Below are 284688 nucleotides of genomic sequence, written 5' to 3' on the forward strand. Positions count from 1 at the left end.
AGTCCATCTGGTTACACTTTTAGCCATTGGTGAAATGCAAAAGAAACTTTTCTGTGTGTTCCTCTCAGCTGTACTGATGGGTACCCATCACCAAGGCAATCCCACATGGTTAAGCGCATTCCAAGGAAAACAAAGCTCAGGGCTGTGCTCCTTGGGAATGGGTCAGGCACTTGGGTCATACATGTCAAGGATGGACAGGCAATTCAGCTGTTAAACTGTGACAAAACTCTATTGCCAAGTGCCAATCAGATTTAATCTGGTTTTCTTTGGAGACTCACAATCTGGCCAAACTGGGACAGTTTTTCAGGGTATGACAGAACTCATATCCCCTGCAGTGGAGCTCCTTTCAAGCCAAATTTCTAATCTCTGCTCCACAGAAACTTTAGATCTTCTCAAAGAAAGGCACTGCTAGTCAATTTTAAACTACAGATACATCTGTTTCTTTTTCTCTAACCTCTTTCCAAGATTAAACTCATCTCCATCAACCCAAACCACCAGAGACATCCACCATGGTGAATCTCAGCCTCCACAGTTATATTCATCTGGGTTGCAAGACTCTGGGAACAGACTCTTAAAACCAGCCTTGTAGAAAGCATTGTCAAAAACTCCTTTTTCTTGTTTTCTACCAATAGCTGTAGCAGAAAGCAAATACAAGAGCTGAAAGCAGCAACCTATTGATCTGTACCTATCTGCAATGCTAAGGACCCTATTTCTGCCACACTCATTTCTCTGTCTTTTCAGTAAGCCAGCTACTACCATGAACCTTTCCTCTTTCAACCTCTGCATGCACCCACCAGCACATTAATCCACAGAAATCACTTCTTGCGGTTGCTTGATGGATGAATTCAGCAGAGGCCTGTCCTGCAATACATCAATGGTGCACAGTTAGGCCAGGCTCAAGGATCTGCTTTCTAATGATAGACATAAGGGCAGCCACAGTGTGCAACCTACGTGTGAGATGGATGCCCTGTGAGAAGAGGTGTAGAGATGAGAGGGAATGTGCTGCTCATGTAAATTTTCTACATTAGATTTGCTGCCAGCATCAATGCTAGAAGCAGGTTCCTCCCAGTTGTTAGGATTCCAAAGAAAAAGGACACAAAGGAGCAGTGCTAGATGGTCCTATGATCCTTTCTCCTTGTTCAATCCTTTCCTGGAGAAGAATAACTGATGACTGCTGAAACCAAGCAGCTCCTGTCTGAAAGGAACATATCCCTGCCTCATTTGGAGTGGGAGATGTCAACCAGGGGAGGATTTCATCCCTAAGGAAACAGCTCCACCTGTGTGATTGAAATAAGATATGAGACACTTAGAAAGATTTCTAAAGCTTGCATGAGCACAACCACTGCTTGTACTCATTGCTATTCCAATTTATCTATTTGCATTTCTATTAGTGTGAACAGATCAGACTCAGCTTGTTCACTGGTTTTGATATGTTTCATTTTTTCTGGCTCCCTCTCTTTGAGACAGTGCACCCTGGAGTTAGGCACCCACATACACATCAATGAACTTGCTGGATGCGTAGGGGATGATGGATGCATTTGGTGGGATTTGTTGTGCGCCACTTCTGAAAACAAGGCAAAGACAGTAACACAGCACTAGAAATCTTACTTGAAATGACTCTTTCTGAAAATCTCAGCCAGGATCAGGTCTTGTATTTTGCAAAACTCTCCTCTGCCTCCAGACTGATTATGTTACTTCGGTGTATTTATTACAACCTGGGTGCAATCAGTTCTCATGATGAATATCCCTTTTGCCATCCAATACCAATTACTCATGTGCTACCTGCTCAGTGAAAAAGAACCAGTGAATCTCATTTCTTCACTCGCCAAAGATTTCCCTGCCTCCTTTTCCATCGTTACATTTCTGGAAGCGCTTTTCCTCTTCTTTTATTTTAGTCCTGGGTGTCCCCTGAGCTCGGTGATTGCATTTAAAACAGACACAACGACATTATGAAGCATTAAACTAATGGCATTTGAGACCATTTTTCTCCCGTAAACCATTATGACGTCCCTGGAATGGCTGGCAGAGGGCTGAACACCAGCGCCGCCATCCAGGGCTGCATCCCTCTCTGCCACTCGGTACCCGCTCTGGGATTCGAGGTGCCATCTCTTGTGCTTCTCTCGCTGTTACAGCCCCCAAGAAAGCTGTTTTGATCTTCAGATGAGTTGTTTGGCACGACCATAATGACAAATATGTGAATGGGGGGTTAACCATGAATTGCAAAGTACCTATCAAATCCCCAAGGTGGAGAGGAATATATCTTCCTTCACACCCTTTTGATGTATAGTTAATTATACGAATCTGGAACTGTTACCATGTGCAAACAGAGTGAAAATTGACTTTCTAAGCCATCCCTGGCCCCTCTGCATATGTCACTCGCTCTAGCCCAATATCATGCTCTGTCTGTACACACACAAATATATATAATCAGTACGGGTTTGGACATTTTTTTTGGATAATCCAGCATTATAAAATGTTAGAGGGAAAGAACGGAATGTAGCATCCTTCAGGCCTGATGCAGCTTTTCTAAAAAGAAGAAAAAAATCCTTATTTTATATTGGTTGTTCTTTCTCTTGCCTGAATAAAAGCGTTAGCACAGCTTGAAAGGGTTGCATGTGCTGAAATGTAGCCCAAGGATATGTGTTATTATCCATCCCCTCTTGACCAGCAGGGTCTCAGCTCTCTCTCCCTTTCAGCCTTTTGTTTGAACAGATGGGATTGGGGAACGAAGGGAAAGAAAGGCAGTCTGTTCTCATTAACGCTCCCAGTACACAAACACAAACCTGAGCACAGGGGACCTACAGAACAGGACTGCTTCCACTCCACACATATCCACTGAGACCATATGTACCCGCACACAAAGGCAGACAGAAGACCCACGTCGAGCCAGCTACTAGGCATTTACCAAAGATGACTCCTCAGCAACTATTTAAAAATTATTTCTTTTAATAGAAGTTCTTATAGGTCATTCATTTTGTTTCTTCTTTTTCAGCTGCCCAATTTAAAAAAATAACCTTCACCGATGTGGTGTTGAGATTTTTTTTAAAAAAAGGTTGTCATTAAATCAGCCTAACACCTGATCTGGGAGCAATGGTTTTGTTTTGGTCTGATATGAGCTGTGTAAAGAGGTTTTAGGCTGAACTTGCCGGACTAAGGACAAGGTTTGTGTGGCTCAGTCTCCTGGCATGGGCCAAGGCTGCCTTGTCTGGAAAAGGTGCTCAAAAACCTGCTGTCCTCCATGATGGACTACCTGTTCATCAAGAATATCTCATAAACACTGTGGCCAGGGTAGACTGTAACACTTCAAAGCTGGGTTCTTCCATTTCCCTCATGGCTCTTGCATATTTTTGCATGTTTACTGATAGATCACTTGGAAGGCCCAGTTACATAAATATTTGATGCTTTTTTTGCATTGGGCATAGTCATTGGCCTCAGTGATCTCCTGTCACAGTGAATGCCTTCATGGGCAGTATGTGAGGAAATGTCTCCTTCCAGCAAAGCTTGACTCCTCACTTTGGAAAAGGGCAAGCAGCTCCAAACTCTGCAGCCTGGTGGCTCACCACCCCATGACAGCTGAGCAGAGATCAATGCCTGCAGCCTGAGACAAACTCAAAGCCACTTGAAACAGCAAAGATGGGGAGGTGAGGTAGTTTCCTCAGCACCCCACTGCACACCACACATCCATCAGACACAGATGGCTACCGCAGTGTGGCTGACATGTGGCAACTCATTAAGCTGCTGTACTGCAGCCACACACTGGGCTCAAGCCACATTTGGAGCTGCAGCAGAATGGGTCTCTGTCTGAGCATGGCAGGTTCCTCCAGATACAGAGTTTCCTCTGCTCCCCTTTCTGGGTGGTGACTATCACTGCAGTGCAGAGAGCATTTCCAGGCAACTCAGGTCTCCCTGCCTCTTCCTTCCTCTCCAGGTCAGCTCTGGCTCAGCTCTGTTCATCTGTCCTCCCCAGCATTAAACAGGCCAGGCCTGAAAGGAAGATGTGCTAGACGTCTGCACTGCTTAACAAGCACCTTCCAGACCAGAAGCATAACAGACACCAAGGTGGCTCTGGAACAAGCACTGGTGAAATGAGTAGTCAGGAGCCAATTCCCCAAATAGGGTCTTTGGTTAAAGCCCCTGACTGATCTTTGTAGTTGATCATATTTCCCAAGGAGCTTTACTACACCCTAAAGAGCACCATATACCAGACACTTTAGGTGTCTGGTAGCCAAGTGAGTGAAGCTAGAGAATGGCTTTCCTCCAGCTACAGTAGGCTGCAGTGAGCTGGAGACATGGCAGGCTCTTTCCTCAAGTGTAGAATGAAACACCCGTGTATTATGTCCAGCATCAGGTAGATCTATATTTCATTACAGCCCCGGGCATTTGACATGTAGTCTCAAGAAAAGAGAGCTGTCATTTTTTCCCCAGGTATTGTGAGCACAGGGAATGCAGAGCAGAAAATGAAGTGGTTCTCCCTGCAGGGCTGTTTGCAGAAGATCACAGGGGAGCCAAGGCAGAGGAGCATTAGTACCTCTGTTCGCAGGCTCTCACACGCTCTCTGGGCATGCAGAGGCAGGTTTCCATAGCCGCACACCCCCTTTGAACACCACTGCGCGCACACGTGCTCTGCAGGTTACTGCCCGCAGAGGAGCGGTTGGCAAGGCACCAACCAGCTTTTTCCATGAACAGTTGCCCAGTTTCCATAAATAACAGCAGCCGGGGGCAGAGCCCAAATACAGCCCCCTGCTACCCAACCACTGCTTAACAAGCACCTTCCAGACCAGAAGCATAACAGACACCAAGGTGGCTCTGGAACAAGGTGGCTCTGGACTGGCACAGAGCAAGCTAAAGGCTTGCAGGCAGCGGGTCCAGGTTGCACGTGAGCTGCACCATGAAGGTGGAGGCCCTGCACCGAGCCCCATGGCACAGCAGCACCTCAGGCACAGCTGCTCTCAGCAGCTGAAGCACAGCTCGTGTCCTGCAGCAGCACCACTTCAGCACAGTGCAGAGCACAGCTAATGAACCTGGAAGGGCCCATAGCAGCAGAAAACAGGTGTAGCACAGCTCTCCTCAATGATGGCAGCACAAATAGCATGGCAAAAGGAGCCAGGGCCAGGACACATCACTTGGAACAAGGCAATGCTCTGGAGAAAGCCCTAGATCTCTGTAGCACGCCTCCCAGTGCTCCCAGCCCAGAACTGGACTTCACATCAGCTTTAATTGCACTTTAGGCAAGCAGTGGTTAGCAGGAGAGACCAAATCACCGACCACCATTTTCAGCAGGCTGTAAGAACAATATTGTTATCTGGAGTCTGACACTTTGCCCATTAGCATGTCTACATGGCATCGTTTATCGAAAATAGATTCTATTCCTAAAGTCCCAGTTAGCCAACCAAGGAACACAGGCCCCCAAGCTCTTCAAAGAAAAGCACTTGAAGTTTGGGCTTGGCAAACATTATACAGCTCAGCAGCTTGCACTCTTCTTAGCAAGAAATAGAAATGCTTTCACTCAGACCATTACAACAACAAACCCACCCCCCCAAACTTAGCAGAAAGATCAAGTGAAGTCTAGGAGTGTTGAGGTTCCATAGTTTTCCTCTGTGTCTTTAGCAGCGGCAATTTTAAAAATTCAACTCTTGTGTTCAACCCATACCAGAAAAGCAGCCTGGAACTTGAAATTACACATTTAGAAAAAACTCTTTGCAAGGAAGTGAGTTTCAGATCAATGAAAACATTTTGTTCACCTTAAATAAAGCCGAAGCAAAGAGCTGCTTGAAAACAAACTATTAATACAGAACATTTCAATAACTTGGAGATGTTCCACCTTTAAATTACCTATGGGGGCACAAGTATCTTATGTACAATGAAAAGGAGCTCAGAGCGCCACTGCAAAATCAGCAAATGTTTTGGGCTGTGAGTTATCCAGCTTCATTTAGTCTGTGTCATGGAAAGATTGATCAAACTCCTCTCTGTGGATATTTCTAAAATGTCTCAAAGCTACAAAGGTAGGCTTGACAGTGATCCTCCTCCTGGTAGCGAGACCTTTTCCCTACACAGCTGCTGCTAGTCATGCTTGGAAACAGGATACTGACAGACAGCTCCTTGGTCCAATAGAGTTTTCACAACATTGTGTGTGATGTTTTGCTCCACCATGTACTAGAGAGTCTCTTTCAGACCATCCGTGCCTCAGAGCACAGGACAGCACTGTGCTACCTGAGCCTGCAGTGTCACAGGAGAGGTCAGCACCCCTGGTGCCACCAGACAAACCACAGTTTGAGCTCCATTCTCTGACACTTGCTTGCATCAGTTCTCAGCAGCTGGATGCACCCCACTGTTCCCCAAGCTCTCATATTGTCTCAGATTCATGGAACAGGACACAGAAAAATGGCCAGGGTGCCACCACCAATGGGACTCAGGGGGTCAAATCCCAAATGCCACCTATACCCATGACCAATGCTACCAGGAGCACTCCTTGGGCCTGTATGATCTGTCAGTGACGATATACCTGTTTATACCCTGCTGAAAAGGCCAGGGGATTACAAGTGGAGGCCAAGGAGAGTGTTGTCACTGTAAATAATACCATCCACATTCTAGACTACATCAGGAGGAAAGTGGCCAGCAGATTGAGAGAAATTATCCCAATCTGCTCCTAAATGCTGGTGAGACTGTGCCTAGATATTCTGTTCTGTTTGGACCTCCCACGTTCCAGAGGGATGTTTAAAAACCTGGAAGAATCAATTGAGATGGTGAGGGTCCTGAAGCACATAACCTATGACAAAAGGGTTTAGGAGCTGGGCTTGTACTCTGGTGAAGAGAAGCTAGCAGGCAATATAAGAGCAGCCTACACTTATTTCAAATGGAGCCCCAGAGATGATGGAGCCAAACTCTTGTACAGTCCTAGTAACCCACAAGGTGTGAGACAGTGCAGAGAGGCTGAAGGGAGAGCTCAGTGTGACAGTTCCTAAAAGCAGGAGGAGCCATTCAGGAGCCAGAGCTGCTCCAGGCAGAATGCAACAGCCCTCTCTCTAAAGTTTTCCTGGGATCAATAACCAGAGGTCTTAGTTCAAGTCAAGGGTCAAGTGATTTCATTGAGCTTCAGAAGTTGTGGTAACTCCTCTGTGTAACACACACTGTTCCAACTGTGCAGAGGTGTTTTTAAACTGGTCCTGGCTCTAGGACTTTTTGCATTATGTCCCTCCATCTCCCCACATAATTCCTCTCCAAGTGAATGTGGGAACATGACCATCCTAATTCATCTATGGTGTTTAGACTTGGATCACAGCTAATACAAAGGGGCTGGAGACAGCAAGTAAAACACCATCTGTTCATTAGCTTTGAAAATTGCATAAGCCCAAAGCCAAAACTTCACTTCCTCTGAACTCTGTAGAACTGCAGATATGGATGGAGATCTGAATCTTGTGTCTGGCTGATCCAAGTGCTCCTAAGTGGCAAGTGGTGGGGGAGAATGGGTTGGCTGCTGGACTGCAACTGCTGGCTGCTGTCAGTTCCCAGTACTTCAATGCTGCCTGGCCTGACACTCGCTCTGTTCCCAGTGAAATAGCTGGAGCTGGGATGCTCAGCTGGAACAGATCTTCAGCTTTGCTGCTTGGACTGGTTTCTACCTGACAGCTCACCCTTTCTCCCAGTTATGCACGTATCCAAGGCACCCAGTGACACATACTGAGGTGCCCAAGAGTGAAAGGAAAGGGCAGCTGGGGTGCGTAAGAAGGCTCACTTGAAGATGGGCCCCACTTTGCTCCTTGCTGCAGGACCCAGCTCCATGTCATCAGTAGTCACAAGAGCTCAGCTCCCCACCATGGTGGTATTCAAGCCCTGCATGTGATTTGGTCCTCAAGAAAAACTAGGTCCTTTGGTCCTTGACAGTGGGTGCACAGGGAGGACAGCAGAGAGAACAAGCCACCCCTCCTGCAATCCAAAATAAAATCAGAGGGATTGGCAGCGGCAAAACAGGCAGGAGGAGCAGTGGCCCCTCTGTGCTGTCTGGACTATTTCCCAGAAGGGACAGCAAGGCCTGTGTAATCAGGCTCAGCTGGTAATCAGACAAAGTCCAAACTAGCATAAAGACTAAATTATCCCTTAGTCCTTCCAGCTCAGGGGAAAGGATATTGATAGGGGAGGCAAGGATGGCTGCTGGACTGCAGCTGCCAGCAGCAGCCCGTGCAGACAGAGAAATATCTCTCTGTCTATATATATACACCTAACCTGCCCCTCGCCCCATTGTCATTTAAATAGCCGGCGCCTGGCGTGCAAAGGGCACATGCAAATCCCAGCGCCCTGCTCAGCCGCGCACCAGCATCGCTGCGGGCACCCCGCGGCCCTCGGGGGGAAATAACACCATCTGTGCCCGCCAGCGCTGCCTGCAGACCCCGCCGCTCCTCCTGCCCCGACCTGCCCCTCTCTCCCGCGTACAAAGAGGGGGACTGATGCCAGGCTGTCTGAATTGGTATGAAAAGGGGCCCCAGCAGACAAGGCAAAACCTGAGCCCAACTGGCCGTGTGGCTTTGTTTCCATCAGTGCTGGAGGAACGTACAAAAAGCGTCCCACGGTGGGGAAGGTGGGGGTGCGCCCTGGTGCTGGATTCAGCCTTGGGGGAAGGGTTTATCACACCCCTAAAAGGCAGCAGACCCATCTTTACCTGTTCAAAAACCACAGCTGCCTAAGTTACATGAGCATTTTTAAATCATAAGATTTGATTTACATAAATAGACTTTTATGTGTGAATTTGGTTGGGAAGGGGTGAGCTTTTTTGCAGTTTGGTTTCTGACTCTTTAAAACCCTGCCATAGGTCATGGCTTCAAGCTGCCCTCTGCAACTTTGGGGACCAAGGGGAGCCTCAGAATTTGAAAGTGGAAAGCTAAGACCTTAGTTTCACTCTAGCAGTTACCTCCAAGTCCTGTGACTCCCTGCCACTCCTTCGTGCATTGCAGACACTCTGTCAGCTGCACAACACTGTCCATGGGGACCACTCTGGAGCCCAGACCTCTGTATAGGTCCTAGTTAAAACACACAATTTCATCATATGTAAGGCTGGAAGAGATCTCTGTGGATCATCTGGTGCAACCTCCCCACTCAGGCAGGATGGGGAGCACACTGGACAGAATTGTGTCCAGATGGTTCTTGAATATTTCCATGGAAGGAGATTCCACATCCTCTCTGGGCAATCTGTCCAGTGCTCAGTAACCTATACAGTAAAGAAGTTCTTCCTCATGTTCAGGTGGAGCTTCCTGTGTTTCAGTTTCTGCCTGCTGCCCTTTGTCCTGTTGCTGGGCACTACCGACAGGAGTTTGGCTCCATCCTCTTGGCATCCTCCCTCCTGATATTTGAATACATTGATAAGGTCCTCTCTGTCTTCTCTTCTCGAGGCTGAACAGGTGCAGCTCCCTCAGCCATTCTTTACAAGGCAGGTGCTCCCAGTCCCTTAATCATCTAATCAACTTTCCATTGGACCTGCTCCACGATATCCACGTCTCTCTTGTCGTGAGGACCCCAGAACTGGACACAGCACTGCAGATGCTGCCTCGCCAGGGCTGAGCAGAGGAATAGGATCAACCTCTCGACCTCCTGGCACTGCTCTTCCTAAAGCACCCCAGGATACTCCTGGACCTCCTGGCCACGGGCGCACACTGCGGGCGCCATCAGCGAAACACGGCGAAGGCGCCCCTAGAACCGGACCCGCTCTCTCAGCGGGGCTGCCGAGGGCTCGGGGAGCACCGAGCGGGCGGGGCAGGCCACGGCACGGCACACGCGGCATCAGGCGCGGGCTGCCCTGCTGTCCCATGGCGGGCTGTCCCTGGTCACTCGGGCTGTCCCTGGTCACTCGGGCTGTCCCCGCCGGGCTGTCCCTGGTCACTCGGGTTGTCCCTGGTCACTCGGGCTGTCCCCGCCGGGCTGTCCCCGTGTTCCCCCCGGGCCACCCCTCACGCCGGGACAGGGCGGGCGGGGCGCGCGGCGCCAGGCGCGGGGCGGCAGCGCCACCTGGCGGTTCCCCGTGAGGCGGCGGCTGCGGGCCCGAGAGGCGCGGCGGGCACGGGGAGGCCGCAAAGGAGAAGGGGGAAAACAGGGACCGGCTGGACACAAGCATCTAAAGCTGAGGAACAGCTGAGGTTCTCAAAAACACGACACTGAAACAGGTTGCCCAGAGAAGCTGTGGATGACCCATCTCTGGAAGAGCTCAAAGCCAGCCTGGATGGGGCTCTGAGCAGCCTGGTCTAATGGAAGGTGCCCCTGCTCATGGCAGGGGGTTTGGAACCAGATAGTCTTTAAGGTCCTTTCCAACCCAAACCGCTCTATGACTCTGTGATTCTGTTATAGGCCTCTTCCCACCATCAGCTTCAGCAGCAGTTTGCAGCCATGCCTAAGGAGGGAGGCAAGGTCTCCAAGTTTTTGCTAAACTTTCACTGTTATCATCCAGTTTGTGATTTTCAAATCCTTCTGTGTCTCTTCATGACAGGTTTTGTGCTACTACCCAAACATTTCCGTTTCAAATTTCAAACAGAGATGCTTTTAGAGAAGTTTTTCTATCTTCTGTGACTGCAGGTAAAAGCTTGAGCATAGGCACCCTAAATGCATGCTGGAGAAATATCATGAGATGCTTCTCAGATTCCCCAGAACTGGATGATCTTTCAGGTCTCTTCCAACCCAAAATATTCTGTGATTCTGTGCTTCTAGGTCACAGTCACCTCCTTTGCCTGTGTGGGAAGAGATGGAAAGATCAGTCCCTGTCTCCTGCCGTGCCAGGCACAAAACCATACATGTCATACAGGGGGCTCTATCCCACCACCAAGGACACTCAAGAGCCACCAGCTCAATCTGAAGACCTGATCATCCTGCAGTAGCTTCTCTCAGTGTTCTGACAGCTCCTAGCTAAACCAAAGTCACTTTTGAGCTTCAGAGTTTGGCTCTTAATTTAGACCTCAGCATGTGGATTCTGGGTCTGCAAGGAGGGACAGCCTTTATCAGCTACAAAAAGGCTGATCTCCCAGAGACTTTGATAATTAAAACTTATTAATGTGTTTGTAGTTGATAGTTTGTGAGAGACTGTTGATGGCTGGCTGTATACTTCTGCACAGACCAGCCTCCCCATCACAAATCAGCCTCTAGCAGAAAAGAGAGCAGAATCCTAGTCCATTAATTGCATCATATCATTTAAGAAGCTCTATCTAGCTAAATCTTGAAGGACCTTCAGGAGTTGGGCTCTGATCCAGGAAAACAGTGACCCACATACTTAACTTCTAGCACAAGGGCAGACCTAATGGGATGCAAAATTAAGCACAGGCCTAAGTGTTTTTGCTGGGTTCAGGGCCATACAGACTAACACTTCAGAGAAGGTCAACATCTCACAGCCTGTCAGTGTCAGTGGGGAGATAGATGGAGTGCTGCTTCCTAATTTTACTTATGCTAATAAATTCCCCACCTGTGTACAGTAATTTACGGGCCAAAAAAAATGCCAAGCTACTGACACTGGATAGCTATAAGACAGCAGCTGGTCATAGTGTTTGGTTCACCAGAGTTTAATAAGTGAAATCTCTCAGGGCTGGATAACTCTGGGCAGGTTTGGCCGCTCCTGCAACCTCTTCCTAAGTATCAGGCTCCCCAGGTTTCCTTCCAAATGTTTCCAGTAAATGTGTGTATGTGTGTGGCTGTGCACGCATGCCTGATCCTCAAGCAGTGGTCTCCCAGCTCTCATCTGAGACACAGTGTAGGTGTGGAAGGGAATTTTGGATAAAAATTAAAATATTGCAGTTCAAAATATCAAAAGACATATTTTCAGTCCAAACCATTCTGTCAAATTAAAACACACTTTTAAAATACTTTATGTTGCAGGATCTGTGGTTTCTGCCACTGGAGAGTTTTAGCTGTGTTTTTTCCAATTAGCACTTCAATTAATGTCATGAAAGCCTGCCTGAGAAGATTGCTGAGTAGTCTCCTTTTCAGCATGTGCAGTTATTTGGGTTGACACTGTCAGGATAAATTATCTTGTTCAGCCACATCGTTCTGTATATGATCACAACACGTGGAAGTCAAAAGGACTAACTTCAGTTTTAAATACTCAGGTTCTTCATGAGATTTGAAAAATTTTAAATTCATCAGTGACTCAGGCCTTGTTCTGATCCATTTGGCTGCCTAAATCTCTCTTTGTGGGTCTGATCTGGAAAAATAGCAATCAGAACAAACTCTAGGAGCAGGAAAAAAACATCAGGGTTTCACATCTTCACAAAACTAGCTTTAAGTATCTAATTGGCTGTTTAAATCCCAAAAATCTGCTACTTGGAAATGAAATAATGATCCTGAAATGACTGCAGCTTGAAATTGATCTTTAAAAGCAGCTAAAAAAGTTGGTCATAAATCTGCAGGCTTTAACTCTGGCAAAAGAGTAATATAAGAAGTCCAGAAAACAGCACTTTATGGTGAGGTGGGTATTTGTGGCTTTGTCATAACATCCCAGACAGCATAATGAAAGCTCTGTAATCCTCCTGAAAATCTTTCCCTCTGTACTGAAAGAAAAGGGAGGGAGGGAGGGAGGGAGGGAGGGAGGGAGGGAGGGAGGGAGGGAGGGAAGGAAGGAAGGAAGGAAGGAAGGAAGGAAGGAAGGAAGGAAGGAAGGAAGGAAGGAAGGAAGGAAGGAAGGAAGGAAGGAAGGAAGGAAGGAAGGAAGGAAGGAAGGAAGGAAGGAAGGAAGGAAGGAAGGAAGGAAGGAAGGAAGGAAGGAAGGAAGGAAGGAAGGAAGGAAGGAAGGAAGGAAGGAAGGAAGGAAGGAAGGAAGGAAGGAAGGAAGGAAGGAAGGAAGGAAGGAAGGAAGGAAGGAAGGAAGGAAGGAAGGAAGGAAGGAAGGAAGGAAGGAAGGAAGGAAGGAAGGAAGGAAGGAAGGAAGGAAGGAAGGAAGGAAGGAAGGAAGGAAGGAAGGAAGGAAGGAAGGAAGGAAGGAAGGAAGGAAGGAAGGAAGGAAGGAAGGAAGGAAGGAAGGAAGGAAGGAAGGAAGGAAGGAAGGAAGGAAGGAAGGAAGGAAGGAAGGAAGGAAGGAAGGAAGGAAGGAAGGAAGGAAGGAAGGAAGGAAGGAAGGAAGGAAGGAAGGAGAAAAAACCCAACAAGACAAATACATTGACCAAGGATGAACAGGTATCAGTTATATTTCCTAAAATAAAGCTATCTTGGTTTCCTGCTACAGGCCAGTAAGGACTGAGCACAAACTGCTGTGCTAGATCATTTTAGGTCCTCTTTTTACATGTGACATTTGCCTGACTGCACTAACTACTCCAGCTCAAATTACTGCATCCCTGCCCTGTATATCCACACCTGCTAATCCAGGGAGCTTTGTAGGAGCTTAGTTGCAGCCATGAGCGTGCGGGCGCTACACACAGCTGTGACGTGCGGCTCCTGAGAGGCGGAAGGGCCGAGCTGGCAGGGCTGGTTCCTCACCCCACGCACGTGCTCTGAGACACAAGAGGATGAGGAACACCATCAGCATACAGCCTGACTTCTAAAACCTGTCACATCCTCCAAGCTGGCTTTTGTCTCCTGCCCATCAAAATACCTGTCAGTCAGGGATCTTCAGCATTCACTCGGACCATGGCACCCAGCATGGACCTGTTGAGAGTTATGTTATGGCCTGCTGCCAAGCCATGAGGAATGTCTGAATGTTGGCCACAGGCTGGCATCTGGTGGGCTGATCTTCTCTTTGGTACAACTCCATTTGGAGTGTACCATGTGGTACAGCTTGCAGCTCTAAGAGTCAGTCTGAAGCCATCTTGGATGAACTCAGAGCAGAAGGGACCAAGCTGGAGCCATGCCTTAGTTTTTTGTGATCCTCCTTATCCACAGTACCTACTAAAATGCACCTGAAGAAGAAAACGCTCCACCTGCCTGCAGACAGCCTGTCTCCCACAGGATGTAGTGGTTCCCACTTTCCCTGGAGCACTAGAGAAAGGCACACACCTCCCTTGTAGAGTTTATTCTAGAAACCAGGCACTGTATCTCCTGTGCACCCTGTTTCCTCGTGCCCTTCACCCCTCAGACCATTCTGCCATGCCCCTCAGCCAGCCACCCCCAGGTCCCATCTGCCAAGGGGTGGGAGGCCCCTTGGCAGGCAGGGATGGAAACAGGAGCACAGCCTGTGGAATGACTCCCTGCTCCGGGGGAGAGCTGACCTCTGCAAGCTGACACGCCATGCCGGGGCAAGCGTTATAAATATGAGTGAACCCAGCAGCCCTTTATGGAAACCGTGAGCCAGGCTGCAGCTCAGGAGTGCTGCCAGGTGGTTAACTTGGTGGTTAACCAGGTGGTTTCTGCTTAACTAGAAACCTCAGGTTAGAAAGAAAAGCCAAACCATGCTCTGGTATAACACCTGCTAGCCCCAGCTTGGAGAGACACAGCTACTGCTTTTTCCTCCAGGAAAGAAGTAGCTACATGTTTCTGGGGGTGTTGGGCTTTTTTTCTTTCTTTCTCAGGACAGAGCTGGTGCAGAAGACTGCTGCTGAGGTATCTTCCTTCCAGCAGGGCTCCTCTGAGCATCCAGCCTACCCAGGTGGAGCCTCTGCTTCCCAGCCTTCCACAGCAGACACAGCCAATGAGCCAGTGCTCTGTCCCAGGATGAAGAGATTCTTCATCAAGGCAAGCCATTATTTCTTCAAGAGTGAGTGGGCATTTCTAAGGAAGGGGCAAAAATATTCAGAAGAAGCTACAAAATGTTTCCACTGCCCAAATGTTTCTGCTACCACATGAAATGTGGGTAGTGGCTGATTTTCAGTATGGCAGAGGCATTTTTTCAATAAGGCAGAGATTTTTTTTCAAGGGCATGTAGTGATAGGAAAAGGGTTAGTGGCTTTAAACTGAAGGAGAGTAGATTTAAATTAGCTATTAGTAAAAAATCCTTTATTTTGAGGGTGGTGAGGCACTGGAACAGGTTGCCCAGAGAAGCTCTAGATGCCCCATCTCTGGAAGAGCTCAAAGCCAGCCTGGATGGGGCTCTGAGCAACCTGATCTAGTGGAAGGTGTCCCTGCTCATGACAGGGGGTTGGAACCAGATGGTATTTAAGGTCCTTTCCAACCCAGGCTGCTCTATGACTCTGTGATTCTGTTACAGGCCTCTTCCCATCATCAGATTCAGCAGCAGTTTGTATCCCAAGAAGGGAGGTGAGGTCTCCAACTTTCTGCTAACCTTCCACCATATCATCCTACAGTTTGTGATTTTCAGATCCTTCCGCGACAGATTTCAGATCCTTCTGTGCTCTTCATGACAGGTTTCATGCTATTACACAAATATTTCTACTTTCATTTTTGGACAGAGATGCTTTAATGGATAAGATTTTCTCTCTTCTGTGACTGCAGGTAAAAGCTTGAGCAAAGGCACACTGAAGTTGCCAGAGAAAGATGTTTCAAGCAAGACACTTTTCAGGTCTCCATATTTCTAGGCTGACTTAAGGATCCAAGAGAAGGGGATACTTGAGTTATTATGTGTGAATTCTTGGGAGCACTGTGTAACTGTACCCAGCTACATACCAATATCCATGGTGGGTTTGCTCCCAGTAGGACTTACTCACATGGAAGAATTTGAAAAATTTGCCTGGCACCAAAAAAAAAAGCATGCCCAAAGGATGCATAATGGACTGCCTGGAAACTTATTCACCCCAGAAATGCAAGTATCTGATGAATTAACTTTTCAGAGAGACTCAGGGCCATCCCAGACAGTATAAAACCCAGTTAGAGGAGAAGAAGAAGAAGATAAAAATGGAGCAGAAATTCAAGAGCAGCAAATCCTCTCTGTCTCCTTACAAAATTAAGGAGCACGCTAAGCTTGTCTGGCTCATCATTCAAAAGGAATGAGGTTCCTGGTGGCACAGTGAGCTCACCCCAGCACTTCCCAGCCTGTCAGCTGTGCCCCAACAGGCGTCACTGTCCAGGCAGGGGAGGAGGAAGGTTCTGAGGGGCAGCACAAGAGGCTGAGAGCAGAAGAAAGCTGAGCAGCCACTCCACAGAAACAGGTGTAAATCTGCTGGGAACAGCTCCATCAGCAGCAGCAGGCGCCACACCACTAAATTAAACACTCCCTCCAATCATCAAGATGTTATTAAATATGCTGGTGCCCTCATGGCTAGGAGAAACCTGAGGTGCAGGTGTCACCCCAGACCTGTCTACCCCAAATGGGTGTGCTCCATGTAGGATCCATCTTTTAGAGTCTGGCCTGGCAGAGCTGGGTGGAAGCAGTGCCAGTGGTTAATGCGTGCGTGCATGGGTGCACGCAGACAGACACATGGACACATGCTCGGACATACCGATCATGGCCAAGGCTGGGCAAGAGTCCAGTGATCCCACCTCCTCCAAGAAAAAGGCAGGGGACTGATGGAAATGGCTGGGCTGTACATACCCTAAGATTTTTCAGAGGGGAACATACTGTGTCAGATCATGTGTTTTATTTCTCTAATTTATTAATAATAATTAAATTATTATGATATCACTTGTAATTGCTCAGGTCCCTGGGTCAGAGCTCAGTCTGCACCATTCACACTCCAGTTCTTGGGCCACCATCCTTGGGCCAAACTTTCACACTAGCTCACGGCTTGGCTGTGGATCACTGGGCTTTCACTGAGATCTCAGCACCTCTCACAGGAACACGCCTGGCCTGGTTTCTGAGCCAGCTCTTCTGAAAACATGGTCAGTAGCAGATGCATCTCCTTCTCCAGCTCTCCTCAATGCCAAAACGTTCAGGAGCCCAGACCTGACCCAGGCTCCCTGCCTCCCTAAAGCACTAATCCCTGTGAGTCTGATGTCTAAGCACCTTGCAGCATCATCCTTGGACCCTGCTGCACAGCTCACATGGAAGGGTTTTTCCAAAGCCCTGTGGGAAGTCTGTCACTGTAGAAAACTTGAACATCCATCTCCTATCCAAAGCCCCTTCCTGTCCCTCATGAAGCACCCACTCACACCTTTCCCCTCGAGGGGAGATTATGCCACTGTCTCAGGGGCAACTGCTTTAACTCCTCAGTTGTGATATCTCAGCAGAAGAAAATGACATTAAACAGGGCAGGGTGGACTGAAATGGTGCAGTGGTTTTTGTGAAGTAGGGTGCATTAGAGATATCTGGGGGGAAAAAAAGGACCTCTCATCAGTCATAGTCCCTTGCTATGCAGGGATCTGCACTAACACCAGCATATTTTAGGAGTTTATACATCAAACAAAGGTTGAAGGTCCCAGCGCCAGATGCAGGCTGACCCCTTCTTGCTCCCAAGTCCTGCAGAAGAGAAGATGGGTAGGAGCCCACTGCAGGCAGCACTGTGGCCAGGGCTCTGTGTGGGCTGTTTTGTGCAGCATGACTGGAATTGTTCTGAGTCACAGCTGGAGGGCCCCAACTCATTGTGATTACCAGCAAAGCAAAGATTTTACTAATCAGCCTACGCCTGTCACATGCACAAAATTCTCTTATCCTGGTGCTACATGCAGGAAGCCCTCCAGGGAGCCCGTCTACCCTTTCCAGGGTGAGTTGCATGTGGACAAATACAACCCTGCTGCCACAGGCTGGCAGAGCTCCCAGCCCAGCTGGGAGGGGTAGGCAGGTCACTGCCTCTGTGTCCCATTGCAAACTATCTGCCACCTTTTCCAGTCCACCTGATGGGTTCCACAACACAACAACAGGTTGCCTTCAGATGTCCCTTGTCAGACCTCTGCATGAAACAGCAGCCTTGTCTTCTTCCAGAATTTCTCTTAATGCTTTTCATTTTCAATTAGTTTCTTTCTCTTTCCCTCCCATTTCCATATATGCCAATGGGCACATTTCCATTTGGCCACAGTGATGCCTTAGTTAAATCCTTTCTTGCTGTGTAGAGATTATTAGCTCATTAAGAGGTGACTATCCCAGTCCTTCTGGGACAGTCCCAGTTTCCCAGTTTTGACCTTCTAAATTACTTTTTGACATGTACAAGTCACAGGAGCCAGACGAGGTCCTAAAGGCAGAGAGGTGCAAATGATCCCCCTAAGGTGGCACAGACCAACTTTGCTCTGGGGGACACAATGCCTAAAAAAACACAAGATTTTTTTGAAATGCCTGTGTGTCTGAGAATGAGTTAGTACTCTTGGATTATCTTCTTGACCTTCCCTTTCCAACTTCTGTATAATTTCATAGAAGTGCTTTTGATTGTCCTGTATTTGTTGTTCCTTATCAAAACCAGTGTCCATGAGTCAGAAAGGGTTTATAGCATCTTCTTATCACACAGCAGGTCTCAAGACACCTCAGTAAAAGTACTGTCAGGTACTACAAAGATCTCTGGCTTTTTGTAACAGGTGAAAAAGGGAGGGAGTGCCAGTGATACAGCTCCTCTGCCTTGCACTTGCCTGCCATCACTGGCATGACTGCATTGGAGTACAAGCAATGTAAAGCACCACGAAGGACTTACCATCTTTCAGGGCTGAAGGGAAGGGAGAGAGAACTATGCTTTTTACACTGCAGAGCTTTTCTCAGTGTTCCCTTTGGTCTCTTTAGGAAAGTTCAGTGTGTCTCTGAGGCTCCCACCCTAGTCATAGCAGTACCCTGCAAGCTATTACCCGCTCTGACCTTGCCTGGCTAGCTGGTGGCAAAAGGCATATTTTCTGAATACTCCTATCTTGTAAAACACACAAGGTCTTAAAAGCTTGAAAAGAGATTAGCTAAAGCAAAACCCTAAATCCTGAAGCCCTGGAAAAAGGCTCACTGAAGCATTTGGATCAGCAGTGGCTGGGGACGTCTTTTACTGTGTGAGATAGAAAGGACAGTGAAGGTGAGAACAGCAGCATGGAGTGGAGCTGCAGTGGCCAGGAGGGAGGAACAGCAAGTGTATATCCCTAATTTATAATACAAGCAGGAAAAAAATTATGAAGAAGGAGATTTTTATTAGTCCTACATCTCCACCCTGCATTTCTGCAAGCCTGAATTGAAGGGATGAGATTGTACTGTTTTGAGCACTATTACTGACTACCTATTCTCACAAAATTGGAAGAAATAAAGCAAAATCCTACTTCAATGAATTTCAGGGTTGGGTTTGCAAGCTAAATCCCTGGAGCCAGGATTTCGCTGGATGGTTGGACCCAGAAAGCCAACAGTAGTGAATAAACCAACAGCAAGTGTTTCCTCTTAATTATCTCTTTCTTTGCCTCAAGTTTTGGGCCAGTTCTGAAGGTTGTTTAAACAATATAAGCACCTATCAAAGTGGACAGGCATCATTCCTCAGAAAGCTTTCAGGGAAACATCTCTAGGATAGTTAGCTGGGAAAAGCATTGTACTGGTTTCTTGAGGCAGGGCTGAGAAGCAGCAACAGAATGGATGAAGGAGTCAATGGCTAAGTAATCAGAGCTGGGAGGTTGAACCTTGCAGTCAGCTTATATCAGAGACTAACAGATGCCAGCTTTGCCAGGAAATGAGATATCTGAGCTGAAAGGCAAGTGTCCCAGGATTTAGTTCAGACCATCTTTCCCTCGTGTGACACTGCCCACAGAAACACATGTGCTGAAACCACAGGCAGTTAAGTGGGATCAGAAAGACACTAGGCTATGCAGGAAGAGACCACAAAATATCTCCAGTGAAGAGAGGAGTGCAAAATCTGAAGTTTCACAGAGAAGCCTGTGAAATTTCTTTGCTCCTCTTATCATTCCCTCCTGAGGAGAACTGCTCTTGCTCCTACCCTATGAAAGAAGATCTGACATGCACAGAAGACTTATGCCAGTGTCCTGTAGAAATGGGCCTTCAACAAAATTCAGGTTGCCCAAAGGCATGGGGTCTGCACACTATACTTTTCTTGACAGTGAGCCTGGCCCAAAATTCCAGATTTAAAACATTATCTGAGAGTGGATGGACACACTTTGAAATTCCAAGGAGTTTTGCTTCTGGGGTTGAGATGAGCACATCTCAGTGTGCTGCTGGTAGCACCAAGAGAGATGATGAAGAGAAAGGCACAACACTTATGGCCCTTGTCAGGTTGTGGGAGCATCTGCTTCAGTCCCAGCTCTGCTATTCCCCAGGGGAAAAAACCAAAGCAGTTCTGCTCAGATTCAAGTGTTTAACTGCTGCTCTGAACATCCCAAAACACATGAATACAGGATCTTAGACCTGTATTGGCAGGACTGCAAAGAGAACATCTGCTTTGACTAAAGTTTATTGGAATTAAGAATTTCAGGTGATTGAGGCAGTTGTTCTGACTTTGTGGAATTCACCATTACTTCTGCCTTGGTGAACAAGGTGTCTTGAATTTCATATAGATGCAGCTAGAGCTAGAAGACCACAGAAATTTAGTTCTAGATTTAGTTCTAGCAGCCCCACTGAGGTTCTGAGTGGAGACACAAAGAGATGGACTCTCTGGTGACCATGACACCCAAGGCTGGTCTGATGGAAGAATTCCCTTTGATGCAGAGGTGAAGCCTAAAAATCACAAATATCTGCTACTCATGCTACTCAAGCAGATAAATGAGATTCGTGTGGGGCTAACGAAACAACAATTTTTGTGAACAAGAAGCATTTTTCCCCATTTTTGATAGGAAAAAAAAAAAGAGGAGAAAATGAAAATTGGATTGTATCTATTTTTAGGCAGATTAAAAAGTTATTCAGACTAGAGAAAAAGTGCATCAAAAATAGCTTGAGCAATATCAAAGTGGAGCAATTGCTGAAGATCTACAAGAATAAAGGAGGTCAGGAGCCTCAGAGGCCAATTTTTGAAGTAGCTGCGAACGTTTCATTTTCACACCCTGTCTAATGTGCTCCTGCTTTAAAACACATTGTGACACCAGTGAAGCCTGCTCCTGCACCCCAGATCCATGGGAATCCTTCAAAGGCAAGCAACTAGTCTAATGTATGCCTAATCATCCCACAAACTTGGTTTTGTGTTTTACATCCTAAACACTCAGCATAAACCTAACCAGCCACTGCCACCCACAGTGACACAAGACTTGTGTCTCCCACTAAAAGCAATTCAGACTTACCTCTCCCTCTAAAAATGACTGCCCCTCAAGTCTGCCTCTAAGAAATGTATTTTGGAGGCTTGTCTTGCTTTGTCTTTTACCCATATTCCTCAGGCTTTGTCATTAGGACTTTAATTTGACAGCAAATGTTGAACTTCTGAAAAGGCTTTGGAAATAACAGATCAGAAACAGGCAGATTTGGAAGCTATTACCCAGAGGGTTTTGGTCAATATGTTGTGAGTTGTTCAGGTGGGAAGTGAAAGCTGACATAGAAGTGAAAGGATGTGTGGTCCTACGTCACCCAGGAGATGTGTTTAATCTGCCCAGGAAAGTGTTCTAGTCACTGTCCCTGGGGGTATTTAAAAGACATGTAGATGTGATGCTTAGGGACATGGTTTAGTGATGGACTTGGCAGTATTTGATTAATGGCTGGACTCAATGATGTTCAGAGTATTTTACAACCTAAATGATTCTATGATTCCGTAATTGCTAAATAATGCTCACCTTTTACCCCAAATGTTGAAACAATCCCAGACGTACAATAAAATGGAAACAACTGCATTAAGAAGGGATATTGTCTCTTCCCTGGTGTGGATGGAGCAAAGCTGTGATGGAGCAGCATGCAAGGAAAAGACCTGATAAGGCCACTTGTCTGCACATCATTTTGGCAGGGGGAAGGGAGCCGTGCCCCCTGTCAAGCTCTTCTCTGCCAGCCCTTCAGCAGGCCTTTTCCAGTGGATCCATGCCAGCCCCAGGGCTGGCTTGTGGCCAGCTGGCCTGCCTCCACCTGCCTGTTGCTGCCAGTCATGGGTCAGAGGTGACACTGTGGTCAGAGGAGGGAAGAGCTGAGGGACTGTGCCTCTGAACCGCTCTCCCCCAGCAGCGCTGTGCAGGTGATACAGCAAAGCAGCAGCTGGTGCTCAGCTCCCACAGAAGGAGGAACTGGCCACCATCCCTGGGACATGAAGAAGGAGGAATATGCAGACAGCTTGCTGGGAAATGCAAGAGGGTTGTGTGAAAAACCTGCTCCAGTCCAGCAGGCAGGCCCCAGAAAGGGTGGCTGGCGGTGATAGTGCCATCCGACCATCCTCTTGAGGAGAGTCCTGCCTCCTGCCCCAAGACACTGTGTCCCACCCGTCAGCCCCCTTAGCACGATAAGGTTTAACCACTCGCCAGCAATGCATGTGGCTTGGGAACTGCTGTGAAAACAGGAGGCTGCAACATAAGCTTCCCTCTGCTTTTGGATTGCAGGTCCAAGGGCCAGCAATTCTCCTGCTGCCCCACAGGCAGAAAATGTGCTTCAGAAAGCACCTTGAATGTCAGCTAGCAGCTCCAAATGGTGCTCCAGGCAGGAGAGAGAAGTCCCAGGAGTGTTCACCTCCTTTGCTGCTGAGGAAACAGGACTTTTCCTCTAGTGGTGCAGATGAGGCTCTGAAACTGTTTAACCTGAGATCTGTTATCAAAAGCCTAATCACTGTGATGCCCAAAGGGATATAAAGAGAGATACCCTTATTATAAATTGCAGTAAATACCTTCTATTTTTGTCAATTCCTAGTAGGACAGCCTATGTCTTGATTCCCTGTGCAAGTGAAGTCTGTCCCTTCTCAAACCCTGCCTGCATATTCCCAGGACTGACATCTTCCACTCCCTCCCTCTTGCCCACTCTCTCTCAGATGATGCAGAGTGCCAGCAAGTCCCTCAATGGTGTCATATCTGTCCTTTTTATTCATTGCAGGGTTTATTTTTAGCCTGAAACAACTGCTTCCTAAAAATGGAGTTCCTAATGACACGGGAGCTGGACACAGCTATGTAAGGTATCCAGGGCTTGGCCTGACAGCTTCTCCCGTCTGTCTCTCTCTTTGTTGTGAGTACAGGACAGCAAAGTTTGCTGCTCCCCACCAGCCTTGCAGTGTTTGGGCTCAACTCTAGGAAAGCAGCAGAGAGAAACTTAGAGAAACTAAGAGAAACTTAGTTCAAACTTTACCTGGAGTCTTTGGTCTCCCTCTCTTCTCAAATCAAGAAAGAGGGGGACATTTACCCACCCTTTGCTGCACTCCAAGGGTGCCCCTATGAAGGCAATTTGCTGGATCCTGGCAGGTTTTTACCTGCTTTTCTGCTGCAAGGCAGAAGAGGGACTGAACTTCCCTACTTATGATGGGAAAGACCGAGTGATCGACCTGAACGAGAAGAATTACAAGCAGGCACTGAAGAAGTATGACATGCTCTGCCTGCTCTTCCACGAGCCTGTGAGCTCTGACAAGGTCTCCCAGAAGCAGTTCCAGATGACAGAGATGGTGCTGGAGGTAAGTGCCGCTGCATGTCCCAGTCGGGGTCAGTACACAGCACTGCTCAGAGTTATGGAGAGGAGCCACAGGACAGGAGAGGCAAATGGTCTCGTGCAGGGGAGGTTGGGCATCCAAAAGTTTGTTTAGTTGGATTTCAGTTAGCCCCTGCCTGAATTTTGCTAAGCCCAGGAAAAAGCCTCTTTTGTGCTCTTCTCAGTTTGCTGGGAAATAGCTTTTCTGGATTGTCTGTCAGAAACTCAGGCAATAGCAAGTAACCTTGCGAACCTCAGAAACAGTAACTCAGCTCAGCTCAGCTTTCCCAAATCTCAGCACCTGAATCTGTGGCTTGAAATTTTTTGATCCTTTCTCATTCTGTGCAAGCCAGTATCCCACTTGTATTCTGGATTGAGTCCCATTTTTTATCCCACTAGCAGCAGTCAGCCAAGAAACCTTATCAAGCTGTGCAGCAAATGGGTGTCCTAGCTCCCCATCTCAAAAGCTCCCTGCTGGTGCAGCAGCATTAAATCCCTTTTTGTTTTTTGACACTTGGTTGCCTGCTTGGAATCAGTCTATAGCTGCTTGTTAATGCAACCATTCTCTTCTGTGCTGGAAAAAGAGTGTTGTTAATTCTTTCATGAACGAATGATTCATTAATCCTCAGTAAAATAAATCATGGCAAAAGTGACAATGTAGGTTTGTAGCATTCTTTCTTGTATTATAGCTGTAATCCAGGGAATCACACAGCTGCAAACCTTGATTGTTAGGTGCATATTTCTTACCAGGAGCTTGCAAATATTCCCTTTTAACTAAAAGACATATTTGAAAAGAAAGTGAATTCAGAATTGCAGAAGAAACACTTCAGCTTTATTTGTCAGATCCAGAGAGGAAATGCATTTCACCCCTGAGAGTGTAGGAAATGGGAATAAGAAAATATGCTTGCTGAGGGATAGGACCCAAAAAAGTTCAGTGTCAAGTTCAAGGTCTGCTGACCTCCTCAGCAAGCCTGATGACTGCCAGAAAGAAAGGTCCAAAAACTAACCAGATTTTACTCACCTGTCAGGAAATGGTTACTTTCTGCAGGTGAGCGATCAAAATAACATTTGGCAAAGAAAAGAAAAAACTAATGCTTGAACTCCAGCTGAAATGAGTATTGTTGGTAATATAATTACATTGTTGTTTAGCAGGATAGCTATTTTGTGCTTGATAGGTGTCAAAGAGTTTCTAGATACATATTTATAGAAACCTGACAGAAGCATGTCCCATCCCTGGAAATGTTCAAGGCCATGTTGAATGGAGTACTGGGCAACCTGGCATAGTGGAAGGCATCCCTGTCCATGGCAGTGGCTTTGAACTAGATTATGTTTAAGATCCCTTCCAACCAGGCCATTCCATGTTTCCATGGCTCTATGGTCTGATGTGTACCATCAGTTTGAGTCCCTATGACACCATCACCCATGCTATCAAGGGTGCGACAGCTGCAATATAATCTGGCCTTAAGCTTTTATTTTTCAGGGTTGGATTCGGCCATGAGTACATTAGCTTAGGATTCTGGTGATTTATTTGGTTTCCAATTGCTCACTGCTATGGACTTCTTATGTGACCTTGGGCAAGAGACTGAGGGTTAGACCTGCAGCAGCCTTTACATAATTGTAGTCCTCCAGTCCCCTAGAGCTCAGCTTCCAGCTAACGGTGCCACACATCAACTGGCACTTGTGGCTTTGACCTCAAAATTTCCAAAGCACTTGCAGTGCTGATTCAGTGCATGTATCACAGTTTCAGATCAGTCCCTCCCCTGGACTGGGAACTGCAGCAGCAGCAATCTGACAGCCCAAGCACAAGAGAAATCTGCAGACTGAGCACTTCTTTGCTTCTGTCACCCAGAGGGAATCAGAAGGGGAGAGGGTCTCAGAATGCAACAAAGATATGTTCTATTCTACATAGGACACAGGCCAAAACGGTGCTACAGTTCCCAATTTCTGTACTAATTTAACCATGGGAGCACTCTGAGTGGGCAAGCCAGGTTGTAATCTGCTCCTTCTTGTGAAAGCATTCAACTCCCTCAATTCAAGCCATAATATGTTGGACCATAGGGGGTCACTCTTAATTTTCCCTGTCAGAGCTCATTCAGCTGCTGGACTTCACTGCATGTTCACCAGCATAGGGAGAAGGAAAGAAATGTCTGCAGTGGCTCCTTGACTGAGATGTGGAGCTGTTTGCCTGTGAGATGAACTGCCTGGGATCATTATTCCTGGAAGCAGTCAGCAGCTGAACCCAGGTCTCTTGTAATTTGAGCAAGCCTTAGAGTAGTGAGCTGCTCTGTAGGCACAGGAGCAGTGACAGGGCTCTCCTTGCAGCCAAACCTGAGAAAAGTTCACTCAGGAAGGTTTTACATATCTAATTTCAGTAGAGGGGTCAGGACTTGGAGTGCTGAAGGTCCTTTATACCTGACATGAAGTATCTAAGAGGTAAATACTCCAGCCCTCACTATTCCCTGCCAGCTGTCTTGGGAGGTTCCCAGCACAGGTGCTACCTGTGATAAGATGCTCCTTTCTAGAGCACCTCATGTTTTTCCATCTAACTTTACTGACAATTTTCCTGCTGTTTCACATTGAGACATGCTGCTTTCACAGCCTGGCAATACAGTGTGGTTTTAGCCCCCTTCCATACAAGTCATCAGATTCCATCCTTAGGAAAAAAGTGAGCCTCCATCCAACACACAGGCAGGTGTGGAGCAAACAAAGGTCTGAGCTGGTGGTTAAGGGCTGTTACATCAGATTATCTCATGGACATGCATGGCTGGGAACATGGGCTTAAAGAATTTAAGTCCAGAAAACCCCCAAATAGTCCATCCTTTCTGCTTCTCTCACATGTGCCTTATTAGAAATGTACAATTCCGAAGGTCAAAGGCATGAAGAATTGCGTTAGACACCAAAGAAAAGAGCAAGAGAGATCCACCATGGCTTCCTTGAAATATGTAGCTCATCAGTAACAAGCTCTGACTGGGGCCTCTCCCAGGAGTGAAGAACACATGAGGCTCTGTCTTAAATGGGTCCTTTGAAATTCAATGGGGGCTCAGCTCATATGGCAACATTTCCTTCTTTCAGGGCACTTCAGCCTTTTCTCTTCCAAGTCTTTGCTCTTCATAAAACTTGCAATAGCTTCATTATGTTTGAGATCACTCACTCTGGAAAATTTGGTTTAAAAGGGCCAACAGGTAGAAAGCTTATTAGGGAAGGCAGCTGATAGACGGGGGAGAGAGAAGAGAATCACAAGGCTCTCATTTACTTAGGAAATCAAGCTGACAACATGATAGCACATAAATAAAGTTAAGCACTTATTTAAGGACTTTACTAAACCAGAACTATGTACAGCACACCAAGAAGTGATATAATAAGAAAAATTTCCTTCCGAGAGAAGCATGTAGGACTGACTGACACTGTTGAAAGCTGAGGATGCACACCCACTGTCACCAGAAAAGGGATGATGTCATCAAGCTGATATTGCATTTGGCTCCCTGTATCCAGGTATACTGGATCAACAAATTCCCACGCAGCCCAGGGTCACTTTCCAGTTTAGAAGGGGAATGAAGATGATGATCATTATGAAGTGGTTCTAACAGCTCTTACCACCTACACTGCTGGGTGCCACCTGGTCACAACAGGCTCCAGGGACAGCCAAACCCCTCTGGCATCAAAAGAAGCTCTTTGGACCATCGTTAGTTCATGACAACAGCTCCAGGGGTGACAGTGCCTGCCCCTCAGGTCTAGATTGGGAAGATGGAGTCTGTTGGGTTGGTCTGTCAGGAAAAATAGCCAAAGGACTGATTTGAGATGCCTACTGCTTTCTGGCTAGGATGGAAAAGAGTTGGGGAAGGATTGTTCTAAGACAACCCTGGGCAGAGATATCATGAGCACAGGCTGTTTCACAGCTCAGGTTAAAGGGTACCTTTCCTTTGTGCACCTTTCTCCTATGACTCCACTCTCCACCACTGGCTACTGGAAAGCACCTGCACCTTGAGTAGGGACAAGCCTCCATACAGGGCAATGCAGAGGTTGATCCAAGCAGTCCCAGAGATAACAGTAGCCATTCCTATCCTGTGGTGATGTTTGCAAGAGCTCTGCGCACTCCCTGAGGTGAGCACGGTGAAGAAAATGAAACAGCCAAGCAATCACAATAATTGTTTAACAGACAAGTAAAAGAAAAAGCTACTTGTCCTAAATGGTCTCAACTTTCATAAAGAAGGGTTAAGAGGGGAAAAGATCAAAGCAGTGAACCTGAGAAATACCTGTTCTGCTTTTTTTCTCCTCTCTATCTCCTCTACCGTGTTTCACCCTGTCTCCTACCATCACTTCTAAGACCTCTCCCTTCTCATCTCTGAATGTCCTAAATAGGGAGTTTGGCCTTCCAGTGGGCCAGCCCCTGTCTCTAGGAATCATGTAGCAAGAATAAATGAGCATTGGTGTTAGGGGCTTTCCTTTTGCACTTGAGAAGCTCTCTCCAGCAGCTGAGGGTTTCTCACTATCATAGCAGGCTGCCTGTGATGCACTCTGGTATCCTCTTTCTGCTGAAACTCCCTCAGTCCCAGCTCCCCTGCCATTCTTCCCTTGCCATCTCTATGCATGTGTAATATCCTTAAAAAAGAGAGGCTCATCAAGCCCAGATATTTTAGTCCCTTCAATGAAACAGTGCCCCTGGACTGAAAGTTCATGGAGAACTGGCCTAGCACAAGCCAGTCTGATAAGAGGAAAGAGAAGAGGGATGTGGTACTCCCCTCTCCAGATGAGGCCTAGGATCAGTCCAGCCCCTAGCAATAAATGGCAGAACACAGTGAAACTCCTGAACATATTTGGCCAATTCTGTAACACATGGAAACACAGCCAGTATCTCCCTGTGGTGTGAAAGGGAAAGAAGGATTTTGAGTCTAGTAAAAGGCAAGGATTAAACTATTTGTAAGCTCTACCTTGTAATTAATTTATTTCCATGTGCTGAAACTACTGCAGCTTCCAGCTTAGGATGGAAAAAGTAGTACAAGATCAGCTGGTTTGGGGGTAGTTTCCCTCATATGGTCTTGAACTCTCTTGAGATCAGATATTCCCTCAAGAGTTCAGAGCCATGTAATACATAGCAAAAAGCCTCTCTCTGCTTCTGATGCAACACAGAAAAAATTTTATCAGTTTAGGTCTGTATACTTTATCCCAAAAATCCATAGGAACCAGGAGATGAGATTCCACTTTATCCCCATCTCTAGGTATAAAAATATAAAATCTTAAAAATATATAAAATATCAGTAAAAATAGAAAAATAAACCCAAACCTTTTCTGTTTGCTTCACAAACTCAGATTTCAGATATTTTCTTTGAAAGTGGCCATGTTTATGGGACAGTGCCTCAACACAATTTAGTGTTGAGGTATGAGTATAAATACAGATATAGAAGACATGTTCAATGAGTGTCACAAAATTCTCAGTTCTCTAGGTCCCTACAGAACAAGTCTCAAGGTGAGAGATGAGGGACATTTGGCTGGATAGGAAAGTGTGAAAAAGCCTGTAATAAAACAGGTGTTTTGGCTTCTATGTCTACAAAAGAAGTGCTTCCACTACAGATAAGTTAATGTAGAAAATGAGGAAGGGAGGAAGAAAAAGCAAAAATGTGCATTGATTACTTTCCATTTGAGGCCATGTAAGTAGGTCTCAACTCAGCAACAGACAGCAGAGTACTGATTTTTAGCAGTAGCACCCAGGGGGTTTCACTCACTGACATGCCAGTCACAAAAACAGGTTACAGAAAGCTCCCTGTTTCACAGATGGACACATTGACATCTAGGGACAACTGTGTGCCTTGATCTTTCTGTGTAAGTGTGGCCAAACTAATTTCCAAGGCTGAATTACCTATTATTGACATGTTTCTTTCTTTGAAGTCCCTCTGTCAGTTCCAAGTAGTGACTTTGGACAGGCTGCATGAGCAGCATCTCTCCTAAAACTACCCTTTCACAGCCATAAATGTGCTTTGAAAGGCACCTTTCTCATCTGCTAAATTATGACTGGGGAGAGGATCTAAAGAATGCAAATGTCTCCTGGAGACATGGCAGAACCCATGTGAGCTTGGGCTTGCTTTGCTGGCAGAGTACAAGGCCAAGTCTTGGCCCTGAAGTGTGGAGCTCATCACAGTCCAGCTGTTGCAGACAACCTCTGTAGGTGTGATAGAATCGTGGAATAATTTAGATTGGAAAACACCTCTAAGATCATTGAGTCCAACCATTAACCCAGCACAGCCCACCACTAAACCATATCTCTGAGTGCCACATCTACATATCTTTTAAATACTTCCAGGCATGGTGACTCCACCACTATCCAGAGCAGCTGTTCCAGGGCTTGACCATCCTTTCAACAAAGGAATTTCCCCTAATATCCAATCTAAACTTCCCCTGGTGCAATTTGAGGCCATTTCTATGTAAGACCTTGAGCTGCGTGGAGACTCAGAAATTTCTGAGCCACTCCTCCCTTCAGAAAATTGAGAAAAAATGTGGAAAAGTCCATCCACTTTGGTCTTGCCATCCTGCCATGCTAGTCAGGTTCCCCTAAAAGTGCCAGCAAGGATTCCCGGTGTCTTTCTGCTGAGCTGGTCCTCAGGAGGCAGGGTCTCACTTTTGTAAAATGAGATCCCTTTCATACAAATGCAAAATGGTTTGGATTTGAAGGGACTTAAGAGATTACCTAGTTCCAACCTTCCTTCCACTAAATGAGGTGGGACACCTTCCACTAAATGAGGTGTGAATTCCTCTTCAGGGTGGGTCATCACACCATGTTGCTCAAAGGCCACCCCAGCCTGGCCTTGAACACTTCCAGAGATGGGGCATCCATGTTTTCTCTGGGCAGCCTGTTCCATTGTCTCACCAGGCTCACAATGGAGAATTTTTTCTTGGCCTTATCCTGAGTGAGGGGCCCAAGAAGGGCTAGCTTGAGCTCACACTCACTTACTCAGAGGACATGTGTGGTGTTTGTGGTTACCATTTCGAGCTGCCTGCCCTGGACCCTGACATTTTGCAGGAGCTGACGGCAGGCTGGGGCAGCTGTTGAGACTGGGTAGGGGTGGCCATGCCATGCTCGCCCACCCTGACCTTACTCCAGAGCCTGGTCTGCCAGTGCCCTTCATCTAAAACCAAACTAATCAAAGCCCACGACTGCCCTTCCTTCGTGCCTGAGCTTCATTTGTGGGAAGAATGGAAAGGGGATATGATAATTCCTTTCAAACACCCGGGAGGGAGAAGAGCTATTTAAGCGCAAAGCCTAAGGACAAATGGGCTATGAATAAAACAAGTGTGGAACTACAAAGTCCCTAATCACCAGAGGAGGAAGGGGAGAACAGTCCAGTGAGTCTTAAATGGACACTGACTGCTTTGTGACAGAGATTGAATGACACGATTCTGAGTCTGATGACCAAAGATGTCCTTTTGCAGCCTCTGTCCCTAAATAACAGGCAACCAGGCACGAAATCCATGGCCTAGGAAGGAAATGACTTAGCAAGGTCCAAGTTCTCCTTTCCATTTTTTTTTCCCTTTGCACATTGGGATTTACCTACATACATGAGAAAAAAATACTTGCCCAAGGAAATGGAGCGAGCAGCAGCCAAGAGCTCAATCCGCAGGCAATGGCTCCTCCCCTCTCCCGCGCCCCGAGGGTCAGCGCTCCCTCCTGAGCAGTGCTGATGGTGCTCATTCCTGCGTGCTCTCTGACACAGCTCCGGTGAAGGCCAGCTGCTGCACATGATATGTTCTTTTTCTGGGAACCCTCTCCGGCCCTGGCAGGAGGCACTGCCATCAGCTAGCAGACCTCTGACACCTCGAACCCAGTGCAAGGAGGGCTGTGTATATTTAAAGCTTTCTTCAGTTCTTATTTCTCTCTGCTCACTCCTTGGGGAAAAGGTCTTTCTTGTCTCAAGGACCACTCTGTTCCCCCAGGGCCCTGCCTCACTGATCCCTCCTGTGTATGGATGGGAGCTCCCAGCTCTTGCCTGCAGCATCCTGGACTCTCTGGGATTCCAGAGGTGCTGGCTTACAGTCACTTGGATCAGAAACTGGAGAAATCTGGCTTGTTCCTGAGAGCCAGAGGCATAGGAATGACATGGGCGTGTGTAGGTGATTGGGCTTAATACCAAGCATGCCTCCCTCCTGCAGCACCCACTAAAAGCACCCAGCTTTCTGCCCTGCATGGGCTTCACAGCAACTTCCACCCTTCAGTTTCAAAGCAGCTTTTCTGAGGCCAGAAGGAGAACCAGGGAGCAACAGCCTCACTTTTGTCAAGGACAAGGACAGCCCCCAAACTACCCTGTCAGTCTCTGTTTTGGAAAGGGCAGCTTAGCAGGGTGGCCTCTGCCCAATCCCAGACGCCTGGGGCAGCACACACACACACAGACACACACAGAGACACACACACACGTCCCTGTCTGCCCTTGACATGCAAGTGGCACAGCTGAGTTGCCAAAACACCTGCGATGCCGTGCCAGCAGGGACCAGCCGGGAGCAGTGGCAGGTGGCCCCTGCGCCCATGGGTGCTCGGTGGCACGGGCACCAGCCTCGGGGAGCTCACGGCCGGGGAGGCTGTGCTTTGGCTTGCAGCTGGCTAAAATTAGGGATGCCAGGAGCAGATAAAAATACAGCCCCAGCTATGTGAAACCTTTAGAGAGGCAGGCAGAGAGCACGCTGCCGTATGTCTGACCCCGCTGAGCGGCTGCGCAACAATTAAAGCTCCAGGGCAGCGTTTTTGAAGCATTACCTGTGAAAGCCAGCTCTGAGGGAGTGACCTTTGCATGTTCCATATTTGGGGACTTGCCTTTTAGTCCAAAGAGTAGTGATCTCTGGGGGGGGGCAGGGGAGGGGGGGCAGAGTCCAGCCTCTCCAAGCAACTCAGGTGGTGGAAAAGTGTAGTAAGGTGGGACCAACATACTCTCCTTCAGTCCCTACTGCCAGCAAAGTGACTTAGTAACTTTTCTAGTGGCAGCTGCTCAGCAGGCTTCTGGCCCTACTCTTTGATCACCACAGTGCTTCAGGACAGCCTGAACTATGGAAAAGCCTAAGATATTACTGGTGTGGCATGCAAGGGGGTGCTAGTGGGAACAGCACAGCATTAGGAAAGAGAAATAATGGCCTCTGTTCTCCAAGAAACTGCCCAATGTCTCAAACAGAGTAGCCAACTATAGCGTGAATGTGGGAGTCCTGCATAAGGATTCAAAACTTCTGGGGAAATACACTAAAAACTTGCCATCTCCTCCTGCTCTTTCTGAAAATAAAAACCTACCATTCTGGGATATAAAATCGTCATCATTTCATCAGCCAGGTTCTGACCATCAGCATCAACTGCAGCATTAAAGACAGTAGGAGAGAACCAGCAGAGGAGTGTAGATTGCTTGAGGGACTTTTCCTCATCATCTCCTGTTGCTCTTCTCTCTGCATTGCTGGAGTTTTGTTCTTCCTCCACTGCTAAACAGCAAAACAGAAAGCTCCCCATGGTTAAGAGAAGTGTACTCATGATACCTTTCAGAGATGCCCAAATGCCCCCAGCCCTTCCTCCCAAGCCTGAGCAGCTGGGGAAGATGAGCCTTATTGTCTGTGGGAGCTCTGGGCAGGTGCTAGAGAAGTGGGAAGAAAATCCAGGCCAGAATGCCATAATGTCACTTCACAATGAAAACTGACCATGCTGAGGCAGCCACTTCTCCCACTCCCATTTTTAACCCTCTCTGAGGGATTTTTGTCTGCCATTTAGCAGCAAAACTGACAAGTGCAAGGTTTGGCACAATCATTGCTGCCTGCAGCTGGAATAGGAGCATGGTCAGGCAGAGAGTGACATTTCTGCTGCTGTATAACCAAGGATTTCAGAATGACCCTATGGGACTGCTTAAATCTCCCCAAAACTTCCCAGCATCACACCTAGGCTCAGATAGGTACAGTGGGTGTGGAGCTGAGATGTTGGGCAGGGAGCTGTGCCTTTCCATATCCATTACTCTGAATGCCTGTAACTGCTGACACCATCCAGCATGAGAGGGTTCTTGCATACTTGGTAGCAGTCAAACTTCACTTTGGGCTGGACCTCCCACACATCCCAGAGGGTCATTCACCCCCTCACACTCACCCAAACTCAAGAATGGTTATTACCTGAGGAATATGGGAGAATGGAGTAGTGCTGCCAAACTCCCACCTCTTTTTCCCAGTGCTGCACAGGCCACAGCTTGGGATCCTATGGGTAGAAAGTAGGCACTGCAAAGACTTCATGAACATGAGAATAAGGCTGCAAAATGTGCATGGGACATGAACTTACAACCTACTGGGCTCTTTGCTTGTGCTCTTAGCCAACTCTGCCAGCCCAAGGCTCCTGCTGTACCTCAGGGACTGCATGATCTGTTTTGTCCAGCTCTTCCAGGGCAGTTTCTACCCTCCATGTCTCTGTGCAGCTGTTGAAGCTAAATTATGTGCTATAGAGATAGAGGCTGACACAAAGGCAAGGGCTCTGGCTGGCCAAGACTTCGAGCAATATGAATTTAAAGGCAGGAGGAGGAGGGGCTGTGCTCTTAGATTACAGATGCCTCTGTCCCAAGGCCCTGAGCCAAGAGGATTGTCAAGATTAGAAACATTATCTGCATTCAAATCCCACTAGCATTATGGAATCAGAAAATACTGTAAGGGGATATATAAATGCTTGATACTGTAATGAGTAGGGGGAATTAGCCAAACTGTTGTGCCTCTGGCATGCTCCGTATTTTGCTGCCTTTTGTGGTTCAAATATAGGTGTGGGAATGTATTGTCACCTATGCACGGGTTAGACTCTCCTGCTGCAGTGGAAAGCAGAGAAAGCAAGGCCAGGAGCAATGCCCAGCCCCTGCATAGCTTGAACTTGCAAATGCCACCATAAACACCCTGCAAAGCCTCCTGCCTCCAGGCTCTGCCACAGTAGGAAGGGCTCCTGAAAGTCTCATGTTGCACAAAGACCTCCCTGTTTGAGACCCTGCTCTGGAGAGGAGCTCAGGCTGTACTGTTCTCCTCAGTGTCTCACTGGCATGAAGGTCCCTGCAGAGGAGGCAGGCTGCCCACTGAGCTCCCAGCTCTGCCCCCTAAGGCACACTCACACACCATGCACAAGCACTCTCCTGTATGCCCAAACTGCTGCACATCTCTGGGGATGAGCCTCTTCAGAGCAGTACCTCCAAACACTCACACCCACCATACATACACCGCCAGCAGACAGTCTTGCTAGACACAGTCACACAAACCCTGCCACACAAACAGCCACACCTCCAGCATTACTGAGACCCTTTTTGATGACTGAACACTCCCACAGTCTCACACAAAGAGGCTTTCATCACATCACCCACATTTTCTTGACACTTTTTTTCCAGCAAGCTTCCATGCTCACAGCTACAGAACTGTGCCCACACCCCTCCGAAGAGCAACCTTGTGTGTGCTGCATGCTGACATACATGAGTTCTGATCAATGCTTCCTTCCTTGCACACATCCCTGCTCACATCCAACCACTTGTCTGTAGCAGGTGTTGCAGCTTTTCTGCATATTTCTGACCATCAAAACACTCACAAGAAACCCTAACCATCTCCTGTGTGCAGGAGTCAAGAACTACTGGGTTTAAACTGCCCTGACTGTGTCTGGCCCGTGGCTGACATAACTGTAAGTAACTAAATCAAGTATGGACTGGACTGGACATGACTGAACAAGTCTTCTTCCCTTGGCCATTCTGTGTTTTCCTCTGGTCACAGAGCAGCCAGAGTCTCAAGTGGTGGTTCTCAGGAGCCTCTTGCTGGTGTACACAACCACCAACAAGCAGGGACGTGATGACAATGTCCGATAAAGCTGATGATCCTACAGGCTCCATCCTTTTGTCCAGTCAGGGCAGATCCCCATAACAGGAAACAGAAAATCTCTTCTCTTACCACCACTCACTTGCAGATGTCTAGAGAGCTCATGTGTCCATCTGTCATTGCAAATATGGGGCTCCAGCTGCTCTCAGGTGCTCTAAGGTGACCTGAGCCGCCAGATGGGATGCTAAACCAGACCATTGCCTTATCAGCCTAATCAATGGATGTGCAAACACAAACCAGTGCTCTGCCCTTTTCAGGCAGTGTCCACTGTAAGCACAAGCCCTGAATTGGCAGCCTTAGCTTCACTTCAAAGCACTGGCAAAGAGCAGGGAAAAAACAATGCCAGCCCTGTTTCCTGTGTAACACAGGCACCCCTTTTGCCTCCCACGGCGCCATCTGCCCCTAAAGACAACAGGGCAGGTGGCTGCAGAGGATCAAAGTTGCAGCAATGCTGTGGTGGTCAGCGGAGTCTTTTTCCTGATGAGGGCCTTTGGGACAGCCCTGAGGATGTGCAATTGGTGGAAGGGAGAGAACAAATACATTCTCCATCTCTCCCTTTTCCTCAAGCAAGGTCCCTGAGCCCTGATCCCCAGGGTGCGTGCCACCATCCCCCAGAATTTCAGGGACAGGCTGACAGCACAGGGAGCTGGCTGGCCCCATGACACCCCCTTGCACAGGAGAGGTGGCTGCCCCACCACTTTTGCTCCCCAATGTCTCTAATCACTGCTCACTCTCACAGAGGCCTGGCACAGGCAGAAGCTATTTATAGCAGGGAGCCAAGGGGCCACGTGGCCATGGTGGCAGCGCTGCTGGGTGACATTCAAACTGGCTTTGAGTCTGGGGGAGGGAGCCAAAATGAGCTGGGGCAGGGGGGGAGCTTCCTCATAAATCAACCCACCATCTCTCTGGCCATGGCTTTCTTCTGCCCCCCTCCAGCCTCCTGCTGCCAAGCACTGACAGCTGTGCCCTAATAGGGACATTCCTGCCCCAGAGGCTCCTGACCCTCATCTCCATCATCCCCCGCCATCCGGCAGGGCTGGGAGGAGGAGCAGCAAGAAGACATCAGCATCAGAGGCATTTGTGCAGCAGGAAGGGAGAGGGAGGAGGAGAAGCCTCTTACAGCTGCTTGGTGGTTCTCAGAGCATCATTACTACCTTCTAGGGTCTCTAGTATGCTTGTGGTGGGGCTGTCAGTCATGCAGTGCATAAGTGGATCCATTTACCAGGGTCAGTGCATCTCTGGGAGCCAATTTGGAATTCACAGGGTCTCACCCGGGGTCGCTCTCACCACCGGGCCCTTGCAGAGCGTCTCTCCTTTCCTCACATATCTATTTTCACAAAACAGGCAGGAACTCGATATCTTCAAGAGGCCCCTTGGTCAAAGATGGTGGGAACAGGGTGCAGTGGTTTTGCAAAGCTGTGAAAAGGTGAACAAGAGCATGGCTGGGCTTAGATGCATTTCTTCAGTAAAAACAGGGGACCAGGATCTGGGTGCTTACTGAAGCCTGGACAGGAGGCATGACTTTAAGCACTTCATAGGGAAAGGAGCCTGCTTTGGCCACCCCACCACATGCATGAAGAAAACATGATGCTGCAGAGTCCTGCACACACTGCTGCCTGCCACCATGCACTTCCAGAGTTAAAATGTCCATGGTGCCCATGGCACACTCCCTTGCAGGAGGCCACCAAGGCACCACAGAGGAAACAGGTTCTGCTTTGTGTTGGTGGCATGGGACTTCCTTCCAGCCATCCCCCCTGCTTTGGTGTCCCCAGTTCACTCAGGAGCCCTCTCCTGAGGCCAGTGTCAGACAGAACATGGTAGAGCCAGCAAACTCCCTGCTGCAACACAATGGGAACAAACCCAACCCTTGTGACCTCTGGGTTATCTCAGCAGAGAGGCAGCATGTGACACATGCCACCCATTGGTGCTGTTCAGCAGCAGAATATGGGTCACTTCTGTCTGTCATATCGTGCTAACAGGGCATGATGCCCTTTAGCTACCCTGTGGTGTTAATCCTACTAATGTTGGGCTCTCTGCTTCCTCCCACAGCTGGCAGCTCAGGTCCTGGAGCCCAGGAGCATTGGCTTTGGGATGGTGGACTCCAAGAAGGATGCCAAGCTTGCCAAAAAGTTAGGTGAGTCCCAGGTCTGACATCTCTAGAATAGCTTGGAGAGACTGTGGGAGTGATGTGCCTATGGGAGGCCCTTAGAGGACAGTCAAATCCTTGTTACCAGCATGGGGAGGATGATGGTGGCACTTGCACACTGACCACCTGCCCACCCCAACAGGGGCAGGATCAGGGGTGGGGGTGAGGATGAGAGGGACAAGCCAAGACCCTTCCAGAAAAAGCAAAGCAAAGCAAACCAAGTGAAAAAGAAATTCAATTCATGCTGTAATGACGATAGGGTCTAAGTTCACAGCTTTCTGTGCAGAAATAATAAATAGGTGCCATGGAGTAACTTCCTGCTCTTCCTACACAGAGACAGGACCAACACAGCAATACAGAACTAGAACATACAGGGAAAACACTTAGGGTCCAAAAATGTCATCAGTCCCATGGCCCAGTGACCCCTGTCAACCACTGGGGCAGCCACAGCCTTGCAATGGCTTGACAGTCAGGTGCCAATCATTCTGGCTTGTTCCCCAGAGTGAAAGAGGAAATCTGCTGTACAGGTGGAAGGATGCTGCATTGCCCATCCTGGACACAGCTGCCTTCCAGGGCCTGGCAGTCCCTTCATATTTTAGCCCACAAAGCAATATGGAAATGTTGTGTCACATTAATACAACAGCACATAAATATACCACTAAAGCTAAGGTTTAAGCATACTGGACTGTAATTTTCTTTCCTAAATTAGAGGCTGTGAGTGCTAATGGGAGCTAAACTAAAGACAAGAGCTTCTGCCTCTCCAAGAAGAAACAAACTACCAGCCTCCTTGGCCAGTGGTACCCTGCAATCCTGCATTGCAGGAGACCAGTGCTGTTGATTTTGGAGCCTCCAATAAGGTTCTGTGGCACTCAGTCCTCAGTCCAGTGATACAGCATTGAAACCTGTCACCCTGCAGTCTGTGGTATCTCTATCACTGGTTTCTAACCCTTTTGCCAAGGCCAGCTAAGCCTCAGACAGTTTGAAGCTCACTTTCAGGTCACTGGTGACGCTCACATAGTTCAGCCTTCTCTGGACAGTGAGCACAACCGGAATCAAAATCCAGTTTCCATATAGTGACAGGTTGTTAAAATCTGAGCTGCCAGTTAGAGCCCAGTATTTACTGCAAGATAGACAGCCAAGCTAAAACAGGTTTCTGGTGCAGAATTTTTCCAGCTGAGACCAAACTGTGACCTGAATGAAAAGTTCAACGTTTGGGAAGAAGTTAGCACCAGTTCTGGCTGAAGTCTGTCCCCTGTGTCATGAAACATCAGTCAGGAGATCACCCAGGTTGTTTCTAACTGGACCAACACAGCAAACTGGCAATTGCATTTTCCCAGGAGGAATTGCTGGGATAACAAGAAAGACATTCTGCACTAAACATGCTTTTAACAACATGTTAACCACTTGTTGTTTCCTCTCTTCTTCTTTCAGGCTTGCTTGAAGAGGGGAGTCTCTATGTCTTTAAGGATGAGCGGTTGGTTGAATTTGATGGGGAACTGTCTGCAGATGTCTTGGTGGAATTCCTCTTGGATGTAAGTAAAGATAAGCTCAGAGCTAGATAAAACCTCTCAGAGAAGACCTTGCAAATACTTAGTTTGCTAAAAATACAAGTGTACCTTTGTTTGAAATTTCATCCCTGCTTGTTATTCACTGGTAGAGATGGCATTTGACATCTTCCCCAATACCTGTCTGACCATGAGATCCCAGGAAAGATGGTATCCTTATAATGCCACTAAACACTTTATATCTTAGAGACAAACTTTTGTCTTGCCTTTATGGAGTATATTTGAGTGGAAGTCAGCTACAATCCTTATAACTGACTGCTGTTCACCCACCTCAGCTAGCAAGCTCATGTGCAAACACTTTGCCATTTGCAAAATCTTTCACGCTTTTTCTTTCTTGTTTTAAAAAAGAGCTATTTTCAAAAAAAGAATATCCAAGAAATAGGGTTCTAGTAGAGCAACTAAGAAGAGCTCAGTGCATTGAAAAAGGCTTATGTTGCAAACTATCTGCCCATTTCTAGACACAAGCAACATAGCATCTCTTCAGTGTACTTGCCAAATTGTACTGCCACAAGTGAGAGGAGTTCAGGGTCCTAGAACTAAATGGTCTTGGGTCATTTTGTGCATGAGCACAATGATGGATTTTGTGGAGTGTACTCACCTTTGTGCCTAAATGCAAAAGTGATGCTGAATCCCACAACTATATGTTGCACTTCTCTTTATTTACATTTCATTCCTTGTAGAGGCAACAAAACCTATGTTTTTTGCTTTATAAATGAAAACATTTTGCAGTGATTTGGCTTTCCTTTGAAGTGAGGCTTTCTTTGTAAGTGGCTGTGCAGATAAGGGAGATAAGGGAGGTAAGGTGAGCAGCAGAGCTGGCAGGGTTTGTTTCCCAGGGTGGCAGGTTGCCTACATGGTCACCTGTGCTTCAGGACTGCTGGTGAGGAGGGGCATGGCCAGGGAATTAAAACAGATCCCTTGGACCTCAGCTCTCCCATGACCATGTCTGTGGCTGTGTGCATTGGGTGCTGTGACCAAAACACATCCCAGTGGCTTCAGGGACAGAAATGGGCATCTGCCCCACCCATAGGGGCCACAGACAGGGCAGAGCTTTGCCATGACTCTGCAGCAGTGGGATCCCAGATTCCCATGGCTCAGTCCACTCTGGCAGCAGGAAATTGCACATGCTGCTGTGGGCACAGCAAAGGCACAGCCTCACACTGGAGCATCACTCTCAGATGCTGTAAGGCACTTCATGAGGTTTTGCTTGCTATGCCATGCGGTGTGTCACTGAAAAAATCATGTTCTGTGAAAAAAGAAAGAGAGCAAGGATTTCTGGTTTTGTGTTTTCCACTCGGAAAAGAAAATACCTGGCAAAGCAAGAAAATAAAACCAGACATATCTGTGGTGCCTTGGCAGCCTCATCTGAAAAGTAAAAGAAACCCAGAGGTTCTCTACACCTCTGTAGGCAGTGGGTTGCCTGCTTTTTTTTTCTTCTAGTGAAAACACACTTGATTTATACCACTATTGCTGGGCAAAATAATCAGACTGAGCCTTTTCACCAGCAGTGACTAAAGTTAAGAAAAGAGAAACAAAGTTTGGATCAATGACAGTCTAAAGTGCCAGACAGCAGACAGGTCTTCCAGCTTCCTCATTAACATGGTGATGTGTGTAGGACCAAAGAATAGGTTTAAACTATTTTGCCCAGGATGAGGATCAGCCATGAAAATTCACATCCAGACTTTCTAATCCTCCAAATCACTTTTTGGTCACCCTCTAGCGAGCTGGTTTTAATGTTTTTCAAAAGCAAGATCTTTGCAATGACCTCTTCCAGCAAATGACACTTGAAAAAAGAAAGTATATATAGATTTAGGTACACATGTATCATTCACAAATGATCACAATGATCATACCAGCTCCTTTCAACTTGGCCTCCTTAAAGCCAGCTGCAACTGCTACTCCTTATCCCTCATCAAAGTAGGTCCCTCAGCATTCATTTGGGTTACCCAGTCCTCTATCAGCCTCCCTCTCGATGCTCCCACCTCTGCAGTGAACCTACTAACATCTCCCTTTGAAGGTGACCCACTTCTCTCAGCTCCTCACATTAAGGCAGAGAGCACTAAGCAGGGCTTCCAACAGCAGAGAAATTGGGTGACCTCTTTCTCCCTGCTTAGGCTGCTTGTGGCACAGCCTGCCAGGCATAGGTTGGTGCTGCAAATCACTGCGTTACCACATGCATTTGTCATGGCAGTTGCTGGAAGACCCCGTGGAGATCATCAACAGCAAGCTGGAGCTTCAGGCCTTTGACCAGATCGACGACGAAATCAAGCTCATCGGCTACTTCAAGGGAGAAGACTCAGAACGTAAGATAAACGTGTTCCCCGTGGGCCTTGGAGCCTGCCTGGGAGCTCCAGGGGCTGGGCACTGGTTGTTCTGCATGAAGATGAAGAGTGGTGTGGAATATGGCAGCCTGTGACAGAGTGAAAATTGCTGGAGGATGAGTGTGTTTGCAGGCAGGTTTCTGCTGATGTAATGTGTGAGCCCAGTCCTACACCAGCATCAGTGACCCTTCTGCAAGGGGTCTGCTGGCAAGAGAAGAGAGCCATAACCCAGGGGCTCCTGCAGTAAAAGTGAGTTTACCTCACCCAAAAATCAGCTGAGCTTACAGTTACACTGAGAGAGCAAAGTGCCCCTTCCTGTGAGCAGTGAGCCAAAGGATCAAAGGAGGGAGGAGGGAAGGGAAAGGGGAACACACATTAAATACCACCATGGCAAACATACAGCAGCAGTGAGCAGGGCCCTTTGGAGCAGCCTGGCAGAGGCACTGACCTGTTCCTCTTTGCTGACTCCCAAGACTGGGAAGAGGCTGGTCCCATGCCCTGAGGGATGTGCAACTCAGGGATGTCGCTATCGAGTAAGAAAGTGGCACGGACTCCAAGCAGGCTGGTTTGCGCAACAGCAGCTTTAATGTGAAAAACTCTTCTCTTTTTATAAACAGTTTTGATACATCCTACTTGATTAGCTAATTAACAAAAACATCTTTCTCACAAACAGTCCTTAAGAAGAACAAAAAAAAACAGAGTAAGAAAACCCCACCTGCAAGTTGTTTATAAAGACAAGTTATCATAATTTCTCTACAACTCCCTAAAAAGTCTCACAAGTCCACTGTGGGAAAACTAATCTCGTTTTCTCAGTCTCTAACCAGGCTATCCCATCTTTGCAGGGACCATTCTGGGCAAACCCAACTTTCACCAGCCTAGAAAAATCCTCACATGAGAATCTCCCTGTCAAGCCCTGCAGTCTCATCTGCCAGCCCCAAGTGCTCTCCCTGCTATCTGGGCAGTGCTGGCAGTGTGCACCCCATGCTGGCATGTCCTGCCTTTAGCAGAAAGACAGGTATTCCTAAGTGAACAAACCACATATCACCAGGTCTGCAATGCAACAGCCCACCCACCCCTCCCTTCATCTTTCTCAAACTGGGCTGCAGGGCAGCTTGGGCAGGGCTGTGATCCTAACACTATTCAGTAATAATGACTGAAAGAAAGGTGGGAAATGCCTGTTGTAAAGTCCCGCGGCAGGCTGAATCTTTCCTGAACCCTGAGGCTCAGGGAGACCTGGTAGCAGTTACAGTAAAAACTTACCTGCAGTGGGAGAAGCCTGCCTGATCACACTTGGTGACTGTTTAGGGAATGGCAGCAATCCTTAATGCTGGAGCAACTCCGTGTATTTCCCAGCTGAGCTACCCCTGGACCTGCTTCACAGAGCTGCTGATTTCAGCCCCAGTTAAGTGTGGCATGCTGGGCTCTGCAGCTTTCCTGAACACTGTGGGACTGCACAGCACATTGCTGCACATGAAATCATCCTTCTTTGTAAACCCTGGAAGGGTGGAAGAAACATTGGGCAATCATCTGATGGAGTTTGCAGTAATTTGTATTTGTTCTTCCCCCAGTACCTTCTGGGCTGATCAGAGTGTGGCCAGCTGTCTGTGAAATATCTTCTTCATTTCCCTTTTCTCCTTCCAGATTTCAAGGCATTTGAAGAAGCTGCTGAACATTTCCAGCCCTACGTAAAGTTCTTTGCCACCTTTGACAAGGGGGTAAGCATCCACACATCTTCATGGTAGCTCACATATGCCACCACCTGTTTGCTGAGAGCTCAGGATGTTCCCAGATCTATTGTCTAGTTTCAGCTTCAGCATTCCTGGATTTTGTGGAGTGTAGCAATTACATATCCTCTGAACAGAGAGAGACATAGTTTTCCCGGGAAAATCCTGGGAAGCTGTGTAGAAGCTGTAAGAAATTTAGATGAAAAAATCCAAACATTTATTATCTCTCTTTCTTTAACCATTGTTTATAGATATAGTTCTCCAAAATGTGCTATTCATAGTTCACCAATGGTGTGAGATGTTTCTACTTTGAGACCAATCAAGTATCACCTTAGCAAGTCACATTATAAAAAGACCCACTACTTTCATTAAATGTTTTTGCCTTCTGATCCACCTGAAGAATGGAGTCTTTCTGTCCCTGACTCAACAGCATCAGTGGTGTTGGTGTCTACATTGATATTTTGGCCCAGTTGCAAGATAGAAGGCAATTTCTGCAGCATGGAGGCAGGTCCTGATGTGGGTTTGGAACCCAGCCCCTCTAGGTCAGCAGGCCCTGGGCTGTGGCTTTGCTCTGCCCCAGTGCTTGACACCAGTAGTGTAGGGTCATCAATGGGTTGTTAAACAAGGAGAGATCCATTTTATTTTGTGGGCCACCCCTAGGAGTGCATGCTCTGGGAGAAGCACCTTGATCTCAGCTCTGCCAGCAGCAAAGACTCTGGGTAGGCAAAGAGGCACATCAGGCTCTCTCACCTGTGACTTCTGCACTGCAACAGGTTGCCAAGAAGCTTGGCCTAAAGATGAATGAGGTGGACTTCTATGAACCCTTTATGGATGAGCCTGTTCACATCCCTGATAAGCCTTACTCAGAAGAGGAGCTGGTTGATTTTGTGAGAGAGCACAGAAGGTATGTAGCATGCAGGATACTCCTGGACAAAATAAGTGGGTTAAAGTATCTGTCATTGTGACCTTGCCTCTCTAGGGCATCACTCTCAAAAAAACATTAGGATGATGACTGCTTTTGATGATTTTCTGACCCAGGTTTGAAATTGTGAAATTGCTGTTTTTTTCCTACTCCCAGAGGTGCAAGTATCTGTGCAGCAGTCATAGTTCACCACAAGGGACCTGGGATAACACAGCTTCCCTCCTCCTGCTCTTCCTCCTCCCTGGTTAGTCCTCACTCAAAAAGCAGTGAGGCTGGAAGGCAGTGGAGTGTGAAATCCTTGCCCTAATTGCCCATGCTTTTAATTTAGGTCTGTACAGAAGATGACCCTCTCCAAGGCCTTTCAAGTCAAATCCAAAGCCTGTCCAATCCCCTCCTTCCCAAAAGCAGATTTACTAACGGGTGTATCCCTCTCCTGGTGTCAGATATGTCCAGAGGCAGTCTCTGAGCTCAGACCAAGCTCAGACAATGGACTATGAGGCTCCTGCTGATTGTAGGCACAGAGAAGAAGCCACAGCTGTTATGGCTGTGTTGAGCCTCATGTGGGAATGATGCTGAGCACCTACAGTGTTTGACCAACTCAGCAGGAGCTGTGGATGCTTGTGCTTTTTGCAATCAGGTTTGTTGCACAGTTGCTTAGGGACTCAGCTACAAAAACAGTCTGGAAGTCACTGGAGAGGCTGATCCTGTGTAAAAGCACAGGGTTAAGTATAAGGGCCCAACTATCCAGAGATGCTGTATTTTTATACCCTTAGAACCATGCCTCAGGAGAGTGACACAGGCTACCTGCTGCTCCTACAACTGCACTTCTCAGCAGACAATCAAGGGGCCAGATGAGTTTGAGGAAAGCAGGGCCATCTATATGGAGAGGGGAATCTCAAATCAGGTTCAGCTGGAGGTCTGTGTTCACACAGACAAGAGATCATCTCCAGAATCTGAGACTCACCAGAAACAGTTCTCTGCTTTTTCTGAAATCTGAAGGGCTTCTCCATCTTCCATGTACCCACAATTCACTTTGCTGACCTTCTAGGCTTCTTAGCCTTAGTCCTTCCCATTTTCTTTTCACCAAGCTCTTTCTGTCAAGCAGCGGCATCAGAAGACTGATTAAATACAGCCATCTAAATTCTATCCTAATAAGGGAAACTCTTCACCAGCACAAAATTGCAGTGCAATTTCTCCAAGTCTTAGATATGTCAGGATGTTTTGCAGTGCTTGGTAGAAGAAAGGGGGTGGGCATGTATTTTGCAAGTGCCAAAGCTCAGAAAATAAATAAAAGGAGTCAATAAAACAATATGTCTGACATCCCAAACCTGCCAAGGTGCTGCCATGGCAGGGGAAGAAGCCTGGAGTCACAGTGATATGTTCCCAGTAGCTCATGCTGAGCTTCTCAGAGCAGAAGTGCTTCATCCTGCCTTGCCACCAGTAAAGGACCTAAAGCCACAGGCTGGAATTAGTCATAGAGAGGATCTGTAGATTAAAATGAAGCAACCTCAGCAGGAGCCATGTGCTGGTTCCCTACAGACAGCTCAGCTGGGCAGCTGCAGGCTGTGGTGGCAAGGTCCGTGCTCTCCACAGAAGGTCAGGAAGCTGGTGCTCAGCACCATGGGGTGACCCATCCAAGGCTGCACAGGTGGGTCTCCATCTGAGTATGGTGGTCACTGCCACTCCAAGGTCTCAGCCCAGATTTCACTCTCAGTGGCACAAATACAAATTACATGGTGCAGTCCTCTGGGTTGGTGCCTCTTTCACATGCAAAATGCTGGGGTTGGACCCCCACTTGTCTGCAAGTGAGGTGTAGCCACATGGGGGCTGAATTCTGCTCTTTCTTACTAACCCAAACCCCAGTTGCCTCGCTCCTGCAACACAGGGAAGTATCCAGAGTCAACACAGCAATCAGCACACGTGGGTGTGCCCAGATCCTTCCCACTGAGTTTCCTTTGCCCAAGAGCTTCCCCCAGAGAACAGCTAGGGAAAGTGTATTAAAAGCCAAGTACAAGTACACCTAAATACATAATACACATTCACCTGATTTAATCTCTAGTTTTGGACCATCAACAATGAAAGGACCTGCTAGTTCAAAAACTGTATCCCTGATCTTGTGTTTGGTGGCTATTTCTTCAATTTCTATAGCTGTTTTTACCTTATATCCGTTTTGATACTGAATGTACCAAATTGTAATGAGTTCAGCAGTTAAAATATGTATTGTATCAAAAGACCATTCTTATTTGTTTCGTTTATACCTGCTACCTAATAATTTCTCTGGGCACCTACTAACTCTTTTTTAAGAGGAACAATGATTAATACTTAAGGTAGGGAGAGAATCACAGAATATTCTGAGTTGGAAGGGACCCACAAGTCCATCAAGTCCAACTCTTAAGTGAATGACCTGTGCAGGGATCAAATCTGCAATCTTAAAGTCATTAGAGCTGTGGCCATGTTCTAAGCTATTCATGTTTTCTTTACCATTCCCATTTTTTAGAATACCCGCCAAAACCCTCTTCAGTCACCTCTTTCACAAGATAAAGAATTCTTATCTATTTAATCTTCACCAAATAGAGGTCCTTCCATATCTTTACTCACCACTCCCACGCTTCCAAGTGCCTTTTTCAATTGTCCATATCATTTCTGGGATGGCATGACCAGAACTGCACATAACTTCACTGTGGAGGCTCACACTGTAGCTATCCACTGCCATAATGGTCTGTTTTACTCCTTGGCCTTTTCCCAACTATTTGCAACCTTCTTTTGGCCTTCTTCCTTTGGAGCTGATTCTTTCTCAATTTGTGACACCTGGGCTCCTTTCCTGAGAGGCAAAAATTAATTACAACTAATTTAGAACCAATTGCTGCACCTGTACACTCAGGGTTGGTTTTCTGCAAGTGTGTTACTTGCTATATGTTTGTCTATCATGCAGACACTCAAGTCTCAGGAGATCTTCTGTATCAACTCATAGTCAGGCCTTTGTTGGTTGCCAAAGAACTGGATATGATAAGCAGATGCTGCCATATTCCTATTTCCCGTCTTTTTCAGATTATGTGAGGATATGTTATGCATATGATCATGCCAAAGAATATGCTATGGATCTTAATTGGTGGATTCCCTCTGTCATGAAAACTGACCATTTATTTCCACCCTTCAATGTTATTAATCCACAGGAAATTCTCCTTCTCTTATTTAACTGGAGCTCAGTTCTGTGGCTCCTCAGGTCCATTAGGAACCTCTAAAAAATATTCCCTTGTTTCCATTGCTCTGTTTGTTAGGCAAACTGAAGTGACAGGTTACACATCTCACTTATTCCACCTGGGTCTGACAACATGCTGCCACTCCTACCAATCTGTTCTAAAACCTCACAGACCGACACCTCTCTTTGCAGCAGGTCCTGGGGCAGGTCAGCCAGGGAGACCTGCTCTGCTGGGGATCCTCCCCAAACAGCTGATACCACAGCAAGCAGATGCACAAAGGATAATTTGTTTTTGTCTTCTATGGCTTTGTGTTCATCTTCTATGGCTTTGTGTTCCTTGGGTGCCCCTCTAACACCAGTCAACTCTCAACCTGCCAGGCTTCCTGCTACAGATGTGTCTGAAAATGAATCTTTTTTCCTTTATGAAGTACTTCTCAAAAATAATTTTTTTGACCAGTCTTAGGGTTTAAATTTTCTTGTCAGTAGTTGTTAGGATCCTAATTTTCTTCCCAGAGTTAATTCTGTCTTCTTTGCTTCCGCAGAGGTGGGAAAGATTTCTGTTCTGAAATTTTGCTGGGGTGAAACCAGGAGAAAGGGGGGACAAAGCCCATTAGGAATGTCCCAGGGACTCCAAAACAAAAGTGATTGTTGTCTCATGCTCTCAGCACAGACAGACCAGTCTGCCATATGTGGGACTAATTCATCATCACATCCCAGCACAAAGAGGTGTCTCATCTTCCCAAGCAGAAATAGTGGCTGCAGTGACTCCAGTGGGGCCATGGGCAGGTTTTTATCACCAAAAATAAAGGCATAAATTGACCAACAGTGCCCCGCATTCAAAATGTGGTGGCTGACTCCAGCCACCAGCCAAACGTGCCCATGGTGACCTTTCCCGTGATGCTGACAGTGTCACATGTGGCAGTGCAGGATATGTCCTCAAAGAGCATTTCTGTCTCCCCTGCAGGGCCACCTTGAGGAAGCTGCGCCCAGAGGACATGTTTGAGACGTGGGTAAGCACGTGTGGTGGGAACCATCGTGTCCCCTGCCAGCTTCCAACAAGAAACTGCTGCTCAAGAGCTGCAGCCTCTGCCTGGGCAAAACATTACCTTTCCTTCCTTGCAAGGCTACTCTCTCTCTTCTGGGAAAAAGGGAAAGCCTTGTCTATGCTGCCTAGTGCCTCACTTCAAACAGGGTGCTCAAAGGCTTTGCACAGCAGCGATGGAGAGCTGGGCTGGCTCCTGCTTGCTTCTCAGAGGGAATGAGGAGGGAAAGCTAAGCAGTGTGCCAGGCAGCTGTGGGGCCTGTGAGTGATCCTGCCCAAGGATGCTCCATCTCAGCGAAGTGCTGAGGACACCAGAGCTGCTGGTGGGGTGATTTCTGTGGCCTGCTCACTGTGCAGATGTCTCATGGAAACTCACAGAATCATAGACTGGTTTGGGTTCAACAGGACCTTAAACCTTAGCCCTTCAACGGGTTCATCTGGTTCCAAACCCCTGCTGTGGCAGGGACACCATCCACTAGACCAGGTTGCTCAAAGCCCCATCCAACCTGACCCTGCATACTTCCAGGGACTGGAGCATCCAGCACTTCTCTGGACAACCTGTTCTAGTGCCTCACTACCCTCACAGTAAGGAATTGCTCCCTAACATCCAGTCTAAATCTACCCTCTTTCAGTTTAAATCCACTCTCCCCCATCCTGTCACTACGTGTCCTTGTCAAAGTATAAGAGCACTCGAACAATTCAAAATGGAAGTGAAGGCAGGCAGTATAGTTAATTATACAGATTTCAAAGCAGATCGTGTATTGACTGCATTTCTCACAGTGCAAGCAAGATGGAAATCAGCAATTGTGAAGAACTAACCTGCATTTTGGCCCCTATCATACACAGAGAACTCTTGGGGTCTGCAGGGGTGGGGAAGAGAAGGGTGAAAATGAAAGAAAAATTGTGTATAACAAAATTCTCCCTTCACTGTGAGTGAATATGGTGTTAAAAGCTAGTCAGGGACTCTCAAGTGCCAGATGAATGCTGAAAAACAAGGCTAAACAGGTGCTTTACAGACACTAAGGAAGATGCAGTCATTCTTCCAAAAGACTTGACACATTTATAACAGCATTTAGATGTCCCCTTCTTGGCTGTGTAACATGAAACACCACGGGACTCCAAAGTGGCAAAAACCTTGGGAGTATTTAATACAGCAAGGCAAGAGGTAATAAAACTGAACCAGGAGTTATGAGTCACTTAGGCACAATAGCTTTTCATTTTGTTTTGAAATACAGATTCTGTATAGAACACAGCTTCCAAGATCCACCAAAGCCCCTCCAAGGTTTCTAATGGCACTTCAGTGAGACCCAAATTACACATGCAGTGGTTCACTTTCATACTGGCCATATTCTAAAACAGCCTCATGAAAAGTGTGAATTCCCAATGGTGGGATGCTTGCTCAACCAGCAGCTTGGGAATACAGAGCTTGCCTCTGCTATGAGCAGTGGGCTCATAGCTACAGAAGGCAGGGGGCTGGATTCTGATCTCACTGCCAGGTCACAACATCCTCGCTGCCTTCACTGGAGTTAGTCCAGTTCCGTTTGCTGCCTTGCAGGCCAGAATAGAGCTGCATTATATCGGTACATACATGTAATTATATATGGCATATAGAGATATATTTTTTATTTTGCTGTCTGACAATGCTGCTGCTGAATATGAAGAAAAAGCAACAGTGTAAATTTTGCCAGCTGTAAGTGGTCTGAATCCCAAGTAAATCTGCCTGGAATGTCCCGGTGAAAACGTATTCCCTGAAGACATCCACAAAGGCTGAGCATCCGCTATTGTTTTTAGAGATAATGTTTTCCACTTAATCTTTCAGGGTTTTTTTTCCCTTTCAGTATTTGATGGTGGCTTTTTCACCTCTGGGCTCAGAAGGGAAAAGAAATTAGCATTTAGATGGGAATTTTTGCTTGCATTAAAACCAATTGAAATGGAAACTGGGACCGACAGCGGGTGAGGAAGGCGAAACCGATCCATGGGATAATTCAGAGATGACATTCATAGCAGGCAGATGATGAACTGGCCAGCAGATCCATTGGCCTTTGCCAATATCATTACTCATGTGTTTCATGGAGAAAAGTAATCCACCAGGCTGTAATTTCTGTCCTCCACTCACTGGAGCCCTGAAATGAGCCCCCCACTCAATTTCCCTCACTGCTCTCGGAGACCCTCACCTAAAGCAGAGACCCTTCACTTCCAAACAGGGGCCCAAATGAGCCACCTTGCCTCTCATATTGTGAGAAAACCTCCTTTGCTGGCCACAAAGGAGCTGAGTATGGTGGCAGATATTTGTTTCCTTGCAAACCATCCCCTGGGAGCTGAAAATTAATGAGGATTGGTGGTCTCAGGCATGAAGGGGGAGCCTCTATTCTCATCCTAAAGCCCTTGACCTTTTCTGCAGAGAAGCTTTTGCCTCACATCATCAGAAGCTCCCTTGCCATTGCCATCATGGTGCCCACCTAATTTTTATCTGAAGAGTTTCAGCAACACTGCCCAAACTACCCCCTTCAGCACTAAATACCTTCATGAGGCAGCCTCACCTCAGCTCCCATTTCTGGTTTCTCAGTGGGGCTCTAGTCAAGCCTCCCTTTGTAACTGCCCTTTTTGAAGGCATCCCACTGCTTCCATCTCCAGCAATCACCCGGACTCTGTCCTCCCTCCCTGGCCCATCAGTAATAGTTGTGTTGTTTCCAGGAGGATGACATGGAAGGTATTCACATCGTAGCCTTTGCTGAAGAAGATGACCCAGGTAGGAGCCTATTTTCTTCCTTGTGTGACTCTCCATCCTTCAAGAAAGTGTATTTTCATATACTTTGTTTGCATTGTAGACACCTACTGGGTGTTTACGCTAGCAGGTGTGCTAGCCAGGATCAAATTTTGGATAGAAATGGATGATTGCCTGGGGAAAAAAATCATTCCTTCCACCCCAGTACCAGGATTTGCTCCCTAACTCTGCATCCATCTTGCTGTGCAGCTCTGGGAGAGTGCTGAGGGCTGGCTGTGGGATAGGCATGTGGGAAACACAAAGCCACCGACTCCTGAAAAGCCGTGGCATCGGTGCTTCTCAGAGCCATCAGCAAATCGGAAAGCTTTGGCCTCTTGGGGGCTCAGTTCCTCCTCACCACAAGAAAATAGTGACATTGTTTCACTCCACGGAAGGATTATGGGGCTTAATTCATGTGTAACTAATTTCAATACCCGAGGAGGATGCTTGAAATTAAAAGCCTTATTATCAAAAGAAAGCGCTGGGAGACAGCATTTTAATGAGAACTATAAACAACTCCTGTGTGCACAGGGGAGCCAGGGAAGCTGGAAACCCCACAAGCAAAAAGTGCCTGTGCATTTGCAGGAGAGTTGCAGTGGTTCATATATCATTTCAGATGGTTTTGAGTTCCTGGAAATCCTGAAGCAGGTTGCCAGGGACAACACGGATAATCCCGACCTGAGCATTGTCTGGATTGACCCTGACGACTTTCCTTTGGTGAGTGGCAGAGGCTCTTTGCCTTTCTTGGTTCAATTCATGGATGGGATGGGCATGAGGGGGCGTGTGGGGGTGTGCATGTGCACACAGGAGTGCAGGAATTGCCCCAGGGAATGTGGGACAGGGAAGGATGGGAAAGTGGCCCTTGAACGCTACTTGTTTGGGTCTGCCTCCCGAGACGGCGTTGTCTCGGGAACACCCCCAGAGCAGTCAGCGCTTTCCTTTGCCACGTGTGGCAGCCCAAACCCAAACTTGCATTCAGCCTCTCCTCTCTCCCCCCCACCCCGTGCACGCATGGATGCACATTCCTCATCCCAGCCCAGCTGACTGAATGATGCAACAGGGCCTTGCAAACACCCCTGTCTGAGCCTTGTGTCTCCCTCCTGCAGCTCATCACTTACTGGGAGAAGACCTTCAAGATCGACCTGTTCAGACCACAGATTGGGGTGGTGAACGTCACAGATGTGAGTAGCATGTGCCCAGAAAATCCAGTGATCCCAAAATTAGGGTGCTGGAAAGGTTGGGTCCAGAGGGACACTGGAATCAATGGCATTTCCACTGTTAAGTGCAGGTAGAACAGGGAAAAAATATGAAGGCCTCACCCTTCCCACATGCCACAGGGTTTGTAACACGTCTGATGTCAGGTTTGAGGGCTTTAGTCTGAGTGTGTTTCTGCTGCCAAATCACACACAAACCACATCTGCTGGGGACAGCACCAGCCTCTCTGGCCTGGGATTCAGGGCTTTGCCCAGTTTGGTTTCAAGGTCTTGCATTTCCACCCCGACTGACAGCACTCGCCTTTGTCCATTCCCGGCTCCGACAGCTTGGGTGGCTTTGTGGAGGAAAAGTGTGTGTAGGGGGAAAAGAAAGCCATGCTTAGGGGAGGAGGAGTAAAAGGAGGTTGTTATTTTCTACAGAAGCAAAAGGGCACAGCTTGAGTGTAGGAGGGAAAGATTGTCCCCAGCAGATGTCAGGGAGAAACTGCACAGCTTGAAAAAAGCTAAATAAATACACAGCTTTAACAGAAGTACAGCATAAACTGGTAATCAAGGAATCCTGCTGCTGTAAGGAGGGTGCACTGGGGTTCATCCAGGCCTCCCTCCCCTTCAGCCACTGCTGTGCAGGAAGTGTTGGTGGGATTTGGGTGGGAAGAGACCTGGCTGCCCCCCACCTGGTGACAGTTTCCACACCATCCCACAGGAGCAGCTGCAGAGGGAGACCTGCAGAGGCAGAGGTGCTTCTGTGGCACAGCTGAGGGAGCAACAGTACCCACAGCACCCACAGCTGTGCTATTGGGACAGGTTTCTAGCAGCCTGTGTTTTCACTGTGGTAGCCTTCAAACCAGAAATCATGGGACTGATCTCAGGTTGCCCATACACTGTGAGCTTTTAAGGCAGGTGGGAGAGGGACCCGTCAGACCCTCAGCAGCAGAGATCTCAGAGGGCTGCTGAGTGCAATGGAACAGCCTTGACACAGAGAGAAACCATTCTTTCCTCTTTCTGACAATAACAGTCCAGATGATCAGAAATGCAGCATGCTCCTGCCTAAACTGTTACCTTAGTTTATTTTTAACATTTAAGTGCTGGGTGTTTGTTTTAAGCTCTTTAAAATGAACCTGTGTGGGTATATAAGTGTCTCTGGAAGCAGAAATCTCTCCACTGCAGAAGTGTTTGCAAATTGGTGCTTGACTTCATGTTAGAAATTTGAGTCATAAGTGAACTCGATATTTCATCAGAAGAGAGCAGAGAGGGACTTAAAATTGGGACAAATGTGTGGGGCTGGGTGCTGGTTTGGCTCAACACTGACCTTGCTTCCAGCCTCCACATCATCTCTCCTGTACTGGCCCAGAAAAAGAGGGACAGTAAGGGTGTACAGGATGGTTGTGCCTCCTGTTACAGATGCTGCAAGGCTGTAACACAGGAGACCTGGTGGGGAAGGCAAAGCAATGGTGTCATGAAGAAAGCAAAGTCCTTGGATCTTGCTCATCCCACTGAGGTGGTTGAGAGGCTGAATTGGGAGTCAGGGAGTAGTTTCAGCCCTGGCTGCACGTGAGCTTTTTGCCTGTACTAGAGCAGTACTCCACCAGACCATGGGACAGACCCCTAGAGAGTGGAGACCCAGTGAGTTAATTCTTCTTAGCAGAATTGTTAAGGGAGAGACAAAAGGAAAAAGGGCCAAAATAGCACCTGTCATCTAAGACCATGAGAGAAATAAATGGACAAGCCAGAAAGAGAGCCCAAGTCTTCCAGTCCTATGCCCTCAACACAGTATCTCCCTTCTTTATATTTACTGTGACTGGTCATGTTTAAGTCACGTCAAAGCTACATTAAACAGCACTCAATGGAAGTTCATGGAAGTGGGATTATCAGTGGCCTGAGAATCATATAGAAAGCAGAATTAGGTAAGAACATATGCCTTATTATTCAGCAGTCACTCAGAGACCTGTAAAAACTCCTGCATTATCTGGCTTTGATATAGTAAATGTTTCAGGCTGTTGATTACAGTATTTGCAGGTTTTATTTCATTCCTCTTAAGTCCTTTCTTTATTTCTCAAGAGAGATTTAAGAAAGTTCTAGGTTGGCAGGTGATATCTAAAACAAACATTGAGCTCATTTTATTATTTCAGTGTTACATCACTGCATCCAGCCAAGTTACACAGGTACAGAGTGGGACTTGCACAACAGAGTGAAAATAAACACTGCTGTTGGCTTCAGTGGACATAACCCTTGTGACCCCATCACTTCTGTAAAAACCTGCCAATGCAAACACCAGAGCTCCCAGCAGCCCCAACTGGCTCATCACATTGTGGTGACTGTGGCTCAGGACTAGGGCCAGGATGCCCTGAAAAATATCACTGCTTTATTTGCACAGCACCTTCTTGAGGTGAAATGGAGCCACTCCTCTTCCCATTATTTAAAAGTGTCACTTTTTTCTGCACGAACAGTCCTGAGGTTGGGAACATTAACATTTGAGTGAAGCAAGGACTACATGCCTCTCCAGGGTTCTTTTTATTGCAGTTTTGCTGATTTAGGAGGAAAATATTGTATGGGAGACACAGCTTTCCTTGAGCAGAAATTGGTCTGGCTTTTTAGCAAGCCGTAAACAAAGAGAATTAAATACCACAGACAGGGAAAGAAGTTAGATGCATTTGCAAAAGCTGGTAGTTGTCTTCTGATATGTGAACTTGCTTCTGCAACATCAAATGCTGAATGAGATAAGCTCACAGTGCCTCTGCAAAACAGGAGGCTGATCCTGTTTTATGGAGGGGAGACAGTGAACAGAAAGGGGCTTATCCAGGCATTTACCCAAGGAACCTATAGCACAACAGAGAGGAAAACTTTCATTTCCATACCTCAAAGACCAAATAATCTTGCTGTCCCTGGGTAACAGTCACAAATTTGTTGTTGTCTTCATACTGAATTCTCCCATCCCTTTTGGTTTATGGAAGTAATGCAGACAGCTGGGGGGAAAGAGCAGGGGCACCTGCAGTGCAGGGCATTGGTGTTTCTCACCAGTCTTCAGCTGAGATCTGTGGGTGTGCATGGGAGCATGGCTGAGATGATCTAAGGGAAGGGTCTTCCAAGAGCAGGAGCCATTATCACACATGGAGAGTCCAGAGCAAGGTCCTGAGGCAAAGGTGATTGTAAAAGAGGCTGGGGAGAAAGGGTGCTGACAGGGGGTTGTGAAGGCTCCAAGGAAGAGGTCCCAGAAGGGTTCTGGATGGAAGGGAACCAAAAGGGAACCACTGTGATGTTCTGCAAACTGGGGTGATGCAGCAGGTGCTGGCAGAGGTCTCTTGGATATCTCTTTACATAGACTTGGAGTCTACAGAACTGTCCAGATGGAGTGAGGAATGCATCAGGTGGGCAGTGCTCCTGCTCACAGCCATAGGCAGCAGGCACACAGCACCAGACACTCCCATAAACCTGCTGACCAGTCCCACTGCCCTGGTCAGCTGCAGCAGCACTCCAGGGGGAGGTGGGGATCCCAGGGCATGGGCAGAGGGACGCTCTGGCTGAGCCTGCCCACAGGCTGTACATAGAGGGAGCCAATGCCCCGCATCCCAGCCGTGCTCCTGCCCTCACCCCCCAACAGCTGTGTCCCGCCCTGTGTCCCTGAGCACAGCTGACCCTCATCACCTGTCCCCACAGGCTGACAGTGTCTGGATGGACATCAGAGATGATGACGACCTGCCCACAGCCGAGGAGCTGGAGGATTGGATAGAGGATGTGCTTTCTGGGAAGATAAACACCGAGGATGATGATGACGATGAAGATGACGACGATGATGATGATGACGATGATGACGACGATGACGACGATGATGACGACGATGATGATGATGATGATGACGACGACTAACTGTGACTCTGTGCAGTTTGACTTGTGGGGCCCGAGAGCCCCGGCCCTGCGGCAGGTCCCTCCATTGGAAGACCTTTGTTTGAGCATCAGCAAGCACCGCTGCTCCTCTTTTCCCCCCGGCCCCGCTCCCCCTGCCCTCGCCCTTGCCGGGAGCCCCTCGCCTGATTCCCAGCGGTGCTGAGCCACCGGGACTGCCCCTGCGGAGGGCAGCACCTGCAGGCGCCCAGCACCGCTGCAAATCACGCCTCCTTAGCAAGGACTGTAGGAATCTGCAGGGAATCTGCCCCAGTGTCCCAGGGCAGGAGAAAAGTGCCTGCCTGCTTGCTGCCAGAGGGACGCAGGGAGCCAGTTTGTATTTTCTGTGTTCATCAGCCCAGCACTTAACATCCAAAGACCAAATCTCAGTTCAAGACATAGGGAAAACCCTAACTGTAAAGTCTAGCCCTTTTATTAAACACAATGCCCTTTGCAGCTACTCTGCCAAGACCACTCAATCCTGCAAGTTCTGCTGTGGGAGTCTGTAGCTACTCCCTAACATGCTAAGAGCCAGAAAAATGCTTTGGGAGGGGAGGGAGGTTTTAGGGATGCTATTAAAGTTTTCAGTGATTCCACATAACAACAGGATATTCTTGTCTGGCAGCACAATGCAAAACCAAACACTGGGTCCCCTGTCTGAACCTCTTTCCTCTTGAAAGCTCAGGCCACAGCTGGAGTCAGTGCAGGGACCCTGATATGAGACACAAAGCTCATGAGTTCCTGAACTGCTGGATAGGCTGGTCCAGCTCTGAGCCCAGTGTGAGTCCAAACCACTGAGTCTGAAGATCATGGCACTGAGCCAAACCAATGGAAACATCCACAGGGGCCCATCCTGAAGCACTCCTATTCCCCATGACCTTCCATCTTTTGCTGACTCTTCATCCAAAGCCCATGTAGCATCTTTTCCCATGATCAAGATGTCAGGAGGGAACACATCCATCCAAATATATTAGATAGTGGATGAGGTGCGTTGGGGTCTGAGCAGTGTAGGGATTCAAGCTGTTTGGCTTTTGAGTATTCAGTTGCACAGTTACTCCCTGCCTAGAGACTCAGATATCCCATGTGAGAAGCCTCTTTTGGCTGCAGGGTGAAAAGGAGTTCAGGATGCCAGTTTGCAGTCAAGGGGGTCACTCACAAAGCCCAGGGTCTGTACCATGGCCCTGGTGAGTGCAGCACCATCCATGTGCAGGTCACTGTGGCAGCATTAGGTCTCCCTGCTTTCCCATGCTGGCAGATTTCAATTGTCTCAGCTTCTTATGTTTGGCAACAGTGCAATGAATGGAGAGTTCAGAGATGGTGTTATCTTTATAAATACATTTATAAAGATGTTCTGCAGTTGTTCAGAGTTGCTAGCATAGGTAGTGTACACATCTCCTCTCTTGCTACAAACAAAAAACATTGTTCTGACCATCCTTATACTGGCTTAGGACAAAGGGATGTGATGTGAGGGGAAATAACAGTGTGAGGGACAGAAAAATCAGACTTACACAAATGTGAATCTTGGTGAGAAACAAGGTTTACACACTATATATTTCCTTTATCAGATGAACTGCAAAGCAAGATTTTATAGATTTTTTTCCTGCCTGTTGATCAGTTTCTTTGACTCCCTCTCTCTACATTAGCTGAAATAGAAATTTGAAACTACTGGTATGAAAAAGCTGAAGCATTGATAGGTTCCCATATGTGCCATATCCCCTTGCTGGAAAATACCAGTATGAACAACACGTAGCTGGATTTCTCTCTGTCTCTATGCGCTAGAATGAATACTGTGCTAACATGGTAGATGGCTGTAGGCCAAGTTGGGTCCTTGCTGAGCATCAAACCCTCAACATGTGCTTTTCAGACACAGCTTGTTAAAAGAACAGACAGGGCAGCAAAGCCCTCAGGTCAACCATTTGCTCTTCCGTGCTTTCTTATGATTGCTTAGAAGATGAACCAAGTTTGTTCAGGGAGAACAATCAACTGGTTGCTCTGAGGTGATGAATTACTTTCAAAAGTCTTGAAATTCAGTGTGCTGTCAGCGTGGAGGTCTCCTCCTCTCTTCCATTCACACCCTACTCTCTGTTGGTTGACAGGGTGCCCAGAACTCTCCTTTTTCCTCAAGCTTTGCTGGAGGACCCCAGCTCAGAGAGGAGTGAGCAGGACTCAAGGTCTCATTCACCCACACTGGTAAGGAGCAAGAAGAGGCAGAAGTAGCCCTCTGGTAGCCTCCTGGCCTGTGATTAAGGGACAACTACTGACCTGAGCAAAGAACTAGCTTATCTTTACCTTTGGGCTATTCCCAGGAGCCCAAACATGCACAGTTTCACCCTGCAGAAGGTAACAGCCTGCAATGACCGTGTGCCTCCTCATGGTCACTCCAAACACAAAGAATAATGAAAAGTTTCTCTACTGCCTTTCCTTACTGGCACAATCTCCAGACATGCCGAGTGCCTGAGTGCTTTCTGTGTGCTCCTCTCCCCCTCTGGATGCCCCTCTGCTCTGAAGTGCCCCACTCTAGATGCTCTGAGAGGCACAGAGTGCCCAGGCAGACCCTGCAGACAGCACTAGGGACATGTTCAAGTGCACAGGTGTTCCACAGGCACTTGAACATGTCAGAGCAAGAGACCTCTAGGGGGAAAAGAAATAAATAATGTAGAAGTGTAGAGGCTGAACTCATACTGGGGAGTGGTGCCAGTTGTTTATGGAAAGTTTCCCTTGAGTTATGCAGGAAAGAGCTAATCCTCCAGCTGCCACTCCTTCATGGTGCCAGGGATGGGGCTGCCCTTTCTCTCTTCCCTCAGTCTGCCATTACAATTCTCAGCATTGACTTTGCCCACAAACAGGAGCTGTTTATCATCAGCTTTTGGGACAGTCACATAAAAAGTTAGGAAAGCATTGCCACAGAGGAAGGATTTGCAGCACTGGGGATGGGTGGGCAGGAAGGCTTTTCCCATTAACACCTTGTCTGCCCCAAGATCCTAATGACAGAACAGCTGAAGGACACCATGCCCCTTGTGAAGGAGAGGGCAGCTTGAATTTGAGTGTTTTGCTTGCAGGGACAGGTAAGACAGTGGTGGGGGGATGACACACAAGATCACAGGCCCAGGTGCTCCTGGGCTCCTCTGTCACAAGTAGGAACACCTGGCATTTAAAAAGCACTGGTGGCCCCGAGGAGCAAAGCCAGCCTAACCCTGCCCACTATACACTGAGAAGAAAGAGTCAGCACATTTGGATGAGGAACCTGCAAAAAACCCTTTATGAAAAAAATACAAATTTGTGTATGTGGGCAGCACTGAGTGCTTAACAAGCACGTCTCTCTTCACAAATAGTTCTTTTGCTCCAGCATGTTAACTAGACATATTAAACAGGTCTTTATACAGATAAAGACAGGAATTGTATTTCGCCCTCATCCAACCACAAGTGCTTCAAGCTGATCAGTTTCTTCACAGAATCATTCAATCATTTTGGTTGGAAAAGACCCCTAAGGTGACCATTAACCCACCACTGTCAAGGTATTACCTAAAGTATTCCAACATGTGGTCTTATCTGTCCCCAGTGACAGTGAGGACTCTCCTAACACATTATATGTGGCAAGAACACCAAGTTGTGCAGCACCTTCTCCCAGTCCCCAGACACGGGGCTGGAGGGCACACCTGAAGGGCTTGTTTGGGGTGCTGTACCACAGCACACCCTGTGCTGCTCATGGGCAACAATCAAGGGAGAAGGAAACCCATCAGGAGCTGCACCCTGCAGGTCTCATACACAGCATGAAGGAGAAAGTTTCTGCCTTTGCAGCCGTCGCTGATGTAGAGGCTCTGTGAACCCAAAAATGCTCCAAGTTTATGTCAACCATTTGGGAAGCAGCTGCAGGAGGAAAGGACAAGGGAGGCACTCTGGAAATCGCAGATTCCTCCATGTTTTCAGGGTCAGCAGTTTTTGTGATGTTTCTGAGGAGTGATGAGTCTCCTGTCTCCCCTGGGAAAGGAACAGCCCCATAGTGAAACCAGAGATCTCAGCTGCTTCCCGGCCCAGAATGAAGCTGCTCAGCCAGACACCAATGTGAACACAGAGCCCAGGACTCCGGCTGCTTCTCCGTGTCTGTCTGCACATCTGCCTAAAGAATGATCGATCCATCACAGACACCAAACTGAAAACATTGCTTTTTATTCCCTGGAAAAGAATTAATTAGACAGGAACATATCACTTCCCAGCTGCCACTGACTTACATCTTGTGAAAAGAGGCCAAGATTGCATCTGGATTCTTCTCCACTGCAGCCAAGCTTTCACTTTGAGGAAGTCCCACATGCAGCCAGTTGCACACTGATGCCTGGACTTGGGGGGCTGAAGAGGAGGATGGAAAACAGGCAAGCAGCACCCCAGGGCTCTGAGGCAAAGCTCACTGCCTCCTGGCTGCTTTCACACCCCAGGTACCTCCATGCCATGCAGTGCAAGAGCAGCTGCTAGGAGCTGGAAAGAGCAGAGCACAGCAGGACGGATACCTGACCTCGGTAATGAGGCTGTGCCAGCAGGACTGTGTCCTACCTGGGACCCAAGGCTCTGGGTCAGCCCACTGCACTGCAGCATCCCCTGCCTTCTCCCCACTCCCTTGTACCACTGACCTCAGCAAAGCAGCCCTTGGCTGGTCAGTACTCTTGGGGAACAGCCATGGGATGACTCCCACACCTCTTTGGCAGAAAATGACATCTAATGACAATGGGGACCGTGGGGCAGGGCCCAGGGCAGAGTCTTGGCCCAGCTCCCAGAACACTCTGCCAGGTTTAAAAGGTGCTAAGCTGTTTAAAGGAAAAAAAAAAAAAAAAAGCTACAGAGCTTCCTTACAGCTTGAAGACTCATTTCAGGAATCAGATTACAAACTGCCTTTGGGATGGAAGCAAAGATCCTTCCGGTGCCTCGCTCCCTGCTTTCTCTTGCCAAGTCCCTGTGATAAAGGGGATCAGCAAAGCACTCAAAGGGCATTGTCCCTAATGCTATGGAAAACAAGAAAAGAGCTTTTCCACCTTCTTTTCATGCCTCTTGACATACTACTCTTCTGACCCTCTCTGGCTCCCCGAATTTATTTTCTCTCTCCATTTCTATGTAGACCATCTTCCTTCCTTCCTTCTTCTCACCCCACCCCCACAGCATATGGTACTGAGGGTCACTGAAGGACAGAGCCCTTCCCTGCCCTGCTGCCCCTTCCCCAGCTCAGGGAGCAGCAGCCTCCCTCACACCACTGCCACATACCTGTGCTGGATTCCCAGCTGTGAACATGAGGAGGGACAACATCTCCTTTCTGAGGAGAAAGATGTCTGGACAAGGCTTTTATTCTGAGGGGGACAGGTGGGATATGCTCAGGGAAAAGCCATTTCACCAGCCTGGGCAGAAGTAGCAGAATCTTTTGGTGGACCTCTTTTCCCACTATCCCAAATCTAGAAGAGGAACCTCAACCCTTGCAACAGCGCTCTGATTGCTGTCACTGTGGGAAGAGACCAGTAACACCCAGTGCCACCAGCAATCACACCACCACACCATCTGGGCAGAAGGCAAGTGTCATGGCTTCACATACAAGAAATAAGCCTCCAGGGTTAAACGAGCTGAGTTTGCTGGAGGGGGTATCCCACAGCAGCCAGAGAGCCACCTCCCTGCCAGAGACTCCCAGAGGCTGTCCTGACTGAGCCCTCCCTTGGTCGTGGGTGGGAAATCACTTAAACAGCCATGGGCAGCCTCATGTGCTTTTGGATTTGGAGAAAGCCCAGTTGGAATCAGGTCCCTCCCTCAGTAGCACGGCTGGAAAATAAAGTGATGTTTGACCAGAGAGCAGCCCTGAAATCTGCCTGGTGTTGGATTTTGATTTTTGCTTTAAAATTCAATTCAACATTCAAAGAATGTTCAAATTCAACATTCGAAGAATGTCCAAATTCACTGCTCTTGCCAGTGACAAAGAGAGAAATTATTGAACAACAAAAGTAGCTAAATGTTTGAGGAACATTTTAGTCCCCACAAGATGAAGTTGCTGAAGGAATTTGCCCGGCTTCCCACAGTCTAGTTACTGAATTACTAAACCAGTTTCTCACAACCACTTACAAAGCAAAATTATAATCAACTGTAGGATCTGTATTATGAGTACTCAAGAATGAGCTTTTACAAAATAGAAGCTAAAACGTTTGCAGATCTGTTTCACATCTGTGGCCCAGATATAATCAGCTCCTTCTTGTTCCCTCTTCTAAAGCATGTCCACAGCATCTGACTTGTGCTGAAGAGAGGTCCAAAGGGCCATACCATTCTGAATGTCTCTTAAAACTTTCAAAGAGGCTCAATCAAATGCGTTTTGTCAAACACATCTCCCTTCTCCCCATGCATCCACTTTTCATTTGTGCTACCTTTTTAAATAATAAGGGGAAAAAAAAGAAAGGAAAATAAGACAAGCAAGACTAGATGTTTAAGCATTTGTAAACCTGATTCTTGCCTTTGGAAGAGACTTTAAATGTTTCAATTTACAGAGTAGCTTCATGCCTAGAGCAATTTGTGGTGTCTCAGTTTTTTTTAAATCTTTGTGCCTTCATGTTCCTAAGGATGCTGGAGGGAAAACCCACACCCTAATCTCTAAAGTCTCTTCCACTGACTTGACACTGCCTTGTGTTACTGTCTCTCTGGAGGCTTTGCTTCTTGCTCTGTGTTTTGATATATAAGCAATTGAGCTTATATAAGCATTGAGCTACCTCAAATGCACATCCACAAGGTAAAAATTTTCTTCCTCTTTCCTGCTTAAGCTGTATTTAGTGCTGCCCACACAGAGCCCAAAGAATGATTGTTCCCTCTGTCCTGGCTGAGGTCTCTGCAGCAAGCACTGGTTCTCCTTCTCCTAGAGGCAGCACCCTTGGACTTTGGGAGGCCACCAAGCAGCAGTGGCACCATGGAGGGCTCCTGGGGGCCCCAGGCTGCTCTCATTAACTGAGCTGGAAAGAGAGCAAGCTCCAGGTCCTATCCAGTGTCTTCATTCTGGTCCCCAGGTTCTGGAGGAAGGGAGGATCAGCTCAGGGCTTTGGAGCAGGCTGGCAGCTTTGCAGCACGCCCCAACCTGAACACAGACTAGGATGTGAGCAGTGGGTGTGGGGGAAAAAACCCAAACACCCCACAACGTTTTACAAGTTCATTATGGAGAGGGATAGGGAGATGGGGACAAACAGGAAAACAGCTTTCTTCCCGTTTAAGGTACTCCCCTCCCCACTTTCCTAGCACCAAGTCAGCATAAACTAGCACCCCTGCTCAAGCAGGGCTGCAAAACTTGTTACAGCTTTTCAAAGCAACTCGGGTAACCTTCTTCACAGCTAATGATTTATGCATATGCCATCACCCCACTACAGCATCCCTGCTTCTGCAGACACGTTGTGCTCAGTGCTCTCTTTTCTCTCAGCACCTCCTGACCCAGCAGTCCATGGATGCACACGTGGAAAGGGAATGGATGTCCTTGCCCCAGTGGATTATCTGTCAGTACTGGAAAGGACTGTAACCTAAACCCATCCCCTTCCCAGTCCAACATAAACTCAGGAGTGCTGTTGAAAGCCATATCAAAGCACTCTGTTTAGCCAACTCCCAGTATGCCTTCCCTTCCTGGACGCTGTTGTGAGACACCATGTCCTGCTGAGAGATCCCCTTCCCTTGCACCTACCCCACCTGTTCCAAGCTCCAGGACCCCTTGGAAACCCTTGAGTTCAACCCCTCCTGTACTTCCCAGGAGCTGAGACCTGGGGCTGAGACAGCAGAGCCAGTTCATTGCACCAGGAGGTGTTTAGGGGTCTGAAGCTCTTCCAACCTCCACAGCCAGGTGTCTCACTGAACTATTAATTCAGCTATCACATGGTGATAGGTGCTGCTAGTGCTTCAAGCAAGGCTCTGGAGCCAATTGCTGCAGGTGACAAATCCTTTTCTTACCCCATTTGTTATGTCCTGACTGGATGTGGCCCCTTTGCCCCACAGATTCCTACTTAATTCCCCACAGCTGATGTTTTCTTGGTGTCCACAGCTGTGAGGCCTGGTCCCATCAGCTACCAGAGCCAATCAATCTTCATCTGAATTAAGCCACAGCTCAACCACCAAACGCCCACAGCAGTGGTTGGTGCTGTGCTGTCCCAGGACAGCCAGTGTCCTATGCCCATATGGCCAAGAAGGGCACTGCAGGAGAGGCATCTCCTCAAGTCCAGTATGTCCCTCAGCAAAAGGTGCCTACCTCTGGTTCAGGATGCCAGGTCCCTCCAAGTGGTTGGTTTTTTTCCAGTAAAAACCTCCATCCCCCTTCTGTCAGAGGTTTGGGTCTGTAATACATAACCCAACATTGCACCTGGGGCTCCACCACACCTCAAAGGTCTGAGCAACTTCAGTGAAAAGACTTGACCAAACCAGATCAGCTCCCTCAGCTCTAATTTCTGCTGAGCTACATACCACAGCCCTTTATGATTCAGGTATGTGAGCTCTGGGAGAAGGCCAAGGGAACTGGTCCCTCTGGCAAAGCCTGTTCCTTCCATCAGCTTCCACAGCAGGACACAAAGCGCCACAGCTGGCAGCAGTCAGGTGTTGATTTGGTATCAGCACTACCCCAGAAATGAAACAGAGCATGCTGAACTCACATGTAAAGACACAGCTCTCAAGGCTTAGAGCCTGGAACGAAGCTGACAAGCCCAGTGTCTTGTTTATGCCAAATTCCTGCTGCTTTCACCTTCCCATGACACACCTGCAGCTGACTCCCAAAGAGCCTTTCCTCCATGGCTCAGGTCCAACAAGTCAGCTCTTCCTCTGGTGAGCAGGAGGGCACCAGCAAGGGCTGCAGCTCCATCTCAGCCTCTGCAGGGCAGCAGCAGTGCTCTTCCCTTTCCTGGCCATCTCTGGGAGCTGACCTGCAAACACTGCAGGGCTGGGCACTGCCCAAGCACCAGTGGGATGAGAGGGACAGATCAAAAGCAAAGATCAAGGGAGGGCAGGAGGCAGAGCAGAGCACACCCCCATCCCACCCTTCCTGCTTCCTCCCAGGCCTTAGTTCAGCTCCCTCTAGCCCAAACACCAGCACAGATTTACCCATGTGGCTGTTTCTCTCCACAGGCATTTATGCCTGTGCTGCTGTTTATCTACACAACTGCTGCACTCTTTTTCACTGAAGAGCAGCATCCTACGGATTTTTCCAGCAGCTGAAGCCACCAAGGAGATCTGCTGGGCTGGCCTGAAGAGGGGACACCAAAGAAGATTTAGACAAAAAAGCTGCTCCCACATTTCCTCGGGCACAGCTCCTTGATCTTTCTGAACTCTTGGTGTGCTCGGGATGGAAACTGATGGTGGGGAAAGCCACACCCAGAGATGCTGTTGAGGTGAGATTCCCTGCACTTTTAGCAGAGCACAGGCTTGCATCCACACAAACAAGGAGCACTGGCTTTTCTGCCTCTCACCACTCCTCCTCCCCACCAGAGCCAAATAAGGAACTCGGCAGTGAATCCTGTACTTCATAATTTGTGTGCAAACTATGAGAACACAGGAGGCAGAAAAACCTGTTCCCACTCCAGTCATGCCCCCTGCCCCCCCACTTCCCCAGCTGCATTTGCTCCCCATCATTTGAGATTTCAGGTGTTCAAAGCAGTCACTTAGCAGTCTTCCTTCAGGAGTGATAAATGAGTTTGCATTTTACTGTGGCAGGGCAGACCAGAAATGCCTAGAAATGAGGGTGACAAAAAGACAGCTTCAAAAAAGCTAAGCCACATGTTTGGAGGGCCCCTCCTGCCCATAGCTAGGGAATGCTTGAAGACCAGAAGAGCTTTTTCATCTGAAAGGGTAAGAGAAAGGAGTGGGACAATCAAATCTGGTTTCAGTTTATTTCCAGAATTTTACTGTACAAAATATGCAAAGTGTAAAACGGTTTTATGTTTCAGTTTAAAAAACAACAAAACCCCATCCAGCTATAACTTAAGAGAACCCAGCTTGGAACAGAACAATTTACAAGGCTAAACCCACAGTGCATTAATGTCACAGACACCAGGAATTTGCTTACTTAAGTTCACGATTAGAAAAGAACAGAAAGACCATGTACCACTGCAGTTAAAGTCACATGTGCAAAGAAGAGAAAAGAGAAAGAAATGCTGGTTAGTGTCTATTAATTAGAAAACCTTGGCAAAACCCTTCTTACTATACACAGTGTGTGTAGAAAAAGTATTACACAGTGATAAAGGAGGGTGAGGGAAGGGCATTTTGCTCCCACCCCCTTCCCCAAGACACAAAAATGCTGAATTGAAGAAACAGGCACAGGAGAGTATAAGATTCCTTCACAGTTATGCCTGTTCAGGTATAGTGGCCACAGCATCTCCCCACTGTGCCCACAGGAGATACCCCCAAGCATTGTCAGTGCTGGTGAGAGAGGTGCCCAGGAAGCAGCCAGAGGGAAGGAAGGAAGGAAGGATCCCCTCCCTCTCTCCCTCCTTGGGCAGAGCACACCCAGGGCAGGGCCAGCTGCCTGCTGCCCACAGGGCTCTGTGTGCAGCAGGGATAAAACAATGCTGGAGGGAGGCAGAGGGGTGGGCAATGCCAGCAGGGGGGTGGGCAATGCCAGCTGCACCACTGGCACGGTGGGGACCCCGCTGGGGATGGGCCCAGAGCGATCCACACCGCTCACAGCTGTCGGAAACGGCAACTTTTGGTCATCATTGATGGGAGGCAGCAGCCTGAAGGCAGGAGGATGCACACTCCTGCAGGAGACATCATGGCCCAAAGCCATCTCTTTCAGAACAGAAATTTGGGGAGTTTCCTTTTTCTTTTTTTTGTTTGTTTTCTAAAACCAGCTCAATTCCAAGAGCACTTCCTTCTTAAGAACAGCTAAAACACTGAGCCACCAAGTCTGGCTTGAGGCTTTAAACACATATAATGTGCACACCAGAGGGGAAAAGCACACAGACACACACGAGCTGAATGAGAAAACACCTGCACACACACCTCATGAGCAGCTGGGCAGCACTGAGCCCATGTGAGGAGCCAGCTTGGGACCAGACTACAGCACTGTTGCAGAAGATCGCAAGACTTTTGTTTACCCTTTGAAAAGGGTAGAATTACAAGTTTGGGTGAGCAAGATGAAATTGGCTTGAACAGGTTTCCATGTTTAGCAAGTTATGGATCTTTTCAGTTTCTTCAGCAGCAAGTGTTGGAAGTGAGCACATCTCAAACAAGACCTTTCAAAGTTTCTTATGTGGGGCAGGACCGGCTCCAGATATTCCTTCCCTACAGCTTTTGGCTGAACTCAGCAACAGCAGATTCCCAAGGCATTGCACAGAGAGCCCCATCCCAAAGGAAAAGATCTGGAGGCTTCATAAGGGTTGGGATTTGTTCAGATCTCCAAACTTGAGCCTTCCTGTGCACTGCCTCCAAGCTTCCAATGCAGACTCATCACCTCCCAACCCTGCAGATATGCTGTGGAGGGGAGTGCTACAATGCTTACACTTCCAAGAGTGCTGCCTGCTCAGCTTCCAGGTGTGGGAAAGGACACTGAGAACCAGGGCAGCCTCACAGAGTCTGCACCCACAGCTAAGTCACATGGCAGTGAGAGGCCAACAGATATAACAACATATGCCCATGCCCAGTTACAGGACTGGCAAAGTACTAAGAGTAGTATCTGCCCCTACGCTCCTGGAAGCTGCAAGAAATTCAAATATTTCAATTTATAGCCAGAAAAGAGAAAGCCAGCCTTCATGGAAACCCACAGCCATTTCCATCTGCTCTAGAACACTTGCAAGTCTCAGCTGCATCTGGTTTTGCAAGATCTCAGCATGGTTTTGTTAGGCTGTAATAAATCTGAGAGGAAAAAAACCCAAAGCCTTTAAAGTAGCACTTAAGTTACAGCATACTTGAGTTACAGGAAACGTGCCAACATGGAAGAGAGGAGTGGGGCACCACCACTCCTGGCTGGGCAGCACAGCACCCTATCAAATGGTTCAGCTTCCAGTGAAGGACATCCAGTGCAAGGATCATCTCCAAGGGGAACACTGACCACTCCATCACCAACAGGACGATGTTAAAAAAGTTAAAAAAACATTTGAATTCTAATAAACCCCCCCACAATTCCCAACCAGGCACAAACATCCAGACTGGGAGAGAGGAAGGAAAATATGTGCAAGGAGACAGTGCAGGATAGGAGAGGCATTCGGAGGAACAGCCTGCACTTGGCTGGCAAACCCTCCAAGTTGTATTTATGCTCAGCTCTTGGCAAGCTCAGCAGAAGTAAGGGCTGCAGGAATTGGATCAGAGCTTCATTCCCTATGACTCCATTCTTACTCATTAGCTGGCTATAAACAGAGTTAAACAAACCAGTCCACACTCACTGCTCAGTATTTCTTATAGTTTGAATTCCTACAGATGCCACAGATCCAACCGTGCATCTCAAAGCACTTGAAAGCAAGTTGAGTTTAGCCTCACAACACTCCAGTGAGGTAGGTATGACAGTGGTCCCCTGATTTTGCATGAAGAAGGGAAGCAAGAGAGACCCCGAAAAATGTCACTAAAAATACCAGAACAGGGACTATGCAGGAATCATGATTCCCCTTTCAGTCTGTCCTCACCTCTAAGCAGGCTGCACCTACAAACAGACCATCTGAGAGAGTCCTCTCCTTCAGATTTCATCAGGCAAAGCATTCATGCTGCTGATATAAGGAAGAGCATTTAATGTAGGAGTTGGCCCCTGTTGACAGTGTCCTTTTTGGCAGCAGGCAGAAAAGGCAGTGTTGAACCACAGCACAAAGATGAAGAAGCAGGCCCAGACTGAGCACACTCTGCTTCCGTCTGGTTCTCCATGTGTTAAAGGATTTAACAAAATTAAGACATGCGTTTCCTGAGCAGATACTGTCAGACAACCCCTCTTCACAGGGCAGGGAAAAGGAAAGGGGAAGGAAATCCTGGGAAAGTAAAAAAGTTTTGCAGATGTGCCTGTGACAAGGTGCTCTCACATACAGGGCACACCCAAGCCCTTGGCAAGGTGGTTCTTGTTCTGGCTTCACAGAAATGAGCCAACTCAGCCACAGGCAGTAGCCTCCACACAGGTATTAAGCGTTCCACAGTCTCCCAAGCTACTCCCAGTCTCTCCCACCCTGCTGGTTATGTACATCATAAAAGCCAGGTGTAGGCATCTTCAGGAGAGCCAAGTGTAAGATACTGTATGCTCACCTTCCTTTTTTTTCTTTCAAAGTAATAAACCAATCTATTTTTTCAAAGTAAATCACTGCGAAGGCCACAGTCAATAAAGGAGTCCTCATACAGACTACCAGAAAGTCTGATCTGCTAAAAAATCCAAACACTGAGCTTAAAGAGGGGAAAACACTACCTACTTCCCATCCTTTAAGGGCAAAGGGCATAATCCCATCGTGGACTGTGCCATCCAGTTTCTTTACAACCACATCTGGCACAATACACGGACTAAAAAGGACCCAGGAGACTACCACGTGCTTATAAGAAAGGTGCAGGAAACTGCAGATGTCACTTGGATGAGGAATCATCACTTTGGACCCTCACTCACCCAGGTGCTCCCTTGATCCCAAGAGAACTGTTGCACATGCCTCTCCACTGCTGCTGAAGCTGGAAGAGGATGGACCCTCCTGCCCTGTTCCCAGCATCCCTGTTTAAGGTGGCTGCTCCCCATGGACACCAGCCAGCCCATGCCTGCCATGGGAAGGGCTGGGAAAGGCCAAAAGGGACAGGAGGGGCTGTCACAGCCCTCCTCAGAAGACTGTGCAGGCTGGCAATGAAAGGCACTGACACACTGCTGGAATTAGGGCCTTCTTGTTTAAGACATCCATATGGAGGGCAGGCTAGATCCTGCCCGATAAGGAATATTTGCATGGCAAAAGACTGAGCAGAGTAAATTGATCATTTACATTCACATGGATCTCAAGGGACCTTCAGGTCACTGCCAGCCTTGCAGCTGGCTCCAGTCACTCCATGCTCTGTGCTGGCAATCACACTTCAGACACTGATTTGGGCTTGCCATTAAAAACAAACCTTCCAAACTCAGGTGTGACTAGATTCACACATGAAAGCTGCACTGGTGGGCAAAGGCAGCCTCACAGACAAAACTGCATCTCTCAGAAGCAGATCCCAGCGCTGAGTAGAAACTCCCACAGTACAGCAAGGCCAAGAAAGGCAGGCAGATTTTCAACATTCAGGCATTGTTTGGTATTTCTTAGCTACAGCTGAAGGCGTACGGTGGGGAAGGACTCACTTCAGTGTTTTCAGAGCACAACAGTTCTCCAAAGCAAGTGAATGGGGCAGATGTCAGCCTTTCCCTGGCTTTTCTCCTGAAGGAAGTGTTTTTGCCCCTCTTTTCTCCAGACATACTTGAAGCTGGCTTGAGAGGGAGGGGCACATTCCTGCCTGCACCCCCTTCCCCTCAGAGAGGCTGTCAGACGTAGGGAGGGTCTGTGATTTATCTAAGGAGGAGCCAGATACTAACTGACCCTGTCCCAGTGCAAATACACAGCCTTTGCAGGTGCAAAAGGAAGCAGCAGTGCCTGGAGAAACATTCAGAAAGCCAGACAGAGGAGACAGAAAAAGGAAGCCTTGGGCCTGCCTGAGAAAGATGCTGACAAGTAGGACAGAGAGAAACAGGGGAGAGGTAGCAGGGAGCCATGACATGAAGAACAACTTCACTAGCAAGCACTGATTAAGTAAAAAAAAATAACTTGAAGAGCTGCAAATGGGCTGATCCAGTTCAAGACAAGCAATTTCACAGAGGGTGAAACCATCCCATTATGCCCATACAGGTCTGACACTGACAGAAGAGGCACATGGCAAGGAGGAGAAGCAGAATAAAGAATAAAAGTCCCCTCACACCCCCACCCTTTGATATCCCTGCCTCCCCAGGTGAACAGGGACTGTGGCACCCTGTGCCAGGAGATTTCTGTGAGGGACAGGCAAGCAATGAGCCCTCAGGAGCAGCCACAGGTGGCAAAAGCAGACACACAAGGGTGCAGGCGTGCACGGTGTAAGGCAGCACTCCAGCAACGACTCTGACACTGCAGCCGTGCAGAGAAAGAGAGCGTGAGATTTGCAGGATGCCTGGAAAGAGGGGCAAAGAAAAAAAATCTGTTCTGTCTCCAAGGCTGAGCTAACTGAGCCAAGTCGCCCTGTTGCCTCTTAAGATACTTCTTCCTAGATAAGATATCCCAACTCCCCCCTCCCCTTTCCAAATAAAGTGCAGATGGTCAAATATTACTGGTCCATCATCTGCCAGTTTCAGTCAGCATTGGGGAAATTAAACCCAAAAGCATGATATTGAAAAAAACAAAAATAAAAATCTCCCAACAACCCACCCTCAAAATCCCTTAGACTGAAGTCTCAGACTGTAAGCGGAGGACAAATTTATGAGATTTAGGGTCTATGAACTCTTCTGAGAGTTTGATGAAGGGGATTTTTTTCACATTAACAACAAGGCTGAAGTCCAAGCACTTGAGGACAAACACGATGCCGTCTTGCAAGCCGCTTGTGACCGCTTCCTCGCTGACCAGCGTCCACTGCTTGGAGAACCAGCGATCCCTGTCATACTGGAGGGTCGGGCCTGGGTTGAGGTAACGCTCCAGGAATGCCTGCCAAGAGTGGGACACACGTTAGCACCAGCCCCACAACTCACCCTGCTCTCTTCCCAGCCCCAAATACAGCACCGCAAGCACGGGCTTGCCATGCTGCAAATTGTTTCAGCTTTGACACTTCAGAAGACATCTTCTCCCCAGCCCCTCTCAGCTTTTCAGGCCCAGGAGGAGACACAAACATCAGGAGATCCTCTTTCCGTTCATCCCAGCAAGTTTGCAAAGTCATAGTCCTGACTTCTGCCACCAGCACAGCCATTTGGCAGCAGTTCAGTAGAGCAGAGGTCAATTCTCCCCTACCAGCCCCATAGCCGATCCCAAAACTGCAGTCCCAGACAGGATAGTGAGTCTCTCCTTCAGGCCAAGCTAAGGTGGCAAACAGATGTCTCCATGTTTTCAGGCTGAGGGTGCAAAACTGAAAACAGAATGCAAAACACCAATTGACCTTGCTTGTATTTTGAAGTCCCTCTGCAATCCTAATGGCAGCAGAAATCCCCTTGCATACCTGGGCAAGGTCCCAGGTGGCTCACAGTGAGAGGGTGCTAAGCCCCATCTCTTGACAGCATTTCTGCTCTTACTGCAGTAAGTCCTGGGTGAATGTCCAGGAATAAACCCTTCCCTAGGACTGTGGGGTGTTCTTAGAAAGGAAGGTAGAGCGTGGGAAGGGAACTGTGTAACCCTTTTCCCTTATCATTCAGTCCTTCCCTGTCAAGTCAACAGTCACAGCCTAGGCATGAAGCAGCAAACTATGTTTGATCAAGCAGCTCATGAATTAGAAACACTGTCAGAGAGACAGAGATTTAGGCAATCATTAGCAATCCAAAATGCTAAGCAAGGCAGAGGGGGCAGAAAACCAATAAGATTCTTTGCAGGTTGCCACCCGCATCATCCTGCTACCAGAAGCCAGCTGGGAAAACTTTTGTGACTCAAAGCCACCCTTTCAAACATTTATTAAGCATTCCTTTTGCTGAATTGGATTCAAGAACAAATATCTCATAGGCACTTTCAGAAAAAAGGAGACAGAAGACGCTGCAGAGGAAATATTATTTCCCCTCAAGACCTGGTGCAACCTACACCACACTGGTCAATTCACAGGGAGCAACTATGAAAGCCTTCACTCACCTCCCTTGACAACTTTCTGTTCTGCCTGCACAGACAGATGTGCCACCCCCTTCTCCCTCCCTCCTGCAGCAGTGTTAGAGAAAACATTCACTACCTTTGGTGTCATGTTGTTGGTGATGCAGAAGGACAAGTGTTGCAGGATGCTCTCCATGCTGTGGTACTGCTGCTGGCGGGTGGTGCGAAGGTACTTCTGCAGAGCCCTCGCCATGGAGGGGAAGATGGCCTGGGCTGCTTCTCGGGGGTCCATCATCTCTCCTGGAGCTTTCTGCTGTTCCTCCGCCTGGAGGCGTTTGATGTGAGTGAAAGCCTCTTCTACTGCAACCACGAGCCTGCAGCAAAAAAATCAGGGCAGCAAGAGTCATAACAAGAAGTAGGATGGGTCTGTGGTTAAGGCAGAGCCTGGGAGTCAGGATTTACAAGGCTCCTATTCCCACCTGCCATCAAGTCACTGCCTGCCACCAATTTACACAAAATCTTCTCTACTGACAGTCTGAGGGGTGGACAGCAGCTTTTCCTTCCTTGCCCAAACCATCCAGCAACTGAGGGCATAAACCAGGATTAAGGTTGTAAAGCCCTGAGCACTGCACTTGGTTCTGCTAGCACAGCATGAACATCAGCAACGTGACTCAAACAAGATACAGCTGCCCTGGCCTTTAACGTGGGTCTGAGTACAGTGGTCCCAGCACACAGGACAGGCAGGCACCCAGGGGGAGGCTGCCCACACCCCAGTGTCACCCAGGACACTCTGTGCTCACAAGTGCAGTCTGCTCCCATTTCCACCCGCTGGGCACAGCTGAATTGCCCTGCACCCCTCCACTGAAGGGTGGAGAAGGGTGAAAACACTTCTCCGTCTTCACTCCTAACACTGTAGCTTAAGGCACCCTCTGTAAACCACTCCTGTGTTGGCACAGGTGAGCAAACACGAAGCCCACACCATAAAAGGGGAACAGGTGTCTTATGACACTCATTCCTTTGGGCTAACTTGCAAGTGAGAGGCTACACTGCAGCTAGTGAGGAAAAAACCAATAATGGAAGAGCCACCCAACAGAACTCTTCAGCCCCTTCAGACAGAACTTGTTTTATACTTAATTTCCTCTCAAATCACCAATGACTGTCCACAATGATCTCAATATCCAGTGCATCAGAAAGCCAGGGACAGCTTCCTCACCACAAGCAGAGGTATAGCGTACCTCATTCAGGCTGTACATGAGGAACAGCACAAGAAGTCCTGACCTTTGGCTGTTTTGTTTAATTTGACATGGGGGAGGTGGGGATGGAAATCAGTTTTAAACTCCTGGCCTGAAACATCTGCCTTATCTAGTGACTGATGGTTTCCCCTCTAAATAAGCAGTTGCTTTAACCAAACTCGGCAGGCACAGGAGATATGCCCAAGTTAGGATGCTACACTTCACAGAAGGGCAGGTTTAAAACTTCCTATTGCTCTGAGGCTGGAAGAGGGCCTAAGAGACATAGGCTATAGAGCACAGGTCAGACTGAAGCAGGCAAGGAGGGGACGTAGTGCCAGCACTTTCCCAGTGAAACAAACTGCCAAAAGAAAACTCAAGTCAGCTCCTTCCAGTTATGACACATTCCTTCCAAACACAGCTCAGTTGCAAGCCTGCCCGTAAGCAACTTGCCTCAAACTGTTAGGCATGCTAACTACAGACTGCAATTAGGCTCCTGAGCAAACAGGGGCACTGTCTCAGGTCACCTCAACAAAGCATCAACTCTGCAGCCTAAGCACGACTGGCAGAAGATATAGCTATGTTTCAAAATAAAATGTAACTGCTTGTGGTCAAGTCTTTCTGCCTCAAAACACAAATATTCTCCTCACCTATGAATAAGCAACACCAAGCATTCTACTGATCCTGTCCCCTGCATTACTTCAGCCGACAAACTTGGGCATAAGTAAAAATAATGGGATTTCCTACAGGAAGTAACTACAGACTTGTCAAGCACTGGGCTGCTCCCTAACCCACGACACTGCATTAGCTTATCTGCCTCGTATACCTGAGCTCAGCCGCATGCATGTCCTTCCGATTATTCCAGTGGCAAGGTGCCACCGCCCCTTACACATCTGTGTTTCACAAGCTCCCTCCCTGTGACAGATTTACAGCCAGCTCTCCATGCTGGGCTGGGGGCACCCACGTGGCCCAGCCCCACAGCAGCAGGCGGGGCAGGGTGCCTTACCTGGCCCGGCGTTTCCTGACGCGGCGCTCGTGGTCGGCCTCCTCGTAGTAGAGCTCGTTGTGGCTGGAGTCCCTGCGCCGCGCGGCCGCCGCGATCATGGCCCGCGACTGCCCCGACGCGTTGTTACCCGGGCCTGTGGGGACAAGGACGGGCACAGAGGAGACAAAGGCAGTGTCAGTGCCACAAGGCTGGGACGCACCAGCACCCCAGGGCAGCTGCCACTGTGCTCTGGGGCTGCAGCCTTTGCAGCCAAGGCTATAAACCCTTCCCCGGTCCTCAGGAGCTCTGGCAGAATCCCTGCAAGGCAGCACAGGCTTAGCGAGGGTGTTCTGGCACGTGGACAAGGGAAGTTAGTTGGGATGGAGGGTTTCACACAATATACACAAAGGCAGAGTGAGGTGAACATGCCAAGGATGCAACTTACCCCCCATTATATATGCTTTCAGTTTGAAGGCAAGGGCAGCTGGAGCATATCACATTTCAGCATCAAGACAGTGTGAGAGCACAAAAAGTGAGAAGTTGGAAAGAGGAGAGAGACAAACACAAGAACATAATGAGACATGGAGATGAATAAATGAAAGCCAAACTCCAGACAGTTATTCACAGGAAGGGGAAACAGGATGCAAGGGACAGCAGGGTCACCTTCAGACAAAGCATAGAGTTTCCCAGAAGGGCAGATGCTGGCAGAGCAGCAGTCCCAGAATAGGGTGAGATGTGGGGTCTGTATGTGTAGTAGCTTCTCATGGCATTCTGAGCAGCACCTGCTCTTAGAGCTTCTGCTGCTGTTAGCAGATCCTCCACAGCCACAAGAAGCTGCAATCTGCTCTGTAACACCCAGTGTCCACAGAGCTGTCTATTCCAAGACCTTAACTAGTGACCTTAAAATACAGTACTAGATCTTTCAACTCTCCCATGAAGCCCTCTGGCTTTTCAGGTAGGGAGAGGAAAAAGGTTGCCCCAGAAGAGGGCATTTCCTCTATTCTTTCCAGATAGAGGGCAGAGGTGGGTCTACCCAGAGAGAAGTGGTAGTCTAGGACTAACTCCAAGCCACCAAGAGCTGATTTGTGCCAACCTGCTCTGGCCCACACCCTCAGCTGGCAGTGGTTAAGGCAAATCAATTGCACAGACACGCTCAAAATTATTCTGCTCAAGCAAGGGCAACTCTTTTTAATTTTTTTCCTAAAAAGCCCAAACCAGATTCCAAGACAGAAGCCTGAAACTCAGCAGTGGGAAGAACAAGCACAAATAGCTTCTTAAGAGTCTAAACATTTCAGACTTTGTTTGACAGCCCTGAAATGGAGGATATGACTCAAGGGAGACACTAGCTCCCAAATTTGGGTTACATCTGTAATTTGCCTCATTGACTACACCTGGCAATGAAAATCCTGGTTTTGAAGGTGAACCTTCCCACTCTGCCTAAGAGATTACAGCAATATGCTTTTCTTTCCTGGCTGCTGCAGTATCAAATACAAAAGCTGTCAACAAATTAGGCTGCCTTAATAGCATTACTGTCTCTTCACAAGAAGAGTATAAGAGACTGCCAGCTGCAGCCAGGACTACACTCTGCTTTGTAAGATGGACGGAATCTTCTTAAGGACATGCTTCTAAGCCTGAGATTTTCATGTCCACAAAGGCAGCAGCATTGCAAACAGAACAGCCCAGGCAACCAGTACTGCCCCAGAAGGGAAGGCAGGAGTTTCCAGCCCTGGCAGGCTCACAAGCTTGACACTTGGAAAGGCTGCCAGTCACATCAGCTTGCTTCTGGTTCCTTCTCTTCTAACAAAGCCTCATCAGCTAGCAGCTTCTGAGCCACTCACTCTACCAGACTGACAGTCTTTCTCTGAGCCTGGAAGTCCCACTGTCCCAGCAGGTGCTGCAGGAAAAGAGAGCTCACCAACTCCTGAAGAGATGCTGCAGTGCAGGAGATGAGCAGCCAGCAATCAGAATGGCACACCCTGCAGCCAGCCTGGCTGTGGGGTCTCAATAGTGTGCAGACACCTGGGGCATCAGGAGGCCCTCACCTTCCCTACACCTGGCCTCACTGAGAGCAAGCAGCTGGAATAAATGATTGCACCCCTAGAAAAACACAGAGCATTTCTGTTTGCACGTCTGATTCCTTCCCCTCTCCAACACAACTCAACCAAGGGTAGCACTCCAGGCAGCAAAGGACACATGATGGGCAACCAGTCCTTCCCCTTCCTCTGCCAGGATGGGAAAATCTCACTGCAAGGATCTAAACCTCCAATTACTATTATGGACCCAGGAGTGCTACATGAGGTTGGAGAAGCCTTTAGGATAAGGTCTTTGAAACTCACTAAAAATAAAAAAAAAATCCAAACAAACCAAAAAGGAAAATGAAAACAAAATTTTCCACACCCATAAGGCACTGAAACTTTGTTGAAAGCAAAATAATAATGTCTCATGTTTTTCAATATGACAGATATTCTTTGTATTTCAGTCTCCACACCACGCACACAGAGCCACCTTGCCCAGCTAAGTCCCTTCAGTCTCCTCTTCCCAGCTCTCAAAGCCTTTCAATGCTAACAAATTCAAGGGCAGGACATGCCTTTGCCACATTTTGTCACACGACTTCAGCCATCCTTCACCATAAAAGCTTTGCTACTCAACTCTGACTCCTCCAAGGAATGCACACCTCTATAAAGGCTGCTGGGCACACCCTGCTTAAAAAGCATGGCTTTCAGCGATAGGGTTTAAGAGTGTCAAATGATTAAGTCCAGTTTTCACTGCTTTGAGCATCCACATATCCACCCATCCATCCCCTTTTCTAAAGCCCCAAAGCTTGAAAACGGTTTGTAGGACAGGCAAAGCTCAATGGGGATCGTTATCTGTGTTTGAATTTCCATGGCCACGGGTGAGCCAGGCTCATTTAGTGCTGAGGCTGCCGGCTGATGAGCATCACTTTCATCACCAACTGCTGCTTATACCGCGGCTCCTTCACCTTCCTGAAGGCTGCATGTGAAAGCAGCACAATAAACGACTGGGGAACTCATTTAAGTTAAAAGTTGTGTTTATTGTACTATCACAACTAAAGAGATGACCCAAGGGTGACAAAAAGCAGAGGCTGCTTGAAACAAGCAGCGGTGCTGAAAAGTGTCAAGCCACATGACAATTAGACCCGACCCAAAACCTGGCCATTTCACCTGGCAAAGACAAAAGCCTTATTGTGGGCTAAACACATCTGTAAAGTCATCTGGAACTGGCAAACACAGCACTGCTAGGAAGATTTCCAGCAAGAGACTAGGACTTGGCAAAGCAAAAAGGTGAGAATGCGTGCATAACAAAGCATAAAGCAAATCCAGCCCTTCCCCATCCCACTCAGTCTCAGAGATCACATTTTACCTCACCTACCATCAACATTGTAGACTTTCAGGCCAGCCATGTGCTTGGCTGCTCGGGATTTGGAGGCTGTTAACAAGGCTGGGTTGTAGACTGTGAAATCTCGGTAGTAATTTTCCAGAACCACCAGTGCAGCTCGTTGGATGCTGGGGAAAAGAGTAAAAACAAAATAAGATAAAATCCCTCAGATCGAAATAAGCTCTCTTGTTTCCTTAAAATATATTAAAAAAAAAAAAAAAAAAAAAAGGAAGGGAAGGAAGAATAGTGCTATTACGCGGAACAGAGCTGTCACACCTACAGGACCGTGCAATACACAGAATATTAATTACTCTCTCTAGGACCTGAAATTTCATTTGAGATGCAAGATAAGTATCTCTGCCCTCAGCTCAATAGGAGGATGTCAGGAAATCCCTAAACAAGGGCAGCACATAAAGTGAAGCACTAGGCTGCCTGCAGCACGGGAAATGACAGAACAAGAGCTCAGTACAGCCCCTGGGCTGCAGAGACCTTGCTCAGGCTGAAGACACAACACCACCCGGGTTTTGCTGCAGCTGGCCAGCCTGGATGGAGGCACCAGCTCCGGATGGATGCTTTTCCCTCTGAGTCACTTCCAGCCGCACCTCGCAGCTCCCCGGACCTCCTCCATCCCAGCACCGACAAGAGTGTGATCTCTCGAGCTTTCACAGCAAGATAAGATCGCTGCCCGAGGAGCACGGCTGCCAGAGACGGGATTATTCAGTGTTGCTTGTTAAATCCCTGGCTAGGGACAGAATGAGGAGCAGTGACACTCCTTCCATCCCTTTGAAGGGATGCCTCTACATAAAATGACGACACATGGGAGCAAAACAAACACACGCGCCAGCAGCAGGAAAGGCTCAACCCAGAGGTATCTTCCTTTGCGATCATTTTGACATCGGATAGAGATGTCTGTAGGCGCTGTTACCAACAAACAGGGCAGCACTTCAAAACAAGCCCGGGCTCTGGTGTTTAAGGATGCGGGAACAGGACAAGCTCTCTCCATGCTGCTCTGTCTCTGTGCCTCAGCGTGGCACCGGCACTCAGAGCAAATCACCAAGATCACCCGTTCAGCCAAAGGGAGTTTGCCAAGGACCACACTAAAAGTAATTTTTGTGCGTTTAAAACTGAAGTGTAACTGCCAACACATTTGTTGCCAGTTAATTGGAAAGGTCACACTCACCAACAAAGCCTCTCTGAAGGAAAGCAAAGAAAGTATTCTCACACATGCTACAACACAGGAAGAAATAATTACAAGGACAGTAACGTGGGAAAACAAGACATTAACAAATTAAGCCCTAAATTCAGTGCTCAGCGCTGCCACATATTCCACGTGCGTTCCCGGAGAAGCAATTTACATTTTCCTGTGCTTTGTGCTAATATTAAACTTCTGCATCACACCCAAGTAATTTAAACACACACACTCATCCCACCATCCTCACCACAGCTGCCACACTCCCACTGATCAGTGAATTAAGCACAGATGCCAGCCCATTCAAGAGATTGTGAGAAAGAAGAACAAACCCAGACTTGTTCACTGAGAAACTTCATCAGTCAGTATGATGGTACATCACCATTCACTTGCTGCGTACCTTAGAGATGATGACTTTAGCTTTTGAAGCAAATTCCATCCTTAGGATTATTTGGAGGAATCCAGCTAGAATGTATTAAAGAAACTTTACCTTTCAGGTGCCACTCCTTCATATTTCCTCAGCTTACATTTGGTAAAAGCAACTCCACTAATGCAATCAGCTACTGATTTGTGATAAAGAGCCACTAGTTAACTAAGAAAACAATCTTCCTTTGATAGAGAAGTACAGGCTGACCCACTGCCAGACGCACGTAGATGCTGACACAGAACAGGTGAAAGCCACTTTATTTCTCCCTGTAACATTTCTGATTTCTACTGTGAATTTGCTGCAGCCTATAAACAAAATTTCATAAAAGTAATAATGTGGCAGAAGCACATATTCCCCCTTCTGACTGCATTCAAACATGATCAAGTTTTTCCATCTCTGCTTCCCAGGAAGATAAAACTCCACAGAGTTTCATCACAAAACACCAAATCAAAACAGGAAGACAAAAATGAACAGAGTTGTTCTCTGTTAATACACTGTATTAATTTCAAACAGCACTGGAACTTCCATCCCACCAGTGGGAAATGTTTGGGAGCTCCACTGACGAACTTGCTCTATTAGGACAAAACACAGTGCATCACAGCAGAGAATAATTCATTTTTATACATACACATTCTCCCTAGACCCCACTGACAGCATTATCATCAGGATGCCAGCTTTCCCCACCCAACATACCTTCCATTCCCTCATTAAATAATCTTCCCCACCAATTCATTGGCACATGCACTCAAAATCCAAACATAACAAAGCTTTTACATTGCAGCATGCAACGATTATTCTGAACATTAAAGCCCAGGTATTTGTTGCTGATGCAAATCCAGTAGAGGCTCAATCCTACACATGAGATACCCCAGTCACACAGAGGAGACTGTTTTCTGGAAGAGAAATGTAATAAACATCAGTTTCCTGAATTTCTACCAGCCCATTTCTGTCTACCATGTAGTCCATCCTAAGCGTGGCAGGTTAGGAAGACAGCTACAACTACAACTCTTCCAATTCTCAGTTACAGGAAAAAAAATAAAATTAGAAGCTGCAGACAAGTAAATTAAAAGGCCCACAATGATTTGCAAGAGCAAGGAAAAGGCTGAATCAGAGCCTCCTGGGCTGTGTTGCTCAACCTCTTCACCCACATCAAGGGGAAGCCTCACCCTGGCTGGCGCAGGACAGCCAGCCCTGCCCCACACGGTGCTGCAAAGCCGCAAGAACCTGTGTCTCGGGGTCTCTAGCTGGTCAGAGTGACCCTGAGATACGTTAGAAAGTCTCTTTCCTAGCCCGGCAGTCGAAGGAGTCAGAGCTCTTCAGTTCTCAGTCTCAAAAGTTGTTTGCTTTCTCCTGACCTGCCAAGGTCTGCTCAGCAAAACAGTCAGAGGCACTCTGCCTGCCCCTGGGGCAGTGTTATCTCTTTATACTAAAAACTACATATACAATGTTTACAATTACTTTCCAATACCTATCACCTATGTTAGACAGTGAGCTTCTACTCTAAACCAATCTAAAAGTGCCAATATCACAGCAGAAGATGGAGGCCAAGAAGAAGAAGAAGGAGAAAGGCTGGACATGCCCAGATTCCTCCATCTTGCCCCCCTGAACCGCTATTCTAAAAACCCCAAAAATCTATTTTTCACCCCATGATAAATTCACTATCATTCTACTTAAACCGTCATGGCTTGCAGATCTTCATCTAAGGTTGGTAACTTGCTTCGTGGGTCATAATCAAAACCACAGGCATCTTGGGCTCTGTGCCAGGGTCTCTGAGCCCCCTGGCAGGGGTCTTGGCAGTCCAGGACAGCCAGAGGGATGCCCTGAATTCTGACACCTGTGCCCACCCTGGCATGGCAGGGCTCTGGAGAAGCACCACACCAGCAGGAGGGCAACCACGGGCATGGCAGCACCCAGAGCAGCCAGCAGCAGCAAAGCAAGCGCCCTGCAAGGAAACCTGCTGCCTCCCAAGAGAGCAATCCAGGCTCTTAGGTCTCCTCAAGCAGGGCAGACCCTCCGCTGCCCTGCGAGCAAGGTGGAGCGGCCGCAGGAAGCCACCTCTCCACCCACTCGGCAGCTCCAGCGGGAATGGGAGCTGGCAGCCACCCTGGAGGCCTCGTCTGGAGAGGCAGCTTCCTTGCAGGCTGCCTCGGGAAGAGTTCAGCACCATGTCGGTCACTGCATTCATTCACCCCACGTTACAGCCAGCCGCGGCGGGGCTTCCCTTTTGTTCGGTGCTTGGAAAGAATGGGGAGGGGCAGGAAGAGAACAAACAGAAAGTTTCGATATTTAATCGCCCGTATGAAAGAGGTCAGAGTGAGGATTGTTCTCACGTCCCATCGAGAGGGTCTGGCAGCCCAGCACATTTCAGGCATTGTAGCAAACTACCAGAACACAGGAAAAGCATATCACAGAAATATAAAAATCATCATAGGAAGGGATCTTCAAGATCATCTCGTTCTAACCCCACCCCCCTCCACCCCCGCCATGGGCAGAGCACAAAAATCAGGACACAAAAAGCATTTCCATGGAACAGTTCAGATTCAAAACTTATGGCACAAGAGGAAAACCTCTTGCACGACCCAGCAGCCGACTGGAAACAGAGTTTTCCTGGCAGGCAGCGTCAGTGAGGCTCTGGGCTTTGGTGCGCTTTGTGCAGTTGGAGGGCTGCTTGTTTCTCATGATTAGTTTCAGTGCCCTGGAGAAGGCCGTGTCACAGCATGCTGCCAGGAGGGAAAGCAAACAAGCAGGCCCAGCACAGGCACACGGTACCCCAGCGGCGTTTGGCAGCAGAGAAATGCAGAGCCCTTTACTAACAGTAATGAATTAACTTTTACAGGGCATCCAAGGAAGTGGAGGAGGGGACTATGCGACACAAAGGTAGCAACTATTTTTTTCTCTCAAAGCCGTTTTGCCTGAGTACTTGCTGCTACAAAAGATTTGAATATTTGCAGTTTTGCCATACAGTGCGCCTCAGAGGCCACTTACTGTTTGCCTTCTGTGACACAACTACACCAACACTGAAATTGGCTTTTCTTAGTGGATTTCTAGGAAAACAGTCCAATACTATACTGAAGCAAAGCACAAGGAAAGAAGCCTGTTTATATCATCAAAATGCTGGCTTTGGACACTGGTGGTTTCTAGGAAAATGGGTTTGAGTTTTATGAAGTGGTGGGAGAGAGTCGGTGACAATAAAAAATAAGGAGAGGAAAAAAGATTAAAAATTGAATCCACACCTCTATGCATCTGTCACTCACATGGTTTTAGCAGTTTTGTGCTTTCCTGCTAAGCTAGAAACGTAGCCTTTCATGGTACTATACCAAACATCAGGAGACAGTGAGAATCATTGAGGGCAGAGGAGTGTCCCACACTTTTGCAATAGATCTGTGTACACATCCAGAAAGAGCTGAGCTGTTCTACCAGAGCATTCTTGCCATGGATGCAGATCTTGCAGCATCAGGGTTTAGAGTGAGCCACACACACCTAAAATACACAGGGATAGTCAGAGGTTTGATGACTGCTGTGCTAATTGAGGGCTGAGGAAGCCTGGGGTTATTTAATCAAATGGTTCCCAGTATAGACTCCTCTCCTCCAAACAACATTTTTTTTTAACATTCCTCAAAACAGGCACAGTATCAAAATAAGCCAAGGTCTCTGGGCACATTAAACACTTGCCACAGCCAACTGGGAAGTTTAGTACCGCAAAGAAAAGCTGAGAAAAGATTCCACAACATAGCCTTCCAAGGAGAGCCAGCTTTGCCTTACCAGATGTCTCCAGCCTACAACAGCAATGAGCATGTGACTGCAAGAGATACTGAGCTCTCCTGGGGCACTGCCCATCCACAGCACTTTGTACCAAGCTGCCCATGCACAGCACTTTGTACTCTCTAGCAGTGCTGTCAGCTCATACCCAACAGGCTCAGAGCACTGCTCCGCCTTCCCTTGCAGTACAACCACATCTCCCTTCCAGAAAACTCCCTTTTTTTCCTTGCTCATACACTTTTTCCAGAGCACAAAGCTAGGGCTCAAGTTCCTGACTCTTCACTCTCTTGGACTGTTTTCCCAGAGCAAAGTCAACAGAGTGAGAAATAAAACTGGAAATAGACAATTGAAGTCAAAATGCTTCCCACATCAACATCCCTGCTGAAGATGATTACAGAAGGGATTGCCACCATCCTCAATGCAGACTTGCCTCCCTGCCCTGATAGGTGACCCTGGGCAGCACTGCCACACCAGGGGCCAGGAGCTGGCAAGATGCAAGGGATTTGGTACTCTCTGTCCTTCCCAAGCAACACCTTGGAGCAGGGATCCCAAGAAGACTAAGGTCATGCAGAAGCACTTTGCAGTGCTGGCAGAAGCACAAATGCCTTGGCTACAGTTTTGTCCCCTCCAGTAAACAGAGCCCAAGTCAGATCTCAGCAAAGGTGCCAAGACAAGGAACTGTGGCCAAACAATCAGAGCAGAAAAATGCCTTTTGATCGTCATAACTACAAGAGCATTTCAGTTTGGTACAGTGAAGAGAACAGGACTGCAGCTCCCAGGAAAAGGAAAACCACATTTTCTTGTCAGACAACCACAACTGAGATCTCCACTTGGCCAAGGCAGGCAAGCACAATCCTTGCCCTCCCTGGAACAGGCGCCAGGCAACCAGGACACAGCAGGTTTGTTTTAGATACCCAACTTCTGGCATTTGGTGAGGCAGGGAAAAGAATTTGCAAGGTCAAACCTTTATCAGGGAAGGGAAGAAAACCTCATCATAGTGGCAGGTTGTCAGCCTGATGGCAGCACAGCTGCTGCCCCCAAGAAGTGAACATCCATCCCTTAATGGCATCATTTATATGGAACCCAAACACACACAAGGTTTGCCCCAGTTTTGCAGTGACCCATCTCCATCTTTTCCCTCCCCTCACAGCCTTTTTTAACTGCATGGAAGGAAAAGGACAGGAATTTAAAGTGTGTCCCCATCTATATCCAACACATGGCTGATCCAATCCATCTGAACGACACATGGCTGCTGTAAATTTAAGGAAAGCACCAGCTGAGTTTCTAACCACAGATCTCCCCTTTTCTGCCCGGTGCAGTCCAAGACACATTGCTCTCCAACAGATATTTTAAGATTCATCTTTTGCAAGACAAAAATCAGAATCAACACACCAGCTGAGCAATACAATAGTTCACTGCTGATGTAGAAGGGATTTCAACATCAAAATTTTCTGAATGTGAGAGAGAGAGAGGAGTAGAATTCATTTTCAGGTTGGGTTTTCAGTTTGTTTTCCCCAAACCTCAAAAGCAGCCTAGTCAAAACCCTCCAGTACAGGTGAAAAAGAAAAGGATCTCTGCAAGTCGACTACTAACTCTGCTGTTACATTTGAATGTTTTTATTTTGAAGGGAAACTGTGAGTATTTTTAAAAACCAGGATTTTACAGGAGGGTAGGATCAAACTTGGGGGCTGGAGGGAAATAACTCCTTTACCTCATACAAACCAAACAAGCTACTTACTTAAGCCTTCCTGAGGAATCCTATAAAGGCACTCCCAGGCCAGCACTAAAAAGATGCTGCTACAGAAGTACAGAGCATGAAGTTTTAGCCAGCAGCTATAAAACCCCAGTAAACCCAATGGCATGCTCCCACTGTAGTTCTCCTTCTGAGAAACTTCCAAGCCTTTTACCTCAGGAAGTTAAATGGTCTTTAGGGTACCAGCACACAGCCTGAATGTTTTCCCCAGTCACCTTTATTGGTAGAACCTCAAAACTTGATGAATGCTTTCCCAACAGCTGCACTGCCCTTCGTTCCAACAGCTGAAGGTGGCAGCTAGTATAATAGCCTAGGAAAAAAACCCAGAACACAACTGGTAATATGTAGTGAGTAGGAGGAAGAGGAGAAAAGCACAGTTGTCTCGCTTAAGGAGTGGTCCAAAAGGTCCAATAGTATGATTTGCCAGGAAAGAACAATCTGAACAATCCCTGTGTTGAGGTCAGATGCTGTGACAGCACTATACTTCTCTTCCTCAGTAACACTGTGAACATCTCGTTTCACAGTATGCAGTGCCAAAGGACACAAAGATCATAAGGACACTTGTTACCACCATATTCAACAGATAGAAAATTAAACAAGCTGTAAAAGCCTAACCTGAGTTTCAGAAACAATGGAGGTTCTGGAGCACCAGAAGAGCTTCCTATGCAAGGCAGAGGACTCTCTTTGGAAAAAAACAAGATTTAATCCCTTGCTGAGAAGCTTCTTGCCAGGTTCCCTGTATACAATTCTAGGAGGCTTTATTGCAGCAGGTCAGCCTAGGTAACTGGAAAGTTTGCCTTCCAGTCCCCCACAGAATGGCAAATGGAGTTTAATATGTGGCAAATTCATGTGGCCCCAGTTGCCTCAGCCCATCCATTGGGGATGGGTGAGTGTACAACAAGAGCAGCTTCAGGAGCTGCATCTGAAAGAGCAGCTTGTGAAAGCCTGAACATGTGGTGCAACAAACTTCTCCCTCAGAAAGCTGAGGAACCCAGATGCCAGGAGAGCAGGCTCCAAAGCAAACTGCCCACATTCTCTTATGCCAAGACCACCTCTCCAAGGGGGGCAGCGTGTGTGGGGAGGTGTTGTCAAGCACTTAATCACCATGCAGACACCTAGCAGAACCACTAAATCCAAATATATAGCTCATGGATTAGCCAGGGCACAACAGCAGCTTGCAGGCACTCACAGCTTGGGCCACATTTCAGCCAGCTCCTCAGACACCAATAACCACATGCAGATGCCCCAACAGCTCTCAAACTAGACACCCACTTCCCTTTGATGCCATGCAACACCTTCAAACAGGCACCACCTTCTCATCAAACAGAAAGAGAACACTTGCCACCAGCATCTCATTGCTCCAGGGTCTGCTGCAACACAGACAAGAAACATGAGAGGCAAAGGAGCTGCCTGTGCCCTGCCATGTATCTGCTATGTCCCAGACACCTGCAGTGAACCAAAACAACACCTGGCCAGACATCCACACCTCAAGCCCCACCCAGCACCCTCAGGAGCCAGTAGTAGTTTAACTGGACCTGGAGAGCAGCAGCTGCTGGATCCAGGAGCTAGAGCTCACAAAGAGGTTTTCCAAGGGTGCTGCTAGCAAACATTTGTCTCCATGATATGGTTTTGCCAGGTGCTGGGGGTGTCCTCCAGGGAGCTAATGACAGTACTATCTTGCTTATTCGTGAGAAAAAATCCACAAGCAAACCACCAGCTATTGTCTGCTCACACTAAAGTAAAGCCAAAACTGTGAAAGGTTTTCTTTGTCTATTGAGCAAATGGGCAGCTTGGGAAGGAAAGCAGTGAGACAAGAACACAAAGGGGACAACTTAAGTGAAAAGGTGATGGGAAGAAACTGCTGCTGAGCTTTCCCCACAAACCTGCACAGCACGGTAGACACGGGCATTACAGAAATACACGGGTGTTGACAAAAAAGGGACAAGTTGGCTTCCCCAGGCACTGTGGGTGTTGCATCCAGCTGCCAGGAGTCCAAAGGGATCCACTTGTCCACACCCAATTCGACACAGACCCATGACCAATTTGAGAGAGTCAGGACACTGCTGAAGCCAATCTTACAGCTAACATTTGCACAGCTGAGCAGATTATTGAGGCCAATGAGCCCTGTGGAAGGAGACCTGCATGACCCAAGATAATAATTTACAAAGTCCAGTCTCACAGCTGGAGATATGACTATAAACCAAATCCACAGAAGTAAGCTGCCATCTATTTGTGCACCATATCCAGCTCTGAATCTTCAGGGACATGACCTGAGGTGCTCCAGACCAATCCCTCGTGCTTGGCCCAAGGCTGGTCTCCTGTAGATCAGATGGACTGGGGAGGAGAAGCAAGGACTTGGAGGCTCTCCCTTCCCCAAAGCTCAGCAGAGGAGCAAACTTTTGCAGACAGAGCCATGCCCCACCAAGGAGGGCTCCCACAGACTGCAGGAATCTATGGGGCCTGATGGGATTCATGCAATACTCTTCAAAGAGCTGGCTGATGTCATTCCAAAGCCTCTCTTGAGGATTTTTGAGCAGTCACTGTCCTGATTTTCAAGAAAGGCAGGAAGGAAGATCCCGGATACTACAGGCCTGTCAGTGTCACTTCAGTGCCCAGTAAAGTGATGGAGAAGACTATTTCAGGAGGTATTGAAAAAAACCTGAAAGTGTGATGACAACACAGTCACCACTCACAGCCAGCACAGCTTCATGAGAGGAGAGTCCTGCTTATCAAACTTCATTTCCTTTCATGACAAGGTAGCCCAGCTAGTTGATCAAGGGAAGCCAGTTGGTGTCATCTTTTTGGATTTCAGTAAAGCTTTTGATATTGTCTCTCACAGGATCCTACTGGAATGTCCAGCATTCAGCTGGATAAACACATCATGGGATGGGTAAGCAACTGGGTCAGGCACAAAGGGTTACAGTCAATGGGGTCACACCAGACTGGAGACCTGTCACTAGTGGGGTTCCACAGGGTTCCATCCTCAGCCCCGTGCTCTTCAACATCTTCATAAATGCCTTGGACATTTTTGGAAGGGATACTAAGCAATTCTGCAGATGATACAAAACTGGGAGAAACCGACGCCCTTGAAGGCAGGCAGGCCCTGCAGAGAGACCTGGGCAAATTACAGGGCTGGGCAATTACCAACCATGTGAAGTTCCACAAGGGAAAGTGACAGATTCTGCACATGGGATGGGGCAATTCTGGATGTACAGACAGACTGGGGAATGAGGTGCTGGACAGCAGTGCCACAGAAAGGGACCTGGGGGTCCTGGTCAATGACAAGTTGAATGTCAGTCTGCAGCCATGAGAGAATTCTATCCTGCATCTTTCCCTCAGCTCCACTAAACCTTTCCTCTGCCACCACAAGCCTTTGCAACCATTAAACACCACAAGGGTAGTTAAAAAGACTGCAGAAATTAAGCTGAGAAAATAATCCAAGCAGAAAAATACACACACAAACTGCAAAGCTACATGGATAATAGAGATATCAATTACCAGTTCCCCAATTCCACCAGTGCATTGCTGTGCAACTAGACAATATTTCTTTGGGAGGGGTGAGGAAGGATCAGGCTGTTGAAAGGATTTTTTTGTGCAGCAGCATTAGCTTAAGAAGTGATGCAGAACTATGATCAAACATTTATGTAATTGAGGGATGTACTGAGTATTTCTGAGGGAGGTGTAACCTCTTTCAAAAGTTTCTACACACTTGACATTGTATTTAGGATTAAGGGAGTTTCAAACAAGTCAGGGGGACAGAACAGTACCAAGGTGTGCTTTACCTTCTGAACACAGGAGTTAGGAGCAAGATCATGAGATCACCCTGCATGCAAGGGTGGGCTGAGACAGGCACTTAGTGCAGACACAAGGGATGAAATACCAGACACCCCCAAGCACTGAGCTACAGGGCACCCATCAGCTTCCAGCTCAAGCCTGTGTCCTGCTCAAGCACCCAGGAGCCCTGCAGAAGTTGGGAACATATGGGACCTGGGTTACCATTTCCAGTTCCTGGGAGCAGCACAATCCATGACAGTGATGCATTTCCTCTTCCCAGCATACACACCTGTATGCCTCTGGTTAGTCTGAGCTTCAAATGAAAAAAAGTACATGCAGAAACTGGCAGGTATGGCAAGAAGTTTGTAAGAGTCTGCATTTAAACAAGATAATTTAAAGCCTGCTCATGCTTCAAATAAGGCCAGTCTTTAGCCAAGGACTTCTGCAAGCTACATGAATAGTGATGAAGTAACTAAGGGTGGGGCTTTTTGTTAGTAGCTTTTTTGAGGGTGGGAGAAGGGGTTAGTTGCTGATCTAGGGTGTTTCTTTTAAGTCAAAGCTAAGAAGTACAGCTTTAATTCCAAGGAAATAACAAAGTGTTCAAAGCTTCTACTGGCAGTGAAACTCCAGTGCTGTAATAGGATTTTACATTTAGATGCTGCAGCCATGAAACATCAGCCTTCAGCTCTCGATCCTACAGCTGCCTGGTCAGATGCTCTCTCAAGAAAGAGGACCATCTCTTCTTTGATTCCCAGGTGGGGATGGGATTAATGTGGCAGGACCTTGAATGAGGTTGTCTTTTGAGTCAATAGAGCAGCTTTAACTTGTTCTAGGGCTCCTCTGAAAACACCTGGGAAGATGGTTCTCCTGCAAACCACACAGACAGGCCTGAAGAGGCAGCATCCATGTTAGAGGCACTAGAAGACCTTTGCACACAGAGAGCTATCAGCTCTCAGACCACAGCCTAGTCTGCCCTGCACAGCATCCTTCCACCACACAGCATCCATCACAAAGCTCCACCCCAGCAAGCTTTGCACAAGCAAGGGCCACCTGATTTTATAACCAGCACTCAGTAACCGTACAAACAACACTGGGGCCGCAGGGACATGACCTGCAGCTCCAAGCTGAGAGAAAAAATCCAGCCCCAGCAAGGATGCAGATAACCTTCTACCAGGACCAGAGGAACATAAGCCAGAGTCAGCAGCCTGAAGCTCCAAACCACAGCCAAGGTCCTTACTGCTGTGCCAGGAATCTGTTTTCCTGTCAGCCAGAGAACAGCTCTCCCCACATTGTCAGCTGATGTCCCCACTTGACCTACACCGAACAAAAGAAATTTAAGCACTGAAGTTCATTTAAGCATGTACTGGAGGAGCAATCAAGATATAAGTGAAAATAGTGCGCTCAAATTTTATAGCCACTAATATATTAAAAAAAAATTAAATTCTATTACTACCACAGAGCTCCCTGTTAACTTTTCCTTACTTCTTCAGGGTAGAGTCAGGAATTAGCTTCCATATTTATTGGACTTTACTTGTGCTATATGAAAACTGTAAATTCCTTGTCCTCTTAGCAAAATGTGAACCTCCTCTTTTCCCCCAAAGGGCACACAGCTCACTTCTTTGCAGAATATTTGTATTTCATCATTCACCACAAGAAACAGACCATCAAGGGTTGAGGGGGTGGATCTTTTTTTGCAGCATTTGAAGATAAAAGTACCTTCATGGCCACAAAATTTGTTCAGCAGCTTAGGGAGGCCATCTGTCTCTGTGGGTGGTACACACAGGCACTTCAGAGGGCACGGACAGCGGTGGGACAGAAATTCCACAACAAACCCCCTAAGTACAGGGTAGGCTGGAGTGCATACCGTTCTTGGACTTCTGGGCAGTGTTGGTTTTGAAAGACAAGCCAACAAGAAAGGAAATCCCTGCAGATGAACCCAATGGCATTTCCTCCACACCATCTCTTTGAGAAAGATGAGCAGCTCCTCACCAGGGAGCAAGTAACACTGTACTGGCCATGTGGGTTAATAATTGACAGCGGGCACTTCACCTGCAAGTGGGCTCGTAAACTTTTAAAGTATTAAGTATTCAAAAAATGCATGAGTGCTCCAGGGTATAACAATCAGCCTGCACCACTTACCCTTGCTGCTGGTAACATCTGCAGAAACATAGATAAGACTGGTACCTGGCCTGGTGTCTGGGGCAGCCAGCTCACACTCAATGGTGTGTGCACAGAGGGTGCTGGGGGTGATCAGGGATCAAGATCAAGGAAGGGAGGAGAGAAGGCTGGAAAGATGTGGGCACTTCAGTTCCCCCAGCTCTCTCCCCTTTATCAAAATGAGAAGCAGTTCCATATGAAAAGCCATATGTAAAATCTGGCAACTGTATGCAGAGAGGTAAGAGGCTAGGAAAACATGCTCCTTTCAGAAAAGCACACACTCCACGGCTTCAGAGACAGACTTGACCACATCAGAAACTCCCAGACAAGTTGTGCAGTTGTCAATACTTACAGTCCATCCTAGACTTCCCCTCACCTCTAATGAGGAGTACCTGGAGCTTGCTGTTTACTTCTGTCACAAACAAGCAGCCTCTTAATGAGGTGTTGCTATGACCCATGTCCTAAGTCCTAGCTGAACATTGCTGGCAACACACCACCAAACAGACCCTTGTAAAACAGAACAAGGCACCATTCCCATAACTCATCTGGAACATCAAAGGAGACTGCTCCCTACTCAGCAGGGAACAGCACTTTTTTTTTTTTTTTTCCCAGAGGCTACTGGAAAATTTCCTTCTGCAATTCCAAGGGTACCCTCCCGGCTAGAGCAATCATATCTCTGCAGCACCATCCTCCAGAGGTGAGGCAGCAGACACAGGCAGAGGGGGAAAGTATGGCCTGTGACTAAAGATGGTTAAGAATGTGGCTGAAAATCTCTTCCTACATAGGTCATTAACAGTTCATCCACAAGTCAGAGCTTTCTTCCCTACTCCATGCCTAGTTCATGGCATGGGGTGTTTGAAAGGTGCTAATGCTCAACTGCCCACTGTGAACAAAGTTCAGCACTTTCAGGACTGGGAGCATGGAAAAGCAGCCCAGATGAGCTGCAAGAAGTTGCAGAGATGATGAGTTGCAAAAAGGTGGTCGTAAAAGCAGTTTTGTGAAGTGCTGCTGGAGAGACACTGGGTTGGGGGGGTCACAAGTCTGACACCTCTCAGTGCTAAAGAAGCTGCTCTGGAGAAGACCCCTCAGTTTCCCCAGGAGCTTCACACTTGCAGATGCAATTAACACCCATTTAGCCGGCTATCCGAGAACTTCTTGGGAGGGGAGACTGATCAATGCTTGTGCTCATCCCGTTTGGTGATGGGCAGGAGAAAATCACACAAATGGGTACCAGGACACCTTGTACAGATTTCAGGACAGGGAAAACTAATTCAAGAACAAGGCTAATTTCACACAGGCTGGAGGCTCTGGCAACAGAGCTGGTCTGCAAAGTCTGTGTAACATGCTGTTCCAGCAAGTTCCTGCAATCAAAGCAGCAGAACAGTTAATAATATGTTTTGCTAAAGAACAAGGTAAAAAATCATCAGCTGAATCTGTTTCATCAGCATGCATCACTACAGAAGACAGTGAGGTTGTAGAAACCCCAAGGAGAAAGGAGGGTCAGTGTAATTCCTCAGGTCCCTGGGAACACAGAGCAAACAAACTGCACACAGGGGAGAAGGAAAAGACAGGTGTGTCTCCATCAGGATTTAGCTCGGCAGGTAGAGCACTGCAGTGTGCTGCACCAATGCTTGTCCTGCAGTCCCTTCTGACTGCCCTGCTGGAAACAGGAATATCCCAGAAGTGTATGTGGGCTCAGTCCTTCACCAGAAACCAGCAAGATTTCAGCAGCTCTTCCTCAGGGAAGAGATCCAACTGCCTAATCCTGTGGTTACAACCATGCTAGAAACAGAAACCCAGGTGTCTATATTCCATAGAAGCTTTCCTTTTGAGGAGTAAAAAGATTTTAAAACAGCATAAGAGTTGACACAACTCCAGACAAGAGGACACTGTACAGTTCAAATGCTGACCCCCCGCTCTTCATTAGCACCCTTGATATGGGGAGGTATATTTGAGCAACAAGATCAGATGTCAAGGCTTACAAATGCAAGCTGGAATATGGAGAGGCCTATTCCCACTCCTTAGCCTTCCACACACTCCCTCAGTAGTGAACAAAGTACCAGCGGCACCAAGGAATGCCTGACAAGAGAGGACTCATCAGATTAATCAGTAAATACTGACAACCTAGAGATCAGCTTCATAAGCAACAGGTCCAACAAACACCCAGAGCAGCTGGGAGACTGAATGTGATCCCCTTCCACAGAACATGTCTGCAGCTCCTTTCTTTTGTGAGTGTGTGCAAGCCACCAGGTCCCTCAGTAAGGTATTGATAATTCCTGCAGGGAAGGTACTGGGTTTTCAGAGACAGGTACTTGTTTTGAGGAAACAGCTGTTCCCTTTATTTTTAAACCACAGTTTAATTTAATTTTTAAACCACAGTTCAGCAAACACCCATGCAAATGGAGATGGGTAACAAGGGTACAGGGAATGTTCAAGCACACTTTTACCATGCAGAACTGCTACTTCCGAGTACTAAGCTTCTTTTGATTAGACTGACAAGAGAACACTGACCAGCTCACAGCCATCTGCAAAACCTGAACCCTGATGTCACAGGCTTCCCCATCAGCTTCCTAGCCACCTGGTTCATAAAGGCAAGCCCACACCAGAAAGGACAGTGTCCTGGTTTTCTCCAGGATTGCTTACTTTTCTTCCTAGTAAACTGATGTTTGGGTTGTTGCTAAGCACTGCTTACTCTAAGTCAAGGACTTTTCATTTTCCCATGCTCTGCCATTCGGTGACGAGTTGCACAAGAAGCTGGGAGGGAGCACAGCCAGGACAGCTGGCCCAAACTGGCCAAGGGGATATTCCATACCACAGAACATCATGCTGGGTGTATCAACTGAGGACAGCTGGCCAGGAGCCACCAATCACTGCCTGGGAACAGGCCGGGCAATAGTCAGTGGGTGGAAAGCAACTGTATTGAGCATCACTTGCCTTCCTTGGGTTTTATTTCCCTCTCTCCCCCCTCTTCATTACAATAACTATTATCAATGTCATTATAATGTCATTATAATTAGAATTATATTATATGTTAATTAAAATATTAAACCGTTCTTATCTCAACCCACAGATTTTACCTTTTTGCTGATTCTCACCCCCATCCTACAGAGTGAGGTGTGAGTGAGGGGCTGTGTGGTACTGCCAGCTGGGGTAAACCACCAGACAAAAAAAAAGACTGAAACTCCAAGTCCTTTAAACAGCCTGACACAAGATGAACTATCACAGCCATGCTGCTCACATACCTGCTGCAAGGATGAGCAAAAGGGAGGAGAAGGACCCACTCTCAAACATTTCTAACCTCAGAAAACCAAGACTAGCTATATTGCAGCCCAACATTCAGTCTATGTGAAAGATCAGTAATTACCACATGTATTACAAGACATTCATTTTCTTGAGCTGTCTAGACTAGCAAAGCTCTAGGGTGGGAAAGAGCATTCACTGGATAGGAAGGCAATATGGTTAGCACCCTAACTACAGGAAAGGAAGGGTTTCTCCAGCAAGATCCTTCCTACCCAGTTTCTGAGCCATGAAGACAGTACCGAACTCTGGATGACAAGTGTCATCAGCATCCCTATTTATAGGCAAATCCAGGCTTCCACTTGCAAAGTATGGGCCTTTCAACTGAGAAGTTATCTACTGTTGTGCTCCCCCACCTTTGTTTCCCTTTGTTGTTGCTTTCAGAGTCTCACCACCATTCCCACCCAACCTCCTGCATTTTCCTAGGCTTGACCTTTCCTGCATCTCTGCTACTTCCTGCTCTTTATCCACACATACTACCAGAAAGCATTTGCCCTGTGTGGCAACCCTTCCTACCAGGAGCAGCAGAGCAGTCAGTGAGCTGAGACTTGGCACCACACTCATCAAGACTCCTATTTAATTTTTACCTCCCCCCTCCAAGTTCCTGAATCAACGCCAAAGGGAACGTTCATTTTGGCAGTCAAGTCTCCCAGAAGAAAAGTTAAAGCCAAAGTGCTGGGGGTGGGACCAAGACAGCCTATTAATAGGCTGATTATAATATGAATTTGGGGAACTAGTCCCAAATATGCTTACCCTCCTGGACCTAGGGCTCTCAGGGGTGGAGTGGAATACCTAACTCAGCACTTTCAGCTTCTTTACTGCATCTGCAGCCAAGGAGGGTGGAAAATCCTGTCTGTACCCTGCCTCGCAAAAACATGGTTTGCCAGAAGGGCGGCTGAGCTATTGTTTTCTTCCCTTTTCCCCCAGAAAACAAGTTGCTCTCATACATACAGCTCCCTCTGCCTCACCAGAAAAGACCTAGAATTGGAAAGCTTCCATCTTGGATTAAAAAGGGTGATATCAACAATTTTGCAGTGAATAAAAAAATCCAGAACGACTCCAAAAAGCAACACTGAGCAATCTAAGATGTCTCAAGTCCCTTCTCACCACCAGTTTCTCCAGAGCACACTAGACTGCTGAGGAAGATAAGACTCCATGGATTGTTTGTCATCAAAACTTTAAAAATATCTGAGAGCATAAAGAGACAAAAGGTTTTGATTTCAGGAGACAGTCAGATTGCTATACCTGTAAAAGCAAGTTGCTTCCTTCCAGGTGGCAGCTCAAAACCTCTCCAAGCCCCCTTTAAAAGTGTTAGGATGAGGCAAGCATGCATGGTGGCAAAAGGAGTCCAAAGGCAGCAGCCAGTGGTACATGCCTACTCCAGCATAGTTAGAACCACCTCTTCAGCACACCCACAAAGCTGCTTCTCCAGCCTTCTCAAAATCCAGATTGTCCTTGCATGTCTTCACATTCTGCCATCAACTGACCTCCCACTCTAGCCTCACAACTCAGCCAGAGAATCAGGGGCAGAAGGCAGCACCTTGTGAACCTGACCTACATTTCCTCAACAGACATGACAAGACCTTAATAAAAACTCTGCAAAATTATGCCATGAAGATGATCAAGTTCTCTTTTTTTTTTCATTTTTCACAAACATCTCACAATCCTGGGCCCTTAGAAGCTGAAGGAGATATTACTACATTCACTTTTTACAGTTTGTCACATTGGTGCCACACTCTTTATGAAGATCAGAAGCTCTTACACACAAGTAACACACAGAGAGGACAAACTCTTCCTTAGCTGGGAGACACCTGGCCCCTGATCAAACCTACAGCTTTACCTTTGTAGCAGTAAATATGGAAAGACACACAGGTTTCAAAACACATGTCAATACACATTATGCTCATCTGTCAAACAAAGGAAAAAGCAAGACTAGTTTAGCATTATCAGACATGCTTGATGAGTCTCTTCTGTAACACAAGACACTGGAACGTGCATGTGCTGCATGGCTTGCATTCAATGTACCAAACAAAACTGAAATCAGCTTGCCAACAAACGAGAAGTCACAAGTTTTCATACATCTCAGATTTTATCCTAAGTTTTACAACTCTTTACTGCCTTAGCATCACCCAATACATTTCAAAACTCTGCTGCAAAGAAAGAGTTGGGAGAAAACATTGCTTCTAACACATGCACTATTAAATATTCAGGCCTTGATTCTCAAGCAAATTCTTTGCCTCCAATGGCAAGTTAGACATACAGACTTTGGCAGGTGTAGGATCTCCATTCCTCTGAGCACAAACCCACAATCTACCACCAAGCAAACTCTCTCATACCAAATCTGCTGTGTGTGCACATATGGGTAAATACAGACACATACCAAACTTTCTCTGCTGAATTCACTTATGATTGAACTGCCTCATCACACGTCAAGGCACAGTATTGTAGCACAGGGAAACTCTGGTAGTCATCTTTCCCTCTCATCATATAGGTTATGCTGGATCACTGACCACAGAGCAATTAAGCTCAAACAAAATGATTTCACAAGAAAACCAACAGATTTTTGAAATCCTGAGAGACATTTAATTAAGTCAATTGGTGCACTTCCAAGGGCTCTCTCCTTCGTATTTTACAGAGAAGGAAAACAAAGCAGAGTCCAGATCTACTTCACCCAACAGGCCCTGAGTTCTTCTTTACCCAGGAGAAAACTCACAGACTTCAGCTTCAGCCACTAAATCTGCTTCAAAGCAATTCCACTGCTAAGCTAATGGCTGCAGGAGACTGCTCCTACATCCACTTAAACCAGCAGATGCTAATCTCTTCATCTGCCACAGATACACATGCCACTGGGGTCTGGACAGGATAAGCTGAACAGATGTTTAAGTGCACATTCAGCCTGGGGAATCATCTCCAGAGCTCAGCTGCCAGCTTCACAGGACACAGGAACTAAGGGATTTCTGGAGAGCTTTGAAGGACACAGGAACTAAGGCAATTCCGACACCTGTCCTTTTTTGTACCATTGCTGAGGGAAGCACTAATGCCAGCAGGAGGGTGGAAGCAGCATGCTTGTGTCATACCTATGGCTCCCAAATACCCCCAGATACATCCAACTCAGCAAACTGATCCATACCTAATGGCAAAAAGAGCATCATGCCATAAAACCTTCAGCTCCTGCCTGGCCTGCTGTCAGGAGTCTCTGAGCAGTAATGCTCTGCACAGCATCAAGGGCAGCTCCCAAAGCAGTGCCTGGCCCCTACAATCAAAATGCACAAGGCAGCCCCAACTGCACAAGGAGAGCTCTCCACTTTCCTCCAGTAAGGAGACAAGGAAAGAAGCCCAGACAAGGATCTTAAAGACCTCATCAGGCTATTGACCATCCCAAAATAATGACATCAGCTTTTTTGATTTACTGAAATGCACAGGACTCCTTGAGGCAGATACAGCCTCTCCCACACTCAGAGAGGGGGGCAGAGAGATTCAGTTTGGTAACTTCGGAGGGACTCTGGAATTCTTCTGGGGGAAGATTCACGAACCAGCAACAACACAGACTCAAATGCAGCAGCTGATGCTTCACACCACAGCAGAGCCACACTTATCTACACCAGCAGACCCCCAGGGCTTGCACCTACCTGAGGTGTCCCAAGCTGTAGTATCGCGACTCTCCGTCCGTGGAGCGCACCACCTTGACGGTGAACATGGGCTGCAGCTGCCGCAGCTCCAGCAGCACGATGGCCAGGTAGTGGATGAAGAGCAGGGCATCCACCAGGGACACGGCGTACTGCACTATCCCCTGGTAGTTGGTGTCCTTCGAGTCCAAGATGCGAACGCCGTAGAAGAGCCAGTAGGAGAAGACAAAGAGGAAGATGAGGACCAGCAGAAGGGCCCGAAACACAAACACCCTGGGTAGGTCTGCCTTGGGTTGGCGGAAGAAAAGAGCCCAGGTCCCGATCAGGAGAATGAGGAGTTTAAACGCCACAGAGATGAACAGTCCCTCACACACAGTACCACATGGCTCCAGATCGTCTCGCCACAGGATCTGGGGTAACAGAATGAAGGCAATGGGGGTAAGGAAGACTAGGAGTCCGAGAACAGCTGCCACTGTTAAGCCCAGGTAACGTTTGCAGTCCAACCCAACGCTGTCTTCCAGATCCTTACTGATCCGGGCAATGTCCTCCTGGGAAATACTGTGCTCAGAGGTGCCTGTGATTGCTGTTGTGGTCTCACCCCAGTTGTCATCCTGAAGGAGGGAGAGATAAATAGAAATAACATTGAAACAATCAGGCTAATTCTTCCAGATGTTCTATTTTTCTTGCCTGGAAAGATTGCTATGACAGTCTTAAGTTCCAGAAAAAATATACAGCAAAAGCAACACCTTTAACATAGTGAATAATCAACCCTGACAATTAGTAAAGGTTTGGAAACAACAGCAACTTGTCCAAACCAGTGACTATAAACATTAGGTGCTAAAAGCCCATAACTGCACAGCAGGTAGCTCTGCTTGCTGTGCCACTCACTGTATCCCTAGAGGTTCTTCTTCCAGCACATTTAACGAGTTACATGACATAAGTCTTGGAAACTGTAGTAATCACCAGTTCCCATGTCCAGGGCAAGGACTAGTATTCTTCCAGCCCACAAATTCTGCAGTGCAACTGCACCACCAAAGCACCTGGAAGGGAAATTTTCATTTCAGCATTTCAAGCCAGTTGTTGTTGTTACACAATCAAAAACATGTTCACACATTATTTTTCCATCCATAATAGAAGCAACCACACCTCCAGCAAGTTCCTCCACTTCACTGTCTTTTATTCTCCTCTACAGTAGCACTGCCCTCAGTAGCTGACAATCTAATAGAAGTTTAGTTAAACCAACACATTACAGGTGATCACAGAGGATATTTTCAGGTATGGGGCTTCTAAGTTTAGAGGATCCTGGACTGCCAAGTAGCTCTGGTATTACAATCCAGGCCATTGTCAGAAGCCATTTATTCACAAAGAGGCTTACCTGAAATACAGTCACCATGCCGGCAAGTTTCAGATTACATTATGTGCTCTGAAAGTCTCATTTCTTCCCTAGCTAACATCAGACAATGTCTGCATTGGTTTTCCCATGCTACAATGCCTCCAATTGCTCCTTCTGGCTGCTGGCACAGCCAAAGAGCTACACTGACATGTATGGATTTGACTCACAGCTGCTGCTGGAGTGACTCATGCACATGGAGGCTCCTGATGCTTCCCACAAATGCATGCCAAAGAGTGGCAATGCATGTGGCTCTGCTGCTTGGCACCTGGCACCTTTGTAGCCACAATGCTCATTCAGAACCACATTTTTGCTTTTCTTCCTAAGAAGATCTTCCTGCAGCCCTGTGTCATTAATAGGATTTAAAACTTCCCTCAGACTTCTCCAACTGCACATGCTGACCAAAACAACTTATTTGGAAAAGACAGGCATAATTTTAAACCTTTATTCACTTCTTTTAAAGTGCTAGAGGAAAGAGTCTTTGGTAAAGGACTAGACTGAAGCAGCACAACTACTTGGAACAACTCCCAGCTCCATGGATTTAACTTCTAAAGCACTCCAAGACATGAATACCTCCCATGCCTAGAGCAGTAGGGTTTTGAGACAGACCAACCACAAATAGTCAGCATCTTGAATTAATATGAGGAGTTTTTGAGTCACTTCTCACCAAAGCAGAGGCCCCGGAAGAGATCTGCATTGTAGCATGTCCTGAAAAGCAGCATATTCCTGCCACATTGTACTCTTTAACAGCACCTCTGCAATTCAAGCATTTCAACTATTTTATGTTTATGCATTAAGTAGTTCTGCATAGTTTCCTCCATTTGATGAGCTGCAAAATTGTGCACAAAAGAGAAAGGACAGGAACACCAGGGCAGCTTAAGGCTACATCTCAGAAGACAACAGGCAACCCTAGTCACAGTTTAGCCCTTACAACTCCTGCCACTTGAAAAAGTGAACTACAGCCTAATGCAAAAAAATGCACATTTATATGGAACCAGAGACTCAGAGAATGCTTTGGGTTGAAAGGGATTTTAAAGATCACTAGGTTCCAACCCTCCCGCCATGGGCAGGGTCATCTTCCACTAGACCAGGTTGCTCAAAGCCCCATCTAACCCAGCCTTGGAACATTTCCAGGGATGGGGCAGCCACAACCTCTCTGTGCAATCTGTTCCAGTGCCTCCCCACCCTCACAGCAAATAATTTCTTCCTAATATCCAATCTACACCTACCCCCTTTCAGTTTAAAGCCATTCCCCCTTGTCCTATCACTGCATGCCCTTGTAAAAAGTCCCTCTCTGGCTCTCTTGTGGGCTCCTTTCAGATACTCAAAGGCCACAAAATAAGGTCACCTCTGAGCCTTCTCTTCTCCAGGCTGAACAACCCCACCTGTCTCAGCCTCTCCTCACAGGAGAGGAAATATGAGGTTAAATCTCTAGTGGTACACAGTTGTTGGACCTAACTGAGGACACTCTCCCCCCTAGGAGAAAAGTCTGGCTCACACATCAACTTATTTAGCTTTGGCTTTAATTGAGGAGGGCTGCATGAAAACAAGGACTTAGGAATTCACCAGCGCCTTTAGAACTATTTGAAGTAACAGCTGGGACTCATGAAAAGAAGCAACTGATTACAAAACATCAAATTACAGGACATGAAATGATCACACCCCTAGGTACATGAATACTGTTACACAGTTTGGCTGGAAACTGCACACTGATTTCTTTTTTTTTTTTTTGGTAAAGACAGAAGTGGAACCCCACAGCCAAGGATTAACAAACCCCAAATCCAGCCCAGGAGGTACTGAAGCATCCTGCATTCTAGGCCTTGCAGCACCAGGCATTCTTTGAAAATGAATATGCACCTTTACATCACCTGCTAGAGCAGAGCACTGGATCCATCCTAGGTACAGTCCAAATGCAGCATTAGTCTAGTTTTTACCAAACCCATTGTTAATGTACTGGCTTTTCTGAGTCCACCCCTCCTTCACAGCTATTTCACACTAGTTTCACATCTCTTGATTCCCTTCCCTATTGGAATCCTGGTTCTAATGCACTTTACAAGATTACCTGGAGCAAATCCTGGATAAAAACTGAAATACATATATAGCTGAAAGGGCTGACCTGAATAATGCACAGTGAGACAATGGAAACAGAAGTTTATATAGAGCTTGACAGATGATACTCTGGAGAGAGAGTCAAAGTAGCGCCCAAGGAGTTGTCACATCCGCACTGGTGCTGTCAGAAACAGCACCCTCAGAACAAGACAGAGTGACTGAGATCTTGGCTGAATGCATGAGCAAAGGGCACCCATAAGCCACGATTCTTTACTAAACAGCATGCAAGCAATTCTTTCTTCTCATGAGCCAGAGAGCCCCTTGCTCTGTCCCACAACACACCCTGCAGGTTTGTTCCCAGCCCTCCTTACCTGGCCCTCCTCTGCCCGGGAGGCGTCATTCCCGAGCAGCGGCTCTGCAGGAGGCGTCTGGATAGTGACTGACTTCTCCGACCGACTGCCGTCTTTGCTTCGGGGAGATTTGTGTCTGTCCCGGCTCCTTTTTCAAACAGAGGAGGAGGAGAACAATGTTACCAGTTACTCCATGGAGTAGGGCCTGAAAGGTGCTGCACCTCTACCTGCAACAGGTGCCCCAAGCACTAGATCGGACAAGTTTGTCCTTCTGTTGATCAACATAGACTCAGGCTGCTACAAAACAAGCTCTGGAGGAGGTAGAAAGGGACCTTGCCCGGAGAAGCTGACAGGCCTGGAGGCTGGGACAGACCACCACCTCAGTGACAGCAGAGGGGAGGACAGGGATCCATGCCCACCACCTCACCTTCTCTTAAAACACCTTCCATCAGTGCTCTGCTTAAAAGGAAAGCCTGCATGCTCCAAACAACTGGCAATTCCATTTGGAATTTACTGGTCTACACAGTTCTCCACCTACAAGAAAGTGTCTTGCAGGGACATGCCCATTTAACACAAGGAATTAATCAATACAGCTTTAGTTCCTGCAAAGCAGAGTCTTGTCATCTCTGACCTTAACACTGTAGGACAATTGGTGAAGTTTATTTCCACTGGTTAATAACCTCAAGTTAACCTCTCACAAAGAAAGCAAGAACATCAAGGGTATAAGGCCAGTCTTTATTTCCAGAGCACCCTTGCAGACCTCACAGCTTCTCATCTGAGGAAGTCTCAAGATGAATTAAGCCCCATCAATCTGCTCACCAATGCTTTCCTCCCCGTTCCCACACAGACAGGAAAGCAGCCTTTACACTGGAAATCCTCACTGTGCTCAGGGACTGGCTTAACACTCATGAGTATCCCAGCTCTGCCTCTCTCTTGGAATTACCAAAGCCCAAAGGTTTCAGGGGATGACACTTTTTCCAGTTTATGGGCTCTAGGATTTTTATGTTGTTTTTGGAACTCTGAAGGCATCTTTCCACATAGCATTCTAAGTTTAAAAGGGCAATCTGTATTGGGGGTTGGATGCTAAAGAAGGGAAAAAAGGCAAACAAGACATGTTCTACTCGATAACTGGGCTGTGAGCAAAGAGACTTCATGGAAGAATTCTTTTTCCAACCACACAGGGTAATTGCTTTCAAATTGCAAAATTATTTTGGACCAGCTCAGTAATAAGTTGCAAACAGTAAGTGGCACATATTTTAGATGTAAAATTAAGTATCGTGTAGGAAAAAAAAGAAAATAAAACGTTTCCAAAAGTTTCAGAGCAGATGGGTTTTCAGGCTGTTGAACTACCACAACAGAAAGGACTTGCTATTCAAGTTCAGAAAAGCCTGACTTCTAATCCAATCAACGCTGATAAAGGACTTGTTGCCGACTCAAGTACCACTCAAATTCTATTTAAAAAAACCTCAACACACCATTAACAGAGTAGGCTGGAGGAGGGGGGAGAGAGGCAGGAAGCCTTATTATTAGAGAATAAAGAAATGGTATCAGAGGACAAGTAGCAATTATCAATTTAGGAAGTCTAACATGTCTTCTCCCTAGATGCTGTACTCATCCCTCATCCTTTAAGAGGGGAGTTAGGTAATCTTTTCTTTCTGCTGGCACTATCCCTATCTTTTTGGCCACACATAACCCCAGCATGCATCCAACAGGTTGAATATCAATGAATTAGCAGCTTCAAGTCTCCTCACTGTGTTCCCCACGAGGACTTTCCACATCTATCTTCTCCAGACATCTAGGTCCACCGATTTTATCCTGGCTTACAGGTTTTTTTTCCCATAGGACATATCCTAACTTAGAGCAGTAAGTAATTAAAAACAAACATTTCCTTACCCTTGTCTGTGAGCTTTTTTGGAGTGACCTGAGTAGTGGGAGTATCCCGAATATGTTGATTCTGTATCCATTGCAGCAGACATCGGGTGTGCACGGAAGGGGCACAGATTTTATTTAAAAGATGAATTCCTGGTGCTCCTGAGGTGGAGTCCGTGGTAAAAGTGCTTTCCTGGGTACTCTTTGCTTCCCAGTCATCGGTGAGATCTGGTCCTCAGAGACTGAGTGAGCTTCACTTAAAAGGAATCTGATCAGAGGGGAGGGGAGGGAGGGTGCTTGGCTTCTCACGATTGACCTAAGAAACGAGAAACAGGCATGGAAGTGCACTCTAAGCAAAGCAAGACATCATCCCTGCTGCAGGAATTCCCTCACTCTGGCCACATATCACACTCCTCAAGCCTGTCCTGCTCAGCCTCTCTTTCTGATCTAGTGAAATATATGCATTTGAAGAGCTTTAAATTAATTCAGTGCATCTGTTTTGCAGAGTTTAGCTCATTCATCTAAAAAGCTGGAAGAGACAGTCTAGGTCACCTGGTAGGGACAGTGACTCGGAGAAGGCACAGCAGCCTTAGAAACCAAAATTCACCCACAGAAAAATGGCCAGGCTTGGCTTCGACACCACATTTCTTGTCCTGCGTGACACACAGCCCAAATAACCCCCCCTTTCAGAACAGCAGCATTGCAGCCTATTTACAGGGGGAAGGGGTGGGGGTGAGGGCAACTTCTCTAGGAGAAATTCTGGAGAGAATCAGCCCACCATGTCTGAACCTGCTTCGTTTTCTTAACTGCAAGGTGTACCCATTATACAGGCATTAGTTACTGTACAGTCAATGGCACTGTGAACACCTCCCTCTCTGTAACCTTTGTCTCCAGAAGCTAATTCGGGCCTTGAAGAATTCAATTTTATTAAAAATCATCTCTAAATATACACATACTAATAACACTGGGGAGAGTCGATTAGAGATCACATCTAGCTTATATGGGCCAACACTTCCTACAATGTACTTCCACTTGGAAAAGCAGCTGAAGTCACATCTGTAAAGGGCAGAAGAGGGTCATGCTTTTTGGAGCAGGAGCAGGGCAACATTAGAACAATTTCCAACAGTAACATGTCAAAACCCCCGAGCCCTGTGGGAAGGAAGGGTAGATAGACATCATCCCACTTTCCAAATCCACATCCTGTGGTAGGTGAGAAGAGACATGGAAAGGAGGGGCGTTAAGGAGTTGATCACTGGTTTGGGGGAACACATGCAATTAGGGAAGAGGGAAGGGTTGCAGCTATGGACAGAGGTACCTTGGCACAGCCCAGCACTCCTGTGGCACACAGGAGCCCTCTCACATGCCTTCTGCCCAAGCAACTGCTGCCTCCAACCAACAGAGCACTAAAGCCATGCCATGCTTTCAGAGTGGGCAAAAGAGCACTTTAAATTAGACTCCTCTGTAATTTTCTGCTCATAACAGTTTTTGAAGGTGTTAGCAAAAAAAAAAAGGCAACCACTGCTTTCATCTCTCTCCTTCCCCAAAGACAGAGGGACAACAACAGAAATCCTGGTTTGGCTAACTATTCTTGCGAGCCATAAGATTCCTCCACTAACACCTCCACAGAGGCTCGCAGCAGAGCAGAGAGCTCTGCCACATGCAAGCACTGCCAAAGAACCAAGCCTCTTCCCCACAGGGTTCCTTGGCTGGAGGTGCAATCTGCAACAAAGTAAAGCAGCACCCCCACTGCATCCAGAGCAGCAGGTATTGGCACAACACTGGCTTTCCAGGGCTCCTGGAAAGCAGAAAGGCATGGGGACTTCTGTGTACAGGATTCCCAAGCTCTAAGAGCACATTGTAACTCAGAGAATACAAAAAGGACAAATAAGGATGGACCATAAGGCCCAGTTTCAGGAGGAAAGGAATGAGGATGGATTTAAATACAGTTAAACAAAGCCAAGGCACAGCACAGTTTGGAAAATGGCATCATTACTGTAACAAGAATAAAAATCCCCCAGCCTAGGATGTGATGTTAACACTCGTTAACTCCCTGGATTTGCACACAGCCTGTACCTTACTGCTCCAGCAATAGGCTCATTAAAGCTGATTTTTACCTCTACTGTCCTGCTAGGCAACACAGAAAAATTCTTTCTCTCTCTCTGTCTTCCTCTGATAAATGGAGATGAGGCCACGACCCCCCTGCATTCAAAAAGCATGATGAGGAGATGGCTACACAGGACTTTACAGTCATTAGGCACCACAGACCAGAAACACCCTCAGTTGAACAAAAGGTGACAAGTTATTGTAGTCTTAAACCACTGTTTGTGATGTTACTGGAGTCCCTTTGAGAACAGCCATTACCTTTACAGATACATATCACTGCATTATAGGAAAAGGAAAAGGAAAAGCAGGGGAGCTGCTGGCATATATCAGTAAAGCTTATGTATTTTTCTAGCCCTCTAGGAAAGTAAAAACTCTCACCCTTTTCCTCTAACCACATAAAAGAATTTTCCCCCATATCCCAGGTATAAGAACCAGAGCTGAGGCAGGGACTGGGAATAGAGCTCCTCTTTTGACCCCTCTCACCCCATCAGCACAGGACCATACTTCTCTGGAGGCCTCTAGGAACATTTCTGCAGGCAGAGGCTGCTGTGGAAATGCACAGGCTGCCTGGGCAGGTACCATGAACAAGCAGTGCCCATCTGATGGTGAGTGAAGTAAGGCAGTGCTTGGGCACCAGGCAGAAAAGACCAACACAGGAACATCAGGGCAGGCTGGATCATGCCAACTTTCCCTTTCTGTGTAAGCAAGAGCAACGATTTTGACACAGCTCTGTGAAAAGTCAACAAGGCGGCCCCCAAAAACCATCAAGTCTCCTGGATCACCGTCAAAAGCAGTAATCTCAGAAGTATTTCCCAACCTAAAGGATTCTAGGATGAACTCAGGGACTCTGCACCTCCTCTTTACCCCAACTGCAGGGTACACCAGTGGCTAAATAATCTTCCTGTCAAGGCACTCACAGGCCAGCCAAGAACAAAATACATCTGCCCAACCTCAGCTGCAAAAAGCAGAAGACCACTGGCTTTGCCTGGTGCCCAACTGAGAATGATTGTCAAGAAGGCTTCCTAGATTTGTCCAACAGAGGCTAGGCTGGATTGCTAGACAGACACCACTCCCAGTCAAGAAGGGAGAAGCACAGTCTAAACACACACTCCCCATAGCCATGCCAATGCAGTTACCCACCTCCTGCTCTATTTCACAGCAGGAAGGCAGGGCAGCCTTACACCACAAAAGCTTCTGAAACTACTGTGAAGGAGGTAAGGAAGGGACCAAAATACAATTAACAAGCTAAACTACACCTCTGGGTTGGAGCTCTTCCAATGGCATAGACAGAAGTCAACACTGGATTAGCCATCAACCCAAGAGTGGCCACTACTGGAGCCTGAGGAGACATAGAGAAGACAAGCTGTCCTCATGTCCTTCATAACTCAACCATATCCAAACTGAGCACAGTCTTCACACACCTCCACTACTAAATCACTGCTAATGATGATTCCTACCCTACCCCTCTGTTCTGCTTAAGTGTTCTGCTTAAAGCAGCAGCCCCATCATGTGGGGCCTCATCCCTTCACAAAGGAGCCTGAATTCAGAATACAACATAGCCAATTGAAATGGCTTCACGAATGATCATTACATCTTGCAGGACTCTGCTGAAGGCATGGTCTGTTTGCAGAGCTTCTGGCCCTGCATGAAACAAAGCTCTGCTGGCCTGAGGGTACAGTTGCACTGTATTTCAGCGTTGACAAGAAGGCTGGTGTAGTCGCTTCCACCTCCGCACCACGGTTCACCACTCTCGGTTGTGTCAACACAATTCTCAGCAAGCAAACAGCACTGCTGGAAAACAAAACAAAAAATCCCTTTTCGCCCCCCTGCCACGCTTTTGTCTTGGATCCTTTCCGTGACCTAGTTCACAGCACAGCTCCAAACATCAAAACCAGCATCAGGGTGAATAGCAGCACAAGGGAACAGCTAGAGGGGAGATGGGAATGCGTGCTCTGCTCCACCACGACAGTTGTATAAACTGTACACCCAGAACTTTGCTCCCAGTAGGGCCAGCACTCTCACTTTGCCTTTCCTCTATTCACTGATGACAGAAAGAAGCCAAGTACTAGATGGAAAACAATGGTAAGGGCACCCCGAAATAAATTTTGGGACCCTGTGCTGGCAAGGACTGCCGCACCCTGCATGACAGTGAAGAAATGTAGCTACCCCTGAATACCGCAGAGATCACTGTAATTACAGTTTCTACGCAGCTACACAACTCATTGTAACTCCCTCTTTTCATATGCTCATAAATCTCAAAAAGAGTTCTTTTGAATTGCTATTTTCCACACTGGAAGCCCAATCCTATTTCCAATGAAGCTTGCTTTGTGATCGTCTTCAAGGGAGAGCAGTTTGGCTCCCAGCCCAAGAGAAATTTAAAAGAGCAAGTTGCATCTTTAAATCAAAGAGGGCAAACGCAAACAACAGCTCCCTTTACATCCCATGCTTTCCCAATGGATTTTCCCCTGTGAAGTTGAGGCAAATAACTCTAGAGCAGCTCATCTTTGAAATCTTTGCACAGTTTGAATCTTGCTCTGTTTAAAACTTGCAATCAATTAGAGTTGGTTTACCAGTCAGTTCATGAAGTTGTGTGTATTTGGAAGTGCCATCTGGAGCGCAAAGCAGCCACAAGTGTCCGTGAGGATGTGCGCAGAATTCAGCTCCAAACACCGTCAGCCTCACTTGTTAAACAGCACCAGCTGTCTACAGGGTAATGGATGCCCACAAGCTATTGCACTGAGAAATCTTCTTTTCCCTTCATTTAGTGAAATGAAGAGCTTTGCAAATCAAACACACCGAACCTCAAGCGCTGAGGGTTCAAAAGTAAAAACAATTAAGAGGGCTAAGCAGTGAGGAAGCTTTTCCAAATCCGGCATTGGCCTGACTGCACAGTACTGCTGCAGCACATTCCCATTATTCACTTCAGGAAAACGAGAAGTTGCGTAACTTCAACTGCAGACATAGTAAGACCTATGAGCAATGCCACAGGAACCTCTTGCTTTTGAATTTCCTGAGCAGGCCCCAGTCCAGCAACTTGATCCGGAAGCACATAAGTTCATCCATGCTCATCTACTTGCAGAGCCAAGACTTCCAGTTTTAACGGGCAATGAGCTTTGAGAAACAAGGTTTTTCTAAAATATTTGTATTTATTTTTGCATGTCATTAAATAAGGTCAATTTTGGCCATATATATATATATATATAAATAAAACTAAACCATGGCTTTTACTCTATGGTGGAGGCTCTTGATTTGCAAGCCCCTCATTCTAAAAACACCCATTTAGTAGTCAGCAAATTCAAGGCCTTTAGCAATAGGTCCTCTTTTCTTTTGCTTCTCAGAGGCTCCTCAGAAAGATTTCACAGATCCCCTGGAATTTCCACCCCCAAAGCTGAAAACCATTAGTCCATGACATGGGTATTTCACAAGGAAAAGCCACTTGGTTCACTGAAGCAATACCACTGTTTAATCAGAACATGCAGCACACAGGTCTGAAAACACAGCAACTGACAAGAGAAATACCCAGGCAAAACCACCACTCAAGTGAGTGGAGTTTCCAAGCAGTGACCCCCAGCCTCTTGTCCCCCCATTACACAGCTGGAAGCTCTCTACATGGGGCCCATCTGTGAAGCACTTCCCTGGAGGATGTCCTTTGCCCACTCCAAGAGCCACATCTGTGCTGACCAGGTTTCTGAAGCACAATGAACATTTGAGACTCAATCATGCAAACTACACCTCGGTGCTATCCTGTGAGACTGGTGAAAGCTTGTGCTTCCTCCTTGTGCTTCCATGGGTCTGTTCCATGCTGCCAGATCTTCCAGTGCTCCTCTTAACCCCAGAGCCATGCAGCGGGGCAAAGGTAGTGTGGCCTCAACCTCAGGACACCAGGGCACCTGGGACTGTGCACAGGAATACAGTTTTCCACATTGACATTTAAAATAAAACAAACGGGGAAAAGAGTCTCACAAGACACCACTGACTCTGCCTATCCCAACAGGCAGTACCTGTACCTCATTTTCAGTACTTGCTTTTAGCCATAGCACTTAGATACTGAGTTAGCATTAAAAGGTATGAACTGCAAAAGGTTTATCTACTGAAAGAGCACTCCCTCCTTTAAGACACTTCATATCTGCCAGCATTTTCTATTTAAATTTAGAACAAAAAAGAAGTCTACAGACCCTGAGAAAATCCCCAGGACACAGCACATTCTGGGACTCCACAGAATGGAGTCTCTCTACATCTCCCTCATGCTCAATTCTGTAGAAGTCCAATGCCATTCTGCCCTTGCAAGGAGAGAGGGCAAAGGTGTTGACCCCAAAGGAAATAACCATTGTTTTTTAATTTGACCCAAGTCAGAAAATTCTGACATACAGGCTAATGAGGAATTAAAAGAAGTACTAAGATTGTTTTTACACGGGTTCATTTTCTTCTTCCAAGCAACAGTACCAGACATCGAGAAACAGGAGCTCACTGTTTCCCACCAGCAGAACTGGACATCACAGCTCTCCACTCAGGTCTGCCTCTCAGCTCCCCACAAAGCAGCACAAGCCCTGCAGCAGCAAAGTCACATTTCTGACACCATCCTTTGCTTTGGTTGCAAGAGGTGGGGGTGTAAGGAAGGCAGGCTACAACAACACAACACACAGTTCTGCTAGTACAACTGCAATCATTTGGTAGTGTTGTCCTAGTACTGTATCCCAGTCTCACAATGACAGGAAGCCCTCTCCAGGTGCACATATCCATAAGACAACAGCCACCAGGAACAACTGCCACTGCTAACCAAAACCAAAAGGCCAGAAGCAACTACTGGGAGCTACTGGTCAGTGGCTGGGAACAGTTAGATATTTGCCTGGCTGGTTCCAGTACAGCCTGGGATTATTCCAAAATTTCAGCTATAGGGAACATTTTTAAAGGAGGTTTTCTACAAGACTCCATTCACATTTATTTTTCAAAATTAACAACTGTAGTGATCACTGAGCCAACACTGGCCTCGTAGCTGTGGCCAGCTAAATAGCCAAACCCCAGTGGGGGAAAAGAGCCAAGCATGGTCAAAACGAAGCTTTTCAAAGGTGGCAAAGCACTGCTGAAGCTCCCTTCTCCACAACTCTCCTCCTTGAAGTCAGGCTCACAGGCAATGGTGTCAGAGAACATACTTCATAACATCCTAATTTGCACTTCCAGCCAGCGTGACTCCATTTCTTAACTCTTTATAGATCTAGTGGGCAGTTCATTACTGACAAACTCAGGGTCAAAAAAATCCCACTGCTCAAACAGCCACAGAATCGCCCAGCTGCCTCCTCAGATCGAAAACCCTGCCATCAAGTCACTTATGCTTTCACCGGCTCTGCAATTCAAAGAGTTCAACCCTCGGCATAAGAGAATCAGTTCACCACCTTGACAACCTTCTGAATAAAAAACCAAACCCCCTATGTTATTTCGCAGCAGCTCTCCTTCCCGTCACTCCTGCTCCCCCTCCCGTGCTGCCCAGCGGGATGAGCCCAAACACAGAGCAGTTTGTTTCACACACCGTGGGCAGGCAAGGCACCACCGGCAGAGCATTCACACCAGCGCGGAGCCTCTCGTACCAGCAGCGCACGGGCTCCTTGCAGGGCGAGGCGAGGCAGCCAGAGCGCTCCTGCGCCCACGGCCCTCGCCGGCACCGAGCGCCTTCTCCCGGGATGCCGAGACCGCGGACCTGCCGCCCCCGCAGCCTCACGGCGGGCAGGCTGAGCCCCGGCCGGCAGGAGGGAGGCCCCCGGCCGCCTTCCACCATCGCCCAGGCACGGGAACCAGCGCGCAGCGCGGAAAGCGCCGGGCAGGGCAACGGGACGCGGCGGGCTGGCCCCGCAGCGGGCACCGCCGGGGCCCTCAGCAGCACCGCCCGGCCGGGCACGGAGCCTGCGGCCAGGCGCGGGAGCCGGAGGCTGCCACACCGCCGCTCCCGCCGCCCCAGCACCGGGGTCCCGGCGGCGGGAGGGCGTGGTGGGGGGCAGCGGCATCGCCCCCCCGCACCGCGGCCGGCCCCGCACAGACAGACGGGCGGATGGACGGACTCACCTCCCTGCCGCGGCCGTCCCATGCTGCTGCCGGCACCGACCCAACCCTCCGCCGCCGCGCCGCTCCCCGCCACCTTCCCCGGCGGCGGCCGCCGTCGCTGCTGCCGCTTTCCGCTTCCTGTGCCCGGCACCGCCCCGCAGCCCGTCCCTCCCCCGCCGGAGCCACCGCCCCCGGGCGAGGCTCGCCTGCCCTGGCAGCGGCCGCCCTCACGGTACCTGAGACTCCGGCACCCAAATCGCTCGGAGCCGGGCCCTGTTGCAGCCGCACGTGGTGGGGCTGTGCGGCCGGACCCGCTGCTCAGCCCCCGAGGCCCGATTTGACGCTTGAACCTCTCCCCGTAGTTCAGCCTCCTCCGCACCTCGGGCGTACACGCGCTCCTTCACATCTCCTGCCGCTGCTTTCCCCATCGCCGCCCTCCTTGCTCCCCGTGCCCAGCCCATGAGCCCCGCAGCTCTTCCAAGGCTCTGCAGCTCTCCTCCACACTGCCAAGCTCCTCGCCTGTCCTATGCTGTCACCTTCTCCTCCAAGAGAAAGATCGGTCCCTTGGAGCTATCCCATCCCAGACTACGGTGTCCTTGGGTTTCCTCTAAGGCTAAGTGTATTCCCAGGCACTCTAATGCCTCGCTTTGGGGATGGCTTGGTCTGTTCCTCCACCCAAAGCCTGCAGCTGCAGCGCCCTTTGCCCCTGGTCACAAGAGGACTGCCATGAGGAAGGACCTCCTGCCGCCCAGGGAGAAGGGCCTGCTTTGCCTGAAGCCTGCCTAGGGCACCAAATTGCTGGCACCACTTGCTCCGGGCAGGTGGGAAGGAAACCGGAGAGTCCTGTGTTAGCACAAGTAATTTTTTCTACATGTAAATTTTGCTCCTATTTCATTTTACCTTTGGGTTTTTTTACCCTTTAAAAATATTTACATTTTCAGGACATACAATGAGCTAGCAACTGGAAATGTATGAAGAAAATCTAGACCTCCTAGATTCCAGTCCTACACTTTGAACTGCTCAGGTATGACCCAGGCAACAAATGGAACAAATGCAGAAGAAACTGAAGTTATTCTTATTAGAGAATGTATGTTTTGCCTTATTGTGGCTTCTGTAGATGGCATCTTTTATTTTTTCCCTCCACTTTGCCTTCCCTCTGTTTTCCCAAAATAATGTCACAGTTTTATTTGTGGTGCTTGCCCCCTACTCAAACACCCATAGCCCACAGAATGACTTCACAATGAAACAGTCAGCCAGGAATGACAAGAAACCTTTCCATATCCCTCTGATTTGGTAGTTACATTACCTCCTATTTTGCATGGCATACCTGCCTACACAACCCTGTGACTGGAAGAGTCTGATATCAACTGATAGGCTCCATCTTGTATTATGCATCAACATGTGTCTAAACTTGCCCAAGGCCTGAGTACTCTGCTGCATTCCAGGGACTGTCTCTGCCCTGTGAAAAGCATCTGACACCCTGCTGAAAGCCTGCCACAGTCTCACTGCCTGCTGAGGGCTCTCCACGGCTAATGGGCTTGCTCATTTTGTCACATTTCACCCTGCTCAGAGGTGGGTGAAACGTGACAAAAGACAACAGCTCGAGCTTAAGCAGGACACCCATCTGGGGCAGGGGAGAGACTCGAGCCAAGGAGCAAGGTTTTACCTGTGCCATGTGGGGGAGATACTGCCCTGCCTGAAAAGCTATGGAAACTCAGGGGAAAACATCAGCAAGGGAAAGAGACCTTTACCAAAGGTCTTTAACTAGACATCTTTGAAAGCAACAAAGAAACTGTGCTAAATCTATTTCTTTTCCTACCATGTTGCCCCAGCAGCTGCTCAAGAAGATTTAGAGGATTTCTCAATGCTTGTTTCATGGTTTAGAGCAGCAGGACCTGTTGCAGTACCCCACGGAAAGGAGATTTCTAGGGATGTACACAAACCTCAGTGAGAATCAGCACCCATGCCCTGCCCAGACCTGGTGCAGATACCTCTTGGACCCAGCAGTGAAGCCCCTCACTCCTAACTAGGTCAAGGTGTTACACAGAGGACTGGCAAAGGAGGAATACACTGAAGATGGGCTCAGGGGCAGATTCTGAGATATTGTTACATGTTTATCTCTCATCATCTGTTTAAACCTCTGAGACATGAGGAAATGTTTCGTCTGAGTCAAGCTACCTGTGTAGAAGGGTCATAGTTCAGAAATTTGTGAAGTGCTCTGCTCCTGTACACTACTGAATAGGTAAATTTAGAGTTGATTAGGGTTTTCTTTAAGGTACCTGAATGGGTCTTATAGAATCACAGGAGAATTGTTTCAATTGCAGTGGACCTCTGGAGATCCAGTCTTTCCAGTCAGAACAAGGTCAACTAAAGCAGGTTGCTTGGGGCTGTGCCAGGCAGGATTTTGAACATCTCCAAAGACAAAGAGTCCACAAGCTCCCTGGGCAACCTGTTCCAATGTTTAACACATGAATAGTAAAAATTGTGTTTTTCTCACATTTAAATGTATTTCATGCATCTCAGTTGGCACCTGTTCCCTCCTTTCCTTTCACGAGGTCCCACAGTGAATAGTCTGGCTCCACTTTTTTATTCCCTTCCAACTGATATTTATACATAGTAATACACATTTAGACACATCACCTCCACTCTGAAACCTCTTCTCAAAGCTAAAAAATCCCAGCTCCTGGTGTGTCAGATGTGCCAATCCCTGAATCATGTTAGTGGACTCCAGTATGTCCATGTCAAACAAAGTTGGTCTCTGGTCCAGAGCGTGCTTGTAATGCAAAACACTTACACTCTTCTGTTCTCCTCTGCTTTGATCTTTTCCTGTTCCTGCTGGAACAGTGGCCAGGAGATATTTTAGGAAGGATTTGTAAGTGGTCAAGTGTATAGTTTGGCCCTGCTTTATGGCATGATCTCAGATGCACACACAGATAGATGAGGAGCTAGGGCACACATATGAAGCCAGGCCTGAATTGTCTCATGAAGTGGCACACAAGAAAGGGAGATGATTTCAGATTCATCCCTGTTTCCCTTTCCAAAGCAGACTTGAGATCATTTTATGAGATCATAAATACCTTTGATTTGCTCCAAATTTGTCTCTCTTCTATGGAAAAAAAAGCGTTCCTTATAATGTGAATGTCAATGCTGCAACCTCAAATTCACTGGAAGCAGCAGAGAAAGGATAGTAGATGCCCTGCACTTATTTCAGAAAGTTAATCAAATAATTATTTTCTGCTTAAGCTGCCAAAACCAAAGCCTTTTTCAGATTTTACAAAATGCAACTTCTCTCTTTCCTTAACTCTCTGTTGATTTGCTTTTTCAACAGCTACATGATTAGCATTCTCATTTCATACACTCCTTGAGGGGGTTGTTTCTATCCTTAGCTTTGAAGAAACACACAGGAAAATGTTACAAGTGCAAGCAGGAACATTCTCTTCCTGCCTGAAACGTGAGGATCCAGACAGTTCCTGTCTTCATCACATTTTCTGAAGGGTCTACATGCCTTCCCACCATCTGACAGGGGCCAGTACCATCTGACCAGGGCCAATATGGGTGGATGGTGTAGTCCAACATGAAATACACACACTTGCAGGAAATTCAAAATGATATAGACATCTGCATTCTAGAGAAGACAGAAAACCAGAAAACCAGAAAAACATAAGGCACTTTCTGAAATGGGGACATTATCCATTCTTATGGCAAATCCTTTAGGGTTTTGAATCATTCTGTCTTATATTTTGATTTGCTGATCACAGTGCATCAGCAACCTGCTATTCACTGAAATCATCTGAATAAAGGTGTGTACATTCTCTCTTCCAGGATCATATATTGTAAAGTGATGGTAGTTTTTACACAACTTGACATGTACGTTACACTTTAAAGTCATCTCTCAGCTCAAAAGTTTGCTTTTCTTTTTCCTCCAGGACCTTGGTTTCACTTATATTTAAATTAATCAATTTCCTTATCCTTATATTTTTCTATTGATCATTTTTGTGGGTCAGATTCTGCTCTGTTTGGAGATACACAGAAACACTATTTTTGTTAAGATACTGAGGTTGGATTCAGTGTAAATTTTTTCCATCACCTTGGAAACCAGTCTTCTTCTTTCCTCAAAATGCAGACTCCATCTTCCCCAACACACAGTGACATATCCGGATAATTTTTGTCTCTGACAAAATTCAGTGACAAAATCACGTGTCTACATTTGTCCATAAAACCTGATTGATTTCTGTGTTTGGTATTGCTTTTATTACTTCCTGAATAGAAGGGAAAGATCATTCTCAAGTTACAGGCCACTAAAGAGAAAATTTGTGTGCATAATGTCCTGAGAATCAGAGGCAATGCTTTGTCAAGAAACACAAGTGTGAGCTGAGCCAGCACAAGTATAAATGTCACTCTGAATTACAGTCTGCTTGTATATAGCATCAGCTGGAGTCTCCAGCACAGGGTGCAAATTTTTTCCTGAGAGTGGATGTCACTTCAGAGGTCCTATCTGATGAAACTGCTCGTACAGCCAATCTGAGCTGTGCATGATCATGCTCTCAGCTGCTTACCTCACTCCAGCAGCTTACATCCAAAGTTTAAGTAATCGTGCAATGGCAGAAATGCACAAGATGCCACTTTTCAGCTCTTCTGCAGCAAAAAATCTTGTTTGGAAGAAGAGAGAGAGAGAGGCCAGAGGGACATGACTACAAAAGAACTCCTTCCTTCCCTTTTGGAGTGGTTGCTATTTAGAAAGGGAAAATGCATAGTACTGCACAGCTGAAGAAGCAGCATGACACATTTATTTTGTATAGCAACTTGTATAAAAGCTGCTAAGCCCTTTATGGAATTAATTATCTGAAATACATGATTTCTGCCCAAATAAAGAGAAATGGTGGTGGGTAGCAACACTAGAAAAACTTCCCTTTGCTGAGATTCCGCAAAACCCAATTCAGGATTCAGTTGAAATCTCACTTTCATTTCAAAGCAGACAGGTAGATCTTTTCTTTGGGTTCAGCAGATTTAAAGAATACTAAAGAACATTGTTAAAAAAAAAAAAAGCAAAAAACCCACAACAAAGTCCCCACACTCCAGAAGCATTTCCTAAGTATATTTAAAGGGAACAAAATAAGGTAGATTTCATCTGTACAGCTGAAAAGGACAAGAGAGGACAAGAACCTGATTTATTTACTTGCCCCTAAGTTAGAAGGCTGGAATCTGTTACATACCATGCCTTTTCCTGTGTGTTACAGGTACCTCTCAGCTCCCTGTAGGCCTTAAGGGGTAAGGGACATTTACAGTCAGCCCTCCTCTCTCTAGTCAGTCATAGCAGGGTGGTAGGCACAGGACACAGGCTGAAACAAAGGAAGGCATGAGGCCTCAAAAAGGAATGGCTGGCCATAGTGGGGGCAGACAACTACTTCAGTCTGTTGTGGGGGACCCAGCCACAGGACAAATCCTCTGTTCATGTGCAACTGGTGGCCAGAGAACCCGTAGGTGAGCTTGAAGCTAAGAACAAGACTGCACACACTGGAATACTTGGGAACTAAAGCTTTTAACAAAGGGCAATAAACATGCAAGAAAAAGAAGAGGTGGAGGAACAGAGCCTTGAGTCTGCAGACTGAAACGATGTGTTCAGTCAAGCTGCCAACGAAAAAAGCATAATTGGTGTTTTAATTCTGGGAAAGAGGGAGCGTTTTTTCCAGGCTGGAGAAGCACTGTGAGCTGCTGCAGCTGATTAACAGTGCCACCAGCCGGCCTGCTGGAAGAGGGCCAGTTTGAGAGACTGGGGAAAACAAGGTACATCCACCCACCACCTCCCACCCCTCCAAGCCCTCACAGTTGGACTCTGATCCTGCAGGCACTTTGCCAAGTGCAGAGGGGGCTGTTCGTGGGAACAGCTGCAAGAAAGGTCCTACCCACAGAGGTGCTGTGCAGCACTGGCTGCCCTCAGCTCCAGCAAGGTCAAAGGAGGTAACAAATCCCATGGGCTTGTTTGGTACAGCCAAGAGTGAAGGACAGAGTATCCAGCTCAGGAGGGCTTCTCCTCGTGTGGAGCACACCAGTCAGCACGATTAGCCATGGCAGGGCTGGAATTATTAAATAAGCAGATGGTGCCAGAGGGGCAGTGTAAATGCAGCCAGTTAGATGTATGTTGGCCATGAGATATTTAAGGACATACTTTCCACTGCTTGTGAGGTGATTTCCTATTGGAAGATGAGCTTCAAATTCAATTAAGTTTGGCACTTCAATGTCTCCCTGGTCACAGCACTTATTAGGAGAGCTACTAATTGCCTGGTTGTACAAAAACACCCTAAAAATATGTTTCACACTGTTGGCACTAATAATAGTGTCAACAGTGTGAAAAACAGGAAAGTTCTCCTGCAGTACAGCAAAGCCAACATCAAAAACTTTACCCTAAAAAGTGAATCAAAGGGCCATGGAACCTTTCACACAGCTTTTTAGACAGCAGCAAGGAACCGGTTTTGCCCTACAGCTGCCACAAAAAGCTATGTAATGAAATAAGAGTTGTGGGAGAAGGAAAGGTATCATTTATACCCAGTCTCAAATTTTGGCAGCCTTGCACACCTTCACTGAGGATACTGGTCAGCATTTTGCTAGACTATAACCACATGATTAGGTAGCTAAATTTTATATTTGAACAAATGCAAGTCAAATGGATTTCTGAGAAATGAGAAGAGTATAAACAATTTATCCTGTGTGGTTATCATACAGTTGACAGGTTCCTTTCTGCTGAGCTCTGTGTGGACGTGTAGACTGAATGCCAGGTAAGCACTAAAAAGCTGATTGAAAAGAGGTATAGTGAGATAAGGTATGAAATTTGAGAGGGAGTGAGGGGGCAGGGAAATACAGCTAAACAATACTGTATTCCAAGCCCTAACAGTAACTTAATGTAAGGGATAACAATGGACCATCAGTTAAAAGTTTAATTTTCCATCTCTGAAAGAGGTCTGGGATTGAGCCAAGATCCTTCCTCTTTGGACTCTGAAGCCAGAGAGAGTCTCATTCCACTCCAGAGCCACTGACAACATGCAAATGTTGGGGCCAGTCACAGCAGAGAGGTACAGATGTGAATAATGGCTGTGCAACCCATGTTTCTGACATGAATGCACATGGACTGCCTGAGTGATGGTCACTTTTTGTCCATGTTCTTGGTGAAATTACTCCATCTTCATGGCTTTGAGACTGTTGTTGAAGATGAATATGGCTGTGAAGCAGAGGAAGAACCTTTATTCCTAGAGAAGTAGTATCTAATAGAATGTCAAGGAAATGCTGTCAAGTGTCAACAAGTATCAGACAATGTGTCCACTAACAGATTTACCAAGGAAGAGAGCCAGAATACTCTGAGTACTTTTGTCTTTGTTTCAGGTTTTTGGTTTCATGGAATTGCTGACAGTGTTTGTATAGCAAATGCATGTCTTCCAAAAGAAGTGACAAAACAGAGCCTCCTTGTAAACCTGCTTCCTTTCCTGGAAGGTGAAAGCCTTCCTAAGCCTGTCCTAACACACCAATTTTCATCACGTTCAGCCAAGGAAGCAGGCTATCACCTGTTTGGTGATATAAAAAACATTGTAATGTTTTTTTATGTTCTCACTTTTGCTGCTTTCTGAGTCACTTCTATTAATCTGAAATTCCAGTCATGTCCCCCCACAGATGTGGCATACACAGGTAAGTCCATGCTGTCAACAGAAGACTAGCACCTGGCTCTAACAAATCCTGACAGGCACGTTGAATCACACTCATCTGTCATTATCACCCAAAATGCTAAGTCTTTGAGTACCTGGATGCTGTCAGAAATACTGGATACTGACAGCAAAGTGAGAGAAACCAGTTTTTTTAGCTGGACTGTGGCATCTGTGCCTCGCCTTACTTCCTTGCTTTGCATTTACCAAGATATTTACAGGATCATTTCAGTACTAGGTGGTGAACAGAACGAGACACACTCCAAAAGGATACATAAGAGTGGGCACACCCCGAGCTGCCAGGTGCTTTCGGATGAGCCGCTCGGTGCCGTACCAGTTGAAGCCTTTTGTTGCATACCCGATCCGTGGAAGATGAACTGTTGCTGAGGAGGGAACAGAAACAATAAAGAACAGAAGAAATACTTCTGAGCAGCCTATCTGCAATGGAGATCTCACTTCACTTCAGAAAAAAACAGTAGAAAGGCGGAAATTGGTCATCATCTTTAGGTGCAACTACACATGTACAGATTTGCTGTTCTACTGCACAGACACTTACCATTCCTTTTTTTGGCTGCTAAAAAAATCTTCTTCAGGCCCTTTTCCAAAGCTGACAGCTTAATGCCAGACAAGTTGTTGGACCGATCTCGGTGCTGAGCTACAATCAAGGCCAGCTAAGGAGAAAACATACTAACTTGAAATACAATCTATATACAGTACTAAGATACACAGTGACAGTGCTGGAAAACTGCATTACTAACTTTTACCTTTAATAAATGAAAAAAAGAACTCATTATGTCTAATATTTAACTGCAACTTAGCCATATTCAGTAATCAGTGCCATTATTGTGAAAAAGACATAAGGTTCATTTCACACAGCTTCAAAAACATATGGATAGAGCAAAACAGGAAAAAGCTTCTCATTCTCACCAAATCTTGTCCTTTTTTCCTGGATTTTTTATCATCAATAGGGAATAGCAGGGTTCCTCCTAACTCCAGGTCTGTCCAGAGAAAAGAACAGGACAACAATAAAAAATCAGTTCTGAAGAGTAAACAAGCAGTCAATGAAGCAGTGATTTCACTGTCACATTCTGTAATATTCTCTGAGACTGTATCTCCTCATGATGGTTTCAGCAGACAAACATTCTCCCCCGAGCCACACAATCACCACACTTCCCAATTAAAGACAAAAAATGGAAAGAGAGACACTGAAATGGGAAGAAAGCATCTTGCAGGAAATTAGAACGATCAACAGCTCCATCTTATAGCAAGATGTTAATTCCTAACCAGCTGCAGGTATCTCAAAACTGTTAATATATGCTCAGGAAAAGATTAGTGCTTGGAGGGAAGCAAAGGCTCAGCTGAATGGTGCCTGAGGTGGCCTTCATCCTTCTTGAAAGCACTTTGACAGAAGATGCAGTGCTCTGTCTTATTTAGTGAAAAACACTCTGTGAATAATGTATAAGTTTTTCCCCTTTTTTATGATTTGCAGGATGGATTGGAATGACCAACCCCTACACAGAGTTCTCACACTCCAAACAAGCCAAGTCATAGCAGCTGCTGAAGTACTACTTTCAGAGCTAGGGATGCACATATCCAGAGAAAGAGTAAAACACATGAGCATCGAGGTATCCAGGCACTTCACTCCTGCAGTGTCACTGGGGTTTTACCTCTTTCAAGTGTCTTGGCCTCAGGTCATATTTTAATCTCTTACCTTTCATCTTTCCCGCCATCTCATATATTTTCCTTGGCTGATCAGAACGAGCCTCTAGAGCAGTGAATAAACCACCCCTTCCCCAGCGGCCAGAGTCATCTAGAATGAAATAACAAGTTAGACTCCTTTCAGAAGTGAGGTTGAGACCACCCCTGCAGGAAAGGCACCTGCTTTGTACACAGGCAATGAATGATTATCAAAACCAGATATGGGAACTACATACAAACTTAAGACAACCACCATTCAAGGGACTATCCTAAAGGATAAACCTCAGCCCTGGAGAAAAACGAAGTTCTCACAGTTCCTTGAAATACTCTACAGAAAAATTCCTTACTGTTCACTGAAAATGCTGAAACAAGCACTAACCATAGCACTGAGCATATACCCTGACAGTATCCTCACATACATACATATAGGTACACAGAGCATGCATGTAGTATGTCCCCACATTGGTGCCTTGGGCTTCCCACACCAGGTGTTTGACATTTGCAGTCTTTCACTTCTACCTAGCATTTGCACTTCAAACATGAGCTTTCATGCACAGTGTAACATAAGCCAAAGCAGATGTTGATGTTTTGCTGCAGCCCTGGACAGAGAGCAGCTCCAACACTGCTTCAGGAGGAACTCCTTTTCATGTCTTTAATGCTTTTATAGAGGGTCTTAACTTGGGAGACTAGCCTAGAGCCTCTGTACTGGCAGTGTTTAGAGACAACCACCAAGCCTCTGGACGTGTCTGTCTCTCTCTGCTGACCGGAAAAAGAAGATGAATTTCATCATCTCAGTTTGATTCCTACAGCTTCCACAGGATAAACAAAAGGCCCTGCTCTCAGGAACTGTTATCATTTAGCCACAGATATAAAATTTCAAGCCCTACAGGCCCCTTTGAAGAGGTTTACCTATAAATCCAGAGCAAGCAGGCAAAGACCCTTGCACAACTTGCTAGTACTTATGTGGATTACACATGCTGGAATAAAGGCTGTATTGCCTCTGCACCACTTGAGATTAAGTCAGACTCAAATCCAAATTATTTCAGAATTAGAAACTATGGAACCATTAGGGACACCCCACCCAACAGTACTCCTTGTTGTTCACAGGTCCCACCTAGGCAATGGACAATGATGGCATCTTCCTCTCCTGCTTGGGGGTGGGTTACATCTCCCATGACGTATTTAATATAGTTCTGGTCTCCATCTTGGTAATCTAAATCCACATTCTGCCCCAACTCATCCTCCACAAACTCCTCCTCGGAGCCACTTTCCTCTGAAGGAAGGCAGGTAGATGTGTAATGATTGGCCTCCCACCAGGCCATCCTGAAACCAAGAGAAGAGGATGTTCAATGGAAATCAAAGGTGGGGGCACACAGCTTGGTTTAAATCATTGCAGTGAAACACAGGAGACCTAGATCTGCATTCCCTCTGCTCCCTCCCCATTTTAGGCCAGAACAACAGTTACCAAAGTTCTTCTTTATAATATTAGGAACCACAAGCCAATGTGATAAGCCAATTGCTGGCATGGAAAAAGTGAGCACATAGCAAAGGGCAAGGAGCTACTTGGAGTGGTGAAAAGGAAGAACACCTGGGAAATAAGAAGGAGAAAGTTAAGATGTCCCAGAGAGTCACAGATGTTAGAGCAATTTATAGGAGGCAATTGTGGCACTTCAGAAAGCTTCTCCCAAACGTTCATTAATCATGGGGCTCTTATTCAGGACATCCTCAATGAATTAAAGTCAAGTCAGGCTGGGTATTCAGGAGGAAAGAACCCTTGCTAGGGACTCAAGCCATTTTTCCACCTTCACATCCCCATGTTATGCAGTTTGAGCATATTACTTCCATCAATCAGACACATTCCAAGAGTACAGTGCAACAGACATCAAGTGTTAGATGCAATACAAACCATACTTTTTCTTGTGCTCTGCCTTTGCTTTTGCTGCCTTCTTTTCCTCCATGAGCCTTGCTCTCTTTGCTGCTGCTTCTTGGCGCTTCTTCCTCCGAGCCTCCAGCTCCTCTTCACTCAGCAAGTGCTTCCTCCTGGCCGACTGTTCCCGAAGGCCTGTGAGAAGGGCCTGGAGAAAGAAAGAGGTATCACAGAAACATAGTGCTCATCTTAAAGCCATGCCTGATGCCCTCCTTAACCTACATTCCTTTCCCATTTCTTTACTTGTCCACAAGTCTTAATCATCAGAACTCAATTGTCACATAATATGTGGTTTTGTGCCCTCAACAGCACATCTCAGATCTGTTAGCAGAACTGCTCAAGCTCTGATTCCAGAGCCAGCTTTAGTACACTGACATCCAAATCTTTTAACATGCCTTCTGCAAGCTGTAGGTAAAGACAGAAAACTGCCAAGTTTCATTTTCCACGAGCAAATGAAAGAGCATCATGTTCCTTGTCACATCTGCCTTACGTTTGCTTTGTTCCGGAGAGCTCTCCCTTCCTTACTGGTCTCTTCAATCAATGCTTTCTGAAGATCCAAAAGCTGATCAAATGCTTTTTTGTCTTCTTTGCTGGGCTCTTTTGAATAATCTTTGCCTTCATACACGTACATGTGATCTTTAAAAAATAATTAAAAAGTTTGAAAAGGAACTGAAACCTACTAACACCCAAAATGAACTGTGAGATCAAAAAAAAAAATCTGGCTCTTCTGTGACATTGTTCTATCCTCAGCAGAGAAAGATCTTCACTCTCACAACTTTTTGGTAGGACCAGAGTCAGTATCATGTAGAAACAGGAGAATCAAGATTTGCTTCCTCTGACAAAAGCTTTTAATTTAAGATAATTTAACATGTTTAGACTGGCAAGGAAGCTTTCTTTCTATTTCATTTAATTAATTATTTTAAATTGTGGTTCTATTGCTGTTCTCTTTGGTCATTCCATCTCTGCCAGTAGAGAATTCATTCAGCTCTGCTATGTAGTTACAGGCAGCTCTTGAAAAGGGAAAGCAAATTTTTGCTTTTGACTTCCCAAATGAAATGAAAGCACAGAACTCTGGCAGCCCGGGGTTGCTGCTCACCACGTGAGTTATTTTCCCTATACTTATTACACAGTGTGGTACCACTGCCCCTCTTTTAAGTCACTACCAGAAAATACCACTCTTTGCTAACTCTCAGCAAATAATTACTCATTGCTGGCAACTGCTGCTGGATGGACAATAACTGTCCTGCAGAGCCACATTTCAGCTTCAGTCGCAAATTTATATTTAAGTGCTACTCTGTAGCACTTAAATATAGACAAAAATTCAGACAAAAATTCAGTCTTTCTTGGGGAAAGAAGGCACTGGAAGAGGGAAGTATCCTTAGAATTTATTTTCAGGTAGTACAGGGCTACTTAATGAAAAATTAACCACAACTGGGTGACATTTGGGCTGGAAAGTAGAGTTTTAAAGACAGAGTAGGTTTGTTTCAGTTCTACAGACACCATGACTCTGTGTTTCTTATCTCACCTTTTGGATTTTCATAGCCAATAATCCTTTATTTGGAGATAAAAAATTAAACACCTGCTACACAGCCTTTCCTTAACTTACTATAACATCTCCAAAACTGTAGATCTATCTTAATGGTTCTCTGTGGGAAAAGCAGTAGCTACAATATTAATATTTCCCTATTTCTCAGGAATTTCCATCTGAGGTATTAAAATATGAAAAGGAATTCAACTCTCAGCCACCAAAACTGAGCAAGTATTGTTAACATTATCTTACAAACAGGCAAATAAGAACAGAAAAAAAGAACAAAAATACCCATAAAGACTCAGAAGTTTGTGGATAGGCCACAAACAAAATCCAAGTAACTTCATTACAATTCTGCTTTTCTACTTATTGCCTGAAAAATGCCACCCCTGCCTGGGAAGCCTTCTTTACCAGCACTCAAGTGACACAGCTATTTAGATTCTTAACTTACTCTCTGTATTTTCCTCTTCATTCTCTTCCTTTTGTGGCAGCACAGTGTCCATTATCCAGTGCCCTCCTTTTGTCTCTCCAAGGATGTTTTCCAGCTCCACATCCTGTACAGTACTTCCCTCAGAGGAGAGCAATTTATCCAGGCCAAATTTCAAGATTTCACTCAGCTTTAACAAAGAAAAGGGGAAGTTCAGCATTATTATCCTCTAATTCCATGTCAATCCCAGTGTCTCGAGCTTCTCAGGCTTAAAAGCAAAGGATGTATGAGTGGTGGAACCTAAGCTTGTCTGCCTGTCAAAATACTTATTTTTTAATATGCCCCATTCTCCCAGCACCTGACAGGACAAGCCCCAACAACATATCTCCCATAGTCATAACTCATCTAGACTTGAACAGTCGTTTTTCTTCAGGGCTAAATGACAAAATAGCACTGTACTGACTGCATTCAAGCAGCTTTCTTCATAGCTAGAAAGGCCAGGCTTGCTTTTGCCCTCAACTAGTTCAAAACAAAAGCCTAAATACCATCAAAATCCAAGGGGAGGAAAATAACAGCATGGAATTTCCTATGGGCTCAGTTCCACTTCTCCCACAGAAACTTTAATTGCTGAGATACACACAAATGGGGCAGGAAGGGCAGGCAGAGGGGGAAAGGATACACTAAATCCAAACCTCTCAGAGGTTTAGCTGCATGCAGGGGATATTGATAAAACTTCAATATTGGCTTTATCACTGAGTGATGCAGGATAGTCTGGATACTTAGTCTCTCTGGGAGACGGAGTGCTTGAATACTTACTTAGCTCATTGCTGCAGGCTACTTTTAAAAAGCTCAGTGATTGTCAGCTTTTTTGTGATTATCAGCTTTCTCAGGATCTCAGCTCAGCTGGCTTGCTAGGGCGCTTTTGGCTGAGGCAGAAGCAGACGCGAGAGAGGAGAAGGAGAGGTTCTGGTGATTCTACAGCGATGGTTTATTGGGGAGTCTGTGAAGGGTTCCAGCAACAGCTCTTTTTCTATCGAATGGGCTAAACCAGCCTTTTTAATAGGGTATAGGGGGATGTAAACTTGTCTAATGGTAAGGGTCAGGGAAAAGTGACTTATGAAGTTACAGAAATAAGCTATGAAGTGAAGAGTAAAAGACAAGAGCTTATTTTGCTGTCTCATCATGACTCAACAGTTCTTACTGTTAAGTCTCAATCTTCTATAGAGCTCGTGTAAGCTCCATAGGGTCTGCTACAGGATATGTTCCCTTAAATGTCACTTTGCTTGATGTTTTGAAGCCAAGTTCTCAACACAAACCTCAGCTTTCAGGTCAGAATTATAAATCCTGCCCTGACTCCTGAGACACTGTATTTGCCAAGAGGCCAAAAGAAGGCTGACCAAGTTTCAGACTACTCCCAAAAGCTGACTAGGTTATCACCTGACTTATCAGCTCTGTTTGTGAGAGAAAAGCACCAGAGACAGATCAGTTCGAGAAACAATGAGCCCAGCTTCCACTTTTTATAATTTCCACTGATTATAACTAAAAAGCAAGTAAGACAAAGAAAGGTTCTGTCTTCCCCTCTTCTCCAAGACAACACACCCTTTTTCCATAATGAATGCACTTCAAAATTGCAAAAACTGTCTTCAAACATCAGATGCTGTCTGGACCTGGGATGTCATTTTGGTTCCTACAGACAGAAGTTGTCATGTCAATGCACAACTCTTTGTAGAAGTTCAAATCCAACGTAAACACAGAAACATTCTGGGACATTTCTATGGTGGCTAGTGGAGTCAAATTGAGGATAAAACTCTGGTTTACCTGTAACTCTGCTGTTCCTTGAGGCTTGGGTGCTCCCAGAGCAAACTGCCCCCCTTCAACAATGGCATTGGTCAGCCGGAGCTTCGAGGCAGCTCTTCGGTAGATGATTTCTTCAACTGTATCTCGCCCAATCAAACGGATAATTTTTACAGGCCTTGAAAAGTTCAAGAAAATTCTTATTATTTACTTTGTTTTGAGGTGCACTAAAGTATCTACTATCCCCTCACCCACTCCTTTGGTAGGTAAAGAAGGCAAGAACAAAATGAGCAAAAATAATCAGCAGAAATGTGATGCTGATACAATTCTGCTTGACACAGGAGAAATGCTCACTGCAAAAGTGCAGGCAAACATCCACCCTCCATCTCCTACTCCAAATTTACAAAGTTCCCACCCTGGATACATGACAAGGACAAGACTGTATGAGGCTGCAGTTGGAAAATGAAGACACAAAATCCTCTCTGCTCCCCTTTGATCTTCAATCTATCCTCATACTTTAACCTTCCACTGCCTATGGAAAGGGAAAGTAATACTGAGAGGCCAAGAGAGTTAGCAACCAACCACAAGTAGTGACATTTCTCACTTGTGCTGCCCAATCCGGTGAGCTCTTGCTATTGCTTGTAAGTCATTTTGTGGGTTAAAATCACTATCAGTAAAAATAACTGTATCTGCTGCTGTTAGATTCATGCCAACTCCACCTACAAACAGAAGAAGAAGGTCATAAAATACATCACCAACAGAAAATAAAGGGGAAGCTAGAGAATCTATGCTGTGCAAAGTTCTGTCAGATCTGATCAGCTGTATCTAATCCAATCCATCTCTCAAACCCAAATCTAAGTCTCATAAGGATCTAGACAGATGGGTAAGCCTTCCATTTCCAGCTTCCAGGTTTCTGCAACAGTCCAAAAAAGAAGCTGTACAATGCAATGTAATCAAAAAACATAGGGTGTGAGTGAACAAATGCAAAAGGGACTGATTGTCAAGACTGATGAACATAGACATAATTCTTCTGCTGGCAGGCAGATTACCCCTGCAAGGATGGGCTTCCCTGAAGCCCCAATGGACTGCCCAAGTCATGACTTGGCTGCAGCACAGAACTAGCTGTAAATACACCACTGAAACAGTGGAAAACACCAAGACAAACTATACAATAACCAGAGCCCAGGCGTTTATGAGACCTAAAGGTTTTGAGGTTAGAACTTGGGCTATCATGAAATAAAAAGATTTTTAAAAAGCCAGTTAATTTTACATTTTAAAATACCTCTACTGTGACCACATTGTGTAGTTAACAGGGGACAGTCTGCTGTCTTACATTTCCCCCAGCTCATGACAAGACACCTTCCCTGTAATCAGAATATCCCTGCAAGTGGAGAGAGTCATGCACCTGAAAATCTGTGCCCATAATATAAAAACAATGGCAATACTGTTAGCACACCTGCTCCCAGATGAATTCAAGATGCTTTGGCCAGACATAGTAGTGTGCAGTAAAAAACAACCCTAAGTGTGGCTGGCATGGGAGGGAGAGCTCAGGAACTGTGGTGACAGACACACAGACTCCTGACACACATCCAGCATTGGGGTCTTCCCTTCACTAACCCTGTGTGCTCTCCCCTGTGCACTCTGGTTCAGGCTCATCAAGACAAGTCTAACCAGAAGCCCAAAGGAAGACCTGATTACAGTTTGATGTTTGAGACTAAGCAGTGTGGATTTTTCCTCTGGAGACAAGCAGAAGCCTGGCTTTGTGCTTGCTTGAAGAGAGAGACAGGGAGGTTTGAAACTGTAGAAGACACAGATCTGCCCAGGGAGCAAAGAGAGGAAGCAGCACAGATGGCAGTCCCATGGAGCTCCCTGCAGCCTTGGGACAGTAAAAGACTCTCGTTTCAGTCTGTCTGCCAGCTAAAGAGCATGTCCATGTTCAGCAAACTTGAGAAGCAATTCCACCAGCTTACTTAAAGGAAGTCTGTTCCTGCCTAAAGACTGATGCTTGCAGAAATAAAATGGTAGTGAGATTCCTTAAGCTCAAACTGGCACAGAAACAGGCATTACGGAACTTGGAATAAAATAAACTCAAGAGGCTGCAATATGAAAAGGATCTTGGCATCAGCTGCCAAAAGGAAAGCACAGAAACCAGATGTCCTAGATGAGAGACCCAAGTTCAGGATGTGTCCTGTCTCCCTCAAAAATCCCCCACACGAGCAGGCTCTGCAGGATTCAGAATTCCCTGAAACCTTGCCAGAGGGAATAAAATAAGAGTGCAGAAGCAAGATGGTTTGTTTGTCTCTCCTTACTTACCTGCTCTGGTGCTCAGCAGGAAGATAAAGATGGGCTGTTGACCAAAGTTCTTGATGGCAAGGTGTCTCTCCTCACCCCTAACAGAGCCATCCAGCCGCTCGTAGCTGTAGCCTTTCCAAACAAACAGCACGAATGTTTCTGAAACTTTGCCTTTGCTCTTACCCTCTTACACTCATTCTCAATTGTCTCACTGCTGTCCTGAATCTTGTTGTGTCATATCCTCCTGGCTCGGTTCTCATTTAATTGCCTTCAATTCCTTCATTTTTTTCCCACTTAAACCTTGTATAAACTGAGGTAATGACCCTGACTTCCAGATTGACTGTTGGTAAAGAGTAATTTAGCTGAGTCTGAAGCAGAGACTTCTTAGCATTTAATTTACTGCTTGGAAACACAACAGGAAAATTCAGAGCCCAAGTAAAAGAACATTAGCACACAGTCCCATTTCAGACTATGCTGTGCTGGCTGTTGGCCCTACAAAGCAGGCCAAGAACCATCAGATCCTCCTTATCCAAACTCCCAGGCCTTCAGTGTGCTTTGCTGTGAGCATGCAGTATGGAATATGGCACTACATTTGGCTGTATCCTACATTATTAGCCGTCCAAAACCATAAACACCAAACAAAAGCTTCTTTCATGGGAAATCCTAAGTAGGCATGGAGCCACGTGGATTGAAACAAAAGAAAACGTCCCAAGAACACATTGCTAACCTTGCCAAAAATGGTCTGATCCAACCTGCCCTCAGACATGTTGGGGCCCCACTGTCAACAACTGTTTTAATCAAAAATTAATTTCCTGGTATAACTGTGGCTTGGTTTGTGTTTTGTGCTGGACAAAGTGAATCTAGAGCAAGCCTACTGCCTTTACTGCAATTACTTCAGGACACAGGTACACAACTGAACACAGGCATATAATGAAACATTGCTACCCTGCCATTTGTTAGCTCCATTTCATCAAGGCACAAAAGACTAAGCTACTTTGAAGAACACTTAACTGCCAGCTCATTTCAGGAAGCTGGTAACAGCAAAGAGCTGAACTCAAGACCCTCCAACTCACAGAGCTGCTGCAGGAATATGGTCCCTATCTTATAAGAACCAATAAATCTTCATCACATTTCTTTCCCCATCCCAGGTGGATCAACCAAAATCACAGGAACAATATCTGGCAGAGATCAGTAGGATAAGCCCTCTCCTACCAAAGTGTTCAGAACATACCTCTATAGTCCATGTAGTCCTGCAGGATATCAAGGAGTTGAGTCATCTGAGAAAAGAGCAACACACGGTGGCCTCTGCAAGAAGAACACAAAACCCTGTGATCCTCAGCAAACTGTGACAGCATTTCCCAGCCTGCTGGGAGTCACAATGGCTTAACCAGTCATTATCAGTCCCTGTTACAAAGCAAGGCCTCCCAGAATCACAGCCTGTTGCCTTACCACACATTTTCAGCTCCACATCTAAATGCAATCAGTTAAGCTTCATCTGCCATCATCATTTGCCCTGTCCACAGTGTGGAGTCAGAGAAGTAACAGGGCTCTGGCACAGCTCTGCTGCTGGCTGGATACAGGCTGGTGAGGAGCCTGTCTAAAAGGACCCCAGCTTCAGCCTATGATGAGGTTTTCTTCACCACATGACTGCTCTCAAATCACACACTAAAATGCATATCTGAAATTCTGGGAAAATGTAGTATCAGCATCTCTGTAACAGCAGAACATCTCCTAATCCAGCAAATAACCTTCAAAGATCAAGCGCTACCTACAAAGGTGTGTGAAGAAATCAACTCTCTTCCCTCCCAGCCCTAGGCCTCAGACAGTGCTCTATTTAAATCAGACCTCACCCTAGAGCAGAATACAGACATTTTCAAGTCCAGAATTTGCACAGGGCTGGTCCTGCAGCAAACACATTAAGTGGAGAGGTAGCCACTCACAAGGTGCTCCACAGCAGGATAAAGATAACGAAGCCACATTAAAACTTCACAAGGGCTGTTGAAGCTCTGTCCTTTGGTCTTCGAATTCCAGGTTCTGAACTCACCAGAGCAAAACACAAGGGGTTGTGAACAGCAATCCCAAAACTTCTGAAGTTTCAATTTATCCTTGGGTTTTTCTTTTTCCCATTTGCCATGGATTGTGCCTCCCAGGCTAACACAGATATGCTAGCACAAAGGAACTCAACTGAGGCATAGGAAACTCACAATCAAAGCAGGTATGCGGAATACCAAGTCACATAGTTATTGTCCCAGGTTCTCAAATATGGCAAATATGAGAGCATGTGAGAGAATTAGTCAAGTGCTTTGAGAAATGATGGTGAAAATGCACCTGAAAATCTGTGTCCATAATATAACAACAATAGCAATGCTGTGAGCACACCTGCTCCCAGCTGAATACAAGATGCTTTGGCCAGACATAGCAGTGTGCAGTAATCCTCAAGGTTCCTCTACCATCTCCAATACAGCTTGTTTTACTTCTTTCAGGTAGTGAGTAACGTGGAATAAATAAGTCAGTGCTTGTGTGGTGAAGAATAACTGCTCAGTCTATGGCTAAATAATGTAGTTTGCTTTCCCAGGTAACTTTTTCTCCCCATGTCAACCCCATCCCAACATGACGTACCCAGCATACAAGAATGAAAGGAGTTTATCCAACAAACACATCTTGCCACTGGCTTCAACAATATGGTCTCCAATCTCAAAGGGTTCTGGCTCAACACCTGGAACAGAAAGGAGTTTCAAAAGCACAGTTAATACCACAGAAATAACAACTCTGTGGTAAGCCTCAGTGTGTCTGCACTGTCACTTTTGCTGAGCGGAGCCACACAATGCTTGCTTGAGAAGTGATGGTCCTTCTCTATCTCCAAATGACACCCTCAGTAGTTCACAAAGCATTGTGATTTCTTTGCTTAGATGACAGAAGACATAGAAATAGAAAGCTGCAGTCAGAAACTCAGACTTCACACAGTCTCCTACTTTATTTGTCATTATTGATGAACTGTCATGTGTTGGAACTGGTCACAAACTCACAGCTGCTACTGATTCAAGTACAAGAGTGTTTATTACTTGCTTCTTCTAAGCATTACACTAATAATAGAAAACCACTGTATAAATCAAGAAAGTGATTTTTTCTGTTCCAAAAGAGAACAGTGCTTTCCTACCATTGAAGAGGTATGGATGGGCAACACACTTCCGAAGCTGAACTAAGACATTCTGGAGTGTAACCTTCCTTCCCGTTTCATTTTCAAATGCATCTGGAACACAGAGCAGAGAAAAAAACAGAGCAGGGAAGCACATGCTCCATTAATGGCTGTGACTGGGAATGTCTTGGTACTAAGCACTGCTCCGAAGTGCTTCAGCACTGAAGTATTTCTCTCTGTGAATCACATCTGGATTTGTATTTCCCATCTCAAGACTAATACATCTGTTTTCAAAGGTCAAAAAATATTTCCCTCACTTTTTGGACAAGCTTTTAGAAATAAGACCCTGGTAAGCACTACTTTGCCTTGTCAGACTCACTGAAATTCTGGACTCCCTGGAAAAGGTCACTGTAATTTTTCTGAGTAAAATCAACAAAATAAGCAAAAGAAATTTGGTGCAGTTCATTTGCATTTTCAGAAAAAAAAATATACAGCACAGTTAAGATCTCCTGGGCAATGAGATCTCCTTGTTCCATTTTTGTGAGGAACAAAAAAAAAAAAAAAAAATGCATGCACATATGCTGACTAGAGTAGAAGATGGAAGTCTCAGATTTCCAGGTGATGTTCATGCAAAGTGCTAGAAAGCCTTAGAATAACAAAGCATCTGCAACTCCCCAGTTTTAATTTCCCTAGAACAAATAAGCACTCGCAAGCCACATGATGGTAGTGGTTGCATTATCTACATAATCCTGCAGTTTCCCATAAAACTCCTATCTGCATCCAGTAGGTTGAAATTTGCTTTATGGCATCTGTGCTACTATTAGAAAATTTGTAGAGAACCACAGATCCAAAATTTCTTGTACCACCCTTTTGTTTGAATACAAAAACATGAAATAGGAGCAGGCTTACCTTGTGATAAGTATCTTTAATTACTTTAATTACTTTGAGACTGCCCAAAGCAGATCCTCAAGCTAACACTTCCTAGCTCACAATACCTGAGCAATAGATCAACACATATGTCTCTTATTTTGCCACAAGCTAAAATCAAAAATTAAGCAACCCGAATTTGGCATATTTATTCTGTACATACTCTGCAGACCAAAGTAACTTCTGCTTGTTTACAACAGAGCATGCATGTACAATAGGAATTTGTTTGCACGTACAACAGGAATTAGTTTTGCTTTTAAAAATAATTAATAGACTTCAAAATGCCCAGTTACCTAGATCTTTTGTCAAAATGGCCTTGTAGTACTTCTTCTGCAGAGCTGACATTCCATGGTACAGAACCACTTCCACCTTCTTTGGCAGCTCTGCAGCCACCTCAGATTTGACTCTCCGAAGTAGAAATGGCTGCAGAAGACTGTGCAATTCTTTGGCTATGCAGAGGCAGAGAAAAATTAAAACAAACAAACAAACAAACAAAAAACTATCAAAAAACCACAAAAAAACCCCCATCCAAAACCAACAAAACCAGAGGAGAATACTGTGTTAAAAGGTAAGGAGTTTATACAATACCTTCCGAAGTACACTTTCAAAATAAATGTAAAAGGAATCTCACATCTATTGGTGAAACCATTCAAGCCACATTTTACAAACAGAGAAACCAAACATAGCTGCATACCTGTAACACTTGGGAGCTACATTAAGAAAGCTCTTGCCTTAAAAGTAGTCATTAGTTTTTGTGGCCTTGTTTTAAAGCTTATCACCATTAAAAGAAAGCAAATAAAGAGGACACAACATGGTTGTTTCCAAGTCAAGATAAAAGCTGGTTCTGACTGAAACACAATGTTGCTTATTACTGACCTGGCTCATTCTCCTTTTCAATAACTTGGTAATACTCAACAAACTCCTTCACTTTTTCCTGGGGAAAGATGTCAGGTTCAATAAGGCTGAGTAAGGAGTACAGTTCCTGGAGGCTGTTCTGGATTGGAGTGCCTGTGAGTAGCAGGCTGAAGCCTACTGAGAACTGAAAAAAACCAGCAATAATACAAAGTTACTAGAAAAAAGTATCTGTAATGAAAAGTTAGTTAATATACAAGTCCACCTACACCACTCCTAGGCTTAACTTAGAAGATGAGTGGCAGCACAGAACTGCTCGCAGAATGCTGCAGATTTGCCAAAACCATCCAAACACAAGGTATGGTGTGACAGTCAAACAGCTCCAAACTGACTGGGCAAGGAATTCCAAACTGACCAGTGCAAGGAATTCAGTGTAAGCAAAATAAGAACAAAGTACAAAACTGACTCCATTAAAATGCTCAGGTCCATGCAGTCTGCAGTCTAATAACACACACTAGATGTTAGATAAGGAGGGATAACTGGAAAAAGCAGTTGGAATAGGACAGTGAAATGAAACTGCGTCAGACTATGTTCAATTTCTGTTTGCTGAGTAACTCTGACAAACACAGGAACATTATCAGGTCCATGCTGCTCACAGTAATCCCCATAAAGAGACTTGAGAAATATGTTTACCTTTGGAAAGATACAAATTTCTCTCAAGTTTGGTAATAGAAAATAGGTTAGGAGGAGAGACGAGGTGAATCACATCTATTTTTTTGTGATTATAACCAAAGCTCCTGAATTATAGACATCATGGACAATATGTTCAGAATATGTAAGACTTTCAGGAATTCAATAAAATCCCCTATTTTCCAAGGTGTATTGTAGTACACTGTTGCTGATCCCAGCACACACCAAAGGCTGATGATTCACTGCCATGACAAGAAGTGCAGCCTTCACTCAGGCATTTGGGCTGCTCTGGCCAGGTGCTTTGGAAGCTGGAGCAATTCTCTGAATTTCTGTAAACAAGGGTGGCTCCATTAAATGTGACAGTGGAAGTCAGTAGTTCAAGACTTGAGGTTTCATGAGCTAGGCAAGGGCTCCTTCACCCTGCCAGAGCTGGAAATGGCCTCTTGTTGCTTAGGTTAGCCAGACATCTACTTCTGCAACAGCACAGATGTGGTTCAGCACCATGTCTGGCTGCTTTACTTTTCCAAGTCTTTCAAACTGCTCCAACATGGCAAGCCCAAACATGAAGCAGAATGAGAGGGAAGCTCCAAATACTGCCCACTGCCATGCAAAGCCAACAAGGCCTTTATCTCTCTGCCACTAAATATGGGAATCCTTTCACCAGCTCTGATGGAAACAAGTGATGATTCACGTTGATTCACAGAGAATCTGAAAAGGGAAAAGTCTTAAGACACTAGAAGAAAGATGAGTTACTTTACCTCGGAAAGTGTCTTGTAAAGCAGAGAATTTTGATTTTTCAGTCTGTGAGCTTCATCTACAACCAAGGCAGCCCAGTTAAAGCTGAACAAGCGAAAAACAGCATCTTCAGTTAGGGGCTGACAATTCATTCTTGTAAGTACAAAATGACTGAAGTAAGTGCTGGCTCTGCTTGGCTCAACTTGAGGTGGGGTCCCACCCCACGAACAACAAGCAAACACCAAAAGTGGGGTGGAATTCACAGGTAGTGTTTTTGAAGAGCTGACAGAGGTTTTTACCAAAGTCTGGGTGAGTTTTTTTTTGAAATCAAGACAAACAAAATCCACTTGAATTTCTTGATTCTCTCTCCACCCCTGTTACTATCAGGAAAATGACATAAACACAAGTTTGTTGAACATACAAGGAGGTCTCTGATTTGGAAAAAGAGACATGAAACTAAGCCCTAGCACCTGTGCAAAAATCCAGCAACGATCATGAGGCAGTGATGTAAGAGTGATCCCAAGGCTTTTGCAAATCACCCAAGAGAGGAGCTTCAACTTATTCTGTGTTCATATAGCTCTATGCAGAGTGTCCTCTAGCAGGCTGCAGAATCACTGGTGATCCAGTAGATCCACTAGGCTTAATTGAAACTCCACATCTTCTGAACCCTCGGTGTTTGTGCCTCCTTATTACTAGGGTAACAATTTCCACATCAGAGTCATTTCCAGGGGAGGGAAAGCATGAACCTCCATCTTTTCTCACCCCCACACTTCTCTTCCCAGTGGAATACAACATTTGAAATCACAGTGACCTACATTCTTCCTAAATAGCCTTTTCATTTGCCTTGATTTCCCTCTCTGCCATATCAGAGAGGTTCTCCATTGCCAGAACAATCAAGTGTCATTACCTTATTCAATGAGCTCAGGAGCTGAATTGCCAAAGGACCCTGCACTGTGCAGCACTGCAGAAGCCCATGTGCAGAACAGCCTGATTCCTCATCTATTTCATTACAGCATGGCTCTTGCTCAACTCATTTGTGCTGTTACACTGCTTGTAAGGAGTAGTGGTGCGGAGACATCTGATAACTCTGACCCTCCCTTACAAAGTGCTCCAAATGCTCCCACACAGAGCAAGGTACAAATGATTAGCAACCACTTTTTTTTTTTCAGAAGAAAGACTAAAGGGCAAAACCCTAAATTTGAGTGACATGGCTTTGAGGTTATTTGTTAGCTTTAGAAGTAGGAAATTAGTCTGGAGCTGACATTTCTGTGATACTAAGGCTGGCTACTTGATCTCCTTGGGTGCTACATACCTGGGGTACACTTCAAAATCAATGGAATAATATGCAGCAATGCAGAACATGATATGAAACTGTAAGGACAATACAGTCATGGCTACCTTTCATTAGATCTGGTTTCTACCATGATGTGCAGCACAGTCTGCTACTTCCAGCAGTGCCAAGGACAGCTGTTTTGCTGAAAGACAGGAGGGTGCCCCTTGTGGGCCTAGCTGACACAAAACTGTGCCAGCAGGGGCCACTGGATTTGTGCTTCTACAAAGATACTGAGCCATTCATTATGTATAGCTGCCCCCAGCATTTGTCATGAAACCACTGCAAGGCACTGGCACTACTGCTAAGAAAAAAGGAAAATTCCTCCCCATTTCAAATGCAGATGCCTGTGGAATTCTGCATGACTGTGACAGTACCTCCTACAGGCTGAATCTGAGCAGTATAATCAGTCTTTGTAGAAGGCATAACATTTCATAAGCCCTCCACAGCTGTGACTGGAGGTAATAAACTTCAGGATATGATAGCACACTATCACTGTTATATAATGCAGGTCAGTTTCAGTGAATTTTGCAACTAATACCTTTATAACCTGAAGCTCTTGAGGATGTCCTCTGCTGGACTGATATTTAATGTACTGCTCTAAGTCACTATGTGTCATATTGCTTTGAGTTAATTGGCTTGAAAACTGTCCTTGGGGGAAGTTCACATATATTTTAGCTGATATTAAAGACTGAAAGTTGGAAAAGGCAAAGTTCTAATCACAAGCCAAGAACATCCCTGTCTCTTGTGAAACAACACAGAATCTTGCACATCCAAATATCTATGTAAGAAATCATTGACAGATATCCAGACTTAAATTTGAAGACATTAAAACCAGACTCACGACTTTAGAAATGCTGCATCTTTCAGGCAAATCTGCAATGAAAGAAAATGAACTGTGATTTATGATTTAAGTAAATACATCAATTAAGAAACAGAGCAGTTTTCTGTCTGCTTGCAAACTATGGTGAAATGGAGCAGAGTGGAATGAAGGCACTTACTACCTGAGGAAAAAAAATGACAGCTACATGACACCTTCAGCATGTCATGGTTTAACATCACACACCCTCTCACTCACACTCCACCCAGGGAGAGGGGGGAAGAGAACTAGAAGAATAAAAGTGAGAACACTTGTGGGCTGACAAGGCATGAACTGGGAGGTACAGAGGAATCAAAAAGGCAAGGAAAACTTGTGCCCCCCTTTCAAGTGACAAAGACATCACATACCTCATATGTTGTCAGGAGTGCATGGAAGTGTGAGTCTCCTTTCAGATTCTCCTGCAGTTTGGGTCGCTCTTCCTTGCTGCCTACATATGTTATGAAAGAAAGACCTGGAGCAAATCTGTTGTTAAGAGAAAGAGCAGAAACAGTGAGCCAGTCTAAGTCTTCTCATGTGTTTATGACCCTGGACCTCATTACCAAACACAGCCACTGCACAGATGATGAGAATTCCTATCCAAACATCCTACACTCCTGTGAGATGTGCCTGGCTCTCAGCTTTTGAATCTCACTCCTTCATAATTTTCACATCAGGCTGGCACCTCAGCTGTTGGCTATGGTTTGTACAAGTCCTAAATAAACCAGCATTCCTTTAGATGTAAGAGTCCAAGGCAGATGACTGAAAACCAGTCGCATGACCTAACTGCTATTCTGAACTGAAAAAAGTTCATAAGAAGCAGGTGAATGAATACAGTTGGCCCAGATGAGGCCAAAGAATTGGCCTGAATCATACTAAAAAAAAGACAAAAATGTCTGCAGCAAAGAGGTTAAAGTCAGGGTATCAAAAATATATTCTCTCAGTCAAAAAGCAGATAAAACCAGCTCCAATTGTTGGGACCATAAAATTCCTCCTCATTTAATCCCACCACTGTTATTTACCTAATATTCCTTCTGGAAAGCTGCACTGTTGATCTATGAAAGAACGCACTTTCCCCCAACTATTCCAACCCAAAATCTATCCAGATCAGGCCAGCTCACTTCAGAATGCAGCCTGAAGGACTTCAGATGCTGAGAGACAGCATCAGCCAACAGCCACACAGACAGACTTCTGTTCTAACCTTCAACTTCTAGCCTTTCCTCTTAAAAGGAGTCTGTGGGCTAGAGACCACAGATGTACATATTTCAGGCACAGCAGCCTGTCACCCTGATACACATCAGCACTGTCACCCCAGTGAGGATGGGCTGCATGCACAGGTGTGATGTATTTTATGTGCATATGTGAGCATGGCCTCCAGCTTGGGTCTTACCTTTTACTATGAAGATTCCTGGCTGTCTTCAGCAGATTTTGCCTAAGAGAGGCTGAGTGGGGAGGGTTACAAATCAATAAAAAGCAAGGAGCTAGTGGAGGCATTTCGACTGAAAGTCAGCCAATAATATAGGATGGATGGATTCATGTATACCACAGCATGTAAAGACTATGCATTAACTGCATAGTCTGCATTGATTTGTTGGTTTAGTAGCAGCTTCCCTTTTTACTTTCTATCCCTTTGAAAGGATAAAAAGAAAGTGTTGGAGTGAGCACATTTGAAAACAATCTCTGCAATCTTGCAACTTGCAAACTTTGCAATTGCAAGTCTGAGCAATAATGTAGTAAGCCGGACAACTGTTGAAACTTACCTCTCCAGCTCTTCCTTCCAGTTGCTCAGAACTGACAGAGGACAAAGTATCAGAAATCTCTCTTTGTTGGATAACTTTTTTGTCAAATAAAGAAGTAGAGAAATGGTCTAAAAGGCAAGAAAAATACTTGTTTATAACAAGGGAAGGGTTCAACCCGATAGCCTGCTCCTACATAAGCTGTCTCCTTGTTGAGCTTTGCAGCTAGCTTCCATAGGTGATCACAAATCAGAGTTAACAGAAGATCAAGTGGGATACAGACAAAAAGGCTTATATCCTAAAACATGACCTCAATATATGAAGCCCCTTTCTTGCACAGTCACAAACTAGGTCTACCATGCATCACTTTCTAAAACTATTTGTAATTTAAGACCTATTGAATAAAATCAGCTGATCCAAAGCACAAACAGTCATTTTCCATCAAAACTTAAACCCACTGAAATACTTGAAAAAAAAATCCAACAAACCTCTGAAAAAATTAGATGTATAAATTTTAATCCATGTGTGGATAAACACAAAACTCCCCTGGGTGCAAGGGCATCAAAAGGATGTTATTTTCCCTGTACTGGCTGTGTATTGTGCCTTCAACTCAGCACACTATGAATTATGCATTAAGGTGCTTGGATAAAATGGCCACTCATCTTTTTACAAAATCCTGAAACCTATTTAGAGTTACAGAGGACTTAACTCAGGACTTGAGTGACAAAAAAGACAATGAGCTCTCACTTGACTAAGGAATTCTGAAGGGGCGGGGGAGAATAATTAGGGTACTTTTTCATTCTGCAGAAACACTAGGCTGAAAACCCAAAAATTTAAGCAAAGATCATTTTCCAGAAGAAGAAGACACACCTGACAAGTCTTCCCAAGGCCCATCTCATCACCCAGGATACAGCCATGCTGGACTTCATAGCATTGCACGAGCCAGTTTACACCTTCCAGTTGATAGGGACGAAGTTTAATGCCTGGGAATAAAAATGATTTGTTACACTTACAGTCACCCAATGCACTCCATACACACACTAGAAACAGGTCCTGCCCAGAACAGGCCTTCCCAAACATCTGCCTTACAGGAAAAGCACAGCAGCCTACAGCAGAAGCTGGTTTACCCTCCCAGACAGCAAAGACCCCAGTGTTATAGCAATTAAATTAAAGCATATTCAGAAACTTACACAAAAATGCCCCGAGCCATTGCAACAGACTGTACAAGGAACCTGATCTAATAATTAGGCTGGTACTTTGAATTCCTAAAAGATAGCTTGATTTTCAGCCTGAATCACTTTTTTAAATATGTAAGTACTAGAGCCAGGGACATGCTTTAGGCTACCAGAAATGTTTGTTACAATCAATTATTGTATATTAATAATTTCTCAACAAGATGTTTCCTAGATTTTCTGTACTTAAAGCTAAGGCAGGCCTCCACTATAGGCCACTGTGACTACTACCACCATTGCACTCCTTATTATGGGGCACAATATGTCAAAATCAATACAAGTCACATAGGAGTTGGCAAGACCTTTCCTTGTGCTTGGACTCAAGTGCTGTGTATTGTGGCATTGCTGCCCTCTCCTCTCTGGGAAAATGTGCACACTGAGTGCATGAAGTAACTCACCAGCCCGCAGGATACACAAACCCAAACCAGCCCACGGACGGAGGTGAGGATTCCAGCAAGCTAAGGAAAACGTGCGGGCAGGATGGATTGCCCTGGCATTCCCCTTTAACATCACCCTCCAGGCAGCGGAAAGCACTTTAACACAGGCCCATTTCGAGGCCACTGAACAGGCCAACCCTCGTTCGTGTTGTCCCGAAGCACAGAGCTGCCTGAGGCTGTGCGGAGGCACTAGGGGGGTTAAAGCCGAGCTCAGCCCTGGCCCAAACCTACCCACAAAGCCAAGGACGGGGACTGCGGCATCCAGGGAAGGCTCGCACACAGTGGAGAGCACGCAGCAACACCATCTCTGCAGCAGCTGCAGCTCACTTTGACTTTCACTTTATTTGCACTTTTATTCATTTCTGGCCTAAGGCCTATTGGTACAGAGCTCAGACAACTACAGCTGAGAGAACTCGAGTTGTCCAGGCTGGAAAAGTGAAGGCATCCGGGTGACCTAATTGAGGCCTTTCAGTACCCGAAGGAAACTTTCAGGAAAGATGGGGCAAGACTATTTAAAGGAGCCTGCAGCGACAGGACAAGAGGGAATGTGTTCAAATTAAAAGAGAGTACATTTAGATTAGATATTAGGAAAAAAATCTTTACTGTGAGGATGGTGAGCCACTGGAACAGGCTGCCCAGGGAAGTTGTGGATGTCCCATCTCTCGAGGTGTTCAAGGCCAAGTCGGATGGGGCTTTGGGCAAGCTGGTCTAGAGGGAGGCGTGCCTGCCCATGCCAGGGGGGTTGGAACTGGATAATCTTCAGGTCCCCTTCCATCGCAAGCCATTCTATGAGCTGGGCAGCGCCAGGCAGCGCGGGGCCCCTCCGCCGCCCCCCGCCATCTCCGACAGCACCCACAGCCCTGAGGCTCCCTGCCGACCCTTTCCCCGGGCTCCCTGCTGACCTGTCAGCCCCCACTGCTGCACGTCCGCCTCCTGCACGCCCGGACCCCCGGCCCGGGCGCCGCCGGCGCGGCGGAGCGCTTGGAAGAAGCGGGACATGGCGGGACGTCAGTCACCCCCGCCGCTGCTCGGTTCCCGCCGCCTGAGGCCGGCTGCGGGCGGGGCCAGCCCCAGCACCGCCCCGGCAGCGGGAGGGCTCGCCGGGAGGGAGCACAGCGATGGCGCCGCTGCTGCTGCTGCTCCTGCCGCTGCTGTCCGCGGCCGCCGCCGCCTACCTGTGCTGCGGGCGGCGGTACACGGGCAGCGCGGCCGCCGTGCTGCACCGCCGGGGGCCGCGCCAGGCCGGGCCAACGAGCCCGCCCCGGGACATCGTGAGCGCCGGGCCGGGCTGGGCGGGGGGCGCGGGGCGGCGGGGCGGGCGATCACCTCACTTCTCGCCTTCTCTCCGCAGTGGGCTCCGAGGCTGTGCGGCGCCGGGCTGCGCCTCTTCGTCCATGTGGCTAACACGGTGAGTGCGGGCCGGCAGACGGGGCAGTGAAACCCGGGGCTGCGCGGGGAAAACCGGGCGGGGGGTCCGGAGGGAGCGGGGCTCGGCGGGGAGGGTGTGGCTCTCTGCGAGCTCTCGGGTTCTCCCGGCCCCACAGGTGTGATGCCGCGGGCACTGAGAGCGCCGGCCTCTGGCTGAGGGGGTCCTGTGTGTCTTCGAGTGTGGAGACCTTTGGAGCTGACATCAAACTCGAAATAGAGCTGCCAGCAGCTTTCCTTGGACGTTAAAGGGCTCGGGTCCCTCAGCAGCCCTGTGAGGGGGGTTCCAGCTGGGTGCTAAGGCAGCTGTGCCGCCGGGGCTCCCCTCGGCTGGGCTCTGGCGTGTTCGGGAGCCTGCGGGACTGGGACCCCTCGGTGTCGGGGTGCAGAGGGGACAAAAGCCTGCATCCCCTGCACTGCCCACCTCGCACCTGCTTCTGCTGGAAGCAGCTGGGCCTTATTGCTGCTGTTGCCTGGCCTTTCCTTTTGAGCGCACAAAAGTTTTTTTTCAGCCGTGTCGCCTGTTACAAAGCTTGATGTCCGGCTGGGCCTGGAGTGAAACAGCTTGATAGGCTGTGTTTATTTGTGAGAATACCTTAGGAGTGGCTTTCTGTCAAGATGTAACAACCAGAGTACTTTGTTATCTTTTGCTTTGTGGCGGCTTCTGGTGCATGGCGAAGGGCTTCTTTCCTTTCCGATACCTCCCTTGGAAGGGGGATGTGAGATTCTCAATCTCCTACAGGATTGTGCTGTGTTAGATGTAGATTAGGAGCCGTGTGTTTTCAAAAAGGTGCTGTAATTCTTATGCAATGTGTGAGGTAACATGCTGCTTTGTGGGGCTGGCAGTGTGAGCCTTGCCTCAGACTTGTACTGTATTTGTACATCCCACAACGTGTTTCTGAAGTCCATTGTTAAGGTATTAAGACAGGACAGAACAAGGCTGGTCTCTTTGGGGCTGTTGATGCTGCTACTCTGGGAGCCAGGGTATTGAAAGACTATTTTCTGCTGTCTGCTACCACAGAGTCTCTAAATTTCTCACACTTTTCCAAGTTGACTCATGTTACTGCGGGAGCTGGTTGAGAGATGGGCAAGGTCCTAATAGTATATAAAATAATAAGCTCCTGCCTTATCCAGTGTTTGCATAATCTGTGGAACATGAAGGAAGTAATGGATGGGAGCTATATAGAAGCTTCTTAAAAGTGTTGTAGCTGCAGATGCAGGCTTTCTGTGTGAGTCAGGGAAAGACAAAGGCAGAAGAATCAGAAGAATACTCCTTTTACAATTATATAAATATGAAACGTGGGGGGAAAGCATTTCAGGCCATTGTAGTGTAAAATACAAGTGTGCTGTTTCTTTACTGCATAGTATTGTATGCTCTCTAGGGTGCTCTGAGCCTGCAGCAATCGTGAGCATATTCAGCATTCCTTGTCCAGTGAAAGAAGGTGTTCGGTCAAAGTTGCTGCAAACCAACATTTTTGCTTGCTTTTTTCCTAGGCTTTTGGGCAGATCTGCTTACTGCCGTTCTTAATGAGGTAAGCGTGGGGACTTTTCTCCTGCTCTGGGTTTCTTTTATTTCTTGTTTTAGGTTTAAGGTACTTGCATTGCACACTGCTTGTAGGTTATCTGTAATTGTATTTATAAAGAGAAAGCTGCATAATTTGATTGGAGAATAAGATTACTTCACAGATGTTTGCTTGATTATTTTTTTAACTACTGTCATTTGAGTGGGTCTCTCCGAGAAGAAATTAATAATTTTTCACACTCGTGCAGGTGCATAGAAATTGTATTCACCAGCTTTTCTTTTTGCCTTTTGTTTGTCTTTATGTCTCTTTGTCTTTGCTCTTTTGTTAAAAGACAATCTTTTTTTCAAAGCTGGTGGCTGTGCAAATATGCTGTTCTTATCACTGATAGGGTTAAAAGAATAGTAGTAGTGGGGAAGTGAGGCCAGACATAAAGTTCAGAGAGTTTGGTAAGTTCTTTTTAATGATGTTCTCTATTTTACGTCAGCCTTCCTTCTTTCTCTCACATGTGTTTTTGTTCAGAAACTGATTTCAAGTATACATTGCACGAGGAGTAAGAGGACACTTGGGTAAGAGGTTCAGGAACCTCTTAGTGCTTTTTTCACGTAGTTTGCCCATCATTTAAAGGGTCATCTGTGCAGATCCCAGGACACTGAGAACTGTGTCCCCCCTGAATTTGACTTGGGATGTGGGCTTTTTGAACAAATCAAACCCAGGCAAGTGTCACTGCTGTTAAACTGCAGATCATTCCTGGATATCTGTGACAGGGTTTTGATCTCCTTGCTTTGTGTGGTCCAAGCTATGGATTTATGCTGCAATCTCCATTGTATTTGATTGCAAACAAACTATGTTCAAGTAGGTCATGGAAAAGTCTGAAGAGGTGCTTGTTTTAACAGGATTAGTGGTTGAATGTACAGCTTACACTACATTCTTCTTTTATTTTCCTCTCCACTCCTGTCTTGTTTGGTCTGTGAATGAGAGGTCTAATTAAGTGAATCAAGAACTTCCACCATTTCTTTCCCAGCTCGAGTTTACAGAGGCTGGCTTTATATCAAGAGGTAGGAGGCTTTGTTAAACAGGCAGAATACATTTGATGCTGCCTTTAGGAAATATGTGAGAGAGATTAGCTTGTAACTGTTGCAACTCCCTGCTGTGAAAGCAGACTGCTAAGACAAAATGTTCTTGGGTAAAGGTTCCTTCTGAACAGTCTGAAAAATTAGTCATAGTTGAGGTTGAAAACTCCAGCAGCGACTCTCTCTTATTCAGAATGAACAACTTCTCGCTTATGCGTTCCCTTGACATTCACGAAGATCCCACGTTTATCCCGGAGGTTGCTGCGGAGGTTACAGAAGACAAGTCTGAAGCTGAAAGCCCTTCAGATGTTATCAGGCAGCTGACAGATGCAAGGTCAGTATGTGATGTGCAAGAGAGAAGTGGAAGAATACACATGCTGGCACTGTTATGTTAGTGGGTAGCTGTCATTGTCAGCAATTTAGATTGAATTCTTGTTTCCATGCCCAGCTACTTGACAAAACAAATAGTGCTGTCAGTCATCTTGCCTTTTGTAATTTACAAATCACCAGTAATTACAAGCAATGTGAAAGAGAAAAGTCTGCCTTTTGGGGAGAGACCAAATTCTGCCCTTACCAGGGCTCTGGTTGCACTATCAGAGCAGGTACACTTAGTGTTTGGCTAGTCAGTAAAAATAGATTCCTTTAAGTGACTTTACAGGAGTGCTGTTTCTAGCCTGCAGAGAATCTCAAAGAGAACACCAGGTTTGCTTGGACGAGGGGAGGAACACACATTCTAAAGAAAACGATGCACAAGAAATTAGCTTTGTTAGTGATGAGAAATGGCCTGCTGCTTATGTGCTAGAGCCATTGATTTGGTGTTGAAGCAGTTCACTTGTGTGTAATTTTGTGTGAGCTGCAAGGTGCCTTTTCCCACTTCTGCCCTACACACCCAGATGTCCTCTTGGCTGTCTCTGTATTGAACTTTTGGCAGAGGTCCTGGGAGTAGATTCACAAGTATATTCCAGCTAGGCTATAAAGTTGTAGTGGTGAGTAGCAAATGTAAATCTGGAATACATTTTGAGCAGTTTAATGACTACTGTATTCAGTAGGAATATGAAGAAACTAGAACATACTTATGGTATTTGCAAGCAGCCCCAATGTCTGGGAAATGATTGGCATCTGACTCCAAGGCTTCAGAATGCTGAACACTCGCTTTATTAAAACTATATTATATTACATGACATCTATATTAAAGAGATACATACTATACTATATCATATTTACTTCTAACTACTACTGAAAAACTCATAACTGTCTCCAGACCAACAGTCCACACAGCTTGGACCTGATAGGCTAATTAACATAAACAATTCCACCAGAATCCAATTACCAAATTCCTTCAGGTAAACAACCTTCCCAACACATTCCACATGTGCAAAATACCAGGCACAGCAAGCAGAGATAAGAATTGTTTTTTCTTTCTCTGAGGTTCCTCACTGTGATTCCCAGGAAATATCCTTGGGAAGTTGTGCCTGCTTGCTCTCTATAAGAGAGCTGCAGCTACACATACACCAGGCAAAACTGGTCCCTTATTTCTGTGGCATCCCTAGTGTGCCTGTTGCCTGGCTTGTGTGCCAGGAGTCTGACAGAGCGTGAGCTGCAGTGCAGGGCCTGGCAATCCACATGGTTTGCTGTGAGTGATGCCCAAATCTGCATTGGACAGTGATGCTGAAGTCTACAGGTCTGAACAAATCTGGCTGTAGTAGCTCACAGTTGCACCTTTTAATCCTTTCTTTTGCAGGTCTGATTCTGCTAGGAACGGGTTTAGCTTCAAAGGGATCAAAGACTATCTGGAATGCTACCGGTAGGTGAAATTATGGTCTGGAAACAAGCTGTCCCACATGTTCCTCTGCTGTGGGCTGCCACTGTTCCACAGGCTCTCAGGCATCTCTTTGTTAGCATTGTCCTTGAGGTGCCATTGTTTATCATCACTTCCTGATGTTCTTTCCCTTTAGTAGAATAACAAAGGAAAGTCAGCTGGGAGAGCTGGCACAACTTTACAAGCCCTGCAAGGATATTTAAATGCCATTTTCTTTGGCTTATTGTCAGTCTTGTCTGAGAGAGATTTCTACATATCTTGTTTTCTCAAACATGAGTGAGAAGTAGATGAAAGTTGATCTGGATTATGCAAGTTGTGCATACTGTGGATCTCCGATGAATCCCTTGGTTCCCCAGCTCCATGTGCTTCTCTAAGCATGACACCTGCTTCCACCCAGTAAACGTGTCCAGCTTGGAAAGAGCTGAAAACGCCCCCCTGACTCTGGGGTTCCATGAGCTGTTGGCTGCCTGGTAATCCTAGTTGCCTCTGGGTCATGTGCCAGAAGTGGAGCCCTTGGAAAAATATTCTTTCACCCCTAGAACTGGTTCCTCAAGGGCCATCTCTGCTTGTAGGCTGTGTCATTGGAGCAAGGACTGACACTGCAGTCTGGTGTTACAGGTGCATCTTGGCCACAAGGCTTTTGTGTGAGCCAGAGATGGTGTGTTTGTGGTGAAACTCCCTTGCCAGGAGGGGAGGGAAGGTTTATTAAAGGTGGATTATGACAGTACTGCTGGCAGCCCCTTCTCTGTAATGAGAGGCCTGCATGAAGGGTTATGACCTCTTGGTCTTAGCTCAGTATACTGGGGGTTTCATAGCTTCCAAGCTTTCAGGAGCTTGAGAACTCTCAGTATAGCTCTCAACTGTTTTTCTCTGTTTATCTGTCTGGTGGTTCTGGAACATTTGGGTAACTCTCCTAGCTTTTGCTTCTCCTCTAAGGAGCATTCTGTGTAGGCAAATTCTCCCCTTAAGGAAAAGAATTTCCTGTCTTGATTGTGTCAGCAGTGTTCACATGATCACCACACAGAGATTCTTACCTGATTCTTGCTTAAAGCTGTCACAGCTGCCATCTTGCTGCATGGGAGAGAAACCCTATGAGGGAAGGTCTTGTAACAAACTTCCAAATTCTCCTGTCCTGTAGGAGTGGGAAGCTGACACCAACCCAGGTAGCCAAGAACATCATTGCCATGTTGGAGGACTGTGACAAATCCACGCCACCGCTCAGAGCCATAGTGCAATGGGACCAGGAGCAAATAATGCTGGTAATGACTGCCTCTGGTAGGAAAGGGGCCTCTGCCACCCCAAACATCCATTAGAAGGGCCAATATGCACAGAAAAATAAGTACATTTTTCCTTACTGTCTGTGTAGAGGACTACAAACAAGTTTGTTTTCCTTCCTGTGAAGAGAGGTAGCATCAAAGCAATCTGTTTCCTGCAGGATGACTGTTTATAATAGGACTTCTGTGCTTATGTGGCATCCATTAGTGTAGATGGTTCTAAGTTGTAGTTTCTCACCAGCATATGGTGGAAGAAGGAAACTTTGATAGACTGGCCAAGAATGCCATTTTTTATATCCATTCCATTACTGGTGATGACCTTCAGCTCAGCTAAATATATATATAGCATATGCTTTATGCTTTTTCTTTTTCTCTGTGCAGATGGCTGAGGCCTCCACTACTCGTTACAGGAATAAGTGTACCCTGTCTTGTCTGGATGGCATCCCAGTGTGCCTGAAAGAAGAGTTCAAAGTGGTGAGTTTCCTTGTCTAGCTGCCAGTTCCTGCTGCAGGTGGTTAACCTGGACAACTCACTGTGACAAGGTTTTGAGACCAACTTCTCAGCAGAAGCCTGAGAATATGTTTGTAATGTGGGGTTGTATGTGGGTTTGTAGTGAGTAGGATTAACAAGTTTTGCAAGGTGAAGAGAGATCTTGCATACAGCAGACGTGCTCCATATCTTGTACTGATCTCTTTAATCCACAGGGAGTAGAGGGTGGGTGTGGGAAACAGTCTTATGATGAAATGAGAATGTATAAAAGCATCTGTACAGTGGGTGTAACTGTCTGTATTTCTCAGGCACTGATTCTGCTCCACTGGCAAAACATCCCTCTCACCTTAAAATACATGTGCCAGAAATACACAAGTTCCTTTGAAAATTCCTACTGATGAAGATTTTTACCTGTGGCCTAACAGCTAACAGTAAATGCTTGTGGCAGTGCCATCAGGCTGTTGTAGGCTCTGCAGAGACCTACCCCTGTGGTGGGAGTCCTGTTTATGTACAGATTCTTCTGTTGCTTCCTCAAAGTAGAGTACTTAGCATATCCTGAAAATAGCCCATCTGTTATTTTGGAATTCAGCTAATCTTGATGCCAGGCTTCAGAGCGTGCAGATCTGAAATGTTGTAGCTCTGTCCATAGACAGATGGAACACAGAGCTGTGTGCCATGGGGCCAAGGTGATCTTCAGCTTCTGGGCATGGCAATTACATTACTACAGGGAGGCAGGCTTTGATCATCTGTTTCTGCTCTTATGTATCATGGTGTGAAAAGGACTCCTATGCATAGGAGAAAGACCAAACATTGAAGGGTCAAGTCCTGACAGACACCAACACGGGACAAGTTGAAGAGTAGTGCTCCCTAGCCCTTGCTTACCTTCTTGTCCTAATGTCTGGGATCTGTTGTGATGTTGAAGTGTGCATGTGCTCCTTTGCCAGGGTTTTAGAATGAATAATTAGGTGTCTTCTTGCTAAGGTACCTTACCATCACCGAGTGGGAACAGTGTATCTTGGGACACAGCCAGAAACAGAAGATGCTACTGTGGCCAAAAAGCTGCGAGAGGCTGGGGCTGTCATTATTGGGGTCTCAAACATGCATGAACTAGGAACTGGAACAACTGGATGCAACCCTAATAGGTAAAAATCCCTATCTTCTCTCTTCTCCCAGTCTAGAAATACCTATGACTGTCCAGAACTCACAGGGAAGGCTACAAAAATAAGGGGAAGCATGACCGAACCCTGAGGGTATGAAAACCCAGTACTGTACATTTGAGGGTTAGAGTAGCTGTGGAAGCCTGAAGGCTCCTGAAACCAAAGGAAGGAGAAGCTCCAAGTGTTGTCTGCTGAGTGAGGAACTTGTCAGGCCTTACAGGCCTGGAGGTGTGAATGTTTATATTATGAGTGGTACACAAAAGCTGTGACAGAAAACAAATAAATAGTCATGTAATGCTCAGCCTCAGTGATGGCTGAAGGCCTAGAACTTTGAGAGAAAGGTAGAGTCATCTCAGGAGAACATAGTGGCTTTACTTCCTAGCTAAAGCAGGTTCACTGAATTTGCTTTACTGTGGTGAATTCTCCAGCTATAGCCAAGCTGAGAGCTCAGCTCCAGAGCAGCGGTGCTCACAGCCTTGATGAGCCTTGTGTAGAGGCACACTTGGTGCATGTGCAGCTGGGTGGAACAAGGGCTCCCCCTTGGCTGCAGCAGCGTGCCAGCATTTCCAGCATTTCTTCACCGTGGGAGGGCGGCTGGATACCCAGTGGCTTGGCAGGACTCTGCTGGCTGGGGCTGTGGTCAGGCTGGAGACTTGGGGAGCTGCTGCTCGGTGATAAAGGGCAGAGCTGACTTGTTTGTCTGTAAGGGTTGCTGACCACCAACTGCTCCACCTTTTGGAATTGCATCATGCACTGTGGCAGGCAGTAATGGCATGGTGCCATTGCCAAGAGAAGAGCTGAAGTACCATCTTTTTTCTTGCTTTGGACCTCTTTTGGGTGGGCTGCTTATGCTCACAGGAGATTGGACTCTGAGGCAGAAGTCTTTATGCATCCTGTTTTCTAGAGACAGGCACTTTCTGATATAAAATGGCGTCTCTTTACCAAGAGATCAGAATCCCTGAGCTGTGTTTCTGGATCTTTTCCTGCCGTATAGTGCACACAGTCCTCCTAAGAAAAGGTTAAACAATCTTTGTCTGCTTCAGGTACCACAAGATCCCTAGGAATCCCTACAATCCTAACCACTTCACAGGTGGGAGCTCCAGTGGGTCAGCAGCAGCTGTAGCAGCAGGTAGGTGGTCCTAAGTGGAGTTGGTGGGAGGAAGGTCCTCAGCCAGAGTACCTCAGGCATTTACTTTTTATGGGGGGTTTGGGTTTAGCAGCTGGAGGGAACTTGTAGTTAAACAGAGAGCTCTGTGTGCTGTCTTGGATACAGCTGCTGGTAGAATGGACAGGGCAACATGTTGTGTCTCTGATCACAGGCCAATGTGTGGGTTTTTTGTAGGTCTCTGCCCCGTGGCTATTGGCACAGATGGAGGAGGCTCTGTGAGGATTCCTGCTTCGTTCTGTGGTGTGGTGGGGCTGAAAGGTAGAGCCCTTTAATCATGGAGGGGTGTGTGTTTGTCTTGTTTTCTGTTCCAGATAGAATGCCACAAACAAGTCAGACACTTATTAATTCCTGTGGAGTAAAATTTGACCAGAGAAACTCTGAAATATAACACCCTGAGAGTCATGAGGGTTAGCATGGCAGCATGGAAGTATTCTCTACTCTCTGTTGAACACGTGTTCAAAAAACCTAACTTACTTACATCAAATACTAAAGAAAATATGCATGCTGCTCTTCCTTTCTACCCTTTCCTTTCTGCCTTTAATCTGAGACCAGATACTCAGCCATTACTCTCTTTCTGTCCTTCACATGTGGCCAGCTTGACGAATCTTGATTCATCTGAGGAAGATGATGATGATAACAAAATGCAAGTGGTCAGAAAGGTGATATGAGTACTTGCAGAATACAGCTGGTGTTAGGCATGAAGTCTCACCAGTGAAGTGGGTGAGACCTCCCATGGGGTGCTGTCTTCTGCTGTTGATAATCCCCATCCTTCACACCAGAAATGCTGCTTCTGCATATTTAAATACAACTATTCCAAAATGTCCCTGCACATATTTCCCCTCAACTAAATAATTTCTATGGGGGGGAAACCAATTTCACTATTCACATGTTTCACTGATGAGACAGATTGGGGTCAGCAGAACAGGGTACTGAAGGATGAGAGACTGGGCTCTGAAACAGCAGACATAAAAGTGACTGGCAGGGGTTTGCTGTTTATTCTGGGTGCACCAGAGCCATGTAGGTGGCTCTTCCCAGTGACTGCTGATACCCAGCTAAGTCCCATTTCTTGTTCTCCAGGTACATTTGGGCGCATCAGTTGTCATGGCAGCTTGCCACTCTCCTACTCCACAGTCAGCGTAGGTAAGAGAACTTGTGCACCACTTCAGGGACCTTGCTGTGTGCTGCTCTCTCTCACAGGGGAGGCAATCTCTGCCTAGAAAAGGCTTGGGGAGGAAGGTACTATTTACCTCTTGTCACTTTTTTAATTTATAACTGGTCTCTTTTACAGGCCCTATCTGTACATCAGTGGCAGATGCAGCCATTGTTTACAGTATCCTTGCTGAGCCAGATCTGCTCTATCCATATGGTAGGTGAGCCCTCTCCCTCCCTGAGCCCAGATGCTCTCTCTTCCTAGAGGCATCTTAGAATAAAAGGAGGAACTCTTCTTTGTTCCCTGCAGGACTAAAACAGCCCAAAGCAACCCTATCTGAGATGTGTGCTCCTGACCTGAAAGGCTTAAAACTGGGAGTGGACTGGACATTTTTTAAGGTGCCTGGTTTATCTCTTATCTTTCTGCTGCTTTGCAAAATAAGATTTTAAAGGAGCCCAGTGCATTCATTGTTCTCTTTCCTGTCATAATTAAAGCTTCTCATATTTAGTCCTGTAACTGGAAGATAATACAGCCTGTGTGAAAACATCAACATGGAGATATTTTTTCCTAAGGCAGAGTTTTGAGTAAGAGTCTGTTGGAGGCATGAGGAAAGGTCATGACTGCTGCTTATTCTATTGGAAGCAATGCTTCTGAACTGATAACAAAAGGCAGTTAGTTTAAAATCAAATGAGGAAAAGGAGTGTATCCACTCGGTGACAGTGCTATAGCTGCTGAATGTTATTTCATTATTCCAATGTAGAAATGGGGCTTGCAAGCTGCTTGAAAATTGTAATACAGCCCCACAAATGTACTCAGGATTTCTTCCTGAAGGTAAAAAAAGACTCTTACTGGCTCTGGCACAGTGCAGACAAGGAATATTCTCTGCTCTGGAAAAAGTGACCTTTCCTTTTTATTAGGGGTGTGACCTGCAAGCTGCTCTCTTGCAGCATGTGACCTAAGTCCTGTAGGACTGTGTTTCACTGCTGTTAGGGACAGGAACAAGGAAAGCACCATGAGGACTGAAGTCCTGGTGAGTGTGCTCACCAAGATGAGCAGTTATTAAAGTTCTTTCCTCTTATTCTTTAGGCATGTGATGCTGAAGTCCTGTCTGCCTGTGAGAAAGGTAAAGAGGGAAAGTCTGTAAGTCTTTTATTGTGCCAGATCCTATGGTGTCACTTTGTGCTCCTCTTGTGTATGCACTAAATAGCTCTTGCCTGAAGTCCTTAAAGGCAGTTGCTTAAAGGAGTCTGCTGGATGAACAGCAGTAACTTTGTATTGGGGAAGCCCCCCTGACTGCTGAGGGTTAAAAAGCTCAGCAGTTGTAGGCTTGTCAGATTACAATAGAAGAATGCAGTCCAGTGTGCTCAGCCTCTGTGTGTATAAAGACAGATCTGTGCTTGGTAATACTTACTCTGCAAGCTTTAATGGTAAAAGACTTTTAAGGGAAGGCCTTGTTTCACAACATAATGCTCAGTAGTAATAGAGTACTGGGTCTTTGTGATATATCCAGTCCTCTGGTATTTCCTTGAAATCTGCCAAGTGGTACCTCTAGGGTGCCTTTGTCAGAGTTTAGACAGAGTTTATATCTTTGTGATATATCCAGTCCTCTGGTATTTCCTTGAAATCTGCCAAGTGGTACCTCTAGGGTGCCTTTGTCAGAGTTTAGACTAAGCAAAATTGACCCTGGTGAGCACTTGGGGGTGGAGGAGAAAGCCTCTACAATGCCTGGTATAGTAGTTGCATTGGAGCTGAGTATTCAGGCTTTGTCTGGATTTTCTTCACCCTCCTTATTTCCACAAACACAGTCCTACATTTATAGAGTTTTCTTAGGAGAGATGGATCCATAAGCAAGCTTGGGTATTTATGAAGAAGCTGGGGTCACAGAAAGGAGAGGATTCTTTGCAGACTGCAAAAGATTCACTTTTCCCAAAGTCTTGGTGTTCAGCCTTGTTAAAGTGCATCGAGATTTAGTGGCTCTGTATTGTTTGCCTGGTCTCCTGAGTATTCCCTGATTCCTTTACCATTATGGCTCAGAAGAGGCTTTGAATGGGATCTCATAATGCTAAATAATCACTTCATGCTGATAAAACACTGGTCATGTGAAGTGCTCAGGGAAACATTGTCAGTCCTTCTACTCTTTGGCTTAACTGGGAGGCTAGAGGGGTGAGGTGAATTTGCCTGAAATAGAGCAGGTAAGTTAGGAACCTGTCTGCAGCCCCTGCCCTGTTGGAATACTGAGATGTACTTAGGTTGAAAGCATTTCCCTGGGGGAAGCAGCTGCAGCTGTGCATGCCACACAGTGCACTGAAAATGCTTGCCCTGCAATGGCATATGGGGTCTCTCACTCTGCAGGGGTTGGGGATTTGCATCCTTTCTGTGAAGTCTGGAGAACTCAGGGATGCTGTCTGTGCTTTACCTGTCCTGTACACAGCGGTGAAGCACCTGCAGAGTTTGGGAGCCAGTGTGGTTGAAGTCTCTCTTCCAGAGATGGAGGAAGCCCGAGTGGCACATGTGATCTGCATTCTCAGTGAGATGAGGGACTTCCTGCAACCTGACTTCAATAAACATTTCCATGAAATGGTAAGTAGCAGCAGCTTGGAGCAGTAGTTGTTCTGACTGATACAGATCAAATATCATGTCAGTGAGAAACCTGATGTGCTCCTGCTTCTTCTATGACAAACTATCTGTTGGATGGCTACTGGTATAGAAGAGCAGACTGGGAAGAGAACTCCTGGGCTGTCACAGTTCAGTTTCCTGCAAGCAGAGCCTTGATCAGTTTTTTTCTATTTCAGAATTTGGAAACTCGGGCTAGCCTGGCCTTGGCTTGCCAGTTCACAGCTCTGGATTATATTAAGGTAAGGAACATACTGAGGTGAAGGCTGAAGGGAGGCACTTAGTGAAACTGTAAAGGTGGGGTAGGGGCTTCTCTTAGCCTCCCCACATGCATGGGAAGATGTCACCCAGCTTTATCTGTCCTCTGCTGTGAGAGCATGCTGGATAGTAGGGCACCACAGAGGAAATGCCACCTGTCCTGTACCCTGATTCCAAATTGTGGGAATGGTGTCTTCTTTTGCAAAGGCAGAGATGCTGATGGGCAGAGTCTGCTAGCATCAAACATGAATTTTGTGAGCCAAGAGGGCCCATCAGATAGTATTCTCTCTGCTTGCAGGCAAATCGACAGAGAACTCGGAGCATGAGATTTTTGCAAGAGATCTTCAGCACTGTGAACTGTATCCTTACACCAGGTATTGGCACTCTTGGCTACAGAGACAGTCCTCAACAGCTGCGTGGTGCCTTTTAAGAGCAGTCACTTCATTAACTTCCCCTCCTCAATTTTGAGAGTATGACTTGTGCACTTTGCTGTGACTTGCATCCTTAGAGGATAATGCAGCCTGATTAGAAAGACCACTGTGTATTTCTAGACTTAGTGGTTATATCCATGGCACTGCATCAGGTTGCCCAGAGAGCATGCAGGATCTTCATCCCTGGGAATATTCAAAAGCTATTTGGACATGGTCATGGGCACCCTGCACTTGCTGACCATTCCTGAGCCAGAAGGTTAGACAAGATGACTTCCTGAAGTCCCTTTCAAGTTCAGTCATTTTGTGATTCCTCCACAGCTGTTCCTTGCACTGCTCCAAGAATTTATGAATCTGACCTCTTGACTGGGAGCAGCGATATGACCTCTACAGTCCGGTGCATGAGGTAAGGAGAATGCTACTTGCACTACAGAAACAAACGTTTGGGAACAGCTGGCAAAGAACCTCAGACTGTAAGGTGGGAGAGATTAATCATAGCTGCCTCTACCAAAAAAGGATGAATTTGCTGCTGTCCCCAGGAATATTGATGACAGCTTTTTCCCTCTAGGTTCATGCAGCTTGGTAACTTCACTGGGATTCCAGGCCTTGTGGTCCCCATTGGATATTCTACTGCTGGGCTCCCGATTAGCCTCCAGGTGAGTATTTGCTCTTTGTGAATGCTGGGGCACAAAATTCCCAGCTGGCTTTGTCCTGAAGCATCACAGCCAGGTCTCTGCTGTTCCACACAGCTCACTTGAGGAGCTAGCAGTTACTGGAAGTAAAAGCTTTAATTTGAGGGTGATTTGCCTCACTCCTAAATGGCAGAGGTCTCTGGATATCTTTGAGAAAGATTTCTCTGTCTCCCTGTCTACTTGCATCAATACCCAGTATTCATCGCTATCCTTTCCTCTCTTAGGTGTCATTTCTGTAACTTCTTTTAAATCCTTTCCCCTTGAAACAGGTCTCATGTAAAGGAAAGATCTGTGTCTTGCAATTGAAAGTCACACAGCTGCCTTTATCCCAAATACAGTGATGCCATACTTACTGGGGTAAAAGGAGAAAACATCTTTTGAGGATATTGAGGTGCGGGGAAATTGTTTCCAAGGCTTTCAAGAGCATCTGTATGATGCTACTTTTTTCATTTATCCTTCTCCTTCTGCCTCTCATCTTCTCCCAGGTCATGGCAAAATGGTGGGATGAAGCTGTTCTTCTGAGGATTGGCCTAAAGCTAGAGCAGTTCCGTGACCAGACCAAAAAACCATCCATTTATTATGACATCCTGGCGTGATGAAGCAACCAAGATGGGGAGCAAGTCTGGTTTTTTCCTAGTCTGACCTGACCAAGTATTAGAGTGAACTTGTTTTCAGTGATCATCAGAATAAGACATAGTAGCAGGCCCATCTGAGGAATGGGGACAAACCACTGATCTAATCAGGCACTGAGGCTGAGCAGACATAATTTCTGCTCCCTGCTTGGTGGATGGTCCAGATTATACTAGGGAGACTAACTGTGCTAGCTAGTTGGGGTTTTGCCAACAGGGGAGGCTGCAACTATCTTCTACAATTTCTTCCCATGCAGGAGTCCTGTGTATGGGTGGAAGGCAGTTGCATCTGCAGGACTGCATGCAGGCAGTTCATACTACTGTACATGGCAAGGTAGAACCTTAACCTTCTCATGGTACTCCTCCTCTTCCAGTACAGAACAAAGGTACTGTTTCTGAAGGGGAAAGGCAGCAAACAGTGCCTGGCCCCTTGGAATGAGGAGGATCTTAACCCACCTGCACTTAGGCAGTGTTTGTTTTGGACCTGTACTCAGGCACTGGGTACAAAAACCCAGCAAACCATAAAGCCTGTAGGTAAGGAGGTGCTGCCAACAGTGCAAGGTCAGCCCAACAGCTGCAGTGTCTGGGTGTGCTCACTGCCCCAGAGTCCTGCCTCTCTTAAAGCCTGGCATGCAAGGGAAGGAAAAGCCACACCATGAACCCTCCCTGACTCCATCCCAAAGCCCTGGTGCAGTGTTTTGGCTTTTTTTTTTCACATCTCCATTTCCCAAGCTAAGCCTTGAAGAGCCTCTTTTCTCCTGCTGGTTGCTTATATATAAGCCTACTATCAAATGGAAGAAACCACTGGATAATGCTATGAAATACTGTTCAAGGGGTGCTGAGCCAGCTATTAGAAACAAGTGGAATTTCTAGGAAATGCTACTGAGTACTGAGCTACTGCAAAATTGAAGCTGGATGCAAGAAAGGTGTTGCACAAAGAGCAAAAGAGCATATGCAGCAAAGAGCCTGCTCTAGATAAGAAGCCAATCTTCTCTTATCTTTAAATTACTTCCTAAAGTAATCAAGGTAGACATGGATTACTACATACAGTATGACATGGCTGTAAACCACCATGTTGTTTTATTGAAAGGCTCCAAACTGTAAATTTCCTAGTACCTTTGTCCTGCCAGCAACATTAGGGCCATGTGAAAAGAGAGGCTTAGGAGTAACTGAACCTAAGCATTTGTGTTCATTTTGGGGTGAATGCTCAGAAGCATCTCCTGTTGTCTACTTTATCAGGCATCCTGGGATTGTGATCAGGCTGCTGGAGCAGCTGTCCTACTAACAGCAGAGATCACTGTATTGTTATGTAGCTTGGAAGGAAAGAAGAAACAGAAAGTAGTTGCAGTTTCTCCCAAGTTCAGTACTGTTTTGGGATTTCTTTTTCCCATACCTACATATTCCTTAACCAGAGCTAGCACTTTACTAATGGCTGAAGTTGTCAGATGGCATCTGAATCCAAGAACATTGCATTGCTGTCCCCTGCTTAATTACCTGAGTTAAAAGATCAACTCCCACCATCAGCTATCACCAGCATGCACAGTTAATTGTGTGGCTGATAATACTTTTTATCTTGAATGGGATACTGCCACAATTGGTTTTTTACTGCAGTCTAGTATAGCTCAGCTTTAGGAAGAACAGTCTCAAAGCAAGCTATTTCCTATAGTATTAATGATAAGTTATTAACACTACCAACATAAATTACAATGAAACTGCTGAAATGTACTGCTTAGCAATAAGGGAGTTGGTAAGAGTTTCACAAGAATAAGTTTCAGCTAGGAACGTTTCTGCTTGAAGGAAATAACTGAATATTTCCTAATACAATGGTATTACTCAAGAATTAAGAGATGAGTGTCTAACATATTATGATCCTGCTAGATAAACCTATTTATTTCAAATCTCTTCCTAAATGCCACACTACCCTAAAATTCTAATTTCAATATTTAGTTCATTCTGTGGGCATGGTGAGGGAGCTCAGGTTGCTAGGAGGAGAGAGGCTGAAGTAAAGAGTTAGTTTTTAAAAATACCTGCATCCTCCTAACAGTGGGAAGAAGAAAGAACTGAGTTTTTACTGGCTGACAGTAACACTGCTTCCTCCCTTGGCCTAAACATATTTCATCAATGCACATTTCCAGTGCAAGAATTTCCTAGTACTGAGGTCACTAAAATAAACTTTACTCATCCTGGTGAAAGGCCCCTGTGTTTCCTTTTTTCCCCTGCCTGTTGATCCAAACTCTACAGCAGACCAGTTCCTAGTTACCAGCAGTTGTGTGAGCAAAGCAGACACAGTGACCACACACACAATCCTGTTGCTTCACATAGATATATGTATGGGTATAGATATACTGTATATACACATGGATTTTTTTTTAATATATATATATATATAAAATAACACCTCGTTTATAAAGCGACATTTAATTGCCACTGGTTCCCTTCCCACCCCACAAAAACAATAGTATACAAAATATAAAATATTTTAAATATTTATAAACGTTGCAAGAAAAAAATAGAACTGTATGAAAATATTTTTTTTTTCTGAGGTTCCCTCCTGCCCTGTGGGATGAGGAAGAGAAGGGGTACACGTCTGGCCGGCCTAGTGTGCCTTGAGTCCATAGTTGTTAAGTGGGTACGAGTATGCCCTGCCTAATACTATCCGGTCCCGGAGGAGCTTAAATAAGACATAATAATTGCAGAAAAGGATGAGGGCCATGGAGAGCGTGTGGTTCCACTTCTCTGAGCGCAGCAGGGAGTAGAGCTGGTAGCAGACCACGCTGCCTTCGATGAGAATCAGCAGGTTGAGCAGCCGTAAGGGACGGTGAAAGAGGAACTGCAGGGAAAGAGTAAAGAAGGAGAGATTTCTGTCATTTGTTGCTGGGTTGAAGTGAGGAGGAGTATGGACATAATGCTGTCAGGGACCACTGCAGAGCAGAAGCAGTGCTTGTGCTCCAGCCACCACTAGCTGCTACTTAGGGAAAACAGAAACAAGGCATGTAGAACTGGCATTTTGCTTGAGAAGGGGAAGTAGGTGAAATAAACCTATTGGCCTGCTGACACACTTTCCCATTTCCCTGAAAGATGTTAACTAGAACCCTCTCAGGGGAATGCCACTGCCTGATAGAGCTGTGCCACCTCAATGAGAAAGAGAGCTGTGGAGACCTGTGTCACCTCAATGAGAAAGCACTGACAAGGCAGCCGTGGCTCCCATCTTGCCCAGAGGTCACTGTTAGACAGAATGGGTAAGCCCCACTGCTGCCAACATGTATTTTGATCAACAGCCCCAGGCTGTCACGGAACACTGAACTCTCTTCTGCTGCAGCTGGGTTTGAGCCTCTCCTCCCTCCCACAGTGGTAAAGCACCAAGCAACAGAAGAGATACTTGCATAAAAGCGGGCATGGGACACGTCTGAAGGCACTGCTACGTTGTAAGGCCCAACTGCTTTATACAGGCACCGGCTCCGTCGCACCAGAACTCCCTGTGGCCATATTGTGTTTTCTGACCAGCTGTGGGGAAACAATGCCAGAGTGTCAACATCTGTGCTCCCAACCCCCTGAACAAGGGTTCACAGGAATGGACTGCATCTTGAAAAATACCAAAGCCTCTGCCACAAGAACATGTCTTAGTTCCCACTGGAAAAGCACAGAGGGTTGATCACAAGCCCATTCAATGGACTCTGAAGTAGTATGAACAAATGGTTCCCAGTGCTAGAACCTTGTCCACTGCAGTGGAGGGAGCCACCCCCTGCCTCTGCTCAAGATGCTCTCCAGTGGCCAAGAAGAATCTCAGCATTCCTTTCTGTGAGGGAACCAGCAGTGACTGGAGGAGCTCAGACAGCTCTCTAGAGCAGCCATATCTGTTTTCAGTGAACGAGGCCAGTAGAGTTGCATGGGGGAGTGCAAACACATCCTCAGTAGATAAACACTGCTGGTATTTGCTCATCCACTAGAACATCTCAGCCCCTTGCTAGGCATGCCAAGCCCTCCCATCCCCACACTCACATGTGCTGTGGAGCATTGCTGTAGGAGCCATGTTCTAGTTTCTGCCACTTGCCGAGGTGGGCGGCAGACCTGTGGAGCAGGTCACAGTACTTGGGAGGCAGCAGCTGCGTGGTGAGCATGACAAAGGCATTGATCCACACCATGATGAGGTGCTCGCAGGACCAGCGCATGTCATAGTACTGGGTGCTCTGCAAAGAGACCAGACAAGAACTTGGCACCACTGTCACAAAGCAGAAGGAGGATGACAAGGGACATACTGCATGTGCATCCAGCAGACCCACACCACACGTTACAGGCATGCGCTTTTGGACCGGTGATTTCGGAGGGTTACGGCTTAGGAGGCGCTCAAGGCTCCCTTCTCCTTGAGCTGCAGGAGAAAGGGCAGGGGATGATGCTGCAGCTGGTGCATCTCCTCCTCCAGCAGCAGGTAACAAGGCAGCTTGCTTGCCACAGAACTGCCCCAGGAGCACCAATTGCACCAAGACTGCTACATGGATTGTGGAGCCCTGCCCATTTCTCTGCACAAACTGGAGCTTATTCAAATTAGAGAAATGACAGATGAAAAAATATAACCCCCACACTGACAAGAGGTTCTTGGATTTAGTTTGCCAAGCATCCTAGTTGGCTCTAACAGGCTGACCACCAAAGCCTCTGATCCAAGCACTCAAAAGCAACGATGTTGGATCTGAGACGGGTAACAACAGGTTCTCTTTTCTAGGAAGAACACAGCTATCCATCTGCCTAGGACAGGGGGTGGGAGAAGGGGAGTTAGTAAGTGGGGTGATGGGACTAGAGGTGCATCACATTTATGGCAATACCTATCTGCCAACCAGGAGCAGTACTAGTGCACTCCGGATGCAGCCATGCTCCGCTATCCGGGCTGCCAAAGGGGAGACAGAGAAAAGGGGAATTAACCAGGAATCTGGCCTGGCAGCAGTTCACACAACATTCAGAAGGAGACAGTGGGCAGGGGCACAGAGAGAGCCAGACAACAGCTACCTTCACAAAGCACAGTGGCAGGAAAGCCACATAGTAGGCACTGAAGAGAGAGTTGAAGAGAACTTCCTTGATCCTGCGGTTGAAGTCTGCTTTTAGACACTCCACCTCATTTCGGATGAGATCTGGGGAAAGGGGGCAGCTGTGGGTGGGGATAGATGTAGGATTATTGAACTGTTCTCTCAGGGATTCCCACAGGAGCGAGAAGAAGTCTTTGACCAGGCTGCTGACAGCTGAAGCCCCATCATCCGCCACCTGGTCCTGTACCAAGTAACCACAGTCTGCAGGTAGAGGCTGTGCTCTGCTGTCCTGGTGGAAGCAGCACAGAGGGACGTAGACACCAAACCTGCCGTGAAGGAAAGAAAAAAATGGCTGAAATAACAGCCATCCCAATAGGGGGCACCTCCCCAACAGGTACTGGCCCTGACAAGAGTGACAGCACATAGGAACCCCCCATTCCAGAAGCTAGCAGCCAACTCTTCTCCCCACTAAAAGGCCAGAGGCTGCAGCTTCAACACCTGTGCAGAGAAGTTTTTTTAAATCCCATTTGCAGAACCACCAACAGTCCCAAAAGCTCAGTTTTCAAGTGGCAGTAAACAAACACAGCTCACACAAACAGCAGCTGAGGCAATTCACTTCATCAACTCTGTGCCACCTCCTCACACCTTCCCCCAGCCATTCCTGCTTCCTTTTTAATCCTAAATCGAGGAGACATTACAGCCAACACTCTGCTTCCCACAGTGGCTCATGGCACCCCCAAGCAGCTGTGCACCCCCAAACACCCTACCCAGAAGGTTCAAAGTGGTGTCACTCACGGGTAGCCCAGGAAGAGAAGGTTGAGAACAGAATGGCTGCGGAAGAGGTTGACCAGAGTCCAGCAGAGCACCCATCCACAGAGGGTGAGCAGCACCAGGCGCACCATGTAGCACATCAGCGATGTTGCACCCACCTGAGAGGCCTGCAAATGGAGAGGAAACACTCAGCAGTCCTATAACAACCAGTGCTAGAAGATAAGCACAAGGGATGCCTGTGGAGGATGAGCAGGGAGAGGGTGCCAGGAGGTACTAGAAGAGGGATAGGTGCCCTCTTCCTCTCAGAAGCAGGAAACTGATTCTCTTACAAACATAAATGCCTTCAATTTTATTAATGATTGACAGGATCCAAAAGATTCAAATAATCATGAGTTGTGGGGTATGACTAAAATAGGGCCTTTGAAGAAAAAATCAGAGCTGCAAAGCAGAAAAATATTTTTGCTCAAGTCCCTTATTGCTCCAATGATAGCCCAAGATAGCCTGAAACCCATTTCCTCTCTCTCTTTTCTTTAGAAGGATCAGGTCTCAGCATTGTGAAAATTTGCAGCTGAGGGAAAAGAAGATGTGCACCTTCTCAATTCCAAACCCAGATTTCCATAATTTAGCTCTATTGGATGTGCAGGCTGCAGTGTAGTGAGAAGGCACCACAGCAAGAAAGCCTGATCCAATCTCCAGAGGAGAGAAGGGAACTGAGCTATGAAAAGATTCTTAAGAGTTAGAGCCAATACATGGGATGCACAAGAACCTGCATGGAAGATTTCAATGCAGAAATTTCAGCCTATGGCAAGTCTTACAGAGGATGTGAACTTAAATGAAAATGGAAGGAATCAGTTGAAAAGAGCGCTTCAGAGTTCCCACCTTGTCCATTTATCTATTCAACAGGACATAACTGTTCCTTTATTTAATTTACTTATTTTTAAACACTGCTTAGTTGCTTAGCCTAGAGTTGTATTAGCTATTTCAGTGGACAAAACTTCTATTTTCCTGAAAATGACCTTTTACAGAGACTTAATTTGGCCTGGTTCTGCTCCCACAAACACAGAGAAGGTCTCAAAATGTGTGGTGACATGACCAGAGTCTGAGTTACTGACTAACCAGGACTGGAAAAGCAGTTCTACCAGTACTCCTATGTCACTTCAGTGTAGTCAGACATTCTCCACCTGACTCTTCCCCCTCTGAGCTCCTGTTCATTCTTCTTGTCTTGGCCAACCTCCCTATTTGCCTTTTTGCTACTTGACTTGCAATTCTCTCAGCCACTTCTCTAGCATGAGATAGTGGGGTACAGTATTGTACCTGCAGAGATAAATAAGCAAGTGAGACCATTTAATCTCCTCCTAGATGAAGAGCCAACAAAGCTACCCAATACTACAGGACATGACTGGTCTCAAGGAGAAAACTCCAAGGCAGAAAAGCATCCTCAAAATCTTAGTCCTTCACACCCAGAATCTTCTGAGGGAAGAAACCTTCCAACCTGCAGAATTTTCCTAGGCCATGGATGACCATGTTCTGCAGCAAGTTCTACAGGCAGGAGAGGGAACAGTGGGAATGTTACCTCAGAGATAATGGCCCACACCAGCCTCCGTGCCAGCATCACTGTGATGAACGCCGCCAGGTGGTAGTCAATGAGGTGAAAATTCTGAAGGAGGAAAGAAAAAAGATCTTCACCAGGAAAAGGGACTCTGAAACCACCCAGATGGGGTGGGACTAGAAAACTGGCTGGTGGAGAGTACATTAGCACCTCACATAAGCATTCCCCAGATCTCTCTATTAGGGATGAAGGGAAATCAATAAACATTAGTAATATAGGAACGTCTCCAGAAGCAAGATCTCCTCCACAGGGAGATTCCTTCCCATGGAGAGGTTTCCACAGAAAACAAAACAAACCAATCCTTCAGGCAGGTATTCTTGGGGTCAAAGGGACATCTAGAACCAGAATCCTACCATGGAGAACAGGTTGCAGGTTCTCAACAGAAAAGCCCCTGAACAATCAGACAAAGGGCAGCCAAACTGGAGTCTAGAGTGAGCACACCAGCTCACTTTCCCTTTTGGTCTCAAAAATGGTCTGTAGCAACCAGTGCTTCCTGATGAAACCAAGCTGATCTGAGAAACCTCATCTTCATTGGCCATGAAGAAGTTCTCTAGCTGCTCTTACAGCTTTTCAGTGAAGCCATCCAATATATTCTGGCCAGAAGAGTTAGTAGACTCTGAATACTGCTGCTTTTGGTACTTCAGGGACATTTTGGGTAAAAAAGAATGCTTGAGTTGTGATGGGAATAAACAAACGACCGTTAAATCCTGGTGGGTAGGGAGCCCCAGACAGAGTGCTTTTACTTCTAAGCCAGCTGTGTCCAGCACGGCAGGGCTGAGCAGGAGGCTGGTGACTGGAACACCAGCACCACCTGTCGGTACAGGTAACTGAGGGACCACCTCGTGCTTCCAAGCAGCCTTTAGGACACGGTTCCAGCTGCACAGGCCGACTTCGCTCACTTGAGGCCTGCTGGCTCACAGGCAGCTTATTGGGACAGCAAGAACACTGAAACCGAGGAGGTCGAGAGCTTTACATAAGCTGAGGATCTGACCCCCTCCTCCACTGTGCTGCTCACTTGCTCTGAGATCCTAACAAAAATCTGCACATCTTCCTTCTCTCAGGCTCTGTTGTTTCAACCGGCAAGGGGCACTCACAGCAGGAGACAGCTCCTGGAGTCTCAACTCTGTGTCAAACCCTAGGGACTAGCTAGACCATGCAAACATGTGCAAGAAGTATCCCCTGAAGGAGTCCTGCTGACTTCTCTCTCTCTCCTGCCATGATTTTCTCCCCTGTAAAATGGGGGATGACATGGCCCTGACTGATGGGGGTGCATGTGAACTCTCATTTACTCCCTTAATGTCAAATGCTTGGTGATTCCTGGATTGAAGAAGCATGAAAGGAGCTGTGTAATGAAAAAGCCTGAGTGATGGCACTTGCTGGGGAACTCACCAGTGAGGTGCAGGAAGCAGGGTGATTGTATGGGTACCACCAGACAGTCTTGTAGATGTTGATGTACTGAATGAAGAGGGCTACCAAAAGGTAGATGAAGAACAGGAATTCAAAGAGAAGGCTCCCATCCAATGGCAGGTCAGGGATCCGGCAGTGACGCACAGGCTCTGGAGTAATCAGTGCTGTGATCGGAGGTGCTGACAGGCTGATGGCATTACCATTCCTGAAGCAGATGGACATCACTTACTTGGTAAACATTCTCCATCATCTCTGACATTTCCCAGGATAGAGTGCTTGAGGTTGTAAATATGAGACTGGGTATTACCAGGGGAGAGGTGACAGCAGTTTTGCATTCCTATTTATGACATGAGACATGAGGCTGGTGGTGACCTCCATCATCTTAGCTCAGACAAAACCCTTATCCAGAATTTTCTCTGAATGACAGCTTCATCTGTCAGAAGTGCTGTGACATGCCCAGCAATATTTCAGTAAACTTGCAGACTGAGGAGCAGACACACAGAGCTAAAATCATTAAGGACTCTGTGCTACACCCAACAGTTAATATTGGCTTTCCATCCATCACCAGGACACTACAGTAGCACCCAGCCTCCTTCTCCAGCACAGCAAAGTGCCCATTGTCTTTCTGTTCATAGTTCCTCTTTTAAAAAGATGAGTAACTAAAAATGGAATGGAGTAGTTCAGCCACTTCCTAAAGGCTAACCTCTCAAGTGTTCTCATACTTCCTTCTTTTCTAGCTTTCAGAGGAGGATAGGACAAAGCTCTGGCATACTGAACTGGTAGAGGAACTATGCTATGTCTGACTGAAACCAGATAAGCAACGCTCTCCCAGGACCCTGGGGCCCTGACACCACAGTCTCGACATCACTTGCTTCTTGCTTCCAAAGAACTTCAAACTGTGCTATCTGTCCCTCTGTCCCTGACAGAGAAGTCTGTAAAGGCCAAAGCTAAATGGCTTGGATTGCTCTACTCTGTAAGAATGAACCTATACCAGGGCCCCAGCATGCAGCAAATAGCTTCTCTGGTCTGCCAACTTTTTATGGAAAGAAGTAATGCTGGGCCCTTTCAGTTTTTATACCAAATGTGGTAATCTCAATGTCACTGCATGTCTGTTCCTGTTTCAGCCCCCAACTTCCCCAGAAATTGCAGGTCATCTCTACCAACTATGAGAATTAGTTTCATCAACCTGCAGGTATAAAACAGAATATGGGCATCCTCCTGCCTTGTGTTTCTATTATGTAGGAGGAGGAGTCACAGCTGTACTCTGATGTGTCACATTAATTCCCCAGGGCAGTGAAGGTAGGTGAGTGAGACAAGGACTCATCATTTGCTAGGACTCACTGCTCTGGAAACTGCTGCAGGAAAGACAAATGAAGCATTGTGTGATTTCCACCCCTGTGTGATTTCTACTGTGACTGTTGTGACCACAAGAGAGTGGTGAAGGGGGGTTGAGACCACTGCCACAATCCCCTCCATGGGGCTGATTTTAATGCATGAAGTCAAAAGAGGGGCTGCAGAGGGAAGCATGTACCACAGCAGAGCTGAGAAGGGAAGCTGGAAGAGGTTTGTCATGCAGGACTTGTTCCCTCTTGGATGAGTTGTCTCATAATACCACAGTGGAGGGCTCAAGGTTCCCCTCTCCCAACCCCTCACTTTCACCACAAAGCCATGCTCCCACACAGGGTTCAGGGTGGATCAAGGCTCCTTGCTGCTTTCAGTGCTGTCCCAGCCACGGATGTCTCAAGAGCCCTGCCTCTGTCCTCACCTGTTTCTCAGACCAGTACCGTTTCCACAGCTCCCGCCAACCAGAGTCTGGAGAGAAGGCAAAGCGGAACGGCTTAGCTGCTGCCGGCTGGGTCCCCTCCTTCCACCGGGCATGACCAGGAACCAGTCCACTCCCAGTGCCTCCAGCAGGCTGTGCCCTGACACACAGACAACGATCCAAAAGCCTTCCCAAATCTGCAAAGGAGGCAGAAACATCACTTAAGCTTTAAACTCTGGTCACACTCACCCAGTTCACGCTCCAGCCAGGCAAATTCATGCAGAAGGGAGTCACTCCATACACTCAGAGCCCTGTGGGACAGCCACCAGCACTCTAAACCACTGTGCCACTTCAATGGCAGCAGGTCAGTGTCTGCTTGCACACCCAGAAGGAACACCACTGACACTGTGTCTCTAAAAAGGGGCTGCTTACATTAGCCATCAACAAATGACAGCACTTACTGCTGGCTGGAAAGTACCACTGAGCACCTCCAGAGCTGGAGATGACACAAATGTGTGCTTTATTTCAAAAGCAAACCTGGGAAGAGCCTTCTCCATATTGTGGTTGAGCTACTAGAGCTTCACAGCTCTTTATAGGCACTCAGCACATTACTTGCCAGGCTCTGATGCTGGTAGGTAATTCAGACACCCTCTGGCAGACCTCTGAACAGACAGACTCGTGTCCTTGAAGGAAACTGCATGGTCCAGCTCCCTTCTGTGCTAATGCCCAAATGACACCAAGGTAATACATCCATTTAAAAGTGGGTTTAGCTAGCAGAAAAGTGCAGCAAAACACACATGTATGCATGTACTTCAAATGCACATATGGGCAATCCCATAACCCAGCCCTGAAAAGAAAAATAATTCAGAAGTAAACTTGTACATATTTATTTACCTATTTATTTTTAATGACACACTTAAATCTATCAATTCCTTAAAATAAACTGCAATGAAAGAGGCTGGGCAACTCAGAATATCAGAACAATAGTGTCATTTCTGGCATATTTTTCTTCTATTTCACTGGTCTCCCACATGACACTGCAAGGATTTTGGCAGTCAGGAAAGTTTCCAGTGGAAACACAGCAGACATAAGGGAGTGAAGGATTGAACTGGAGTGCACCTGTGCTGTACAGGAACAAGACACCAAGTGAGCATCTCACTACAAGGACTTTGGTGTGTCTGTGTGCCTGGAGTCTAAATCAGCTGCCCTTTTGGAAAAATATCATAGCCAGAACCAACCCAGGGGCCAAAAAAGCACATCCACCTTCTGGGAAACTCCAGATGTAGCTTTGAAATGTACAGATGGAACCTATGGTCTATTTATAATTCAGTCATCACCTCCTTTAAAATCCCGAGAAATCACAGCTGGCAGAAATGCCAGAAGTTTTGTCAGTGAGTCACAGGACTGTCACCATGAACATAGCGTGCAGGAGTACTTCTCTAAAAAATTCCCTCAAAGAATTGCCCTTTGTATTAAAATTTCCTATCCTTCATCTCTACTCCGATAAACAATTGTCATTATTGAAACCAGGATACCAATTCTCAAACTTTCAACAAAAATCAAGATGTTTCAAAGGATGAATGCTTCCTGTATACCCACACAAAAGTCAGTTGGAAAAATCAAACCAAACCAAACCCAAAAAAAACACATCAAAAACCAGAGATCCAGGAGGGAGAGAGGAAAAAAAAATAAACAGGAGATATGAAAATGCATGAAAGGCAAGCAAACATTGGAGAATTTTGGTTTTGAGTAAATAGTGTGTTTTGGCAGACTTTAATACTCTTATATCTCCAATAGCAACACAACAGAGATTGAAGCCTTCCTTACCTTTCTTGTCAAGCAAGAATTTTCAGACAATTTTCCCTACGATGTTCTAGAGTTTTACTTGGAAATATTTCTATTTCAGGAATTAAATATAAACAAGAAAATTCTCCTGCATGTGTAACATGAGTAGGGGCAGCAACAAACAATGCAGAATCCACTTAGGGCATTCAGACACTTTCGATAAACAGCTAAAGTGAAACAAAAAAATGAGGAAAAACCCCCAAAAAGAACAAACTTGAAAGCCATTTTAAGCCAAATTTAGCTACCACAGGGCCTGTGGTAGCTGAAACAATTGGTCTGATTCGACCTACAGGATATTTATGATAATGGATGCAATATGTTGGTGGTCTAATTAGTGCTATTAACAGTGGAAGGTAGTTTATAGCACATTCAATAATTCATGTAAATAATTTAATAGGTCTCATTAGTATCACCCCATTAGTATGCCTCACACGCTCGCCAATACAGACACTTGGACACAGAGTAATCGCAATTCCAGCCCCTAGCTTTACAAACCAGTAAAATGCAGGTTTTTACCAGTAAAAACAACTGCCCATGGAAAGAAGCCATCCTTAACGTCAGTGCATATATTTTAAATGCACTTGAATAAGCCCTTTCACAGTGATTCATGAACATATAGACTGGGCAGTTCCTCAAGCCAAGCTTTAAATAACTTTAAATACTGGAGTCAGATCAAATTAGGTAGGCATTTTGTTGGAGCAAAATCTGCCTAAGAACCATCCCTTTTTTTGTTTGCTTTTATTTTGTAAAACTAGCCACACAAAACTGAAGCTCCAGAGATAAAGCTAAACAAAGCAGTGAGATTACACATCAGATTGTCTCTAAGTCTGCTTTTTTTTGGCCTTGAACCAATCAACAGCCCTCCTTTTTGAGGAGAAAGACATGGGGAAAAGCATTTTTATAGCTTTCAATTAATAAAGAAAGGCACGATTCTACTTTGAAAACGAGAAAAAAAGGTGTCCATAAACTCCTTACTCCAAGAGATAATATTCCAAGTCATATTAAGTATTAATGAAGAGTCTACCCTGCTCCCTTCTCTGTTTGCATTCCCCACCCCATCAGTGATTATATTTTATAGTCATGCAGAAAAAGTGAGTAATGAAAGATAAAAGCTTTTCCTGACAAGACTCTTCAGTCCATTAACGTGATTCCACACTGTTTTTCCAGTTCACTTACAATTTCCCTCAAAAAATAAGCGACATGCTTGTAGTCCCTTCATCCTCAAATCCTCAGAACCAGTATTACCTAGCCTCCAAGATATCCTCTCTGAGGCAAATGTGGGCATCATAAAAACACACAGGCAGAATGTGGAGAGCAGCTACAGAAGAGCAGACAGTGGTCCTGCCCATGCACAGGGAATGGATGTGGGTATGGACAGCTCTTGGCTTCAAGGGCAGACCATGCTTCAGGACAGAGACAACACTTTCATTTGTGACACAGTTACAAGGAAATCCAGAAACAGAAGGCATCAGATGCTCTGATTTCCAGTTCCTGCTTTTAGGACCACAGAAAGCACTTGGTAATTTTTTTTTTCTGTGCCACAATACCCTTCCTGCCCATCAGCTCCCCAGCTATCCTGACGAGGCAGGATCGTGGCAGGATTGTGGCAGGCAAGAACCACAGCTGTGTGCACAAGTTTACTGATAAAAAGCTAGGCAGATGAATTACTCACCAATTCAGAGGTGAAACAGTGTGCAGCCCTGTCCTGCTCACCAAGGCCCATCACTCAGAATCATGTTTCTGCATCAGCAGCTGCCCAAACAGCTCTTTCAAGAGGCAATCAGGAGAGAGTCAGTGACTCATCAGAATGGCAAGTGTGCCTGTTTCCCATCTCTTTGCTGGAAACGCTACAAAGCTCAGTCAGTTATTTTGATGGTGTTACCATTTTTTAATTGGAGAAAACTCCAAGCCTCTCCAGTCTTGTTGGGAAGCTTGCTGCACTGAGACATGAGAACTCCCAGAGTCTGGAAGACATTCAGGTGGCTTTCCTTGTCTCCACAAGTCCTAGCACCAGTTACTCACAAGAGCAGAAAGAGAAACATGGCCATCCTCACTTGGTGCAATGTGGCTCAAGAAGACCACAGGTCTCTCACTGCAACTCACCATCTCAATTAAAGCAACCTTCTTCCTGCTGAGGAAGCATGTGACAGCTGGGGGTGAAGCAACACATGGTCTCTGTGGTGAGGGACTCTCTCTGCCCCCACAGCAACACAGACACTCCTGGCAAGACTTTCCATTCAGGGTGTCCGTGCTTTGTGGAAACACACCTGCCCCGTGTGCAGAGCTCCCTGGCAGGGAAGCGCAGCCAGCCACCCCCACGACATGGCTGCAGAGCACTGACACAAAGCACAATTAGTTTCTGAAACTGAAAATGCTCTCTTGGTTGCTAATGTCCTTAACTCAACTCACTGCAGCTGGTCAGCCTTATCCTAAACTTGCAGTTGTCCAGCAATCCTAATATCTTTGCAAATTATCAGACAAGTTTTCCTTTGAACTTTGAACTTCTGAGAGTCCTAGTTACTATAGGTTATTTTTACTTCCTTTTAGTGTGAACATCTTATTTATTTATTTAAATTAAAATAAAAAACAACCAAAACAAAACCAAACCCCCATTCTGACAGCTGGAAAAACAGACACAAAGCTAATAATTGACTCACCCAATATAACACCAAAAAGAAAAAGAATCACCAGAGAGCCAAGGAACAGAGATGGCTTCACCCAAGCTTTGGTCACAAGGCCACCTTGTCAGCACCCTCACATCTGCCACAACGGAAGCCACAAAGACACAAAATTTCTGTGAAAGCCCCAACTGGTCTGGGAATAAAATAAGCATTTAGTTGTTGCAAGGGAGGAAACAACCGACAGGTTATCAGATGGAAAGCTAAATATTTGGCTTGCACAGAGCTGCCCCGGTGCTAAGTCAACACAACCTTTCAACTCCGGCTGGATCCAAAGGCACACACCCGCCACCTGGCCCAGAGCTGGGAGGCAAAACCGGTTAGGAGGGAGGTCTCCAAGTCAGCACATTTTCTAAGCCCTCATGCCATACAGAGAGATGGATTAAGATGGGGATTTGGCACAGAGAGAGACAGAAACCCCCCTGAAGTGCAGCCCAAGCACCATCAAACAGGAGAGCTGGGTGGGGAATCACCACTGTCAGGTGGTGCACACCAGCAAGACTAATTTTTGCTCGGTGACTAATAACCTCCTCTGTAAAAACAAAACCAACCCATCAAGACCACGTCAGTGTACGCTTTTCTGATACAGTACAACTCTGGCTGAAGAGGTTGCATCTATCAGTCCTCTACACAGATGCCAAAACCAAAGGGTCGAAGTAGCAAGATTATGGCAAACGATGACAAACAGCATATGTACTGTATGACTTATTTCTAGTGTTTTCAGCAAGGAAGAGTAGAGCTAAGCAGCAGGGTAAGTGGGAAAAATAGAAGTTTTAGCTTAAGACAAGGGGAAGGCAGTGCCTGCCATTTGCAGCTGCCACAGTATTTCAAATACCCACATACAAAAATGGGAATGGGAAAGAAAAGTTTTTCAGGAAAAGCCTCTCAAAGTTAAAGTGCAGTAAGCTCAGTCAGCTCATTTTGCAGACATGTTAAAGTATAAGACATAGATTTAAGTTCTTAATACTCCAGATAAACAAAATTATCTAAGATACTAAAAAAGCCATTTTTAAACACAGAGAAATCCTATAAATTCCCTAAAAATCCCCTCAAAGACCTTACTTTAGGGGGTGCAAGGAAGAAGTCTCCAGAGGTATGCAGGCAATAGTGTCCCCTTCAGAAGACAGGCGAGTTCAGGTTTTGTGAATCGAAGGAAAGTTGAGACACACACTAAGCACTCTAAACAAACCTCTGGAGAGTACAAGAACAAAGCCACAATTCCTGGTGTAATAAAACAGTATTACCTTATATTGCCATATAATTACCTTGTGCAACTAACTGCTGCAGCAGGTCAAAACAAACAGCTTAGGAAAACTTCAATGTATGACTGTAGTAATTTTATGAATGAAGACAAGAGAATTTATATTCCAAAAGGAAGTAAAAAAAACAAACAAACAAAAAAAAAAAAAAACAAAGCCACAATGCAAGACCCTCAAGGCTCAGCAGCTCCAAGTGGCCAATAACACTCCTCACCAAGCCAACAACGATTACACAGCTAGCAGCAAGACATTAACATTTTCTTTGGCTTCTTCTGATGTATACAGCAACACTCCCAGCCACATAGTGGATCCAGGAATAAAGAAAGCATTGGCTTGTTCTTGTGTGACAACAAGACAGAATTGCAAAGCTGAGCTTTTCCAGCAGCAGAGGGAAATGCAGGCCTGACCAGTTGGGTCACAGTCTATTTCGGTCCTCGAGTTCCCATGCTTCTGAATTGTCTGGGGAAAGGGACATCAAGCCCAGCCTCATCCAGAGTGAGAAGCCCAAACTAAAGAGCTGGAGGGAATTACTGAGCCAGACAGTTCTCTGAGCGTGTAACAACACAGAAGTTTTAACTCCAACTCCACATTACTGATAGAAACTGAAGTTCTGTTTAGAAGGGGACACTGGTTGGGAAGTGAAACACAAGGGCAGTGTTTCAGCAGCCACAACACAGGCAAAGCTATCAAAGCTGGCTGATAATACAATTTATCAACATGCGCTCACTCCTAAGTACATCTTGCACCAGAGCTCTTCAGTAAGCATTACGCACAGCCACAGCTCTGCTAAAACACAGCTACAGATCACTCTATATTATACCATGCCATGTGCAGTAACTGGGAAAGTCAGGGAATTTTAGGTATGGCCACTGAAATTTTTTTTTTTCCAAGATATCAAGCCAAATGCACAACAAAACAGATCACTACTGACAGGGAAAAAAGAAGGGGAAAAAAATAGAAGATGCTCATGCTTTAAGAGCCCATCTTAAAATTTTCCATCAAGCAAGCCACCAAAATAGGCATTCTCCTCCCAACCTTGAACACAAACCCACAGTCTAATGGCCTGAGCACAGGCCAGGATATCTTCTGCTTTTTAATCTTTCCTCTTCAACTGACTTCCAGGGAACTTGTTTTACCAATACAGACCTCAGTTTCCTTATCCAAAACATGATAAACTCTTCTAAAGTACTTCTCCTCCCAAGGGTCTCTGTATGTAGTAGTGGATATTTTTTACAGTATTATTTTAGCGCTTTAGACAAGCTTTTTTTAAAACAAACAGAAGCAGCTTTCCTGCTGGTTTTGTTCCTCTGCCAATCCCTATGTTTAATTTAATGGAGATCAGCCATGATGACAAATCATGGGGAGTCACTAGGATTTTTCTATTTTGTCCTCAAATAGCTAAAAATAAGGCAGGCATCTGCCATCTGTAGCAATGAGCTTGAGCGCATGAAAAAGAACACAAGTTAAAAACCACTTCCTTGAGCCTTTCACCAAGTCATCGCACTGGGATTCACAGCAGAAAGTATCAGTGAGACATGCTTTGCACATCCCTGACGCTGCAGAAAAGCAACAACATTGCAGAGAATTTTAAACACATTGTAATTTGTATAAATCATAAATTTGCATTAAAATATAAACCACATATGAGGATGCACAGATTTTCCTCTACTTGCCTCTTAAACAACAGGTTCAGATGACATAAATATTCCCCACAAAACAGTAAGTCTTCAATTCAACCTCCATGACTTTGGTAGGCAGGACTCAGAACTTTGTATGACTGTTTACAGAGCAACTAATCCAGCAGATTGAGAAAATGCAATAGGATACATTAATCCCTTGTATAATTAATTATACTGAGACTAATCCAGCTGTCTGAATCTGCATACAGGCTCCCCTATATGTATTTCTGGGCTGCAGATGTCTACTGATAATTTTGCTTTAAACCAACAATTCCAAACCTCCCAAAGGATGCCACTGCACCCTGTCTCCCAGGACAGCTCTCCTGACCAGGTTGCATTATACCCACTTCTCACCAGAAGTCTCATTTTTGCTTGCAATACCCAAAAAAATCAAGAAAACGTTGGAAATAACTCACCAATGACAACAGCCCCCAAAGAACAGCATGAAATCTTCCAGGACAGTTTGTGAAAGCTTATGAGCTACTTTCCCAAATCAGACAGCTACTACAGATTTACCTCTGATATTAAAAATCCACCTGCTAACAGCTATGCCTATCTAACTGCAGCTTACCTAACTGTGGTAGGGTTAGAAACAAATGGACTAAAGTTCCAATTTTAACTGCCAGAAGAAAATTTCTTCCAGGATTTCCTGTGGCACAGGGAAAACACTGAGATTAAGGAGCAGAATGGTCTCAGAATTGCTACTATCTTGTTGCTTTCCACCACATCCATCTTTAGCAACTGTACCTCTACTGAGGAGTACTGGGTAGCCCAACTGGTTTCTGACCTGAATGCTCATGGAAACTGGAAGCCACCTTAACAAACATTTCTAGCACATTTGCTCTTGGCTGTATTCTCAAATATCCAGATTGTGTGCCTATAGAAAGAAAGAAACTGTTAAGTTTTATGAAAACCAGGTTTGAGTCAATCTGCATTACATATCCTTTCAGAGAAAGATTTGTGTCCACTGCTACTCAGTTTCAAAACCAGCAGAAAGGTGTGGGGCTTCCCCTTCAAACACTGCATACAGAAGTAAATTTTTTAATCTAAAATTTCAGAACTAAGAGGAATGTCTGAAGAATAGACAAAAAAGTAATTATGCCTGTCTGCTTTTGAGTTCTAGTAACAGTACATCTACATTGGCAATGTTACATCAGCACAAATGTTGCTAACACAGGCAGGCCAGTAACATGAGAATTGCTTTATTTCCTTAGCTTCCACTGAATCTACTGTGGTAAATGCCATTAGTGTCTCTGAAAAACAAGTAATTTCAGCAAGGTGCTTATCTGTATAATGCAAAAATTTTTATAAGAATTCATCATCTTACAAGCAGAATAGAAACATGCACTGCAAAGTAGGAAGCAAAATGTTTTATCCCCATTTTACAATCAGAAAGACTAAATAGAAGAGTAAGAAATAAAAGACCTGCATTTTCAAAATTATTAATGATTTTGAATGCTCTGGTTGAGGCAGTATAGACACCTCCATTAGTAGGAACATGGACACCCAGAGCTTCTGAAAGTCAGGTCTCAAATGCTGCCAAGAGACAGCCAGGAATGAGCTGTACAGGAGGCACGCAGGTGTTCTATGGTCTTGAGATCAGGAGTACACACTGAGCACGGGTCACTGTGTCACTGATATCACTTGAGCTTCTTGTTGTTCCAAATAAATCAAACCTGGAAAACATTACCACCTGCTGTGCTGGTTTGTACAGCAAAACCCCAGGCAAAGAAGCTCAAGAACAGGAACAAGGAGTAGCTGCATCTACACCTAAAGATAAGGGTGTCAGATAAGGGACAACAAGGAGCACATGAAGTTTCAGCCCAAACCCCAGAGGGGTCAGCATTGCCTGGCACAATGAGCACACCAGTGAGCCCAGATTTTACCAGCAGAGTATAATCCAAGCACCTTGGCTGAAGGAGTCTGCACTCCAAGAGCTGCAGCTGGAAGGAGGAATGAGCGTCAGAAACACTCCAACAGCAGGAGTGCCAGGAGGTGAGCCATGGAGCAGAATGTGGGTTAAAAAGGGCTGATGTTCTCTGCCTTCAGCATCCTGTAAAACTGGAGCTGAGCCATTCCAGTCCCACCCCTGTATTAGTGTATCCCTCTCCCAGAAATCTCTTCTGGTTACAGTGAGTTAACAGACAGAAGGGATGGTTAGAGAAGGGATGCCTTGTCTCCAAAAATTTTGTAACTCACCCCTTTGTAACACAGACATCTCATTTCTCCACTTCCAGTTGTAACAGACGACAGGGACATGAGGGGCCCCTTACTCACAATGGAAAGCATGCATGAGAGCAATCAGAGATTGCAAACAAAGCTGCCTCTGTTTCTGCTGTACGTTCACATGTTAAAATGATGCTGGAGTAGGGAAGGAGATGTCTCATGTAATAGGGAAAATCATGCGCCCAACTGCTAGCCTATATAAGAGAGAATGATTGATACACTGTTTTCACTGCGGTACAAAAAAGAACAGCGACAGAAATGTGCACCCACATCCATTCTGGAAACGGTACCTTATGGCGGGTTGGATTTACCTGGACTTAGAGAAGACTGCCTCAACTCCTCATCTTCCACAGGACAGTCCCCTTGCAAGACTGGTTACATAGGGACAGCGCTTTAAAAGCCCAAAGCGCACACTGCCGTGACCCCAGCCCAACTTCCTCGTGTTTAATCCTCAACCCTCCTCCCACAGAGCACCCGGCTCCCAGCAGCGTGCGCGGACCTCCTGCTTTAACCCAAACACAGCAGGAAATGTCTCGAAGGAGAAGCCCGGGACCAAAAGCCGTAACTTACCAGCAGGACGGAACAAACCCGGCGGAACCCTCCCCACCACTCACTCCCACACACACAGACACACACCCCAGGTTTCGGAGGGGAGCTCCGGCGGTCGCAGCCCGCCGCCCGCCGGGGTAGCCGTGGCTCTCCCGGCGCTGCCCACGGGAGCGGCGGGGCCGTACTCACACATCCAAGCGCGGGCGGCGGCGCGGCTCGGACATCAGCCGGCAGCGGGGTCCCCTCCGGCGGCAGCGGCCCGGCGGCGAGACCCGGCCCCGGCAACCCCCGGCCCGCCCGGGGGGAACGAGGCTGCGGCGGCGGCGGTGGGAGCCCCGCGGAGCGTCCCTCCTCCCGCCGGGCAGACCCACCTCGCCGCTGCCCCGCGGCGGGGCAGGAGCAGGGGAAGGGATAGGAGGAGAAGAGGAGGCAGGCGGGCGGGTCCGGCCTCGGCGCCCCGGCGCGGCCCTGCACAGCGCCGGCTACCCGGGAGACGTGGCAGTGAGGGCTGATGCTCTCATCACGCGGCGACAGCGGCGGCGGCCCGCGGCGGCAGCGGCCGGCCCAGGGAGGGCAGGAGCCGCGGGGAGGGCGGGGCCGCGGCCGCGCCGCGCCGCCATCTTGGTGGTGGCAGGCAGGGCTCAGGTGCTGCCGCCGGCCAGGCCTCGCTGCTGGGGCTCCGCAGAGCCACACCGAACCACGAAATCAATCAGGTCGGAAAAGACCTCTGAGATCGTGGAGACCAACCTATGGCTGATCACCATCTTGACAACCAGACCATGGCACTGAGAGCCACATGCAGTCTTTCCCTTAAACACCTCCAGGATCCGTGACTCCACCACCTCCCTCGACAGCCCCTTCCAATGTCTAATCATCCTTTTAGTCGAAGAAATTCCTCCTAAAGTCCAATCCAAACCTCCTCTGGCACAGTTTAAGACTGTGTCCTTTTATCCTGTTGCTTGTTGCCTGGGAGGAGACCAAGAGAGTGATATAAGGTCCCCCCAAGCTTTCTCTTCTCCAGGCTAAACCCCAACTCCCTCAGCTGCTCCTCAGAGGACTTGTGCTCCAGACCCTTCACCAGCTCCATTGCCCTTCTCTGGACTCACTCCAGCATCTCAATGCCTTTCTTGTAGTGGGGGGCCCAGAACTGGACACAGGACTCAAGGCGTTGCCATGTTTTGCATCATGAGATGCCATTTAAAACAAAATCATAACATCATAATAACTGCTTCATTACAGGCAGCACATCTATTTATCCCATGGCTGAACATCAGCAGCTGAAAAACCCTTCTGCCATTGCCACCCTCAGCCAAGGCGGAGAAGGCTCGTGTTCCCATTTGAAACCAGCACAGTATCCACCCCTTATTCTACATCATTTACATCATGCCAGCTCCCATGCTTTCAAATATCCCATCACTCTTCCTGTCCTTTGGTGTATGCACATAGATACCATTCCCTGTCTCTATAAAATGTGAATTGAGTTCATTTTGTCCATGACCTTGAGCTCCATTTGCCATTACAGACTTCCAGGGCAGAGAAGACGGTGTGTGTTGTTGGACTGTTGCATGGTGAAGCCAGTTCTGATTACATCACCATTGCACTTATCCATATTTATCAAAGTTCATTCTCTAATTATGTGGTAATCAAAAGGGAGTTGGGTTCAAATCCCCAAATCCAGAGTTAGTGGAGTCAGGTGCTGTAAAGTGCCCAATGCACTGATGAGTGTATCACTACCGTATATGTGATAGCACACAGTCTTACATAGCAATTACATCAAACAGTTTAATAAATTGTAATTCCCACCCATAATCAAATACTCCTGACGCACACAGCACACACCGGACTTCCCCATCCTTCTGAATTACCCATCAAGTACCCAAGTCCTTGAACAAAAGCAATCCCATGGATTGCTTTGGCTTTGCCTGAGGCAGGAATAACCCAGACTTTTTCCCTCAGCATATTTTTCATGTGCACTACTGGATATTTACCCCATTGTCCAGTATGTAAAAGTTTTGACTGAGCAGTGCCAGCCTGACCGACAGATTCCCTAGTGCTGACTAACCAGGTGGCTTTTGCTAAATGTTTGAAGATTCCACCACCCATTGCTCTCAGTGCAGTCTTTAATAGTTCATTGCACTGCTTAATTTTTCCCGGAGGCTGGTGTGCAATAGGATGTGTAATATCCACTCAATGCTATGTTTTTGGCCCAGTTGTCTACAAGGTTGTTTTGGAAGAGTCTCATTGTGTAAGACAGTTGTTTATAGCCTACCAGGTCCCCACAAAACTTGTTTTTCAAGGCCCAGGATAGTTTTCTGGGTGGTGATATGGGGCCCAGAATATGTTTCCAGCCCTCCAGTAAGCCCATGGATGATCTGTGGGAATGTAATTCATTCACTCTGCCAGGCCCCCTTGTATTTATATTTCAGCCCCTGTTCTTCATACTAGAGAGTCTTTAACCACTTGACTTGCTTAATTGCCGCATGCTGCACATTCATGGATAGCCTGGGTGACAGTGTCCATGGTCAAATCTACCCCTCAATCACTCTCTAATCTGTCCATAGTTGCATCGCGTTCTTGATGGCCTGAGGTGTCATGGGCCCACTGAGCTATAAATTATTCACCTTTATGTTGCCAATCCAGATCCGCCTGAGCCACCTGTTGGTTGTTTTGATGTTCTGCAGTGGCCTGACTCGAGCACATGAGCATTTACGTGATGCTCCTTCCCAACAAGGTTCTCCACCCAGTCAGCAATATCCTGTGCTGCAATATCCAGGATATCCAGCAATAACAGTGCAGTGGCCCAGGTGGGTTTACCTCTGCACTGCCAGTTCCTCTGCTTCCATCACTGCAACCCCCTCCACAGGGCATTTGCCATCATCCCTGAGTCAGTAGAGTGGTAAAGTATTGGCCATTTTCCCCATTCAACAATGTCTAAAGCCAGCTGTATGGCTTTCACCTCTGCAAACTGACTAGACTTACCTTCTCCTTCAGCAGTTTCTGCAACTTGTCATAGGGCACCCCATACAGCTGCCTTCCACCTCCAATGCTTTCCTACAACACATCGGGACCCATCAATAAACAGGGTGTATTGCTTCTCAATTTCTGATAATTTGTCATACGGTGCAGCCTCTTTGGCACATGTCACCTTCTCCTATGACCATATTCTGAAATCTTTACCTTCTGGCCACTTCATGATCACTTTCAAGATTCCTGGGTGCCTGGGTTTTCCTGTTTGAGCTCATTGTGTGGTCAGTGGTCTCCCACTTATTCCATGTAGCCTCAGTTGTCTGAAGTGCAGAGGAGACTTTCCCTTTGAGCATCCAGTCCAGCAGAGGTAACCAGGGTGCCAGGAGCAGCTCTAATTCAGTACCAGTCACTTCCAAAGCAACTCAAACCCCTTCATAAGGTGCAATTGTCTCTTTTTCAGCTGGAATGTAGCAAGCCTTAGATCCTCTGTATCTCTGTCTCCAAAAGCCATGGGGTTGACCTCGAGTCTCCCATGGTGCTTTCTGCCAAAGGTTCCATGTCAGGTCAATCTCCCTGGCTGCAGCAGAGAGCTCGTTTCTAACATCTCGCCCTGCCCTGGCTGCAGCAGAGCATTTCTAACCTCTTGCCCTGCCCAGACTAGCACAAGGGCTATTGCATGAACTATCTCCTGTTTAATTTGTTCAAAGACTTCTTGCTGCTCCAGGTCCCATTTGGTACCACTCTTCTGCTGGGTCACTTGATAGAGAGGACTGTAATTTGGAATGTTCATTCTCCAAAAACCCATAACACCTAAGAAATCTTGTCTTTCTTTCTTGCTAGATGCTGGACATGTGGCTGTCGTTTTGCTGATCACACCTACTGGGATCTAATGATGTCCATCTTGTCTGGATGACATATTACATCTTCCTTGAAGGGATGCTTTGACAGAAGTGAGCTTCAAAGGCTGAGGACTTGTATCCCTTTCCTAATAAGCTTATCAGTGCCCCTTTCCCTAGAGAATGTGGTGGTTTGACAGGAAATATGTTTTCTGGGATGCTGTGGTTAGGCCAATGGGTGCTCAGATTTTAATATTGGCACCTAATGTGGCCATTGGGACATTGGATCCGCCTCTGAGAGCACGGGGTTAAAGCAGGGCTCTCCCCTGGGAGGCTCTCTTGGGTTCTGGTCAGTGAAAGGTTCAGACCTGCCCTGCCCAGCTGCGGGCTGGGCAGGGGAGGGGAAGCCATGAGGCCGGGTGAGGTAGGCCAGGGCCCTGGACAGAAGGGAGGGGAAGGCCCCTGCAGGATGGAAGGGTGGAGGAGCACTGAGAGGCATCGGGCAGCCACCCCCACCCCCAGGAGAGACAGAGCTGGTGCCTGTGCTTGTGCCACCTTGAAATTTAATAGTGGCCGGCTGAGAAGGAGAAGGGGGGGTGTGGCAAGAAGGTGCCCTGCTGGGCAGCCGTGGGAGTTCTGGACAGACAGAGCCTCAGATTTTTAACCCTTTCCTTGGATGATGGAAACCTTGCAAATGCTAATCCTCCTGGAGCTGAATGAGAAGAGAGATAGAGATGAGATAAGAGGAAATGGGCCACGAGAGAAATAGAGAAGAACTCAGGTGGAAGAGATGATGGAGTAGCTAATGCTGGACTCTTTTTGTGTAGCCATGGACAGAGCCATGTTTCCTTGTGATACAGGGACTGCATTCTAGGGGGAGGCAATGCCTCAGGACCAAGAGGGTTCGGTGTGGGTACCCCTCGGCCCCAGGGGGTGAAAAATATGGGGGGGAAAGATGTCCCAAAGTTGAGACTGTGCCTTTTTGGAGTGGGACAAAGCATCCTTAAAAGTTGACCCTAGAAAGCAGCTCTGGTCCGTGTTCAGTGGTGAGAGCGCTGGACATGAAAGGAAGAGGTCACCATTGGCACAAGAAGGACTCCTTCTCCTCTTGATGAACTGAGGATTGCGTATTCTGAAGGGTGGTGCCGGACTGAGAGTCGATGATTTGGGGGATGTATTGTATTGGGAATTTGGTGGGGAGGAGGAGGAGATGTATTTGTGAAGTTTTCATTTTCCTTGTGTGTGTGGTTTTTTTTTTCCTTGTAGTTTAGTTAATATTTTTTTTTCTTAGTGGGAGCCTGCTTTGCTTATTCCTGGTCACATCTCACAGCAGAAACCAGGAAGAGAGTATTCTCATGGAGGCACTGGCATTGTGCCAGTGTCAAACCATGACAAGAGTAACCCCAAATGCTTGGCTTCCCTACTTTCTTATTCCAGGCTGCTAGTCCCATTATCCCAGCATTTTAGCAGCCAAGTGATAATGTGTTCACCTGGACGATAGATGAAATCTTTTCCCATCATGCATAACTCAGTGATAGGGATCACGTGGTGGTTACCTTTTGTTCTGCTTCTTCCTCCTTTTCTTGAGGTGGCCCTGCTTTGTCCCCCTTACTAAATGAGCAGACTTTCGTGTCCATTTCTTCTTGTCTATAGGGGTGACTGTCACTGGCATGGGTTGGGTCTCTGGTTCAGCTGCAGTCCCTGTCACTGGGGTTGGAGAAGTTGCAGTGCCTAATGCTTTGCCATCAGATCCAGACCATCTCGCCCCCTTGAGGTACTGAAGAGTGTTGAACAGGGATCAGTAGGTGTGGGCCAGGCCCCAGCACATCTCCATGACTTGTGCCTGTCTGAAATTGACAGGGTAACAGAATTCTTTTCCCAAATATTTATTCTGCACTTGTTCAGGGAGGAGGCTTCAAGACACTGGAGGTGCCCACTGTCCTAGGTAGTTGCCACATGCTATCCCACACATCCTGCTACTTTTAACTATCCAAACTCAGGGAATTCTCTTGGTCTTATTCTTAAATAAGATTTAAGAATCTTAAGATTTAAATAGTTCTTTAACCGTAAACAAGACCTGGAACACATTCAACATTCCTGGAAATAGGACCGTGCTGGTTTCAACATCACAAGGACATTCACAATTTTCAAAATCCTCTAACACTACTGTAATTAGCCTGGCAGGAAAGGGGAAAGTGTGGAAAGATATCTTCTCCATAGGTTGTCTCTTGGAGGAGGAAAGAAAAAAGGTGTGATTATTGGTAGTTCCCAACAGATGGCTCTCGAAGAACAGAGGTGAGCAATGCTGAATACACACACCAGATTAGTCTTGCAACCAGTAATTCTATCATATCACAAGCCAGCATTACAAAGTACAATAAAATGATAACCTTAGCCCAGACCTCAAAGGCGATAAAGCCAAGAGAGGGAACACGTGCTGCAAGCAAAGTGCTGGATAATATAGCCCTGAGAACAAGTGCAATGACTCTGAGAGCAAGTAAATCAATGTTGTGACCAGTGATCGTTAAACCAATGCAGTGAATGCTTATAACAAATTTGTTTTAACATGCTCTGGTCAGATCTGTCCTTATCTCAACCCTCAGTGTTTCATGTTGGGTGCCAAAAAGGATATTGACTCAGTGTAACACCAGCTGGCAACTAAGTACCACCCGGACTCACTGCCCCAGCCACCCCACAGAGGGATGGGGAGGAGAACTGGAAAAAGATCAAATCTGTGGGTTGGGATAAGAGCAACTTAATAACTGACATAAAGTAAAATACTAATGCAACTAGTAATAATTGTAATGAAAACAGAGATAACGGAAGGAGAGAGAGAGAAATAAAAGTCAATATAAGAGAAGTCAACAAGCCAACAGTCATGCACAATACAGTTGCTCACCACCCGCTGATTGATGCCCAGCCTATCCCCTAGAAGCCAGCAGTGACTCCTGGCCAGCTTCTTCCAGTTTGTATCCTGAGCATGACATTATATGGTATGGAATACCCCGTTGGCCTCCCTGGGACAGCTGTCCTGGCCATGCTCCCTCCCAATTTCTTGCTCACCTGCTCCCTGCAGAGCATGGGAAGCTGAAAAATTCTTCACTTAGGGTAAGCAGTACTTAGCAACAACGACAACATCATTGTATAATCAACATTATTCTCATACTGAATTCAAAACACAGCACCGTACCAGCTACTAGGAAGAAAATTGACTCTATCCCAGCCAAAACCAGGACAGCTGTTCTGTTTTACTTTTAAAACAAATGTCTGGAAGGGGCTCTGGTAAAGTCTTTTTGGCTTATCAATGTGATTGGGCTTGTTTCTGACAGAGAATTCTCCCTCTTCATTCCCTGCCAGCAGATCAGGGTCTGTGCCTCATGCATTCATTCACTTTCCTTGCTTCTGCCTCAGCAGAATCCTCACATAATTTCCATGTCTACAAACTGGATCACAGATGCTGCTCAGTGAACAGACTGATTGTGTCTGCCTCACTGCCCTCACACCTCAGCTTTGCTGATCCTTCCCCTTTAGCCACAGAAATGACCAGTGACACCTCAGCTGTACCAACAGACTCTCTGTAGTTTTGTGTCTGAACCTCTGTAATGCACACCTTGTACTAGGAAATCTGCCAAAGCATTTCATTGCTCCAGATCAGCTGCAAAAAATATCCAAACAAAACAGTGAAATATTTAAGAAGACAAATTGTTCTTATCCTCAGTCCAGGTATCCCTGAGGCCTGAGATGCCTGCTCCAAGAGAAACCTGATCTTTGTGTGAAATATGCCCAGGAGATCTTAGCTGATGGAACTGTGCAACAAACCACAGTACAGTAGGAGACAGATCTGTGCTAATTCAACAGGGGTGAAATTCCTTCTCAGTCACAAATCTGAACAGCAGTTCAAGCCCAGATACATGCAGATGAACTTCACAGCTGCTGTGCATTTTGACTAGAAGTAACTTTGTGCTATTTATAAAAGTTAGGCTTATGACTTGAGTACAGCTTTGGTTGGATGCTTTAAAGGTTTACATACCCTCCTCCCTAGCATATTATGTATTAATTGTTAAGTCTACAGAATTCAATAAAATGGTATGGAGATTTAGGTGTCTCATCTTTTCCTTTCTCATTTTCACATGGCAATATTAATGTGGCCAGAGCTATCATGGTGTGACAATTTATACCCATCTACCCTTGATATAATATTTCAGAAATAACTTGGATTTGTCTGCCAGGGTCCTTGTGTGCAATCCATGGCATGTTGTATTTTTATCACTGAATTAATCAGAGAGCTGCATGAATGTTTGAGACCTTGCTTTCCTCATACTTGCAAGGAAACTGTAATCCAGATTGAGCCAAGGAAACTAGTACTGAGGAATAAGGATCAGGTCAGGCAGAATGGGAAAGGTGAGACCTTCCTTGCTAGGTTTTGTAAAATCACCCTTAGTTATCAGTCTTCTAACTTATCCTTCTTGCGACTTTACCATAAATCTTTGGGTTATGTGTGTGAGAAGACCATCAAAGTACACAGGCCCAGACCCTTCTTTGATTAAATGTGGAACTGCTGCAGGATCTTAGATAAAACACTCCTACTGAGTTATGCAACACCAGTTTGCCCCCAGCAAACACTAACAATATAAAACTTTCTACACTGTAAGCCTATTTGGTTTTCCTATCTGTTCCTTCCAACTCTCATTTCCTTTCTGTTATTCAGGTTAATGCCCTTTTCACCTACTTCTTGCTTCTGCTGTGTTTAATGTCTGTTTTCTGCTGTCTCTGAGAAAACATAGACCCCTTTTACTGCTCACTCTCCTTCCTGTTTCAAATCCTTTTCCTGTCTGACTGGCTCATCAATTTTTCATTTTATCAAACACCTCCTCTATCATTTCACTCCAGGGCTATTGTTCCACAAACTCTGGGACATAAACAGGTGATCCTGAACAGGAACAATCCTTTAAATTTACCCTGGGAGCACCCAATGTAGACTTCATGTCCAAGGAAACAGGTCTTCTAAGCATCTTCTAAAAGTATGAGTTATAAACAAATTTATTTAAAGTCACTGATGTCTATGTGAGTTGGAAACTAACCCGCAGGGCTTCAAAATCTACTGCAGCTCAACAAATAGCAGCATTAACATAATCAGACCCAAATGACCCATGATCTGATTCTGTTTGCTCAGAAATTCTGCCATTTCTATGGCACAGTATTGAGATAAACTAGTAGCATTAACAACCTGCTGAGAGGGATTTGATTTCTTAGGGAAACCTTTTATGTTGTGCTAGGCAAGTTGATGAAGTATCAGGTTTGCTGTTAATATCATTGCTGCTTCCGGACTGGAAAAAAAATTCTTTTCATCACCTCAATGTAATAATGTTGCTCAGCATGCCATGTACTGTGTGACCTTCTCCCAGTTGGAGATGTAGCATTCCACTGAAATCCCTACTGCTAAATTTACAGATAATTATTTATTGGATGGCATTATTTCCACAACTAATGACCTTTGTTCCTTTTCAGACATTTAAAAAAATTCATTTTACACCTTGAAACCTTGGGCCATGGGGAAATTTGGGGAAAACCCATCTTCTACTACATTTGCACATGGTGTGGAGCTCAGCAATGGTTGATATTCTGGCTGGGTTAAGTTCAGTCCTTGTCATATTCTACAAGTGAGATTAAAATCAGCAGCGAAAGAGCACACCTGAGACAACCTGAATATTTGAGGTAGGGGAAAATGTAAAATTTGCTTAATGAAAGAATAAAGATAGATCACTGAAGGAGACCCCAGATTCAGGGTCTTTCTCAAGACTGTTCCCATGAGATCCACAAGGTTTTATTTTTTGGAACAAGCATAACATTTATTCCAGAGAAAAAAAAAGCTGGTTAAACAAAGTTAGACAAATGTTAAATTTGCATGATAAGAATGTTTGTGGAGGAAAACACAAAGAAAGACTTTTATAGAAACGCAGTGTTCAATGGGCCATAAACAGAGTTATTTGCTGTTCTCAGAATGTTTCCCACATTCCCTGTGATCACTGCCATAGGCCAAATTTCCCTTTACATACATCCTTTAGACCCCTGCAGCACAGTATTCCTGATGGCTGCAAGTCCACACAACGCTTTCAGATCCTCTGCATAACTAAGTTTGTTTCTAGCATCTTCACACATACCTTTGTATTTTATCTCTCCCTTCCCTATCCTATGAGACCACCACCACCGTAATTTCAGGTCTCATTATTTGCTTCCTTCTCTTTGTTGGTCTGTAGGATGAGTGATTTGCTGTGTGCACTTGATTTAAGATACACGCTGGTTAAATCTGTGGTATGAGGGTGGACTGACAAAGTGATAATGCCAGTGCACTCTCGATGGGTCAAATAATGACTAACACTATGGGTCACTCTCTCAGCAGAGTGTCTTCTGTACCTACAGTTCTGACTTACACAGCACTAACAGAAACATATTATATTTGAGAACAATTCACCCTGGTAGATTTGTTTACAATCAGGAAGTAGCATCTGGATCTGACAATTACATAACATCATTAAACTTGACTAAAACTATCAATAGGTGTGATTAATGCCACTAGGAAAGGGGTCACTCATACAGCTATTACTGGACAACTACTCACAACCCTTTTAATTTTAGATTATCAACATTCTTTCCTATTTACAAACAGAAGGAATGTAATACTATCCTTCATTCTCCCTCACATCTAATTTTTGAAAATTTTATTGTTTTGCCTTTTTTTGATTTCCTACACTTTTAAGCAGAAACTTTCTACTCTCTGGTTCTTTCAACAGAAGTAATTTTTCTCCACAAAAGGAAATGAATTTTCCTCTATTCTTGAAGGACTTTTGTCGTACTTCAGAGCAGATGCCCTGTGGGTGCATCTGTATGCGGTGTGGGTGGGATATTCCAGCTCCTGGCAGGCACATATGCAGGCCTGTAGAGCAGGGCAGCACCATGGTCATCCACACTGCTCCCATTTTGCTTTCCTCACTATGGTCAGTGAAACTGCTTTATTGTTTGCTCATATAATTTAAAATAATTTAATATAATTTAAAATAATTGGCCTTTTTGGCCGGTAGGGGCGGTTAGGTTGAAAAAGTTTGCATGATTAAACAAGCGATGCTAAGTTACAGCAATATGAACTTTGGTTAATCCGTACAGTAATCTAATATGTACTGCAGGTAAAAACACCTTTGATTTTTTAGGCTTTTTTCAAATATTAACTTCCCAGCAACAGCACCTTCAGCCATCTGCATGTGGGCATCAAACTTGAAGGGGTTTTCTGCACTTAGTGCTCGACACCAAAAGCCCCGTTGTGATTTCACTTAAGGAAGGGGAACAACATTCCCATTCCTGAACAAGTAGGTTTTCGAAGCAGGCATTTTAAGTTCTTATCACTAAGAACTCCTGCGGAGCCCCAGTTAATTTTCAATGTAAAGAAGTGCTGAATACCACAGAGCCGCAGAAGCACAGAAGGGTTCGTGTCGAAAGGACCTTAAAGATTCGCTGGCTCCACCTCCTGCCACGGGCAGGGACATCTTCCATAGATACGTCTTGAGAGGAAGTGAGACTCGGCTGCTGAGGAGCACCAGCCATGCAAATGCTGTGATGCCCAAACTCTCGGAGCTCCCCCGCAGCTCCAAAAAACCCAAACCCCAGGCGGTTCAGCATTCCCGTAAATAGCAAGAGCTGGCAGAGTTCTGTCACCGCCACCAACGCCCCGGGCGTGCCAAGCCACTGGCACCGTCCGAGCCGCGCTGACAGAGCCGTGCCTGCCGCGTTAGCTCGGGAAGCCCAAAGCAAACAAGCGGCTGCGGCCCGCCGGCCCGCTATTCCCGGGATGGCCCGGCAGCGGCAGCGGCAGCGGCGGGAGGGGCGCTGAGGGGAGCGCGGGAGGGGCGGCGCGGCGCCAGGGCGCCTGCGCGAGCGGGCGGGTGGGCGGCGAGCCGGGGGCCGCGGCGGGAGCGGGGCCGTGGCGCTGGGAGCGTGTCCCTGTCCCTGCGGCACCGGGAACCGTGCCGGGAGCGTGTCCGTGCCCCTGCGGCCCCGGGGGCACTGGGAGACGCGGGACCCGTAAGTACGAACTCCGTCTGCAGAGAGGGAGAGCGCGATGCGGGGCTGCCCGTCCTGAGGGCGAGCGGCAGAACCACGGGGGCGGGTGTGGAAATAGCGGTGGGGGATAACGAGTGCCCGGCAGGCGCTTGGTTTGGGGTCGTTGGCGAAAGGCGAAGGGTGTTGGTTTCATTGCACCTCCTCGGACTTGGAGCATCTGGTCCGTGGCCGAAACTGGGTCGTCTTGTGCCGCTCAGGACTTCCAGGGAGCCCGTGTGCGTGTGGGGAGCCCCTCATGGAGCATCACAGGCAGGACTTTAAGCGGTGATCGTGCAAGTAAGTCTACCGGGACATAATGTTCATCAGAGCATAGCTTTACTGAAATAATTGGCAGTAGTTATATATTTAAAAATTACGTACTCGGTGGAAGTAGTTACTGTACTCGGGCTTGGGGATTGTAAGTTAGGAGGACGTCTGCAGTGCACTGGTTTTTGCATTCTAAGTACAGCTTTGGATGGTTTTGTGTTAAAGTAAATGTAGTACCGGATGTTATTTTCTCCATTTCACACATGGAGACCAGAGAACAGGCAAGTGATGCTCTTCACTAAACATTTTCTCACTGACAGGACATAAATGATTTCACTTGCTTCTCCTGATATTAATTTGGAAGAGCCAGAATAGTGATTAGTGGGCTTGAAAGGAGACTTGGACAAGTTCACAGAAACTGTCATTTGACAAAAATACTCCAGGTGATGATGGAAGCAACTACCTGAAAGGAGGTTGTAGCCAGGTGGGGGTTGGTCTCTTCTCCCAGGAAACCAGTGACAGGACACGAAGACACAGTCTTAAGCTGTGCCAGGGGAAGTTTAGGTTAGACATTATGAAGAAATCCTTCACAGAAAGAGTGATTGGGCATTGGAATGAGCTGTCGGGGAGATGGTGGAGTCACTGTCCCTGGAGGTGTTTAAAAACAGTCTGGATGTGGCACTTAGTGCCATGGTTCTGTTGATAAGGTGGTGCTAGGCCATAGATTGGACTTGATGATCTCAAACATCTTTCCCAACCTAGCTAATTCTGTGATTCTGTGAAATGTGTTTGCAGATGTTGAGGGGGAGCAGAAGTGGGGCTACTAGCATGAGTATTCAATAAGGTTTTAGTTCTGAATCATAATATAAATGCTTTTAAAGTAGAGCTCTGATAAGATTTGAAACCTTGCAGACTTTAAGACTTTCACAGCATTTTGGTAGTAACAGTCAAAAAGGAGAATATGTGTATTCAGTTGTTACTGACGCTTGCTTGTCTCAAAGAATTAACAATTAATATCTCTCGTGGATTTAACATTTTTTCTACCCCTTTATTTAACAGCTGTGGAAGTTCCCAAGAGACAGCAGAGGCAGTTCACAAGACCGTTTTCAACAGAGGTTTAGAGGAAAGGAAGGTGAAAGTTTGATGTCTTTCAGATAGCTACTATTAAAAGAACCCAGAGAAATAAACTTTGTGATCAGTTTGCAGACCTCAAATATTTACAGTTTTTTCAGTAAAGTTGGTAGCTATGTGAGATGCTCTTTCTCTAAATATTTTTTTTCTTTGCCAACTCATTGATGATTCTGTAGGTCTTCTGCTGTTAATTACAAACACTGATTAAATTTAGACTATGTAGAAGTGCACCTTTGGGGTTTTGTATTATTCTCTCTCACTGCTCAACTTGGATAATGTTTCATGAACCTTTCTTAAACAGTGTGAAGTATCACCTTTCATCCAAGATAATGTAACTGTGCCTGAGTTTTCTTGATAAACACTTCCTTTAGGTCTGATTGATCTTGCTTTGATTTATGTGGGTATTTCCTTGTCATTTTTGTAAAAGCTGTGTTTCATTTTCACAAATATGTTTCAGTTAGAAGTAAGACATTTGCTACTTCAGTTTTGGAAAGCTTGGGTTCTTGGTTTTTTCTTTGATTTGAGTTGGCATGTCCTTCTCTTTTAAATAATATGTAGGAGAAAAATAGAAATTGGAAGGTGCTTGATTGCTGGCTTTCTGTGATATGATCTTAAGTCTAAGTTAGCTTTATGAGTTTGGTGAACTTGGTTTTTGTTAGTTTGAAGGAGGTGTGCCTTGAGATTCTGTAGCCTGGGTGAATGACGCAAGAATTTGGTTAAAAACCCATTTTTTTTGGCAAATATATAGTTCAAAAGTCACCCAGCAGGTCTCTTGCTGAGATAGCTGGGGTTTTTGCCTCAGAGACTGGAAGTTTTGCCCTGAATACAAATGGGACCTTGCGAATATTGTAAAATGATGGGAGAATGCTTCCTTCACTTTTTTCTTTATGGTTCCGCATATTTAGGGTGTTTTATAAGTATTTTGTCTTCTGTTTGAAGTGCTTTGGCACGCCTACAAGTAACATGCCTTACAGCTACAACTGTGTCATCTTGGTGTCCCGAGAGCAACAGCTGAGTAAATATTTATTTATCAGGCAGGGAATTGTGGGATAAAGCTATCATGCATTATAATTCAGATAATCCCTTTAAACGGATACAGTGGTGATTGTAAATGTGTGCACTTACAAGTAATAGCAATGTATTTGGCTCTGATGTGGGTGAGGCAGCATCAGCACTAATCTTGTGCTTCCCCTCAATCTTCAGTCCTGTAGTTGATTTCTGAACTCTTGCATCTAATTTTGTTCATCAGTGAAATGGGAAGGGGTAAGACCTGCACAGTAGGTCCAAAAGGTTTAATAATAATCTGTCTCTCAGGAGTATATTTTTCAAATTACTTCTGCAAGCAATTGATTAAAATTTCTTGTTGCAATGTTGTGCTAGTTTTGAGATCCAAAATGTTGTTCTAGGCCACATCACTTCCAAGGGGTTTGAGTTAGAGCTCTTAAATTGCATGTTTGAAACTTTCCTACTGCATAAAAGTCCATCAGCAGATTGGTTGAAAACTGGCATAGGTGTAAATTGTGTTTTAACATGGAAGAAGTCCCTTACATTTAATAGCTTAACAAAGTCATGCTGTCTGTACAGATTTTAATGGATGTCTTTGCAGTAGGCCCTGAGAACTTACAATCCTTACTGGGATAAGAATGCAAAAATAACAAAAAAGTAAATCTGTTCATGCCTAAGGAAGCTTTAGCTGGAATGTCTTTGGTGCAGTTCTCGTGCTGAAACACCTTTATCAGAAACAAAAATGTTCTTCATGAGAAAAAAAAAACTTCCTAGTTATGCTTTCATAATACATGTTCAACTCTATTAATTGTCTTTTTTTTTTACAACTTTGTTCATAGATACACATAGACTGAAAATTATAAATGTATTAAGTAGCCACAGGTCTACGCTACTTCTGTACTGCTTTAGCTATCTGTGGTTGACACTTTCATTAAAAAAAATGTATTGTGAAGCTGAAAAAAGAATGTCTGTTATTGTAATATAATGGTTTTCTCAGATGTTATTTTACTGTGCAGGAGAGAGTTGAGTGAGGAATTTGATCAGGAATGTGTTGAAGTGTTTCAGTAAAGGCCTCTGACATCTGTCCTCTCTACTGACTGATGCCACTCCAGCAAGGCCACAGCTGCCAGACAAAGATAGGGTATTGCTGAGCTGAGTGGTGACCTGAGCATTCCATTACACATGAGGTTCCTGTGTTCACAGAGATCTGTGTGATCATGTGTTTTTTCAGGATATTCCACTCATCTTTGACGGGAAGGTGTTTTTAAAAAGTGCTGTATTCCTTAACTGTTTCTGTGGTAAGCATTAGGGAGCAATGGGCTGTGCCAGAACTCTTTGCTGCATCCCTCACTCCGTCGCTTTGGCTGGGCTCGGGCTGGCAGTGCCGTGTCTTACAGTGAGGTCAGTGGCTCAGCTGTACTTGTGTAACAAGAGGGGCCATTCATAAACGTGATTCTTGGCCTGGAGACGCTAGATTGCATTTCCTAGCTTAGCACCAGGGTTCACTGTGCCTCAGGAAAGTGAAAACTGTGCTGCAGGATTGGAGTAGCACCCACTCATTTCCTATGTCTGGGGAGAACTCTCTCACCTGAGGGTGCAGTAGTCAGTCTCATGTTGTAGCAGGAGGAGATGCCTTGAAAGGAGCTGCAGCCTGTGGCATCCTGGCCTGGATCAGCAACAGTGTGCCCTGCAGGATTAGGGTAGTGACTCTCCCCCTGTACTCGGCACTGGTGAGGCCACACCTTGAGTCCTGTGTCCACTTCTGGGCCCATCACTACAAGGAAGGACATTGAGGTGCTGAAACAAGTCTGGACAAGGGCAGCAGAAGTGGTGAAGGGTCTGGAGCAAAAGTCCTGTGAGGAGCAGCTGAGGGAGCTGGGGTTGTTTAGCCAGGAGAAAAGAAGACTCAGGAGAGACCTGACCTCTCCTTAGAACTGCCTGAAAGGGTCGGTCTCTTCTCCCAAGTAATAACCAACAGGACAAGAGGAAATAGCCTGAAGCTGCACCAGGGGAGGCTCAGATTGGATATTGGGAAACATTTCTTTATGGAAAGGATTGTCAAGCCCTGGAGCAGGCTGCTCTTTGAAGTGGTTGAGTCACTGTTTCTGGAAGTATTCCGAATTCTTGTAGATGTGGTGCTTAGGGACATGGTTTAGCGGTGGGCTTGGCAGTGCTGGGTCAGCAGGTGGACTCGATGATCATGGAGTTTTTCCCACCCTAGATGATTCTATAATTCTGTGACCTGTATTCCTTGTCCCCCTGCACTGTTGTGGGTTGAGAAGTGGATAAGTTGGGAATGAATGATTGAAGTTGAGCCTGCGAAGAAGGAAGTGGAGGGGAAGTGTACTTTTTGCCTTTCACCATCCTACTCAATTTTTAATTGACAACAAATTAATTTTCCCCAGGTTGAGTCTACCTTGTCAGTTGGTAAGTGACCTCTGAGTCTTTACTTCCCCCTCTGCTGTTCCAGTGTGGTAAAATGAGAGTCTAGCAGGCAGAAAATCACGAACACAGGTTCAAAGGACAATGGATTTCATATATACCAGTGCTTAGGGACTGCTGCATTTGTCTAATGCATTCCCAGTGGAGACAGTTGCTCAGCTTATTGATCATAAACCAGAGCAGGCTGGAACATGGGAATAGCACTCCTTGTTCAGGCTAATGTTGAGTTGAAGAACAATGGTGTCCCTGTTAGGGATACGCAAGATAATGGGACACTCCTATTTTCTTATCTGTCCTGCATGTCAGAGTTAAAAATGTATGGAAAGTTCTTTCTCAGTGCTTTTTTGCTGTGATGTTCTCTTTTTATGTACTGGATTTATTGTATTTATCTGCCAAGCCTTTCCTCATTTACATTGTTGCCATCACTTCTTCTGTGATGCCCACACTCACTCCTGGAGGCAGTAAGTTGTGCAAGCTAAAATATCCAGGCTATTGCCCTGGTTTCAGTAGGGATAGGGTTAATTTTCTGCCTAGTAGCTGGTACAGTGGTGTGCTTTTTATTTAGTATGAGAATTGAGTTGATAACACAGGAATGTTTTGGTTGTTGCTGACTAGTGTTTTCCCCAAGTCATGGATTTCTTCATTTCCCATGTTCTGCCAGTGAAAATGCTGGAGTGGCACAAGAATTTGTGAGGGCACAGCTGACCCAAAATGGCCAAAGGAATATTCCATACCGAAGGACATCGTGCTCAGTGTATCACCTGAGGGGTGGGCTGGTCAGGGACAGCTCTCAGGGTCTGGCTGGGCATTGGTGAGCAACTGCGTAATGTCTGTTGTATATTCTAATTATCATTATTGCCACAGTTATTCTAATTATTATTTTCTTCCTTTTATGTCCTATTAAACAGTTTTTATCTTAGCCTGCGAGTTTTCTCATTTCTACTTTTCTGATTCTCTCCCCCTTCGCACTGTTGGTGGTTAAGGGAGTGGCTGTGTGGTGTTGAGTTGCGAGCTGGGGTTAAACCACAGCAGTTATTTCCTGGTGTGTTAGGTATTCTTTTATCTTTTTTTTTTTTGGTTTGTAATTCAGGGAGTTGGAGCTGTCAGTACCTTTGTTCTTTTATATTGAGTATCAAGCAATTATCAAGGAATAAAGGGTGTGGAGTCAGCACATCTGTGTATCTCTGTTTTCTTGACACGACTGGAGTATTTAGCTGGCAGTGGCTGTTACTGTAATCAGGCCCCACAAGTGCACCTTGGTCTGTTTCTTTTTAACTCATACATTTCCTCTTTAAAATTGCCTGGTTCCAGGCAGTTTATAGAATGTTACCTGTCATTGCCTGGAAATATCTGTTATCATTCTCCTAAAATAACGATTCCCAGTCAACTGAAAGCTGAACTACTGTGTTTCTGCTGGTTGTCATATCAGGTTTTCTGACATTTTTCAGTGGGAAGTGTAGACAAAGGATTACAGAAAGTTGCTAGAAATTCTGCTTGCTTCCTAATTCAGCTCGCTCTATGTTTTCATGAGAGCTTGTGCTAGTGCAGAGAAATTCTAGTTTGGGGACTGGACCAGAGAGAAAGATGAGATGGTGACAGTTGAGACCCATACTGGTGTGGCTTTGTGACTGACCAGTTAAAACATGCGGGCGGTAGTGCTAAAGGTTCTTTCTGCACTACTGAGTGTCTGAAATGAGGAAGCTTTCCCCTGAAATTCTTGTGCAGTCCTGAAAATAGATAAGACCTTTGTGGCACAGAGGAGGTGCCACTGACTGGGGAAGCCTTGAAATACCTTCCTGCTTGGAATGCATGCATTGCCCAAAGAGTTCAAGCGGGTTTGAGTTACAAGAAATTTAACACTTGTCATGAGGATGTGCCTACACTTTCTCTCCCATCCTTTTCTGCAATCCACCTTACCTATGTCTACTCAGGTCCTTGCAGTGCTGCATCCCTGGTAGTTTAGGGAGCTCCAGATGGGTGAGATGACAAAGTGACACCTCTGTTTCGATCCAGCTGATTCTGTGGGGTTGCTAGAGGAATTTTACAGCTCAGAGGGGTAGAAAAGCACCAGGGAGGGACAACCTGATAATAGGAAGTTGCTTTTCATGATGAAGAGTCAGTGAGCCAGGCTGTTTGCATGAAGTAGATGCTTGTATAAAGTAGAGACTGTCATCAATGGGTCTGTCTAGGCGGTAACAAGAGAGGAGTGTAGTGGGAGCACTGGGACTTCTCCACAGATATGGACAAGAGAGTGGGCAGCTTGCTGTGTGTAAGAAGAATGACATCTCTAATGTTTAAAATCTCCAAATGGAAAAGATGCCAAAAGGGCACTGGTAGATTGTGGTTTGCTTTTAGGAGCAAAGGCTTGAGCCTTTGTTTCTAATGGAAGGGTTTGTTGTGGGACTTATTTCTGAGCAATATTGCTTCTGTCCTGGTGTGCCTGAGTGCCTGTGTGCTGGTTCTGCTGTGCTAGCAGGAAAGGAGGGAGGCTGGCTGCCATCCCGGGCTCGTTCATGAGCTGAGGGAGGAGCATGTGGGACAGCACCACGGAGCCTCTTAGGCCTGAGGAAAAGTGGGATGTATTGGCTCTTTTTTTTTTTTTCCCTTTATTTTTTTTTCCCATCCTGTGATATTGAGCTGATTGTTTCCTGCAGCCTGTGAGAGATAACACAGGTCTCTTTATGGTGTGGGGTTTCCTGGATAAAAAGTATCTGCTGCTTGTGAAGTGCTCTCCGTAGTTCTTGAAGTGAGTGTTCGACGGGAAGGAGCGATGGGGCGGCAGCAGTGAGTGGTTTAATGTGCTTTCTTTATTTGGCTTGAAATTCTGAGAAGTGGAAAGAGAATTTGTTTGAGGATTGGATTTATCTTTTTTGTTTGTTTTTCTTTTGAAAAACAAACCATTTCTCAGTGCAGTTGGTGGGTTTTAAATAGGAAGAGGTAATAGGATTATGAAAGTGTTGCGTAAAAGAGGTGTTAAAAGCTATTGGCTTAACGGTCCTAATAAGAAACTAATCTGTTGAAAAGAAGGAAATGCCTGTGAAAGGAGCAGGTATAGACTCTTGTAAAACTTGAGGACTTGAACTATCCTGCATAGAAAAGCTGATGCTGTACAGTGATCTTTCTACCTTGCCAGTTGTCAGGAATTTTAATTCCTTCTTGGTGGATATCGTGAAGAAGACTGCTACACTTCCTGATGTACCCGGAGCTAACCCGTTGCTGCTTTTGATTCTGGCCTAGATAAAATAACAAATAATTGTCTGTTTAGTACCGAGCTGATTAAATGCAGTCCCAGGGAATTCTTTCATGCTTCATTTCCTGCTTGAACTTATTACAGTTTTTAGAGTTAGGTTGAAGTGAATGCTCGTTGCTGCTGAACCTGTTCTGCTGCCTTTGGAATTTCTGCATGAGCTTGAGGAGCTTGCAGGGGCTTCTAGAAAATCCTCCGTGGGAAATCTGTCCTTACTCAACCATTTGAAACAGGTAGTCAAAGTTGGTTTGTGTAAATTAAAAATTAATTTTCCTTTCGTCAGATGAAAATATCTTTCACCCCTACAGGGTGAATAGTTTTAAATGTGAACATATGAAAAGTAAAATTTAGGCACCATGTTCTCACTGATTGTTTATACTGTTAAGCATAACTTTTTTTGAATAAGTAATCTAGGCTTTAGCATAATCATCATAATGACAGTTTTAATCTAAAAATGTATCAGTGAAAAATCACGGTTTGGACCATAATGAGTTTTTATCAACTCCAGTTACTTACCAAATTTTGTTCACAAGGTTACTTTCCTTCACTTACATCTAGATCAGGGCTATCAGTTCTCAGTCTTCTGGCTGATACTGACTTTGTCTAGGAATTCTGTATTGATGAAAAAGAACATCCTTTAGTCCAGTATTCCTGGGCACTTCTGAGCTTGGTAGTGCTACTGGCTTCAATCAGGAGGCAAATGCACAGGCTGACCCTGCAGCCCTTACATGGGGAACCAGCTTGTACATGTGTTGCTTGCTCATTCTGTGCTTGCACAGTGTGTCGGAATCCAATGCATGCGTGTTTCTGGGAAAACCCTGGATGAGTATGGATGGGTTCTGATCATCCTAGTTTGCTTCAGAAGTCTTGTCCATGCTGGAATCTTGCTTACTATTTTGGACGACCTGGATGGAAACGGGCAAGTTAGGGCTTCATATTTGTGCCATCACGCTCAAGGATGAGAACTGAACGCCCCTGTTCCTGGAGGAGTCATACAGCTCTGTGTCCTGGATGGGTTCCTGCAGATAAATATCTTATGAGCAGTGCCAGGAACCATCCAACAAGGAAGCAGGGTTTGGACTGTGATTCAAAACACAATGCAGCCTATAGAACTTGGGTTGTGAGACAAGCTGCAGAGCACAGGGACAGTTGTTGGTAGAGATATGGTTTTGGGGAGGGCAAAACATGCACTATTTTTGTGCCTCAACATGATCAGGGAGCTATTAAGAATTGTGTTACAGCATCTATCTAGATACGAGTATATCTGCATGTAGATGGAGACCTTTCACCTTTTCCATCAATTTTAGAATTCTGACTTATGCCATATTTGCATAACTGTGGCTTTGTTCTGTTTAATTTTTTTCTATTATGCATTTTGAAATGGGTACTGTGGTGGTTTTGACCTTGTGGTCTGAAGGGCCGTTCCCTTCTAGCCAGCTGTAACTTTCTAAACTAGGTTTGATTGTGCTTCACTGAGATTTTTTTTTGACAAAAAAGTTGCACTTTGTTTCCTATGGAAGTTTCTTTGGTCTGTTTTATGAAGGTCACACACAACTAGAGTCAGGTTTCAGAGCTATGAGAAGAGTTTAGTTGCACCACAAGTGTTCTCCCACCCATGTTTAAGGGTTGGTCACCCTGAATTATGAAGTGCAGGAGAAAAAAGAACCATGTTTCCAGCTTCTGAGATACTATTGTTTCTAGCAAGATTTGTTCAGTATTGAATTTTTGTTTGCACATGGTATAATGTATGACTAGGTGGCCTTTTCTCACCACCACCCCCAACCAATGTATCAGCCATAATCCAGGGATATCAAAGATAAAAAGATGTGCTTCATTAACTACATACGGAACAAAAGGAAGATGGGAAATTGATCAGTGGGATGGGGGACTTGGTTGTTCAGGATGTGGAAAGGATTTAGCTACTGAATATCCCTCCTGCCACAGTTGTTACTGAGTTGTTACTGTCAAGACTATTAAGGCTGGAGTAGGTTTTGCATAACTATTTTAATCAGTATTTGATTAAGACTATTCCATTAATAATTATTTTATGTTATGTATTATAGCTCTGGCTTTTATACTACTTCTCCAAGTATGGCTTTTTAGCAGCAGGTCCTGAGCCTAACTTTTTCTTTAACAAGGTCCAAGCTCTGGTCTTCTTGACTCTGGGTTAGCTGCCTGACTTGGCAACCAAGGTACTTTAGGCTTGCTGGTGAAAAATGACTTTAACTGAAGAGTCCTTAGTGTGAAATGGTAACACAACACCCTCCAGAGGTGCAATGGCCAAGGGTTTTTTTTTTTTTTTTTTTTGTTTCTCTGACAGGCAGGTTCTTATTGAAGCTTAACTTCTTGCTTATCCTTTTATCCTCAGTTATTGTCCTCTTAAGTTCCCAAGTTCTCAGTCTTTGGCAGGAGTCATAAAAGTGACAGCTCTTCATTTCTTCATTCATAAGGGTACAGTTCTTTCCTTCTCTGTTGATAGAATCAAGTTTGCCTTTCTGTGCACATCCTGTTCTCATGTTTCAGGGGAAAACAGCCAGGCAAACAACCTTTTAACCTCTGAAGTAAGAATATTAGGTAGATTGGTGTGTCAATTGATTAATCTGTGTTTTTCCATTTAAAATACCAAAATACCTTTGTGTGTCTGCATTTTGAAATACATGCTGTATTCTCTGCAGATAACACCAAAAAATCAAACTGTAGGTTTCTGAAACGTGAATTATTGCCCCTCTGCATGAGAGTTGTGATGAGCTGAAGGTGACTCATGGTTGTTATCGTGTGTGCATCTTTATGCTGCCCTGCTCAAGTGTATTTTAAGCAGGAGCATCATTCTGTTGCTGCCATAGAAGCCAGTGGAGATGTGAGTTTAGTTATTATGGGAAATTATTCACACTGACAGTAGAATAGTGTGAAGATTTGTCAGAGACAAGTAACGTGAACTTTTAGTAGCAACTACTTATAGAATCTTGCAAAGCTGGCAAAGGGAATTCATATGTGTGAGATTTGGAATAGGAGTGGAGGAGAGTAGAAATAAGGTTGGTGCAGTAAGTTCATAGTTTATGTCAATAATTTTAACATCGTAGTACCTTAGCAATTTTACACCTGCATGCTTTTCCTGATATTTTAACAAAAACAACAAAATATTTCAGAAGCTACTTCTTCTGATTAATACTGGCTGCCTCCTGTTTTTTCTTTATGTGTTTTCCCACAGATAGTTAATTTTAAACTTTATTTATGAACAAAATAATTTCTTATGGGGGACAGCCCATTTGCACTAATCTGAGTACCAGTGGTGAGCAACTGTTTTAACTCTTTTTAAAGATTGTAGTCCATTTCTGGGAAAGTGGGAAGCTGTGAATATAATAAATAACTTTTGATAGTTGTTCACTGCATGTAAAGTTCAGTTTTTTAACTTTCATGTTGTCCTTTTCAGCCCAAATTAATCTGGGGTGCACTTGGATTGGGTGATGGAGAAGGAAATTCTCTCCTTGTGAGACCTTTGGTTTATTTTGGAGGAAACGACACCCTTTAGGGGAAGTGCTTCACCTGATGAATACTGTATAGTAGCTGAAAGGCAGCAATTTAGATTATTCCATAGAAACTTGTAGGTAGAGTTTAGATAAGCAAAATTCCAAGGTCTTTGATTTATTAATTACAGGCTATTATTACCCATGAGGTCCACACTGCTCTCAGATGATTCACAGAGCTTATCACTGATTTCCACTGATTTCCTGATTGTCTGCAACAATTTCAGGGTATAAACTGGTGGGGAAGGGTGGACATTTTGTCTTTTATTGGAGTCCCTGTACTTACAGCTTTGCTATGTGTTGCATGTGAATGGGGAGAGCAGGTTGGCTATTCCATGAAGTGCCTGCCAAGAGGGACAGCAGCTGGTAATTCCCAGTGAACCCTAAAAGCTTGGGAGTTCATCTTGGTAGTGCTGGGTCAGGCTCCCATATACATTCCCACTGGTCAGCAAAACTCTCCAGAAGACACCAGGCCTAAACTAGTGGAAATGTGGAGTTACTGTACTCCTTGTGCCTGTGATATCTCTCCAGGGTCTCATGTACTTTAGAGGCTGGTCTAAAATAACCTTTTCCATGTTTTTATGTTTCTTCTCTTTGATCTAGCCTGTTTCATGTGCATTGTCTTTAATCACTGCCTTTGCTTCACTTAGCCTCAGTCCTTGTTCTTCTCAGAGGCTGCAGTTTTCTTGTGTGTTTTCTATATCAGAGCTCTCTTTCATTAAAATTTCATTCTTTCTTTGCTATGAAATGATAATAACTGCCAAAAGAAGTAGAGTGGTAACTATAGTACAATGGCAGTGAAAGGCTGTATGAAAATGGAGCCCTTGAAAAAAGGCAGGAGGGGGAATAAAGGATTGGCTCCTCACAGACATAACACTTTTGAAAAACTGAACCTTTCCCTTAAAAAGCAGGAAGATTTTCCTCCTTCAAGTGTGTGAGAGGAGGAATACTGGACAAAGATCCAAAAGGTGGTACTGACAGGCAGCAGATAAAGAACAATGATTTCTGATACCCGTCAGTGTTGTTTCACACTGCATTGTGCAGAGCAACGTAAAATCAATAATACTGTCTTTCAGAAGAAAACAGTTTATTCTGCAGAGATTCATGTGGTTTTCATTTTGGATGGGCTTTACTCATAGCCAGCAGAATCTCTTGCTTTGCAGCTGTTGTTAATTTTGGTAGGAACAGAAGTAATAAAACCTGTGTATTGCCAGGCACTGTACACAGACATAACATGGGATAATGGTTGCACTTTCTGATCTGAAAAAAAAAAAAGAAAGATTGAGAGAGAAGAACAAAACAGGAAAATGATTTGCATAAAATCATGCAGTTGGTTTATGGCTGAACTAAGACCAAAGATCATGGTCTTGGTTTCTGACCAGTTGTTCGTACTTGCTGTTCCTTTTGTGTATTGTCATAACCTGTTTTCATGGAATCTGTGAGGGTGTAGCAGAGGTGGTAGAAACTAATTTTCTCCTTCCTTTTTTCTTTTTTTGTGGTCCAGGTTAAAGTCATATTTTGTGACATTTGAAGAGCAAACAATACTATGAATCCATGAATTTCAAAACTGCAGGAAGTGTGGCAGCCCTCCCTACCTCCAGCTTTACTTCCCTACTGTGACGTTCTTACTGGGAGCTGTGGTTTCATCCCTGCTGGATATGCAGTGACCTGCCTCGGCATCAGAGGAGAAGTAGCTGTTTGTGGATCAGGGAAAGCCATGGCCTTGGGCTGGAATGTTTTTAACCTCTTCTATAAGTTCAAAGTGTTGGTGCTTGTCACTTTATTTGTGATGGTGCTATGGACCACGTTCAGTTACTTAGTGGACACCAGACAGGAAATTCCTAAAGCTAAGAGCATGGTGGAATTTTTCTGGAAGGTAACTCGCCTGGAGCACAGTCAAAAGGAAGAGAAGATTGAATCCACTTCAGATGTTCCCATGATGGAGTCATTTCAGGTTCCCTGCCCAGCTCTGTCTCCATACCTGCGTAAGTGATGGTGTTTTCCTCTCCTCTCTGACAAGTTAATCCACTGTAGTGCTGCTGATTTCCCAGCCATATTCCAGTTAGATTCCTTTTCTGTGAAACCAATATAGCCAGTTGCAGGAAGCACTGCTGGGTGAGGGAGTGTCTTGTGGCACCCAGTGCCTGTGCTGGGTCTGGCTGGGAGAGCAGCTGGCGCTGGGCTCTGCATTTGTTTGTAAAACAGCTTTGGTGACACACCAGTAACTTGCTGACTCTGAACAGCGTTTGCACTCTGGTGAGGCTTTGTCTCTGTCAGTCCTGGCCCCCTAAAATCCAGTGGGATGGGCACGAGGCTGGGAGTGGACACAGCCCGGACTGCTGACCCCAGCTGACTGCAGGGGTATTCCATACCCTGTGACTGTGCCATTCATCATGCTCAGCAGTAAAAGCTTGGGGAAAGGAGGAAGGAGGGATGTTCATGATGGCAGCATTTGTCTTCCCAACAGCTGCTGTATGTGCTTAAGCCCTTCCCTGGATGTGGCCAATGCTGCCTGCCAATGGGGATTAACAAAGGAATTTTTCTTTTTCCCTTGCTTACGTGTGCATCTTTCTCATGAAAAAAAAAAATTCTTTTTAAAAAATTAAATTATTTTTGTCTTGACCACAAGTGTTTTCATCTTTCCTCAGTTTTTTGCCTTTTTATTATTAAATATACTTTTGTGCCTCTGCATTAATAATTGAAGGACTTCACAACTCTGTTAGAGTTGGTGCTAATTATGATGAAGGCTCAAATGGGTGATTGTTTTCCTGGTTTGGGCATTTTTATTATTCTACTTTTTTCTTGGCTTGGTACTGCCAGCAGCACCAGGCTCCTGCTTTGCATCATTATCATGTCATTATCTTCATTATCAGTATCATGTCATTATCTTCTTTCTCTTCCTTATTGTGAAACTGATTAGGGATTTGTTTGGGAAGCTAGACTCTTCCTTCTTCCCTCATGTAGTACAAAAATCTTTGTCTCCCTGCACGCCCTGACCCCAAGACACATTTGATTAAGCAAATGCAGCAATGACTGTAGCCATCACAGTTGCCTGTATCATACTTTTTCATGGGCTTGCTGAGTTCAGAGGAACTGGAATTATAGCTCAGTGCAAGAGAAGGGATAAAAATTTCATTTGGCTACAGAAAGCCTTGGTATATTTTATCTTATTAATTTATAGCCTTAAGCCTGTTGTGCTTTCTTTTGTGCTTTAGGTACCGATGACTTCTTACAGTCACAGTCCTGTGTCTCTTTCCACTTTCTTCTCCTTTGCTTTGCCCTGGCAGTCATTCCTGGCCAATCCTTCTGCAGTAGCTTAGATCTTCTCTTGGGTTTTTAAAAAATATTTTTATTTTATTGCTACTACTTCACAGTCAGTTTAAGCAACTCACATGCTTGACATCCTCTCCTTCCACTGCCTGCATAGAATCCTTGTAGTGCTACTGTTCTCTTGGAAGAGCAGGGAAGCCAGTTGGGGCTTGAAACTGGGTTTCTTACACAGTGCCTCAAAACCTGACTGGGCCAGCCACAACCTGAAATGACTCAGGAAAGGTTCTTGTGCTTCTCTTACAGGAGGTGCCAGCAAACTCTCCTTCAAATCATCTGTTACACTGGAAGAGGTGCAAAAGGAGAACCCTCAGGTAGCCAGGGGCCGGTACCACCCTGTGGAGTGCTCAGCCCTGCAGCACGTGGCCATCCTTATCCCACACCGCAACAGGGAGAAGCATCTGCTGTACCTCCTGCAGCACCTGCACCCCTTCCTGCAAAGGCAGCAGCTGGATTATGGCATCTATGTCATCCACCAGGTGAGGCAGCCGTGCAGAGCTGGTTGGGTGAGGGTGATGGCTGTGCCCTGCAGCCTGAGGAGAGGCTTCTGCTGCCTCTGCTGTCTGACATCAGTCCTCCAAGCCTGCTTCCAACAATTCTGCTTGCTGAGGGATGCAACACTGCCTGCAGCCACTGCTGGTGGCATTCCTGGATGTCAGGGCTGGGGAGTATTTGCAGTGTCTTTAACTGGTGTTAATTTCTCAGTCTGAGTAACTTGGTGTTTCTGAGTTAATATGCAGGGTAAGCATCTTTTGCACTGCTAATGCAACTGACTTCTCTTACAGTATCCACTCATGTAACTAGGCTGGCCTGTCTGTCTTCACATTTGGAGTCGTTTGGATAGAAGGTCCCAGTTTGTCTGTAGCCCTTCTCTCCCATCTCTTGTGCTTAGTAAGTTGTGTGTACTGTGTGGTTTTACTTTTGCTTTCTCAAACTAAACACGACAGCTGCTGCTTGTAGCTGCTTTGTTTGCCCAGCAAGTGTGGTGGGAAGTAGTTGTCATGGAAGAGCACTTGGTTCCTGAAAGATTTATTAATTTCTTTATTTGCATTTTTTCTAGCAAGGCTGTTTCAGTGGCTAAAATTAAGCAGACCTGTGCCACATTGTCTTTCATCAAGGTGCTTATGTTCTAATTGCATGTGCTAAAAGCATTATAAATTTCTCTTTTGTAATATGTTGTCTTTTTCTTGATCTTCTGTTATGTTTGCTTTCTTTTACTGTTGTTTACTTATATGTTCTGCTTTGGCTCCAAAAAGTCATTTGAGACAGTTGAAGAAAAAGGTGATGATAAATTAATACAGTTTCTCTTCCCTCCTGATTAAGGAGCCTGGAGTCAATTAATCAGTATGAGACAGTGCTTTCTAGGTGAAAGCTTCCACTCTTACACTTCTGATCAGCTGAATGTCTCAGCAGAGCAGCAATAAAAGTCGTGGCATGATATTTTTACTTGGAATGAATTGTTCTTTCATTGTTTAGAGTCATTATGCGGCCTCTAGAGTGGAAAAATGAGGGATTTTTTTCTGCATTAATATGTACTATAATCATACATTTACTGGCTCATTCTAGCAGGAAGCAGTGGTTAGCAATAAATTACTGGGAGAATGGGCATATCTTTTTAATTTATTGAAATATGTGAAGTGGAGAACTGCTGTTGTCATGTTAGCAAAAAGTAATACAAAAGTATGGAAGTTTTGTCTGATGAGTGCAGCAGTGTCAAGTCTGAACTTGTTCAATCAGAGATTGTTCTTGGAAGGTTGGAAGCTTTCACATAGCTTTTCCATGTAGATAGGCATGCCCAAAGACTGGAAAGTGGGCTAACAAAACTCTTCTGGGGCAGATCCATTTTCTCTCTTGATTTGTGATGTTGTTAGCTGTTCTAAGTCTCTTCTGAGGGAAGACAATACACACTCTACTTTGGAGGTAGATTAAATGGGCCTTTTGTATTTTTTTCTGTGAGCCACTGGAGGGCTTACTCCAGATTTCTTCTTTATGGGCTGCTTTTAACATCTCTAAAGTCGTGCTCCTCTAAATGTGTGTATACATGAGTGTTGCACTCCCAACAATGTGAGTTTGTAATCCCTTAAGGGTGGATAATTTCTTTCCCAACATACATTTGTCTTGTGGTCAGTGTTACTCTTCCATAGGAACAAAGGGAGGCAATTCTGTCCTTGATAAAAGATGAGCAAATTTTGCTGTTTGTTCAGTATGTGGTCTGAGATGGCAAGCTGCCCCTCCTGGAAAGTCAGGTCAGCTGGCATTTGGCTGTTGTGGTGGCTTGCACTGATGAGAACAGAACTTAAGCAGATGGAAGAGGCTGTCCTGAACTAAGCGGGGTTTGATACTCGACACAAGTGATGTTCTCCAAATGTATCTTACCAGACATCTGGTTTGTTCTGTTCACTCAATAACCTATGTTTTCATCTCAGGAGGAGTCTGTCTCATGGCTATTTTTATATATGGGACTTTTTAAGGAAAAAAAGCCACACCAAAAAACCCCCCATTCAGAAATTTGACATCTTGATTTTGGGTGAATTGTATCTAAACTTTTTACTGGAAAATTTCCCTCCAGAGGATGGATGCAATTGATTATCCATCTTGTAATTTCTCAGAATGGGCACTGTATTGTATTTTTCAGACTGCGGGTATGGAGTCATAAATCCCATAAATCTTCTTAATTCTGGAGCAGATGGTTGTTTTAGTGAACAAATTCTACTTTAGAGCAAAGTGTTACTTTTTAGAACAATAAAACATGCTTTGTATACAACAGCTTTTCTCTACAGCTCACCTTCTCTCAGCCTGGGGAGGCCAGCTTCTTTCTCATTTTCCATGGGCCCTCTTTCTGTCCAGGCACCTTTTAGAAAATTTGCTAGAATTCCAAGCAGTTTCTCTTGAAAACGTTTTTTTATTATTTTTTCAAGTATACAGGTTCCTTGCTCAGGAAAATGACGTTCCTGTCTGTGTCTGGGAGGGCTGGGGTTGGGCCTCTGGCTCCCAAGAGGGAACTTGAGGTAAATCCCCACTTTGTCCTCAAGAGCAGAAAGCCTTCTGCAGACTGGTACAGTGTGCAGCCAGGTAAAAAATAAAAATAGCAAGATAAGCACATGTCTTGCTCCAAACTGAATGTTGACATGATAAGCTTACAAAACTGCCAGGTGTGTGCAGATATACTTGCACCTCAGAGGTAAAGAATTAGATTTTTGAAAAGTGAATACTAAGTAACTTACAGCAAAAGCAAAAGATGAAGACAAGTTAAAAGGTGAAGCTCTGTGCTAGGAGCAAATCCCCTGCAACAGCATCATCAGGTTATAGGTGGGAGGTAAAAATGAAGAAACCTGCTTTTCACTCCCACTCTGCCACTCATGTGTGAGCTGAGGAAATACATGGAGCTCTTTCGGCATTGCTGTTCTCCAAGCTGAGGGGACAGGCATTAACAGTTCATGGCAAGGGCTCTGACATCTAGAGACTAATTAGCATGGGATTAACGTGGGGGTTTGGTTTGGTTTTGCTTTTTTTAAAAAGAACTTCCATGAGCCTTACTGACACAGTTGTATGGAACACCAGTTTCTAGACTGTACTGGTACCTCTTCTGTTCTGGAGCCTGAGGGTAACTCCAGGACTGGGACAGAAGGGTGGTTGAGCCATGGAGCAGTCACACTTGTGGTGCCCAGCTAAGCACAGGCTTTCCTGGCCCTGGCTGGGTGTGGTTGTGATGGATGGAGGCTGGAGAAACACTTTGCAGCATTGGCCACTCAGGTGCTGTGCCCAGTGTGAAGGGGCACCCCGTGCAGTTACTGCTCCCGCGGTGCTGGAAGAGCCACACAGGTGTGGTTGCAAATCGTGCAATCAGAACAAGTGCCCAGGAGCAGCTCTGGTTCAAAAGCTGTGGCACCTTCTTCAGAATTGTTTTTTCCCATTCTTTTCCACAGGCTGGCAACACCAAATTTAATCGAGCCAAACTGCTGAATGTAGGATACCTAGAGGCCCTAAAGGAAGCAAACTGGGACTGTTTCATTTTCCATGATGTGGATCTGGTGCCAGAAAATGACTTTAACATTTACATGTGTGACACACAACCAAAGCACCTTGTAGTTGGCAGGAACAATACTGGATACAGGTAGGAAACCAGGAATATGGAAAGAATACCAGCAGGGAAATGCCATGTTACTGATAATGTTCCTCCTCTGATGGAGCTGTGTGCTTACTCATGACACAGGGTTTCTGGTGGTAACACTTCACCTCTCTGGAGTACAGAACTGGACAGACACCTCTGCAGTCAGCCCTGTGGTCACCTGCACCAGTGATGATTGTCATTGTTCTGGTTTCTGGAGTTGAATTAAGGGGCATTTCAAGAGGAAAGCACTGTGCCAGAGGTTGTGCAGAGACCTTCTGGTAAAGCTAGATACACATTTGCAGGTTTCCTGATCCTGTGATTTGTGGGTGTGATCTTACTGTAACAGAACTTGCCACTTACTTCTGCTGTTGAAGAGGTAATGTCTGATATTGAGAGCTCAAGTGTGGGAATTTGCCAAGGCATAGGGCTGTCCTTTAATTATTTGACTGAACAGTGTATAACACAGGATAATTCTGATTTTTAAATGAGTCCCCTAAGTGCTCATGTGATATAAATAGTTCAAGGTGAAAAGTCAAGTTCAGTCCACCTCAGAGAGAAAAGGCTCCTGAGCTTGGTGAATTTAATGACTAAAAGTGTTTTCATTGAACTTGTTTCTTTCACGATTCAGTTAATGTCACATCACTCTAAATATTGATTAGAGGTGGGCTTTTCAAAAGCTGATATCAAAGTACTTTGAAGTAAAGCTCTGCTTTGCTTCTGCATTTCCAATGTTAAATATATGAGAAAGAGGTGGTATGTGCCAATACTGACACAGAATAGTATTATTGTTCCAGTCATTTAGTGAAAACTGGAACAAGTACATAGGTACTAGGCTTGTGACAGGCTTTTGAAGCACTTGCAGAGCCTTGCAGAGTATCCCACTGGAATGCTGGTGGCTTGAATTTGATAATTCAACTTGAATTGATAAGTAATACTTTTTCTGTGTCACTGCCTATGTTTACGCATCCATGAAGTGGGGTTAATAATGCTCTGCTTCCAAGGCATGTCTGAAGGAATTCAGATTCTGAGCTCAAGAGTGATACTTGAACTGAGCTGACACCACAGGTTGATACCAATCCTAGTTGGGTGACCTCAGTGTTTTGCTGCAGCTGAGGTGAGCATACTGAGGTATGTTGCCCAGATAAGGTAGAGAAAACTGAACCCATCCATGTTCTGTATTAACACAAAATGGCCTGGGCAGAAATGTGGGTTGGTTTGTGTTTTGTGGGACTTTTTTATGCTGGTTTTGGGGTGTTTTTTAGGGGAGGTAATGGGTTCTTTTTTTTGTTTGTTTGTCTGTTTTTTGGTTTTGGGGTTTTATTAATTTCCTGGTCTGGGGTGGGAGGAATTATTTTTCTTCCAGGGGGCTATATTCTATTGTGATGCAGTGTGCAGTAATCTCAGCAGCCATGTGCCTTTAGAGATCCAGTGGTTTATCTTTAGCTACATAAACTACAGCTCAGTTTTGGATTCTTTTAGACAGAAGATTTTTATATAAAATTTTGAAGATAAGGTTGGGAAAACTCTTCTATTTTAATTAAGGTTTTTCCTCGAGACCAGCACAACATCTTTTCCTCCTGACCATTCCTATTATATGTGTTCTTCAGTCCAATTTTAAGAATTCTAAAGGAGCTGATGTTCTCTTGTCCTCAGGGAAGGGTAGTTACAGGGGCTGTTACAGAGTTGCATTTTTGCAGGTGACATCAGCTGGGAGCAAGTTATGCCTGGGCTCTGCCAGATCTGTGCTGCCTGAAGAGGGTTGAGTGGGCAGCACTGTCCTGGTTACAGATCACAGAATGGATGGGGTTGGAAGAGACTTCTGGGAATCATCCAGTCCAACCCCTCTGCCAAGGCAGGGTCAGCTAGAGCAGGTGACACAAGAACTCATCCAGGTGGGTTTGGAATGTCTCCAGAGAGGGAGAGTCCACAACCTCCCTAAGCAGCCTGTTCTAGTGCTCTGCCACCCTCCATGGAAAGAAGTTCTTCCTCATGTTGAGGTGAAACTTTCTGTGTTTTAGTTTATGGTGTTGCTTTTCATCCTGTCAGTGGAAACCATTCAAGGGTCTGGCAGCATCCCCTTGACACCCACTTTGCAGATATTTATTTGCATTGATGAAATCCCCTCTCAGTCTTCTCTTCTCCAGATTAAACAGGTCCAGCTCCCGCAGCCTCTTCTTATAAGAGAGATGCTCCAGACCCCTCATCATCCTTGTGGCCTCTGCTGGACCCTCTCCAGCAGTTCCTTGTCTTTCTAGAGCTGTGGAGACCAGAACTGAACACAGCACTCCAGATGTGGCCTCTCTAGGGCTGAGCAGGGGAGGAGAGTCCTCCCCTCGTCCTGCTGGCCCCACTTCTGTCAGTGCACCCCAGCTCTGGCTCCTTTGGTGTCTGCCTCTGTGTGGTGGTGTTCATAGGGGTCCCAGGAAGAGGGAAGAGACGAGGATCTGACTCCATGTTTCAGAAGGCTTGATTTATTATTTTATGATATATATATATTATATTAAAACTATACTAAAAGAATAGAAGAAAGGATTTCATCAGAAGGCTTGCAAGGAATAGAATGAGACTGGAATGGTAATAAAATCTTGTGACTGTTAGACAGTCTGAGGCAGCTGGACTGTGATTGGCCATTAATTAGAAACAACCACATGAGACCAATCACAGATGCACCTGTTGCATTCTACAGCAGCAGATAACCATTGTTTACATTTTGTTCCTGAGGCCTCTCAGCTTCTCAGGAGAAAAAATCCTAAGGAAAGGATTTTTCATAAAATGTGTCTGTGACACCTCTGCAGTGGTGCAGGGGAATTACGGGGTGAATAAGCGAGCACTGGGGTGTGTATATGGATGTGTGCCTGGGAAGCAGTTCCCAAACAGCCTGCTGGAATGGGATGTGGTCTTGTTGGTGACTGTCCTGAAAGCAGGGCTGGGGAGGGCTCTGCCTGCTGTTCCTGTTTATGGGTCCTCCTTGGTGTCCATTCCATTTGTTTACTGCATTCCTCTGGAGTAACCACAGCAGAAGTCTCAAGGTAGTAATGTGTAATTAAAACTTGATGGAACTTCCTCTACTGTGTGGCTTCTCTCCTCGGGGAGGTGATAAAGGAGAGAGAACAAATCTGTTCACAAGTCAGGCCTGACCAACCTGATAGCCTTCTCTGATTTGACTAGCTTGGATGAGGGTGCAGTAGTGGATAATGGTTATCTTAGGTAGGCTTTCAGCACTGTCTCCCATAATGGCCCCAGTGATCAAGTGATGAACTATGGACTGGTGAGTGGACAGTGAGATGGGCTAAAACTGCCAGAACTGCTGGGCTCAAAGGGTTCTTATTAGTAGAGCAAAGTCCAGGTGGAGGCCAGTCACTAGTGGTTTACAGCAGACCTAGATACTGGGGCTGGTACTAGTTAGAGTCTTCATCGTAACCTGGAAGATGCAGCAGGTTGCATCCTCAGCAGGTTTTCAGAGGACAGAAATCTCACAGGGCTGGTTTGTGTAGCAGGGCCTTTGTCAGGCCGGAGAATGTGGCCAGCAGGAATCTGAACAGAGAAGTTCAATAAAGGGAAATGCAGTGTGCTGCACCTGGAGAGAAGTAACTCTGTACACCAGTAGCTGCTGGAGGCCAGCTGTCTGGAAAGCTGCTTTACCAGAAAGGACCTTGGGCCAGCAGTGTGCCCTTGTGACAAAGGCCAGTGGCATCTTGGGGGGGAGTTATCAGCAGGTTTTGAGGAGGTGATTGTTCCTTTCTACTCAGCACCATGGAGATGATACCTGAAGTACTGTGCCCAGTTCTGGGACACACTGGAGCAATTCCAGAGGAGAGCCTGAGAACGTGATTAAGGGAATCTGACATGTGAGGGAGCATCTGACATGTGAGGGAGGCTGAGAGTGCTGGGGCTGAGAGAGAAGGCAGAAGGGGATCTTGGAAATGTGTATACATACCTGATGGAAGGGAGTAAAGACAGACTCTGGAGCCAGATCCTTCTCAGTGAAAGGCAAGTGGTAATGGGCACAAACAGGAAATTCCACTTAAACATATGAAAAAGTTTTTTTTTTTTACTGTGAGGATTGTCAAATACTTGGAAGAGGCTTCCCAGGCAAATTGTGGAGTCTCCATCCTTGGAGATGCTTAGAATCTGACTGAACATGTTCCTCAGCAAGTTGCTCTAGTAAACCCTGCTGTGAGCAGAGGGGTTGGATTATGTGGTCTCCAGGGGTCCCTTTGTACACAAATTCACAATTTCTCTGTAATGTACACAATTACTCTGTGATGCTGTGAGCAAAAATCAGCCAGGAAAAATAGTCTTGAGGGAGGTTGTGTTGTGAGGGTCTTGTGTTGATTTATTTTCTCCTTTGGTGTTTTTTAAATTATATTGATGTAAGCCAGAAATAATAATAAGCATTGTCTGGCATGTCCAATGCCATAATGTGTACTTTCTAGCCCTGGCAATTTGTTCATCTGTTTAGATTCACATACAAATGCAATCTGCAGCCATATGTCCATCACCTCTGAATGGACTGGGGCAGGATAATAGAGGCTGTGTTGTAATGTTACCTTAAGAGCCAAGACAGAGGGCATCATAGAAAGCAATTAGCAGAATGGCTTAAGAAGGCAAGTAAACATGATATGTAAACATCTTGTAAAAGTAGATGCATTTTTCAGGATGAGGAAGGTAAAAGTTAGAAATTAATCTCCTTTAGAGCTGAGCTGCATTGCATTGGGTTACTAAGTAACTTGCACTGTATCTTACCTTGGAATTTTTATGGCACAGTAGCACGTGTGCCCTTGCCTGTGAGCTGATTTCTTTCCAAGTTTTTCAGATTAAACTCTAAGATAATCAATGGCTCACTGTTGTTATTGCAGAGCTTCCACTATATTAGTGCATAGCTGTGTTGCTGTTCTATACCTGAGAGTCCCTGGAATGAAGTACCTGCTTGGCTGGCAGGGGAATTGTGTAAAGAGAGAAGAAGCTTCTGAGTAAGACTTTGTTCTCTCAGTTGGAGAGGTAATTTTTTCTGGCCTAAAGCAAATCACCATCTTTTTGTGAAGAGAGGAAGAGAACAGGACCAGCTTTTAAGGATCTATGCACCCTTAACTCTGTGAAAGACAAGTCTAGATCTGGAGTTATCAGCATGATGTTTTTTCACTGTTGATAGAATTTGACTTTTAATTTTTCATTCTCTCTTCTTGTATGTCTAGGTTACGGTACCGGGGATATTTTGGAGGTGTAACTGCTCTTACAAGAGATCAGTTTTCCAAAGTGAATGGATTCTCTAACAACTACTGGGGTTGGGGTGGAGAAGATGATGACCTTCGAATCAGGTAAACAATGAGGAACTAGTTTTAAGAAATTTTAAAAATTGGCCCAACTTTGCATTAAGCCTCCAAGAGCAAAACACCCCAGGGGCCTTCATTCAGAAAAGCTTTGAACAGTATTGCAGTGGAGATGTGAAGTCCAAGATGCAGTTCTGTCAGCAGTTTCCTCTTTGTAAGGGTTAGGTATGTCCAATGCCTAATCCTCTTCCTCACAGCACTTTTAGCACAGCACAGGCTGGGTGTGGGTTAAGTTATTTGGTTGGTCTGGTTTGGTTTTGTCTCAGACACACAGTATTTGTATTCTTGCTTGGAAAGCAGTTATAATTGAAGTCTGGAGTGTGGTTTGCCAGAGATGCACAAATGTATGGAGTTCCAGTGCTTTGCTAGAATGTGGGAGTGTTTTGGTAGGACTGGGTGTTTTGCATTCATTGACTACTGGATTTAATCCAAGCAGGGCTTAGTTTGTATTTGTATAGTGTTGATTATAGTGAAGATAGAAAATAACTTGAATTTTAGAAAGGCTACATATACATGCATATGCCCTTTGCTCTTGTGAAAACTCATTTTGCAGATGTGCCTGTCAACGTAGGAGAAACCTGTTGGCTGGAGAAGTTTAGTGGGACAAAGAAGTCTACCAAACTTTTATGTTGAACTTTTGCTCTTTGCCTAGGAATATACCTCTATTCCTGCATTGCTATTAGTAAATGGAGAAAAAACCACAAGCAAACAGCAGATAAGAACCCACAACTCTACAAGCTCTGCTGGCAGAGCCTATCAGTTTGTAACTCGGTTTATACTCTGGCATTTTTAAGTTCTTATCCTTTTCAGTTGCTTAAATATGCAAACATTTCGGGGACATAAAATTTATATCCCTGGTGATGTTATGGAAATATAGAGGGGATTAAGTATGTTACAAGTTAGGAACTTGCAAATGAAAAGTGTTTCTCGGTGTCAGTTCAGCAGATTGGTCAGCTCTACCTGAAGAAATTGGAAAGGTCTGCTGCAGGTATGGGTTTCTGTCCCTTAACCACAACTATTTTTTCTTTCTTACTCCTGGCTAGATGCACCAACTTCTCTGTGACCTCCTGGGAGCTGACTTTTATAGTTCAGGGGGTGGCTTGGTGCTATTTTATTCCCTGGCTTCCCATGGGCAATATTCTTTCAGATATTCCCTTGGGCAGTAGAGAAGCAGCAGGACAGCAGGATTTACTGTGGGTCTCTATGATGTTTGCAAGGGGTTGGAAACAAGTGATGTTTTTGTGTGGCACTTTGTAACTTTGCAGCTCTTGAGGTCTTGGTGGGGAAACCAAGTCCCGACCCAGTGTGTGCTCTGCAGCCGGACTTTGCTTGTGCCTGCCTTGGGCTGGCCTGGTGACCGAGTTTGCAGGGGTAGGTAATGGCAAGCTTGCTGTCTGGTGGGCTGTTGTGCAGAGATCCTTGGAACCTTCCCGAGGGAAGTCAGCAGATGGCAGCATCCCTTCGGTGCTCTCAGAACTCGGGGCCGGGGACTCTCACATTCTGCTGATCTGCCTCTGGAACAAAGGTGATGGTTTCTTTTGGGCCCCCTCCTAAAGCGTGTATCACAGAGATTCTTCAGATCATTTGTTGTAGTTGTTTGATAATTTATTGCTACAAAGTCATGGAAATCCGTAAGGGGCTCAGTTTTCTCAAATCTTGGTTTCCTATTTTTCTTTCAGCTGATGAGTGACTAGCAAAAAGATGGACTATTCCTTAACTCCCTTGTCATAAAGTTTCTTTCTTTCTGCTGTCAGGACAAAGCTGTGCTCCACAGACATGTGTAAGGTCAGAAGCTCCAACTTAAGCGCCTGATGTCAGATATTTAAATCCGTGCATAGGGGCTCATTGCTTCTGGCATTGTTCTCAGAGAAATTTGCTTAATGTGAACAAATAAAAGTTTTGCAGCTGTCTGACAGCTACTAAAAAAGAAAACAAGCTTTTAATTTATTTTTGGAGAACTATCAAGTATAAGGGTTTTATTGCAGGAGTTAAGATGAACTTGTTGCAGAACATGTGGAAACTTGCTACAGGGCAGTGCAGAGTAGTCCAGTCAATATTGATATAAATATACTCTGTTTTATAATGTGTGCTTAAAGCTCTACATCTCTACTGGAAGTAGTTACCTGCTTCTGTTCAAAGGAAAGGTGTATCTGTCACCCCCCCAGACCTGTTCTCCAGGAATGCAACTCTGAGCCTCATTTCTCTGGCAAAATGGGTTGGAAGAGATGCAGATTAGCTCTTACCACTCTGTATTTGCATTCACAGCATCTACAAAAGATGAAGTTTCCAGCTGTTGGGTTTTTTTTCATTAACAGCTGGCTTACAGGTGTTGTCTTCCTCACAACACTTCTTATTGCTTCTTGCAGGGTTGAGATGCAGAAGATGAAAGTGGTGAGGCCGCCTGCTGATGTGGCCAGGTACACGATGATCTTCCACAACCGTGACCATGGTAATGAGGAGAATCGAGAGAGGTGGGTCAGGAATAGGTTTCTGCCCTGTATTGTCATGGTCTGTGGCTGAGCCAGGCACCTGGGGGACAAGTTCTTTGCTCCAGGCCAAACAGGCTTCTTGTGGTACCCAGAGGCTCTGGGGGACACCCCTGTGACAACACTGTTCACAGCTGGCAGCTGTTTTCTCTAGGTGAGATCTTCCTAGAACTGACTGGGTGGTGTTCCATAGAAACTTCCAAAATTACACTTCCATAGGTATGATTAAAGCATGATTTCAGAGATTGAGCCAAAGGATTTTTCTCCCCATATGAGATTGTGCTGAAAACAGGAACAACTTTGTATTTCTAGTAAATAAAAAGTAGCAGTAGCTTTGCTTCCAAATTTACTGCCATTGGGGAAAAAGCTCAAGACTTCTGTGCATGTCAGTGAAGGTTTTTCTCCTCTTTATCCTCAGGATGAAGCTTCTCCGCCAGGTCTCTAGAACATGGAAGACAGATGGGCTGAATTCCTGTTCCTATCAACTGCTCTCTGTGGAACACAACCCACTGTACATCAACATCACGGTGGACTTCAGTGTGCAGCCCAAGGTCTCATAGGGGCCAGCACCTACCAGGTTATAGGAAATGGCAACAGATCTCCTTTGTGGCTGCTGTTAGAGCAGATGACTTCCAGCACCTGCTTGGAAGAGTCCTTCAGTAGCATAGGAGCAAGTAAAGTGCTCCTTCACAGCATCTCATTGGGTGGTTGAGAGTTTCCTTCTGTGAGGACTGGAGTTACGGACTGACCCAAGGGACAGGTCCTCGTGTTCTTCTATGCACTTTTTGCTGGGACATTAGAAAATGTGTCCTTGTTTGGGCTGGTCCGAGGACTTGAACCAAGTCCCTGAAAAAATATTTTGTTTTGCTAGTCTTTCTAAAGTTATTTTTGGTCTCATTAAAAGCACAATAATTCTTCAAGAACTACAAACTTGATGAGAAAAGTTAATTTTTTCTGGCCTAAGGAAAAACTGCTTACGTGTGAGAAGAGCAGTAATTGTAATGGGTAAGGAGATGTTACAAATTTCTCAATAAATGCAGTCCACTGAACTCCAGAGTGTCTCGTCCTTCACACCACAGCGTCCCCTGCTGAGGGACTGCTGCCATGTCCTGTGGCAGTGATCAGTCTCATTCTGCAGCAGGATCCCTGTTGCTCTCCGGGGATGGGGAAGGAAAGGCAGTGGCCAGCTCTGTTGGAGGGGGAGAAATTCCACTCCACATATTTTAATGCTATAGCCACACTGTTAGCAGAGTGTGACCCAGGCCATTGTCATCTGTGAGTCTTGCTTAAGAAACAGGTGCAAGGCTGTGGATAACCAGCTGTTCCACTGTGCTGCTGGATTTGGGCAGAAGTCTTGATTACAGCACTGGACTCACTGCATTGTATTTAACTGTCTTTACTTGTTGGTGTGAAGGCAGGCTTGGGACAGTTTCTTTTAGGACATTATTCCAGTTGTGGAGAAGAGTGAAACTAAATGTTTGTAAGTATAGTGGCATGGATGCAGCTTTTCAGTGATGAAGGAGGTTTTGCATCTTCAAGTAACAAGCCAAAATACCCTGTGTCACACTCTCAAAATAACCGGACCTGGCAGACAGTGCTACAGACTGAGTAGGCAGAGAAAGTTAGTTTACAGCAAGGGCAAAGGTTTGGGCTGACTGTGTCAGTCTCACAGTCAGGTAAGTACAAATGTTTTCCTGCCAGGGTCTCAGCTCCACTGTTGACATGTTTGACCTCAAGGAAAAACTAGTATTTAATTTCTCACAAGTATTTTATATTGAGGACAGCTCAGCCCTGAATGATACATAATGTCTGAGCAACAGCTGTAGTAGTAGATTAATTTCCCTGCTCTGAGCAGGAGGTTAGTACTAGGTGACAGCCTCAGGTCCCACTCAGTCTGCATTACTTGCAGTTACAATAAAGCTATTGCAACAGTGGTGGTTCAGGTCAGAAAAAAAAAGAAAATCAGGGATTTAAACTCTGGTTTGTCGGGTTTCAGGGCAACTTTCTCTTTTATTATACTCTTATTCAGTATTCTATAAAACTCTTAAGCCAAACACATAACTCCATTTATTTTACTCAAATTCACAAAAGATATTTATAGAACTGTAAATGGCTTCAACACCTTCTCAAAATACAACCTGTCAGAGGCCAATCTGACAGAATGGCTTGCATCCCAATTAACACTTAAGTACACAGCAGGACAGAGCTATCCAGCTACTGAACAAAGGTTCCAGAAAGCTTGGATTGGCTTACTGTCACAGACATGGCTCAGGAGTCAGTTTTACAGTGACTTGGACTATTTTTACAGTAAGCCACTGACTGTTTAGTAGCTGTCATATCCTGTTTCTGGAGCCTCTTCTAAATCTGAAACAGTTTGAAGAAAAGTGGAAGGCAAAAGGGTTAATCTCATGTGGGGCAGTTGCCACAGGAAAATGGGAGAGATTGGCTGAATGCCCCTCTGGCACCCAACCTCTGCTTTTGTTTTCAGTCTCTTAAGAAAATGGGGGAACATATCCAATGTCCACAGTGATCTTGGTATAAAGAGGATGCTTGGTCCTGGAAAGGAGCCTGAACTGTAATGTATTCATTCCGTCAGCTTTCCATGTTTTTCTGGTGTTGTGTTGGGAAGGAGGCCTGGGGGAGGAAGAAGACCTGCAGTTAGAAGAAAGAAGGTAACATTTGCAGCTGAAGCTGCAGAAGAAAGAATCTTCCAGAGGGCAAAAAAGCCCTGAGCCAATTCTTCCCACAATACAGACTGAACAGATTAGAGTGAGTTCACACTGAGTATTCCAAAGAAGGATGACAACTGGAACTGGATCCTGATCAGAGAGGGAGACCAGCGAGGTGGCAGCTAGAGTCTCTGAAAACCAAGAAGCTGTCAGCAGCTTAGAGAGACCTGGGAGTGCAAGGCAGAAGTTTGCAGCCACGGTGTACACAGGCTGCTGTAGGTAGGTTTTTGACAGGGTTGTTATGGAAACCTGAGTTTTGAGATGATACAGAGAGATCTGCACTGCCGGTATGAGAAGCCTCCACCACACTTGACCCAACACCCTCCTCCAGCTCTTCTATATAAAACAGTCTTTGATAAAGTCTCTCATAGCACCTTTCTCATGTCTTCAAACTAGAATATTGCTTTCCACTATTTTAATGGCACGTTGTAACTCCACACAGACTGAACAGCAAGCTTTTAATATTGGGAACTTGTAACACAGTGCCCCTTTAAACTGAAATCTCCCAATTTATAAGACAGGCCGTATTTTTTTCTTTAAGTTTTACTCCCTGTATAATTTAATGTTTAAATCTATGTGTTAGCTTCCTAGCTGGCATGTGTCCTTCACAATAGGAAGAAAAGGCAGGAAACTAGGAGAAACCCTTCAAATGTGAAGACAGGAGCTGAATGATTCAGTTGAAACGGATTGGGGGCTGCTTTTAAATAGCCTTCCTAAAGCAGAAAAAGCAGCAGTGACATGAGGCATATGTAGCCAGTGCTGGGGAAGATGACAGCAAGAGCCAAGCTGCCCCAAGGCCCAGAGTAGCCCCCAGCCCCACCAGGTACCTCCTCCAAGGATCTGGGATCTCTGTCTCTTCATTGTAGTCCATCACTCGGTAGCGGCCAAGGTGAGGGGATGTCCGGACTATTTTCATTCCTGCCAAGTGAATCCTGTAAAACAACATACAAAAGTGTTTGCTTGGGCATAGAGGTGCCACTTCCAGGGTTATGGTCAGAGATGATTTTCAGTGCTAATGCAATAAAAACAAAGTGCAGAAGCAGCACAGGCCACATGACCTTCTCTAGCGGGCTATAGGCCAGGCTTGGGCTAGAAAGCTCCCAGCTGCAGTGCACTTTGACAGGGCACAAGGGGATTAGAGCAAGCAGGGAATGAACTACAACAGACAGAGCATTCAAGAACAGTTCCTCTGAGTCTGACAATGAGCATTATTCCACTTCCTGCTAAGAGCGAAGCTTTTGCTGCCTAGAGGTCCATCACCTAAACTTTAAGGGAAAAGAAAAAAAAAAAGACCTCAAACTTGCAGTTTCTGAAAGGAAGCCAGTCCTCAGTTTCAAAACCAGATTAAGCCTCTCTGTTCTTCGAGAAGTGCCATTCATTCAGATGGCCTGATCAGACTGGTTCATAAAAGATTAGGGATAAATCCAGGCACCAGACAAACATATGTAAACTCAGCTGCAGTACAGTTAGATAAGAGAAGATGAACTGAAGGCTCAGAATTCCAGAACAGAGCTTCTAAGCCCAGCATTTTGGGCGACTTTCAAGCAACTCACAGCCCACTGCTGATAGCACCTATGTAACTTTGCAAAAAAAAAGTGCCTTCAATAGTTCTAGGGCTACCAAACCTCTGTTATCACAGGACAGCCCTTAGGCAGAGAAAATTCCTGTGAATGTAAGAATGAATGTTTGCTCAGTTGAGGTTATCTAACTGGCATGTTTGCAGCATTTGACTGCGTTCCATTGGGATCTGATACAGCAGGAATGTTATGAAGCTGAAAGGCTACAGAATTGAAAATATTTGTTAGGCTAGAGCCATCAGATGACTATTACACTTCACTGACAGTGTTATAGTTCCATTATTTCACATGGAGTTTTAGACAGTTTCTTGTTTTCTGAACATAAGCTTATGGTACATTCAACCATAAAGAGACAAAAAAGCAAGAACACTAAACTAGCTTTGCTGTTACATTTTTTTGCATTGCAAATAAGACTAAAACTGAATTGTTAATACATTCATTTACTGTTAAGAAGAGTCCAAGAGACTTTCCTGTAGTTGAAAATGTTAACACATGAGTGGCTCCAATTAGAATAGCGTTTTCTTCTGGTATTTGCTACAACTTGTATTAGAGAGCACTGCAGTCTGGCGACCATGAGTAGCAGCTGGCAGTTTTTTTCATTAACTCTGCTTTTTAATAAGCAATATCCCAGAAAAAAAATCATCTTTGCAAAGAATTTTTTAAAGCTGGACATTGAAATGTCAAAAAAAAGATTCATTAATTTTTTTGCCACATGGTAAGAAGTGCTTGAGCACCTCCCAAAATCCAGATCCCAGCTGGTCACTGAAGAACAGCCAGTTCATTCCTAACTTCTGCAGGCTGAGACTTCAGAATGTGAATAAATCATTAACAGGCATTGTCCAGAGCACCCATGAATCTCTGGGCCAAAACATTGCTAATCATTAGTGTAAGTTTTCTCTGAAAACACAGGCTCTAATTCCTTTCCAGAAAGGGCTATTCTGGGAGCTATATAATTCACTTGCCTTCCAGGATTCTCTTCAAAGGAGTGCACTCCTATGCATAACTGGCATGACTCTACCCTGGCTACCAAAAACCAAATTAGATGCCTAAGCATCTGCTGAATAGACCCAGCATTGTAGTACTTGATATAAAGATCTATTTTCCAGGCATTCTATTCCTTTCATAAATGCTGACTCTCTAAACAACCATACAACCTTTTAGTTGGCTTTCTTTGAAAGGCAAAGGAGGAATTCTATATCAGAAAATTTGGCTTTCAATTCCCAGATGAATACTGCTTTGAAAAAAAAAACAACCCTGTAACTTGTCACGTTATACAAGACAAAAATAACAAAGGCTTCCATGGTCAGTTTAGTTTTATAAACTCCCCATGAGTCTGCCTCAGTGCTGGATCATAAAGGTGCACAGTGCAATTCCAAAGCTGAATAAAGAAGCTGCAGCCATGATTCTGTACTTGAATTCACATTAGGCAGAGCACCTGGAACTAAACTCATCTATAGAATGCTGCTGCCATGGCAACCAAAGTACAAGAAAAACCATCAACTCTTGCTGTCACTGACTCACACTGGTACACAGGCTCCTCCATCACCCAGCACTGCAGACAAAAGATAGAATTCCTTGTGCTCCTTAATCCCAGGTATCAGTGATTAGGTAACACTTGGAGCAGCCTAAATGCACTCAACTTAAATTCCCAGCTGTCTGAGAATTAGCTGAGCACCTTCTTATTCCTCAAGCTTGCAGATTCCTTCCCTCCCTTGGGGCTGTGAACATCAGTGGAGGCACTTGTCAGCTACAAGTGGTTATAACCCCTTGCACTGAAGGCACAAGGATGTGAAATAACATTCTGCTCCCCAGAAATGAGAAAGCTTCATTTTCCCAGCACAAAGTAATTGGATTCCTAGGTTCTGGCCATTTTCTGACATTAAGCATTCCCAATACCAACAGCATTTGGGATTATAATGGTACTGCAAGCACATTAAGGAACAATGTTGTTGGTTCCTTTCCTAGGGTGCTGCTGTGCTTCACTTGCCAGCTGAGATCCATTTCAAGCCTGTCCTGTGCATTGGTACCTTGTAGCAATGTCATCATTTTCACCACCATCGCCCCAGTAGGTGTTGGGAAACCCATTCATCTTCATGTAATGTTCTGGAGTCAGAGCAGACACGCCCCCAAAAAAGGACTTGTATGGCAGACTAAAAGAGAAAACAAACAGGCAAACAAACACCACCCCCCAAAAAAACTCCTAAAAAACTCAGCCACCAAAAACCAGAGTTCACTATTGAAGGCTAATGCCTGTCCTCCACAACTAACAGTGTGATCCAAGTCACACATACATTAATTGCATACTTGCAGGCACTCTCATGACAATGCCAAACCCCAAAACAGTAAACCCAGTGTAATTCCCATCATGTTCCATTCCCCTCATTGTTTCCCAACACCTCCCCCCAAAACTGACCAAAGTAAAGCTGGTTTCAAAACTCTATCTTGGATGAGTTTAAAGTACCTGTATCCTACCACATCATATTCCACCTGATCCAATATTCCCATCTTACATTTCTTTTCTTGAAGGAAAGTCAAACAGAAACCTGCCAGTCATTTGCCAAGCTGAGCTAACTGTGGAACAGGGAACTACAGGCAAGGAAACATTCAAGACTGCACGCTTGGGTCAAAAATATCCTTTTCTAGGAAGTAACTGCTGCAAAACTAACACACAGAAAACCTCATAAAGATTGTGTCTTTCACTGTTCCCACCCATACTTTCTAACAGGAAGTGAACGAACTGGAATATATCCACAGAAAGCAAATGGAGGCACTTACGTGTACTGAAACTTATCCATGGCACTGGCCATGTGCTTGGGATAATATTCATCACAAATGTACAGGTTATAATCATTCTCAGGCACCAGGTCAATATCATGCAGGACAAGGCAGTCCCACTCTTCATCCTTCATGGCTTCCCGGACACCAACATTAAGCAGCTTTGCTCGGTTAAATGAACCAGTCCCTACCTGGAAAAGAAAACCTACATTTCTTCACCAAAACCACACAGATGTTGTTAGATAGCTCAGTTAAAATTTATTTTAGCCAAAAAGCCTTATTCAAATGAATGAATCAATACTGGCTGCAAATTCCATGCTTCCAGCTTTGAAAATGTCACCCACCCTCTTCACAACATTCTTAGCAATTGTCAGCTTTGCTGTGTCAGGGGCCTTGCACTCTTGGCACCTTTCAAGAGATCCATCCATAAGCCAATCCTCAGGTAAACATTTGTACAGCAACACTTTTGCCCTGACTACTGTTTACTAAAACTTACAAATCAGAAAAAGATCTTGGTCAAACAAAAAAGCTTCTTTGCCCTCCCAGTAAACTATTTGTTTTAACTGATGAATCCAAAACTTGCTCCCTTGCCACTGATCTTTTGCAACACCAGTCCATGTCAGGTACAAAATGCTGCTAGACCTGCACAGACTACCCTGCCAAGCCACATGTATGTATTTGACACAGACTAAAAATATCCAGCTCCACTTCAGCATTCAGTCTCCACGTTTTGCTTAGTAGTCACACTGAAGCTACAGACAAACCACATGCAAATCTCAAAAAGAGGAAAACAAAAGTTACAACTGTCCTGGGTTACAAAAGGAAAGTGCTACTGTGGGGTGTAACCAAACTGTATTCTACTTTCCACTACATCATTTTTGGACAAACTCTTAAAGAAGGGTTGTTTGCAGCAGCTGCCAGCGCACAGCCACCCCTCAGGCTACAGCTGGGTGTTACACAAGGGAAAAAGAGGCAGCCCTGTGAGGCAGGATAGTGTTTCTTTCTCTTCACACTCAGCTGTGGTACCTTCACCTGCTGGTGAAGCAGCCATCCTGAAGGGTCTCTGCTAAGGGGCCATCATGAACTCAATGGAACTAGCAGAACACCTGTCAACAACCACCAAGGACTCCAAAAATATTCTGTCCCTCATAGGACTACATCATTCCATTGTGAAAGTCCCTGCCCTGGGAGGTACCACCTGAACCTGACCACATAGAATCTCAATTTGGGGATTTGGGACACCATCACTGCTCGAGGGAACCAGAGGAGGAACAGACCTTCTACAGGACCACCGTTTTCAACACTGCAGCCATCACTTAATCAGGCTGTGACCACCATCCTGACCAACAGGGGGACAGGCTGTCACTTTAAGCCAATGTTTTTGTATTAATGTATTTATTGTAATCTTTCTATTAAGTTGTAATTCCAATCTGAAATCTTTCTCAAGGTGATTGTCTGGGGGTTCATTACTCCCGCTGGTTTACTTTCAAACCAGCACAACCACTTAGTGACAAATTTATACCCCCAGGAAAAAAAAACCAAAACCACGACAGAACCAATTAAAAGTGGTACAGTATTTCAATCATTAGCAGTCATGGAGGCAGGACAGCTATCTGACCTCCTCTCAGCCCATGCATAAAACAGTATTTCCACATCAGAAGAGTCACATTTCTTCTTCAGAACCCAGCCCTTAAGTGGTGTAGCTGAGCTTCCCAGCAGGCAGATCTGACTTGGAGTTACCTGTTGGATCAGGTAGATAGTGTAGCTGAGCTGCTGGCGCTGCAGGAAGGGATGGATGTAGTAGAGAAGATGGTGGAGGCACTTCTCCTGGTTCCTGTAGGCCACGAGGATGGCGGATTTGTAGCGGGCAAAGCAGTGAGGTGGCTTGTAGTGGCCACCAGACTGAACAAAAGGATTTCTTTTTATGATCATCCTTTCACTAGGGAGCACCTTGAAGGTGATGGTTAATGGACCAACTGTAAGGAGAGACAGAAAAAGAGTAAGTAAGATCAGTGATGTTTCTCCATCTTTTTTCAGACCACCCAGCCATGTTTGCTCCTTCAGACAGCAGCCCCACCAGAGAAGAGTTAACAACACTCATGCAGATGTGGCTCTGTGATAAATTTCACTGCTGCCTGCTGGCCAGCTCAGCACCAGGAGGACAAACTACCTGCCAGGCACCCCGAGCCCTGGCACGGCCAGCAGGTCTCACTGGGCTGCTGCACAGCTGCTTCTCCCTGGGACTGCCTGCTACTACAGCCTTGTGTTGCTTAGATGAGATCCTTGAGTAAATGGATTCACTGAAAGAAACAGCGTAGAAAATTATTCAAGATGAACAGACACATCTGCTTTTGCTACCCATTTGGAAAATTTCTTTAAGCCTCTTTCTGAAGAGATTCAAGGACAAAGATGTGCAAGTGGATATTCAGCAGGTCAGGGGAGAAACAGTTTGAAGCCTGGATGAATAGAAATGCTTTAGAAAATGTCAGCTCTACCTTTAAAAGCATTTCAAGTTTAATTTGATATTACAATCACATGCCACAATAGCTGAATTTGCTATATTATTTCATTTTATACACTTTGATAAGCAGGCAGTACTTCAAAATCTGGGAGAAGCAGATGACAGAACTGAGAAAGAAGAAAGATGTTATATTTTCAGGAACAGGCACAGGATAGCAAAAGAAACTATACATGGTTGTTGTTCTACTCAGCACCTCATTTTAAAATACAAAATATACTGGATATCTTCAAGAGTTTTTGCCTAATTAAAAAAAATCTGCATTTTTACATGAATTCTTCAGATGGAAAAATCCTGACAAGTCATAAGTGAAAAAGAATGCATATAAAGTGTCAATACCCATTTTAACACAAACCTCATTGTTACAATATAAATAAACAAATTCTACAATTGTCTAAACGCCTGTCCTCCTGGGTACTGAGAAAAACTTCCAGAAGTAGCATAAGACTTGTATTTATACACAAATCAGTGTGTCTTAATGGTTTTCTACAACTGTGAACTTTTAAGAAAATAATACACAGATGCAGAACAAGATTACCATCCAATGCTTAAATGAACTAGGAAAAAACTTTCACCCAAATCATAATTAGAAGCTGGCAATTTCAAATGACAGTTCTATTAAAAAATTCTTTGCAGGCCATGTTACCGAAGGCAAAATGGGTTTTTTTCACCAAAAGTCTGCAAGGCAAGTTTGTAGTTGGTGGTGTTTTTTTTTTTTTTTTTAATAGCTATAAACAAGATTTTCTTTTCTTTCCAAGCTGATAATTAACACTATGGCTGTCCTAAATCACTTTTTCAGTATCTTCTAAGTGAGACTCCCTCTTAAACACTGAAATAAATAATTCTCTCAAAAACCTTCTGATAACAAAGCATGAGAGAGAGAAAGCAAATATTTAAGCCTGGTGTTTAGGAACTTTCATTTGAGCAGGAGAAGGTACAGGTGTGTTTTAAGACTAAATAAGCAAGTGAGTCCAGCATATGCTTCTTTCAGTCCATCCTATATTCAAATCTGTGCTACAATTCTAACAAAAACAAACAAAAAATTGAGCCTGCCCACACCCACATCCTGTTTAACTGACACAGAAAGAAGCAACATCCCTCCACTGGTTTTGGGGGTTTGGGGTTTTGGAGTTTGGTTGATTCATTGGTTTTGGGTTGGTTGCAGGGTTTTTAGAGCAGTAACAAGACTTAAGGACTAAATTTGCCATAAAATTCTAAGTGTCCATTCTGAACCAGGGAACACTGCTACTATGAGGAAGTTGGTACACCTGACATTTCTGATGGGCAAACCTGTATTTGCTAAGTGTCTCCTCTCCTTCCTCAAGGAACACACAAATGGCATTTCCTGAAGGTCAGTCTGAAGAGCCACTGATCCCATTTCTCATGCTGTCAAAAATGTCTGGTCAGAATCCTGCTGCGTGGGTTTTGTTCATTGGTTTCTGTTTGTTGGTTTGTTTTTAAAAAGAAAGCCTGACTTTTGCTTGTCAGCAAGATTTTGCAATAGCTGACTCTTAAACATCACTTTTCAGTCCTTCTCCAACTATTTAAAATACTGGAGAATTTGATTTTCACTGCATTACCCGCAGCAAGAAAGCAGAGTACATTGCCATATATTTGTACCCAAAACAGAAGAGTGGTTCTTCAGAGAATCATTGTGTGGGCTATGAACCTAGGTCACATCTCCAGTGAACATTTCATGATGTATTTCCTACCTCTGTGCATGCAGTTTCCCTTTCCACTGTTAAGACTCCCACATTTCAGTCCAACAATGTTATCAACCTGTAGTTTATGTTGCTGTTTAGATTAATGCACTTGCTGATTATCAGATCTTTCAACCTAAGGCACCATTAACCACTGATTTGATGACAAGTGGAGCTTGCTAAAGAAGTATTATATTCAGGGATTTCAACTATAGATTATTGCTCTAAAGAAAAATAAGAAGGGGAATTAACCCCTTTTATTCTCCCACAAAGGCAAGGTTTTGTTTTCTATAAAACAATTGGGACTTTGTATTGCAGAGTAAGATTCTGCAGCAACAATCTTTAAATTCCAGAAAAAATGAGATCTTAATTTGGATGTAAGGGTATGAGTAGGATACTGTGAACAGCTTCACTCCTGTTCTCTCCTTCCATACCCAAGCATACCATTCAGGAGTGTAACATTTGCATTTTCCAGGGTTTTCAAGATATTGTGTTCTCCTATGCTGCCTGACTCCACACATCAAACAAATGAGCTCAGAAACTCAATCTGGAATATGCCAAGGGAAGGAAAAAAAATTCAGTGTGACTTACATCCCCAAAACCTCTGGCTGCCCTACACTCCTTGGCTACAAGCTACATCCTGGCTCTCATGTCTCCCTGCCGTCCAACTAACAAAAGGCTAATGCAATCTAATCCAATTAAATCCCAAATGTGAACAGAGCACTTGCATGCTGGACCAAAGAGGGATAAATAAAACTGCCAAAGCACAGCCTTGGAAAAGGAGGAAAAAACTATCTTAACACATACTAGGAAGCACAGGATCCCTGTTGAGGCAGGGCACAGAATCAACACTCCGAAGTGTCCAAGCAATTTTTCCATGGCAAATTTTTCCATGGTTCCAAAGATGTTTCTGTGCCTGCACCATCACACAGAGGGCGTTTAATAAATATGAAACTTCAGTGTACAGTTAGGTCTCACAAATCCCTGTGCTGTCAGCTGGTGCCACTGACAGCACACTCTCTGCTTGCTTCACTCCCTGGGCAACATATTTACCTATGAGGAATCCTATTGACTTTGACCATATCTATCCCACCTTATGAAAGTAACTCCAGGACCTCTGAACTCAGAGTTTGCAGCTGTCATTACCAAGCCCAATCAGAATAACCAGAACTTACACAAGATGAACAAACAGGAACAGTAGCATGGGTGAATGCTGCACTCAGATACTGCAGCACCACACATAACATTACCAGAGTCATATTTCTGTAATTCTACCAGCACATGGGAAAAGAAATAAAAAATTAGACCAACAGCTTTCATTTAAGCATCAGTTGCTAATGATAGAATACAAGGCTGCCTCAATGGCACCTGAAAATAAATCTCAGTGTTAGCACTTTTTTATTTCTCTTTCAATCCAAGAGAAGAAACTCTGGCAGCATTAGAAAACATAGCAGGAGCTACTTAATACAACAGATGGTCCTGCTCATGAAAAGGTTATGACAGATGGGAGTGAAAGGCAGTAACTACTATAAGAAGGGCTTGGAAAAAATCCTTCCACAGCATGAGCAAATTATAACCAGCAAACTTACAGACAGAACTTTCAACTATTAAAGTCCTTGAGGGCCAAACCAACTTGTTCAGCATGTACCATGTACGAAGGAAGGTACCTCTTTAAACCAAACCAGAAATAATACAATAAAGACAAATCTTCCAGCACCAAACTTTTTCCTCATGAGAGGAAAAGATGAACCGAAGCAAGACATCTTGCATGCAATGTGAGAAAGTCAGATTTTGAATTTAAAAGCTATTTAGTTATGTTTAACAAAGTATAACCCTGGCATATAAGCACTTCACTTTTTCTAAAAATAGAAGAGGAAGAAACAGGCAATGGATTATTTGTGTAGAAACTTTAACCTCTGAGGGAACTCAAGTAATTTATTGACTATATTAGTGAAGACACTGAATACCTGCAATGCTTTTCAAGTTGTTGGTCACAAAACGTTCAGTGGACACCACTAGGTACTTAAAAGCATCACTAGTCAGCAGGAGTCTAATTCCTCTAAGGCAGAGATGATTAGCAATTACACTTTAATTCTTTCTTCACAGCCCTGGAAGAAGCAAGTTGCTGCAGATTCAGGAGACAGGAAATAGACAGATGAGCTGCAAGCTGATCAACATTCAAATAGTTATCAAAATGATCTACTACATATATAAATGGAAGAAGTGCTGCACTTCATAAAAGCCCTGATGCAGAAACCATTTAAGCCATTTGGAATCCTTCCAGGTACTTTAACACACTTTAGAGTGGGCACAGTGACTTATTACCAGCTCTGAGCAGGAGGCTGAGTCCTCAAGAATTGATTTGAAATCTCATTTAATAGAGTTTATGAAATTAATATTAAAAGGCATTGCTCTCTGCAATATAATGCTTCCAAGAAGCATCAGTCTCATGAGAGATGATGGCAACAACTATTCAAGACATTTATAAAGTATTTATATCTCAATTCATATGCTCCATCACGTATAAAACAAGGGACAACTCCCTCACAAAATAGCATGCTTCTCAGCTAAGAAAAAAGCAAAACACCCAGAAGAGGCTGGCATGCAGTGATAGAAGGAATAATTTACATCCTATATTTACAGGGAAATACCACTGAGTAAAAGTTAAGCAGTAGCAGAGACCTTAAGCTGAATTTGTATCAGTGCTCCAAATTACTTGTGTTTCACTTCATCGATGGTTCATATGCTCAGCTCAGTATTTTTATACAGCAAAACTTACACAGTTACTTTGCCTCATGGTTGGCTTTTTTTTCCTCCCAGACAACTTGCTGTTGTTTCTGTATGTGACTAACATCATGTTTCCATTTTAGCTCTGAAGTACCGCCTGCAGGACCATCCCCTCTTCTCAGCACTCTCAGTGACGGGCAGAAAAGGAGTTCTTACAAAGATTTCCCAGCTCTAAGAGCACAGATTAGAGTAATTTTACTCTGCATCCGCCTCCTCCATATACGTCACTACTTTTACTTATCTGATGGTTTGCAGGCAAGCTACAGAATTGTTTGGTTCTTTCTTTTTGACACTAAAGCTGTCTCATTTGACTCTTAGGAGAGAGGATTTTCATCAGTAGCAGACACAAGTTAGGTGCAGTCATGTTTCTGCTGTGCTTTTTCAAATAAAACAATTCAGCCTGAAACAAGGAATTGTTGCTTCCCAGAACTGAATGGGCTGCAGTGCACTGAGACCATGACACCCAGCACCTGTGCAAAAAGGCTCTGTGCTACCAGGATTTCAGGAGTTAGTAGAGCTATTTCTGAGGGAAATGCTGAAACACACACCCAAAGCTATCATACATACTGTGTGTACTTAATTTAACTGCAAGCAACAGAGGAAGGAAGGAAACATCTCAAAAGAGCAAGCATCATTACAAAGATTGCAGCCTGAGCAGGCTCATCCAAAGGGTCCCAGCAGAGCTCCCCAACCTAAGTAAGCAACTTGACACAAGAGCAATGGCTTCCCACAGAACTTCCACGTGAACCACGGCCAACCATTTGCTCTTAATGGGCTCCATGTGCAGTGATCAGCTTTCCTAGAACAGCAGTCCAAGGCTAGGGGCTAGGTGTAGATAACATTTAGACATGCAGAAGCCTGTGCACTATGGACAAACCTGACAAGAGTAACTTACTACACAGTACTCTAAGAAGGTGATGGCCCCAAACCAGCTCTAAGTGCATGCTGATGGAACTGAATCCATTCATGGCTGGCTGAGTCAAAGGGATTCACTATTGCCTGAGCAGCACCACCACTCTACTAGAAACACATCCGCTTTATACACCTGGTTTCACTTTGTACTGACTTAAAATTTCTCAACTGCTTTAGTACTGCAACAACTGGATGAATGCTGCTTCTTAGATCAGCTCTGGTTTGGCCCTACTGTGAATGCAAATTAACCTCTGACCAGACTTTTAAGTCTAACACAGAAGTTTCTAAGCCTAAAGGATGTGTAACAGTCATAGACTAGAAGATCACCATGAAGAGCAAGGTGCCATCCTCATACATCCTCCTTAAGCTGATTTGAAGTCAACTTAATCAATTTATATTGAACTACAGATTTGATATCAGGCTAAGACAAAGAATCCAGGAGTTAAAGTCAGAGGTCAATATTATGCAGTTTCTGAACTGTTGGGTCATTTTACACAGACTGCCAAGAAAAAAACCAAAAAAGCATTACTAACTTGATATTATCACCATGCACTGTTTTCACTCTTGCTCTACAATCTTGACATCTGTGTAACCAAATTCTCAGTATTGGAAATCTGTAAGCCAGTAAAATACTTTTCCTTGCACAAGCAATAAAAACAACACAAGTTGTTAAGAGGAGAGAATTTTGTCAGTGTAAGTACATCAGCACACCTGTTTCAAAGTTTGAAGAAGATACAACTTACATTTATGACACGTTCAGGGTTATGAAGGAGGTTCTTTCAAACCACCTTTCCATGGTTTTTCGAGGTTCATACCTACCCAGGACTGGGGACTGCGCTGAGCAGTAGGGCATGGTGTCTTCATTGGGAGCCCGGGTGAACAAGCTGAGGTTTGTGTACACATCGTGGGGCTTCGAGTAATCCACCACCACCTGAGGCGACTCTGCAAACCCGCGAAACACACGCGAAGGTCCGCCTCGGTAGAGGATCAGGATAAATATTGCTTGGAAGACAAACACAAACAGCAGGAAACAATGATTTTCCATACGGGAGAGGAACATAGTTTTTAGCCCATGCTCCAGGATCAGGGCGGTGAGGAGCTGAAGTGCCTTCCAGGGGCTGCCGTTCCACGCTCTGGGCTACATCGCTGTGCAGACCTCCTCCTCCTCCTCCTCCTCCCCCTCCTTCTTCTCCTCCAACTTTCGGAGGCGACAGCGTGCTCCCCTAGCTGGGCTTCATCAGGACGCCGAGAGCCAGACCTCCCCTTCCCGGTGCGAGCTGAGCCCGGTGGGCTGGAGGAAGGGAGGAGCCGGCCGAGCCAGAGCCAGCCCGCTCGGAGCCCCGGGGCAGCGGCACGGGCTCGCTGTGGCACAGGCGCAGCGCCCGCCCTCCCCCGCCCGCCTTCGGGCGAGACTACAGCTCCCAGAATGCACGGCGGGGCAGGGAGGGCGGGCGGGCGGTGCTGCCGCCCGGCATGCTGGGAGATGTAGTCATCTCCCCCTCCCTCAGCGACCGCCGCTGTGGGCGAGGAGGGAGAAGGATGGGGTGGCTGCTGAACTGCCCCCCGTGTCGTCTCGTCGGTGAAAACCCGACTACTGTCTCCACTTTAAGTTGGCTATTACACTGGTCAGGGAGAGATGAATGGAAATTTAGACATTGCAATTGACTGCCCAGGGAGGTGGTGGAGTCTCCGTCCCTGGAGGTGTGTAAGGAAAGACCGGGCGTGGCCCTCAGTGCCATGGGCTAGTTGCCATGGTCGCGTTCGGTCGTAGGCTGGACTATAGAAAAGAGTCAGAAGTCTTTTCTAAACTGATTTGATTTGGTGATTCTGTGGAATGGATACATCTCAGCCAGTGCCTAAAGGGATCACAGCAACCTGGCCGCTGCGAGAGGCCTCCTGCCATGGCCATGCTGCCCTGAAAAATTTCAGCTTTTATGCCTCTCTCTTCTCTGGCTGCTTAAAAAAAAAAAAAAGATGGGGCCTATATTGTGCTGTCAGTCATTTTTGTGCCTGCTTTTGATTAAATGCAGGAGAGGAAAAGACATTTTATAGACATTAAATTCCTACACGGCTTCAAAGAAGAGTTGGCGTTAGCCGTGTTTGCAGTGGGGAGAAGATTAGAAGGAAATCTGTGAGGGGGAGCAGGCTCCATGAGCTCAGCATCAGGCTCCCTGAGTTCCGCATCCCGCTCCAAGGCATGCACTGGCCCAGCAGCCCAGCCCATGAGTGCTGGCCCAGACCAGGCACAGCACTGAGCACTGGACAGGCTGCCCAGACAGACTGCCAACCTCTTTCCCGGGAGAGATTCTAAAGCTGTCTGGACACAGTCCTGAGGAACGTACTCTAGGGACCCTGCTTGAGCGAGAGGGTTGGACCAGATGGTCACCAGTGGTCCCTTCCAGTCTCACCTGTTCTGTGATTCTGTGTGCTGCTGTTTGCCTTCCAAATGGGATGGCATAGCAAGAAGATGGGGGAGAGAGTGATATCACTTTTATGAGGAGTTGGAAGTACTCTGGCTTTAGAGTTGGACTGAGATGTATGAGACACATCTATGGGAAACTTGATCTCAGTCATTCTCCTGAGCAGAACAGGCCATTATTCAATTAAAGCGGATTGCTTAAGGCCTGGATGCAAATTGTCATAATTTCACATTTAATTTTAACTTAATTGGGTTTTTAAATAAAAAATGTAGAGAACTTTTCTTTTCCCCGGGCAAAGTCTTGCTTTACTGAAATCCACGCAATGCTGCTGCCACAAGGTTGCTTTTTTTGTACACCTACATCTACTGTTTGCATTCTTCTTGTGCCATTCCCTCTACAATGACAGCAACCCACCCTGCTTGCCTTCCCCTCCATAAAACAAAGCAACACTCGCTGTTCTGCTGATAGTTCCAGCAAGTACAATGCCAAGGACAGGAAAGAATTAATCTCTGCATCAGCTGAGAAACAAAGAAAGGAATCAAGATTTTCATGGTATGACCTGGGGCTGCAGATGGCAATTGTTTCAGGGCCAGTAGTGCTTTATGTTTCTCAATCCCTCCTTGGGTCACAGTAGGAAATGTCAATGGAGGAAGAATTTGGACAAAGCATGTGTGCCTCCCTCTCTCTTAGAGAGGGGAGCAGCTGGACCATTAGAGCTCCCCCAATTCAGTGGCTCTGCAATTTCCTTGCAGTCAGGGCTTAGTTGTAAAAATTGCCACCCTGTGCCAGTTCTTGGGCAGAAGAATGAGGTCAGATGGAACCTAATCTGTATTTTCACCTGTGTGCATATTTGTTCTCCAGACTGGAAAACTAAACACAGCTAGGCAGATCAGCTGTCTGCAGAGGAGCCAGCCGGAATGTGTTTCTGTGTGGGCTCGGAGAGCTGAATCTCCAGGTGTGTCTCCCTCAGGAGCCTTCCAAACCAAATACAGTTCCTCTCCTTCCGCTTCAACCACGAGCACTGGAATGAGTGGATCATAAACCCAATCACGAGGCTTTTCCTCACCAGAAAGCAAGCAAGCCAGGAAGAGCAAAGTACTGGTCAGAAACTTCATGGTGCCAGCAGGTCTGAGCCTTTTCAAGGTCACAGTGCTCCTGTTTTAAACAGAGCTGTGGAAACTGGGGTGTGTTTTGAATTAAAAATGAATTGGATTGCTTAAATGCAAAAAAAAAATCTTGTAACTGTCTCCACTGAAGTGTGAAAGGGAGGTGGGAGGAATTTTAGCAACCTTTGTGCAGAGATTTATTGAGGGCAGTGATGGAGGAAAACAATATGAGACTGGATCTGTAAGAACCAGGCACTGGGCTGGATTCACAGTCAAAGGTCTGCCTTTCTCATTTTCACACAGCTCCCTGGGAAATTAGGTTGAATGCATTAAAAAAACCAACCAACCAATCAAAAAAACCCCAACCAAAGAAAAAAACCCCACAAAACAAAATGCCCAAAACAAACAAACAAACAAACAAACAAACCAACAACAACAACAACAACAACAACAAAAAACCAACAAAAAAACAAACCAAAAAACACCCAAACCAAACCAAATACCATCTTCAATGGAGCTTGAAATTAAGTTTGTGCAAGAGCCTCTGGATTGTCCCAAGGGAGGGGGCTTTCCCTCCCTCCAAGTGCGGTTGCACTTCCAATCAGGCCTGAACATGATGAGAGACTGAGAGGGATGCCTCACTCTGTTTAATGAGATTCATTCTTGCTTGCTCTTTTTCTCTCCCTTTCTCCTCCATGCCCTGTCTCCTGGGGGCTGCACTAGATCCCCACTGAAAGTGCAGCAAAGTGGCTTTGGGAAGCTTTGCCTTGAAAATGCAGGGCCTGAGGAGGGGAGGAGCAGCTGGTGTAGCAGAGTGGTTGATACCAGGCTGGGTGCTCATACAGTGCTGGTCAATGCATTATCCAGTGCCCTCTCAGTCCCCAGGGTTTCCATTAAGGCAAGAGGGAGGTAGCATTAGTCCTTGTACAGGTGGATGCTTTCAGCCAAGCAGAGCCATCCCTCATTTTTGGGGAGTGAGGTGGTTTTAAACCATGACACTGTGTTTCCTAGTGAGGTGCATGTTTCAAGTACTTTGGCCACAGCATTTTTTTCTCAGCCTTTTGCAGGACCTTGGCTTGTAAACTTCACATTGTTCTTCTAGCAACACTTTTGTGAATGTTATTTTTTTTATTACATAGGTATGAACTTGTAAACTTCACATTGTTCTTCTAGCAACACTATTGTGAATGTTATTTTTTTTATTACATAGGTATGAATTTGGCTTGGTCTCTAGTATGCTAAATTTTCAGCAAGGCTTCCTCAGAAGAGTTTTAAAAATGCTTCCATGTTTCTGAGAGGTGGATAACCTGCTGTTAAAAAACCCAGATAGCTGATGTCATATACCTTGAACCAGTGATACAGCAAATTAGTGAGAGCTTTAGAAACAGAACCTGGATATCCAAGCTTCTCCTAGGCTTGTGGAAGAGCCAACAGTGGGCTTCTGTCAAACAGACATTTCACTAATAGGCACCCTTCCCCTTGGGATGGAGAACTGACTGCCTGCCCTATGTTTTGACCATCACTCAATTCTGAGTCATGGTCAGCACCTTTACAGAGCAATCGCATTTGGGATGGACACCATGCCCAAAATGACTGCTAGAGACGCCATGAGACTCTGGAGTTTAGCCTATTTTCTCCTGTCTCCTATTTCCTTTATCTCCATAATGCAGGCAGCGGTCTCAGGGACCTGAAATGTTTTTACTTGACTTTCACTTGTAACATTTAGGTCAGAGGAAGAGTGAAATGAGTGGCCTTGAAATGAGAACACTTTAAATAGATATTTTTCCCATTATAAATTCTGCTGTGTTTTCCTGGAAAAGGAGTAAGGACTTAGGCTGCAGACAAAACAATGCAATATCATACTATTCACATCATATTTAATAATGCTCTAGTACCATTCAATATAAATAAATAACCATTAAAAAGTACTTTCTCGACATTCTCTTTTGTTCATCAATAGTATTTTCTGCAACAGGAAAGGTTAGTAATATTCATTGGTTGGTGAGTTGGATGAGTCTCAGAGAACATGAATATCAGGTACTAAGATGCTAGTAAAAACCAGGCACTGGGATGCCTTCTCTTGTTTAAATACCTCAGGCTTGATCTGCAGCTTTCCCTCCTTACTGCACTCACTTCCCCTGAAGCCTGTAACCCTGACAGCTGCTTCTGTCCTGGGCTCTCCCACCCCACTCTGCTGGCAAACAACCATCTTATCTTGTGGTGCCTGTTACTCACCCACCCTTAGCTGATACACCTTGGCCAGCAGCAGTCCTTGCTATCCTCAGGCTGCTCTACAGGGAACATAGTCTTTGTGTTGAATAGGTCCATCTGTCTGCTAGCCTGGAATGCCAGCTGTCCAGATGAGGTTTTGGTTCTGCACAATGTAGTGACTGACAGAACTTCTTGATTCACAGAAGGATTGCTCCACAGGGCCAGGCTGGGGCAAGAATGGAGGTGGTGCAATAGGGCTGGTCTTGAGAGCTGACTCTGACCAAGACTGAACTGACAGTGTAGTACATACAGAAAAAGTAATTTTACTTTCTTGTAAGGATGTAGAGAGAACAGCTCTCTAAAAATATGTGTGTGGTGGGATCTGTTACAATGGGAATAGATCCTTGCTACAGACACTCACTGTCAGTGCCTAAACCCTATGTAGGACCTGTGTGAGGTTAAAGGCCAGAGAATTAATCACCACATCTCCTCCTGTTCATACGGGCAGAAACTTGGCCCATCTCAGAGGAGAAAATGGAGGATCATAAATCAACTCCTTTATTCCCTTGCTCTTGCTCATTCATTGAAACCACAAAGAAGGGGACTTAATCTTGGGTTAATGCTGGCTAGAAGCACTGAGCCCACCAGCCTCTGGCAGGGTGGGCTGGTGAAGCTCACTGGAGTGCATGCCCTGCTACCTTCTGCAGAGGGCACTACAAAAAGCTCTGACAAATGCAGAATGAAAAGCATTCTGTGGATGCTGGACTTCCTTCATGCTATAAGGTGCCAGTAAGCTCTGTAAGGACCTTTCTACAGTCCAGAGAATACATTGCTTTCTCACCCCATTCAATATTTCCTTCATACTGAGACAGCTGGCAGAGTGGCCTTGCATTCTGGTGAGTTTATCCAGACAGGCCCTGGCCTTAGCCTCAATAAATGCAGTCTCCATTTCTGTAGTTGTTGCCTATTATTTGATTTCTCCTGTCTCTCTCTCTGAAAGGAGGCATCTCATCCCCTGTGCCTCTCCCATACTTTGGTCCCCTCCTATAGCAGGATGCATGGCTGCTCTTTCTCCACTCAGGGAATATGGACCAACTCCCTCTCTCAGATACCCTTCAAAGAGCCCCTTTCATGGAGGCTTCCTGAGAGCCCATGGGGACTATCTGCTGAGTGAGGCAGTCCTTTGCTCATGTTTTTACCTCCGTGTGATTGCTTGGGAGCCAGAAACTTAGTGCCACCCACGTTTGTTGCATAAAAGAACTGTGATTTCCTCTGCTGTACTGCCCCCCTTGCTGAGTTTCTGATTATATTGCCAGTTTAAGATACCATTGTAAAGAAACCCCAGGGAGCACAGAACATATGACATTCATCGGTGAACACCAAGCTCCACTGTTCTGAGGCAAGGGGGAAAATACTTTTTCTGCATGAATATGTCATGTGACCTAAGCTAAAAACCAAAGTTTTTTTCCTAAACAAGGAATAGGCAGAGAAGAATTCTAGTATAAATAAATCAACAAATAAATAAGTTTCCTGCTAGCCCTGAATTCCTTGGGCAAGGGATGACTCAGTTGCTTATAACTTTCTCCCAGCTGTGAAATCCTTGATGTGTTTTGAATGCCTTAAGCCTTGTTTCTCATGGCCTGAGTGAAGACGGATTTAAAGATCTGCTCAGAGGGGTTTCTGGGTCATTCAGGGAGTTTTCCTGGAAAAGTCACAGCGACACTACTACCCACGCACACATATGGTACCAACACTTGTGCTTTTAATCCAGTGCATCCTTCCTTCGGTCCTCATTTGCACCTCCTGTTTTGTAGGCTGCCTCCCACCTGGCTGTCTTCCTGTTTTATTGAGGCAAAGGGAAACCCTTCCACATGACACTCCTCTCTCTTCACAGCACCACACACTCCTTTCAAAGTTCAGCTGGAAGACCTTGCCACATTTGTTATTTCAGTTGTCATGTATGTGCTCAAGATAGGCTTTCCGATGATGTCTCCACATTCCTTGATGTTCTCATAGCAGATGAGTGCAGGCTGAGGGTTCCTCTTCTCTGAGCACTTCTCACCCACCTCCCTCTCAGAGAGTTGTCTTCCTCTCTGGAGGTCCAGGAAGCAAGTCCATGCACATGATTTGAGGCTCCTGAAGCACCTGATGGTGCTGCAGCAGGCTTCCAGGCCTTGAACACATTCAAGTCCACCCATCTTTGCCCCTGTTTTCTGCTCTCTGCAGCAGCACATGGAGGCATGGCCTCTGACATACAGTACCTGCCACTCCCAGTGCAGGAGAGGAACTTCTGCCAGAGGTGTCTGTGCCTGGGGATCTCAGATGGAGTTTTCCAAAACAACCTTAAGCAGGGACAGTTCAAGATCTGAGCTGAGGGATAGGCACCACATCCCTTCTGAGCTCCCAAACCCCAAATGAGGTTCGTCAGCACAGGTTCCTCTCCAACACTGAAGGCTGATCTGTGTACATATCAGAGTGCATCCCTCAGAGGGAGAGACTCTCATGCCAGCTTTGCTTTAAAGCTGTTTTGAGAGCATACCAGCCTCAGGCCAACAAGTCCATGTTTGTGCTTTAGTGACAACTCCTGTCCTTGAACTACTGCAGTTCACAGTTACTGTACTGAAGCTAAGGTTTTGCAAGATGCCAGGAGAGACCTTTGGAGGCACCTGCACCCATCCTGGATTTCAGCCTCTGTGCTGGCACAGTGGAGAATGAAGATCACATCTAGTAAGTTTAAAGAAATGGTTAAAAGTACAGGGCCCAGTGGGGAAGGGAAGCACTCCTCTCCTAGGTGGGGAGGATCTCAGGGCATCACCTCAGGTCTGTCCCTCCTTATTACACCTCTTTGGGCAATGGGAGCTGTTTGGAGTGGTGACATTTGGGGTGTTTGTCATCCTCCAGCAGTGGAACAGAGCGCTGGGCAGGACAGGCAGGGTGCACAGTTGCTATGGTTGCTGATGAACTTCAGGAACAATCACAGCTCTCTGCCTCTGTCAAAACAAACACAAGGTGAGGTAAGAAGGTGTAAATACAACATGGCTATCCCCCCTGGCTCAGGCAAACACCTTGCAGGCATCAGTGAACAGGTTCCTCCTGAACTGTGCATGGCTTTGGGCTGGGATATGGCTGAAGAGCTGCAGGGATTCTCTCTCTGCACTAGAGTCTTAGCTGGGAGATTTTATTTACAAATTAGAGAAAGTTTCTGACAGATTTTTTTGTTGGCACTTAAAGTCATTATTTTAACTTCTCTGATAATTTTTTTAAAGAAAGAGTAGGAGGATGAGATCTGAGGATCTATTCAGTCTGTCTGGAAGCTGTGAAATGCAGATGAACCTTCTCTCTTTCCAAATTTCACAATAGCAGGAGTCCTGTGCTAACCTAAGCACACTCTTCTCTTTTGGATGCCTGTGAATAAAAATTAGCAATAAGAACAGGTAGTTTTTATAACACCAGTCTTCTGTGATAGTTTTCAGGACTTTAAGAAAGAAAAATATGAGGTGAAGTTAATCTTCATCTCCTGTTCTCAGAAGGCAAAGCCTGTGTTTCAAAGGTGTTTCAATACAGTCAGCAGGGATGTATGCTGTGATAGCTTTGGTGCTCTGTGGCAAGCAGCCATGCAAGTGGTCCAATTAGAGATTAGGGGAGTACCAAATCCCACACCAAGCAATGACTGCCTGACTCACATCTGTAGGATTTAAAGGGAAGGAGGGCTCTGGGAGGTCTTGGACTTAACTGGCTTGATCTGATCCTCAAGGAGGACTAATTGCCAGGAGGGAAAGATGGAAACATTCTTCCTATTGTGTCTAAGAACAGAAGAACCTCAGGGGAGCAATTTTGCCTCTTTTTGTTCTCAGCACTGGCTTATCTAGATCATGTCTATCAATGTTCTGAAGCTCAGTCGCCTTGATAGTATGAACTTCTAATACACTGAAGCCTTCAGCAGAGATCTCAATTTAAAATTTTAAGAGATGCAATCTAAAGATTTTGCTTGATTGCTATTGATAGTCAAGCAATTTACCTTGCATGTGTCTCCTGGAGTAGATGCCACCTGCCAACCTGATGTGTCAGAGCAGCTGCCCCACATGACAGGCAGTGGTGCAGAAGGATTGTGGTCAAAGTGACTGCTAATGCAAGTACAAAGATCCTTAAAAATCTGCAGAGTTGATCCAGCCAACAATCTGATTGAAACCATTGGAGAGGATGGCTTGGATTAAGGTGCAAGTCCTGCTGGTGAATCAGTGGCAGTGTCTTGACCTTGTAGGCTGGTTGCTTTCCTTTGCCATAACAAATCACTCATGGGAAGCCATTCTCATGAGACTCCATAGCTGGTGCATTACATCTCTTATGGAGGATGGCAGAGTGTTTGGCCAGGGAGAGAGGCGAGGACAAAAGAGCCCATCCAAAAATGGCACATTTGTGAAACATTACATCTGCACTGTGCATCTCCAATGGAGCAGCCTCTCCTCTGGCAAGTAGGCAAGGAGGATCTAATCTATCTGAGTTTTTATAGGCCTGCTCACCCTGTATAAAGTAAGTGATTCCTGCAGAGCAGTTAACTGGACTGTGAGTCCTTATGAGATGAGTTTGGGCAATCATAGGCAACTGCAGACTCAGCACGGGTGAGTGTGCAAAATGAGCCTGTTGTAGTGGATCTCACAAAAGCACTGGTGAAAAGAGGAGCTTCTGCCTAAACATAGGCATAATTTATGGGTTTCTAGGATATCTATAATATTAATAAAAAGCTGTCAGAAATGGTACAGGGTTTGTGCCCTGTAGGAGGGACAGGTAGGCTACCCCAGGGTCCCTACAGTGGCACCAGGTGTCTGTGTTTAGATAACTGACTCCAGTCCCTTCCATCTGCTGCTGGGTGTGCAGGCACTGGGATTGCTTTGCACTATTTGTGTGGTGTCACTCAGAGATGATGAGGTACTGTGGCAATGCTGAGTGCAGCTTCTAGTGATGCACACAGAGATCAGTGCAGGAGTTGAAATACTCATGACTGCCTATATAAAAGCTGTCAGTTTTATTTCCACCGGTAGAGCTGAGCTGAGGTGTACATTGGGGTCAAAACTAAAAGCACTCCTGGAATATCTTCCAAAGTAGGACTAAATCATTCAGCATCCTGTGTCCTGACACGGTTATGACTGATTTCAGAAAAAGTTGGGTACTTCAAAATTGGGATACTTTTATTCTTTTTGGACTTTTGGGGCAGGAATCTCCCATTGAGATCAGAGGGCATGGCATCTGGACACTTCTTCATCATCATTCTCTTTCTAAGAACATATCAGTTATCTCTGATCCATTCCTGCCTCACCCATGGTGGTTGCCATAATTCCCCATCCTGCTGCTGAACCCTGCTCTGTGAACTGCAAAGGCATTCCTAGTGCATTCAGTATTTCTCCTCAGCTAGCTCTGGGAGCATTGGTACCCAGCACCTCAAACTGAGAGAGTCTGTGTAGGTTGTGCTTTGCTGGTTCCTGTTCTGAGGTGCTCTAAGCATTCCATCAGCCTTTCCCTGCTGCACCCACACCCCAGCTGTTCATGCAGGATAAAAGCTGAAGGGGGATGCATGAAATGCAGGATAAAAGCTGAAGGGGGATGCATGAAGCACTGCACAGGTGGCAGGGCTGCCGGAACAAAAGGTTGCCTGCAGCAGTGTGATCTCATTCCATGCTGTAGGACAACTCCCACACAAAGGGAGTTTACAGCTGGATGAAAGAGTCCAGGGGCAAGAATTTGGCTTGTCATTATACTGAGTTAAACTGGGGGATTCTGCTGCTTCTTTTCTCTCTGTCCGGCAAAACTCCCATATGGTCTGCAAGGAGGTTGAATGAGCAAGAAATGCAGAGCATACATGGGTAAAGATGAGAATCTACTTCTTGTCCAAAGGGTGGCATGGTGAATTACCAGAGAAGTTATATATGCAGTCTTTGAGGAAATAATAGCAGAAATAAGGAATCAGGTACAGATTATTTGCCTTGCTAAAAACAGTAAAGACAAAGATACTCACACCCTGGAGCTGGCTCTCTGCTTACACCTCTACTCTGGGGTCTGTAAACCCACGCTTGCCTTCATTAACCAGAGTGGGCCTCTCAGTTCTTGTGTGCCAGACCAACACCTAGAGGGAAGCACAAAGAGTTCAGAGCATTCTGAATAGCAGGGAAACTATGAAAATACTTCACCCATTGGGTGGGATCCTCAGAAAAGTGAGGCTCAGAGCTGTTTGAAGTATGTGATTGAAAGGGGTTGATCCTGGGAGACACTTTATGGGCACATGAAAAAGTGACAAGGAGGAGGGATCATTCTAGAGCAAAATTACAGACTCAACCCTCTGCCAATCCTCCTGGACTTTGGAGAAGCAATCTGGGCACAAATTGTACATCTGAACTTCTTTATTAATGAAGCATACCTAGCATTGCTCCTTAGCTCTCTCTGAGCTTCACGTCTGTGAAGAATTTAGCAGGCTTTGTCCATCTGTCTGTCCCAGCATCATTTGGCACTGACATGTGCCAGCACAGGGAAGGAACAATGGAAGGTGAGAGAGTGTGTCAGGAGGCTGTAAAAGCAGCCAGGACCCAGCAAGGAGACTGTATCTTTGAGATTTCTTCTACTACTCACCTTTGTGCAGTTAGCTGCTTTGGGCTCCAGCCCGTCCATAGTCACTAAATCCTTCAGCAGACTTGTTTCCTGGTAGCCTCCTTTAACTCCCTCCAGCTTGAAACTGGCATGAGGCTTCTCCAAAATCAACTTGATGCTGATAGCAAATCCGGCCATGTCAATAGCAAAGGGACGATTAGGGTCAAAGACGGTTTTCCAGCCCACCACCTTCCCTGCTGGGCTCACTTTTGGGGATTCATATCGCAGCCCCCCAACGAAAGCCACTGGCCAGACTGAGACCCGCCTTGTGTAGCGCATCTGTGTGCCAGAAGGAGACAGTGCTGTGAGAATTCAACCCCACCACGTCTGTCCCAACCCGTTAGTGCACCATCCTCTGCTTTCATTGGCACCTGTCCTCCCCCACGGACTTCCCACACCATCACATCGCTCTCGGCAGCACAAGCTCTAGTTCACCTTGCTGCTGCTTGAAGAGCCACAGCTTCCACAGTCACAAGGCAAATTCTTAGCACTTTATTCTCTGAACAACAACTCACTGCTTTTCTGTGCCCACATTCAGTCCCACAGAAGAATGATAACCTCTGCTTTTCTCATCCCATTTGAACTTTTACCTTTTTCTTATGGTAGAATTTTATCATTTTTGTAAATGCCAAATACTACTGCTACCAGGCCTCTAGCTCTGTCTTACCAACTCCACTCACTCCAGCTTCACACTCATGCAAGTAATCTCCCTGACTGATTCATCTTTGTCCTTATCTATTCCAATTTCTCCCCCCACCTCCTGACTTGTTTTTCCATCCATGACTACTGCCTAGAAGTGTGGGGGTTTATTGAAATTGTCAGAAAGGACCTGGAAGTAAGTAAAAAGGATGAGCTTAACAGAGACCTAACAACTCTGAAAACTGGAAATGTGTTGTGATGCATAATTCTGCTCTTCAAGTGGCCTAGTAGAGTTTGACTTAAATCGGTGACGAGAGTTTACTGGATTTTTGCAAATTCACAATAGGCTTGGCATCTCACAAAAGCCAGGTTTCCAGCAGAAGTCTGGGCAAGCTCCAGTGATCCCAGAGGCACAGCTCTCTTGTGGTGGCTGGAACTTGGAGAACTGAAGGGCAGCCAAAGAGTAAAGGTGGATAGAAAGTCAGACAACTCTTCTATCATCCCCTAACTATCACACCCCTACAACAGTGCAGATTTACACCTTGCCAGAAGTTTGTCTTTGGTACTTATTTAAATTAGGTCAGCTCTCCCTGAGGAGAGGTATAAATTCTGAGGCACACATCCCGTGGTCCCTGGCAAGAGGAACTCCAGCTGGTGCAATGATGAGTGAGTGGCTGTTCACATCCACAGCCTATAGCATGGCAAATATGTTCTTTGCCCTTTCAGCTTGCATCTGCCCTATACCCAGCTGCCACTGCATGGCAGAGTGGCGAGGTCTTTGCAAGTGCAACTGGGCTTAAGAGGCTTTGCAGCTCTATCCTGCTTTTCTGTCCCATGTAATTTTATGTCTCTTACCTCCTCAAAGAGCTCCAGGCTATAGGTGTTATCATCATCAGCAAAATAGACTACGCCTTCCGGTGGTGCGGTGTTGCTGAAGCTGTCCCTCAGCCAGTGCAGCCCCAGGTTCCTCTGTAGTGTCCCCCTTGGGGTGTGGGATGGGATCCAGGACAGACCCAACTTCAGGCTCTTGGGTGTCTCCACGTTGAGGTGGGTGAAGTTGAGCCCAGCCTTCTCCAGCAGGTTGGATACAAGGTTGGTCCTCCGCGGAGAGTCCTCCACCACCACCCAGTGCAGGTTCTGTACATGGAGGAAGGTGTTGGCCAGACGGGTCAGCTCAGCTTTCTGCACGGGCCGGGTGTAGGTCGGGGTGATAACAAAGATGGTTGGCAGGGTGTCTGACCATGGGGGAGGCCTGGAGTACACATAATTCTGGATGATTTTAGGCGTTGCTCCTGTGCTTTGCTGCTGCCGAGTGCATGATGGGAAGACTTCTTCTCTCAGTGCAGATGTACCATTAAGGAGAGCTTTAGAGGTCACGTTCTCGTCTGTCTCTTCTGGAACAAAACAAAGGAAGAAAGAGGAAAAAAACCCAAAAACATGTCAGAGGACTAATAACCAACAGGCTGCCTCATGTTCAGGGAGGCACACATCTATCTGGAGTTAGTGCTGCATCCTCTCTCCAAAGCCAGCCTAAGGTGCATGTTTAACACACTCTTAAGAACAGTTTATGTTTCTGCTGTCAGCAAACCCAGAGGGGGCCTTCAGGCAAGTCTGCCTTTGTTTAACCCTTCCCGTGAGAGAGCATCCTTGCTGAGGGTTTGCAACAGAAGTCATCACCGCCACCAGCACACTGACAGCAGAACTTTTGCACTTACTTCTCAGCAGGCTGAGGTAGTGGGTGGTTGGGTACTGGTGCCACAAGGTTAGGAGAAGAGCCCATGGCAAGGCAATCAGGAGCGTGGTAAGAAGGTTACGTCTCCTCAGCATGCTGCAGGGAGCTTCCAATGCCCAGGCATCTCTCTACCTTTCAGAAAAGAAAAAAGAGTAAGGCCTCCAATATATAAGCTGCCAAAAATGCAGGGAGGCATGACAAATGTTTGGCCCTGATCCAGCAAAGTGTTGTCTAAGTTTACAAGGAGCTCTATTAACACTTGAGGTCCAAACCATTATCCTACTTGGCCAACTCTGGTACCAATAGAAGGTTTTAGCTATTCCTGTTGCTCTAAAGAACCTCCCACAATCCCATGATGAAACCACTGTCCTTGAGTTAAGGTTGTTCATGTTGCTGATTCTGAAGTCAGAGAGGACTTCTACTTGCCTCCTGTTTGAGACTTGTGTTCATTCCTGAGCTTTGTTGTGACCATTTAATTTGCTTCTTTCATACAACTTTTTAGAGCTGTGTGCAAGATTTGTGTGCCTGAATATGCAAGTGGACAAAACAGATGTCAGGCATCCTCTAGATAGCCAGCACCTCTTAACACTTCTGCAGTGTTAATTCATCCTCCTTAGGCAGATGCATTGAGGCAATTGGGCACGCATGCTATCATCTACCAAGCATTCCATGAAATCCCTGCCTTGGTCATTCCACAGTGCTGGTGATGCCTGCTGAATGTTTAATTATCCCACATCCCTTTCTACTTCCGGTTTGCAGTGTTTGGCCATTGCAGCATTTCATTGAAATCACAGGACTTTGGTAGGGCCACCAGGCCCTACCAGTTTCTCCTGTACTCCTAGGCTGATGGCATTTTGAGGGAAGAGAGTGATGGCATCATGCTGATACAAAAAATTGAAAGGAGATTCAAATTGGTTGGCTCTCAATTCCAGCTCTGCCAGGGATTTTTAAGTACCGAAGGCCAGTCAGCTAAAACCAAGGTCCTCAAAGGGACACAGGCACATTTTGTTCAAAAGCAACTCTTTGCCCAGGATTTGGGTCCAGCAGCTCCTCATCTGTCCAGAGTGGAAGGATTGTCTTGCTTCAGCCATAGAGAGTTGTGGGAGAAGAAATATGACAACTAGTCTAAAAGGGCTCTGCAGTGACAGCAGCCACAGGGTACTGGAAGATATTAGGAGATGCTAATCTAAATTCATCCTCTGGGACCTCTTAGAATCTGTCTTTAATTGTTTCTCTGACATTTTACCTTGGTGTCCTGAAAAAACCAAGGAACATGCAATTGCAGGGCTCATCAGTGCTCTACCACCAATAACTGTCAATCCTGTTTCAGCCACATCTGACAGAAGACTAGCATGTCTCAGCAACTCCTCTGGTGGGCAAGTGGATGTTCATAAGCAACTCCTCTGGTGGGCAAGTGGATGTTCATAAGCCCTGTTAAGGAAATTACTGCAACACAAGCTTGTTCCTTGCTAGACACCAATGGTACCAATGATGGAGCAGTCCCTTCGGGAAACATATTCCCACTGACTGCTCCCCAAGCCAACCATTAATGGTGTTAATGTCTAATATTTCTTACCTTCTCACTCAGGAAACACCATGGTGTCCATTTCACTACTTTCAAGCTACAAATAGCTGATGAAGAAGTGGACCAAGGAAGCTGCATGGCCAGGGGCACACTGGAGTGTTTTGGTGATGTGAGCAGGAGCCTTGTGCAGCAAACATGCTGGCTCTGCTTAAGTGCATTGCTTTTTGATCACTGGCTCTGGGGCAGGTACAAGGGTGTCCCTCAAGCTTTAGTAGAGGTATTTGGTAAGCTACAGATCCAGGCCAGACACAGGGCAGGATGAGGTTACTCACACCAGGGACTGCTTTCCCCACAGGAAATCTTTTCTCTTACCAGTGTAGCAGCGCAGAGTAAAGCCTCCCATCACTCATGGCTGTGAGAACAGACAGAGCCACAAAAGAAATCTGAGGATTGCTATTAACAACTGCAGATACCTAGGCCCACCTGAGCCCTTGCTCAGGGTCATCACAGCTCCTTGCTTCCTCTGGTATGCTTGCAATTACAAATATCCCTGCACCAGACTCAGGCAGCCACTGCCTCTTCCCTTTTATTAAAGGCCTTAATTATACAGACACAGTTTCTATGCAGCAGACCTGCTACTGCTGCAAACTCAGGTTGCTTCTGGAGGGAAAGAGAGGACGAGGCAGTAGTGGCAGCCATGTTACCAATAGAGCACAGAGGAGAGTGGATCAGAGTTGGAAGAATTTTTAACGAATTCCTTTTCTAGTTCTTTTTCCTCCTCCCTCTTCCAGCCAGCCCTGTTCATGCTTCCCAAACACAGCAAACAAATGGAGATGCTGCCTGTGTGTGCAACTCCCCTGGTGCTCTGTGCTCATTTATTTCTGCATGCACCTTCTCTCTATTGCTTTTCCAAAGCAAGCAAGGCTGAACAAGTTAAACCCTGCATAAAGCCCCAGGTAACTTGTGAACCTCACAGAGGAGCTGACTTCAACTCCATTTAAAAAAAATCTCTATTGGAATACTTTATTTTCTCTTTAAAATGTTACCTTGTCTCCCCCACTGTCTCCCCCTGAATCCATCATGTGTACTCTTCTCTGTTGCTTTATATCTTTCACCTGCCTTTTCTCAGTCCTTCAGAGTCTCTTTTCTTCTCTGTTTCCAGGACTACAGAAATCCCCTGGCTTACTAATAATTTTAGCCTTTGTCTTCTGTCCTTACCCACACAAAGGCCCTTTGCATTCTCTTAATGTCCACCCCTCATGGAATATTTCCCACAAAGTGGTCCATTAAAGCATCAGTCCATCCTTTTGAAAACACAGCATCAAAATCCAGTCACATATCAATGCCTCTGGGAAGCCTACTGATGGCCCCAGTGGGGCTTACTGCACATATTTTTACCTACTTTTTATAATTAAAACCAAAGTCTCCTAAGTGGCTCGGATTAATTGCATGCCTGCTGGCAAACATTGCAGTGTGTATTCTTGGCACAACCAGCTACCTTCCTTCTGCCTTTAACCCCTCTCAGAGTAGATCCTGTTAAATGAGATTCAAGATCAGAAGAAATTTTTGTGATCATCTAAACCCATCTCTTGCGTTCATCTGGTAATTCCTGGGTTTAAGCTGTAGAGGGCAGGGACCATCTCTTAATGTGCTTGTACAGACCAGCACTGATCCCAACGGGAGCCTTTGGATGTGATTGCAATACAAATATTATTGATTGTACTCTCTTGCTGGCTCTTCTCCTCCCTTGCTATTTCTCCTGTCCTGCCTATTCCCCGTTCTCTTTCCTTTTCTTTTTTTCCCTAGTGTCTCCTGCAGCCCTTGTTTGTGTTACACACCCTTAACAACATTAGCTGAATGTTTGATGGATGCCTTCAATATGCTGCCTGTAGCCTTCTTGAGCTGTTTTCCAATTACACATCCCTCTTCTTAATTTCATCCATCAATCTTCTGTTCTCCATTAAAAAATAAACAAACACACAGAGCACAAAGCTGAGTATGATAGGGACAAAATGTTTCTCATACTACTTTGGCTTCACACTGCTTTGTCAGACTTCTCAGCTCCTGGGATGCAACACCATTCAGTCTCCATTTAAGCTCCTGTTCTAAGACAGGGGGCATTATTCTGAAAGGATTCAGGAGAAGACAATGAGAGAAGCACACAGAGGGAAGAGCTGGATTCCCTGGAATGATGCTGAAGAGAAACAAGATCTGGCTGAGGCGCAGACCATCACATGTGACCAATCCCTTCATCTGTTATTGACTAATTACCAGCAGGGTACAATTTGGTACAGGCAGGACAACCCAGATATTGAGAGAGGGATAAGGATTCCAGGCTGCAAAATGACCCGGGGAGTGACATTCTCCCTGAGCTGCAGAGTATTTGAAAGGACATGCTGGGTGAATGGGAGAAAGGTGAAAGTTAGGGAGAGACGCAGCTGACTGGGGATTATAAGGCTGACACATTCCAGTGCCTCTGACTTTCCTACAGTCCTGTTGGGAAGGTGCTCAATTTACATCCTTTTTGATAACTCAGAAATGGTTAGGATCACATGGGCTTTGGTAGCTCTCTGAGGTTCTGGTTCTGCCCTCTGCCTTCCTGATCCAGAATGAGAACCACACTTTTCAAAAAGTTTGCTCTGCAGGAGAGGTGATTTTCCAGCCTCTGGTTCAGGGCGGCCGGCCTGTCTGAGCCAGGCTTACAAGACTCTGAATGCTGGACCAACCACAGCCCCAGGACTGTATGGCTCTAGTCAGAGACACAAACTCTAAAGATCCTTATCTTCCCAGAGGGACAAATTTCACAGTTCAAACTGTCCCTTGGGAACATCCTGCCAGCCAGCGTAACGATTTTCTAGGCGAGCGCCCAAAGCAAACTACTCTCAGGTAACGGAGCCAAAAGTTTCAAGAACCGCTCCCTAATCTTGGTTTGAGCTGTGTTTGCAAGCCTACTGTTCTATGTGTACCCTGGGAGGACACAGGTGGAGAGGGGAGGAGACAGGGCTGTGAGGAGCAGGGCTGGAGCAGACCTGCAGGTAGCTGCAGATGACTCTTAATTTCACACACCAAAGCCATCAGCAGGGTTTTTGGTTTGTTTTCCTGCGTTTTGCTGCCTCTCTCCACCAGCCCCTAGCCACCTTGATCAAGTCCATGCAGATTTCATGAGTTCCCTAACTCCTGGTGTGGGAGATGTGATGCTGAAGGCAGAGCAGGGAGCTTTCAATTATTGATGAGAGCGACCTCTCTTTAAACAAGGAATGCATAATTCATGGCAGCGCCGGTATTTGTGGTGAGCAGCACTGGCTCAGTCCCTGCCTTGCTGAAATGCACAGGAAGACGCTGTCCCCTCTCCCTCCATTCCCTTGGGCCCATCAGAGCCTTCAGTTGAAACTACAATAGTGCTAAAAATTGAGACAGGCCGAGATGCTGCAGCGCTTCCCCTCACCAGGCAGCTGCCTCCCTGTTTGAGATGTGCACGATAAAGTGGGAGGATGGATTCAAGGAACCACAAAAGTGGGTGGAACGGGTTATTGCTCTGGGATAAGCACAGGTAATTACTGTGCAAACACAGCCAAAACAGGGCATTTCTCAGTAGTGAGACTCCTCCAACCCTCGGACAGGTCTTCAGGAATGGCATCCTTGTAGGACAGAAAGGGTAGGCTAGATCTAAAGGACAGTGCCTGAGGGTTCACATCCAGCTGTATTTCTTGAGGGAGTGGGAAAGAGAAGGGAAAAGGCAGTTTGGTTTTCTGCTCAGAAAGTAGCAATTTCTCCCCTAAACTCTGCTGGACCTCAGTGGCTGAAAAACAAAGGGGGGCAAAAAAAAAGAAGTGTTTTTTCTTGGAAGTGAAATGTTAATCATACAATCATGAAATGTTTTGGATTGGAAGGGACCTTAAAGATCATCTAGTTCCAACCCCTCTGCTGGGCAGAGACACCTTCCACTAGACCAGGTTTCTCAAAGCCCCATCCAACCTGGCCTTGAACACTTCCAGGGATGGGCTATCCACAACAACTCTGGGCAACCTGGCCCAGCGCCTTTCCACCCTCAAAATGAAGAACACCTTCCTAATATTTCACCTAAGCCTACCCTCTTTCAGTTTGAACCCATTCTCCCTTATCCTTTCCCTATATGCCTTTGTAAAGAGTCCCTCTCCAGCTCTATTGTAGCCCCTTTTAGGTATTTGAAGGTTCTCTGAGGTCTCCCCAGAGCCTTCTCCAGGCTGAACAGCCCCAACTCTTTCAGCCTGTCTTCATAGGAGAGGTGGATGGAACAGGGAAGAGAAGGGCTCTGATCCCACAACTGGGATCTTGACCTCCCAGTAGCCCAGGTAATAGTAGAAGACTGCAGTTCTGTCCCAAAGTGCAAGAGTGCTCTTCTGCTGGGGGTTTTAATCATCCCTCTGCTGCAGACCTGGCAAAGGGCTGCAGGCAAGTGACACCTGCAATCTGAATGAGGTGAGCACTCCCCTACTGCTCATGGGGAGAGAGGGCAAAGGAAAATTAACTGAGTCCCCATGAGAGACAAAACCCAGGGAACTACAAATAATAAAACAATACAGGGAAGGATGGCCAGGCTCTTCCATACAGCAGGAAGAGCAGAACTACCAGCAGCTGTGTAGTTTCAAGGCTCAGCCCCATCAACACTCTGTCCCTTGGTGCGCAGGCTCCTGTGGGGACAACTTCCCCAGGAAGTGAGTCACTCTCAGTGAAACAGCTGCCCCTTCCCAAGCCCCTGCACCTTTTCCTCAGAAGCAAAGAAAGGCTTCATCCTCCCCTGCCAGCTCTGATCCCTTCACCATATGGGAGCACAGTTACTTCAGCCCAGAAACCAGGCTTGTGCCTCAGGAATACACCATGCACAACCCCCTTCCCTCCACTGCCCACATGAAGCCAAGCTGAGCATTCCTCAAAGCTTGGTCTGTAAATAGCTTGACAGTGCACCTTTCTGAAGAGCATCCTTGTCCTAGACATGTGGCTTGTGTGTGGGAGCATGGACTGAAGGAGGGTGGTGCTTTATAAAGGGATTACTTCCAAGCCAAAAAAAAACCCCAAGCCAAACCCACAAACAACAGAAAACAAAAAAGAAATTTGATGGAGCTAATTAAATCTGTGGGCTAGGTCCCACAGGAGCCAATACTTTAGAGACAGCACATGGCTCAGCCTGCTATCCCCAGATAGATCAAGGGTATCCAGGCCCTATCTGGGCTATCAGCAGGAATGGAGATAACCCAGTTTGAATACAGACTAGACCTTGAACTTGGCTGCAAAGCCTGTCCTTGCAGGGAGCCTTCCACAGCCTGAAAAAGGAGGTCTAAGTCAGGCTATTTTTAATCAGCCCAGACCCAAATGTCCTTCACGATTGATCCATACAACCTGTCACCACATTCTGCTCCCTGAGCATAGGCCAGGGTGGGCTGTGACTCAGAGGGACACAGCCCTCTGCCCCAGCACAATTTCCCTGCACTGCAGAGCCATAATCCAGGGGTGCCAGAAATACCCAGAGAAAGATTAGCAGCTCAAGCCCAAAGAGAAGCAGGGGGTACCAGATATCTCCTGAGAAAGCTTGCTCTCTCCTGAAAGCCCTCTAAGCTTGGAGTTATCCTGTCTTGAAAGGGAACTCAGGGGCTTATTCAGACGTCAGCTCCTCTTCCCTGCTGCTGAGCTCTGGCAGAACTGAGGTCCTTTATAGATGCTGATGACTATTACAGAATAATAATTCCAAACGTATCAGCATGAATCAGCCCAATATCTGCATTAGCCAAAAAAAAAAAAAAAAGAAAGAAGCTTTTTTTTTTTCCAAGGAGGCAAAATAATTCTAAGGAAGCAAAAACAATAGTGGATTGTTCCAAAGTTTCTGTATATCTCATTCAGAGCTTTCCCTACTGAGTTAACAGCTGATGCCTGTTCAGCAGGAGTGGGAGCTGTCATTTTACAGCTTTTTTACAAAAGCAGAAAGGAAAAACCCATAGTATTGCCTTCCAGAACATTTTCAAAGATGGAAAGGAATTACTTTTTCAGAGAAAAAGGCATTAGGCATTATTTGATGATAACTACATTTCACAGGTGCTTGTTATGGGGGAAAAAAATCACATTGATCACAAGCTCCTTGTAAAGATATGGGGCCCAAAGGCCAATGCTGTTCCTCTGATAGCAGCCAGGATACAGAGACAGGCTTTGATCTCAGCTGTGTGTCAATATGACATCAAATGCAGACCTCCAGAGGAACAAGCTATCACTAATGCACACTCTTGATTGATTTAGACAGCTTGTTTTCCTCCTGCTTTCAAAGGCAATGTTGAAATGCTCTTCCCTGCTGGACTTCCCCATTACTCCTAGGGAGGGCAAAAGAAAGCAAAGGAGAAACTTCTCTGGCTGAAATCACAGTGCAAATGAGTGGGGCAGCAGTTTTGTCATTTAAAACACCAGTATAGCTAAATATGTCTACTCTCTTCCCAAAATCTGTGAAAATACTGGCATTTTAATGGTTACATGTGTGTGTTGGCCCCCTGAAGAATCAGAGCCCTGATCTGTTATTGTATGGAGAGAACTGTGGGCAGAGAATGAATGCAGTGCAAAGGCAAGAGTCCCCCTGAGTTTTTATTTGGGAATGCTGGCGGAATGATGTGATCAATAAAAGCATCGTGCAAACAGCAACTTTGTGTGGAATGTTCTTGTGGGTGGCTGCTCCATATAGACTAAGACAGAGAGGACACTGAACAGCACTGATGCCACATCATGCAGGTGTTAGTTGTGTGAGATCACAGAGAGGAGAAACACCACTCTGGTGTCTTTGATGGACATTTTTGCTGTTGCAGCTCTCTGAGCTGTGTGAAATACGCTCACTTTGTAACTGGCTGAGATGGTCCAAAATGCTAATTCTGATTTCTTCCTCCAAATAAATCATCAGCACTCATTATATTTGCCACTTGCTGTGCAGCATCCAAGTGTCATGTGGACACTTTTAGAAACAAACTCAGAATGGATAAATTGGCACCTAAAGAATTGTCTTTTGCAATTGATATATGTTATGGTCCACTGCTTGATTTGTACCTTAAATGCCACAGCTGATCTGTATAGCTTGGGCTTCATTAAAAGAAGCACTAGAATGAAAATTAGAGTCAGCACACAGTGTTTATTTTTCTGCCTTCTGCTTGTGAAATAAAAAGGGAAGAAGAGAGCAAAAGAAAAAAGGGACAGGAAGCTGATAGTCAGTGTCCTGCTAGGACTATCCTGCTGTCCTTCCCTGTCCTAACAGGGAAGCTGTTGACTCTGGACTACAGGCAGGCCACGTTCAAAGAATGCACCAAGGTGGTTGAGATCAAACCCATATGCAATTCCCACCACCTGGGAATGCCAGGGGAGCAATATCTAACTTGGGCACTGGCAGCAGCTGCAAGCCTATATCCCTGCATCATGATCAGAGTAAGTTTTATTTTGTAGAAAAAGTTAGCAGTGGATGCATTTGGGTGAACAGATGGAGCTAAGGAGTAGCAAAAGTCACATGCCCCTTTCTAACAACAATTCAAGACTACCAGAAAAAAAGGATGTGCGTTTTGGTTTCTGTTTTTCCATGTCTTGCACAGTTAAAATGGAAGAGTCTGTTGGGAAGGCAGGGAAGGCCGTGAGGGAATTGAGGGCAGACGAGCTCACAGCATGAGAAACAAATTGCTCTCTCTCTTAGAGTGCATGGAGCTTGCCATAGGGCTTGCTTGTATAGGGATTGCTCTCTGCCATGCTCCTTAATTGCACATGAAAGCAGCCTGGTCTGAAAGTGTCTTTGCATGTAGTGTTTATAAAGCTTCCCTTGGGAAGGAGGTCAGCCTGTGCAGTATTGTACTCATGGGCCTATCTGTGAAATTGTGTGCTTCAGGCTGCCCTAGGCCTGGGTGCAAAAGGGGTTTGATACTCCCCCAGGCTGGATCTGTTTCCTGAGATTGGAGTATCATCTTTGCACAAATAGAACCACGATAACCCTGGGAGATGTGTCCCCCCAGCTCTTGCACCTCTGCCCTCTGCAGGGTGTGCTGGGCAGTGCTGTCCTGCCTACCTTACTTCCACATTCATGGGCTGCCAGTTGGCCTTGGAGCGAAAAACTGATGAATAGATACTTCTGGCTGGAGAGGGAAGACGAACTAGGCTTTTTTTGAACCCTTCTCTGCAGTTTGAGAGCCCTTGGAGCTTCCAAGGCAGACCAAGTTGGCCTGGAGGATCAGGGCAGAGAAAGAGTGGTTTCTTGTTAAAAGCAGAAACGCGCTGCTGCTGTACATCTGAGAGGTGGATATGAATCTTTCCTGATTCTGGGGATGAATCTGGCTCCCTCCTTGTGCTCAGGGAAGGAAAGTTCTCTCTGGTTTTGAGGATGTTTGTGGAGGTCAACAGGCAAGGTTAGGTATTTCTAGCTTCACACATGCACATGTGAACTACCTCCATCCGCTACCAGCTCCACAGAAAATACCCCTGAAGGGCCAGCAATAGCTTCTAGGTAGAGGAAACATCCAAAAACTGCTTGGGAAGGAAGAAGGAAGAAACTGGATTTTTGCTTCTGCTGCTGTAACTAATTTCTAGGCCATTTGTGTTTGTTCTGGTGCTCAGGTTAGGACCCATGTTTGGGTTAGGAAAGAATGACTTGGTATCAGATTTTATCAGTCTGGTAAGTGCAGTGCAAAAGGGAGTACACAAGAGCAGAAATCTTGCCTAGTGACTATTTTGCACCAGTGTTTAACAGTTCCAGGACTTGGTTTGACTTCAAGAGAGTTACAATCCAAGTGTCCTTGGCTTGGCATGGCTTGATGGACTGTGAATAAAACTTGCTGAGATGGCAGCTGATCTACCACTGAACAGGAGCTGGTGTTGACAAAAGAGCCACAAGCATCCTCTGCAGCACCTCCACAAGAGGCTGCTAAGTGGGAAGAAGTGTACAGAGTTTGTCTAGCACACTGACATGGCTAGGAGTGTGGGGAGTATAAGTACAAGTGGGGAGACTGGTCATGATACAGGAACAGGCTTGGATTTATTCTCAAGAGGCTGACAAGAGAGGCTTTTAGAGGTCGTAAGAGCAATTTTAAATAATCCTTTCCCAAAGAATCCTTTGGGGTGAACTATATTCACCCCTAAAAGTCCACACAGAGGTCAACAGTGATGATCTTAGCAAAATGCTTATTGGTGTCCTGTGACTTTGTAATGGTCCTGTTCCCTTGTAATGAAGCTGCTGATGCATATCGAGTAATCAGAGATTTATTGTGTTTTCCTTAATGCTCCAAGAGTCCTATTCTAACAGTGAAGTTAGAAACCTCACTTTGGCTGGAAAAAAACCTCCTGTTATAATTGGATGACATGCTGCTGAGCACTGTAGGTTTGAGGAAAATAGAAAACAGTATGAGAGTTGCTAACCAGAATGGGAAACACACTGGGATTACTGGAGGAGTTATGGAGAAGCCTGTGGGCAGCTGCACTTCAAAAGGTGCTGGTATCCCATGCTGGAGAGCAGACATATGAGTTTAGGCAGAGCAGGGGACTTAACTGTAGAGAACACCTGAAATAACTAATTGTTCACAAAACAGAAAATGTAAGAGGTTGGTAGAGGTGGTTCCAAGGGCAAAAATAAAACAAAAATAGGCTGGGGGAATAATGTTGGCCAGGCTGAGATCTGCCACTTAATAACACTTGACAAAATGCAAATAATTTCTCCTTCCTAAAGATCTGCCAGGGGATGCCTCAGCTATCTGGGGTCAATGATTAACACTCCTACCTCCTTTTCTATAGCTCCATAGAGATGAGGAGCTGGCACACGTCTGAGGGAGGAAAAAGCTTGCTGTGGACCGTGGAGCAGCAGGATTTGCCAGCTTGCCTCTGACTGCCCAGCCCAGCCCTGAGCTACAGCTCAGCCGGGCTCGTGTTTGACTTCAGCACACACTGCTTGTGGGCTTTGTAGAGGTGCACAGGGATAATCAGGATTTGGTTTCTATTTGCTTGCTAATTTCAGCCCCTGCTGTGAGATTTGGATGTTTCTGAGGATTCTGTATTAGCTTTAATGATTAAAAAATTATTTCAATGCTTAGTGAAGAAGATGCATGATCTATCATAGAAGCCGCTTAGCAACAGGACTCATTAAGACACGTATTAGTACAGAAAGATATCCTTGCCCCAGCGCCCTCTTGGAATGACTATCCACTCATCTAAACAAGATAAAGGTCTTTGCTGGCCTCCTGTGAGGCCAGAGGATAAAGCAGTCAACTGTGAAACAAGATTTCTTGGTTCTTTTTCTGTCTTCAACTATGCGTCAGTATGTGGATCTGGGCAAATCATTTCACCTGCTTCAGTGCCTCAGTTCCCCCACAGGTGAGATAAGCACAACAATGTATGAGCACTCTGGGGAAATGACTTTCAAGTGCCTAAGCTCATTAGAGAAAAAACAACCAGAGCAGTGAATAAAACTGTCTCAGCCCGTTGCTGGTAGTTTGTACTAACCACATGGTTCACTTTGTCCTCCTGAAGCCCCACATACAGTTAGCTAATTACAGGGGAGAAAAAAGATCTTCTCCTAGCTCCTTACCACCTGGTGGTAGCCAAGCACAGATGTTAAAACTTGTCATTTGGCTCAAAAGAATTCATTTTAGGCAAAGCATTTCTGGTTATCCTTCAAGGAAGGAAAGGGTCTGCCAGTTCTGGGGCAGCCTCTAATTTTGCTCAAAGGAGCCCTGTTAAATACCACTTCTGAGAGGAGAACAGTAATACTTTGTGTTTTATTTCCAGAGTCATTCACTGAATCTCTCAGGCAGCAACATTCTTAGGAGGAAAAACAGAAGAGGGGTGGAGGAAGCAGGTGTAAGAGCAGACATTTCAGTCCACAGTGAAAAAGCAGAGGCATTCCTGAATCTTGGGCTTACATGCAGGACAGTGAACTTCATACCTGGATGGACAAGCTGTGGTCACACCTCAGTGTGGGGTAAGGGTAAAGGAAACCTAAATGACAGGAAAACAAGGGAAGAAAAATAGGTGTAGGTGAGAAACTAAGGTGTGACTGAAAGTGATTCCTGAGGAATGGAAAGGGAACAGAAGAAATGAGGTTAATGGGAATGCAAAAGGAGGAGGAGGAATGAACAAGGGTGAGGGAGCAGGAGACCAAGTGGGACAGCAAGCAGGAGGCACAGTCAAATCATCTGAGTGCTCTCTGAAGAGATTGCCTATTTTGTTTCTGCCCTTTTTTTGTGTGTGATCTTGCCTTAAAATTGCAGGAATGTGGCGGCACAGCACTGGCGCTCTGATTTATTAATTCCATCCCGTCCCACAAGCCCATAAAACAAAAGCATCTGTGTTTGCTCGAGAGAAAACCATGAAGGGCCTCATTCACGTCAGAGGTGGAGAGAGAAGCTGGCAGATAGAGGAAAGTCATCGTCTCCTCCTTCCTTTTCACCTTTGTGTGGATCTGGGCTGGGGGAAGGGCCTCGAGAGAGAAGGATCCAGGGGATGAAGTACCAGCAGGGAGAAAGTTAAGATCACCCTGGCATTTGTGCTGGAGAAAGTGGAGGGGAGACACAATGAACACAATGGCTGGACCAGTGAGGAAGGCAGCCCAGCACAGCAGAGAGGACAAGATCCCTTGCTGCCACCCAGGCTCACCCAGCACTGGTCTCTGAAGTGGCACTTTGTGCAATGTCACTCCAATGAACACCAGTCCCATTGCTGCAGTCACAGTCAGGGCTTTCATGAAGCCTAACTCATAGCTATGGACATAACCATAAAAATAAATTAAATCTGCCAGTCATAGGAGAAATACCCTTTTTTAGCTTTCAGAATGAGGGAGGGTCAGGGCAAGATGAATGTTAACTATCCTACTTTAATAACTGGGGCATGAAGGGGGAGAGGAGCCAGCAGCCTCTACTCCTGCCAGGCAAGGATCAACTGTGCTCTTTCTATCAAGAGGCACTGGGAGATTTTTGTTGGGAGCAGAGGACCTTGCTAAAACCCTGCCCTTAAGGACAGTGTCTTTAGAAGCCAGGCTGCCCTGCAACACCCAGGGGAGCATCACCTCAGGGTCTGCAAGTTACTGCTGCCTGCCTGGCCCTTGGCTTTTCCTCCAAGTTCTCCCACACAAGGATTGCTGAGGAGCAATCCTGCTTTGCTTAGCAAATCACAGTTCCCATGTGCCCTGTACTCCCACACACAGACCCACCGTGAACTTACAGAACGAGACAACACTGCTGCTCTAAAATCTTTTATCCAGAGCTGAGATTGCCCGACTGCTAACCCTGTTCAGCTCCAAGTAATCCCAGCACTTTGCTTGGCTAGAGGTTGGCTGTACTGGGAATAAGTGCCCTTGCTCTCATTGACAAGAGGTAACATCCAAAGAAAACCATTTCCTTTTGCAATGCAGCATTATTCATAGACCAGCACCACATAAAGTTGCCAGGACGCTGGCAGTCTGCTAAAATCCACAACATGGGCAGGGGAAGTGGCAGCGTAAGCACCACTGGACCAGCTCAAATCTCAGCAGAAGTTAACCTGAACCTGCTCCAGCTGACAAAACCCAAGCCTAAAAGAGCTAAGTGTCAGCACACAGGCTGGAAAACACTTTTTTTTTGCTTCTGCCTGGAAACTAAAATATGCCCCAGTGATTTTCACTTAAAGACGTCTCTGTCCTTTTGTCCTTCGTCTTACATTGATCAGTGTTGGGGGTTTGGAAGGTATAAAAAATCCTATGCTAGAGGATGTGAGAGGTTCAACCCTGAAGATTTAAATATCTTTCAAGTCGACTGCCCTGTCCACTATTCATCTATCCATCACAATTTCTACTCTTCCTGAATCCTACACTCAGCACCAGCAGCATCTTGTAGCACAGAGTTCCTTATGTCACAATGCACAGCATGGGAAAATGCTTACTTTTATCATCAAATTGCTACCTTTCATGTTTTCCTGAATGCAGTCCAGTTCCTCTACTGAGAAAAGCCCTGTAGAGAAGCATTCATTCTCCCTCTTCTGTGTTGTTGATTGCTTTGTTTTTCACCCCAATATCCCTCCTCATGTGTCTTCCTGAGCTAACTAACCCCATCTTAAGGAATCTCTCTATGTGTGCCAGGCATTAGTGGGATTACCTGATCAGAGTAGGGATGAACAGCAAACAAAATCTGAAGGTCCCTTTGCTGGAGCTGTGGATCCCATTGCTGTGTCTCAGACCTGGGAAGCTGTGTCTCATGAGGAAACTTAGATCACGTTTTATAAATCCCAGGAATTTGCAGAGTGCAATGTTTTCATCTCAGGCAGAAAGATGTCAGACAGCCCCCCACATTGTGTGGTGGAGGAGGCCAGCAAGGTAGCTGATTGAACACTTGGGAACATTGGCAAAGTAGATAAATTTGAGTTTTAAGGAAAGGCCTTTGGGAGCACTAATGTCACATGACAGCAAGCTAGAAGATACTTCAAACTCTTAATTATGAGCCTGCACAGCCTAAAACAGCATGAAAGATTAAAGGACCAAGTTTTCTTAAGTGTGCTGACCACGGGCTGAGATGCAGTTTGGAGAGGTACCCCAGCCTGGGGATCTGACCAGTGTCCTTTCAAAAACTGGGCTTAGGCAGTCATGTGTGCACCTGAGATGAGGATGCTGACAGCCCCAGGTCTCATCCATACCCTATATTTATTAGTCTTTTGTGGTACTGGTAGGTTTGAAAATCACAGTCCTGTTAGGCTGAGCTGCTTCCCAGCAAGTGCTTCCCAGAGACGCAGGGGCCTCTGGCCTGTGAGACAGATGATCTGGGGCTGTCTCAGCTCTGACGCGCTGAGCTGCCGTGTCTCCCTTGTAGAGAGGGGGTAGTCATCCTGACAAACAGCTCTGTATGTGGGCAGGCAGTGCTCTTAATCACACATGCACAGTGCTTGGAGATCTTGGGATGGGAAGTGGTGCAGAAAAGCCTAATGCTTATTATTAGGTAGAAAGGCCAGGAGCAAAAAGGGCAGAGTGATTTTAGACTCCTCCAGGGCCCTGGAGGTGTGTGGGACCCAGATTCCAGTCTGGCTTATTACCTCCTTTTTAGGCTTCTTCTTTTATTAGGAACAATTAGATACAAGGAGGAAGGGGACAGATATCATCTTTCCTGTGTACATCCTGCAGAGAATAATTGCAGAGCTTTCTCAGAGCAATTTTGCATGCTCAGTAAAGGGCATCTTTGAAGCCTATCAAATATCTCATCCCTTGCAGGCATACATATGAAGGCTTGCAACACACGTCTTTATTGCTCCCAAGTATTGTGAACAGGAAAGACCATCAAAAGTGCTCAAGGCGAGGAATAAGAGGCCTTGGAAGTAGTTCCAGGAGGTGGATGGAGTTGTGGGGTGGCTTCTTATGTTTGGAACGGGAACTTTGCCTCCTGAGGCATTGGAGGAAAGCAGGAGGTGACTGTGCACCAGCACCCTGGGAGAGAGGGGCAGCTGAGGCTGGAGTTATGAAGGCACTGAGAAACACAGGGATTGTAGAGCACTGTCATTGGCAGGTGACTGCTGTGGTGAAGAGGGTAGGAAAGCCATCCAGGGGTACAGCTGGAGACAATCCAATGCAGGCTCCTGCCAGCAAGCTGCCTACTGGGGACAACTTTGGTCTCAGACACTAAGGACATCTCCTGGCCTGCTGCTAAAGCAAGGGAAAATTTCCTGCCAAAAAGCACCTTTATCAGTGCTTCATAGGCAAGAAGAAGGATGCTGGGTATGCAGGTAACACAGCCTTGAGCTGTCCAGTACAACCTTGGACACTCTGCAGGGAAGATGTCATTAGAGAACACAGGCACTAGGGACCAAAATATTCCCAAACCATGGAAAGAATATGAATTTAAGGGCTGTACATTGTGGAAGTGTTTTCTCTCTGGCGTACATTTAGCTGCTGTATAGCTCTGTACAGCTCCCTAGGCAACAGTCTTCCCAGATGACACTGTAACAAAGCCCAAAGGTGCGGGAGCTTGCCTCATTAAAACCCTTGTGGAGGGAGCAAGTGTCCTCAGCCCAACTGCTTTGTTTTCTATCCCGTGGCTGTTCAAGTGTCTTGCAAGCCAGGCTGAGGCCTCTTGTTGTAAAGGTGGCTGCATCTCAGCTGTGCTCTGTGTCAGCTCATTGAATTGCTTTGGGATTGCAAGGTTGCCTAGATGGTTTTGCTATTATTATCATTATTATTATTATTATTACTACTATTATTGTTACTGCACTCAAAATGTCAAAGAAGAGCTTTAATTTGATCTCACCAGATTCCTGAAACACCAGATACAATGAGTTAGCTGCCCATCTACCTCTGTACCTTAATTGCTCTGCAGAGCCTTAATTCAATGCAGACTGAAGTGCCCTGAAAGCAACACCAAAGTCACTCCTGTGAGGGACAGGGGGAGGGAAGACAGGAATCACAGTCATGGAGCTCCTGGCCTCACACCGGGCAGGCACAGCATGCGCTCAGCTACTGGTGCTGTTTCCCTGGTGTGCCTGCCCACAGAGAGATTCCAGGAAACCATGGAGCAGGCACCAAACAAAGGTGATGGAGCCCCCACATCCTGCTCCAGGGCACGAAGAAAACAGGATTGGCAGCACGCACGGCTGCAAACAGATGTGACACAGGCTGTCACATACAGCTCTGCCAGTGGCTTCCTCGTGCCCTGTAACCCTCTCTATTTCCTGAGACAGAGGTTCCCATAATCTCCTACTGAGGAATCACATTTTAGAATATTGATAGCCTCCCTTTTTTGAGGGTCCTATCCTGCTGTCTCTGTGCACCTATCTCCCAGCTAGTGGAAGTGGTATCTTGCCTCTGTTTCTAGTCCGTCTGAGGCTATTGAGGTCACTGCCTTGCACTTCTGCTGGCTGTCCAGAGGTACAAGGTGTGAACCTCCCCATCCATTTTTCCCTTTTTGCACCTGATGAGATTTAAGCCCAAGCAGAAGTGGGTGATCAGACTCATGTGTGAAGCTGCTGTACTTTGCTACACTCTCTGCATATGTGCTTTGCACAAGGAAGCTTCCTCTGAGTCCAAAAAATGAGCTGAAAGCACCTGCAGTGGCTGCATCGCTCACTCTCCCCCAGTCCCTTGCTGAGCTGTGTGGACTTCAAGTTATCGGACGGGCATTTATAGCTTGTCATTATTGCTCTGCTGTGGTGCTGCTTGCTGCTGCTCTGCTGATTCCAACACCCCTTCTCTCCAGCTGCACAGAAACTGCCCCTTGGCAGCTTTCCCTTAGGAGTCAGTGAGGAACTGGCTGCTTCTCTCCAGATTTGCAGCACCTTGAGGGGTTTCTCTCTGTCACACATTAGCTGCTGAGCCTCTCCCTCTCCTCCCCTGGCCCGAGGCTGGAAGGGTCAGTGGCTGGAGCGGGAGGCCGAAAAATGTACTTTCCAACTCGCCTAGCAAGATCCACCCCAAGCTGCTCCAGAAAACCAGCAACTGCATCTCTCGGCAGACACCCGTGCGCGAGACAGGTGTAGAACAGGGCAGAACTCTTCCCCAAACCTCCTACTCTTGCCCTCTCCCAGTCCACGTCTGCAGAGTCCCTCACTGGGACGCTCACCTGGGGTCGGTTCCAGCGAGGCTGCCAGTGCCTGCACACAAACCCCCTTGTCGCCCTTCTGTAGTTTGGCTTCTCCGGTATTTGTCACCGAGAGGCGCAATGAAACCTCTCCGGGAGCAGCGGCGTGCCTGGGACCGGCGTTGGGTACCCATGCTCGGAGATCCCAGCGGCGAGATTCCCGGGTGGATACACACCAGGAATGAAGGCATCTCCCCACAGCTGGAAAATTCCAGCCTGGGACTGGGATGTCGCTCCCCTGGAAGGTGTCCGGACCAAGGTGCGGGGGGATGCAGGGACAGGGGCTCCCCGTCAGGAGCGGAATCGGTTCTGGCGCTGAGCAGGGATGAAGTTCGGGGATACAGCTGCCGGTCGCGGGGCAGAGCACCCCTCCAGCACCAAGCGCCGGGGGACCGCAAGGTCACCGCTGTATCCCCGGCACTGCTCCCACCCGCAAAGCCCCGGTGCCCGAGCGCGGGGTCTCCCGCTTACCTGGCGAGATGGGCCGGTCACGGCGGAGACGCCGGGGCGCCGGGCGCGGGGCGGCACCGCGCCGGGGGCTGCCGGGGGAGCATCGCCCGCCGGCGGGCGGAGGCGTGTCCTCCCTGCGCCCTGCGAACGGCACCGGCACCGGGACCGGCCCGTCGGCGCTGCCGGCGGATGGCGGCGCCCGCCTTCAGACGGCGCCGGCGATGCGGCTACGCGCGGCGCGGAGCCGATTTAAGGCCACCCCGTGCCGGGGGTGGGGGGAGCGCCGAGGGCCGCCCGCAGCGGCTCCTGCGCGCCGCGCATCCCGCGGGGCCACCTTAAGCGGGGAAGGGGCGAGCGCGGAGCCAGGGAGGGGGGAAGGAGCGGCGAGGCGGCGAGCGGGGCCGGGAAAAGCGGGAAAGGCGAGCGGGGCCGGGCACGGCCGCAGCGCTGCCCCCGCCGCCCTCGAAGGGGGAGGGTTCCCTGCCCCGGCCGGCCGCTGCTCTTCCCGCCGAAGGCGAGGGGCGGGATGTTGTTGCCCGTGCCGAGGATCTCTCTTTGCCGCTGACCGGTGCTGGGGTGATTTCCCGCTCCGGCTGCTTCAAGGAAGAGCCACCTGCGATGGCTACAACCCGTGCGGATTGGCTATCTGCAGGGCAGTCACAGCGGCCACAGTGCTTCACGAATTTGGTCCCGCACTTGCTGCTTGATGCGCGCGTCACCACTGCCTGCCTCAGTTTCCCTGATGTGGGATGATGGTGATGTCGGTGCAACCACTTCCCACTGCGGCAGCCGCTGGGCCATTCCTTGCTCTGGCCACATGAACAGCCACAGCCAATGCCTTGTCTGGCGGCCTCTGCCTCGGAGCAGGTTAAATGGGAGCAGAAGACCAGCCCGCTTTGGTTTTCCCCTACCTACCTCCCTTAGGTGCTGTCTCTCGGCCATAATAAAGTCACCATGCTGCTTGAAGGGGGGTGTGACAAGCAGCTCTTCCGTCAGGCTCCCAGCTGGGGCTGGATGCACAGAGGGCAGAAGTGAGGGCTCTCACACCTCAGCCCTGCTGTAGGGGACTTCTCCTTGCACTGGGCTGCACAGCACACATCGATCCTTCCCTTACCCTTCCGAGCGTTGTGACTGCCATATTCCAGGAGTTTCTCCTGGAGAGGTTTCAGGTCTCAGCAAACCATGAGGCACACAAAGTAGCACAGTCCCAGGCTATGGTGGGGACTTGTTGATCACATTTGGCTTCAGGTAACAAAGCTCCTGCCATGGGATGCAGTAAGCAGGGCAAAATGTTTTGATATCCTTGGCTGGCAAGTGCTCTTGGAGAACAGGAGAAGTCTGCCTTCTCAGGATAGCTGGCAGGTCTTGGCCACGTTTCTTTCTAGAACAGGCATTTCTGAAAACACCTTGAAAAGAAAGACATCAAGTGACATTTTACAGCCCAAATGACATTTGCAAAGTGGGACACAGATGCAAACCCAACACAGGCAAAGCAGCAGGCCAGGGCCAGTGCCTTTGCTCACCTGCTTCTCCCTTTGCCAAGGGCAGGTTCCAAGCAGTTGAGTTCAGTGCCCAGAAGGACTATGGCCATGGTCACCACTACTGTGCTCATGGCTGTGCAGAGCCACTGGCTGTGTCCTTCTGCACCTCTCCCCCAGCAAGAGCAGGGCATGGAGTGCTGCTCTTCACCAAGTGTATTGAGGGCTGCTCTTATTCTGCCCTGGCATCCTAGGCTGCCCTTAATGGTAGGAAGCCATCCATCCATCCATCCATCCATCCATCCATCCATCCATCCATCCATCCATCCATCCATCCATCCTGTGTTGGAGGCATGAAGTCCCTAGGTTGCACGGTCAGCCCAGAAGGGTTCTGTGTGCTTGTGGATGAAAGCCAGCGTGTGGGTGTCAGGAAACGGCGAGATGCTTCCCCACAGATGGCTCAGCAGAAGCCTGAATTCCTCTTGCACTACTGGCAGAAGCATTACCCTGATCCAAGAATGAGTTAGCTGTGTTGTTCCAGCTCTGCAGCACCTTGATTTTAGGAAAATCCTCACCAAAGAAATTGATTGCCTACGCCTGCGAGGCATTGAATCAGAATTCCCTGGCATAAGGCAGAGACTTTATCCTCTTGTGGCTGGGGGAAGAACTTGAGGAGGAGTTAATTGACTGATAATTAACCACAGGCATCTTGGGTGTTTAGTGAGCTGCAGGCAATCCTTGGGTGAACACCCTAACTCTGGGACCTCTCTAGGAGAGATTGGTTAAGGACTTTGACTTCTGGGGTTCTCTCTGGAGTGGAAAAGCATGAGGAAGAGAGCAGGTCCAAGGCTGCTGGAAACTCTGGAAGCCCAAACCACTCAGGCTCTGCTTACTCATGCTCCAGGCTCTCCCTTCTTGTGTCCACGAGCTTTGACATGGCTGTTTCACTGCTATACACAGAGCCACAATTTAAACACTCTGTCCTATGGTTGGACTGGGGGTGCTGAGAGTCGGCAGTGCAGGAAGATGCTTCCCCTCATGCCACAGTCAGAGCTGGCTTCTGGCAAAAGCTGCACACTTCTGCAATGAGATTCAGTTCTGGGTCAAGTGGGTCTGTGCAGAGATATTTTTCTCAGATAAAGCATCCACAGTAGATTAATGGGAGGGGACAGTGGAGTATCCAGTGTGCTACAGTCCTCTTTATCCCTCCTGAAGGCAGTGGCTGGGGCAGTCTGTGTTCCTAGCCATGTGGCAGTGGAGCTGCTGCCCTGGTAAGACCTTCCTCCTTCCAGTGCCACCACAGCTCTGTCCAGCACAGACATATGCAGCAATCCACATTGCAGTGCTCTGGGTGGCAGCTCTTCCCTGGCATGCTGTACTTCCCTAGGCCATCTGCCCCTGTCTCTGCCCACACTTCCTCCACTGACAGTACAGCATGAAACCTCCATCCTGATGCTGCCACTAAGCTAAGCTCCTTCTCAAGTGATAAGTGCTTCAAGATCCTGGGAGAGATGCTGTTGGAGAGGGTAGCTTACAGGTGCAATCTGTGTGCAATTTATTCCTGTAATTTGCTTTTCTTGCTTTTTCACTGCCATGCTCTAAGGGGCCTGATGCTGTGTCAGCCTTGAGGCAGACCCACAGACCACATCCCTGAATCTTGCAGCAGTAAGTCACAGCAGAGGAAACACTGTGGAAAATGCTCACTGACTCGTGCTACTAAGGGGAAGCTGTGCTGCAGCGCTGTGAGCCTCCTGAGGTCTTTCTCCATCTGGGCTGAGTGGCTGCAGCTGCTCCCCACTCTCCCGACTCACCTCTCCTGTTGCAGCTCTTAGAAACAATGCATGGTGCAGTGTGTGTGTCTGAGGCACCTTGTAGGATTGGGGGAGCGAGTTGTTCACACTTTCCAGCCTTCTTTTTGACAGGGGATTTGGCTACAGGGCAGCAGGGACCTTGCTGGTGTCCTCTGCTGAGGGAATGTGTGTGGTGCTGTGCTGTTGGGACCATCTGTTCGCAGCTGTGCTGAGAACTTGCCTCTTCAGTGCCCTCAAGGCAGGGGAGCCATTGCCGATTCCCTGCTGGCATGGTGTATTTCACAAACAAAAGGTGAGGAAGAGCTGGGAGCAGCCCTGGAGGACAGCACACAGGGGATGTGGATTTGGGAGGGAAACCTCCAGAAAAGGTCAGTAAAGAGTCATGCCCACACCCGACATGGCCTGTGAAGCATTGCTAGGTAGTGGCATCACACTGTCTCTGTGAATACAAATCTCAAAACATTGCAGACTAAAGTGAGTAAAACCTTCCCTCTGAATTTGGAAGGTGGCACCCTTTCTGCTGAGAGAGAGGATAAGCCCTGGAGAGAAGACAACTTGTTCCCTCAAAGTCACCCCTGAAATCCATATCTGAGGGATGCAATGAGACACCAGAGGTCTTGCTTGCCAAGCCCCTCCCTGATCAGGCTACATTCAGCCCGAGGGTATTTTCAGAGAGCTTGCTGAGCTGTCTTCTGCCTAGTCCACACCTCTGCCCCAGGACAGGCCCCCTTCCCAACTCCTTTCCTTCCCAACTTCTGGATGTGGTTAAAGAGCAATGGCAGGGGATGAGGAGGGATGTCAGGTGCATCTTTTCCAAGGTCCAAAGTTGCAGCAGGGCCTCTCTCTCTCTCCTCATTGTAAATCTGCCTGAGAATATGTGTGGCAGAACAAGCAGTCCTTGATCTAAAATCTGCCATCCTTTGAAGAACCTGTGCTTCAGCGAAGCAGCCAGCAGTTGCTGCCTGAAGAAGGCTGAAAAGCCACTCTGCAAAGCTCTGCAGTTTCATTTCTCTCCCCCTTGAAGCACCAGAGCTGTGCACTAATCAAGCTATTTCTGCTACAAGCTTGGGAGGAAAGAAAGAGAGATTGTTAGTGTTAATGCTATTTTTAAATACTTTGCAGACTCTTGAATAGGATGATGATGGGGGCCGGGTAAGGACCCAGACAGAGACAGATTGATGTGTGGTAAACACATCTGCTATTCTGCAGTTGGGAGGCAGCTCTTTCAGCAGCACCACTCCAAAGGTGCAGCAAGGAGCCCCTGTGAGGGCTCTGCTCACAGCCTCTGACAGGGCTTTCCCTTGGTGCTTCCAGTGCTCTCTGCTCCTTCCTCAGCCACCTGCAGGGCAGTGTCACTGCAGAGGGGTTTAGAGCCTGCAACCTCCCAGGAATCAGCTTCCAGTGGCACAGCATGTGTAAGGGTTGTGCATGCAGGCCAGAGCCCTCACACACCTTCTGTGTGGGGGGAGCAATTGCCTGCTTCTGCCTGTACCTTGCACCCTGGGGATGGGGTCTGTCCATGAAAGGCTGGAGAGAGCCTGAGTGACTGTCTTCTCTCAGATCCTCCTGCCCACCAGCTAAAGAAGTGCAGATCTAAAGAAAGTCTTTGGTCTCATCCCTGCAGGAGAGAATGTTCCTATGTGATAGGGAGAGAACAGGATGGGAGCAGGGAGGTGAGAAGAGGGTTGTACTGATGGAGAAGTTTAAAGAAACCCTGAACCATTGAGCTGTTTGGACAGGGGCTCCATGTGTATCCCAAAGATGGCACTTAAGCATTCTGCCTCTCTGGAAAAGTTTTGCAAAGGGAAGATATGATTTACCTTTTGATGGATTTATGACCCATTCTTTAGTGTCAAGCAGAGAGCTTTATCCTGAGGGTTGATCTCTGTAGAACGGCTTAAAAAAGGAAGATGCTCTCTGTTAAACTGTCAGCTTTAAGAATTATTTCTGTGCCATTCTGTCAGTCCCGTCTCCATTAAATTCCATAAGGCTTTTCCTTAAAGGTAAGTAACTGATTTTTTAAGAAACTAAATCTTAAGTGAGCTATCTGTTGAAAGCATGGATGGATCTTCCATCCCATTACAGTGAATCAATGCATGAGTACTTTTGAAAGCACTGTCATGGAGACCCTGACCTGGACCAGGAGATGTTGCCACTCCACACACCCTGACCACAGCAGATCTCTCTGCACTGCCATTCCTAACAGCCAGTATTAATCTTGCATCCAGAAGGATGCGAATGGCCCTGCTTTCCATAACTGCTCTACTGACAGGGATATCAAATCCTTTTTCCAAAAGCCGATCGTGACACGTCCTTTGTCTGCTCCTTCTGGGAGGCGGAGGGAGGCTGGGGGTGGAGAACAGAGGGCAGTTGTCACCCAGCTCCTTGGCTATATGAGAAAGTGGCTTCTGTTTCCGAGCTTCTCTCTGCTCCACATCTTTCATCGCCATCAAATTGAACAAGACTTTCTTTTGTGCAAGGGGAATGAATGGTCCGCGCGAGGGTCAAATAGCACCGCCTGCCCAGGCTGGGGCCTGCCTCACACAGTATGGGCTTGTCCTGGGCACACACAATCGCTGTCAGTTGTGTGTGCCCCCAGGCTGGCCTTCTCTCCTGGCACTGGACACAGGGGGGCAGAGTCCATGCATCCATCCAGCCACGGAAGGAGGCGAATGTCAGGGCAGTACTGCCCTCTGCAACATCCAGTGCTGCATCCATGCAACATCTAGTGGCTGGGGAGGGCTTTTCTGCACTTGGTGTCCCCCACTTGCTGGATTAGTGCTTGCTGCAAGTCTGAGCATGCCAGCAGTTCCATGTAGTCACAGCTGTGAAGTCCTGTATGAAAGACCTACATGTGGAGGTCAGATAGGAAATTTCTCTTGATGTGGTGATGTTCTGATCTGGGTAATAACTCTAGTTGCAATTTTTGGTCCTTAAATGAGAGGCAGCCACAAATCCCTATGGATTCTCCGAGTGAGCCACATGCCTCCTCCAACACAAGCCTGCAGAGTAATCTCATAAATGCGACAGAAGCTTTTGATCATTGTCTGCCAGAACAGAATCTGCTTCCTGCTGTAGGTTATGCATCACAGAAAGATGCATGCTGGTCTTTGCTGGTGAACACTTAGATGTTTGTTCATCCGGCCTTCTGGTGCGTGTGGGGCCCTCTGACTACGTCAGCTATTGATGCCACCCTTCTGAGGCTGGGTAGCCAAGTCTGGGCAGAGCCTTCTCTCTTAGGAGGGCTGTATCTCTTGATGAGAAAGCAGAATTTGTCAAGGCAGAGAAGTACATGGTGTCCAGTTTTTAGAGGAAAAGGCAATGTCTTTTCCTCTAAGCCTGCAAGCTCTCCCTTAACAAGAACAGTCTCTGCTACTCCAGTGTAATCCTGCCCAGGTTTCTGCTTGGGAGATAGCTTGGACATTACAGATTCAATGTATTTAACATTCTTTGCTTTCTGGAGATCTCCTGAGCACTGTTCAGGCCAAGGTGATTACAGCTGTGCTGAGTGGAACAGCAAAAAAAGCCCAAGCTTGAGCTGAATGCCAAGACAGGCTGTTTCTGTGTCAATCAGCAATGAAGAAGTCTGTGTCCATGGGCAAAACCAGGACAAGAGGCTGCAAATATCTGTGGAAGAACTAAAGACTCTTGGTGATTGCTGTATTGTGCCACACCAGCATATAGAAAGGCCACTGTGCTGGGCTCTTTGTTAAATGCATCTCAGCCTCTAAGCTGTCAGTTTTGAGTGCTCATAATGCTTGGCCAGTTAATCATTTTTGCAACATGAAACTCTATTTCAGTCCTGAAATAGAGTATTGCAAAGTGTGCTAGACCAATGTGACATGACAATGACATTAAGAAGGCTCAGAAAGCTTTCAGACCTCTGGACAATGGATTATACTCCTGCTGATGGGCTGTCTTTAAGAACAAGAGGCAGTGCTACCGTACCTGAAACAGGTGGAAAGACTCTATGAGCAAAGAAATGGGATGAGCTCATGAGCAGGGATATGGAAGTCCCTTCCTCTCCATCCTCCTCCATCTGTTGACCTCATCTCAGCACTGCAGAGGACATTCTGCGTGGGAGATTCAAACGTTAATTCAGACTTTGGGCTTGCTTGGCTCTCAGCACCTCGCCCACACAAATCCTGCCAATAGTCATTATTGTGATGTCTTCAGAGCTACTTCCAGTGAGAAATATTGGGAGAAAAGTGATGGGTGGATGTAATGTAATGTGCTGACACCACATGAACCTTGTACCCCACTCTTTATTTCAGTCTCATTTGTGATGAAAGGCCTCCTTGCTCTTTCTTTGCTTTCCATCTCAGCAGCAGCAAAGGATCAGGTCAGGGATATGAAATGAACACAAATGTGTACAGGCTCCATGTATGTGTGCATGCATGTCTGTTTGTGCCTGTGCAGCACAAGGAATAAAGTCAATGATGTCTTCTTGAGTAAGTCACGGGTCACCTGTCATCTGTCACCTGCCTTTGAAGGTCTAATTTTGTCAGACAAGACTGATTTTGTCAATAGGGTATCTATAAGAAACATTGTCCTAAGAAGAGCTAATACTCTCAAAGAGAAAAAGACTACACATGTACTTTTGTATCCTTTAAGACTTGAATATTCTGGGAAGTTGAGTCGTGTGGCAATAGAACAGCACTTATTGCTCTAGCTATGTTATTTTAACTCCCTCATGTGCATAATCTGTTCTAGAATAAGAGTAATTACTCCAAAGTAAGAAAATGCTTTTATTCTAGAACAGCATCTCCCTGAGGGTGAATTATACTGAGAGCAGAGTGTGAACTAGTTCTTCCTGCCTTACCAGACTTTAGGATGCAAAAATTGTTTTCTGATCTGCACCAGAATAAAAATCAGATTATTTCGAGATTTTTATCAGTGAAAATAAATCAGTGAGATCAGGAAGAGCTCCTTAGCAGCCTGCTGATCAGTATCTGCTGTGGGTGGACGATCCACAGTTTGAGGTCCCTCAACTCTCTGATTCATGGATGGACATTTACTTGGAAATCCTGCTTAGAGTGAAATGTGAATGAAAACACTTCACTGTAATAAGTGTGTGTTCTGACTCTTATTGTCTTTTTTTTTTTAAATTTGAAGTGTCCTTGTCCTTGAGAAAAGTTTCATCTTTGATAAAATCAGTTGGTATTTTCCAATGAAACACTGGTTTGTTAAAAAATTCATGACCAGCCTTAGTAGTATTAGCATAGATTTAATGGTATAATTATCTAACTATAGTTATGCTGGTCAGTTCCCTGAGGTACTGAAGCTCTAAGCTCATTTCTTTGTGTGCGTGCAAGCACAAATGATAATGCAAGTCGAGTAATCCTCTCCCCTGAACATGGGCATCTCATCTCTTCCCTGAAACTACCCTTGCTAGTGGTGCCCTGGAGCACTCACATGATCCTGCCGTGCAGCCCCCTGGGCTGCCCTTCCCGGGCTCCCCACACATATGCTAACAGCTGGGGTTCCCCTGAGGCTCCCTCAGACCTTCACCTTCCAAGGAAGCAAAATCCCCAGCCGCTGCATCCCTTACCCCCGTGCTCTGTGTTTGCAGCACTGCCAGCACCCAGGGCTGCTCGGGGCTGCTGACCTTGAAGCAGCAAGCTCTGTTATGCCCTCACCAGCCTGCCTGCCCGGCTTGCCTTTGCCTTCCCAGCGCATCCTCCTCCTCCATGGCCGCACTTGGAGCTTGTTGGAGCATCCGCTGCCCTCTCCTTTGGAGTCGCAGGGAACGCTGCTGCCCTCAGCTAGCTGTCAGTATTTACCATGACATCCCATTAGCGCAATCCACACTAATGACTGTGAAAGACGCATCCATTTCCATTTTCTAAAGGGCTTCCACTGGCTGGGATCCAGCTGCAGGGTGAGGCTGGGGAGGGTGGCAGGGGGACAAATCTTTGTGTTGACAGAGCAAAGGGTACATATCATTAGCGAGTGCTCTTCCCTCCAGCGGCTCAGCGGCTGTCAGGGGCGAGCGAGGGATTCCTCTCTTGGCAGCTCAGCACTCGGTCAGGGCACTGCAAGGTGTGAGCTGGTTCGGGGAGGGGGGAATCGCCTCCCTTTTGCCATCTGCACGGACAGAGCAGCTTTCCAGTTACACAGGCTGCAATTGTCCAAAGCTGCCATTTCTCTCTGAAGTGTGTGTTGAGAGTTAAATCTGCCGTCGCATGCCCAGTGTGGAGGAGCCAGGAAACAGGATGCAAGAAGTTCATGGTCCGTGTGTATGTGGTGGGGAGAGGGGTCAGGGTTGGGAAATCATGATGCTGCCTCTCCCTACCCTACACAGCACTCAGTTCACCTGGTGTGCAGGTCTACGTCTGTAAGGTCTCTGATTTGTTCTCCCCAGATGTCCCCAGTAAGGAAGAATTAACTTCCCCCATATATCCAGCACTCTTACCCACTCCTTTACAACACCTTCTTAATCCTGTTTGTGTCCTTTTGTCTGACTGAATTGGACTTTACTGCAAAGGAACTGGGAGACTTCACTGTCAATCTTGTGTAGAGAGGGAATGGGTCCATGGGAGATGCTCAAAGCTCTTGCTATGTCATTCTAGGTGGAGAGAAGTCAGTTCTGTTGCAGTGAGACCAAAAAATAATGGTTACAAGAAATCAGGTTTGTATTCTGAGCCCAACCCTGATTTCCTTCAGCAATCCCTGCTGGGTGTTTTGGTTCAGGTGAAGGTGGAAGAGCATATGGCACTCAAAAACCCAGGGCAATCAAACATAGTGATGCCATTCCCTTCTTAGGACTTGACACCATTTTCTCCTTGTCCCTCTCACTTCCTGACTCCAAAACCTCCCACCCACTGCTGGCACAGATCACTCTGTGCTACCCAGCACAGAGGCTTCTGTACAAGTGAAATAAAGTAGAGAGAGCTTCCATCTCTGCCATCAGGAAATTTTTCCTCAACCCAGTGCAACTTTTGCCATAAAACTTACCTGATAGTGAGTTGGAAATATCCTCTTTTGCTCCTCGCTTGTCTCCTGCCTCCCTAGCAACCTTGCCCTTTAGCTATTGATGAATAGCTGTGTTTGCTTTTTGTCATCTATTATCCCACAAATATAGATTTAACTTCTGTAATACTTGCTGTAAATTTGACCTTCAAGCTCTCTGACTGGTCTCATCATTTTTCTCTGACCTCCAGTTCCAGAAATTGCCAGAATTGGCACAAGTACACAGCTGATGTAAACTCTCACCAGTCAGATATCCCCCCCTCTTTCTTAGGTGCCCAAAGCAACAAGGACCATTTTCAGCACACTTTTATATTAAAACCTTCTGTTTAGTTGGTGCTTCCTCTCTCTAGGTCCTATGCTGTTACTAGAAACATTTCACATATCTTCTATTTGCTGAGTATGTGCTAGCAATATTTTAGCCTTGACTTTTTAAAATGAATCCCATCTGGATGTTTCTTGCTGAGGTTTCCAATCTCTCTTGCTCTCTTCCTGGTTTGCTTTGGTCTTCATTATTTCATCCCCAAGGAACCACAAAAGGTTTCTATAGTCCTCCTTTGATGTCTATCCTTTTCTCACTGCCTGTATACTTTCCTTTTGCATTTTAATTCGTTGAGAAGTTCCTTGCTTATCCAAATGGGCCGTATGCTGAAATATCCAGTCTTCCTGCTGAACAATATTGTTTGTTCCTTAGCTCTCAATAATTTTGTTTTAAGAATCAGTCAGGCCCCCTTGGTATCTTAGCGCCTCACAGCAGCTTCTTTTTCATATGATTCTTCCTGGAAAGTCTCTAAAAAAAAAATCAAAATTTGCTCTGGGAAAATCCAGAGTATTAACTGCTGTTTAACTTCCCAAACATTCTCTAGATCTTCAACTCAGAGATTGTATGGTCACTGTGGTCCAAGCTACTTTCTGTGACATCATTCACCACCATTACCCCTGTCTAATGGAACAGCATCGGAACAGCATTGCTTTATCCCTGCAGTATTTTGATGTTCCTAGGACATACCTGGGTTTCCTGTTGCCCTCCCAGCAGATGTCTGGATGGTTGATATTCCCTGTGAGGATCAGGGCTTGCACTAAGGAGATTTCTGTTAACTACTTCCTCCTCTTGGTCCAGAGGTTTGTGATGGAACCCCAATGCAACCTCCTCATGTTTCTTTCTTTGCTCCTGCCTGTCCTTCCTAAAGAACATCCATGACCTCCAGTTATGAGTGACATCCTACCATGTCTGTGTGATCCCACATGAACCTTTCTTGCTCACTGCAATCCGGAAGATGGAGAGGAAGCTGGGTGAAGGTACACACAGTCCCTTCATGTGACTTCCCTTTGGGTAAGAAACCTCTTGCACCATGTTGGTTCCCAGCTGTGTTCCCTTACCTTGTGGTCATCAGTACTGTGGCACTCTGGTCCTCTCCTGCTGCAGCCTGGAAAACTCTGTTGCCCGGTGTTACTGAGCAGAAGGAAGTGTTTTCTGAGGCATGACAGCAAAACAAAGCTAAAACAAACACAGAAAGATAGATACTGAGATGTTCAGATTCAGAATGAGGACAGAAATAATAAATAGGCCTTAAGATTAAAACTTTTTACAGCTATAACCTGTTTTTCACTGCTGCCCTCTAAGGAGATGGGTACTGTACATCATATGCTGTGACAGGGTGGTCTTGCTAAAAGCAAAATGATATGTGATGTGAGTGAGAGATTCATGGCACACTGGAGACTGGCTTGTCTTGCTTGTCTGGCTGAGCTTTGTGTGAAACTGATACGCTCTGATTATCTCTGATAATATGACCTGATGGCCAGAGGGAGCTCCACTACACAGCACTACAGCAGAAAGAGCTGTGCAAGGCTTGGTTAAACATTTCTGAGTAGGCTGAGAAACTCTGATGGAGTAGAGGACAGCTTCCAGTCTTTCCTCCCCCCCAAAAGAGCCATTTGAAGGTCTTTTGATCATCACTGGATGGAAAAATTAGTCAAGAGGATGAATCAGGCCCTAAGAAGAAAGGTGAATGGAGCTCTGGTGATTTTTGTCCTACATTTTGTGTGCCCAGTTGGAGGTTGCACATGATTCAGCAGGACCTTCTCTGTTTGATGTATTGAATGGCAGACAGCCTAAAGCCTTCTGGACTTCAGTCCACAGCTAAACCCCAAACACTTCCATCACAGTGTAGTGATAAGAGAGAGAAAGGTAAGAAAAAATCCCAGACAAAAAAGCAAGGCAGGCTGGCTGATAAAACTAATCAGGCTGGCAATGAGGAAAAGCTTTATTGTTACTACCTGCAACTGAAGATAAACTACAGGCAAAATGGCAAGAGCCGTTTGGGCTGAGCAGGGAAGGAGGTGGTGAAGATTATGGGATGGAGCTCTCTGAGGAGAATCTTTGAAGTTGATTTACTATGTCTCTGACCTGAGTGAAATCCTGGGAAGCTCTGAACTGCACTTCAGATGTGGGGGGAAAAAAAAGACCCTTGGTTTTTTTTTTTTTTTTTTTGTAGGTAGAAACACACAGTTGCGGAGGGAACAGGGGATACATAGCCAAAGGGACAGCTAGCCAGAAGAGGTAACATCTTTAGCAAGTTTGTCAACACATTTGTACATAGGAAAGGCAGCAATGAAGGGCAATGCATGATATCAAATAAGAAATGCTTCTTCCCACAAAACAATTCTCCAAGTGTGGGGTGAAGGAAGGAAGCAGCACAGCTCTTGGTGTCTGCAGCAAACAGAATCACTGCCTTTGCTGTCTCTTCACAGCACTTGGTGCTTCCCTCCCTTTGAAGCACCACTACCCTGTGCTTCCCTGAGGTGGTCTGCAACAAGTGCCAAGCAGAAGCAGGTACATGGCCATATGAGACTTTGCTAGCATGTATGGCTGATTGCCCTGGAGCTGGGAGGCAAATGGAAATCTGCTGTGCCACCTTTACAGGATTACATGGATGTCTGTGCTCTGGGGCCACAGGTAGCCTTCCAGCATCCCATGGATTTATTTCTGCAGCTCCAAGGGGAGGATACGGCAGCCTAAGGGATATGATCTCTTACAGACCTGAATGCAGAAATGTTCAACCTCAGGGAACTTAGTCTGAAAACTAAACAGTCAAAGTAGGGATAATTATCAGCAGCTTTCTTTTCTATCTTCCCTGCTAAACATACACTGACTGGTTCAGAGAGTTGATACTTAAAGTATCTTAAGGACACTGGGAAAATCAAAACCAAGTAGTTTCTAAAGCTGGAGTTGTAGGGGAAGTGCTGAATTTCTAGCTTCAAAAAGCAAGACAATTTTAGGGGTAGAAGATCATTATCAGATGTCTATTTTTGAATTTTTGCTTATTACCATGTTCCCTGACCAATTTGCTGAAAAAAAAGAAGCAGCCAAAAATAAGAGAAGTAAATTAGATGGACGAATGTCAATGCACCTTTGAAAAGAAGCCCTGAGACCAGAGCCAATGTTGATAAGCTCTGACTTCAGGATACCATTTATAGCACAAATGTATATGACCAAAATAGGACTGGTCGCAGTAGCAAAAAGAAGGACATGAAGAACTGTGTATTTTATATAAGGAAGAAAATTTGCCCTTGGGAGCCACGGTGCAGTACTGGGGGGAGGCTGCCTGCCACCAGGGCAGTTCTGCAGAACTTTCAGGTCTGTGCTTGTTGCAGTGAGAGGCCAGCATCTTCCAGCTTGCTTAAATACACAGAGAGACATGGGTACACACAGAGCAAGGTGCCACTTGATTTCACAATCCTGAGGTAAAAAAACCCTAAAAAGCCATAAAAATTGGTTAATCCTAGGGAGGATAGAATCCATGCATACAGGGAGCAACGGTGGGTGTGCACTGCGCAGAGCAAGGGAGGCAGGACCATCAGTCCATAGTGGCAATGGGCTTTTGCTTCCCCAAAAGTGTGATGGTTCTGCTGAGGAGCTGGTGGGTTAATTGTGCTGGCAGGCAGCCTGATAAAAGAAATTTAATTGCTCACGGGCTCCTGTGTAGCCAGCAGTGAGCGAGAGAGAGCGAGCTGTGCTAGCTTTGGGGTGGGAAAATGTTTGTGTTGCTTTCATGAGGAAATTAAAAATACTGGGAAGCTATTCTGATTTATTATTGAGATAAAGCTGACCACCATTCCTCAGGAAAAAATAATCCTCTGATTGCATGAAGCCAGATCTAACACCAGAATCTGCCAAACACTACACACAAAGGCACACCTAATTGCTCAACACCAATAATGATTTTTTGCTCACAGTAGTAAGTTTAGACCCCTCCCATTTTTCCCTGGGCTATGTCCCTACCGTCAGCCCTAACTCACACAGGAAAACAAGCTCAGCAAAGGGAGTGGTTTACCTGGGGGTCAGGCAGTGAGTCAGCCTCAGAGTTTAACCAGAGAATGTATGACTTTCCATATGCTTGCCCAGACCTCCGGCTGTATTTCCTCCCCAGACCTGCCCCCAGGCCCTGGGTGGGATTTCTCTGCTCAGTGCACTGTGCATTAGCAGAGAGGAGCTGCAGAGGGTCTGTGATTTTGCTGACAGGACACTGCTTCACCTGAAGGATGCCAGAATTTCCCTTTTCCTGCATTGATCTTCTCCTAAATGACTTGGGAAAGATATTGCCATGGAGGAAATGTTGACTACCAGGCTGGCAGCCTTGATGCAAATGTCCAAAGCAGCCAGGTCTTGGTGAGATTAATCCTTTCAATGAAAGATTGTGGCAATAAATCTGTGTAAGGGGTGGTGAAGTCTGATGCATGAAGACACTTTAAAACAACTAGAGATGTGTACTGTAGCTTGTCTGAACGATTCACACCTGCCAAGTGACACCCACACATTTTATTGTGCCTGTCAGTCTGCCCAAGCCCAGAAGGGAGGAAAAAAGCTGGTTTTCTTTTTCTCCTCCATACTCCTGTTACTGCCCTTCTGGTGTTTGTGGGGCAGGTAACCTGCCTTCTCCCACTGACCCATTTGCTGAGGTCTCTCATGCTGAGATACTGTGTCCTGAAAAAAGGAAGGCAGGCTTTGAAAAGGGCCTCTGTGAAGGGTAGCAGACATGCAGTGAAGAGCCATTGTACCAGGGCTTCCCCGGGGCACAGTAGATGGAAATGTTATCTTCAAGAAGCAGTACACAAAGATCACAGCTTTTTATAGCTCTGACCTCTTCAGACCATAACTCCAGGCCGCAGGAATGTTTTTTTCCCAAGCTTCATGATTTGTGTCTGACTCAGGTCCTGCAGCATTGATGCCTGTCTGAACACAAGCCATGCTTGTGGCATGAAGGACTGCTATTCCCCAGTCTCACCTGCCTCCTGGAGCAGAAAAGGCAGTGCGGGCTTAAAAGAGGCATATTCTTCCTCTGCCTCTCTTTTCTTTCTTCCTTGCATCCCATCATCTTCTTTCAGGAAGAAGATGAGACACAAATAGAGAATGCATTTACCTTTTCTCCCACCCCCCCGCTTCAAGCACAGAAAAAGGCATTGATAGCAAATTGTGCCCTGAGTTACCTTTACCAAGCCCTTTTAGGCTTGGGAAGGGAAATAGGCTGCTGCTAATGCCACCTTGAGATGCAGAGTTTCAGAAAGGAGAGAGAAGAGCTCAGCCAGGAGCTGTAGGAGCATATCTGGAAGAATGAGGTTGCTCTGGAGATGAGGGTCTCCAGAATATCTGCAGAAAAGACAAGGGTGCATACACGTTTTTGTGGGTAATAGGAGAGAAAGTAGAAGCATCAACTGAATGAAGCTTAAAGGGGAAAGCTGGGAAATCTTTATCTTCAACAGGGTCCAAATCAGTTTGGCTTTATGCATCTTGAAGCAATGAGTGTAAGTTTAATTCCCCCAGCCACATATATGGATACAGACAGTGGAGGAATGCCCTTTGCATATCTGTGTGTGTGTCTGTGAGAACAAGGGAGTAAAAAAAATGCACAGTCATCTTCTTTGCTTGGTCTGAGGTATATGGGAAGGCATCTGACTCAGCATTTGGGGTTAGGCACTCCACCAGAGAGAGAAGCAACTCAAAGCAAAAGTTGGAAGATGGCTCAGCTGCAGGGAATCTTAGTGTAAGCTGTATAGGGGTTTCATAAATACTGTTCCTCTGGGTCTCTGACTGACAGCAGGTTGTGCTCCATCGAAAACCAGGGCAGCTCAGAGAGGTCTGGCAGGAAGACAAGAAGGGGTGGTCCATCAGACTGGCTTAGCACTATATCATTTAAACAGAACTCTGCCTTCATCTCTTCCAGGGAGATTTCATGCAGCTGATTTAACATCCTAAATAAGATATCAAATATTAATACAAAATATTGCCTCTACCTCAGGGACTCAGAAGCTGTTCTTGCCATAAACTCAAGGCTTTCATTAAATAGGCTGAGGCTGCAACTGTATTGTTCTTATAGAAACAGATCACTTTTCCTCTGTCAGGGCGCTGCTGTGATAGAGCTGTGAGAGAGGGAATATGAGAGAAAACAGTATGGAGCAAAAGAGATGATGGAAGAAGAGATACAGGGAACAGAAAATGGAAAATATCAGCTGGGGAAAGAAGGATCAAAAAAAGGAATGAATGGGTACTGATGATGGGAAGGAGAAAAGAGGCAAAAGAATGGGAAAAAAAAGTAGCAATTATGTGGCAAAAGAAAGACAAAAGCAAAAAGCTTGTTTCTGATTCACAAGGCTAGCACATGGTCCTGAGGGGATCAAGGAACTACTCTGGAAATTCTCAGAAGCTGCATATGATTATTAATTAGCTGCAAGATGGAGTTGAATTTTTTTCCTTTTGGCTTTTTCCATTCTTTTGCCTTTACTCAAGGAGACTGCAATGAGAAGTTCACCAGACTGACCTTCAGCCCCTGGGCTGGCAACAGAGAAACAATACCTGGGCATTCATACCTCAAACAGGAGGTGAGGTGCTGTGGTGGCCTCTGGCAAGTGGGCACTAGCACATGGTGTGTCACTGGTGGGGAAACCTCATAAATGGGGCAATTCCTACCCTCCTGTGGTCTGGGATGTGCAGCCAGCCTGGCTTGATGACTAAACCAGCCCCCAGCTGCTTTGGAAGTACTATCATTGCTTGTCTTGTGAATTAAAGATCTTTCCTGGCTCTGTGGCTGCCTTTAGTTGGTCCTGCTTTGTACAAATTCTTTCCCTGCTACACTACAGCACAATGCAATACCAGCAAATAATTCCAGAGGGTTTTAGCAGAAGACAGACTTCCAAATGAGAGAAGTGAGTTCAACACGCTCCACAATGCTATGCCACAGGTGATCTTGTGCTTATATTTTGCTGATTTTTAGGGATTGCTACCCAAACCTCTAAAGGCAAGAATAAAGAAGACAGATGAAGAAGCAGCACAGTGTGAGGTTTCCTTCTTTAAGGTCCCCATCTGCTTCCACAGTGTATGGTCAGTAGAGGGAAATAACACATTTGCAGGTGGCAGAAAAAGACCCTCTTTTCATTTTTCTGGAGATTAGATTTTTACAGTGTGGCTCATTTGACCAATTGAAGGCAAATGCAATTCCTGGGCCTGCCACGTTTCAGGCTAAAAGGAATCACAGTTTGATCAAACAGTCTGACCTTTTGTGCACTGCAGGCCTTTCATATTCTTATTCCATTGCCACTATAATGGAGGAAAAGGAACTTGTGTTTCATGAAAGCATCTTTTTTTTAGATGAGTGTTTAGTCTTCATTTAAGGAGAGCAGGGGATGTGACGTCCACATTTTATGTCAGTGCTGTTTCCTGGCTGACCATCCTCTTTGTTGAAATTCATGCTTTTCCTCCAGCCCAAATTTGTCCAGCTTTCAGTCAGTGACTTCTGCACTATTTGTTTTCTGCTAGATTAGAGAGACCCCTTTAGTAGCTGGCATTTTCTCCCCATGAAGATACTTGTAAGTTGCAACCAAATCACTTCTTTGTCCTGGTTTTGATAAACAAAACAAACTCAATCCTGAGATTCTCATAGAAAAGCACTTTCTCCAGATCTCTAAAGATTTTAGTTGCTGTTTGTTTTTCTCTTTGATTTTTCAGCATCCTTTAGAGGATGGACACCAGAGCTGAACATAGTATTCTCCACTTTGATTAATGAGGGGAGACTCCATTGCATTATATGGCTTCTGTGTGAGGGGAAGTGGAGGGACAGGTACTGATCTCTTCTTGCTGGCAACCAGCACCTGAGGCAGCGGTCTGAAGTTGTGTCAGGGGAGCCTTAGTTTGGATACTAGAAAAAGGTTCTTCACCCAGAAGGGTGGCTGGGCACTGGAACAGGCTCCCCAAGGAAGCAGTCATAGCACCCAGCCTGACAGAATTCAAGAAGCATTTGGACAATGCCCTCAGGCACAGGGTGTGACTCTTGGGAATGGTCCTGCACAAGGCCAGGAGCTGGACTCAATGATCCTTGTGGGTCCCTTCCAACCCAGCATATTCTGTGATTCTGTAATACTCTCATGTAAACATAAAATAACCCTTCTACAACAGAGAAGTAAGAAACACTTTTTTCTTCTGCATTGAAAGCTCTTATTATCTCTCTTTGTTAAGCAGTGATACAAGATGATCATTGCTTGTCTGGCTTTGCCACTAGATCCTCCTCAGATCTGATGTGTCACAAGACACTTGTGATAGGAATAGCTTGTGCTCTTTCTTCTTAGTTTTTCATTGAACCACGTCAAAATGCATTTTGTCGGTAAGCATCCACTTGCTATTGAATACAGTTCAGGGTCCATGATGGCTTTTTTCTCATATTTACTACTCTGCCAGACTTTATCTCTCTATAAACTTTACTGGCTGTGATTTTTTATTTACTTCCAGATCATTAGGCATCAGGCCCATTTCTGATTGTGGAGCTGTGTGAGACACCATCCCCATTTGAAGAGTTGTTCTTCCCGACAACTCTCTTTAAAGGCCTTACAGCTGTTTACTCTTAACCCATTTATGATGTGCTTTATGGATGTTGTAAAATCATCACAGGTCTGGTTTTAAATCAGAATATCATGCACTACTAAGTGAAGATAAATCTGTGTAGTTAACTTCTTCAGCTAAACTCACAAGTCCAAGAAAATCACAAAAGGTTTGACATGTTGATTGTCATTAATTATATTTCTGCTCATTACTTTGTCAGCAGCGGACATCTGGCCATCTGACCTACCACTGGAATGAGCTGCTTGCCTTTTTTTGCTGCATTAACACAGCATTAGAGTTCTTTTGGTCTTCTGAGATTTTGCCTCCATGCCAAGATTTGTTTACTGTAGATTACTGACTCTAATCAATAGGTGACACAGTGAACTCCTTTGGACTCTTGGATAAAAATCATTAAGATCTGGAAACACTAAAATATCTAACCTTAGTGGGTGATGTTTAATAGCTTAAGACACTAATGGACTGGAAAGCAGAAAGCACTTCTTCATCCTCTTAAAATGTTGCAGGGTTTTTTTGTGTTTTTTTTTTTTTTTTTTTTTTTTTTTTAATACAGACTGGAAGTACTTAAGTCGGTCTCTTTTTTTCCAATGTATGAAAAAATATTATCTCCACTATTCCTGAACCTTGATAGAATTTATTTTGTCCCTTAGACACTTAAAGTTCTTATTGTTCTTAACCTTACCACAAACTTGTTTTCAACTTATGTTTAGTTTCCCTTATCAATTTTCTATATTCATGACTTCTAATTTGTATTGACTGTCATCTGTTTTCTGATACAGTATAACTCATTTATCCTACATGTCTTCCCAGTTTCTGATTG

The 284688-nt window shown here is 46.0% G+C and overlaps 8 protein-coding genes across 18 annotated transcripts; 3 read left to right on the top strand and 5 right to left on the bottom strand.

Annotated features, from left to right (window-relative positions):
- The first annotated feature begins 22766 nt into the window (after positions 1-22766).
- CASQ2 (calsequestrin 2) lies at positions 22767-59496 on the top strand. Its single transcript, XM_054628010.2, has 11 exons — positions 22767-23234; positions 37124-37208; positions 38652-38752; positions 40977-41088; positions 42748-42821; positions 43604-43734; positions 47916-47961; positions 50688-50742; positions 51374-51474; positions 51864-51938; positions 55626-59496. The coding sequence occupies exons 1-11, from the start codon at positions 23001-23003 to the stop codon at positions 55833-55835; spliced, it is 1224 nt and encodes a 407-aa protein (XP_054483985.1). The 5' UTR covers positions 22767-23000; the 3' UTR covers positions 55836-59496.
- Positions 59497-65693: 6197 nt separating this feature from the next.
- VANGL1 (VANGL planar cell polarity protein 1) lies at positions 65694-112069 on the bottom strand. The gene is made up of 8 exons (XM_054655033.2): positions 111934-112069; positions 103801-104092; positions 101929-102055; positions 98122-98729; positions 78131-78264; positions 74762-74894; positions 72666-72900; positions 65694-71449 (listed from the first exon to the last, which is right to left on the bottom strand). Exons 2-8 carry the CDS (start codon positions 103881-103883, stop codon positions 71189-71191), a joined length of 1581 nt encoding a protein of 526 aa, XP_054511008.1. The 5' UTR covers positions 103884-104092; positions 111934-112069; the 3' UTR covers positions 65694-71188.
- Positions 112070-118830: 6761 nt separating this feature from the next.
- Positions 118831-142263, bottom strand: CHD1L (chromodomain helicase DNA binding protein 1 like). Of its 3 annotated transcripts, none has more exons than XM_077174274.1 (23): positions 142100-142263; positions 140399-140511; positions 139553-139659; positions 138164-138278; positions 137781-137812; positions 135630-135711; positions 134206-134368; positions 133623-133778; positions 132424-132516; positions 131886-131982; positions 130498-130571; positions 129288-129398; positions 127579-127693; positions 126999-127152; positions 125205-125370; positions 123716-123861; positions 123210-123373; positions 122413-122621; positions 121312-121410; positions 120528-120598; positions 120157-120271; positions 119875-119983; positions 118831-119168 (listed from the first exon to the last, which is right to left on the bottom strand). In XM_077174274.1, the coding sequence occupies exons 1-23, from the start codon at positions 142194-142196 to the stop codon at positions 119090-119092; spliced, it is 2667 nt and encodes an 888-aa protein (XP_077030389.1). In that variant the 5' UTR covers positions 142197-142263; the 3' UTR covers positions 118831-119089. The 3 variants fall into 3 exon arrangements, with proteins under 3 accessions (XP_077030389.1, XP_054510893.2, XP_077030391.1); XM_054654918.2 differs by lacking the exon at positions 142100-142263 and adding an exon at positions 141801-141954; XM_077174276.1 differs by lacking the exon at positions 142100-142263 and adding an exon at positions 141429-141591.
- Positions 142264-142269: 6 nt separating this feature from the next.
- LOC129134980 (uncharacterized) lies at positions 142270-159084 on the top strand. The gene is made up of 20 exons (XM_054654800.2): positions 142270-142468; positions 142549-142605; positions 144117-144154; positions 145409-145549; positions 146957-147019; positions 148173-148293; positions 148690-148782; positions 149779-149939; positions 150998-151083; positions 151297-151380; positions 152200-152262; positions 152411-152488; positions 152582-152670; positions 153359-153395; positions 154704-154852; positions 155065-155127; positions 155442-155517; positions 155893-155977; positions 156140-156227; positions 156749-159084. The coding sequence occupies exons 1-20, from the start codon at positions 142316-142318 to the stop codon at positions 156857-156859; spliced, it is 1836 nt and encodes a 611-aa protein (XP_054510775.2). The 5' UTR covers positions 142270-142315; the 3' UTR covers positions 156860-159084.
- Positions 159085-159294: 210 nt separating this feature from the next.
- TMEM39A (transmembrane protein 39A) lies at positions 159295-178239 on the bottom strand. 4 transcript variants are annotated; one of them, XM_054654805.2, is made up of 9 exons: positions 177882-178239; positions 167460-167653; positions 165677-165899; positions 164252-164335; positions 162703-162845; positions 161891-162233; positions 160892-161079; positions 160276-160396; positions 159295-159722 (listed from the first exon to the last, which is right to left on the bottom strand). In XM_054654805.2, the coding sequence occupies exons 2-9, from the start codon at positions 167570-167572 to the stop codon at positions 159489-159491; spliced, it is 1449 nt and encodes a 482-aa protein (XP_054510780.1). In that variant the 5' UTR covers positions 167573-167653; positions 177882-178239; the 3' UTR covers positions 159295-159488. The 4 variants fall into 4 exon arrangements, with proteins under 4 accessions (XP_054510780.1, XP_077030393.1, XP_077030392.1 ...); XM_077174278.1 differs by lacking the exon at positions 177882-178239 and adding an exon at positions 175705-176080; XM_077174277.1 differs by lacking the exon at positions 177882-178239 and having other exon boundaries at positions 167460-173373.
- An 11173-nt stretch (positions 178240-189412) lies between these two features.
- B4GALT4 (beta-1,4-galactosyltransferase 4) lies at positions 189413-217505 on the top strand. 4 transcript variants are annotated; one of them, XM_077174280.1, is made up of 8 exons: positions 189418-189568; positions 189805-189883; positions 202707-203187; positions 204776-205008; positions 208456-208643; positions 213836-213958; positions 216337-216441; positions 216875-217505. In XM_077174280.1, exons 3-8 carry the CDS (start codon positions 202920-202922, stop codon positions 217014-217016), a joined length of 1059 nt encoding a protein of 352 aa, XP_077030395.1. In that variant the 5' UTR covers positions 189418-189568; positions 189805-189883; positions 202707-202919; the 3' UTR covers positions 217017-217505. The 4 variants fall into 4 exon arrangements, with proteins under 4 accessions (XP_054510812.2, XP_077030395.1, XP_077030398.1 ...); XM_054654837.2 differs by lacking the exon at positions 189805-189883 and having other exon boundaries at positions 189413-189568; XM_077174283.1 differs by lacking the exons at positions 189418-189568; positions 189805-189883 and adding an exon at positions 201082-201238.
- A 932-nt stretch (positions 217506-218437) lies between these two features.
- On the bottom strand, positions 218438-236193 carry LOC129135084 (beta-1,4-galactosyltransferase 3-like). Its single transcript, XM_054654971.2, has 6 exons — positions 232274-236193; positions 225278-225513; positions 223538-223728; positions 222790-222912; positions 220013-220117; positions 218438-219090 (listed from the first exon to the last, which is right to left on the bottom strand). Exons 1-6 carry the CDS (start codon positions 232512-232514, stop codon positions 218949-218951), a joined length of 1038 nt encoding a protein of 345 aa, XP_054510946.2. The 5' UTR covers positions 232515-236193; the 3' UTR covers positions 218438-218948.
- Positions 236194-236840: 647 nt separating this feature from the next.
- Positions 236841-265404, bottom strand: LOC129134803 (galactosylgalactosylxylosylprotein 3-beta-glucuronosyltransferase 1-like). Of its 3 annotated transcripts, none has more exons than XM_054654485.2 (6): positions 264748-265404; positions 246182-246330; positions 245322-245857; positions 243810-244106; positions 243202-243309; positions 236841-240181 (listed from the first exon to the last, which is right to left on the bottom strand). In XM_054654485.2, exons 2-5 carry the CDS (start codon positions 246291-246293, stop codon positions 243223-243225), a joined length of 1032 nt encoding a protein of 343 aa, XP_054510460.1. In that variant the 5' UTR covers positions 246294-246330; positions 264748-265404; the 3' UTR covers positions 236841-240181; positions 243202-243222. The 3 variants fall into 3 exon arrangements, with proteins under 3 accessions (XP_054510460.1, XP_054510459.1, XP_054510457.1); XM_054654484.2 differs by having other exon boundaries at positions 245322-245860; positions 246182-246326; positions 264748-265396; XM_054654482.2 differs by having other exon boundaries at positions 245322-245860; positions 264748-265393.
- Positions 265405-284688: the final 19284 nt, after the last annotated feature.

Source organism: Agelaius phoeniceus, chromosome 2 (assembly GCF_051311805.1).
Source record: "Agelaius phoeniceus isolate bAgePho1 chromosome 2, bAgePho1.hap1, whole genome shotgun sequence".
NCBI classification, from domain to species: Eukaryota; Metazoa; Chordata; class Aves; order Passeriformes; family Icteridae; genus Agelaius; species Agelaius phoeniceus.

Coding starts and splice junctions, on each gene's coding strand:
- CASQ2 (XM_054628010.2), top strand. CDS start 23,001: ATGAAGGCAATTTGCTGGATCCTGGCAGGTTTTTACCTGCTTTTCTGC. Junction 43,735..47,915: donor TTTGTGAGAGAGCACAGAAG/GTATGTAGCATG, acceptor TCTCCCCTGCAG/GGCCACCTTGAGGAAGCTGC. Junction 51,939..55,625: donor GGGTGGTGAACGTCACAGAT/GTGAGTAGCATG, acceptor CTGTCCCCACAG/GCTGACAGTGTCTGGATGGA.
- VANGL1 (XM_054655033.2), bottom strand. CDS start 103,883: ATGTCTGCTGCAATGGATACAGAATCAACATATTCGGGATACTCCCAC. Junction 78,265..98,121: donor TACAGCTTGGGACACCTCAG/GTAGGTGCAAGC, acceptor TCTTTTCCCCAG/CATCCAACGAGCTGCACTGG. Junction 74,895..78,130: donor GAAAGTCTACAATGTTGATG/GTAGGTGAGGTA, acceptor TTGTCCCCACAG/GCCCGGGTAACAACGCGTCG.
- CHD1L (XM_077174274.1), bottom strand. CDS start 142,196: ATGTCCCGCTTCTTCCAAGCGCTCCGCCGCGCCGGCGGCGCCCGGGCC. Junction 135,712..137,780: donor GATGCAGCATTTCTAAAGTC/GTGAGTCTGGTT, acceptor TCGCTTGTTCAG/CTTTAACTGGGCTGCCTTGG. Junction 127,694..129,287: donor CCTGCTGAGCACCAGAGCAG/GTAAGTAAGGAG, acceptor TTCTGTTTGTAG/GTGGAGTTGGCATGAATCTA.
- LOC129134980 (XM_054654800.2), top strand. CDS start 142,316: ATGGCGCCGCTGCTGCTGCTGCTCCTGCCGCTGCTGTCCGCGGCCGCC. Junction 142,469..142,548: donor CGAGCCCGCCCCGGGACATC/GTGAGCGCCGGG, acceptor TTCTCTCCGCAG/TGGGCTCCGAGGCTGTGCGG. Junction 156,228..156,748: donor GGCTCCCGATTAGCCTCCAG/GTGAGTATTTGC, acceptor ATCTTCTCCCAG/GTCATGGCAAAATGGTGGGA.
- TMEM39A (XM_077174277.1), bottom strand. CDS start 167,674: ATGTTTCTGCCTCCTTTGCAGATTTGGGAAGGCTTTTGGATCGTTGTC. Junction 162,846..164,251: donor TGTGGGCCATTATCTCTGAG/GTAACATTCCCA, acceptor CTCCATTTGCAG/GCCTCTCAGGTGGGTGCAAC. Junction 162,234..162,702: donor CTTCTCTTCCTGGGCTACCC/GTGAGTGACACC, acceptor CCTTCACGGCAG/GTTTGGTGTCTACGTCCCTC.
- B4GALT4 (XM_054654837.2), top strand. CDS start 202,920: ATGGCCTTGGGCTGGAATGTTTTTAACCTCTTCTATAAGTTCAAAGTG. Junction 208,644..213,835: donor AGGAACAATACTGGATACAG/GTAGGAAACCAG, acceptor TTGTATGTCTAG/GTTACGGTACCGGGGATATT. Junction 216,442..216,874: donor AATGAGGAGAATCGAGAGAG/GTGGGTCAGGAA, acceptor CTTTATCCTCAG/GATGAAGCTTCTCCGCCAGG.
- LOC129135084 (XM_054654971.2), bottom strand. CDS start 232,514: ATGTTCCTCTCCCGTATGGAAAATCATTGTTTCCTGCTGTTTGTGTTT. Junction 225,514..232,273: donor AGCGCAGTCCCCAGTCCTGG/GTAGGTATGAAC, acceptor CTCTCCTTACAG/TTGGTCCATTAACCATCACC. Junction 222,913..223,537: donor ATGGATAAGTTTCAGTACAC/GTAAGTGCCTCC, acceptor TTTCTCTTTTAG/TCTGCCATACAAGTCCTTTT.
- LOC129134803 (XM_054654484.2), bottom strand. CDS start 246,293: ATGCTGAGGAGACGTAACCTTCTTACCACGCTCCTGATTGCCTTGCCA. Junction 244,107..245,321: donor GCCTGGAGCTCTTTGAGGAG/GTAAGAGACATA, acceptor TCTGGCACACAG/ATGCGCTACACAAGGCGGGT. Junction 243,310..243,809: donor AAGCAGCTAACTGCACAAAG/GTGAGTAGTAGA, acceptor GCTTCCCTCTAG/GTGTTGGTCTGGCACACAAG.